General features: G+C 41.9%; 10 protein-coding genes across 24 annotated transcripts; 5 read left to right on the forward strand and 5 right to left on the reverse strand.

Moving 5' to 3' along the window:
- Window positions 1-15,860: 15,860 nt before the first annotated feature.
- nab1b (NGFI-A binding protein 1b (EGR1 binding protein 1)) lies at window positions 15,861-33,336 on the forward strand. 2 transcript variants are annotated; one of them, XM_061235566.1, is made up of 8 exons: window positions 15,861-16,135; window positions 21,985-22,763; window positions 23,238-23,371; window positions 24,057-24,108; window positions 26,743-26,862; window positions 29,472-29,643; window positions 30,641-30,775; window positions 31,249-33,336. In XM_061235566.1, the coding sequence occupies exons 2-8, from the start codon at window positions 21,987-21,989 to the stop codon at window positions 31,344-31,346; spliced, it is 1,488 nt and encodes a 495-aa protein (XP_061091550.1). In that variant the 5' UTR covers window positions 15,861-16,135; window positions 21,985-21,986; the 3' UTR covers window positions 31,347-33,336. The 2 variants fall into 2 exon arrangements, with proteins under 2 accessions (XP_061091550.1, XP_061091552.1); XM_061235568.1 differs by having other exon boundaries at window positions 30,644-30,775.
- Window positions 33,337-37,274: 3,938 nt separating this feature from the next.
- On the reverse strand, window positions 37,275-134,799 carry LOC133123804 (signal transducer and activator of transcription 4-like). Of its 5 annotated transcripts, XR_009708249.1 has the most exons (24): window positions 134,656-134,799; window positions 133,525-133,650; window positions 132,891-133,026; window positions 132,626-132,724; window positions 132,449-132,541; window positions 132,283-132,361; window positions 131,958-132,043; window positions 131,552-131,703; window positions 131,104-131,262; window positions 129,787-129,879; window positions 129,300-129,359; window positions 128,130-128,147; window positions 127,665-127,755; window positions 127,395-127,457; window positions 125,910-125,993; window positions 125,328-125,426; window positions 124,642-124,777; window positions 124,289-124,341; window positions 123,916-124,010; window positions 122,257-122,393; window positions 121,625-121,828; window positions 121,107-121,149; window positions 119,752-121,004; window positions 37,275-37,324 (listed from the first exon to the last, which is right to left on the reverse strand). XR_009708249.1 is itself a non-coding variant. In XM_061234373.1 (23 exons), the coding sequence occupies exons 1-23, from the start codon at window positions 134,688-134,690 to the stop codon at window positions 120,884-120,886; spliced, it is 2,235 nt and encodes a 744-aa protein (XP_061090357.1). In that variant the 5' UTR covers window positions 134,691-134,799; the 3' UTR covers window positions 118,544-120,883. The 5 variants fall into 5 exon arrangements, 4 of the variants coding, with proteins under 4 accessions (XP_061090357.1, XP_061090356.1, XP_061090358.1 ...); XM_061234373.1 differs by lacking the exon at window positions 37,275-37,324 and having other exon boundaries at window positions 118,544-121,004; window positions 127,422-127,457; XM_061234372.1 differs by lacking the exon at window positions 37,275-37,324 and having other exon boundaries at window positions 118,544-121,004.
- On the forward strand, window positions 46,969-93,398 carry glsb (glutaminase b). 9 transcript variants are annotated; one of them, XR_009708233.1, is made up of 19 exons: window positions 46,969-47,403; window positions 59,822-59,918; window positions 60,628-60,749; window positions 63,296-63,425; window positions 63,558-63,637; window positions 64,536-64,699; window positions 66,565-66,623; window positions 71,093-71,125; window positions 71,232-71,290; window positions 71,634-71,700; window positions 72,986-73,036; window positions 73,499-73,675; window positions 75,048-75,179; window positions 77,231-77,323; window positions 81,548-81,609; window positions 85,736-85,812; window positions 89,199-89,262; window positions 89,512-93,114; window positions 93,145-93,398. XR_009708233.1 is itself a non-coding variant. In XM_061233719.1 (19 exons), the coding sequence occupies exons 4-19, from the start codon at window positions 60,679-60,681 to the stop codon at window positions 89,657-89,659; spliced, it is 1,467 nt and encodes a 488-aa protein (XP_061089703.1). In that variant the 5' UTR covers window positions 47,272-47,403; window positions 49,738-49,906; window positions 59,822-59,918; window positions 60,628-60,678; the 3' UTR covers window positions 89,660-93,398. The 9 variants fall into 9 exon arrangements, 8 of the variants coding, with proteins under 8 accessions (XP_061089696.1, XP_061089698.1, XP_061089701.1 ...); XM_061233719.1 differs by adding an exon at window positions 49,738-49,906 and having other exon boundaries at window positions 47,272-47,403; window positions 89,512-93,398; XM_061233720.1 differs by adding an exon at window positions 49,738-49,906 and having other exon boundaries at window positions 47,272-47,403; window positions 59,828-59,918; window positions 89,512-93,398.
- On the reverse strand, window positions 93,396-111,402 carry LOC133123333 (signal transducer and activator of transcription 1-alpha/beta-like). Its single transcript, XM_061233711.1, has 24 exons — window positions 110,992-111,402; window positions 107,525-107,652; window positions 106,966-107,110; window positions 105,902-105,997; window positions 105,538-105,627; window positions 105,286-105,364; window positions 102,568-102,659; window positions 101,342-101,493; window positions 100,821-100,979; window positions 100,302-100,394; window positions 99,897-99,956; window positions 99,749-99,778; window positions 99,559-99,649; window positions 99,391-99,432; window positions 99,197-99,280; window positions 98,997-99,095; window positions 98,233-98,368; window positions 96,660-96,715; window positions 96,342-96,433; window positions 95,982-96,121; window positions 95,488-95,676; window positions 94,874-94,949; window positions 94,173-94,281; window positions 93,396-93,968 (listed from the first exon to the last, which is right to left on the reverse strand). Exons 2-24 carry the CDS (start codon window positions 107,650-107,652, stop codon window positions 93,945-93,947), a joined length of 2,262 nt encoding a protein of 753 aa, XP_061089695.1. The 5' UTR covers window positions 110,992-111,402; the 3' UTR covers window positions 93,396-93,944.
- A 1,453-nt stretch (window positions 134,800-136,252) lies between the features above and the next one.
- Window positions 136,253-151,710, forward strand: wdr75 (WD repeat domain 75). The gene is made up of 21 exons (XM_061234994.1): window positions 136,253-136,408; window positions 137,101-137,230; window positions 138,209-138,274; window positions 138,487-138,586; window positions 138,798-138,922; window positions 139,130-139,200; window positions 139,540-139,656; window positions 139,964-140,052; window positions 140,448-140,603; window positions 141,106-141,165; window positions 141,253-141,368; window positions 143,445-143,620; window positions 144,367-144,518; window positions 144,773-144,953; window positions 147,649-147,743; window positions 147,877-147,972; window positions 148,208-148,377; window positions 149,866-149,925; window positions 150,080-150,226; window positions 150,535-150,626; window positions 151,406-151,710. The coding sequence occupies exons 1-21, from the start codon at window positions 136,290-136,292 to the stop codon at window positions 151,626-151,628; spliced, it is 2,541 nt and encodes an 846-aa protein (XP_061090978.1). The 5' UTR covers window positions 136,253-136,289; the 3' UTR covers window positions 151,629-151,710.
- Window positions 151,711-153,703: 1,993 nt separating this feature from the next.
- On the reverse strand, window positions 153,704-162,395 carry slc40a1 (solute carrier family 40 member 1). The gene is made up of 8 exons (XM_061234840.1): window positions 162,120-162,395; window positions 161,896-161,963; window positions 161,115-161,274; window positions 160,811-160,926; window positions 159,597-159,723; window positions 158,243-158,488; window positions 157,396-158,049; window positions 153,704-156,819 (listed from the first exon to the last, which is right to left on the reverse strand). The coding sequence occupies exons 1-8, from the start codon at window positions 162,151-162,153 to the stop codon at window positions 156,506-156,508; spliced, it is 1,719 nt and encodes a 572-aa protein (XP_061090824.1). The 5' UTR covers window positions 162,154-162,395; the 3' UTR covers window positions 153,704-156,505.
- Window positions 162,396-172,743: 10,348 nt separating this feature from the next.
- LOC133124163 (ASNSD1 upstream open reading frame protein-like) lies at window positions 172,744-173,991 on the forward strand. Its single transcript, XM_061235115.1, has 4 exons — window positions 172,744-172,915; window positions 173,080-173,133; window positions 173,594-173,669; window positions 173,854-173,991. The coding sequence occupies exons 1-4, from the start codon at window positions 172,838-172,840 to the stop codon at window positions 173,892-173,894; spliced, it is 249 nt and encodes an 82-aa protein (XP_061091099.1). The 5' UTR covers window positions 172,744-172,837; the 3' UTR covers window positions 173,895-173,991.
- Window positions 173,915-176,564, forward strand: asnsd1 (asparagine synthetase domain containing 1). The gene is made up of 3 exons (XM_061235111.1): window positions 173,915-175,321; window positions 175,635-175,816; window positions 176,245-176,564. The coding sequence occupies exons 1-3, from the start codon at window positions 173,915-173,917 to the stop codon at window positions 176,489-176,491; spliced, it is 1,836 nt and encodes a 611-aa protein (XP_061091095.1). The 3' UTR covers window positions 176,492-176,564.
- Window positions 176,565-176,568: 4 nt separating this feature from the next.
- zgc:136439 (uncharacterized protein LOC678627 homolog) lies at window positions 176,569-180,448 on the reverse strand. Its single transcript, XM_061235114.1, has 8 exons — window positions 179,955-180,448; window positions 179,551-179,640; window positions 179,381-179,460; window positions 179,115-179,230; window positions 178,852-178,949; window positions 178,640-178,708; window positions 178,503-178,561; window positions 176,569-178,019 (listed from the first exon to the last, which is right to left on the reverse strand). Exons 1-8 carry the CDS (start codon window positions 180,144-180,146, stop codon window positions 177,899-177,901), a joined length of 825 nt encoding a protein of 274 aa, XP_061091098.1. The 5' UTR covers window positions 180,147-180,448; the 3' UTR covers window positions 176,569-177,898.
- Window positions 180,449-182,750: 2,302 nt separating this feature from the next.
- osgepl1 (O-sialoglycoprotein endopeptidase-like 1) lies at window positions 182,751-186,161 on the reverse strand. 2 transcript variants are annotated; one of them, XM_061235112.1, is made up of 7 exons: window positions 185,693-186,161; window positions 185,165-185,552; window positions 184,877-185,081; window positions 184,485-184,633; window positions 183,834-183,964; window positions 183,536-183,607; window positions 182,751-183,153 (listed from the first exon to the last, which is right to left on the reverse strand). In XM_061235112.1, the coding sequence occupies exons 1-7, from the start codon at window positions 185,860-185,862 to the stop codon at window positions 183,069-183,071; spliced, it is 1,200 nt and encodes a 399-aa protein (XP_061091096.1). In that variant the 5' UTR covers window positions 185,863-186,161; the 3' UTR covers window positions 182,751-183,068. The 2 variants fall into 2 exon arrangements, with proteins under 2 accessions (XP_061091096.1, XP_061091097.1); XM_061235113.1 differs by having other exon boundaries at window positions 185,165-185,547; window positions 185,693-185,826.
- Window positions 186,162-202,628: the final 16,467 nt, after the last annotated feature.

A 202,628-nucleotide genomic window follows, 5' to 3' on the forward strand; every position in this document is an offset into this window, starting at 1 on the left:
TTTTTAAACAGGAGAAGTAAAAGTGTGTGTGTGTATATGTATGTCTCATGATTTTATTTTTAAAAGGGTAATATAAATTTCACTCCAGTCATGATTCTCCAGTCATGATTCACGGAGGGATGGCGATTGTGGTAGAAAAGTGGTGATTCTATGCCTGATGTGGAATGATTGGGCAGGGATAATATAATAGGATTTAGGGAATAGCAGATTTGTCTTTTGGACCATTGATGAAAGCCCTTGAGGTCTGAGGCTGATTTTAGATGATGACAATTATGATTTTCCTCAAGACCTCCCTTCATTTCACAGGTTTTCAGTTGTTCAAATTGACAGTGGCACTAAACTTACTGATTGTGCCTTTGCCAATCTCTGACTGCGATCTGGTGTTAACCATGTGAAATGTCTGTTTACAAGTCTCAAGACTAAATTTGTCTGCAAAAATGTATATTTTGTAAACAGAGTGAAGCAGCTATTTTCTGAGCAGCTAATGAAGGCAGGCCCACCTAGATAAAACAGAAGCACACTGTAAGCAGCCCTCTTTATTAGAAACACACAGGGAACTCATTCATAAAGACACCATTATGCTGAAATTAGTTTTCACAAATCTTGTCAGTGGCTGAAAGGAGACTCACTAAGAGCAAGTAAAAAGTTAATGATTTGTTTTGGGTGATGTTTCCATTCATTCATCATTAAATGTCTTTATTTAAATGTCTTTTCTCTCATTTGCTGAGTTAATTTATCAGGAGACATACTCTCAAAAGATGCAAACCCTGGCAGTGTATACAGTGCAATGCATTTTGAACACTGACAGAGTTTTAATTTAAGGCTATTCGCATCCATGCCTGGTGAATTGTGTCAGAATTACACCCCTTTTTATACATAGCCCCCCATTTCAGAGGAGCAAACGTAATTTGGCCGACTTTGCATCATCAGGTAATGCACAAGAAAGCTAAAGAAATGTCTAGAGCTCATTCTAAGTGTGGAATTTGCAGTCTGTTTTCTCTCAGAATGAGCACCAAAAGAGTGTCAGTGCCAGTAAAGCAGGCCATCACAAGGCGGAAAGCTATATTGGAGCTAGATGGTCATATTTCACATTGTAATCTCGCACCTATACGTTTGCCTTGTATACCAAAAAGTCTGCTTTGGCTCCCTGTAGATTTAGTGTTGTGGTTAGTGCAGTTGTCTCTCATGCAAAATACCAGAGTTCAAGGTTCACCTGGGTTTTTTTTCTATTTGTTTCGCTCACTTTAACCAAATTATATTTTTCAACTCAGTCCAGGGGGTTTGGGGAAAGGCAGTCTTAACTGAAATCGGTCCAATGGAGCAACTCTCAGTTTAGAGGGTAGGACAGAGTTCTCTTCAGTAGTGACATCAAAAAAAACGTCGTCTGCCCTCAGGGTAGTGTTGAGGGCAAAATAAAAGCATTGAGCTCATGAGGCTGAAAATCAGAATTAATCAATTGGAGACATTAGGTCGAAACATTGAGTGTCAAAATCAAGCTATAATGCACTGGTGAGCTCAGAAACTGCAAACGAGCTGGCAGACCACAGAAAACCACTGAAATGGACGACTGAAAAATACTTTCAATTGTGAAGAAAAACCCCTTTTAAACCGTTGAACACATCAAGAACACTTTCCAGGATCTAGGCACAGATGTGTCAAGGGCAACTATAAAGAGAAAATTCACCACAAGAGGGTTCACCACAAGATGCAAACCACTGGTAAGTCTCAAGAACAGAATGACCAGATTAGAATGTGCTCATAAAAAGTACATAAAGTCTTATAGACTGTTAAGAGGAGCAATAACTTGTACCAAAGTAATGGGTAGTAAGTAAAGAGAAATGTGTGGAGAGAGAAGAACTGCTCATGATCCAAAGCATACCTCCTAATCTTGGTGGTAGTGTTATGGCTTGGGCTTAGCTGCCACTGGAACTGGCTAACTTGTCTTTATTGACGATTTATAAACCAATCACCTTTTTTGAAGATGCTGTCCAACGAAATACGCAAAACTGTTGTTTTCCCATTTCAAGTAATTATTTTTGTCATGTGGTAATTGAATCTTGTGAAACATCTTGAATGTTTTCTACAGTAGCACAAGCACATTTTATTGTGCTAATGAGTTTGGGAAAATTAAGCTGTGTCATAATCTTATCAACATTATTTCCAGTCTATTTAGCTTTACCTCTTCTCATTGGCCTCCACTTCCTATTGCCGCACGCATTCGATTCAAGGCCCTAGTGTTGGCATTTCAGGCTGCTCAGGGGACTGCCCCACCTTACATACAATCCTTGATCACTCCCTACTCCCCTGCTAGCTCTGGTCGCCTTATGGTTCCCTCTCTATGTGCACCTGGCGGTCGAGCTGCACGTTCACGCCTGTTTTCCGTTCTGGTTCCTCAGTGGTGGAATGACTTGCCTACCACTGTCAGGACAGCAGAATCCCTCCCCCTATTTCGACACAGACTCAAAACACACCTTTTCAAACTGTACCTTAGTCCTACCTCCTGATTTCCCCCACCCCCCCCCTTTCTGATATCCCGATCCTCCTTGTCTAACCCAAAAAATTTTGCACTTATGATGACGACTATATGTTTAGAACAGCATTCCATGTGTATTTGCACTTGTAAGTCGCTTTGGATTAAAAGCGTCTGCCAAATGACAAAAATGTAAATGTAAAACCTCTTTGTACAAATAGAAAGTAAAATGTCACATTCCTATGGCCTGGTGCTGATATGTTAATACAGAATCTGTATTAATACACTGTGTCAGGTGCCACTTTTAACATTACAAGTTTTCAATCTTGCATGTAATTGCATGGTTCCTTGCATCATTTTTGCATAGTACTTACACATCTAAGTAAATGGCTGCATGGTCACTGTAATGTTAAGTGTTGCTGAATGATGGAGTAAATATGCATTATTATATTATATTACAGTTACATAGCAGATGTTCTTAAATAGAGTGACCCAAAAAGCAAAGAACATTAGTGTGAAGAAGGCAAAAGTGTGCTAATATCAGGAAAGCACAAAAGGCCCATTTATGATCAGTAAGTGTAAAGTTAGCTGACCAAACAGTTGTAAACAATATTAAATGGCACTACACTTTCCACAGCTGCAACTTTTCCGCTTCAGCTTGTTCAGTTTACACTGGCTGCATATTGTTTTTATAATGAATTAACAGTTTTACTGATTACTTGTGTGGCTTGAGGAGGTCTGGCCTCTACACATATTTCTGATTCCCCATAAACCGGAACACAACCTGTCAACCTCAGCCAGGGCCCTGCCAGAAAAGGCAGATTAAAAAGCAGAAGTTATTCGGCCTTTGCACTCAAGGCTGTGTAGAATAACCTTTCATGTCATGCTGTGTGCCTCCTGTCCTGCAGGTGTCGCTGGATCAGATACCACTTCCCTTGTAGACTTTTTACTCCTATATCTGTCTGGGAGACCTCCTGTTCTGGGAGTAAATAAAATAGAGACCAACAACATTCATTTTAAGTGTGATATTTGGTAAATATACACAACGCAGAGAAAGGGAACTAATGAAAGTTTCTTGACAGCTCCGACTTCCAAGGCTCTGGAACTGCCTGCCTCAAGAGCTTCAGCTAGCAGATTCTATATGTTCTTCTGATTTGCATCCTAAAAATATTTATTTAAGCAGCCCTTTAACTATATGTTTTTTGTGTTCTCGTATTATTATTCCCAATTTCTAATATCAGTTTTTTATATTACTCATAATTATAATAACTTATAATAACTTTTATTTTTAATGTTTTCTTGTGATGTTTTCCTGTTTTGTGAGGTACTTCGGAACTGTTGTGAAAAGTGCTCTAGATAAAATAAAGTTCATAATTATTATTATTATTATACTACCCCAAAAGGAAATGCAAAAATGAAATTACGGGGCGGTGTGGGTGTTATTGTCAAAAGAAAGTGGCCTCTGCAGTAGAAAAAGGACTTCCTGTGTTTGACTCTGTCAGTTGGCTCATACACGTCCCCCCCACCCTATAGGAGGGCTCAGCTGCTGTCACATTGATGTTGGGGCCTTTGTGGGTTTAGTGCAGAGAGCCCCCCAGTAGGAGGTGAGGTCATTTTTCAGAAGAGGAGGAAGCCACAGCAGTTTACAGCTCTGCATGTCATTCGACATACTGCACAGTCGCTGCAAACGCACCCTGCTAAAAGGACATCGGCGTTTGTACAGACATCGGGCATGAGTGTACCTGTGTTGTATTATCACCACTGGGAAGAAATGATTCAGCTTAGTTTGCAGTTGGACATATATGAGTGAAGCGATATTGTGAGAAGACAAGGCACAGTGTGTCACTCACACGTATTCACTCATACCCAAGGACCTTATTATGTGGTTGGTAAAAACGACTAATTGTGTTGGAAAAATCAGTCAGAGCTGAATCTTTGTGTGTGTGTGTGGGTGTGTGTGTCTATCTGTGTGGGCGGGGGTGTGAGTGGGGGTTAGGGGGTGGCGGGGGCAGTTTTTGGTTCAGTTGACTGTGGAAAATATTTTTCATTACTTGCTCATATGCATCCGAGTAGATTTCTAGCACTGATGTCTGGTGTAGAAAAGACCAAACTAACCCCCCCCCCCCCCTCCCAAGTAAAGCTCTCATCATAAATGCAGTAGGCATTAAAGATTGATGAGGATTAAACCTGAAGTCTCCCTGAGGCGTATTTAAGCTTGCTTTGCTGCTTGTAATGATTGCTGCAAACCCACTTGTTTGCCGCCTCATAAGTTGTCTTATTAGCCGCGTTAGTGGGAAGCGATGGGGGGAGGGGGGTGGGGGTAATTGGTCTCGGGCCCCAGTGTGGTCTGTGGAGCCACCCACACAGTCAGGACCCTGAAGAACACGAGAACCAGTTGTTCTTTGTTAACAGGGGCCCACGCGCGGTGTTTCCGAGGGAGGTGAGGGGGACGGCCGCTCCCTCAGAGCGTGAGCAGGGCCTTGGGGGTGCGTGAGTCTGCTTAGGCAGCGAGAACGTGCGCGTCCAAAAAAGTCCAACCAGGCAAACCCCTCATTACAGCAAAAACCCCAGAGTTCAGCTCCGTTTGCCTCTCACAGGGATGCCCCATAGGGAGAGCTCTCCTCAGCAGAATGTGAATTCATTGCCACTTCTTGACACCACTGTCATCTTGGCCAACTGTCGGTTCTTCCCCACCCAGTGTGACAATCAAGCCAGTTTTTCACCACTCTGTAAGCCTGCCAGACACTGTGATATCCTCTCAAGTAAGGTACTGCAGTTAACATGGAACAGCTCAGTCAACATCTGCCTATGCCTTCTTACCGTGAGTGGATGCTACATCTTTAGGCACATAGTATTCTGACTGATACTGGCTGGGTGCAGTACATTTTGAATAATCTGTTTTATCCTGCCATCACTGCTAACTGTGTTTTTGTATTGGTTTTTTGACAAACACTAAGTTCTAACTGTATTATTAAATTGATTTTAACTGAAGGTCTGTCTTTTATTCTGGCTTGAATGTGGGAAAAGCACCGAACAAGAACATTATTAACGATTAATGATTCATTATTATATGCCCCGCATTCTTTAGCCTGTGGTATTTGGGCATAGCTTCACCCAGTAAGTGTTTCATCTGGGGGAGCGGCACAAGTCCTCACCAGTGGGATGTTGCAGTGCAGAGACAAGCCCGCAGATGCAGTCGGACAACGGGAAGACAAAGGCAGAGAAGCTGCGGTTAAAAAAACCGAGCATGTAAAAATCTGTGCGGCGCAAGTCTCCCTGGGTGAGGCTGTTTGCCAGACGAATAAATATGGGTAATGTATGGGCAGGTCTCTCTGTGCCTGGGTTATTGATAACGCCTCTCTGCCACCCACTCTGTGGAATGTGCACTCACCTGTGTGGGTGTGGTAGAGGCTGGCTCTCAGCAGTGAGGTCATCTGTTGTGGAACATCCCATGTGCTTGGGTTTGTTGTTTTATCCCCCGTGCACATATATCTGGTCTTCATACTGTACGATCTGCACCCCGGCCACACACTGCTCTGTCAGGCCAGCCACCTACAGAAGACCCGCCAATCTGCGTCACTTGCGTGCTGCGTTCACTCTTAAACAGGATGTGTTAATATCCAACGCGCTACTTTTGCGTTTCTTTCAACGCAATTTTGTGTCAAAGTTACGACTTGACTACCGATATACAGCACAATTTGTGTGTTACAAATGCTTTTTAACACGGAAGAAGTTGAAAGTTACACAAAATCTACTTTTCTAAACACACTAGAGGTGTGTTTAAAAAAATGGCACATTGTGTGTTGTTTTTAATCTGCTTTGAGAGTGTTGATCTAACTTCGACCCTTGACCAAAACAAACTTGCAGATGTTGCAGCTTGCATACTGAATATCCCCCTGTTTCTGTGCGTGTCTCTTTTTCTTGAGAATATGCGAGTGTGGTCTCTTTTGTTTGCTGTAATCGCAGAAACATCGGACCTTGCTTTTAAAGATAAGCTTTATAGTTCTCTAGGCAACACTCTGGTTTCTAAGAAATCAAATGTTGTATGGTATAAGCAAATTAAATGGAGATTAAATCTCTTTAAATGCTAGTGTAAATACAGAAATCTCGTACAAAGCTGTGTGATTCTGAAAGACTATGTTGGGAGCGGAGCCTCACGTGACTCTGTTAATCCACTGTGTTACTGAACCCCTTGAGCTGACGAGTTCTGAAAAGTCCAAACTGCAAAATACACACTCTGGAAGACTTCAGTTAAATCATACTGCAAATGTAAACAACTGCTTTAAAATACAATTTAGCCAACTCTCTGTGCTGACGGATTCCTCGCTGGATCCTAACTCTTAACTCCTGTGAATGCGACTGAAGCTTATGATTAAATTGCTTTAATTATTTGCTTAAATGAAAATTACGAACGTGGTTGTGTCTCACACCAGACCCAGTAATACGTACGTAATTGCTTTGGATTCAAATACTTTTCTGTGCTTGATTGATCTTGCCTGGTCCAATTGAGCCAACCAAGAGGACCAGAAGGCAGAGATTGCACTTTCTGAGAGTATTTCATAGATTCCCATACAACCAAACAAGCTCAGTAAAGCAAGTACTTGAATCCAAAACGATTATGTAATTGACGCAGGTCTGTCTCAAACTTGGTCCATTTCTCATGTGTGTGTTGTGGAATTTTCAAGAACCTGCACTTGTGATTGCCTTCATTATCTCCACTGCTTTTATTTACAAAACAGCAGGTAACATATCCAGATGTAGTATCTGCTGCATTCATGTTTAACCGGCGTGTTAGGTGTAGAATGGCCTGTGCCACTTCTGAGTAAGATCAAGCTATGGCCAGCTTGAAATACCAGCTACCGGCTGTTTCAAAACCTAGCTTTTTTCAGCAGGGCAATATATCATATGTTCAGACAATGAAGGCACACAAATGTTATTTATTTATTTGTCTTCAAACCTTTACACTAACAATACCACTCAAATTATTTTGTGTAGAAGCTGAAATAAATTTTTGGAGTTAAATGTGCATCTTTATAATAATGCTTTATATTAGAAAATAAAAATGTGTGTGTATATCAGATAGCATCCAACAATTTAGAAAGCATTTTTTCATTGGCACAAGGCAGAGAGTTCCAGAATGTTTTTCCATTAGTCTGTCCTACTTTTCATGATAATGATGGTGCAAGTCATCTTTTATTAAAGGATGATTTTTTTTCTCATTTCTGTTTTCCCATACTGTTCTGGATTCACCCATAAATACATTTTCATTTGCTGTTTTAGGAATTGAAATAACACTATGTTAATTTGCAATTCATAATGTAAATTGGTTTAAAAAAAAACAAAAAAAACTTGATGAATGATTAATCATTTCAGTATTATTAATAATATTATTGATGCATTACTTAAAAATGTTTTGGATGAATGCAGAATTCTTTACTGTGCCAGGCACACAGGCACGCATACACGTGCATACACATGCACACATACACACACACAAACACGCAACACACACACACACTCATATTCACCCCGACATGTACTCACACACATAAAAATTATCATACGCACATCTAAGCGTACACACACATGCATACATATTTTCACATTTTCAGTTCTCATAGCGTATGTATTCCTACATATACACTCACACACTTGCATAGATACAGTGCATACATACATGTAGATTGTTTGCTCTATTGTTTAAATGTTGTTATTCCCATAAATTTACAGGAATTTTGTGTGTCCACCAGGCTTATATCATCATCACAGACTTGCTGGGTGTGACTCCGCTTCAATGTGTCATCTGGCTAATCCCTATTTTGTGCCTTTTGAGAGAAATGCCAAAATGTATAGCAAATTTAATGTATAAATTTAATGTTGAATTCCATTATAAGAATAAGATGTGAAGGGAGCGGGACTATGAGCTTTTATATGATTTCATTTTCATTCATCATCTTTTATGACCACCAAATGTATGATGGGAGACATTTTGCAAAAGGAACATTTTGGTGAGCAATGTCTGACACAGATATTGAAATATTTATTGTTTCTTCTTTTGTTCACACCCCAGGAGAGCTAGGGGTATCATGTCGGTGATGGAAAGAAAGCCTGTAATTGGCTATTAAGCTCACCACAGTGGCTCTCGATAGAAAATAAATACATTTTACTTCCTCATACAAAGCCTTCAAGAACCCAAACTGAAAAGGTTGTTCTTTAAAGTCCAGCTGGAGTCCCTCAGGCCCTGTGGAAATCCATCCTTCAGTCTCCTACGGACCGGGAAGAACCTCTGACCCCGAATCTGTGGTCATGGGAAAGTCCGTTTGGAGAACTTGGATTGAGGCTGTGAGATTGTCCCAAGTCAGCCCCTATCTCTGCATTCCAGACACCCACCACCCAATCTCACAGAAACACGCCTACACACAGATCTGCCTACACGCACGCGCGCACACACACACACTTGCTCTTGCAGACATATGCTGTTCATGTAGCCACACACAGGCAGATGTGAACCGCTCGCCCACACACTCTCTTTCACATGCGTGTATCGCACATGCATTACTGCCCACGCTTGCCAACTTACACAAAACACACACACACACACACACACACACACACATTTCTTTGTGAAATACACAACCTAGAAACGCATTATTTTTCTGACATATTCTTTTTTTTTTTACATGCAACCATTTTTTTCTCGAGCGTACAGACTCACACAGTCACACACACATTCTTCTGTGTCACACACACACACATACACACACACATGCGCGCGCAGCTCCTGGGGAGCAGAGCTCCAGCTCTGTGTGGGTGTTGTCACTGGGAGGGGTGAGTAACAGGGAGTCTCAGGCAGCTGCCGGAGCGGGGCGGGGCCCAGCGCGGCGTGGGCGTCCACATCGCAGGGCGGGGGGCTGGGGAGCTGAGGCGTGGGTTTGTGGTCGAAGCCGAGCGCAATGGGGAAAGTTGCAGCGCCAGCACACTTTAGCATGGACACATGACGCGGAGTGCAAACAGAAGTTGAAAAGAAGAAAGGTTACTACTGAGGCTCTAAGGATAAACCGATGAAATCCGATGTCTCGCGAGATGTGTCACGATTTTGTTTAGGTCAGCATAGCATAGCAAATAAAACTCAGTTTTTTTTTTAACTTGTATGCCTCATTTCATAAAAATTATCCTTTAGGAACATTCAGCAGAACCTGCAAAACAACCATAGTGCCAGAGTGGCTGAAAGCAAAGGGTCATAATTTTAGCAGGGGCCCTTAATACGTTCTGAAATACCTATTTCAAAAGAGACAACTTTGCAGGAGAAAAAATAATGGATGCTTAACGTTCCCAATGATGGGTGTGAATGTGTTTTTTGGAGGAGACGAGTCCACATTTCATGAGTAGAGTAGATGTTGGCGTATTACAAAAGTGAAAATTTAAATACCCTTCCCAGTGCCTGACCACAGAGGGTAATCAGGGGTCAGGGGTGGGTGGCAGGTGGGGGTGCAGTTTTCGGTGACCTTACACACAGGCAGGGTGCGCAGTGTCTGTGGGGTTGTGTGGTTTCCTTTCAATCAGCTGTCAATTAAGGCCTTAAGAGGTATATTACTTCTAGGTATATTAATTCTTAGTGAATCAATGAATCCAGAACATGTGCTCTATATGATGTCTAATGAGCTATCTTAGTGTGGCTGCATGCTATAGGGACTATCATGTCTTTGCATGTGCAATTTTTGGCAAAATAGGACGATTTTAGGCAATCATTTCATGATACCATGCTTTACTGTACCGAGGTAAGGAGGTGGGGTTTCCTTTCGCCAAGGTAGTTCAAAGTTGCTTGCATTCACAGAACAGAAAAACCATCAGGAGGAGATTTCATAACCTGCTGGAGAGATCAAACACACATAACTCACCTTCAACTCTCTAATTCTATAATTCATCATACCTTGAATGCCTTCTCTGATTTGATCTGGCATACATATCTATCTATCTTATGAGCTTGAAAGGCCATTGTGACAAGATACAGTAAAGATCCTTCACAGGTACAGAATCAGTAGCAGGACATGAACTTCATGGTGAAAACAGTTAAAATATTGGGATGAGGTGGAACATATTGAATGTATGGCAGAAAAATCTGCAGGAACTGTGTGAACAAGTCGACACATACAATAATCCCTAAGGAATATCTTCAGCACCTTGTTAAATCCATGCCATCAAGACCTCAGGCTGTTTTGGAGGCAAAAGCGGGTCCTACCTGCTATGTGTACCAAATAAAGTGTGTGAGTAACACTCAGGTTACAGTTATTTTAAGGCTACATTACTTTGCATCAATCTTTACTAGTATTTAGAGCCAATGACCAGGTATTAGGTTATATTCATGCTACTTGTCCAATTTGAATTAATAGGCCCACTTTATGCAGTGTTGGAATCAGTATCATATGACACTTTATTTATTCATTTATTGAATTATTCATATTATTCATATACAAACAAACCTTTAGAGTAAGCATGAGAAAAATGTGTATGCATATTTCCTTGTTCAGCTGCCAGGGAAGAGGATGTATCGGGTGCGTAATGCGATGTGTGCCTGAATTCCTTTCAGATCAGGCTTCGCACTCCTACAAAAAAGGCAGTCAGAGTATGCAAAAGCAGATTAAGTGATGCGTTCCGCATTTGGGGGAAGAGATCGCTGTTATTCACAGAAGGGCGGCGCACAACGGCTTCAGAACAAAGAGCATCCTAGCATCTGAAAGGGACCGGGTGCCGGCTAAGCACTGAGAACGAATCCTGCCTTTGCTCGCACGGTCTCCGTGTCATTGACGGCAAAGTGTGAGGGCTGTCGGGCTGCTCTGGTTACGGGGGATTTTATTGGAAAAGGCCTTAACAGGGGAATCCTTGAGAATCTATGCTGTCGGAAATAAGACAGCAAGGGTCTCCCCTCTTGAGAGTCGTGCTTCTGGCCAAATCTGGAGACCGGTGGGGGGGGGGTATTTCACAAAGCAGGAACTGCACTGAGTAAAACTCGGAACCTTCCCAAATCTGGGACATGGACTGAAGTAACAAGAGCTGTTCCGGGATTTGCAATTATCCAGGTAACTCAGTAATCCTGTTTTCTGATATACCCCCCTGCTCTATCCAGACTTATCCAGACATTACATTGCATGAGTCACACCCTTGTCCAGAGAGATGTACAATGTCTTCTCTTTACTGTTAGCCATTTATATACTGTGCCTGGATATATACTAAAGTAAATTATTCTTATGTGGTCCACACATATGACATAAGGATATCATGCATGGGAACTTGTCCATTGTAATTATGTCATGAGTACAGTTATTCCACAGCTTGTGCAGGTCACTGCCGGTGGCTCCTACCGTATCCACTTCTGCGTGAAGTATAAATGGACAGAAAGTGTGTCTTGTAGTCTAACGGATGCTTATGAGCTGTAATAATCGGCCTAGCAAGCACATTGGAGCAGTCACAAATGGAGATGATCAACAATCAAAGAAAAATGACACATCAGCCATGGGATGATGCACTGTAGCAGCTGTCTCCTATAAGAAGACAGCCTGGCAGTGAGGAGCAAATGCCAGAGAGGGATGACCAGGGAAATATAGATGGGGCAAGAGCAGGATTAAAACCTCTTGAGCTTCGACGAGAAGAAAGGAGTTTATTTGATCTGTGCATAGAGACCTGCTGGAACAAACAAGAGAATGAAGAGTGGGACGAAAGAGATGTGCAGTTGGGAAGAAAGGGGACGGAGGGCTCATACATCCTGGAGGTGTGTTCTCTGCTGTACCAGCAAGAAAATAGCAGGCTCAGTAAACTTAGGGTCATGGTGGCATGCTGAACTAGAAATGCAGTATATTCTGTACTTTGTGGTATACTCTCTTTCCTTGCCTACTCATGTGGAGCATCAGTATTCGCTTCCACAAGTCTGCAGGAGCCCCATGCTGTGGAGCAGCAGGTATTCTCACTGTACCCTCACTGATGACTTTAAAACATTTTTACTGTGATTTTACATTACATTACAGTCATTTGGCAGACACTCTTATCCAGAGTAACATACGATGAAGTGCAAATCATAACCAGGGACAACTATCCTACAGGGAAGTACGGTTCCAAGTGCTAGAGTGATCACATACACTCAGTGAGCAATTGATTACAGCAGCTTGTTCATGCTAACAGCCGAACATGTGGCAGCTACAAAATGCATGAAAGCTTGCAGACATGGTCAAGCGGTTCAGCTGTTGTTCAGACCAAATGTTAGAATGGAGAAGAAATGTGATCTAAGTGACCGTGGAATGATTGTTGGTGCTAGACAGTGTGGTTTGAATATCCCAGAAACTGCTGATCTCCTGGGATTTTCACACACAACAGTCTTTGCAGAGAATGGTGTGAAAAACAAAAAACATCCAGCGGGCAGTTCTCCAGGCAAAAATACATTGTTAATGAGAAAGGTCAGAGGAGAATGGCCAGACTGGTCAAAGCTGACAGGAAGGTGACAGAAATGCAATTAAGCACACATTACAACAGTGGTACACAGAAGTGCATCTCTGAACGCACAATGTGTCAACCCTCTCAGTGAATAGGCTACAGCAATAGAACTTAATAAGTCTAAAAAAAGTACTAATAATAAGTCTAAAGTGCTCACTGAGTGTATGTTAAACCATCCAACAGATGGTAACATTTAGCCACCTTGTACTGGTGCTCTTTAATAAAGCACCTAGGGTATTTTAATGCTGCTATAGTAACACAGCAGGGGGGACAAAATCAGGTGAAATAATTGTAGAAAAATATAGTGGGTATTTTTTGCTAAGACATTTTGATGGCTGCAGTTTGGCACCAAATCTGTGGTTCCATTAGCTGAGGCCTCGCTCTCAAAATCGTCCTCTCCTGCCATTTTAGTGGAAACAAACATACGACAGGGCCCCTCGCCTCAGACTAAATATTTAGTGTTTGATCTCATCCTCGCTAGAAAAGTATAAGATAATCAAATGAATAAGAGATTGCTGATAAGATTTGCCGTATGAATTGAACGCGGCCGTAGACAGAGGCATGCTTGCAAGCCCGTTAACCGCCTCGCTCTTTCTTTCTGTGTGCGGTTCTGTACGTGCAGTATACATCATTTGGTCAAAACAAATGAAAGGAGCTTAATAGTGGAGTAGTGCATCTGAAATGGCGCGTTCCAGATGGAAAAGCCGCCCCACCTCTCCCATCAGTGGACTGAAAGGCACCGTCAACTGCCCCCCTAAGATAAAATAACAAAGAACGCGTCACATCTTAGCTCTGCTGTTCACAGAAGCTGGCCTAATTCCTAAAAATAGCTCTTGATACTGTGGCAGATTGAGAGTTCTGGAGTGTAAAAAAACCTCTGTGAGTGGCAGCTTGTCTTCTACAGTGAACAATGTTCTCGAGCTCCTGCCAATTATTTGTTTATTTTAAAGTATGTCGTCTTGGGTTTGAACCCGTCACAACCCACACGTGCTGATGTGAAGAAATCTCACCTTATTGTACAGAATGCCTCTTGGCTGAAAGAATCTTTATTTAAATCCCATACAACTAGTCCTACACAAGTTGTTGCATGTGTACAATGGACAAATGCCAAACCATTGCCAGCTAATATGTGATACAGCAAGACCCTTGGTTTTCAACAACTGACCCATGGGGGTCCTTCAAGGTACTGCAGGTTGTCTCCAGCCAGGCTTGATATGCACTGACTATATATTTACTCATGACGGTATCCCCCGGATGCCTTTGGGTCTGGATGTGGGTCCCTGGACCAGAATGGGGTTAAAAAAAACCCAAAGCTAGACCCACGCTTCAACATATTCCAATTAACGATGCGGACAGCTACTGCGCAGCTGATTTTGGGAAGGGGGTGTGCTTAGCACGGGAGAGGCAGGCTAAAGTCTCTGCCCGTGTCTCTGATGTAGTATAAAACACAGGCTGTGTTTGGAGAGGCTCAGCGCCAGTTGAATCACGGTGCGTGGGAGTGTAAATATCCTGAAATGGGAGCTTTCAGAGCACGCATGTGGGACCAGGTCCTCTCCTTTATTTTCCATTCCCCACCCTCACATTTTACATTCGTCTGCAAGGCATTTCGCTCTCAGTAGAAGGCACGGTTACCAAGTCTCTGGTCCCAACAGTATTCTTCCCAAAGGGTTTTTCTTTTTTAAAAAGGTTCTCAGCATCAGCTGTCAGAATGTCAAGTAAGTATGCCATTCCATCTCGTCCTGAAATTCATCCAGAATCACACCGCCACTGGAAGCTGACATGTCTGGTTTAAATTTGCATGTAGGATCTTCCAGCAAAAAAAGCCATGCACAATATACATTAAATCCTATATATTTAATGATTCTATAGATCACTGTATTGTACACAGAGAGTGTGTGTGTGTGTGTGTGTGTGTGTGTGTGTGTGTGCACGCATGTACTCACATGCGCCAAAAACGGTTGTTTGTCTAATCTAACATGAAAGACATGGACCGAAATGACTCCTTTTCAGAAATCTAATTTTAAATGCTTTTAGGCCACACAATGTTAGAAACGTATGGAGATACAACCTTTGGTTATGCAGTGTTCCTGGTGTCGGCTACTTGGCTCTAAATCAGAATATAGCCTGCCATAAGATTCTTAAAAATAATATTTATGATATCAAAAATACAAAGATTCTCTCAGTGGATAAACACTATGTACAGTATAAGCACCAGTATAGTTTGTTTTCCGAATGCAAATATATCTGCCAGGTCAGCTTTTTTATAAATATTTTTGTTTGCATGGGGCAAATGAATCTGGTTGGAATTTCAATTACGAATGACAGTCGGGTTAACACTTGAAGATTTTAAAGTTTACAATGGAAAAAGGAGCAGAGTTAACGTCTCTGGTTTGGGCGTAGGATGGGAGTGCAATGCGCAACATTTATAACATTAACTAAAATGGAAAATAATGAGAATAAGAAAAAAACTGTGAAAGCACATTTAAGTAATATCGGAAGTAAATGTATAATTATATATGTATAACAATATGTCTTATTATAAAGAAAGGTGGACGATGACATTGAAAGGCTATTAATCTGCTGAGACTGTAGTGCCGAGAATAGCACAGGTGCGGGCGGAGATCAGGGTAGCAGTGCCTTGCATTTTAATAATAGCCCAATTATTTCGTGAAGTGCTTTTTTTGGTACAGTCGACAGTCCTTATTTAAGCGCGTGTCCATGCTGGCGTGCTTGAGTCCGATTCCCCGCTGGACCTCTGGTGTGATACGATGTTTGGTATTCCGTACTGCAGCCTCCCACGCCCCGCAGCCGCCCACGCCAGGATCTGCGTCACGCAGTGGCGTGGGAGTGAGAGAGAGCAATGTAGCAAGAGCGGAATATCCCAATTCAAGCAGTAGGGGGAGGAGGGGGAAACCAACGGTTCCCTAGCTCTTCTTACTAAACCTAAACACTCGGACTTGCTTGTACATTCTGAGGGCACACCAGCAGCGGCGTCAGGAACAGAGTGTGTGTGCACCTCTCCGACTGAGCGACACGACCTGCGCGCGGAGAACGTACTTTCCCCTCCCCGCAGGACGTCCTGACAAGCGTCCCAAAATTTACTGTGGCTGTCAGCAATAACTTGTGACTGGGCAAGTGCATCGCAATAATTCAGAGGACAGAGAAGGAGAAGGTCAGCGAAAGGTACGTACTGTATCTTGACGTGCAACAAAGACTCTGACTGTGGAGGTTGCACTACTTTCCGTTGAGTTAGTTAGCTTCTCGCGTGTCGGCTATTTGCTCCCTGCACTGCCTGCGCTTTGTGTTATTGTAGTCCATGTGGCTGTGACTTTTCAGCATGGAGAGTGGAGCCTTGCCCATTCTGACAGGAAGGACGGGACGGATTTCGCCCGTGTGGGTGAATCCCTGTGAAATCCAAAAGGAAAGGCGCCGGTGGGCGGGTGTGGAGGGGCAGATGTGTAGAGATGCCCTTCAATAATGCATCCTTTACTCTTCGGTTTACCAGTTTCTCTCCCTTCTAAAATTGCACATGTAAAGACGGTATTTTATGTACGTGCAATATATGATCCGATTTCCTTCGCGGACGATTAATTTTAGCTACAGGTAGATGGCCAAATGTTTTTAGTTAGCCAGCTAGCCTCAAAAACTTTGTAACTGGACAAAAATCTGAACAAAAACATGCTTTCAGCGGAATAATTTCAGATAGTATAGGAACAATTGACTGAACATATTGGGCTTTATTCTAATAGGCTCAACAGAAGGCTTCCGCTTTCACGCGTGTTTTGTGCACACTGGCCGATTAATTTTGTGGAATATATTTGTACACGGTTACGGAATAATGAATGTAGTTTTAGACATGTGATTTGTAAGGGGCTTCAACGGGTCAGAGCATTTTATGTTTTGTGGGTACGGGTTTTGGATTATTTTTATTCTGCAAACTCCTCCTTTCCAGACAATCGAGATGCATGCATGGTATCTGTATTATTTGTTTTCTTTGCAATGGATTTCAAAGCCTTTGTTACTACTGTGATAAAAGCTTCATACATTATTTCAACGGTGCTTGTCCTCCCTTTGTGCCTAAAGCAATTTCTTTCCATGTTGCCAGTTCATATCTTAGCCCAAAATATATATTTTTAAATTGCCAACCAATGCAAGTTCTCATGTTTATTCCACCATATCATATTTTATTCCCCATCATGACATTGACTACCACTCTTTGTCCTAGGGACCTCCCCATGAATGAGACTATTGGCCTACATTTGGGGAAATTATCACACTCTTAACAGCCCATGTGGTGGGTCATTTTCCTGACCTGTGTTGGGAGTGTGTGTGTGTAGTGGTACTAGGCAGAACTGGTCTCATCTGTTGTTTGGGAGCAGACATTTTAAAACTGTTACGAGTAGGAAAGGCAGACACTGGTCAGGAGGCTTATGCACAGGAAGTGAAGGGTCAGGAGTGGGACTGTCCAAAAATGCACAGGCAGAAGAGAGCGTGGGAGACATTGCCATATAAAGATAATTAATATAAGCCACATTCATCCTATTATGGGATTTACTTGCTGATGTATGAAATGACTTCTGCTTAGATGCAAGAATCCTCTGGGACAACAAATAATTTCCATCGCTTTATTTCATCTCTTTAGTTGCATGTACAACATGTCACTAATTAGGTGCTCTGTAGGAACTTCACTTTTGCTAACTGCTTGAGCCTGCAGCCAAGTTCTCCACTGATATCACACTCGTGCAATGAAGAGGGCTAGAACGAGCGAAATTGAAAATTTCAAAGCGATGCCGTTTAGCTCTGTGTGGACTCAGCAGGCTTCCATAGTGCAGGTGCTTGACTTCCGTCACCTTTCCGAGGGCCACTTTAAGTCTCTCTGCCTGTGGGACGTATAGGGCGAGTTGAACAGTACAGCCCATCGTGGAGTGGTTTTCACTCCGGTTTGGCCCTTCACTCCTCATTAGCCTGTCTGTGAAGTTTTGCAGTGATTTGCGTCTCGAACCTGCGGCGACGGACTCAGACAGTGTCCTGCTGGGTGAAGGAGCTTACGCAAGTCACGCTGGACTTGCTTTGTGTTTGTTACAGTTTGGCCACAAAAGAAAACTTAACTCAAAATAGCAAACTCAGGGGAGATCTTGTGGCACTGTCCATAGGGCGGCTGAGACTTAAAGCGTTGCTATGGCAACTCTCTGTACTGCCACCCCATTGCTGTCTGTAACCTCTGCTCTTTTCCCCCCCGTCTGAATTTGCTGAAGTGGGAAAATACATAAGCTCATATCAGCCTTGTATGCAGATGAGATAAATATCAGGAGGTAACCTAAAGTTGCAAGACTGGGTTTTCTGATTTACAATAAAAAGAAAAGAAAATCAGCCCGCACAACCATCAGATCTTGTGCACTTACGGTGCTTGCTGCCATTGCTTTTCATACCGAAACCTGCCCACAGGGAAATAGAGGTGTCCTGCCAGCAAGCATCTTTGTATCTTGGTCAATGTGGCAGCATTCAGTCAGTCCTGTGAAGTGTGGGTCACAGAATTGACTTAACCACAATAAAGAGGGACATTCATCACTATCTGCTGGGACGTTTATAGCCTTGTAAAGACTTTCCCATATCTCACTGTGTCCGTTCGGCATAGTTACGATAAGCTGTGTTCTTCCTTGCTGGTACTATTTCAGTGAAGATAAAGATCGATGCACGGGAACCTTCTAGCCTGTCAGAAAGGCAGTTCATTTTATGGTCATTCATCTTCTTGTCATCGCCTTCCAAGATCTTACAGCTTCCACCGAAGCTGGCGGGAAGTGGCGTTCGGGCTCTCTGTCTCAGGCTGAAGCCAGTCCAGAATGAAGTCTGGACCTGGTCCAGAATAAGTCCAAACTGGTTGCTGTAGCTTTCACACTGGCTTATCAGAACAGAGGGAGGGAATGTTAGCATCATGGTTGGAAGACAAAGTGATTAAAGCTATTGTTAGCGAGCGTGTGACAGTGCCTTTCGGATCCCTCTCCAATCTGGCACTAGGTTTCGTGCCTGTTGCCTTCGAACGCATCGTTTAGGTGCAAAAACGAGGTGTTAGAAATTTCGTATTGGGTAAAAAAAACTACCCGTTTGCCATCCCTAGAGACAAGTGATGTAGCCTCGTCTTGGTCTTGAACAGCAGCTTCCAATATGCAAATGTTATGAAAAGAATTATGTTACCGCTAGCTGATATTCTGTATCCTTACTCTCTAATTGAAGCAGTTGGCTCTGTGATGACAAATGAGCGTTTCTGTTTAAAGATGTAAATGCTCCCAAAATGAAGGAAACACAGCTCAGATCACGCGTTTACACAGCTTCTCTGTGTGTCTGGGGCACAGTTAGATCAACCACACACAACCGTTTAGGACCGCCACAGAACGTCTGTACTGTTTTGTGTCAATTAATGAATTATCCTGAACAGTCCCAGTATATTTGCATACACAAATAAATCGGTTACACATTATGCCCCAGCACAATTGCTTGTCTTTTTTATAATTGACTTTGTGCATAACCAGTAAATGTGGTCATTAAGTAGAGTTTTTATTTGATATTTATTTGAGAAATGCAATAAATGACAAATTCACTCTCGGGCTATGAAGGAGGGGGCTGCCAGCTCAGAGCTCCTTTGCTGGAGAAGGAGGCTCGCAACCTGCCCTTTCAAATTAGTCCCAGCTTTCACACTCAGACGGAGGTGCATCTCATGGCTGTGGGTGTCTGTGTCTTTGTTCGTTTAATAGTCTGAAAATGCCATGTTCTTTTTCAGCGTAACATTTATAGATTCCATTCCAAGCAGGTGTGTTGTTTCGTGACACGTTCGTACCAGTACGAGATCCCTCGCGTGCTAATTGGACTCAGTGTGCATGAAAAGGCGTGTCCCTCACTTTTCACAGCGCTAATGTAAAACGTACTGCCAAACCCAGAGCCGTGTGGTGGTTTTGCTCTCTGATTTAAAAATACATCAAATTGTCGTCTGGTTAAAAAAAAAAGAAGAAGATTATTTTGGAGTGCGTCCAGTTTTATTTTTTTTCTCAGTCATTGATTTGCTTTGAGGACAGCCACCCAAAGGAGAAGATCCACATAAAATGTCTGTATTCTGAGAAAACCGTTGGAAGCTGTCCTGGATGGAATGGTTTGTGAAGCCAGGGTGTGTTTGGTACTCTTATACATCGGGTCGCAGCAATTTGTTGTTTTTGCAGGTGTGAAGGTCATTTATGAAGGTCGAATACGCCGAATTTGCCTTTCACCTTTTCGCAACATTGTGCCAACAGAGGGTGTAGATTCCTGTTTCAGAGAGATTTTGACTCTGCTGGGCTACAGTGTGTGAATACTGCCTCCAGCACCTGTCTGTCTGGATAAGCCTTGACTCAGAGACACACGTGCATATGCAGACACTCTCTTGCTCACTCTCTCTCTCTCTCTCTCTCTCTCTCTCTCTCACTGTCTCCCCCCCCTCTCTTGCTTTCTCTTCTCCTGCTCTCCTCTCTCCCCCGCCCACGAGTGTACGTACAGACACACTCACACACACACTCACACACATACACACACACACACACGCACAGCTCCAGGTTGGGTGCTAACATGCTGATGATTACACTGTGTGAGCGGAGGAGAAGCTCGCTGACGTAGTTCCCCTCCTGCGTGTGGAAGCCGGCCTAGCCACAACCCCCACCCGCACCCCCACCACACCCCACCATGTACTGACAGCTGCCCTTCTCAGACAGATCACAGGTCATGCTAGCTTAGTCACCAGGGATGCATTCTCCATCTCCAGTGAACCAGAAGGGACTTATTCCCCCTAATGAGCTAACCTCAGGTCAGCTAACAGCAACAGCAGTGTTCTGTGATGGCTTATTTTGTTGTGTTTATAGCAGCAGTCCTCACTCCTGGTCCTGGAGAGCCGGTTTTTGTTTTTGCCCTAATAGCATCAACCAATTCAGACCCAAGAAACCAGGTGTGATGAGGTAGCTGTGTAATTAACTGCTTTAATTGATCAATTAAGTGCCGAGTATCAACAAAAGCCAGCACACCTTGCTGCTCTACAGGACCATGAGTGAGGACCACTGGTTCATAAACTTGGACACACCGCATAGGTACTGTACTGTAGCAGGCAGTAAGACAAGGTTGTACACGCATAGGCAGTGAGGGTTGTCACATTGTTTCTTGTTAATGCAGAAAAACTACGGCTAAATTAGCACATGCATGCGGGCAATGGTAGGAAGGCCACGTCACAGGAGCTTGGCCAGGGCATCGACGAGAGGCCCTGCATTGTGATGGGTGGGCTGGCCAACGGGGGGCACATGTTGTTTTCAGCACACAGCCAGGAGGAATGGCTGATGTGGACCAGAGAGCATCGGGGAAATCGGACGCCTACTCTTCCTGGAGAAGGAACACACACACACCCTCCCTCCTCCTTGTTCCAGACTCACTCTCTGCTGGGGCTGGTGTTGGGATCCCAGCTGGGGGAACAATCAGTGCACTCTTCCGCAGAAAGAGAGGAGAGAGAGTGAGAGAGAAACGGAGAGAGAGAGGCCTCCTGCGCTCTAAGCAGAGGTGGTGTGGTATTTGGCACCACCGGCAACCCCAGGACAGGCCACACATTCACCCTTTTCTCTCCGTCCATTTTCTCCCTCTCACTTCTCTCTCCCTATTCTTCTCTCCTTCCTCCTCGTTCTCCTACTCTCTTTGCCCTTCTCTCCCTCTACCTGCCCCCACTTCTCTTCCCCTCTCCCACTCTTCCTTCGCTCCCCTGACGGTGGTCTCTCCAGAAGGCCACACATTACATTAATCTCATCTAGAGCGACGTACAGTTGATTAGACTAAGCAAGAGACAATCCTCCCCTGGACCAAAACAGGGTTGAGGGCCTTGCTCAAGGGACCAATGGCTGTGCGGATGTTATTGTGGCTACACTGGGGATCGAACCACCAACCTTTTAGGTGCCTGTCATGTACCTTAACCACTACAGACCACTACCCTAAACGCTACACACACACACCCTCATGCTTTCCACTTCTCTCCCCAGGCATGGCGGCAGTTTTACCCAGAACCCTCGGGGAGCTGCAGCTCTACCGCATCCTGCAGCGGGCCAACCTGCTGTGCTACTACGACGCCTTCATCCAGCAGGGCGGCGACGACGTGCAGCAGCTGTGCGAGGCAGGCGAGGACGAGTTCCTGGAGATCATGGCGCTGGTGGGCATGGCCAGCAAGCCGCTGCACGTGCGTCGGCTCCAGAAAGCGCTGCGAGACTGGGTGACCAACCCCACCCTCTTCAACCAGCCGCTCACCTCCCTGCCCGTCTGCAGCATCCCCGTCTACAAGCTGCCCGAGGGCTCCCCCCGCGAACCGACCGTCAAGGTGCCCAAGTGCGTGGCGGCTGCCTGCGTGGACCCCGCCAAAACCGAGACGGGCAGCGCCCCAGCCCACCCGGGCGGGTCGCCCCTGCAGAGCGGCCCCGAGCCTCGCTTCTGGGGGGCCCCGGGGCCTGACAGTGAGCAGAGCCTGTCGCCGGCTGAGCTGGGGTCACCCGCGTCCCCCCGCGAGGGATTGGAGGCCCTGGATGCGGCGGCGGTGCAGTCGGTGGCGGAGTGCGTGGACAGGATGGCCAGGGCGCTGCCTCGGGCGGACTCGGCCGAAGCCAGGGAGCAGCTGCGGGGAAACAAGAAGCTGGCCAGGATGATTGGGCACATCTTCGACATGAGCGACGACGACCCCCGCCGGGAGGAGGAGGTGCGCAAGTACAGCGCCATCTACGGCCGATTCGACTCCAAGAGGAAGGACGGCAAGCACCTGACGCTGCACGAGGTGAGGGCGGCTAGCCTGCTGTGTGCGCGTGACGACGGCGGCCATTTTAATTGCACTTAAACCCTTTAGCCCAATATGAAGTGGCTCCACCCAAATCCCAAGTAAGGTTTTAATAGGGGCTCAAAACAATAGCATAGCAGTCATTTTGAGAAGGTATAACATCGAGAGTGCCAGATGGCACTCGTGGGACTGAAAGGGTTAATGTTCTGTTCGACTGTTAGGTACAGCACATCATCATTTTTTCCATTGCTCTCTTCTTGGTGAGGAGGTTAAAGGGTTATAGTCAAATACTGCGTGCTGAAAAGTCCCTTTTGCCAAAGTTAAGCTTTTGCCGCATATTGCTGCAATACCGATGGGGGGTCTACCGTAATAACAGGCGACCCGTTTAACGTAGGAGTGCAGGTAATTGGCTGCGGTGCTGACACGTGTAAGTGGCTCATTAAACATGTTTCCCCCGGGCTCTTCTCCCCACAGCTCACGGTGAACGAGGCTGCAGCACAGCTGTGCATGAGGGACATGGCTCTCTTGACCCGAAGAGATGAACTCTTTGGTCTGGCTCGACAGATCTCCCGCGAGGTCACCTACAAATACACATACAGGACCAGCAGGTAAGGGACACGGTGATCTTCACATCCTGCTCTGTGAGCTTCATCACTACCCTGGTGTAAAATCCAGCTGTGACCAGCTGGAAATTACAAGCTAGCAGCTGTTTCGCAACATAGCTTGAGCTGGTCAAACCATGTTGAGTATGGAGCTGGTCTGAACCGGTCAACCAGCTACCAGATGTTTCAAAACCTAGCTTGAACTGTTTTCCTCTGGTCCCAGTCCATGGGGGGATTAATATTTGTTGCTTAAGGCTAGACATATGATTCATGCTGATCAGGAGAAAGAGATCTGCTCTTGTTAAAGTTTACCTACACACAGCACCACCAGCATCCTGCTGTTATTTTCTTTTGTTTGTAGCGGCAGGTTAAATGCGCTGCTTTTCCTCCCTCTCCCTTTTCATCTCGCTCTGTTTCTTCTTCTTCCTTCCTATTTCAAATTTCACCGTTTGTGTTTGCTTTATTGGCTTCAAAAACTTTGACTCTTTTTGCCAAAGCACAGACGATGCGTGTGCGTGCTACGCACTTTCTCTCTTGAAATGAATGAAGAATGATTTTTCCCTTGAGCGAGCCTTCATGGCCTTCTTGAGTCATGCTGCTATGCAAGCATTGTGTTTCAGGAGCATCTAGGGTGATTGAATGGCTGTGAAACGAATGGATCCAGCAGTTCTGTTTCTCTCTCTTTCTCCAGATCTCGATGCGGAGACAGGGATGAGCCATCTCCGAAGAGGATAAAAACAGAGGTAGGGACATCTCTTCAGTATATCTATGTGCAGAGATGAGATGATGGCTCAGCTGTCACAGGTCAATGCGGTTGCCCTTGGAGACTCATATACTCATAATAATTTGTGAGAGTAAGATAATTAAGTGTTTTATTGATGAGTATAGATCTTGGAAAACGATTAATGTTCTTTGCCGCTGTGTTTAAACACCTGTGTCCTGCGAATATTTGCTGAACAAAACGGTGAAATAATTTAGCTTTCGGAAGATTACGTACTTTTAGCCAGCAGAGTTTTCCTTTGTGTCTTGTATGCTTTTCTCAAAAAAAGCACTTTGCAAACTGCTCGACAAGCAAAGTCTGAACTCAAAGGATGCTGCGTTAATACTGATGTACACACACGCTTCGACACGCATGCACATATACACACGCACTTGCATATATTCACATATTCCGAGACGGGAAACAGCTAAATTCGGAAGAAGAGGATTGGAGTTTGACAGGGGATGGGCCTTTAGACCTTCTTTGTTTGAATAGCTGCTTCTGATTGGTGTGCGGTAGAGGTGGGGGCGTATCCATTGGGAATCCTTTAATGGTGCAAAGGAAGCTGCAGTGTTGTCTATGACAGAGCAATACTCTGGTCAAAGCGATAAGAAACACATTCTCACCGTCTTTGTTCAAAAATCAACAAACAAGCTTTACAAAATAGTACTTTTGAGTGTGTGAGCTGGAATATCATTATCAAGTCATATTAATGGAACCTCTTTCCCACAAAACTCTAATTGTTTATATTTTAGGATCTAAAAAGGCCTTTTGTTTTGTTCCCCAAGTTGCTTGTGGCAACTTTCCATTAGTAGCCTTGTAGCCGATTTGATAGTTCTCCAAGTGTGATCGCTATTACTTGGAAGCTCTCTACATCATGTTGTTCCAGTCTCAGACAGGCAGCTCCAGATATCCTGCGGTTGTTAATCAGTATCCCCTCTCTACCAGTCTCAGGGACATAGGAGAGTTCAAAGGTGGATGGTTTACTCACATGTTCTGCTCAAATAATTTCATTAAATTTGCATATTGTATTTATGGACATTTTGTCTGTGTCTTTGTGATAGTGATTATTTAAGTAGGCTATTGATTGGCAGCCACAGTTTTAATTACAGCTTTAAAAAAGTTATTGGTTCCCTGGCGGCACTTTAAGTGTGTTAAGGATTACTCTTTTGTGCAATTGTTTTATTTGTCTTTTGCATACATATAGCATCCAAGCAGAAAAACTATTTAAAGAAAATTTAGATTTCTCATGCCATCCAAAGTGGAACCCCTTTTTATGGTGCTTTAAATGCATATACTTGAACTCATAGGACAAATATTCATTGAATCTCTGATAGGGTGGCTGTCCAGTGCTCCCTTAATGGTTGTGTACTGCAGACTTCCTGTGTGAAAACACTTGATATGTTTGTAGTCTCTGAGGCCTTTCAGTTAATGAAGGACTGTCTTTAAATAACCACCCCCTCCCCCTCCCACCCACCACCGCCACCCCCCATCTCCCTGTAACCCCACCCTCTGCACGCACATGCCATTATCAGTCCGCCCACTCTCAGAGAAAGAAAAGCCCAAATGCAATCAGTTGCGCACCTACCCATAGTCCTGAGGTACATATGACATCATTAAGTGGGCGCACTTGGAATCACCCACGCCCATGCAATTTTGCAGTCGACACAAGTGGGATGAGCAAATGCGCACACACAAGCACACACGCAGATACTGTTTCATTCTCGCTCAGTCTCAAACTCAAGCTCACCCACACACAGGGACACACACACCCACATTCACATATCACACATGCATACGCACATCTGCATTTGAATATATTTTGTCATATCTCATACATACACACACACTTTCACAAACACACACACACACACAGACAGTGACTCACACACACACAAACACACACACACACACTCACTCGACACCGCCTGCAGGTTTCCGAGTTGGAGGAACAGCATGGTGAAGTCATCACACCCTGCTCTCACTCTCATTGGCTGGGTTTAGCAAACACTCACCAATGGATGACCAGTTTAACCAACTCCTAGAAAACAAACATCATATGGGTGAAATGATTCTGGCCCTGTAATTGTACACCTGTCAACAAAATTCCAGTGATAAAAAAAGGTTAAAGTCAGGGGTTTTGCTGAAAGGAAAAATATGACAGTTTCTCATAGCAGAGAGAGAGAGGCACCACCTTGTTACTTATTATCTTTGATGAATATCAATCTTGGTGTCGAACTGTAAAAACTGCTTCATCGGTCGAGTTAAGAATGAGGACAGTGCCGTGCAGTTCGTTTAATCTCGGCCTCCTGTCCTCTCACTACCGCGTCTGAAAGGGTAAACGGGAGTGATGACTCAGAGAGCCTTGAGAGGGCGCAGTTGAGGGTGTGAATGTCAAACTGACACCGAAGGGATTTAACAAACAATCAAACCGATGACGTCAGCTCTCGACTGTGCGGTATCGCCGCCTTGACAACGAGAGAAATATACCGGACATTTTTCTGGGTGCTGCCATGTCTGTTATTGTTGTTGTTGTAGTTGTTGTTATCATGGTCCATAAAGCTCTTTGATTGTAACAGTGAGCTTATTAATTTCATTCGCCCGTGTCGTCCTGTAGGAGGGGCTTTTTGACCTCCAGGAGGCGCTGCAGGCCAATCACATGCGGCAGGAGACGTTGCGGGAGCAACTAGCCCACGCCAAGTTGAAAGGGGAGGAGACTCTGAGCCGAAACCTCCAGGTATTTATGACGGGGAATGCAGGGGAGACCTTTTAGATAGTCCTTCCGTCCGACAGTCTTCTCGAGCGTGAGTTACTTGCGGACTAGCTAGTACATAAATCAAGTGCGGAAGTTAACGCTCATGTGATCAAGTGTGCCGCAAATTTTATTTTATTTATCAATACAGCTAATCCAACATATACGTTTTTGTGCTATAACATAGCTAGTTAGCTAACTGGCACTAACCTGCACCTGATGCTTTTCTTGTTACAGTCAGAAGAGTCTTGACGTTATATTATATCACAAGTTAACAGATTTTATGTTCTCAAATTCTAAGTAGTTGACTTGTTGGTGCGCTTGTATGTTAAGCCTATAAGAACATGGGTGCGCAAGTACAGGAGTGTGCCACTCTTGGAAGATCCTACGATAACCAAGCAGCAGAGCTTGGCCAAGCTTTCCCACAGTGCACTGCTGTATGCAGGACTGAGCTTCATGGGAACTGCAGTTTCGGTGGCATTCAGTGGGACAACAGTTGCTGCTTTCTGTTCTGTGTTGTCACACAGAAAAAAACTCAGGATAGTACAGTATCATAGGCAGTAACACTGGAACAAATCCAGTGGCCATTTCCTTTGTGAGATGGCTTCGGTTGTTGTTTGTAGAATCCACAGTAAGTATATTGGATAATAAGAAAGAGAGAGGTGCATATTCAGTATATTTAATGTTGATGACAGTAGTTTGTTTGTTTATTTTTTATGCAGTTGAGGAAGGGGAGGATCATTAGGTCCCTGTAACATTAGTGGCAGGATGTCACTCTACAGTTGAAAGTTTGTTTCTGGTGTGTTGCTTTTAGCATCCTTCAAATAAATTGAATTAATTGACTTTCTAGTCAAGAATATCCTGAATTCACTTCATTGGAATGAACCCTAGTCATGATTGATGTCATCTTAGAATACAATTCAGAATTACTATTTGATTTCTTTACTCTGCTGGGATCATTTTTGGGTACTGTTACATTTCATCTAACAAGTATCTAGCTCATTCACCCACGCTAATGTCAGTAAAAGATGCACACATTAATTAAGTGGCAAGCGGTTCAAATTACAGGTATTATCCCTAGAAGGCCCACTAGCCACCTGTTATACCTGCTAATTAATACATTACAGTGTGTATGAATTTTCTCACTTTGCTGTGCTCCGAACGGCAAGACACACACTGAAAATAGTGTTCAATCTTCCGAAACACGCTGAAGTCTGGTCTGAATTACTTCTACAATTTGCAAGTATTTATCCTAATCTTTATTATGTATCCGTATTATTATACAATGTGTATTATTATGTGTTTTTGCATTCAGAGGTTCTTGTTGAGTTATTTTGACATAATCAGACAAGAAGTAATTATATCCCAAGGTAGTTTGTTCATAGCCTACTAGATGTGTCTAGCTGCTAACCATTATTGTTTGGCAAATCATTAGGAAGCAATAAAATCGCAGAGGTATTGAGAGCTCGAAACACATCATTGGTGTGGAAACATTCAAACAATAGTGTATGGATTATCTTTCAGACAAGATTTAAATGTGCTGTATAATTTGTTGTAAAGTGTGTGACTGGCCACTTGACTCACACAGATAAATGTCACTTTGATAAATGTCAATCATTAATGTTAATGTGCAAGATTTTGGAAGCGATGCATGCGATAATGAGATTGGTGTGTGAGATTTGACGTTTTGGGGTCCCGGAGAGCTGCAAGGTCCACTCATTTTTTATTTTCACTCAAAAACCAGCAACTGATTCTGTCCCAAGTAACCAAGGCGAGGTGGAACTGTAAAATCAGCCACTTTAACTGGCCGATTACGTGCTGAGAAACAGCAGAAACCAGCAGGCTTTGTGGAAGTGCCCTGGGTGTGAACCAAAGCTCCATCACACCTCATTCACGCCTCGTTTCTGAGCGATGCCCAGCCCAATTCTGCACAGCTGTCAGTGACAGACAACTGCGTGCTCCATTTTACCGACCCAGTATTGAGACCGTTCTCTGACCCACCTCTTCCATTCTGACCCTATTTCTCGACTGTCCTTGGCTCCACGCACAAAAGAAACAATAGCCAGAAACCTGAAGACACATTAGCTAAGTTGTGTTGTCTCAGAATGCCAGTTAACCTTGGTTTAAAATCCAGCTATGACCAGCTTGAAATACCAGCTACCAGCTGTTTCAAAACATAGCTTGAGCTGGTCATACCATGTTGAGTATAGAGCTGGTCTAACAGGCCAACCAGCTACCAGCTGTTTCAAAACACAGCTTGAGCCGGTCAAACCATGTTCAGTATAGAGCTGATCGAGGGGGTGAGGCTCTTCATTATTCTGAACTAGAATAGTGAACTGAACAGTATGCTTGTGTCATCAACATTAACAATGTTTAAAACATTGCCTAGTTCGTTAAAAAGTACTATCCTCTCTGACCTTCTTATTATTAAATAAAAATTTGTGGTAAATGGTTGGCATTTATATAGCACCTTTATCCAAAGCGCTGTACAATTGATACTTCTAATTAACCCTGCCACTGCCAGGCGACTGCTCTTACCTCCTGAGCTAAGGTCAGCCCGCTGAATTGACTCTTTGACCGTTGCCCCGCGGCAGGTCCAGCTGGAGAGGCTACTCTCCCGACAGATGGAGATACTGCACGATGCCGCGGCGCAGGAAAGGCTACAGCTCCTGGACTGGAGGATCCCCGCGGCCGCTTTCAAACACCGCGCCGTCGACCAGCACCGGACCAACGGCGTCTCCGCGGACAAGACTGCCGACCAGCAAGGTACGGTCTGACCGCTCAAAAGGGAGGACACCCTACCTCTCAGCCAGGGGTGAACAACTCCGGTCCTCGAGGGCCGGTCCACGTACTGGTTGTTGGTCCAACCAATTGGCTTGTTTTTTATTTGCTGACAGATCTATAAATTACCCTGGTTCAAGCCTGTACTTGAGCACAGTAAAATCATTAGGATACACTTCCAGTCTGCAGCTGTAGCCTGTACTCATGCACATGTCAGTTGAGACATGATAGAGTCAATTAAATAATTAAGACCAGAAGCTGGCACGAAATCCTGAAACGGATCAGCCCTTGTTGTGCACCCCTGCTCTAAGCAAATAGAAGCTCTGAACGTTGATAGGGAAAATTACGCATTGGTTTTGATAGCTAAAATTAGCAGCTGTGAACAGCCAGCTGGGAGCTGTTTGGGCATCTCCAAAGTGTGGCAGACATTCAATATGTGAGAGCAGGTGTGGCAGAGTGAGAGCCGCAGGTGTGTAACAGAGAGGAAGCAGCAGTGTGACTGGTACAAATGTGTGATCAGGCCTGGATCAAATATATAATTGTTTTGGATGACAGAGCCCTCTCCTCTGATGAAATAAAATACATTTTTCATCTGTTTCCTGCATTTATCGTCACTGTTTTTCCTGTTATATTAATTTGAACATATTATATTATTTTATTTGACAAAACTAAAAATACATAAGCTCTTCGGTGTTGCATGATTAATATATGAATGCAATCGACAGTTTTTTTGTTTGTTTGTTTTTTCAAAAATTTAGCTTTTATCCAAAGCTACTTACAGTACAGTTGATTAGTGTGAGCAGGGGCCAATTTGATTTTTTGTGACTACACTGGGGCTTGAACCACCTTCTAGGTCCCAGTCAAGCACCTTAGCCACCAGGCTATAGGCTATTCAGAGACATGTGATGGTGATGTGAATGCATGTCAAGAAATGACCAATGTTAACATGCGGTATCCTCCCCCTACACCCCGCCCCCTCCAGCAGAAAGTCCACTGAACCTACGGGTGCCCGGACAAAGGAACGCAATGCTTGATGGGGACACGCCCTTGGGGAAGCAACTGGCCAATGAGCTAAAGAGGCGCCACTCTACTGGCGAAGCAGCCATGCCTACCACAGGTTAGCCCCTCCCACTGCCTGCAGTTGGTCTATGACTGGTTGGCTGAGTTAGTGAAGCTTATTTCTGTATCGTATTGTCTGACCAGCTCTACAGTGGAAAAGGGGAAGATGTGTGCAATTTGTACCTTTTTTGCTCAGAACTTGTACCCAACTCATTTGTTCCCAAAGAGAACTTTACTGTACTTTCAGGGTACATTTGGGAAATTTGATCCTTGAAGAACAAAAACGTACCTCCACTGTCACTTTATTTCTGAGTGTGCTTGTTAATTAAAACATGTAAGCTCTAGAGTCATTCGCTTTAGCTTTGGCTAAACACATCCATGTTACTCCATGTAAATTGCATATTTTATTGTAAGCACAGCTGCATATCATGGGGCTTGGTGCATGGTGTTGACCTACATACTGTGAGCAAGTCTCCAGCCCGACTTCCCGAGCGACCGGGCCTCACGGTCCATTTCTGTTTCTCATCACAGAAACGCGGAAAACCGAAAACAGGAACGGGACCGACCACTCGGCGCTCAACCTCTCAGAGCGAAAATCCATCAAAGCCGAGCCGGAGGACTCCAGATAACAGCCCAGCCTTCATCCTCCTCCTCCTCCTTTCTTACAAACACATTTTGTTCATTAGTGAATACTAAGCAAGCACAGCTACAGTAGAGCCTTAATAACCAATGTTGCCTCAGAAAAAAATGGTGTTCTTTTTCTCGTTTTTTTGGCCAAAACACTTGGAAACATTCGCCAACGCCGGAGGAAATGTGTGCTCTCTCTTTCTCTCTCTCCCTCTGTTCTTGTCTGTGTGACGGGGAAGAGCCCAGCAGTCCTTTTGTACATATGTTATTTTTCGGAAAAGTGCTGTGTAAGTTCTTTTTTAAGCGTCATGTGTATAAAGAGAAGAATGCGGTAAAAAAAAAAAATGTTTCCGCACAAAACGAGGGAGTCGCTGCGCGCGTTTTATGCGTAAACGGTCCCATTTGACACGCTGCGTTCTGGAATTTAGCTATCAGGAACAGCGCACTTCAGGCTGCAGTGCTAGAGGCAGCCAGGAGATGCGAGTGAGGAGACATGCTGGCTATCTTCTGAACTGCAGACCAAGCACGACCTGTCTTTAGACAGCAGCTCGTTTCATAGCAGGTCCTTCCAAGTGTTGGAACAAGGACATTCCTTGTTCTTTTAAACAAGGAAAAGCTATTTTAAAATCTGATGTTAAAATTCAAAGTATATTGAGGGATACATAATCCTGTAAATAATAACAATAATAATAATAACAATAATAATATCTTGATCTGAAAAGGCAGTTTTGTTACTTGATCACTCCACCCTGTATGTTAATGCGTTGATTTCGATATTATTTATTTGTTAGAAGAGCAATATGGAATAGCAGTCGTTCAGAAACTCTGTGAGAGTGTCTAGTTGTCCCACCGCCTGGGTGGTGTGTTGTGAAATATGTCTGTGTTGCATATCTGTAGTCCTAGTTCATACTGATGTTTAAGGTAACCTGTAGCCGACGTGCACCAGTTGATGATTCCAAATGCAGTTTTACATGTTAGAATCGGTCTAGGATTTCCAGTGTTTCTCATGCTTCCAAGTCACTAAGAACTGCCAAAATAGTTATAGTTGAAGTGACAATCATTCAGTAGCACCACCCATTTTACATATTGTTGTAGGTTTGTACTTTCCACTCCTAAGCGGTGGAAAGTACATACTCAGTTCATATTCAGATTCCACTAAGACATTCCTTCACTTACCAGTTTAAACTCACCTATTCACTGTAATATAAAACCAGATCTCACAATACTCAGTAACACTGATTGACTCGGTCATTCTAAAATATGTGCAATATCCTTTCGGGACTACGTGTAAAAAAAAGTTCTAGGTGTAATTAATTTTATATTTTGGAATAAGAAAAGCCTCTGTTTTAGTATGCAAATCTTTGTTAACAAAAATAAGGGTTTATTTAGAACCAAAAGTTGATCTAAACCCCCACAAGCAAATTGCACCTTTATTGTTGTTAATATTGTACTTCATACCGTGATAAGAAGTCAGTTGAGCTTCTTTCGCTGGACCACATCTTCAGACATGTAAATTCCAAACTGCCCCCGCTGATTTTGAAGAATGATGTTGGGCTTTTAAAGAAGATTTTAATTTGCTTGAATGGGGAAATGTTAAATTGTGAGTTTTTAGTCTAACAAAACCATTTTAGTAACAGGCAATTTGTTGTCAAAAGAGGCCTTGTCCCACATCTACAGTAATACCACAAATATGCAGGCTTCAATTATGTTTCTTAAAAGGTGTTATCTGGATGTGAAACCTTGTCCTATGTTGTAACTATTCCACCTGTTGGTTCATCATATTCGTGCTGTGGCTTATTTCAAAGTTGTGCATTTCTGTTAATACTCAAGCATTCCCATGCCTGTTCATTCCAATGCATCGTCAGTAGAATTTCTGTCTGTGTTATGAGTGAAATAAAAATAATCTGTTAGGTTATGCACCTGTTGTTTTGTAAACACTAATTTATTTAATTTGTTATACAGCGCATAAACATTAAACTTTATTTTTTGAGATCTGATGGTGGAGTACTTTTTATGTATGCTTTTTTCTACATTACTGCAAATATCTAATTAGCCAATCATGTGGCAGTAACTCAATGCATATAAGTGTGCATACATGGTCAAGAGGTTCAGGTGTTGTTCAGACCAAACATCAGAATGGGGAAGAAATGTGATCTAAGTAACTTTCACCGTGGAATGATTGTTGGTTCCAGGTGGGGTGATTTGAGTGTCTCAGAAACTGCTGATCTCCTGGGATTTCCATGCACAACAGACTCTACAGGTCACATAGACTGGTGTGAAAAACAAAGAAAAAAAAAGCATCAAATGAATGGCAGTTCTGTGGGCAAAAATGCCTTGTTAATTAGAGAGGTCAGAGGAGAATGGCCAGACTGGTTCAAGGGCTACCTCAGCAGCAGAGAATGGCCAGACAGGTTCAAGGGCTACCTCTTCTTGCTTTGAGCACCTGCCCTTCAAAGGGTAACTGCACAGCCCAGCTGCAAATTCTTGAATATATAATGGAAAAAAACGTAATACAAATATCTGTGTTTAGTGAACTAATAGTTTTAACAAGCATCTTTACCATTAGTGGCACACAAGATAAGCATCTATAATCTCGTCAAAAAAAAACTCGACAAGAATTTAAGCTTGACCGACCAACACAACTTCTGAGAAGTCTGCTGGAAAGATTAAGAAAGTTTCCGTTCGTTCTGTGGGTTGAAGAAAATCTGTACAGCACACCTCACTCATGTATTTAATCTATGGAAAGTAACCAGACAAGATCATATAGTTTCTAATAGTGGCCAGCGTGTTGTCAGGTTGTTATTGCACTAGGAAATATGTTTATTCAATATTAAACAGTTGATCGATATTATTCAGGCCCTTTGAAATGTTAATTTGTTGAGACGACCGTGTGATTTCCCCCTGTGCAGTCATATGTAGGCCTCCGTTGACGAAAAAGCACATGCAGCACATTTGCATAGCTGGAAATTCTGCATGAAGGATGGAACACAAGCCTCAGATTACAGCCGTGGATAACGCCAAGTGTGTCAACTGCGAAAGTAGCCTTCTAAACAGTAAGGAGTGCACACGGAATATGGTTTAAAGCAGGGATAGGGCATCCCCTCCATCCCGGCTGTCAGGAACGTGGACCATCTACCAGTGTCGAATGTCAAATTGTATTTATTAGTCCACTATAGTGGCTGAAATGGGATCATTGAGTAAGCGAAGCGCAGATGCGTCCGAAGCTACTGTTGCAAACCAGTCCCTAGCCATAAATTGCCACTCTTCATTCCACCCGGCTTTTGAATATGAATGTTGCTATGCTATTTGGATAGTCAGGAGTGCGCTGATCTAAATCCTGATGGAAAGTTGCAATTTGCAATTGGTAGCCTACATTCTCAGCATGCTTTTCGAAAAACGGAGGTAACAGTTACTAATATGAAGTTGCGCGAACATGAATAGGCAGATAATCATTTATGTGAATTGATGCTCATTGTAAGCAAACAGGAAGCTTGTATAATTTTTTTTTTTTTTTTTTTTTTTTTGATGTTTGCTTCAATTTCAGATTTATTTTGTGTTGCACCTTCCCTCCAATATTTGTTCCAATCGCCTAGATTTGTTATTTTGTACAATTCTCCAGGAGATAGAACTAGCCTAATTGATGGAAACAGCTGAGTTCACGGGTGGCAGAATCACATGGCAAGACTTGTACTGGACTTTCCACTTCTGATTTTGTGAACGGTTTTCATGGTGTTTTCAGTTAATGAACTTGCTATAAAACAGTGGAGGTAGAGCTAAGTCCGGCACTGTGCCTAATAGCCCATATACACTCAGTGAGCAATTTATTAGGTAGACTTGTCTACCAGCTTCTTAAATATTTAACCGGCCACTCATGTGGCAGAACTAAATGCATAAAAGCATGCAGACATGGTCAAGAGGTTCAGCTGTTTTTCAGGCCAAATGTCAGAATGGGGAAGGCATGTGATCTAAGTGACTGTGACCGTGGAATGAATGTTGGTGCCAGGTTTCAGTGTCTCAAAAAACTGCCGATATCCTGTGATTTTCATACACAACAGAATGGTGGAAAAAAACAAAAAACATCCAGTGAGCAGCATTTCTGCAGGCGAAAACGGCTTGTCGGAACAGAATGGCCAGACTGGTCGAAGCTGACAGGAAGGTAACAGTAACGCAAATAACCTCTGAGAGGATTGGCTACAGCAGCAGAAGACCAATACGTCTAAAAAATAAGTCTATAAATACCTAATAAAGTGCTCACTGAGTGTAGGCCAAATTCTATGCCATGCGTATCACACAGCCTACATTTCATTGTCGAGTCTTTCGTGATCTAGGAGCTGTCACAGCACTTCAGGAGGAAAAGATTACAAGGCCAGAAAATAGGTCTCTGTAGGTAAACTTGTGGTCTTCACAGTTCATTATCATGTGCATCATATTTACACATTTTGAAACTATGTAATGACTCACTCTTACGTAGATGTGTCTGTTTTCTGCGCTCTCACAAACGCACTTAGGCCGGCTTTGTCTCTAAAACCGTGCCGATAAGCACCCCACTGAACGCCCACGGCGGAAGGAGCACTAGTCCTACATTACTGCCTCCTCCGGGATGTCGCACATAGGTCGCCGTGGCGAGAGACCAACTGTGGGCCGCTTCAGATGCGGTGGGAGGGAACGCGCCGCTGAGCAGAGTGGGACTGGCGGACGAGTCGTCATCTTCGGTTAACATTGCGTGAAACTGATGGCGCTCGGGAGCCTGTGTAGGCGTCAGTAAATTGTCTTCTCTCCATTTTCAGAGGGATAAAGCTTTTTTTCTAATCCACAATTCGTAAACCTCTGCTGAGCAGTGTCAACGCATGCTTGTTTAAAAGCTGTCAGAGCCTGTTTAATTACCGTCTTTGGGGCCCCCGCTAACATTTCTCCCACGTTTAAGTTTCCCAGATTTTTATTTTAATTTTGTTCTAAGTGAGAAAACAGCCGTAAAAGGAAAGTGTCATCACAGCATCGCGTTTAATGTGTTTTACTTTGTTTTAAAAAGTATTTTGTTTACCAATGAATGTTCGATTTGCGGAGGTAGCCTAGGTCTACGTTGTTTGGAAATGGTTATTTCATGTAGCATATGCGCTGTCCTTTATATGTGGTGAAGTAACTAATATACAACCCAGCTATTGAGCTGCGAAGTTACACCAAGCAATGTGCAAAATAATAAAAACAACTGTAGAGAGAGAGAGCGTGTGTGTTGGGGGGAGCGCGGTATTTCTATTGGTTCCCTCACCATGCAGAAAAGGATTAAACACGTAGGCCCTACTCGTATTCTGACGGTCAGTTCTCTTAAATTTATCAAACAGGCGAGTGTTTGTCTTCCTGAAATTGTGTAACGATGTACTAGAAGTTTCAGCGATGTATTTTTGGGTTCTCTTGAATAATTTCGCATGGTGTGGCTAAAAATGTGAATGTAAAAACGAATATAAGGTAAGGTGTGCATTTCGTTCTACATAAAAGCAGATAATTTACCCTTTGCGTTAAACGTAATACGGAATTTGACCACAAGACGGCAGCACAAGACAAAATGTATTGTTGGAGTTAGCCTAAGCTTTATAGATCCCAGATAAACCTCTTCCGCATCCATCCATCCATCCATTATCTGAACCCGCTTATCCTGATCAGGGTCGCAGGGGGGCTGGAGCCTATCCCAGCATACATTGGGCGAAAGGCAGGAATACACCCTGGACAGGTCGCCAGTCCATCGCAGGGCACACACACCATTCACTCACACACTCATACCTACGGGCAATTTAGACTCTCCAATCAGCCTAACGTGCATGTCTTTGGACTGTGGGAGGAAACCGGAGTACCCAGAGGAAACCCACGCAGACACAGGGAGAACATGCAAACTCCGCACAGAGAGGCCCCGGCTGACGGGGATTCGAACCCAGGACCTCCTTGCTGTGAGGCGGCAGTGCTACCCACTGCACCATCCGTGCCGCCCCTCTTCCGCATCTTTCGTATTTAATTTTAATGTAGTAATTGCCACTTTTATATCTCTTAAATGTAACATATGATGTTCCCTTTTGTTGTATTATGGTTCACTTAACATAGCTTGGTGTCTAATTTATGTACTATATTCACAGTGTCCCCCGTGTTTATTTTGTTTTTAACGTCTTAGTTCATGAACTTGTCTTACTGACCACGTTCTGTGTCAGTATATTATTTATTTATCTATTCATGCTTTCGAAAAAATAACGAAGATGAGATCCTAATGCATTGTGTGTCACTGGTTTGCCTTCTGACAATTATTTCTGGCCATCCGTTACAGGCTATTTAAATAACATTTAAAATAAAAATACATGTTTGTAATATAACAAAGTGCAAAATAAAACTGAAACTATGTTTTTCTAAATGTTTATCCCTGACCAAATATCCAGCTGATACAGATCAAATGTTTAATTCGGCTGATGTGTAAGCGTGTTAACTTTTAAGGCACATCTCCTGATTGTTTGCCCAGAGCTTCTGGCCCACACCATTTTACTGCAAAGACCAGCTGCATTCAACAATGCGGAGAGGGAGTGCTCAACTGCCACAGCCGTGTCAATTCCTATACATCTCTCACAATGCGCACTGCAGTTATTTGACCTAATTCACGTGACCATATGCCTCATATCTTTATGGGATTGATTTAGTTCCACATCATTGTATTTCCACTGTGGAGGCAGGGGTTGTAGTTCTTTGACTGACCCCTTTCAAAAAACAGACCCTTTTTTTCAAAGTCTCTCTCGCTCTCTCCCTCTCCCTCTCTTGCTGAGTCATAGAGTGCCCCACATAGAGCAAAAAGACCTATGCTGAGTTCTTTGCCTGACCCCTTTCCTGAAACTAAGCCTCTTTCTCTCTCCCTCCCTTCCTCTCCCTCTCCCTCTCGCTGAGTCACAGAGTGCCCCATATAGAGCAAAAAGACCCATGTTGAGCTGGAACCTTCTGGAGTAGCAGATGACTCATCAGTAAAATGCTCCTGATTTCTGGGGTGGGTCTGGGAGGATATTCTGAAAAGATAAACACACACTCTCATACAGCACTGTGGACACCCACCACCTCTGCTGTTGAGGGGAGCGTTACAGGGAGCACACTGTTTATTTTGGGGCCTTGTGTGAATGTCACTCTGATTTTTCATCACACTCGACCATTCATCCATTGCTGGGAGTGCTCTACCAGCTCAGCCCACTTCCTTTGCGCCTTTGGCTCTTCCTGTAGGAAGCACGCTCTGTGAGAGAGAGTGGGAAGGAGCCAATGTGCTGAGCTGTTAGGCATTGCCCCTCTTAGCATGGCTTCTTCTATTAAGGAGACATCTGCAATAAGGAGATTGAGTCCAACCCACCCCCAGTAATACAGTCAGACAGTTAGATGCATCACTACTTTATATGGCATTGATTACCTATAAATGAAAAAAGTTGATCAATTAATCAGTTCCCTGACACCAGTAAAATTGACTAATGGTTTGAAGAAGAGAGTGTGGTGATACCAGCAGGCGTATGATAACAATTATTAAAGAAATAGCAAGCCAATGATCCCAAACATGCACCAGCACTGGCCATTTTGACAAACAAGACTCCAAAGGAAAAAGCATAGAATCAAGACTAGATAGTGAAAGCTTTGTATACCTTTACTAAGGAAGCGATTTTATAATTATAATTATAGTGCTTTTTGACCTCATATTCATTCTATCATTTTAAATCAATTTCTAAGCGCTGGAGTACAGAGCCGAAAGAACAGAAATTGTCCCACCATTCAAATGCTTATGGACTGCACTGTATGTGCTTACTAGTAGTAGTAGTAGTAGTAGTAGTAGCGGTGTGGAGATATTAAAAGATTGTAGGCAGGGTAACGGCTCAAAGATGTTACATATTACCTCCTGCCAGACAGATTGCTTCTTAATATCTCCCAGCAGGCTGTGAGGTTTGTCCCCTGAATGGATCATTAATTTGAGCCAGAAGTTCCCTTTCTCACACGTGATATTTTCCCAGATCGGTGGCCTGCCTCTCCAACGGGCTGACTGCCCCATTTTACCTCCTCAGAATTGATCAACAGTGCCTACATTGCTATGACAACACATAGCCCTGGAGATAGCAGAAGTCACAAAATTTCTGTCGGCCAATCAGGATGTCTGAAGACAAGTGTGCTGTTGTCCACTAAGAAGAATGCCAGTGTCACCCACCAGGACAGCATTCTCCCTCATTTGCTGTAATAGTAAACTAAACTGCCAACAATCAAAACTGGAAAGTTTCCTCACAGCAAGCAGGCCTAAAAATATCTCAGGTCTCGCCTGCATCAACTGAGAAACATAAACAGCAATAGAAGCACAAATTAGTTCATTATTTCTATCACCTACACCTGCTTTTAGGCTATATTTATTTTCTTACCCACCTTAAGAATGTTTTATTATTAACCTTCATTTAACAATGAAGCTCAACTGAGAACTTGGTTCACTTTTGCAGTACCTGAGAATTCAAAGTATGTGTGGTGTGTGTATATTACGTAGTAATACAAAGTATTAAATGTAGTAAATGAGATATAGGGGTTGATTAGGAGGACTGATGTATTAATCCATTTTTTATGGGAATATGGCCAGGACACTGCTGTGCAGTGAACAATATGTGTACCTGTGTAGACAATAAACAAAATCCTGCACAAAACAATTCACTCAGCAAGTAGAATCTGCCAACGACACCCATTTCTGTGAACCTTGTAGTTCTGTTTTCAATACTGACTCTCCTGTGTTCAATTCTGACATCTATAATAAAAACATAGCTCGTAGGTTGAATTTTATTTACCAGTAATATGGTTCAGTCATGGCCACCTGTTTGAGGTAAAGTCCAGGCATAACATTTTGGCAAATGGTAAATGGTAGGCATTTATATAGCGCCTTTATCTAAAGCGCTGTACAATTGATGCTTCTCATTCACCCATTCATACACACACTCACACACCAACGGCAATTGGCTGCCATGCAAGGGGCCGACCAGCTCGTCAGGAGCATTTGGGGGTTAGGTGTCTTGCTCAGGGACACTTCGACACAGCCCGGGCGGGGGATCAAACCAGCAACCCTCCGACTACCAGACAACTGCTCTTACTGCCTGAGCCATGTCGCCCCCATAAGGTTGAGGTTAAGGGCTATTAGCAACAAGCTAATAGCTACCTCCCATTCTCAAGATCTGAATCATAGTGTGAAACTACCAGCATTCAGAGATGGAATACCAGGAGAATATATTATAGTAATCCAAAAAATGTCCAACCAATTTGTGCTGTCCGCTCATTTCAACTGATCAAAGAGGTATGGATGTGCGTACATTCTTAATTAATTAACAATACATCCATCCATCCATTATCTGAACCCGCTTATCCTGATCAGGGTCGCAGGGGGGCTGGAGCCTATCCCAGCATACATTGGGCGAAAGGCAGGAATACACCCTGGACAGGTCGCCAGTCTATCACAGGGCACACACACCATTCACTCACACACTCATACCTACGGGCAATTTAGACTCTCCAATCAGCCTAACGTGCATGTCTTTGGACTGTGGGAGGAAACCGGAGTACCCGGAGGAAACCCACGCAGACACGGGGAGAACATGCAAACTCCGCACAGAGAGGCCCTGGCCGACGGGGATTCGAACCCAGGACCTCCTTGCTGTGAGGCGGCAGTGCTACCCACTGCACCATCCGTGCCGCCTATTAACAATCCAGAATGTATTAATTTTCCATTGCAAGTGGAAAATATTGTTTACATTACATCCATTCACACAAGTGGATATTTACATAGCAATACCCAACTCTCATGGGACTCAAACCTACTGCTGAAATTCCAGTACCATAAACCAGAATGCTGCACAAGTAAAAGGGATGTCAATCTTTGGGTAAACCTCATTCTTAAACTTGCTTTTATGAAAAAACTTTGCCCCAACACCTGCCTCAGCCATGTACTGTAATTGCAGCAATGCTCGATTTTCCTACCATGAAAACAACCAGTGTTTCTGCCTCCACTACATGTCCTGGCAAATTGTTCCACACAGTTACCACTCTGTGTGAAGAAATATGTCCTAATAACTGTGTGGGATTTATCCATTGCTGATTTCCATTTATGCTCTCTCTTTCTGCTAACCAAACTCACCCAGAAAAATCACCTGTAGCTCACTTTGTTAATCCCTTTAATGAATTTAAAAGCCTCATTCAAATCCCCCCTAAATCCTTAAGTCTATTCTAACTTTTATAATTTTTTACATGGATTCAGTCTGGTTGCCCTTTGAACCTTTTCCAGCGCCTCTATAGCTTTGTTATAGTGCGGTCCACAGAACTGCACACAGTGTGGTCTAACAAGGGCATTGTATAAAGTGAGTATAGCTTTCTTAGATTTACACACAATACTCTTGCTCAGGTATCCGAGCATCCTGGCCTATTTTACAGCAACCACACATTGACTAGAACCTGAAAGGCCATTTGTCTTTCAAATAGCTTTTTGGCTAACGTTAGTTATTTTTTAACCTTAGTCTGCATATTACAATATATTTATATACAGTCCTGTGCAAAAGCTTTAGGCAGGTGAGAAAAAAATGCTGTAAAGTAAGAATTTGGTATGACCACCCTTTGCCTTCAAACCAGCATCAATTCTTCTAGATACACTTGCACAAAGATTTTGTAGGCATATAGTCAGGTGTGTAATTAACAAATTATACCAAACAGGAGCTAATGATCATCAATTTAATATGTAGGTTGAAACACAATCATTAACTGAAAAAGAAACAGCTGTGTAGGAGGGTTAAAACTGGGTGAGGAACAGCCAAACACTGCTTCCAAGGTGAGGTTGCTGAAGAAGTTTAATGTCAGAAGTCATACACCATGGCAAGACAGCACAGCAACAAGACACAAGGTAGTTATACTGCATCAGCAAGGTCTCTACCAGGCAGAAATTTTAAGGCAGACAGGTGTTCCCAGATGTGCTGTCCAAGCTCTGTTGAAGAAGCACAAAGAAACAGGCAACGTTGAGGACCGTAGATGCAGAGGTCGGCAGCAGATGAAAGACACATTATGCTTACTTTCCTTCGCATTCGGAAGATGTCCAGCAGTGCCATCAGCTCAGAATTGGCAGAAACCAGTGGGTCCCAGGTACACCCATCTACTGTGCGGAGAAGTCTGGTCAGAAGTGGTCTTCATGAAAGAATTGCAGCCAAAAGGCCATACCTCCGATGTGGAAACAAGGCCAAGCAACTCAACTATGCACAAAAACACAGGAACTGGGGTGCAGAAATATTTAAATATTTGGTTGTAGCAGAAGGCAGTTTGTTTCCTGAAGGGCTGGAGAGCAGGCAACAGTGAAGCATGGTGGAGGTTCCTTGCAAGTTTGGGGCTGCATTTCTGCAAATGGAGTTGGGGATTTGGTCAGAATTAATGGTCTCCTTAATGCTGAGAAGTACAGGCAGATACTTATCCATCATGCAATACCATCAGGGAGGCATCTGATTGGCCCCAAATTTATTCTGCAGCAGGACAACGACCCCAAACATACAGCCAATGTCACTAAGAACTATCTTCAGCATAGTCCTGGTAGTGATGGTATGGCCCCCACAGAGCCCTGATCTCAACATCATCCAGTCTGTCTGGGATCACATGAAGAGACAGAAGCTTTTTTTTTAAAGATATTTTTTAGGCCTTTTTCAGCTTTATTGGACAGTATATAGAGACAGGAAGAATGGGGGCGAGAGAGAGGGAAAGACATGCGACAAATTGTCAGACGGTCGGATTCGAACCGTTGACGTCACGGCTCATAATGAGCATGCGGTCAGTGCTCTGCAGGCTGCGCCACCAAGACACCCCAAGAGACAGAAGCTTTTGAGGCTGTCAAAATCCACAGTAGAACTGTGGTTAGTTCTCCAAGATGTTTGGAACAACCTACCAGCCAAATTCCTTCAAAAACTGTGTGCAAGTATACCTAGAGGAATTGATGCTGTTTTGAAGGCAAAGGGTGGTCACACGAAATATTGATTTGATTTTGATTTTTCTTCCTTTCATTCACTTCTTCCTTTCATGCATTTTGTTAATTGATGAAAATAAACTATTAACATTTCTATTTTTGAAAGCATTCTTATTTTACAGCATTTTTTCACACCTGCCTGAAACTTTTGCACAGTACTGTATCTTATACAGTTTATTCTCCATCCATCCATCCATTTTCACCCGCTTATCCGGAGTTGGATCGCGGTGGCAGTAGGCTAAACTGGGTATTCCAGGCGTCCCTCTCCCCAGCAACGCATTCCAGCTCCTCCTGGGGGATCCCGAGGCGTTCCCAGGCCAGGAGAGATATATAATCTCTCCAGCGGGTTCTGGGTCTACCTCGGGGTCTCCGCCGAGTTGGACGAGCCCGGAAAACCTCCGAAGGGAGGCGCCCAGGAGGCATCTAGAGTCTTCAGGCTCTGCCTCTTCCACAGAGGACGTGTTGTTCGGGTTCAGGAGTTCCTCAAAGTGCTCTTTCCACTGCCCGACAACATCCCCAGTCCGGGTCAGCAGTTCTCCTCCCCAGCTGAAAACAGCCTGAGACAAGCCCTGCTTTCCCTTTCAGAGTCGTCGGATGGTTTACCAGAACTTCCTCGACGCCAACCAAAAGTCCTTCTCCATAGCCTCCCCGAACCTGTCTGCTGCTTCAGGGGACCCCCGGGCCAGCCAAACCCGAAAGGCTCCTTCTTCAGTTTGACGGCCTCTTGGGTTGCAGCCCCAACAGGCACCGATGACCTTCTACAGCTCCTGCTTGCTGCATCTGCAATGGAGGCTTTGAACATGGCCCACTCGCACTCCATGTCCCCAGCCTCCCCCGAGATGTGTGAGAAGTTCCTCCAGAGGTGGGAGTTGGAGACCTCGCGGACGGGGGCCTCCGCCAGATTTTCCCAGTTCACCCTCACTACACGTTTGGATTTACCGGGTCTGTCTAGCAGCCTCCCCGGCCATTTGATCAAACTCACCACCAGGTGGTGATCAGTTGACAGCTCTGCTCCTTTCTTCACTCGAGTGTCCAAGACATACGGCCGCAGGTCTGATGATACGACCACAAAGTTGATCATCAATCTTTGGCCTAAGGTGCTCTGGTACCAAGTACACTTATGAGCTACCCTATGCTCGAACATGGTGTTCGTTATGGACAATCCATGACCAGCACAGAAGTCCAATAACAAGACACCGCTCGGGTTAAGATCAGGCAGGCCATTCCTCCCAATCACCCCCTTCCAGGTTTCTCCGTTGTTGCCCACGTGAGCGTTGAAGTCTCCGGGCGGCACCCTTTCCAGGAAGCTGCCCAGTGACTCCAAGAAGGCCGGATACTCCTTCATGTGCATAAGCAGAAACGACAGTCAGAGTTTTCCCCCCAGCGACATGTAGTCGCAAAGAGGCGACCCTCTCATTCCCCGGGTGGCACTCCAACACAGTGGCACTCAGCTGGTGGCTTGTGAGTATCCCCACACCTGCCCGGCGCCTCTCATCCTGAGCAACTCCAGAAAAGAACAGAGTCCAGCCCCTCTCCAGGAGTTTGGTTCCGGAACCAGTGCTGTGCATGGAGGTGAGCCCAACTATATCTAGTTGGTACCACTCCGCCTCCCGCACCAGCTCCGGTTCCTTCCCCACCAGAGAGGTGACGTTCCACGTCCCCAGAACCAGTCTGCGATGCCGAGGATCAGTGGGCCCGGATCCCTGCCTTTGCCCACTGACCGTTGGGCAAAGCACCGGACTCCGATGCCGACCCCTGCAGGTGGTGAGCCCACAGGGCGGTGACCCCACATTACCAATTCCGGCTGTGCCTGGCCGGGCCCCATAGGATAAGGCCCGGCCATCAGACGCTCGCCGACGTGCTCCCCTCCTGGGTCTGGCTCCAGAAGGGGGCACTGGTTTCCCTTTTCCGGGCGAGGTTGCTTGGTACTTGTGAGGCAGTGTCATGGAGTCTTTGAATCGCTCTTAGTCTGGCCCCTCCCCCGGGACCAATTTGCCTTGGGAGACCCTACTGGTCTAATGCCAATGCTCATGCCCCCGAAAACATAGCTCCCAGGATCACCGGGACACACAAACCCCTCCACCACTTTAATGTGGCGATTCCTTGGAGAGCTTATTCTTTTTTTGCAAACTCTTATGTATAGCTTTATTCATCCACTGTGGAGACTGATTTTTCAACATACTTTTCCGCACCTTTGGAATTAATTTACACTGCGTATCTAATATAACCCTTTTGAACCTGCCTTACTTTTCATTCACAGTCCTGCAATAAAGGAACTTGCTCCCAGTCTACATTACGTAAATTTGATAGCATCTTTTAAAGTTGGCTTAGAGGAACCCCTCTTATTTTGCCAAAATACATCAAAACCTATTGTGGAATGATCACTTGTCCCAAGAGGTTCCACTACCTCAATACAAATTCTGTCAGAATCATTACATATTTACCAGATTTAGAATCGATTGCTCTCTTATAGGCCGACTGACATACTGTGTCAAAAAAGGTCATTCATAACATCTAAAAAGTCCTCTGGCTGGCGGTCGGTAATACACTTCCATGTTAAGACCCTCTTCTTGTTCCCAATAAGCTTAATCCAACTATCCTCATTAAGCATGAATGGGTCCATTTCTGGAATTTCTTGCACATTAAAATGTTCTCATATATAAACAGCCACACCCGACCTCTCTTACTGGATCTGTCCTTACTAATATGTTTATTCATCCACATCTTCATCCCCAAGCCATCCCTCAGCCTCAAGTTCCAAAAATGTATTCAAGCATTTAAACAAAGATATTTAAAACTGCTGCTTCTACACATCCTCTGTCACCAGTTAATATTTGAACCTTTGTAAGTTTGAAAATGAACCCCTGTGTGAAAAAGGGTTCTCCTAAGCATCCTAGGATTGCTTGAAGAACCTGTTATTTAGATGTGTTGATTTCTGGGATGTATTCTAAATATTGAATTCATTGTTATGTAATCATATTGTTTTATATATTCTAAATAATTAATTATTTGAATATGATCTAGTAATGTTGTTGCTATAATAATAATAATAATTTAATAATAATTTAATAATAATTTAATAATAATAATAATAATAAGAATAATAATAATAATAATAATAATTATTATTATTATTATTATTATTATTATGAAATATAACAGATTCCTCCTGGCAGGTCCTTTCTGGAGGTCGGTGTGGCAAATTGAGCTGCCCCTTTACGTTTTAAAGTGCTGGGACAAGAAAATTACGTCGTAGATGACGTGAAAAGTCTCACATCAGCTTGTCTTTGAACCATTTTTAATCGAACTTCCTTTAAGCATATTTAAGCATTTTGGTTTTTACTGTTCTAATTGTTTTTAATTATTTTGCAATTATTTTGAATTCTAATTGCTTGGCGCTAGACTCTGAGAAAAACTGAATCCACGTGGTAGCTTGTGATGCACGATGTCCTTGTCCTTCGTGATTCGAATGCCATTGATGTGAAAAAAGTCATGAATGAATAGCACAACATTCAGCCAATCGGAAAGCTGATATGCAAGCCACCAAACAGTCTTTATACCAATAGGATTTGTCGGGGGTGTGAACCAAATGATTTTGTCCACTGAGTACTAGCGACTTTACGGTACAGAATTATTACAGCGCTCTGTGCCTTGTGGACGAACAGATACCGGGGACTGGTATACACGCGATTTAGATTTAATAATCCAGATTTACCTAGAGAAAAAAATTCCTTTAACTAGCTTGACGGGATTGAAATGTTACAGTTTAGGTTCCCAACAGTGCTAAAGGAGTTGTTTCAATCCAACCTTAAGCGTCCTTTATCAGGTATTGCTAGAATTAAAACGTCATCTCCAACCTCCTACTGTTTTAGGACCGCTTGTCACGATGTCAGAGCGTTATCAAAACTGAAGACGTTCCATGCCGGAGGATATCGACCTTTACTGTACCCCTCCACAGGGGTCAAATACTATTGCACCAAGACCGAGGACGGCGTGACGGCGACCGAACAGACGAAGAAAGATGAAACCAGCAAAGAGGCAGCAACGGAGAAGTAAGTCAAGTAACGTTAGTCTAATTTGAAAGCAGACTAAATGTGGTCGCTAACGTTGTATGATTTCATTGAGGTGCAGGTGTGTAATCTTGATTTATGTATTATTTTTTATTCAAAACTTCGTCTAAATTAGCTGCGGTGGCAAACAAACGTTACAAAATCCAGCAAGGAAGTGATGTCAGGAAATACACAGCAACAGAAGTCTGACGTAATTCTATTTTATCGGTGGCTAATTTCCAGTCTTACCTAACTATGCACATGTATGACTCAACTGCACATAATAAAGTTCTGAATTAATTCAATAATATATAAAAAATTTCAAATATCCAACGGAGGACATTTAGCATTGGACAGACTAAGCCTCAATACGCACGAACACTTTCACTATTCTGTGTTCTTGAGGTTATATAAATACAGTGCTTTATCCTAAGTATTAAAACGCAATTTGCAAGCACTGCGTGTTGGCAGAACACCCAGAGGCTGAGTCATCAGCATAACCCTGCTGTACAGAAGAATTTATACCGGCAGACTTTGACTAATCTCTGGGGATGTTTGGCCGTATTATCTTTTCACACACGTTCCAGCACATTGTGACTCACCATTTGCGCGTGCAAACGGATTTACATGCCGTCATGTTCAATGCAGCGCGGCGCTCCATGATTATGTGTCGAGTGCGAGCTAGCGTTTACGGCTCGCAGAACAAACCCATCTGATTGTGTTTGTCTGTATCGTTGCCTACCTGCCACCTGCACCGCGTGATGATATTCCAATCCCTGTACACTGTCACCTAATGGATGCAGAAGCACACATGCAAGCTCAATGCTGTTTTTTGAAGACTTTGGACCTATTTTTTAGGCTACGTAATTGCAATGCTGAACTCATGAAGATTACGTTTTAATTGCAGTTTTCAGTGTCCCATTTCAAGAAAGAGACGAGAATATGCCATTTTCATATATCAGGTCTTGAGAGACTTACCGAATACAGTTTATTACATATAAAGCCCTAATAAGACCACTAAACTGTATGTTAAACGTAGGCTACTGTCGCATGTAGGAGTCCTATGTATATAATTGTACTGGCCTGCTGCTTGTAGGCCTATCGCAAGTCGTTTGATTTTATTTACCTCTGGGCCGTATTATTAAACATGGGACAGTGTTTCTTAAACAGAACAGTACCAGGCTTTGTTTTGTAACTGGGACATGCTAGGCCTGTGATTGAGCGTTTCCCTCTCCCGCTCTCTGGCTCCGTTGTGTAAACAGTAGGTCATTATATCGCATATCTGACTTCTGCTCCCTGGCTGCTATCTGCATTTTTTAGGCTGAAGTGTCAATCAGAGGGGTGGAGGGTTCACGGGAGCGTCTCACGGGAGATAGTCAGGCTGCATCCACATTTGGTTTAAAAAAAAATTATTGGTCGTACATCGTACAAAGGGTCAAACTATCATACAATACGATAATTACCGTAGCTACATCTGGCAACGCTGACTGGTAGTACCCCAGTAATGAAGCGCCTTCCACTGAAGTGTGGCTCCATTTAATCTCTGACTGCTTTACTGGCATCACCATTTGACTGGTCTAGTTTGGACCGATCGATTTTCGAATAAACCAAGCAGCGATTGCCGGTTGTAATTTGTATTTTAAATTAGACGTGTTTCAGGTTTGGGTGGGCCCTGTGGCACTATCTGGGGAGATCACGTGTTCTCACGGTTACCGCTGTGCCGGCGTCTCCATAACAACGAGCGGAGACGGTGGCACATGCAGGTCTTTGCTTCCAGCTGAGAGAGGTGTCATGTTTCCCCTCCCCCACGCAGACACGACACCGGTGCTATTTTCAAACCTGCTCTGGACAAATTTACCATGCAGATGAGCCAGGCTACCCACTGGGTGTGCCTCGGGGACTGGACTATATGTGCTGTACGCACCAGTGGTCGACATAAGTGAGAGAGAGAGAGCTTTAATGGCAGGAGGCTGTGCCAAAGCTGACTTCCTGTTCCCCTACGGACACGTGCGTCAGACGTGTGCAGCAGCTTGCGTCGTGGTTCTTTTTCTTATGAACGTTTTTATACAAGCCCTCTGTGCATGCTTAGCTTACGTGCTCAGGAGTACCTGCACAAGTGTGTGTATGTGTGTGTGTGTGTGTGTGTGCGTGTGTGTGTGTGTGTTTGTGTGTCCCTGCAGCCTTTACATATTTATGCAAGAAGACCAGTCTCTTCCTTGAAAAATGTAGTTATGAAATATGTAAATATAGTTGCAGCTTGCTGTGCCGGGTGGAAGTGAGCTCACCGTGCTGCATTAATAAAGCTCGTCCTCACTGTTTTTTATTGTTCTGATACAGTGCATCTTTCACAAAAACAAATTATTATGGATTGGTTCTGGGCATGATCTATATGATAAAGAGGAATCCTGCGAGTTCCTGTGGGATTCGCTGGAGCGGGCTGCTATGGGCGTATCCCAAAGAGGAGATCACCTGACTCGATGCAGACTGCTGGCAATGATTCCTGAAGGTCAGTGGAGCCTCTCTCTGATCTGCGGTTTATCACCGAGCCTCTGTGGAGTTCCTAAGCCCTTCCCCCCTACCTGCACACACCCGTGGCACGAGTGTCTTCCTTGTGGTACGTCTGTGACCCCCTCTGAAAGGGCCCCCTGTCATTGACAAGCTCTCCTTGAACTCTGCAAACCCCTCACTGCACCACCCCCACCCCGGCATGTGCTGCTGCATCATTTATGAGCCAAGCGCAGTCTGTAAATGCCGTCACCCATCTTTCCAGAGTCCGACCGCCTTTATTCCCGAGCTGTAGACGAGATGGCCGCTCTCACTTTTCTCACATCTCGGTCTCACCTGGCACGTACCTGAAGAATTCATAGTTTCTTTTCCTTTCCCCCTTTCAAAGGTTTATGAGGTTTGTCTGGTAAATCTCATAGCGGTGGTTGCCAGGGGATACTAAGACTTCCTGTCAGCGATGGCAGCGCTGTGGAGGAGATGCCGGGCCGGAACGGCGAGCGATATAAAATGTCAGGACGTCTTGTCGAGGCGCGCTGTTTTTGTGACGGTGAATTCTCTCCCTCAGGTTTAGTGTGTAATGCCTGCAGGGTTCAGATGCACTGAAGCTGCCCGCATTAGTATGCAGCGTCTCCCCTGCACATCGTGGATAAAGATACTACCATTCATAGCCCTTATCCTACAATACATCAGTGTAGTTATTATTGCTTTAGCGAAGCAAATATCCGATCAGGATCTTGGTGCTTGTAGTGAACCCGGGAAACAGTGTTGACATGAGTCAATCTATTTTTTCAAACAGGGACTGTTTGCCCTCTTGTTTGAGAAATTCATTTAAGATAGGCAATGGCAGATCGAAATCTGCTAGTGCAATACAGAAGTGTCGAAGCCAGCAGCAACTGAATTTGCAGCCGATTTATTTTATTGAACAGTTGATTTTCTTGCCAAACACCTGAACCAACTGCCATTTCTTGCAGGGGTCTTCCACTTATGCATTGTGCTTATAAGGACCCTGATTTACTCAGGAAATGGAAATTCCTGGCTCTGCGGCTGCAGGTTTGAAGTAAAGAATGTGGGCTGTGTAAGTTTCTCTGGATGAGAGCTTCAGCTAACTGTCAAAAATGTAATGCCATATCAGTAATTTCTCTAATCAGGTTGTCCCTCTGTAGCACACTTTTGCCAAGGGCAATATGTTTAAAATAGGAGCCTTTGACTGCAGCACCACCCGTCCCTGTTATTAAGATGCCATTAATGTTCTTCTGGCCAGAATCGGAGGGATTGTAAACTGCAGGATCAGATATGAATGATGCGTTCTTTCATCTTTAATTTATGACATAAGACACCAGTTGGTAATTACACAAGCAAAACTAGTTTTCTGGCTACAGCACCTTTCTCTTTCTGTAACACAGAATGTTTTGTGTGGCATTATAAAAATGATGTTCTTTGGAGGCAGTTTCTGCCCTTACAGAGCTGATATCACCATGGCAACCAGTACACTCACAACCACTGTGAGAAGACTCTGTCTGACCTGGGCGAGAGAGAGAGAAAGAGAGACAGAGACAGAAGGGGATAAGGAGTTAAAGGGAGAGAGGAAAAAGTGTAGAGGGTAAGAGATGCCTTCTTGTCTGCTGGGCTAATTATAATGATTGTTGTTTTCTGTCATTGCTGCACACATCAGTTAGTTTTGATCTGGGAAAAGTACTGGCTGGAAAAGAAGTAGTTGAGGTCATCCGTGTCCTGAGGGGGCAGAAAATGGAATGTGTTCCACAGAGGTTTATTTCCGGGACAGAGAAACTACCCTCATCAGGGCAGGCATTTTCTCAGTGTATTTTTAGAAACAAAACCAAAAAATGCGAATGTCATCTGTTGCTCAAAACGGTTTTCAATGCGGCTTATTGTGAAATCAGGCCATCTTTAAGATTTCGCGGTCATAGGAATTCTGCATGGCTGTCACCTATATCTACATCCTCTCACACAGACCTTATGGTCTAGTGGGTTTGTCACACAAGTACACACACGCACGTGCGCACATACACTGCTGCGCTGGATTAGTTTGAACAAGCCGCCAGTGTAAACACAGACCGGGGCTGCTAATTGTCGGAAGCGACGGAGCGTGAAGAATGACCTCGGCGCAAGTTCTCCGGCCTTGCATTAGAGACAGAGAGGACGAGGGGGAAAGCTGCTGCTGTTTGAAAGAAAGCAGGATGACAGCTGGGGCACTGACATTGATGGGATTTTGTACTTTTCCTAATTGTTTTACTCATGCGTGTGTTTACCCCCCCTCCACACAACTCATGTTTTACGGGGATTGGTTTTCGGGGATTGGAAGGGAAGTCGGGCAAAAGTAGGGCGGCTTGTAGCATAGTGGTTAAGGTACATTACTGGGACACGCAAGGTCGGTGGTTCGATCCCTGGTGTGGCCACAATAAGATCCGCGCAGCTGTGGCCACAATAAGGTCCCTTGAGCAAGGCCCTTAACCCTGTATTGCTCCAGGGGAGTACTGTCTCCTGCTTAGTCTAATCAACTGTACACCACTCTGGATGAGAGTGTCTGCCAAATGCCATTAATGTAATGTAATGTAAGTCCTTTATATGAGAGAAAGAGAGGGAAAGCGAGCGAGAGAGGCTAAAGTTCAGGGTCTACACACTGAAAAATGTCACCCACGACTCAACACAAATACCTCCAGAGCAAATTTACGAAGCAAATAATGCGTGTTGAGTTTCAGCAGGCTCGGATCACCGCTGGGAGGGAAGCGTGGCTGAGAGGCTTCCTCACAGCATGTGGCGTGTGGAGTGTGGCGTGTGGCGTGTGGCGATCGGCCAGCGCTGCTCCTCAGATGCTTTCGTGAGACCTGCTTGTTTCCGCCCACTTCAAAATGGCGGATTTCTGAGCCGATGATAAACGCTCTGCCAGCGGCACACAATGGACCTACTGTCAGGCTGTGGAAGGAGAGGCACAAATTGCTATTGTTAGCAGGATGATAGTGCACGGACGTACGTAACCTAAAGATGTGTAAGAGACTGTTAACGAATGAATTAAATGAACCTTGAATCGGATCTGTTTGGTTCTGTTAACATAACGTAATGACAAGAACAGCCATTTTTTCTACCTCTCTCTGTATTTAATGCTTAGTTTACCTAAGAACTAGATGGTATCAAGCACTATATCAAGCCTGGTCTTGAAAACCACCAGAGTGTCTGCCCATAAGCTGCATATAAAGTGTCTTCCTCCGCCAAACGTGTGTGTGAGCTTGTGAACTGCGGTATGATAGGAACCTTACGATAATTACAGAGATAAGCACCTGTGTTATGAACCACTTTCACCTGTTTTGATGTTATTGGTCCAGGTATAGGTCATGTTTCCTCTTGGAAAAACTGGGTAAACAAGAATGTCTCTGGGTTTGAGTACCTTTGCCTGAAGGTGTTTATGGATGAAACCCTGTGGACTGACGTTTCTGCTGTCTTAATTCGGCAATGTCAACAGACACTACACTTGTGCCTGGACAACACCATCTAACATATGTGACTGAGCAAATACTCTCTCTTTTTACCCTCGGTCCATTTGCTGAGGCAGTGGGCTGTGCATAACTTAAATTTCACTGCTGCCACCTTAACATCTGTTAGTGAGGTCCTCAGAGAGAGAGAGAGCTACTGGGATAGTCAGCCCAGTCGTGGGTGCATTACATTTTTGTACATTTTTGACCTTTCTTCTGTAGTCAGTGCACCAGCCGTTACATGGTGCCAGCTTACACGTTTGGGCTTCCAAATTACATTCCTCTTTCAATTTGAACAAACGCCCAGTCCAAGTTCCAGGAAAGTTCCTGTTGGGGTTAGGCGCGATCTTGCTTGAGAGAAGGGCAGCGTTTGTTGGTTTTTCATTCCGACTGGGAGTGTGGTAGAGGTGGGATTTGGGATGAAAGCATTGAGCGAGCCAGGAATCATCCAGGGTGAATGGATGCAGGGTGAGATGAGGTGATACGTGAGCAGTGCGGCTCATTTCACTGTCCCTGGGACAGGAAGCATGTTCTCCTGCTACATTTTCCCCCCATGATCTGGCTCAGTAGCAGTACTTCAATCAGCTGTTTGCATAGAATTTATCACGGTGCTCACTGGTTGATAGAATTGTCACCATTGGGGTAATGTGAATGTTTGTCTTTGAGTGGATTTCTAAATGGGTGCTTGTATATTTGCTGTACTAATGACGGTAAGTTTTAATGTCTGATAGCCTAGGCAACATGGTTACCATACTCATTTTTTAAAGTTGTGTTTAAAGTTGGCAAAAATTTTCTCCCAAAGAATGAATGTGTTTGGCTTGGAAATTGTCCTTGATGTACCCTAACAAAAGTTTCTACATCAAAACTACACCTCTTTTAAAACCTTAGATCGGGGCAGTGAAGGACGTTTTGTATTTTGAAAGAGCGAAAAAGAGTGAGGGAGGGTAAGGGTAATGAAGGAGGTTACAGGAATTAAATGATGGTTTCACTCTCCGCTTCTCTCCACCACTCCCTCTTTCAAACCTGAGGTGTAAGCAAATCTTTTCTCGGCTCCTGTCCTCCAGGATCTGAGCTTCAACAGGAGTTTGGTAATGAGGCAAAATGGCCACCAGCTGTATGTCAGTATCGATAGGTGTGTGGTTTTGGTTCCGCAGCTGCGTCATGTGACGGGAACAAATACAATAGGTGTACATGAGAAACTTGATTCTAGCAACCTGCCGAAAGCTATGAGTATATAATATGCAGAGACAGCAATGTCTAACCGATGGGAAGCACATAATTGTAATTGTTTTGCTCAACAGACATGCTCAGTTGTGCCCTTGGTTACACGCCTAATCACGCGTACAGTGGCGGAAGCACAGAACACTGACGTGAGAAGGCTGTGTCAGAGCCCATCCCCATTTTCCACGGGTGATAAACGGCAAATCGTTTTTCATTCTGCTGATATTGATGGTATCCATAAACGCACAGCTTTTGGCTTTTGTTTCCTGACCCTGTGTGAAATGAAATATGACAAACAGTACCAGTGAAAAGTTTGGACGCACCATGCCCTTTTCTGCCTTTTTTAATGAATGTTTTATTTCCACTGTTTGTAATCAAACAATATCAATGCGGCGATTCACGGCTTTTATTAAACCACGTTTCTATACATATCACCATGTAGTAGTTACAGCACTTTTTGTTCGTAGCCCCCCATTTCAATGTTTGAGACAAAAGATGTCAAATAAAATAGTCATGTTTTGTATTTTGATGCATATCCATGATATTTCTGACCTATCAACATCACCAGAGTCTGGATATCTTGTATTCAGGTTGTCCTGCAAGCGATCCTATAAAACTTTGCATTTGAATGGATATCTATGGGAATTGGGGGGTGGGACTAGATTCAGCTATAAATTATGCTGATACAATATGGAATACATTTGTTGGCTAAATGGCTTTCAAGGATCCAAGGTATCAAACCAGCCTCAAACCACCATGCTCTTGCTAGATAAACAGTAGATACTTCAAGGGTTGTTTCTCCTGAATAATTCCTCCATTGAATTCAATGGGAAAATTCGTAGGGAGAAATGTCCCTTGTTGTATCTACGGCATATCTGGCAGCAGCACGATGGTTTGAGGCTCATCTGATACCTTGGACCCTTGAAAGCCATGTAGCCAACACATTTACAGCTGAACCTAGTATCACCCTCCAGTTCCCATAGAGATCGATACAAATGCAAAGAGATTTTTGTATAACCTGTACAACAACCTGAAAACATGATATCCAGACTCTGGTTATGTTGATAGGTCACAGACCTCAGGAAGTCATGGCATGCAAAAAATATGCAACCAAATACAAAACATTACTATTTTATTTGACATTGTCTTAATTTGTCTCAAACATTTAAATGCAGAGCTATGCATAGAAAGTACTTTAATTCCTACATGGTAAATGGTTGGCATTTATATAGCGCCTTTATCCAAAGCGCTGTATAACTGATGCTTCTCATTCACCCATTCATACACACACTCATACACCGATGCCGATTGGCTGCCATGCAAGGCACCAACCAGCCTGCCAGGAGCATTTTGGGGTTAGGTGTCTTGCTCAGGGACACTTTGACACCGATCGAACCGGCAACCCTCCGACTGCCAGACGACTGCTCTTACTGCCTGAGCCATATCTCCCCTATGGTGAAACCAATATATACAAAAATACCCTTTAATAAAAACTGTTGAAAACATGATGAAGAAATTTATGAACTGTTGATTACAAACAGAGAAAATAAAACATTAATAGGAAAAAGCAGAAAAAAAGGAGTGCGTCCAAACCTTTGACTGGTACTGTAGGCCTAAATTTATAATGAAGAATTAATATGTTTGTCTAAGTGGCAATAAATAATATGCTAAATTGTTCGCTAAAATATGTAATTTTTCAATTTAGTATAATGCACAGAATTAACAACAAATATGAGTGGAAGTATTTTTCTATTGCTGTGAAATATGAATGGAACCCAATGGGGAAACTTGAGTATAATGCATAGATATGAGCAGGGGGGCAACATGATATCCGGTGCTGAGTTTGTGAACTGAAAGCTATCCCCTTGACTGAATGTGAAATTCAGTGGAGAGCGAAGAGCCTTTATATAATGTATCCAGTTCCAGAAAAAAAACCTATTCATTAACCCAGAAGCAATTAATAACGGTGTAACACAACTCTGTTAATTGACCTTGCTAAGTGTGCCTAATGAATTTTTATGTGATGATGATGATATTGATTACTATATTTGTTGTTGTGTTGGGGTTGGTGGTGTTGTTTTTAGATTAAATCGAAGGAATAGTAAATAGAATGGAACAGTCCTTAAATACTAAACTGAAATAAGTGTTCAGTCTTCAGTCTGTGTGAAAAGTTAGTGATTTGGTATATCTTGATGAAAAACCTGATTACAATTGTTGTTGATATTACTCATACACATTGCATGTTTTCTTTCTCTTTTTCATTGATGTGGTTGCTTTTCGTTTGTGTGTAAGTATATTTATTTTTCAGTACTGTAGCTGTAGTGTTAACACTGAAACTCTGAGGCTTGCGGCTGATAATTCTTCATGAAATGTCTTCCCTCCTTGCAAGTGACCGCGCTTGACACCCCCTCTAACATCTAGAGAATCCCCCTCTAGACTAGCCTCCCTCCTCAAAAGCAATCATCCAGAAATGACACAGGAGATGGAAAAACTGCACTGAGAAATATTTTTAGAAATAACCAATATATTGAGGTGGCAATTTGAAAACCAAAACCAAAAAGAAAGTTTTTTTTTGTTCAGACACTTTAACGCATCTTGTTTCCTTTCCAGTTAAGTTTTTCATTTCCATTTTAATGAAGGGCATGGGACCTGTGTTCGCAGAACAACGATTGCTTCTTCAAGCTATTTTAGAATCAGGCTGTTCTGTCTACCATTCTGAACTGTGGTGGGACATTATGAGAGAACCTGAGGAAAAGCCAGATGTCTGTATGTCCGTCTGTCTGTCTATCAGCTCAGTGTCTGTCAGTCAGTACTCCTTTAATTCATCCTGTATTGCCGGTTTTGCATGAGGCTCATATGATTTTAAATTTGAGAGGAGCCATATGCAGTATGAAATTATCTTCCTCTTGGTCTTTTCTGGTTTTTCCTGACTCGTTTATTCATTTCAGCACTGGCTGAATTTTGATATGAAAGAAAATGGTTTAAATATATTTATAAAACTGAAGAGAAAGTGCAGGTACATTGAATCTGGAGCTTTTATTTATTTTTTATAATAGTATATATTTGTATATATACAGTAGGGTGGACCAATTTGGGCACAATTTGGGTCAAAATGCTTTTTATAATTGGCCTAATATCCAAGTGAACAGAAGCTAACCTGACCTCTAAATGGTACAAAGTTAAACATGACACATTTCTTCAAATCTTAAAGCAATTTAACACCTGTCTTGATGGGCCTCTGAACCAGCAGAATGAGATTTAACCAGTAAAAAAATGAATACATTTGAACAAGTAGGCCCATTAAATGTAATACTTCGTTGGATATCAAACAAGATTGTGACATCCAAACTGTACTTCATTTATGACTCTTACCTAGGGACAAAAGAATCTTGCTTTAAAATGTACAGAAAAGTGTTTGCTTTCGATCACTTACAGATTCATTGTACCTGACTTTTAACCCTTGGGTTGTCTTAAGGGTCAAAAATGACCCTCCACTATGTTTAACAGCAGAGAAAACCCCCTACATGATCTTTTTTCAAATTTGATGACAAAGTTTGTGATGAGTGACAGGTTGTTTTTTCATGCAAAATAGATTTGAGGTTTAAAATTAAATTAAGCTGCTTTATTTTAGGGCGGCACGGATGGTGCAGTGGGTAGCACTGCCGCCTCACAGCAAGGAGGTCCTGGGTTCGAATCCCCGTCGGCCGGGGCCTCTCTGTGCGGAGTTTGCATGTTCTCCCCGTGTCTGCGTGGGTTTCCTCCAGGTACTCCGGTTTCCTCCCACAGTCCAAAGACATGCACGTTAGGCTGATTGGAGAGTCTAAATTGCCCATAGGTATGAGTGTGTGAGTGAATGGTGTGTGTGCCCTGTGATGGACTGGCGACCCGTCCAGGGTGTATTCCTGCCTTTCGCCCAATGTATGCTGGGATAGGCTCCAGCCCCCCTGCGACCCTGTTCCGGATAAGCGGGTTCAGATAATGGATGGATGGATGCTTTATTTTAGGGGTTTCGTGAAGGCGGGTCATTTCTGACCCTTAGGACGAGGGGAGTAGACAGAATGTTTTGACTACCCTAGGGTTAAACCAGCGGTGCCCAAATATTTGTCAATGTCAATCCAAAGACCTAACCCAGGGACTACAATGAATTATCAGTTTGCCTGAAAAATCCAGTTTGCCAGCCTTCCTAGCAAACTGGAACATGCACATAAATGTTATTAGTTTGCATTGACCCTGTCAAATAACCAAATAAACTAGTATGAGCTGTGTAGCCTTTTTGTGTGTGAGACAATAGCACTCGGGTCTTGGAAGTGCAGCAGTCGCTTGGTAATTGCCCTGTCACTTTTCTCCCTAAATTAACTTTGTCCACCTTTATTGTGCTATTTTTGCACTCTGAATCCTTGTGTCATTTCTGAATTGCTGACATTGTAACCTGGAAAATATTTTCATTGTGCAGAAGAAGGTGCATTACTGTGGCGCCGATGCAGCACTTTCCCACAATTCAATGCGGCAGCACGCTGAAACTTCCCTCCCTTTCCTGAGCTCTGCTAAAATACATGCTAATATATTGGAATATTGAGAGGGATCTTATTTTGGATTCCACATAGAGGTTTTCTCCTAACACTCTAACTCACCTCTGAGGGTGAAATGCATTTGAACCAGTCAGTGAGCATAGAGTCAGTCATCAGGGAGCCAGTCATCAGGGAAGCCCAAACTTTTTGCTAAATGAATGTACTTTACATCACTAGAGGATGTTCTGCTTCCAATGCTTATCCAATTCAACATTTAACTGTCAAAATTATTTGGATCCTTTTGCAAGATTTCTGGAACACGTCTGCAAAGGTGAAAGATATGAAACTTTTTCTGGAGGCTTGTGTATTGTTTTACAGTCCGCCATCATTATAATTTGAGATGTCCTTCCCAGTTTAAATGGTTAAATGGCTGTTGATCAAAAAACTACTTGTAGGACATTATCGATTTATCTGAGCGACTGTGATTACTCCACCCGCTGACTGGCACATTCCTTGCGATGGCGAATGCATTTCCCAAAGCTGCAATAGAGTATTGCAGTAGTGATAACCTCCTGACCTCCTATAGCTGCTCCTGTTGTAACTCAATAACTCCACCGCCTTGTTCTAATTATGGGTTTACTTTCACAGTCTTGCGATTGATGGGTCGCTCCTGTAACTACGTATCGTTTGTCCCCACAGGAGAAGGAAAGCAGGCATTCTGCCCAGTCTGGAGGACTTGCTGTTCTACACCATCGCAGAGGGCCAGGAAAAAATTCCTGCTCACAAGTTCATCACAGTAAGTGACGTGTTCCTGCAGGCACGCCTGCTACCCAGCAGGGTTTTTGGCCAGGCCCTTCGTCATTATTTACCCCCCCGCTGCCTGGTCCTTCATTTCGGAGGGTGGATGGGCGTTTGTGTGGCAGTGAGCAGACCTGTCCTGTCACATTCCACACTCAGACCCTTGATTTGGCCATGTCATATGCCTTTCTGGTAGCACTGGTAGCACATGATGCATGATGGGAGCTTGTTTAAAGGTACAATAGGTAAGATGTTTGTATTAAAACATTGTTACAAGACCATTGTAATTCAATTCCAGTCATTGAAAAAGGCTCACTGACCTGTTGACTCACCCTCTGTCTGTGTTTATAGTCACAGTGTACAATCATTCAAGCTCATTGGTTGAAAATTGGTTCTAATTGCCACAGCCAATGGCATTTCAACGTCAGTGCATTCACAGAGAAGGGGGAGGGATAAACAGTGTTGTGATTTGACGGTGTTTGTTGCTTGAATTCCTCTTTTGAACATTAGGAGTCCGAAATGGCCTATTGTACTTTTAAACTCCTCAAGCTGCAGAACTGGACTTCACTTCCCATCAACCCTGGTTTAACCACTGGCCTCACCCTCTAACGAGATTTGTGTTTCCTATGTGAGTGCTGCCTGGGGTTTATATTTTTGGGTAAACTGATCTACATAATTACCCATAATTCCCCTATTGTTGTACACAGGCACTGAAGGCCACTGGACTGCGTACAGGTGACCCCAGGTTGAGGGAGTGTATGGAGATGCTAAAGATCACCCTGAAGACCACCACAGATGGAGTCATGTTGGACCGACATCTCTTCAAAAAGTAGGTGGAGGCCCTCTTCCCTGAGTCGGTCTCTAAAATGGCTGCCTGCTCCTGCAGCTCAACCTATGCATGAATCCTTGGCATTGTGTCACACAGTCTGTTTCACTGGCAGCATTCTCATCATCAGACCTGCAGAATATAGAGGTGAAGGGGGTGGGAAAAGGGCTCACCACAGGTATTGGTGGCAACAGCACAGTACTCTTCATGGTGCCATCTCTTTCTCTCTCCTTCTCACACTCTGTTTGTCTCTTGCTCTCTATATTTGTTTGTCCCTCTCTTTATCTCCATCTTACTCTTAGTGTCTATCTGTTCTTCTCTTTAATGTCACTCTCTCATAAGAAATTAAGAAAGCATGCATGCATACATTATATATGAACACAATGAACACACACACACAACGTACATTTAAGCACAGGGCATGTAGTGTAGTACAAGGCACACTCTACTACTTGTGCCTTGTTTATTGAAGGAAGTGTTGGCGATGGGAGCACTTAGACACACATGAGCAATCCCATATATTTCACCCCAGAGAACCGTGGCTGTGAATCATTCCTCTACATTAACCACCCTGTCCCTGCATCCTCCATTAAGCCTTACCTTGTGCCCGGCCTCCTACAGCTTGATTCATGTTGTTTCCTGCCTTGACAAAACACAGGATGTAACCTCCTTTTTTTTCCGTGGGGAGGCGGGCCCCCGGCATTCAGGTACAACCTGATTGGAGGCTGTGTACGTCAATGGCCGCTGTCTGGTCGGGGCACTGATAGATTATCGAATGGCTCGGCGTCGACCTTGAGTTGCGAAGCGACCCCGGCTAAGAGTGTATTTCCTGGCGGTTTCCTGGGAAGCAGGCCATCTGGTCCCCTGCGTCTCGTATGCATCTCACAGCAACACGTCGACGCACTGCACTGCATACGTTAATGACCGAGTCCAAAAACGTGTGGCCGTGCCTGTTTTTAATGCCCCACACGTATATTTTTTGTGTTTTTCTTTCGATCTTATATGTGCTGAATCAGTTCAAGCCTGGTGGATTGATTCTTCAGTGACATAGAGGAAGGTTGATGCCACAAACATAATTGGAGGATCATAGTGAATTACATTTTTACATTGAAGTAAATTATATAAATCCTATCTCATTATTCTGTTGGTAGGGAAAATTATTTTTTTGGCTACCCTCTGCAAGTTAATGGAGAGTTATCAAGCTTAATGTTAATAGTATGTCAGGCCTTCATTCTATCTACTGAGATATGTCATAATTATGTTGTGTAAATAAATAAAAAAGATTCAGTGTTCTAATGCATGGATGGGCCCCAAGGTCTAGTAGTGAGTCTGGAACCATGCGATTGCTGACTGTGGCCAGCAGACATACAGGGTGATGCGCAGTTGGCACTAACGTCGCTCGGGGATAGGAGCGTCTCAGCCCGGCTAGGACGATGGCATCTGAGCGCGCGCTAGCTATCCCTGCTGTTCGGTCGGGCAGTCGCAGTCCGCCTGTTGAGCTGCAAGCCAAGTGTTGAGTCTGTGCGAGCCCGATTGGTCGAGTGCACTGGTCTGATAAGAAGTGTTGTGGACAGTATGTGCTTTAGCAGAGAGTACTTGCCAGTCTGTGCTCTACTGTATTGACAGTATTTTTCCCCCTATTTCACTTGATAGTCAAACACTGTATTATTAACCACTGCAAGAATGAAGAAAAACAGAATTTTGAAGTAAAAGTCTGATGGAAGTTACATTTTGGCTTTCTGTGCACTTTGTGAGCTTTCTGCGAACGGGGATAACTGTCTCGCTGAAACCCCCTGAGTGAACAGAGGGGCCCCTGTTCAGCCGATATTAATAACTGTACCTCAACCCCTCTGGACTCCAGAGATAGGGAGAGACCTCCCACACAGCTGTCCTATTCTTCCTCTTCCTCCTCCTGATAAAGGGAAACAAGCCAAACAAACTGACTTGCAGACTCGGTGCCATTTTGCATAGTCTAGTTCCCTGCCCGTCACATTGCTGTGACATCACGGTGGGGGTCAGTGTCCAAATGGGAGGTTGATCTTCAAGGTGAACGGTGCTAGCTCCAGCTTCCTTTTGTGATATGACGGGTCAGGAAAACACACCTAAAGGCTCCGACTCATCTCTTCCATTTGCATTTGTAGCATTTAGCAGACAATCTTATCTAGAGTGCCTTAGACAGTTGTCTTTATTCTTTTACATACATTCCAATTTATACAACCCGGTATTTACAACCTGATATTTACAACCCGATATTTACTTCAGATTTGGATTCACAAGCCCAGTTGTCTAACCATGTTGCTACACTGTTACCCATTTGTTAGATTAATATTTAATGTGGCAAGCATAATACTATGCTATTATTTGTATTGGAAATGTTTAATCTTTGAATAAGTTAATATTTAATATTTACTTTTCTATGCATCTATGAAGTCTGTGGTATTTCCTGCCCTATGTCACCTTGTACAGGGCTAGTGGTTTCTTGTACACCTGAGAATGTTCCGGAAGTGTGCACTCGTGTTCCTCACCGGCAACATTCCCTCTCACGCCAGGTGTGTCCAGAGCAACATCGTGCTGCTGACCCAGGCTTTCCGCAAGAAGTTTGTTGTCCCCGACTTCCTTTCCTTTGCCTCGCACATCGACGACCTGTACCACAGCGCCAAGAAGCTGTCCGGAGGGCAGGTGGGTGACGAGCAGCCAGGGGCCCTTGTCCCACTCATCCACGATGGATGTTTATGCAGCAAAATGAGAAGCGTTGTTAATGCAGTGTTTTTCCAGTCTTGCTAATGTAGTGTTGTTTTCTATTATTGGCAGGTTGCTGATTACATCCCCCAGCTTGCCAAATTCAGCCCTGACTTGTGGGCAGTCTCTCTGTGTACAGTGGATGGACAGAGGTAACCGGAGGTTTAACTGAATCCAGTTTAAAGACCTTTAGGATAGACAAGAGATGCACTGATCAGTTTAACGCTGGAATGGGCTGGTAGTAGTCAATTTTAGGATAATAATTAAAGGTTATATAAAGGTTGTATATAAGCTTTAATAGTTTCATTTTACATTTGTAAATGTCTTTAAGAGTAGGAACATTTTATTGCAAAAACAGCGGTTTGCACAGTAGACCCCTATAATTTTAATGCATTTAATGTATTCAGTTAATCCCATGACACCAGCTGGAACATACAGTACTGTGCAAAAGTCTTAGGCACCTGTACAGATTGTGAACATCTTAGGCATCTGAACATTCTGTACAGATAAGATTCTTTCAAAAATAATTCAATGAAAGGTCCTAAATAAACGTACCATACATTTTACATTACATTTTAGTAATTTGGTAGAATAGTTAAAAACTGAATCAAATCAATATTTGAGATAGCCAACGCTGTCCTGCAGTTCTATGAGACAATCAGCTGGGTGGTTGTTCCAAGCATGTTGGAGAACTTGCCACAATTCTTCTGCAGACTTTGGTTGGCTCCTTGCTTCTGATCTCAGACAGCCTTGATCAAGATTTTATTTAAAAAGTAGTCAATTGCTGACAGTAATATGTTCCTTTTTTTAAGTTAAATACAAAAATGTCTCTGTAAAATTTAATCTTTTGGAAAATGAATATTTGGAAATCTCAAATGTGTTCTTTTATACTAACACACACACAAAAATAAACATATATATAATAAAGTCTAGGGTGCCTAAGACTTCTGCACAGTACTGTATGTTAGTTCATTTCTGCCTGTCCAAAGATGGCCGCCTGCGTTGTATGTACTGTATTCATGAAAAGCGTCTCTCCCCTCCCCTACACAGACACACGGTTGGCGACACCAAAGTCCCGTTCTGCCTGCAGTCATGCGTGAAGCCACTGAAGTACGCCATCGCCGTGCACGACCACGGGACAGAGTACGTGCACCGCTTCATCGGAAAAGAACCCAGCGGCCTGCGCTTCAACAAGCTGTTCCTGAACGACGACGGTGAGGGTTCATCTCCTACGGCCGCCACTCCTCTCCTCTGCATTAGCATTCATATCCACTCCGCTTTTTTCAACTGAAACAAAACCATTTTAACTGCTTTCTGGAAATATACACTATATATATATATGCTTGTTGCTTCTTTTAATTATTTCCTTCTGTGGTCGTGTGTGTCCTTGTATGGTCCTGTGTGAGGGAATCAAATTGAAATGATATCAATGTTCCTTTTATCCAGATACATGAATAATATTGTATAACATGTAAATGGCACAGTTTGCTTTAGATGTTTCAATTAGGCATGCCTTTATTGTGTATTTTTGCAAATCCGAGTCACTTAATTTGTACTTTTGAATGGATATTGAATGGATTTCCGATGCGGTGTCCCTGTGAGAAATGCTGTTATGCGTTCTATCTTGTGCAAAGTGTTTTCATGCTCTGCTGCTAGGCGTTCAAAGGTCAGTGTTTGCAACGAAGAAAAGGAATGGACATAAAGATTCATTAAAACTTAGAGGCTAAAAATTCAAACAGTGAAATGTTATCCACTCTGTCAGAGTATCACACATTTATATGCAGCATTCTTCAGAGCTGACAGGGTTGTGTGAGTTAACGTAATCACGGATCTTGCATGTCAGTGGCTAGTTAGTGTTGGTAGTAGATTGCGGGTTTGTTTTGTACTGGTGGTAATCTGCTCAGTACCCTGTAGTGAGGTTATCTCATGGCTTCTGAGAACAGTTGGAAGGGAAAGTGCATTTTAGCTGTTGTTGTTTCCCTTTTTTGTTTGGTGTTATGTCAAGGTGAACTGTGGCTTCCAGGCCCCTTCCTGGTGTCAAAGTACAACCGCACCACGCAAGCAGACCGGGGTCAAATACGTAATTGTTTTGGTTTCAAATATGCTTGTGTGCTTGATTGATCTTTCCTGGTGCAATTGACCCAACCAAGAGGACCAGAAGGTTGGTTTTTGCAATTTTTGAGAGTATTTCATAGGTTTCAATACACCAGACAAGCTCAATAAAGCATAGAAGTATTTGTATTATAAGTATTTGAATCCAAAACGATTACGTACAAGAGAAGCGCCACATATTCTCATTAAGAACAGTCCCATCCTTTCGACATCACACTTCGCCTGGGTAATGCAGCTCCAGGTTATAAAATTTGACCATTGCAAACTGCGGTGTGATAAGCAGCGGTTGACAACATCAGCGGAAAGCATATGCTTGCCTGTGCTTTCCCAGATTTCATTTTTCAATATGAGGAACTTAGATATTGTAAAATAAATGTACACTCAGTGAGCACTTTATTAGGTATTTATTACACTTATTCTTTAGACTTCTGCTGCTGTAGCCTCCAATTAGAGGTTTGATGAGTTATGTGTTCAGAGATGCTCTTCTGCATACCGCTGCGTGGTTACTTGTGCTTGTCAGTTTCAACCAGTCTGGCCCTTCTCCTCCGACCTCTCTCAGTGACAAGGTGTTTCAGCCCACAGAACTGCTGCTCTCTTGTTTTTTACACCATTCTCTGCAAACTCTAGAGACTGTTGTGTGTGAAAATCCAAGGAAATCATCAGTTTCTGAGATACAGAAACCACCTTGTCTGGCACCAACAATCATTCCACGGTCAAAGTCACTTAAGATCACGTTTCTTCCCTCTTCTGACATTTGTTCTGACCAACTGCTGAACCTCTTGACCATGGCTGCATGCTTTTAGCCATTTAGTTGCTGCTGCATGGTTGGCTGATTAAATATTTCCATTGACAAGCTGGTGTACAGGTCTACCTAATAAAGTGATCACTGAATGTATATATGGCTTTGTGTCAAACGCGCTTGGGCTTGAAGAAGCATATTTCTCACACTTTGTATTTGTGTTTGCAGATAAACCCCACAATCCCATGGTGAATGCTGGTGCCATTGTGTGCACCTCTCTCATTAAGGTAATGGCTTTTTTAAATTACATTGATTGCACTTTCGGTCAATGACGATATCCGTAGAGGATGTGCAGAAGCTAAAGATAAGAGGCCACACAAGGTTGCGCATGTAATGCCTGAACCCAACCTTGTTTTTTAATCACTCTTGGTGATAGTTGAAAATTTTTTTTTTTTTTTTTAAAGAAAGGTGTAACTGGGGCGGAAACTCTCTTTGGCAAAAATGTTGCCAATTTTTATCTGGCAGTTAAGATGAAAGCAAATAAACACCCCGACAGCTGTTCGTTTTTAACAAAAGCAGCAAACTGCTTCTTCATGTCTGGTGATGAAACACAGCCATGGAACAGGCCAGCCATTGCCAACACTGTGGAAGGTGTTTATTGCAACGCTTTAGGCTACATTATAATTGAGGCCTGGTTTATCCTCCGATAAAGATAAGCAAGACCACAGCATCAAGTGGGATTAATTCTGCCCTGTGAGAGGCTGGATGTTATTGCATATGCATGCCCTCCGAGTTAGCCTACTGTCAGGAATATTTATATTTGCATTATAAGACCTAGTAGGGGGGAAAAGACGTGTGCAACATACAGTATGTGTTGGGAGTAGTCTCCGCATCCCCTCGACCCGTCAGGGGAAGGTTGTGAACGATAGAAACAACCGATGTTGTCTTGTGTTGCACTGTTGTACGTTGTTGATGTGTAACATTTTAGGTGAAAGATTGTTTTTGGGATTTACCTCCAAATGCATATTGTAGGTGCCTCAGTGAAGACTAGACCCTCAAAGGACGCTTGCGCTGCGTACGCCAGTCAGATAAGACTGCTGTCTTACTGCTGTTACCTCACTGTGTAATTCCAAGCTTTCACACCACACCCTCTCATGGCTTTCTTATGTCCTACTAAACTTGCAGCTAGAGCTGTCGACGTCCATGTCCATCTGTAATGATTGTAAAAGAAAAGCTCATCTTACTCTTGATATTACAAAAAATTTGAATGCTAAATACTTCAGTCCTATTGTGGCGGTAATGGAATAACTTTCATTTAGAAACTAAAACTCAAAACTAAAAAAATAATAACAAGATCATGGCAATCACATGACCACAACATAAGGACTTGCCTGCTTCCTGGAGCGTGTGCAATTTACTGTCCCGCCCTCCTCCCGCCAGTCGAAATTTGGATTGGATGAAAGAGCATCCAATCCGAGTGCTACCAATTATACCAGTATGAGAAAGTGTTAAGTTCTGAAAAGAACACATTTCATGGATCTTTTGTAAACCATGACACATTTGTTAAAAAAAGAGAGAAGGAACAGCTATGAGAGCATTTACTTATTTATGTATTTAGCAAGAGAGCAGCTACAGTAGGTGCAGAAGACTGGTACTGGTGTGAAGGATGCAGGTCCTACTGTTGTGGCCGAGTGATGTACTGTTTATGAATCACATACAGTACAATTTAAAAACGCTCTAACACCCCGTCCCCCCAATGCTCATTATTTCCTCCCTACCTCTATGACCACTGAGGTAAAGGACACCTATGTTTCTATGTTTGGAAGGTTCAGGTTCATTTCAAATGAAGGACAGTGACATGTGTAGGGTTGGGACCAGTGCTTTGATTTTGTGAAAGCCACTGTTGAGTCAGTTATAACAATATTGATTCATCTTTAACAGTGGCACATAATATAAATGAGACAGTCACAAAAAAGCACATTCATGTTGTCCGGAGGTATTTTCAATATCATTTACACAGAAATACCATCATTAGGCACCTACTCAATTATGAGACCATTTCATATGCGGTTGAATGAAACAAACATGTTCATTGTAGTTTTGTGCCCATGCATAGTGACATACAATATCAGATAATCCCAGTTTGCAGCATTAAGCTTCTTTCATGGTGATTCATCACTTGGCAAGGTCCCAGCCCTGCTACATACTGAACAGGGAATGATCGCATGTCTGCAACATACCTTGAGTCAGTTTAGTCATTATAGTCAGTGCACCTATGTGCCCCTTCCCCTCTTTGTCCTAGAAACATGCCCAGGATACATAAAGGGTCACCTGGGCCTGTTCTTTTATAATAATCCGAGATTTAAATAGGGATTAATTTCAATCTTTATAAAAAAAATATATTTTTTAATCCTATTTGGATTAAAAAGTTAAAAAGGGCTTAGTTGGACATGCCGAGTCCATGTCCAGTCTGTTCACCTTCACACGACTGATATAAAGACTTGGTGCAGTTTATCCATGCTACACCATTTCTCCTGGGTTTCAGCTTATCATAGAACAAGCCAGGAGCCTTGTAATGATTGGTAGCTCATATACAGCAGTCGTCTCCAACCCTGGTCCTGGAGAGCTACAGGGTCTGCTTGTTTTTGTTGCTACTCTGCATTTAATTAATCAATTAGAGCAGTTCTGGACACAGTTAACTCACCTCACCTGTTTATACCTGGGTCGCAACAGGGTGCTGATTTTAATGTGAAAACAGAAACCACCAGACCCAGTAGCTTTCCCGGACCAGGGTTTGAGACCACTGATATACAGTAATGTGTTGTCATATCACTGGGATATCGTACTACATCTCTCCCAGTAGCAGTTCTGTAACACACACAGTCACAACACTTGATGCTGTTTTCAAATTAATTCTGACAGAAAGGTGCTGTCTTATTATCCTGTCTGGGAACTAAAGGGATTATCTTCCCTGATGTCCATGCAAAGTCATCAATAAAAAGCTATAGTGATGGCAAACAGTAACAGTAAACTATGTAATACTGTTTACATAGCTAAATTTTAAATATATTTTTTATTTACTTTGATTTGTTTTCTTTGCTGATGTTATGATTGACAGGGTAATTTAATAGTATCTTTCTACAGTGATGCCTTAATTTGCTTTTTACCTACCGACCGTGTTTTATTGTCCATAATCAAATTTGTTGTTAGAGAAGTGTACCCCCCTGTAGCTTAGCGTAGCATAGTTTTGTCTGTGCAGTGTTCACTAAAGGTGAAACAACGGGAAAGCAAAGCATGTTTTCTTTCCTCTCTAATAATTTCCCTGAAGGGTCTGGAATTGTATGCTGTCTTTTTTTGACAGACTATTTTGTGCTTTATATGTTGTTGCATATTTTACAGCATTAGGATCTTTGGGATATTTTGACAACTACAACAGTTCAGTGACGTTGGTAATTTTTTCTTTCCATTATTTTCCCCCCTATTGAACAAAATCTGGAATAGAAAAATATTTTGCAGACTGATTTTTCCTACACTGTTGATATTACAGTTTCTATATGCCTAATTGCCTATGATTTGGTTATGATAAATGATGACAAAAAATAATGAACTGTGGATCCTAAGCCTGGATTCAAAAAAGACGTTTATCTATGAAATATATTTTTGTTTTAGGATAATTTAATTATTTTTGTCTATAAAACATAATCCCTGAAACTGCATCCCTAAAGCTTTACAGGGGAGGCAGAATACATCGCCATGCATTTGTCAATTTTCCCATGCCTGTTTTTGATTGTTTTGAACTCTTAACATGCATGCCAAAATTAAATGAAAAAATGACCCATTGTCACCATATTTTTGTTCTATTTGTACCACTATACACCTCATCCATTATCGTTGTATACTTCACATGGAATGGTTTTAGTGTGAAACGACTGGCTTAAAAGGTATAATCCAACCCAAAGTGAAGTGCACAAGGGAATGGCAATAATAGAAAATTGGATGTAGTTCTTCATTTAATTCGGGTTATGCTAACTGAGAAACAATCATAAACAGGTTGACGACGGTTATCTGGTGAGTTCGCTGCCACTCTAGCCACTGTTGGTATTGGTCTTAATCCACACACAGTGGTTTACTGAATTAATAGTCACACACCGACACACACAAAATCATAGTCATGAAGATTCCTTTTTCTGTTCTTTTCTAAAAAAAGTTCTAATTAAAAAAATTTATTGAAAAAACATAATTAAAACTTAAACATAATTGTTCACCAACTATATTGCCACTTTCTATAATGTAATGGCTTATGACAGAGGGAAATCGTTTTTGATCACGTTTTGCACAATACAATTATTTTCACCTATTTAGAGGAGGCATGGAAATTGAATTGCTTTATAATTTTAGCTCTTTCATTTTGCTCCAACAGTGAAGTAACAATTCCAATTGTTTTCCCAATATTTTGTTTTACTTTTCTGTGAGTAGTTGCGTACAAGCAGACCATTCTTCATGCATTCTGATATCTCGCTTACTGTCTGAACTCACTGTATTTCACCGCCTGTAATTGAATTTGCATCAGAACTTATGAGAAGCTTTATGTGTATGGTAATAATATTGGTAAATTGATGCTGTTTGCGTGTTTAATAATTGTTAGTGAATATTGAGCAGACGCCTACACATAATATTTCTAGCACATTATATTATTCCTGTGTTTTATTTAATTGAACAATCTGACATTCATACTTGGTCCTTTTTTATCTTACAGCAAGGGGCAAGCAATGCTGAGAAGTTTGATTATGTAAGTACACATATATAGTCCTTTAATTACTTTTTCTTCATAAAACAGCTGTTGCTCTGCTGTGAGTGAAGCCACTTCTTTTCAGTACCAGTTTTTTGTCTTGTAGGTCATGAACTTCCTGAATAAGATGGCTGGGAATGAGTATGTAGGCTTCAGCAATGCCACGTAAGTGCAGGGGTGTAAGACACACTGAACTTCGGATTGCCTTGACATAACTGTGCATGATTCCATGAGCTTTGGCAGAGTCACTTGAATAAGTGCCAAAAGGCTTAGGTAATAACAACCTTACATAGGATCACAACCGATATTAGCCATTGAGACATAACTTACTTCAACGAAATAGATGCATGAACCTACAACATTAAGCTCATAGTGAAATGATGAAATTGTGGTGTCATTAAACATTACATATTGACATTAATCCTAACATTAACCCTCAGAGACCAGAATGAGAAAGGCAACCTGCTCTGAAATGTTTCACTGAGGGTGTTTTTTCCTTCTGACCCAGATTCCAGTCTGAGCGTGAGTCTGGAGATCGGAATTTCGCTATAGGCTACTATCTGAAGGAGAAGAAGGTACAATAGCCTTGGCATTCTCTCTCTTGCTTTGTCTTATTTTCTCTCACTCAATCTCTCTTTCTCTCAATATCTGCCTCTTCCTCTCAAATGAACTATTTTTGACATATGTTCACATGACACACAAATAATGTCTCACCTGAATCTTGAAGGTGCTATGATATTGTGAATGATATTTCTGATGGTTTTACCACAATCGCTCAGTTACAGCATAATGAAGGTGTGAGATGCATTGTTGTGACATCGGTCAAGGCGATGGTCTTTTTGTGGGTTTCTTTTGTGTTCTTATTGTTTTTCTTTGCTTATCTACACACTGTTTTTTATTTGTGCAGCATACTGACAGCTATTCAAGATTTTGAAAGTCAAAACATCCTCATCAACTTGTTTACACACCAATATAATCCCCTCCCTTCCAACAAATTCAAACACAGAGGACGTTTACATATGAACTGATCTGCTGTTGGATGGATAGAGGGATGGACAAATTAATAAATTACTGAATGAAATCTGTTTATATTAGAATGGACAGCCCTGCACATAATTGTTGCTGTAGACCCCTGCCCCCTAAGTGTGTAGCATTCAGACGCAGATCTTACTGCCAGGATTGTAGCTGCATAGAGTACATACTCTAGCTGCCATCAGCGCTCTATTTATATCTGATAATGTCTCAGAGACCTCGTCCCTCTGTGTTTCTCTGGCTGTCTCTGCCCTACTACAATCACAATAATTTCTGTAACACTGCAGTCTGTAGGCTTCTCTCTAAGGCAATCTTACCAGCTTCTGTCAGGATTCATATCTGTATCCAACAAGAAAAACAAGACTGTGCACTGTTACTTACTAGTACAGCATTATCTTGGCACCTTCAACAAAATCCTACAAAAGAATATGTACAATATGTATTGATCCATGCAAATAAACATCATTTATTGATAGTGCCTTTTTTTAAATGCCTGTCTGCTAGCGATTTTTGGCCCGCATTAAATCAATGTTATTTGGCTAACAAAGCTAATGGCAAACAGAGAGTGAGCAACGAAACTTGAGTGCTTTGAGCCTAACTTGTGCCCAATTTATAACATCACTTCTGGTGAGAAACTCTGCGGACCCAGGTCTAAAAAATACTATCTGAACTATCCCTTTTAACATTATGCCTTTTTCCAGGAGTAGGTTTGGGCAGGAATGTGTGCTGGGTTTAAACTGTACTGCACAAGCAGGATCTCATTTATATCACTGACCCAGTGAGATGCTTGTTAATCTGAACTCCCCCTCCCCCCCCCTCTTTCTGCAGTGTTTTCCTGAAGGGACGGACATGACCTCCATTTTGGATTTCTATTTCCAGGTGAGTCGGTGTGTGCGATTGCGTGCGTGGGTGTGGACACGTGTGCATGTGTGTCGGGACTTCTGTGCTGAATGTAAATGTCACAGGTTTTCTGGCTTGTGTTGTGACATTTGTGGCATTGCAGTGCGGATGTGTGACCCCCCCCCCCCCCCCCCACCCCCACGTGACAGGTGACACTCGCAGGGAATGTGTGGAAGCAGATAGGGTTCCTATCACATGGTGTAAGGACTGCTCTCTGCTCTGACTGATTGAGGGTCTCCATGTTTACATTCAAGTTTTAAAAAGAACATTCATGGTTACCTTCATCCACAATAAAATATTATATATATTTTTATTTTGGAGTAAATGTGTGGTGTGTCTGTGATAATCAGTTGTACATTTAAGTTAAAAAAGTGGATATAAATATGAAGTGTGGGTCTTGTGAAATTTGTGTGAAATGTTTCCTCTGCATATCCCCGATAGCTGTGCTCCATCGAAGTCACATGTGAGAGTGCCAGCGTCATGGCAGCCACCCTGGCCAATGGGGGATTCTGCCCAATCACAGGGGAACGTGTTCTGAGCCCAGAGTCAGTGCGGAACACCCTGAGTCTCATGCACTCATGTGGCATGTACGACTTCTCTGGACAGTTTGCTTTCCATGTGAGTCCCTACCGGCCATGCACCGTGCACAAACACATACCCACGCGTACAGGCGCGCACACACAAACACACACCCATAAATGCGCTCAGACACACCCTCACGCACACATGTACAGTACACACCCGTGCATACATGGAGACGCGCGCACCTGACCGTACATGCACACGTGCACACGCTCACTCATGTACACACGGATGCACAATCCTGTGTGATTATCAGTGTGAATCTTGGGTGATCATACATGTGAATCATGTGTCATTATGTACATTAAACTTGTGTTATTATACGTGCAAATCCTGTTTGATCATACACGTGAATCCTGCGTGATCATACACTTGAATCCTGTGTTATCATGGAGTGTGAATCCTCTGTGATTATACATGTGAATCCTCTGTGATTATCCATGTGAATCCTCTGTGATTATACATGTGAATCCTCTGTGATTATACATGTGAATCCTCTGTGATTATCCATGTGAATGCTCTGTGATTATCCATGTGAATCCTCTGTGATTATCCATGTGAATCCTCTGTGATTTTACATGTGAATCCTCTGTGATTATCCATGTGAATGCTCTGTGATTATCCATGTGAATCCTCTGTGATTATCCATGTGAATCCTCTGTGATTATCCATGTGAATCCCATTTGATCAAACATGTGAATCCTGTGTGATCAAACATGTGAATCCTGTGCGATCAAACACGTGAATCCTGTGTGATCATGCATGTGAATCCTATGTGATCAAACATGCGAATCCTGTGTGATCATGCATGTGAATCCCGTGTAACACCATGTGCACCCCCTCCCAACCTCCTTATGAAAGCTCTGTGAAGCTGTCTGCGCTGGCCTTGGAGTGATGTCACCCGTCAGCTTTTCCAACATCTGTTAGTTTCATAAGGCATAATTAAAATGGCCGTCATGCTCCCGACTCCCTCGCTCCTCCATGGAAACCATTTCTCACCTGTGGATACTCACTGGCAGCTTCTGATTTTCTGCCGGCTCCTGGGACTCCCAGGCATTAAGCTGTGGTGTCCTGTCTGTTCCTTACTGCCAGTGCACCTGGTTTCTCTTCTAGAGGAAAATGATATAAATTGCCAGATATTCATAGATAACTATAAATATGAATAAATATGAATATAGAAAAACAGGACAAGCATCACAACTTTCAGTTCAGTTCCACAAATGTGGAAAAACCTGCCAGTAACAACACTGTTGTGTACTGCAGCGCAGGTGCCACATTAGTATTGCTCTCTCTCTTTCTCTCTAACCCTCTCCCTGTCTCTTACTAGGTCAATAGTAATGACCTAGCATCTTCATCTGTGTTTGGAGGACATGTGGAATTATGGGTAATCTTTTCTTCTCTCCCACAGGTGGGCCTGCCGGCGAAGTCGGGTGTGGCCGGGGGCATCCTGCTGGTGGTGCCCAACGTGATGGGCATCATGTGCTGGTCGCCTCCCCTGGACAAGCTGGGAAACAGTGTGCGAGGCATCCAGTTCTGCACGGTATGTCCAGTGGCCTTCTGGGGTTCCAGAAGTGAGGGATGTGCTCATATTTTACAGTGTGTGGTTGCTGTCGTCAGCCAGTCAGGTTGGCCGTTTAGCTGTCCTGTTATAGTGGAAGCATCTTTGCGCCTGGTTTTTGTCCTTCTTCTCACTCCACCCAGGGCAGTTTCTGGCTCCACCCACTGCATGTTCTGGCTTCACCCACATCAGATTCTAACTCCACCCACTGCAGCTTCTAACTCCACCGAGAGCAGGTTCTAACTCCTCCCACAGCAGGTTCTAACTCCACCTACAGCAGATTCTGGCTCCACCCACAGCATGTTCTGTGCTTCCATGCTAAGCTGTACTCACCAGCCCGGGTTTCCCTCCTCGCATAGCAATAATAATGTTGCGTGTAGGCGTGCTCAAGCAGCGTGTTTACGCAGTGCTGCTCTGTGCTTCTGCTTAGAGTGGGAGAAGTGTGCGGCTATCCTTCACATTAATTCCTCCCTCCTGACATCTGCCTGAATGCAGATACAGTGGGGGGGCTCAGGTCGGGGGGTCCACGTATTTTCAGCTCCTAGAAGGTTATTGTCAACCCCCCCCCTTGTATCTTAAGCAGGTTGATAATGTTGACATGAATGCCAACATCCAACAAGCTTCTTAAAAAAGGAATGGTTTCATATTATTGCAAGTCATTTCAAGTGCGCAGCAAGGATAACATTCACAAGCCCAGACTCCTAACCTTTCCTGCTAAGCTGATACCCCATACACTTTATTCCATGATTTGAAGTGAGTCCTGCTTTGAGACGTGTGCTTATTTTAAGCACCGTGACATCACCGCATTGTAGGAGAAAGATGAATAATTTGCAGACACTCTGAGCTTATTTACATGGGTGTGCAAAAAACTCCCACACCACCCCCGCGCCCCCCCCCCCCCCCCCTTTCAGATATCTCTCGGTGTACGTCAGACCCAGCACAGCCTTTCAAGGGAGGCTGTCTTTGACTCACTCCGTCAAACAGAAATACATCCCCACACCCGAATTTTCACGCCTCCCAGAGCAGAATGGCGCGGTGTCCGGCGGAAGACTCCAGAAGGGCCGCGCGTGCCGAGACTGAGCGCGTTCGCTTTAATGATGCCCCGGTGGTACGCTCTGGCTGAGTCCACTGTGAACCCTGATTTGCTCATCCATCCACGCTTTGCTTTTCCTGCCCTCACAGGATCCTTTGAATGTGGAATCTGAAGCTGCTCTGCATTTTGCTCGGAGACATATCCACAGATTCTCTGAAAAGACAATCAAGCTGAACTCTTTAGCCGCCATCATCTTACATGGGCGCGTGTCAGTGCTGCATACGAATAACAAGACTATACTATACCATGACTGTACACTCAGGGAGCACTTTATTAGGTATATATTAGAGTTATTGGCCTTCTGCTGCTGTAGCCTGTCCACTTTGTGGTTTGACGCATTGTGTGTTCAGAGATGCTCTTATGCATACCACTGTTGTAATTTGGTTTTTGCTTTACTGTCACCTTCATATCAGCTTTGACCAGTTTGGCCCTTCTCCTCTGACCTCTCTCATTAACAAGGCGTTTTTGCCTGCAGAACTGCTGCTCACTGGATGTTTTTTTCTTTTTTGCACCATTCTCTGCAAACTCTAGTGACTGTTGTGCCTGAAAATCACAGGAGATCAGCAGTTTATGAGATACTGAAACCACTCTGTATGGGACCAACAATCATTCCAGTAAAAGTCACTTTGATCACATTTCTTCCCCATTCTGACATCTGACAGCCTGACCATGTCTGCATGCTTTTATCCATTTAGGTGCTGTCACATGATTGGCTAAAGAAATATTTGCATTAACAAGCTGGTGTATAGGTCTACGTAATAAAGTGGTCACTGAGTGTACGTCAATGTTATTATAAATTATATATGCTATTTGTTTTCAGAAGTCACTTGCAAACTTAGCTTATTATCCATATTTGAGTACATGTCCCGTCATGTGTTTTATCCGGTGACCAGCTTGGCTCCGTAACCGTCGTCTCTGACTGCCACCTGTTGCGTTTCAGGATCTGGTCTCCCTCTGTAACTTTCACAACTACGACAACCTGAGGCACTTTGCCAAGAAGCTGGACCCTCGCAGAGAGGGCGGAGACCAGCGGGTGAGTACGCTCCCTCTAAGCCACGCCCCCATCCTAGCCACACCCACATCTACTCAACTTCATCGGCCGCTGCGTTACTCGTCAGATCTGTACTGGGCTCTTTGACGCGTGTCCGGAGACAGACGGCACAGACTGATACTGCCTGACCAGGGTGGACGATAGGCAGAGAGGCCTGGTCATTATGTTGGCCCTGTGGTAATGCCACAGGGCACACTAGCAGCTGTCCTATTACCTTATCCCCCATGTTATACTTCTAATGTGTAAAGCGCTATTGACACTTTGGAATGCTGCTGAGAGGAATTGCTGCCCCCTAATGGATGTTCATAATACTGCAGTTGTCTCTGAGCAGATATTTATATGTGCAGTGTTATTGCACGTAAGTGTCTTGTTTGGGCTGTGTTTTGTCTGGTTGAGTGCTGACTTAGATGTTGCCATGTTTGTTAGATGGTTCAAACAATGTTGCTAGTTGAGTCCGTCTATCTGTTTTTTTTTACCGCAAATCTTGGCTTGAGATTGAGTTATTTGAAAGATATTTGAAGCCAGTAACACATCACAAGGCAAACCAGGAGTCTGCACTGGTGACTTAGATTTTCTTGAGCAACTGTGCCAAAAATCTGCAATGTTTACATTGTTCTGTGCCCCTCCAGTAAAAGGTACATATTAAGAAAGGGAATGGCACACTGCAGTCGCAGAGAGATGTAGGGAAGATTTCTCAGTTGTGCACCTGGCTCCATGGTCCCTGGATCTCATACCTACTTAACTAATGTTAATATAAGGAAGAGTGTATTAAGGCCCTTCCACAGCAAGAACGATAACTATAACCATAACTATAATTATAATGATGTGAGCATCCACACTAATGAGCGATAACCTTTCTGTAAATAGCCTCTCGGCTATGTTTTATCGTTCATGCAGCTGGAAAAAAATTGCTCTGAAAGTGATTCCAACGATATCATTTGTCACTGTCGTTGTTATAGTCGCAATGTGGTCTCCGTTATCCACTTCAGAATCAGAACAGAATCAGAATCACTTTAATCACCAAGTAGTTTTCACATACAAGGAATCTGGTGTGGTTAGTGGGTGCATGCAGACAACATAAAGAATAATACTAAAAATAGAAACATAGATATAAAATGAAGTGGAATGTAAATATAAATAAAAAATAAAAATAAATATTTACAACACAAGATGATACTGAAGCAGGGTATGATTTTTAAAATGACATATTTATAGTTATCGTTATAGTTATTGTTCTTGGTGTGGATGGGCCTCGTTATTTTTGGTGAAAGAAATTTCTCCTTAAAATCAGATTGTAGCCTTAACGTGTTTTCGAGTGGGAGAGGTCACATGCACAGGCAGTCTAATGTGTTGTCCATGTTGCTTAAAACAGCAGCTCAGCTTTGGACCAATGGATTACGAGAGCCTTCAGAAGGAGCTAGCGCTCAAAGACACTCTGTGGAAAAAGGTCTCCCCGGCCGAGAATGACGTAGACAGCTCCACTACTGTAGTCTATAGGATGAAGGGTGCTGGAGACCAAAACTAGAGGATCCGCTCACTCCTTCAGTGACCACCCCCTCCCCCTCCGCCTCCCACTCCCCCGGGGTTATTATTTATGTCATTTAAGAGCATAACTTTATCTTTTTACCCGGTGTGGTGCATTGTAAATGTTACACTGTTTTATTCTCCCTTCGCTGAAGCCCTTAAAGGACCTCTTCATTCTTTCCTGGTGTGAGAATGCAGTCAATTTCCAAAAACATGGAAGCATAGCCAAAGTTTGGCAGTTTGTAGCTTTTTACAGATACTGCTTTTATCTAGGCACTTTAGCCAGTGAGGAAGAAGAACACCTGTAGTGCATTGATAAAGAACCCTGATATTACTAGTTTAATTCTATTTATGCATTCTGTGGAGCACAGACTATAAACTCATATCCGGAAACCAGCAAGTGCCTGTGTAGCAGCTTATTGTAGCAAGCAGGTTAATGGAAGATTGAGTGCACCTGTTATTCGCACCTTTTGAGCACACCTTGATGGCCATGGCCTCAGTTTGATATGGTCATTACCAGTTAGACGGGATTTGGTAAGAGAGATGGCCCATTCCCCAAAACTGAGCTCAGGGGTGCTGACCAATGATGAGGCAGTCGCTTCCATGGCAACATACAGCAGGCCTTAACTGCGTGCAGTTTTGTTTGTTAAACTTAACTTATCCTGTTAAAATGAATTCTCTGTTTGCGTCATGTTTTTAATGACATCAATTAATCTTTCGGTGGGTGCAAAAGAGTAAAAAAAAAAAAGATTTAAACAAAGAGTAGTTTTGACGTAAATTCTCGGTTCTCTGAACAAGTACATTTCCTCAGCCTCAGCCGAGGAGACTCTGTAGGGAACAAGATCTTCAGTATCATTTCCCTTCTGCTAAAAAAAGCTTTCCACTTACAGAGTTCAGTTATGCAGTTATACACTTAGGCCTGAGATGTTGCGTTGCGCTGCCGAATGTATTAGGGCCAAAATTGTATTTATTTTCTTTTTTTTGATGGTTTTGTGCATTTATGGCCATGCTTGAAATTGTATTATTTAGCTGCATTTTGCTTTGGCTGACCTGGAAGTGTTTATGTGGCATTGTTAATGGGATTAATATTGGAATGGAATATGCATGTACCGTATTTGTTTTTATTTGTAGATTCTGTAGGCTTGCAATTACAGGAAATTATTGTATGTGTGTTTTTACATATAGTTTGAAAATGACTCTTGGTCATAAATATATTTATTTTAAAGAGGTCATCTCTGCCATGTGATGAAATGCATTCACAAACCTGACTTAAACTGATTGCACTGGGGGGAAAACTGTCAATGAATTATCAATCAAATTCAATTCAAATTGATCCCATGCGCACAAGGCACTTGTGCAGTTTCTCATTTTTGTCTTCATGCAAATAAAACATGAGACTTTGCTGCTAAATGTCTCTCAGAGCTGAATCTGGAAGTGTGTCATGTGTTCACACTATCATGTTCCGGCTTTGAAAAACTTGCTGTTTCTATCAGTGAGAAGCAAGCTGCAAACTACTTGAACCTTGATGGGATTGGGCTTTCAGTATCCCGTAAAAATGTGACAAACCTGAATCGTATGTATAAGATCTGGTTTTTGAATGCAGTACCAGTGTTTCTGTCAAAATGACCGCATTTCTCACAGTATGCGTGATGTATTAATCCTCCCACTGTATTTGTCTTTTTATTTATGTTTTAATTTTTTATTATTTTCACCCATGCATTTTGTATAATTTAATAAATTTATTTTAAATCCCAACTCCTTGTTATTTTATGTCCAAATTTGTTTGTGTGTTTTGTCTTTGTGTCCCTTCAACCCGTAAAAATGATTACTCATACGGATAGACAGTTCGGAAAGGGGTTATCTAAGTCTCAGCCATTCTTGTTTTCACAAACTTTCTGTTGTGGAAGCTATCTGTCAACTCGGTAGCTTGCTTGTTAGCTTTGGTTTTGCACATGGCATCAAAGATAGCTAGTCCAAAAATAAGTGCGTACCAATAAATAAGTTGACAGACATACAAAGAAGATTTCAAAGCAGAATTGCCTTTGCAGTGGCTAGTTAACTGGATGGCTAGAGTAGCTGAATTTGCCATATTACCCATGGGTCTGCTTTGCCCATGAGTAGGAAGTGATTTCATGTAATTGACCAAAGCCAACTGCATGTAGGCCAGGGGTCTCCAGCCCTGGTCCTGCAGAGCTACCGGGTGCCACCATTATTCTGGTCAACTGCATTACATAATCAATTAGGGCAGTTGATTCTGTTAACTCACCTGGTTGGTGGATCTCAATTGGGTGCTGATACCAGCAGACCCTGCTTCTCTCCAGGAACAGGGTTGGAGATCACTGATGCCATTACAGTTGTAGATTCACCCCAAACCACACCCACCCATAAAGCCCAGGCCAGGTCCAGTCAACAGGAAGCAGGTGTGTTTATCCTGTATAAAAATACCAGACCCAGAAACTCTCAACATACATTTCCGGCCATAGATTTTTGGCGGATCCACATGTAGGCTGTTACCACTATGATGCAGAAATAACGAAAGCACTTCTGGGTATCTTCCTCTGCCAGTTGGCAAAGAAATGTGTTCATTTAGGGAATGGGGGGGGGGGGGGGAGTTTCCTGTGGGGGTGGGGTGGGGGGTGGGGGGGCAATGTTCACAACATTAGCCATTCTGTCTCCCTCCAGGTGAAGTCAGTCATCAACCTCCTGTTTGCTGCCTACACCGGAGATGTGTCTGCACTGAGGAGGTACAGCACTGAAACACTATATATTTACACAGACACTCAAGCAAACACACACACATACACACACACATATGCACGCAGGCTGTGAGATCCCAGGTCAAAAACAGGCAGCAAAAAGGTTTTAAGTGCAAAAACTGAGGTTAATTTATTTTCACAAAAACAGTGAAGGGCAAGGGGCGATGAGAAAGAACAAAAAAACACAGCCGTTTCAAAGCTTTTGGCTGGTGGGTTCCCGGTCTCTAAACTTCCCTTGGCTTAGGGGCGCAGCACTACTCCAGGCCAGTGGCAAACTAAATGAAAAATCACAAAAAGTTAGCACAGACACAGAATTCACCGTAACGCACCCCCCCCCAGCCCTGGAGAATTCCTGTGACCACAGGCATTCTGGTCTTCTGGACAGGGCATCTGCATTCCCATGTTGCTTCCCGGCTCTGTGCTCCACCTTAAACTTAAAGTTCTGTAAGTCAAGGAACCAGCAGGTTTTTCGGGAGTTCATGTCCTTGTTCAGTGACATCCATGTTAGCAGTGCGTGATCAGTTATCAGTGTGAACTCTCTCCCAATCAAGTAGTATTTTAGGTGGTCAACAGCCCATTTTATGGCTAAGCACTCCTTTTCAACTGTCGCATAGTTGCGCTCGTGCTTGAGCAACTTGTAGGTGACCGGGTGTTCCACTCCATCTGTTACCTGCGACAGCACGGCGCCCAAGCCAACCTCTGAAGCGTCGGTCTGCAGGACAAGGGGTAGGGAGAAATTCACTGTGGCCAGCACAGGTTCATGGCACAGGGCATCCCTCAGTCCCTGGAACGCTTCCTCTGTCTCCACCGTCCAGCACACTCTGTGTTTTCCCTCCTTCTTGGTGAGGTCAAATAGCGGTGCTGCTTGTGAGGCAAAGTAAGGCACAAACTGTCGGTAGTAAGCCACTAGACCCAAGAATGTCCTCACCTGTTTCCTCATTTCTGGGCAGGGCCACGTGGCAATTGCCTCCACTTTGGATGCTTGAGGTCGTACACAGCCCCTCCCCACTGTGTAGCCAAGGTAATTGGTCTCCTCCAGGCCAAGGCGACACTTGGACGCTTTGGCCGTCAACCCCGCGGTCCGTAACGCCCCCAGGACTGCTTCCAGACGTTCCAGGTGTGTCTTCCAATCCGGGCTTTGGACCACGATGTCATCCAGGTATGAGGCTGCATACTCCCTGTGTGGCCTGAGGTCCATTAGGCGCTGGAAGGTAGCGGGGGCTCCATGGACACCGAATGGTAGAACCCTGTAGTGGAAGAGGCCGTCCGGGGTTGAAAACGCCGTCTTTTCCTTGGCTCTATCCGTAAGGGGTACCTGCCAATACCCCCTAGTGAGGTCCAATGTGCTGATAAACCTCGCGGGACCCAGCCTCTCCAGGAGCTCATCTACCCTGGGCATTGGATAAGCTTCAAAGACTGATATGTCATTTAACCTTCGAAAGTCATTACAGAACTTTAACGAGCCATCAGGTTTCGGAACCATGACAATGGGGCTGCTCCATACACTTTGCGATTCTTCAATCACCCCTAGTTCGAGCATTGAGCGTACCTCTTCACGTATTGCTTCCCTCCTGGCTTCAGGGATCCGGTAGGGTCTCAGCCTCACCATCTTTCCTGGCTCGGTGATGATGTCATGTGAAATGACCGTAGTTTGTCCCAGTTGGTCAGAGAACACGTCCTTATTCCGACTTAGCAGCTCCTTCAGCTCCTGGACCTGGTGAGGGGAAAGCTGTTTGCCCATGGGCACTTCAGGAGTGCTCTGGGATGGAAGGTTAGCCGACAATGCCTGCACTGGAACCTGACTGGGTTCATACCACCTTTTTAGCAGGTTTATGTGGTAGATTTGGGTACTTTGCCATTGCCCCACCTGCCTCACCTTGTAGTTGACCGGTGAGATCCTTTCCACCACCTCATACGGCCCATGCCATTTCGCCAGGAATTTGCACTCTTGGGTGGGGACCAACACCAGTACCTTGTCTCCAGGTTGGAACTCTCTTACCTGGGCCCCTCTGTCGTAGAGCCTAGCTTGGGCCTCCTGGGCTTGGCACATGTGCTCCCTCACTGTGGGCCAGACCTGTGCCATCCGATGGTGCATTTTCTCAGCAAGCTCGATCACAGTGGTGTGTCGCATCGGCTGCTGTTCCCAAGCCTCCTTGGCCAGGTCCAGCAGGCCTTGTGGTCTCCGCCCATACAGCAACTGGAAGGGCGAGAAACCTGTAGATGCCTGTGGTACTTCCCGGACAGAGAAGAGGAGGTATGGTAACAGCTGATCCCAATCTTTAGCATCACTCTCTATATCATCATTTATATTATAATTGGCAGCCTCATCTGCTGCCAAATCTCTGCACGCCTGTTGGGCCTCCCCGCTTAAAAATGGTGTGAGGATGTGAGCCCACTCTGCCCTCGGCCAATCCTCTGGTTGCGATTTGCTCAAATAGTTCTAGGTACGATTCCACATCATCTTCCGCCGTGAGTTTGGTTAATACCTTCTCGGGCGTCCTCTTTGCGGTCCTGCTGCAGAGCTGCCCTTTGGAGTGTTTGCTGCATTTGTAGTACTGCGGTGAGCACCTCTCTCAGGGCTTCTTATATTTATTTTTTTTTTTTTTTTTTTTTTTTTTTTCAGTTCGAGCTGGGTCACTGTGCCTGCATTCTCCACCACATGTGAGATCTCATGTCAAAAACAGGCAGCAAAAAAGTTTTAAGTGCAAAAACTGAGGTTAATTTATTTTCACAAAAACAGTGAAGGGCAAGGGGCGATGAGAAAGAACAAAAAAACACAGCCGTTTCAAAGCTTTTGGCTGGTGGGTTCCCGGTCTCTAAACTTCCCTTGGCTTAGGGGCACAGCACTAATTCACTAAGACACAGAATTCACCATAACGCACACCCCCCTGCTCTGGAGCCCTTGGCTTCATCACTTAACGCAGCCCATCTGTGCTTGAGGGGGTGTGGCCAGGAGCAGTTCACCATCACCAGATGGGCCTTGTTGGGTCCTGATGAGCTTCAATTATTCAGTTATTGTCCTGTAAACTGGTACTCCATTTCCCTTCAAGGTCCTAAAGCCCTCCAGCATCTCAGTAGGGAAATACCTTCCCTCAATCACCTGACCCAGAGGTATTCTCCAACGGCAGGCCCTTGATGAGGGCCACACATACACGCACGCACACACACACACACATACACGCACGCACACACACACGTACACACACACACAGGAAAGCATACAAGCTCTATATTTGCACTCACATACATACAGACACACTGGGGAGAGCACTATATTTAGATGCGCGCACACAGGGGAAAGTGCACAAACAGTATATTTATGCACACACACACACATACACACACACACACACACAGGCCTGCGAACAAGTATTTTGTATGCCACCTACATGTGGCTCAGAGACAAAAACATTCCTGTTAATAACACCTTTATTTTTAAAGCTGAGGAAAGTCAAAGATAGACCGTCAAAGAAGAAACTCCCTATAGAATTGAGAAATATCTCTGCTAAATAAAGTATGAATTTAGTTCTATCATGGTTTGATGTAAAGAGCCTGTGAATTTGAGAGGGACATTAGGGTTATTGCTTTAGCACATTGTGAACTTTAACGGTTGAAGAAATTAACAGGAAAAACACAGGGCAACTGCATATCCTGCAGGGTTTCACTTGATGTGACCAAACCAGTTACTTTGTACATGTGTGTAAATGCGTATATTGCACGTGCAGATCAAGACATGCAGCAGTTTGCTGGTATCTTTGCAGAGCCATAGTTCTCGACTATTAGGAAAGCATATAGACCAGGATCATCAAACCACGGTCCACGAGGCCGAAAACTGCTGGTTTTCCACTCTCCATTTCACTGGAAGTCAGTCTGGCCAATCAGTAGCACTAATTGATCAGCAAATTACCTGGGAGAAATTACATTACATTACATTACATTACATGGCATTTAGCAGACGCTCTTACCCAGAGCGATGTACAATGAAGCGCAAATCAAACACAAGTATGAGTGCTATTAAAGTCAGGGTTGGTTTTTAGCATAACTATAGTGAGACCCTGTGCACGTTTGCATAATTATAACAGAAGAAATTGGTAATCTGTACTCTGGTATGCAGGTTTGCGCTCTCCTCCATCGATATGGAACAGAGGGACTATGACTCCAGGACTGCCCTCCATGTTGCAGCTGCAGAAGGTAATACACAGGATCTTCATTGTTGGTGAAGGGATGATGCTCCAGATCAGTGGCAAATGGCAAATGGACTGCATTTGTATAATGCTTATATATTTATTAATTCATTATCCTAACCCGCTTATCCTGAACAGGGTCGCAGGGGGGCTGGAACCTATCCCAGCATACATTGGCCGAAAGGCAGGAATACACCCTGACTAGGTCGCCCAGTGCTACCCACTGCACCATCCGTGCAGTGGGTAGCACTGCCGCCTCACAGCAAGGAGGTCCTGGGTTTGAATCCCCGTCGGCCGGGGCCTCTCTGTGCGGACTCTGCGTGGGTTTCCTCCGGGTACTCCGGTTTCCTCCCACAGTCCAAAGACATGCAGGTTAGCCTGATTGGAGAGTCTAAATTGCCCATAGGTATGAGTGTGTGAGTGAATGGTGTGTGTGCCCTGTGATGGACTGGCGACCTGTCCAGGGTGTATTCCTGCCTTTCGCCCAATGTATGCTGGGATAGGCTCCAGCCCCCCTGCGACCCTGTTCAGGATAAGCGGGTTAATATAATTGATGGATGGATGGATAATTAATGCTCTTTCACACACACTTACAACAGTGAAAGGCTGCTATGCAAGGTATTAACTAACCAATTGGGGGACACAACCAGGGCAGAGGATCGAACTGGCAACCCTCCGACTAGGAGACAACCGCTCTTACCTCCTGAGCAAATGGTAAATGGTAAATGGCAGGCATTTATATAGCGCCTTTATCCAAAGCGCGGTACAATTGATGCTTCTCCATTCACCCATTCATACACAAACTCACACACCGACGGTGATTGGCTGCCATGCAAGGCCCCGACCCGCTCATCAGGAGCGTTTGGGGGTTAGGTGTCTTGCTCAGGGACACTTCGACACAGCCCAGGCGGGGAATCAAACCGGCAACCCTCCAACTGCCAGACGACTGCTCTTACTGCCTGAGCCATGTCGCCCCCTAACCTAAATGGTTCAATATAGCACAATATGTACATTTATTCTTCATGGCATGCATAGCTATTTCTGACATAATGTGGCACCTAATTAAGAAAAAATAACAGCTTGATGATTCTGGGATCACAATTGTGGTTGGAATGAAAAGCCAGCATTTGCAGGGGGCCCCAGGACTGAGTTTGGGAACCACTGTTCTAGATCAAGGCTGTCAGAACCCTACCCTGCTAGTTTTCAGTGTGATTAATTTACCTCACTAAATTAACTTAGTCACCCAGTTCATTAACTGCCCTGGGTGACAAATGTGACAAATACAGATTTTTAAAGAAAGTAGCTTTCCACAAATCATTTAATGAATAGTGTTTGCAATGTAGACTGCATTCTCTGCATGTGTTTGACGCTATTATAATATTTTTTAAAAAGGTAAAATCGTACCCAGGGCAGGTAATGAGTTAGACATCGATTGGCTAAAGGCCAAGATTTTGTTCTCAAGGACTTAATTGGCCACTGATCAAAAGGAAACCACAAATGACCTGCAGAACTTGATTCTGAACTTCATTTTAGATATTGTACAGTAGATACATACAGCAACCTAGTATCATCAGTAGATTGTATGCCCAATTAATGAGATGTTTTTATACACACATACATTGCCTTCCATAATGTTTGGTAAAGAGACCCATCATTTATTTGCCTAAATAAAATCACATGTGGTCATAAATTATATTCATTCAGTTGTAAATTATGCTGATACAGTATGGATCATATTTGTTGGCTAAATGCGATCAAGGTCATCAAGGATCCGAGGAATCAAATTAGCTTCAAACCACCATGCTGCTGCCAAATATGCAGTATACAAAAATAATAATTTCTCCTGACAAATTTTCCTGTTGAAATCAATTGAAAAAAATATACAGCTGAATTGAGTCCCTCACTTGCAGGACAATCTGAAAATAAAATATCCAGACTCTGATGATGTTGATAGGTCACAGACACCAGGAAGTCATGGCATGCAAAGGATATGCAACAACATACTAAACATGACTACTTTCATTTACATAACATTGCTGTGTCGCAAAGATTATGGTGCCCTAAAATGGGGGGACTATGTATAAACATTACATTGCATTATTGGCATTTGGCAGATGCTCTTATCCAGAGTGACAGTTGATTATCCAGGAGACAGTCCCCCTTGGAGCAATGCAGGGTTAAGGGCCTTGCACAAGGGCCCAAAGGCTGTGTGGATCTTATTGTGGCTACAATGGATTAGAACCACCGACCTTGCAAATCTCTATTTTTGAAGGACAGAGGCAAAGAAATAAATGAGTTTTTGTCCCAAACATTATGGCGGGAACTAGAAATGGAGCCATAGAGAAAGCAGTTGGGGGGGTGGGGTACTTCTAACAATTGTTTAGTAGCAGCTTTTGATCTTCTAATTGATACTCCCTTGGGTTCCTCGAGGGAGACACAGTGAGACATTAAAGGTCCCATATTGTAGGAACTGACATTTTACTTATTACATGGATTATGCAGGAGTTGAAGTTGCTATAAAAACATTGTGAAAGTAGCAAAATGCACAGTCCCCAAATAAATCCACACAATCAGTGTGAAGAAAATTTAAACAAGCTATTTGGAGCTGTTTGAGAAGTGGCATCACAACGATACGGTCACGTGCTTCAGCACGACTCCCTTGTGGCTGGACCAAGTCCAAACACTCCGCACAGACGGTGTTCAGTTTGTTGGATCTAACCAGCCAATCAGAACACTGATATCAATTGGCCTTAAAGACACAGTCACTAAAACAGCCTGTTCATGGTGAAGCTTGTGAGAGGCTCTGATGAATGGACATGATTGATCAAGATTGTTTTTGGTACCACAGAAATGTCTGGCTATGGACCTATCTGGACCTAAAATACATAAAACATTGGAAAGGTGTACAATATGGGACCTTTAAGCTGCTCAATGGTGCTAGCTGCTTTTCTAATGCCCCTTTGAATCTTGCAACATTTGGAAGGGGGTGTGGAGGATGAGACTATGCCCGCACTGTGGCCTGTTTGCTTGTATCTATGTCTCCCCTTTGTGATGCATTTAGCATTTCCAGAGGTGTTCACATAAATGTGTACTACATTATTGCTGCTCATACTGTCCCAATGCACTAGGCTAACAGGATTTAGGTTAGCTGAACATATCTTAAACACTTCGTGAACATACGTTCCTGTACAGTAAGCAGGTCCCAAGGTAGAAATAAGGAGCGTGATTGCAGGCTGTGGACAGTGTCAATTAAACACATTTTGGACTGCATCCTCACAGATTTTAATGAGATTTACATATGTATTACGTTCACCCTAAAATGAAAGAGAATTATGTGTGATTATAATCTTGAAAAAACCTATATTTGAAACCTTTTCTCTTCTTTGCTTCTAGGACATGGTGAAGTGATTCGTTTCCTGCTGGAGGCCTGCAAGGTCAACCCAGTTCCCAGGGACAGGTAAACTGATTTATTGTGTGTGTGTGTGTGTGTGTGTGTGTGTGGGTGTGTTCGTTGTGTGCACAGGCAGGTGCCCTATGACTTAATGTTCTGTTTCAGGAACACATTGGTGAGACTTACAATACATGCTATATTGTTAATTGAATCGATAATTGCTCAATCAATGACTTCCTCAATTGAAATAGTGGCTGAGCGCTTTAGATTAAGTTTGAGGAACCCCCGCCTCACACTGGCCCTGCCCCTCTCCAGATGGGGCAATACTCCGATGGACGAGGCCGTGCACTTTGGACACCACGACGTGGTGACCATCCTGCAGGACTACCATAACAAGTACAGCCCTGCAGAGAGCCCCAGCGACACAGAGACTGCGGAGAAAAACCTGGACAGCCTGCTGTAGAACTCCTCATGGAGAACACCTTTTAGCAATCCGTAAGACTGCGTTACACAGTTCCTGTCTTGTTCGAGTGATGTTGACTTTGTACGATAGTGTTGGTTTTTTTTTGCAGACCAAAAAAAAAAAAAAAATCCAAAACTCCCACGTTTTACGGTTATGTTCAGTTTGTTGACCTTGTTTTCCCTGGTGTCATAAGCTTTGTTCTCTTGTGTGGTGTTGCAGTATCTTCTCTTTGTTGCACTCCGTAGAATATGGAAATTCTGCAACAAGTGCACGATTTATTTGTTTTATTATGAATGTGTATTGTGTTAAATTATTATAATATAAATCATACATACAATGGGGACCTAAAGTCTGAGGAAGCTACCAAGAACTATGGTTTTCATTATTTTTCAAGGAATAATGCAAGTATGATTCTCTAGTTGTAGTCTTGTTCAAGAATACATTATTGAGAACAAGGTGAGCTTGTTACAGTGATATTCTCACCACAGCTCTGAACCTTACTGAACATCTGTGTGAGCCTTAGAATGAAGCGCAAAATGAGAAGTAAAAAATTAATTAAATTGGGATAAATTGAAAGATGAGGTGTTGCGTAACCGGGTGGAATCAGTGCCAAGCAGTGTAAAGATGGTAATGAAGGTGAAAGGTGGACACAAAGTACTAACCATTTTTGACCTTCAGTAAATAACTGCACGTTTTTATGTATATTTAAAAATATATTCTTGAATAAGAAGTATAAACATGAACCATAATTGTATAATTTAATCAATAGGCTCTTGGTATTGTCCTCAGACTTTTGGTCCCCACTGTGTATATATATGTACAGTATGTGTGTGTGTAAATAGATATATCAATAGCTGCTTATAAAAATGCTTGAAGGGTGTGCTTTAAAAATAAAGTCTAATATTAATAGTTCTGATTGATCAACATATAACAATCAACCACAGTTGTATCAGAGCTCCCATACCTCAACCTAAACATAAATTGAACTATACTTTTGAAATCAGATATTTTCTTTAGCTGGCATCTTTAACCCTTTCATTCCCAAACCCAATATGAAGTAGCTCCACCCAATGGAGTGGTTTTGGCTTCGGTTGAGAAAATGTCGTAGGATTTTAGTAGGGGCTCAGAAAAACAGTATAGCATCGGTTTTTTACTCTTTGATTGGTTGAAAAGGTAAAGAGTGAAGGTGAAGAGTGCCATATGGCACTTTCGGGATTTTATGGCAGTTACGCTTAAGGGGCATATGGCATTATTGGGACTTCAGTTACTTGAAATTGAAATTACAGTAAATCCTCAAATTGTGTCCGGGATTCTATTTGAAGCCGGGCCTCGGATAATAGCCGGGGGCGTGGTCGATTCGGACAAATAAAGGCCGGCCCCCAAATACAAGCCGGGGTAATATTGCCTACCAGTCGGGCTATCAGTCCATGAGCACTAGAAGACATTGTTTCGATTTAACTCAATGAAATAAAAGAGCTCTTCTTAATATTTTATATTGTTGGTTGGTTTAATACTGTTGCCAGTGAAAAGTCGTTGTCCTACACCATGGGTCTCCAACACGTTGCTCTCAAGCTACCAGTCGCTTGCCGCCCCCTTCTGAGTAGCTTGCCAAAGGCTGAAGCAGTATACATTTAAACACAATTGTTGCCGCGAGGCATTCCAGCGTACGAATTTAATAAAAAGTAAATCAGGCTAAATTAAAAATTAACTCAATTTAGGCTACTTGGCTGCGCAATAAGGTTTCCATGTATTTACAGCACACTGCACATTCAATGAATGAATGAAAGCGGCTGTCTTGGCTCGCAATAAACAGACGGGTGGAAATCCCGACACTCTTTCAACTACATAAAACTTAACAGTGAACCATCAAATACCCCCCAGATTCCAGTGCCCATCTGTCGCAACATTTAGCAATAGAATCAAACAGTCCAAAAGTTAATTAAATCCCAAACCACAGCGAAAATCTTTTGATAGCCTACCGGTATGCTGCTCCAAATGAAACGCATGTCTCACAATAAAACGCACTTTAGGAAAAAAGATCCTTAACGTGCTGTTATCTACGCTAATTTGTTATTGTTCATGAAGGCGTGTCTGGCAAGTTGTTATTTTATGGATTCTGGACTTGCATGTGATTTATTGTGTGTATTTGCAATAAACTAAGTCTGTTAAGACTGACACTATGACTTATCAAACGGTGTTCCTGATTAGCCTACACTAATTGATTTCTGAACGGTTACAGGACGTGTTGAACAACCAGTGAACAAAAAGTGTAGCCTTTCACTTATTTCTAAGAATAAAATTCTACAACAGAAGCCTAATAAGAAATAAAGGCCTGCCTCGAATACAAGCCTGCCCCAAATAAAGGCCTGTGCTTTGTGCAGCCTAAGTAAATAAAAGACCCCGGACACAATTTGAGGATTTACGGTATGTGACATGTGATGCTAGTCTTTGTGTCTTGTTACTTGTTACTCTCACGTTAGTCTTTATTCTCCAGTTTTCTCCTCATCATCATTTCAAAGGACTGCACAATGTTACGTTGCTGCGATGTGTGGGAAGTTCATAAGAGCCGACTGGACAGCTGTTTACTCTAATTGCTGCAACACGGAAACACGCACTTACAAATTGCCGAAAGCTCGGTGGTAAATAAGCCAGTGTTCCCTCCTTCTGCTTTTCAATTATTCCGGCAAGAAGATTTAAAAAAATCTTTTTGATGATTTACCTGTTCCAGGAACACATTCATGAAGGCTTGGACCATACCCTCGGAAACCCATATCCCTTACAGAGCAGACCTATTTATTTCCCCAAAATTATAAACAAGCTGGGGTCCTTAAACACACGTAAAGGGTGATGTTTAGAGTAGAGACATCCATTGTTGAATGATGGCTGGAGCACTTTTTTACAGGGAAAAGCACATTGATTGTTACTGTACAGAAGATGTAAACTCACGCACATACTTTACTTGGTGTATGCCTGTGAATTCTGCGCCTTCTCTTAGTGAATGTTCTGTATACGTGTGCGTGTGTAAGTGTGTCTCTATCTATGAATGTATGAAACCTGAGAAACAGTGGGGTAACATCAAAATGAAATAAAATGGAAGAGCCATAGACACCAGTGACTGGCGCAAAGTTACATTTGCTTTTCAGCTGCAGCAGCCAGGAGACCTGTGCTGGGACTCAGTTCAGATCTGTACCCTGCACTGCAAGAAAATGGCTGTCTTAACAAGCATTTTAGACTTGTAATAAGACTTAAGATCTTTTTTTCTCAAGTAGAAAATATTAGCTTCTTTTAAGTACTGCCTGATAAAGTTCACTAGCAAATCTTGAAATTAGTCAAAACAAATATTTGACAGAAATATTCTTATTTAGCAAAAATAGGAAATAAGATTTTAAGTCTCAATATAAGGCTAAAATACTTGTAGAGATTGACTTCTTTTTTTTTGCTGTATGTGCATGGAGGTTCAGATCTGTACTCTGTACTGGGAGTAGGTTCAGATCTGTACTCTGTACTGGGAGTAGGTTCAGATCTGTACTCTGTGCTTGGAGTAGGTTCAGATCTGTACTCTGTGCTGCGAGATTTGTGCTCTGTGATGGAAGGTGCAGATCTCAGTGCTGAATGTATTCCTTTTATGTTTTTTTTCTTTTCTCAGTTATACTGAGATGGTTACAATTGTGCATTGGTGCAGGTAACGGAAATATTTATATTTGTGAACAATGTTAAATAAAGCAATGCTTTAAAGTCACATTGCAATATTGTTGTTTTATTATTATTATTATTATTATTATTTATTGGGCTTTGCAAAACAAAAAAGACACTACAAATAGCAGAGCTGCAAAAGCCTTACCATTAAAGATTAGTGAGCTCACCCTAAGTGATACAAAAAGCTTCAGAGTAATGTAACAAAGTCAATCTTACTGCATACATGAATTCAAAAAATTATAAGGTATACAATCATTTTATACTGTATGCAGGTTCATACCACCATTTCAGAAATGCATAAACTGAAAAATATTGTAAATGCAGACATTTAGGAAATAATATTTCACAGCAATTTATTAATATATTGCACTATTTGAAACAAAATATATTGTGATATATTCTGACTAGTTGCAATATACTACATACATCTTTACATTTATTTCTCCTTTCTATAATATTTTTGCATAAAACTAATCACAATCCAAGACAGTCCTATACACTGTGGATAGCCATCCTTGGTACGCCATTTGCCGACAGGTCGGGTATGTTGCTACGGCACTTGCCTTCGGATCAGTTGAATGGAGCCATGTTAGTTTGAATATGGATTGCACAACTGTGAAGAAAACATTGAGATGTGAGGGGCCTGAGGATGAAGAGCCAGTTAGTCTTGAGAGACTGGGGGAATGAAGACCAAGGTGTCTCCATTCCCTGTTACTCTGAGGGTGTCTGCCCAAGGGGCTAGTATTTAAGACACGAGTATGAGTATAGGTATTTACACTGCTGTTATTAGGCAGAAAAAGTGTGAGGCGCTACATACCACAGTGTCAATTTCCGCCGGGCTCATGATTCGTGAGACCTCTCCGTACACTTGCCCATACATCTCCGGGGATAAGGGCAGCATGGACTCCTGAAGTCTAGAGGGAGGACTGAAAACATATGGTAAACATTAAAACTAAGTGCAGGCATAATGGTAGTGTAGTATTATGGATTGAAAACTAGGCTTGCAGTTTAAAGGTTGTAAGATTAATTCTCTGCTGGGGTGCTGCTGGAGTATGTTCGAACAAGATGTTTTACCAAAATTCCTGTATAACTGAACTGTAAATAACAATGTAGTCGGTGTAAGGTACTCTGGATAAGGGTGTTGACTAAATGGGAAATGTAACGTTAATTTGTATGTAAAGCAGTAACTAAAACTCCAAAATCCCGAACCAGCAAATCTGGGAAACTGACATCATGTTTGGCCTGTGGTTCATAGAAAGGTGGATGGTTGTTTTGTCATTGTCATTATTTTTTCATTGAGCTTCCAGGGGTCTGGTTTGATTCTGTGCCAGTCTAACCCAAGTCCTTTAGTGTATACAGTACATTTCAGGACAAGTATGACCTGCATGTGTGTGTGTGCATGCATGTGTGTGAGAGACAGAGAGAGTGCACTGCAATAGACCAATGAGTTAAATAGGAGACACCTCTAAGAGGAAACGGAGCCTGAAATATGGTCAATAGTCTGCAAACATCACTCACACTTCAGACACGGAGATCAGCTCCGTCCTAATGTAGCCGTGTGCACTTTGGTCCTCTACCTCCATCGGCTCAGATGCTGAAGAAATGAACCAAAAGATGTGGATGCGTTACTGTTCTACATAATTCAGTTTTGCTATGGTGAACGATGGCTTTGCTTCTGTCCTTAATGCGTAATGATTATGAACTTTGTGTCTCTGTAACGTGTGCTGTCCCTGGTGTAAAATCAAGCTATTGAAATACCAGCTACCAGCTGTTTCAAAGCCTAGCTTGAGCTGTTTTTCTCAACAGGTGTGTTAGCTTTATATCTCTCTGTAACATGTGTTGATGAAGGTTAGCTTTGTGTCTCTTCTCTATGCTAAATGTTAATAGTTACAGCTAATGTCACACCTAATAAGGGTAAGCAAAACTAACACTTCCAGGAAATTAGAGTAGGTTTAGATAATAGTTACAGGTGATATCAGGTGAAATAAGGTAAAGCTAACGGTTACATAATATCACATCACATTGAAGTAGGCGGAGATAACAGGTAATATCACACCAGAAAAAAAAGTAGGGGGAACTAATGGTTATACAGATCACACCAGCTTCAAGAAGGCAGAACCCACGGGGCTTACTCTCTGTTGGCCGGCTGTAGTATTTCCCAAAGGCGCTATCTTTAGGGATGTTAGGGTAGAGGAACCGCAGCGGATTCTCTGGAATGTTCTCGGCAGCCATGACTTTGTAGTTGCGGATGATATCAGGAAAGGAGACTGCGGCCAGCTCTCTCTTAGTGTAGGGTTCCACCGCGTGGACCTGGGCCTCATCTGCAGGCGAACACACACCATTCCTGGGCTCACTTTACAACAATGGAAATAATTTCACTTCAACTCATGGATAGGGATTGGAATGAGAAAAATTCCAGGATGCAAAATATGAATTTGAATAGGAATGACAGAAAGTTGAATTTAGTTCAATGACATTAATAAAATATGACAACTAGACCCAAATTTGATGATGGCTGTTCAATAGGTTTGCCTGGAAGCCACTGTAACAAAAAAAAAACCTACTCCAGGAAAACAGCATGGCCATGGCCAATCTTTAGTCACCTGATCCCACCCCTGGATCTCACCGTTAGGGCAGCTCTCCACCCAGGTGAAGGTGATGGCCCCGTCTCTGCTGCTCTCGCTGAACCGCAGCAGGAAGGTCCCGGGACTCTTGTCCTTAAGGAGGAACCTCTCCCTCTCCTTACTCACAAATCCCATGATGCACCTGAAGTGCAGACAAAAGAGGGATGAAGAAAGGAGAAAAACAAAGAAGGGGAGAGGCCCAAGAAGTTACAATGTTATCTTGCCTCGTTTTGGAACAACAGGCCTAGTTCATTTGTCCCAGGGTTTTCCACAAAATGGAAAATTTTTAATATTGGCTATGTCCAACAGGAGGTGAGTGTGGTGCCTTGGCTATGCCTTATCTCCCCTATTGGTCATCTCACCCATCATTCCATAATGACAGAAGGTGCCTCTTGATGAGATCTAGAATTCCTTCAATCCAGAGCCAGAAGGCCAGGTTCTTCTCATTAGTATTCTGAGGATCCAAACAACACACTGTCATGTCACATGAAATATATAGCCCACAGTCCTTACAAAGTGTTGTTATTTAGAGAACGCCCCCTCCTATGCTGAACCGCAGTCAGAAAACAAACTGAAACCAGAGTATGCTTCCGTCTATTAAAATTCTTATATATTTTTTTCTCATATTTTAATATTTAACCGTTTATTTTAAAACAGGGTTCTCTGTGTCGGCTGGATACCTTGCAAAACTTGGTCCAGGGGATGAGACCTTCAGGGTTTCCAGCTGCCTCTCGACCTGTGGGTTGGAGCCAGACTGTTTAAAACCAGTGTAGACTCCCCCCAGCAAGGAAACTGATTGCCAAGTTAAGTTACAGACCCATTTCAAGAAAATTAGTCAGTTACTTTACGAGGAAGAAGTGGGGCAATATAACTCCATGTAACTCTCTAGTGTCTAATCAGTACATTCGTAATCACCTGAAGTTGCACAATGGTCCAAAATATTTGCGTAATCACCTGAAGTTTTACTTATAACACAATACAATGCATTGCACAATCAAGATTATTTAACTTACGAGAACACAAGATGCAATACGATGGATTTCTGTGGCCATCTATAACTGAGAGAATACTGGGATTATTTGAATATTTAAGTGTTAAATATGGAGTTGCAAAACTGGAGCTTTTTTTATGTTACAGTTGAGTCTGTCTGTTAGTTTATTTGTTTATTTCTTGTAATTTATTATTTTTCATTATCTTTTCTGGTTTTCTGTTTATCATCCAGTACTGTTCATTGCATTTTGTCATCCCCTGTTATGTTTGTGTCAGGATGTTTTTGAGCCATAGTCACTCCCTTGTCTGTGTGCTGCACTATTTGAGGGGTTTCGGAGATTTCCGGGTTTCAACGATTCCTTCCCAGTCTCGCATTCCTTACTTCCGGCTTTCTCGCTAGTTAAATGTTGTATCGCACTATACTTACTAATAACTACTAATATAGATATAGTACAGTACTAATTATATTAACACACTTACTGTCTAACTAATAAACTAACAGTCACTTATTTTGGGTATTTAGAACTATACACGTCCCTAATTTACTAACGTTATCTCCTGTTTCAAGTCTGCTCTGTAACTCCGCCTCTCTGTTCTATCACTGATTACTTGCTTAGTTTCAGCGAAGTGTTCTCACCTGTCTCACACTATCACAACATCTCCTAACTCTATGCAAATATCTACTCCCTAATCCGGAGCTGTCTGTATTACGTGTTGGTCTATGTGCATCCAATCCACATTTTCATTTCCTCCTTGTTATTGTATCATTACCCTATTATGTTCCACCTCACCTCACTCCCGTGCCCCGTCTAGTTTGTCACGTATTTAAACCTCAATCTCTGCCTTGTTCATTGTCAGAACGTTGATCAATTTTCAGTTGCCGATTCATTGTAAACCTGATTATTTGAGATTCTCTTCGACACCCTTTCCCCCAGATTTCGAGTTTGCCTTACCCTCTCTGTTTTGTTTGCCATTTCTGATTATTTGGTTTTTGACTTTTTCTTCTGCCTTCATCGACTCTTTATTCTTTTGCATCTCGATTCTGGCATTGTTGATTCTCTGATTACCTGGCTTGATTTGGACATACTCCTGGTCTGCGCCTGGGTCCTCTGCAGCTTTATTAATGTAATGTCTGCCCAAACTAATACTGCATGGAAGTTGTTTTGGTGACAGTAAACTGCACAGCATAAATTCCTTGTCGAGCTTGCGAGTTAACTATGTACTGGCTTTAAGATTACACCAACCATACTCTCCCAGACTCACCCAGGAGCTTATCTCCCAGCATGCTTAGCTGCTCAGAGTTCAGCCCGCGCTTGGTAACCGAGGAGAACTGCCAGCTCAGGACCTCTGCAAGCTGGCTCCAGCGAGCTGGTGGAGGGGTCAGGAAAAAGGACAGGTTCTGTCCCACAATGAGAAAGAGAGGGAGAGACATTTAATTAATAACGAGGAAAAAAAACCCACAAATCCCTAATATTAACACAAAAAAAGGTCTTTTTTTTTTATACTGACAAAACAAAAAAATGTAACCATTTATTAGAGACAATCACCAGCACATGAGAAAAATAGTTTCCATTCCAGCTCAAAACATTAAATCTGTGTGAGGGAGAGAGAGAATGTTTAGAGGTGTAGATCACAACAGCATTGTGATGAATAAGTGCTTAGCTTTACTGCCCAGGCTGTGTCGAAGTGTCCCTGAGCAAGACACCTAACCCCTAAATGCTCCTGACGAGCTGGTTGGTGCCTTGCATGGCAGCCAATCGCCGTTGGTGTGTGAGTGTGTGTATGAATGCGTGAATGAGAAGCATCAATTGTACGGCGCTTTGGATAAAGGCGCTATATAAATGCCAACCATTTATGTATGCATGTGTCTTTGTGTTAGTATGGATGTGCAATAGGTGTGTGTCCGTCAAAGTGTGTGTGCATGTGCGTTCGTGTGTGTGTGTGTGTGTGTGTGTGAGAATGAGTGTGTGTGCGAGAGAGAGAGGGAGAGAGAGAGAGAGAGAGAGAGGGAGGTCTACTGGTCATACCTTAGGCTCACAGCACAGCATATTGTACCACATGACCGAGGCCCATCCGCTGGGCAGCTGGCTGACGTTGGAGATGACCACCAGAGGGAGCGAGCTGATCTGTAAGGACACAGGTGAGTTTAAACCAGGTTGCTGGGTCACAGAGGCTGCACAAGGCCAGCTCATTATCACCATCTTTCATGCTGGAAAACCACTCTTACCTCCAGGTCCATGACAAGATCTGGTTGACAAAGCTGTGTCTCAAAGCAGATGGCGTGCAGTTCCTCGGTCACTATCAGTGGTCCCTGAAAACAAGTGCCAAAGATTTTACAGGAACTCCATTACTCAAAATCCCTGAGGTGATGGAACGCTGCCTGAAACTACACCCTACACCAAGAAACTGTTAACTGCCCACCTCGTTCGTTCTGTTTCCAGCAGCCTTCTGCTCTTTCAGTTGCTATGTTGGGGGAAGAGGGTACGGACATGTCAAATAAATGAGGAAACAAAACAGGAACTTTTCACACATGCAGTTGCCATATTGCAGTCTGATGTTTTTTCCATTTATTTTTTTATATCCTTGTACCAGATGACGAAACTCTGCAGCCAAGCATCCATTAGACTCCTCCATATTCATGACTTTGGTATTGGTGCCTAAGATGTTGAACTTACGGAACCTAAAATGGAGAACATTGCCTTTGTAACAAACATGCTGCATACACACGGACCATGTTTTTTTTTAATTAAACCGATTTTTTTTTTTTTATGTTACATACCCCTTCAATGTGCTTCTCTCAGTGACATCCCTAAGAAAAAGGCATGTCAGTGAATGCAGCTTCTTTATTAGAGACTGCATTATTACACAAACCAATGATGAATGCCGTCCCAATTCAAACAAACAAAATAACTCCTCAGATAACTTACTTGTCAAATAAGACTTTGACTTTGAGCTGATAATTAAACTCCTGAAGCTTCACCAGCAGCCTAGGAAGGAAAATATTACACTACATCAATGGCATTTGGCAGACGCTCTCATCCAGAGCAACATACAGTTGATTAGACTAAGCAGGAGACAATCCTCCCCTCGAGCAATGCACGGTCAAGGGCCTTGCTCAAGGGCCCAATGGTGGCTGATGGTGGCTACACCAAGGATCGAACCACCGAACTTGCGGGTCCCAGTCATGTACCGAAACAACTACCCGCAGGATGATCAAACGCTCATGAGAACATACTGTACAAACACAAAATTGACCATATAATAATACATTAGGGGGTAAAACATGGAGGATGGTACTTCCTGTAGGGATGGAGGTATGGAGGGGGACCAACCTGAGTCTGACTGTGAATTGCACCCCAGTTTTCAGCACAAGGGGTCTATGTGGGTGTGTAGGCATACATGGCTGCCTCTCCACCACCAAGGAGCTGAAACAAAACAATCAGCCAGCCATGATCAAACATGCTCAAGCCAATGCATTTATAGGCCTAAACTGTGTCATTTTGCATGTACTGAGTGTGTGTTAGCAGACTTCCTGGACACTAGAATGTAGTGCCTTTTCATTTGTTTTCTTACCCAGTGGCCCAAAACATTTGTATTGGAAAGATTCTTTTTTGTTTTAGTATACACATTTTAGAAAATATTTGTTTTAGTGTGAAAGAATGGACAGGGAGGAGAGAGGTTCTCCTTCATTCTGGTTTAGGCTACACACTACTACTGGATAAAGGATTAAGGCATTAAGTCATGACATTCTGTAACGGACGTTCAAGTGCCAGCACACGTCTGAACTGTGGAACTGCAAAATGAGGGAGGAACTGAGAGGATGGAAAGCTGTGGCGCTCCGCTTCTCTCACTTGATGATTAGGGTGCGGAACAGCAAAAGTGTGCGGTCCTCCAGGAAACTCTTCTTCTGTGTGATGGGGTCGTTCTCGTACGTGTACTTCTGTTCCAGTTCCAGCAGCTTCTTCAGATGCTGTCGAACCTGCTGCAGGCTCTCAGCCACGGAGGTGAACCTGTGGGACAGGACGGATTCTTCAGCTCTGTGGACATGACCCCCAATGTGCTAACAGCAGTTCAATTCAGCTCTATGAACACATCCTTCAATGGCACAATCCTAGTGATGGCTCTCAATCCACTGTGCAACAAAACAATATTTTTTGGATAGTTATTATACATAAAGACCCAAATAAAACAAATATGATATTAATTATCCTATTCATTCAATGGCACATTTTATCGTAAAAGCAAGAAAGTTCTTCCCCCGCTATACAAGGTATTAAGTCTTTTGGGGGCCATTTTTTGCACATGGTCTATAAAGTCCTTTATAAATCCTTGATTCAGGAAATGGTGACTGCATGAAATACAGGTAACTCACCAAGTCTGTAGCTGGTCCAGGCAGGCATTGGGTGGTCCACCAATGCAGGCGATCTGGTGGCGCCGTTTCCATTCAGGCAGCTCCTCTGAGATCAGTGTGTTCTCAACCTGTTCCACTAAGTTAAGCACATCCGCCATCTGCCTCACCACCTCCTGTACAGCAGGCCAATAAGGACATCACATCAAGGTCACATGGCACAGTGTTTCACACACAAAACAAGCAAATGGTGAACACGTTGTCCATCACCAATGATGCAGATGCAATTTCATTGGGTGGGTGGCAATTACGTCACGCCTGATGTTGGTAGTATAAATACAGTTAAGCTAAGCCTTTAATGGATAAGCAGTAGACTAAGTGGAAGTAGTTAGCTAAAACTGCATGCCATCGCAGTAAAAATTGAAACAGCGCCAGATATTGTTCAAGAACGGCAAAGTAACTAGCTACCCATTTCATCATATTGGGAGCTACAACCCAATTGCTAAAAAAAGTTGTTAAATAATGTTATTTATTTTGCAGATGGTTCTATCCAGAGTGACTTACAATATAAGCACAGTGTACAATATAATTAGCTCTGGATAGGCCCATCTGCTTAATGCATTAATATGTGTAGTCGTGTTAAGGTTTACTCCCCAGACTGTCATGTGGGGAGTAAAATTGCAGTGTAAGTTAACTACAGTAGCCAAGAATAGATTAAACATATGCACATATGAAAGAAACCATTACTACTACAACTATACTCATTCATTCATTATCCTAACCCGCTTATCCTGAACAGGGTCGCAGGGGGGTTGGAGCCTATCCCAGCATACATTGGGCGAAAGGCAGGAATACACCCTGGACAGGTCGCCAGTCCATCACAGGGCACACACACCATTCACTCACACCCACAGGCAATTTAGACTCTCCAATCAGCCTAACCTGCATGTCTTTGGACTGTGGGAGGAAACCGGAGTACCCGTAGGAAACCCACGTGAACACGGGGAGAACATGCAAACTCCACACAGAGAGGCCCCAGCCGACCGGGATTCGAACCCAGGACCTCCCTGCTGTGAGGCAGCAGTGCTACCCACTGCACCATCCGTGCTGCTCACTACTAGTACTACTACTACTACTACTACTACTACTACTACTACTACTACTACTACTACTACTACTACTACTACTACTACTACTACTCATCATCATCACCATCATAATGATCATAATAATTATAATAATCATAATACCTCTCTCTTCATGTTCATTTTAATGAACATCTCCCGAATTAGCATCTCCTCGCGTTTGATCTCCCTCTGGTTCGTCCCGTTTGGTTCATGCTCTGCCAAATAAAAACACCAGTGAGACAGCAGGCAGTATTTATCTTACATTGTACAACGGACAGGTCCGGTCCATTGTCTCTATTGCGTTCCAGCCGTGCCAATATCCATGTTATACGCACGGCTAAATGGAATGTTCACACATATTTTAAAATTAGTCCGCGTTTGTAAATGATCACTCATAACGACACAGAGTTATTTCAATACCTGCATGTTATCTGGCAATGTCCTGATAAATGACTACAACAAAAACAAATGTATTGTGTGTGCCAGTGTCATCTGGTGTAACGTAAACTAGCAAGCTAGCTAACGTTAATGCAGTGGGGAGTCTATGTAACAGGCCATTCAGTCCAGCAATGCTTGCCTTTTCCTACCAATAAGTGTGCCTGCTTCTTAGTTTGCCTAAAAGCTAAATAGTATCTAGCACTGTATCAAGCCTGGTCTTGAAAACATCAAAGATCCTTAAGTGGAGGACCTGTTTGTCACAAGATACACTTTTGGTAAATGCACATGGCACCATGCATAATGAAAAAGGTTCACAAATGGTTTGAGGAAACTAGCTATTTAAGTAGGGCAACATAATCCATTCAAACATCCTCTCGTCCTTTAATAAACAGAGTTTTGCACTCTTTGATTATTAAATCTTACTTTATTTAGTAAAACTGCTTAAGTTATTTTGCGTTTAATCTCCCTCCGGTTCATCCTGTTTGGTTCATGCTCTGCATCTGTGTGTAACGTAAACATAAACTAGCAAGCTAGCTAAGGTTAGTGCAGTGGGGATACACTACGGTGACCCGGGCATGTTCTTCCTGTACAACATCCGAAGAATCCGACCCTTCCTCACCACCTACTCCACTCAGCTCCTTGTACAAGTAATGGTCCTGTCCCGCCAGGACTATTGCAATTCTCTGCAGTCTGGCCTTCCAGCATCTGCCATCAGACCCCTACAACTGATCCAGAATGCTGCAGCCCATCTGGTATTCAATGTTCCCAGACATTCACATGTCACCCCCCTGCTCAGCAACCTCCACTGGCTGCCTGTTTGGTGCTCGTGTACCAGGCAGTTAAGGGATCAGCCCCTGTATATATTCAATCACTTATCAAGACCTATACACCAGCAAGACCCCTCCGCTCCGCCACTTCGTGCCATCTGGCGCCTCCCCCTCGCCACACCTGCACTTCTCGGTCACGACTGCTGTCTGTCCTGGCCCCATGGTGGTGGAATAACCTCCCTGTGGATGTCAGAACGGCAGAGTCTCTGACCTCTTTCAAACGCAGACTGAAGACTCATCTCTTCAGGCGGCACCTTTCCCTCCCTAACTCACCACCATGATTAGCCTTATATATGCCATAGATTATAATGGCATTTATATAGTTATAGATATTGTTGTGTTTTGTATTAGTTATTGTATTGTTGTACTCGAGGTATTCTAGCTGCTGACTGTGGTATGCTAGTTTGGAAGTTGATGTATTCTTCAAGGGTTCCGATTGTATCTGTATGGTCACACTAGGACTCGGAAACGTAGTGTCCTCTCAGGTCCTCTTCACACTTGTACTTGTGTTTGATCTGCACTTCGTTGTACGCCGCTCTGGATAAGAGCGTCTGCTAAATGCCTTGTAATGTAATGTAATCTAATGGATACATTATTCCTACTAACGTTAATCCCGTAGCTTTGATAGAGGAGTGGGGATACTATCGCGAGTTAAGGTTCACAATACCATTGCTTAGCAACCAATAAACTACAGTTCAGCGGAAGAATACATTTACCATAAAACATAGTTCCATTAAACATACATTAATTAAACGTTTTTGAAAGATTAATGTGGTAACCGTTATATAAAAGCGTTATGGAACGAGAACCTGTGGTATATCGTGGATATTGACACAGCTATCGGGGTGGTTACGCGCAATGCGAAGCTTCGATAAACCACAGGTTTTTGTTCCATAACACTTAAATAAAACACCCGGAACACTGGACAGTACTGAGCTCTGAATCAGGCCATATAAGCTTACCTAATGTTCATATTGAAATGGTTTTGCTTGCAGGGTTAGTGACATATTAAGGCCTCCCTTTATCACAACCAAGTACAATCCATTCCTAAAGGACTGTTTTTCAGTCATACATTGTCCACTTGAGTAAATGTAACATTTTTGCACTGTTTTTCAAAACAACACAAGCTCATTGCCGTAATGGGATCACTGTCATAACATAACAAAACATAACATAACATAATGGCGAGAACAGGCCATTCAGCCCAGCAATGCTCGCCTTTCCCTACCACTAAGTGTACCTGCTGCTTAGTTTGCCTAAAAGCTAAATAGTATCTAGCGCCGTATCAAGCCTGGTCTTGAAAACATCAAAGATCCTTAAGTCGAAGACCTGTTTGTCACAAGATACACTTTTGGTAAATGCACATGGCACCATGCATTATGAAAAAAGTTCACAAATGGTTTGAGGAAACTAGCTATTTAAGTAGGGCAACATAATCCATTCAAACATTCTCTGGTCCTTTAATAAACAGACTTTTGCCCTCTTTGTTTATTAAATCTTACTTAATTTAGTAAAACTGCTTAATTTATTAAAAGTTAATTTACATTTTACAGTGGAGGCACTTCTGTACCCTTACCTCGACTCTGCAGTGTTTTGTACTTAAAGTCATGCTCGTCCTGCAGATCTTCCAGGGATTTAATCTTCTGTTCAATCTCCTGGACATGGGAATAAGGCATTCAGTAACACATCGATGCCAGGGCATCTTGATATTGTTTAGGCAGCAGGCGTGCTGCCAGCCTAGATTTTCAGTTACCCCATTCTTCCTGGCCGACCTGTGCTTGTGGAATTTCATGGGTACTTTTAAGCATGTTTTAGGGCAACTCTTTACCTGAACTCTGCTCTTTATATCTCTCACTTTGTGGTCCATTTCCTTATGTTTCTCCACAACCACACTGGAATGTGAATTTCCAGCGTTATCCTGGCAATGAGAAGGGAAGGCTAAGAAAAATGCTTCAGAATTGTTCAACATGTCATAATACAGTCTGCATGAAAACAGTTTAAAGAATTGTTTAAATGGAAACCATCATGAAACAGTAGGAACAATGCGACACAAATCAAAACTAAGCACCTTAAATCCAGCAAATGCTGTATATAGCATATATACCACAATGTATAATGCCATGCAGCCAATCTGAGTGTGTAAAGACAAAAAAGTTACCACACCATCACATGAATTATACAAGTAAAGGCACCTCTGTTTTTTCAGCCACTGCCAGAATCTTCTGCTCCTCCCTAAGGAAGCTACAGATGATCATTGCCATGTGCACTGGATCCTCCTGGAAGTTATCCTGTACACACCCAGTATAGTCAGAGGTTCAGACATACTCTCGTACTGCACAATATGAACTACTATGAACTACTCTCTCTCTCCCTCTCTCTCTCTCTCTCTATTTCTGCAAGCTGTGGAAACTGCAAGTAGACTTTCTATCTTCCTGGTACTTCAGATTCCATTCCTTTAAATTACAAATCTTCTAGTTTCTTTTTCGAATGTTGGATAGTACCTAACCGCCACCAGAGGTGGCAGTGAAGTGTGGACTCAAAGCTTAAAGTGACATCCTTTTGAAAAAGTAAATGTAAAGGGTGGCCACCCTTTGCTTTGATTACAGCATTTAATCATTTACAAATTTATTTTTTTCTTCACTCATTAAACCGTTCTGTATGGTTTGAGATTATTTTGATGTTACAACAGATTTATTTATCTTGGTATCCAGAAAATCCCAGATTGGCTCAATTGGATTAAGGTCTTGAGCAGGCCAAGTCATAACTTTTACGTCACCAGATGATTCTTTTCATCAAGTGACCAACCAGCATCATGTAAGGCTACAATGCGGCTGCAAACATTCTCAGAGAGCTCCTTCCGTCATGGCAACATGTTTAACACTGTGACACTGCTCAAAGTTCGTGTTACCTTAAATACTGGAACAACTGACCATCAGAAGTAATTTTGCAGAATAATGTTACTTCAAACCAGTTTAAACAAATTGTTTAGCATCAACAATCATGGAATGAGCCTTCAAACATGCATTCATGCTATGCAAAAGTCAAAAAATAAAATGTAAAATCTTTCCAAAAAAATTATGTTTTCAGTGTTTCTGTTTATTACCCATACTTTTACCCCAATGTAATTGTGGGAATTTGTTCTCATTGCCTACAATAGTATTGTTTAACACATTTTCAACAAAAATTTTTATAGAAGTAATATATTATCAACCCTTTTAGATAAGCTACAGCATGGCTTAGGTACAGGCTGGCTTACCTGCAGGTTTCGTTTTATCTTGCGAATATTGTGCTGCATCAGGAAGTTGTTCTCCAGGGCAAAGCGGCTGTACTGGTCATCCAACTGGGCCAAGAGGTCATGGAATCTCACAGTTGCCAGGGAATCATTGGTGGCCGCCAGCTCCCTGCAGAGTGTTCAATCATCGGGAGAGAGGTGAGCCAAAATAATTGAGCCAAAAAATGTCAAAATTCCTAAAAAATACATTTGAATGTTTGTGTAATGTCTTGCACAAAAGACCAATATCCAGAAATTCAATCCAGTAAGTTTACTTTCACTTTCACAGGCTTGCCGTCTGCCACTAAAACATTACTTCAACTACGTAATGTAAGGTCTGGAACTCAACTGTTTCTTTTGAAAAGCAGCACACGGTATTGAAACACACAAGAATCATCAGGAAATAATGACATAATTATACGTAGTCTTAAATGGCAATGACAAGCCATAATGCTTTGTGGTAATGGTGTATGAAAATGCGATGCAATAATGCTATGTAAATGTTGTGATGTTGAATCTCCTACGGTCATTTCTCAGTGCTCACCAGTCATGGCTCTCAATCCAATGACTTAGATACTGACGGATCTCCATGGGAAAGTTGTCATCGTAGAGCTGACCCACCTGCTCCAGGTATTTAGATTCGAGCTGCTGCAGTCGGAACCACTGGGACATCTATTTGCACAGGGTTAAGGTAAACACATCATGTGTCAACATTTGGTTGACCATCAGTGCTTCAGCTGGTTTATTGTGCAAATAATAAGTGCAAGAAGCTTAGTATGGGACAAAAAAAGACGTTTTTGTTTTTGCTGAAGTAATATGATCTAATATCCTTTCCAGACACACATTATTTTCGGACATAACATATAGGGTATAATAGAGTATAAAAGGGTATGACATATAGGGCCAGTTCCGCACACAATGTAGATTAAGCTTAGCCCAAGACTAAATCTTTTATGAGTTTTGTATGGGGAATCTCCATTTAAAAGTTGAATATAGTCTGTATCTGTGAAACCGGCCCATATGCTATAATAGGGTGTACAAATGACAGACTTTGACATTTTGATATATTACTTATGAGAGGAAAAATGCATGACTGCTGATTTTACAGAAAAGGCATTAACGCTTTCCAGATTAATTGCCTGCATAACTAGGTAACAGTAGAAATGCTTTTGTAATTCATAAGGATTAGGCAGCCTAACGATAAAAGGCTTTCCTGATTCACACATAATATTTATAAAGAGACGGCACGGATGAGAAACTCTCTTGTTATACTTTAGTAGTTTTATACTCTGGTAAATATGTCTGCCAAATTACCTAAATGTAATAATGACATACACAGCACAGGCAAAATTAAAACAGTACAACTTATAAAAATTGATAAATAAATAAAGTCCCATCCAAAAGTATTGGAATAGCAAAGCCAATTTCTTTGTTTTCGCAATACACTGGGGTTGTGATAAAAAGATGAACATGGGACAAGAGTTCAGAATTTCAGCTTTTTCCCCCTGGTATTTACACCTAGATGTGTTAAACTACTTAGAACATAGCACCTTGGTATCAGACCACCCAATTTTTAGGTGAGCAAAGGTTTTTGGAACAGAGTGTATTTAAGTACAAGAAAGTAAACAACACTTAATTTTGGGAGCATATCCCTTGCTTGCAATAGCTACATCAAGCCTGCGTCCCATTGACATCACCATACTGTTGCATTCTTCTTTTGTGATCGTTTCCCAGGCTTTTACTGCAGCCTCTTTCAGTTGTTGTTTGTTTCAGGGGTTTTTTTCCTTCAATCTCCTCTTCAGCAGGTGAAATGCATGCTCAATTGGGTTAAGATCCAGTGATTGTTTTGGCCAGTGTGAAACATTCCTCTTTTTCACCCTAATTAAGTCCTTTGTTATATTGGCAGTGTGTTTTGAGTCATTGTCTTGCTGCATGATGAAGTTCTTCCCAATTAGTTTGGATGCATTTCTCCATAAATTGGCAGCCAGAATGATTTGTAGAATTCTGAATTCATCCTGCTGATACCATCATGAGTTGCATCATCAATAAAGAAGCAGAAGCATCCATGCAAGCCCAAGCCATAGCACTTCCTCCACTGTACTTCACAGATGAGCCTGTATGTTTTGGATAATGAGCAGATCCCTTCTTTCTCCATACTCTGGCCTTTCCATCACTTTGGTAGAGGTTAAACTTGGCCTCATCAGTCCATAAAACTTTTGTTCCAGAACTTGTAGCTCATCTCTGTACATCTTTGCAAATTGTAATCTCGCTTTCCAATTCTTACACTCTTATCCAGAGCGAGGTACAACGAAGTGCAGATCAAACACAGGGACAAGTGTGGTGAGGATCCTAGAGGACAGTATGGTTCCAAGTCCTAGCGTGACCATATAGATACAATTGGAACCCTTGAAGATATATATATCTGCTGCACTAAGTTTCCTTGGCGGACCACTGTGTCTACGGTCCTCAACGTTGCCCGTTTCTTTGTGCTTCTTCAACAGAGCTTGGACAGCACATCTGGAAACGCCTGTCTGCCTTGAAATTTCTGCCTGGGAGAGACCTTGCTGAAGAAGTATAACTAACTTGTGTCTTGTTACTGTGCTCAGTCTTGCCATGGTGTATGACTAATGACATTAAACTGTCCTCAGCAACCTCACCTTGGAAGCAGTTTGGCTGTTCCTCACCCAGTTTTAACCCTCTTACACAGCTGTTTCTGTTTCAGTTAATGATTGTGTTTCATCCTACATATTAAATTGACCACTGACACACCTGACAATATGCCTACCAAATCCCTGAGTTTGTGCAAGTTACATTACATTACATTATTGGAATTTGGCAGACGCTCTTATCCAGAGCCACGTACAGTTGATTAGACTAAGCAGGAGACAATCCTCCCCTGGAGCAATGCAGGGTTAAGGGCCTTGCTCAAGGGCCCAACGGCTGTGCGGAACTTATTGTGGCTACACCGGGATTAGAACCACCGACCTTGTGTGTCCCAGTCATTTACCTTAACCACTATGCTACAGAGCGCCCACAAGTGTACCTAGAATTGACACTGGTTTGAAGGCAAAGGGTGGTCACACCAAATATTGATTTGATTTAGATTTTTCTTCTGTTCACTTTGTTAATTGATGAAAATAACTATTAACAGTTCTAATCTATGGATTATATATATGTTGCTCAGTACGCCAGCCGGTTCTTTTTCAGGACATTCCAAGCTATCCCTAATACTTGTGCAATGGCTCTGTTCTCCCAAAGACAGCTCTCTGGTCTTCATGTTGGTTTATCTTTTCTAACACAAATGCAGTCTTCACATCCCTAACCCAAGGCTAAAACCAAGAGAACTATTTATTTCAGAACTATTTATTGTTTAACCAATCAATCTAACAGGACAGGATCTGGGCAACAAGAAACACCTGTCACAAGTTCCAATACTTCTGCTCACCTACAAATTGTGTGGTCTGATACAGAAGGTGATATGTTCTAAGCTGTTTAAGAAATGTAGATTCGGAATCTGAAGCTGAAATTCGGATCTGTCATCTCATGTATATATTGGACCTTTCTGTTCCAATACTTTTGGAGGGGACTGCATATTAGCCGAAAATTGCTGACCTACAAAGACATCTGCGACATAATTTAGTATTTAAATATATTTATATATAATTACATTTACATGGATCATAAAATTCCCTGCTCCAGTGATATCTGTAAGTTCAACATAGCCTACTTTTTAAACCCAAAATCCAAATCAAGCGACATTTGATTTTATTAGAAAAATGTGTTGCTTATACTGTACACGCTTACTTCAGGTATTTCGTCACTTTCAACAAAGACACATGGTTACACTAGAGCCTCGGGAAACTGATTTTGTATTAATTTCAACGTCATGTCCGTATGAATGTAAACTGCATTTGAGCATTTGTGATGTTAATTGCTTTTCTAAATGCGTAAATGCACGATGTAACAAACTAACTACGATAGTACAAACTGAAGAAGTGGTGATGTACCTACCTTTAAAATAGTCGATTTCGATGGACAGGTAAAACCGTTGGTGTCATTAAGTTATAGGAAATCCCGGGATATGACTTGCCACCTCCACGAACTGATACCGAAAGTTACTCGGTAGAGTATATCAAAAGAGCCAGTATATAATACTGAGTCTGACGTACGTTTTGTCCAATCAGATGTCAGGATTTTTTTCGAGAGCCCAGATTGTTCCCTTCAAGTTTTAGCAAACATGCCAAAATAAAACTAAAAATATAATAATAAATTATTCTTTTTATGATGATTATATTAATAATAATAATGAGAAGAAGAAGAAGAAGAAGAAGAAGAAGAAGAAGAAGAAGAAGAAGAATATATGGAGAGAATAAAAAAATAGAGAATACAAAAATAACTTATTAGCGCACAATACAACTGAGACACTTAAGTGTTATGGAGAAATGGTGTAAGCAACATAAACCACCTTATAATATGAACGCTTTGTTCACTAGTTGCATGAATCCAGAGGGGGGTGGAGGAACCGATGGAAGAGCTTACCACGTGTTTTCCGAGAAAGCACGCTATAATTTGAAAACACAAACCGAAAAAAACGAAACTTACCTCGGCGCTCCGAGTTTCACTTTCGTTCTTCCAGTTATCTTTATTGGACTGTATGGCTTCGGCTTCTAAAACCTTACACTGGCTGTAAACGTGTGTCATTTTCAACAAATAAATAAATAGCCTTATACTGGCGGTAAATGTGTGACATTTTAAGTTGAAGAAAAAAAAACAAAAAAACAAACATTTATTTGTCTGCAATTCTCAGAAAATGTACTAGTGCAGATGTTTCTGCAATAACTCACACATATGAGATTGTAGCTTACATATGCTGCATATCTGCCTATGTTTGACTAAATAGAAAACCGTTCTCCTAGAAGAAATAAGCATTGTATCTTAATATTTTGTTGTTTATTAGAATGCAACAAAACAGATTGCAAATTTGTATTACAGGTTTATGAGTATTTTTTCAGTAGGAAGACAGAATTTACAATATCCTATGGCTGAATTGAATGAACCCATGCATTTAGCCATAGAAGAATTCACAACTAGAGCAAATTATTAATAATTTCAGCAAATACAAAATGTTTGGCATCATGAGGTTTTGAATTGAATTGATAAGCCTCTCACATGCACAGTAAAATCAAAATGGCTTTCTTTCTAGTTGTTTATCTGAAGGTGTAGGATCTACTGACACAAGTTGTCGGATTTCCCATTAACCAATCCATAGATGCAAAAAAGATGCTCTTTTAAAAACTGCATATTTGCTATAGCCCCACGTTTGTTTTTTTTTTTTTGTTTTTTTAAAGATATCTAAGATATTAACGATATCTTTGACCCTGGTGGAGACAGAGATGGAAGATGTGAAATTTCAACCTGATTGGTCAAATGGTTGAAGCATTATAAGCATTTAAATAATTTGCTTAATTTAAACTCAGTTGCTCCTGATGTGCTGGTTGGCGCCTTGCATGGCAGCCAATCACTATTGGTGTGTGTGTATGTGTGTGTGTGTGTGTGTGTGTGTGTGTGTGTGTGAATGGGTGAATGAGAAGCCTCAATTGTACAGCGCTTTGGATAAAGTCGCTATATAAATGCACCACCATTTATAGCACCACCTACTGGCCAAAAGGCTCGAACCCCTCAAAACAGAACAGAAATAATAGGGCTCCAGCACTAAATGCTTGAACCCCTAAGAAAAATAGAACCAGAACAAAAACAATATGGTTCCTGCAACTTCGCTGCTTGGACCCCTAATAAACCTAAGGGCACTGAGGGAAATGGACTGGGTAGAGCTACTTCGGTACACAGTTTCATAAATCATTTGGTTATACATTTAGGAAAAGCACATTTTTTGGCAATGCTATTTACTTCTTAATTTGGCCATGTTAATACAGAGATACTCTGAAAAAGGAGGAGTGGTAAGGGTTTATGGGCCCATGTTTTGTGGCAGCTTAGGAACAGCAGTGATATCTAGCATTCAGCGGCTGCAGGCTTGCTTTAAGTGTTTATGCTTCATCATAATCGGGTGACAGCTGCAGAATGCCTGCTGAGTAGTTTAAATAATCACATCATGGTATTATCACAACATGTAAACAGAAAGTCTGTTTACATAGTGCAGTGCACCCAATAATGAGAGAGAAAGAGTCATGGCCCACACTCACAAGAACAATATATCTCCACAAAATTTAAACACATGCTTTAACAAAATCAAAGTTCAATGTTGACATTTAGTTTTCCAGGACAAATATTATTGAATATATAATATAGACAAAGAACATAAATGACGAGTCAACATAGCAAAACTGTGAATTTAGTACAAGTATTTTTTTCTGGTACAATAGATAATTCACAATAGGTAATTCCATTTTTTGTATTTTACTCATTGTTTGAAAGACAACTTAAATGCATTGGCTTCTTATCTTGAATGCCAAGGAAATTATAAGAACAACACTGTCAGTCCTATTTATTGTGTGAACAGGAAATGTTTCTTTCACACCTGTAACTACTGCAAGTGCCAAATGCCCCCTCCCCCAGATTCATTAACATTACGTTACATTACATTACGTGGCATTTAGCAGACGCTCTTATCCAGAGCGACGTACAACAAAGTGCAAATCAATCACAAGAACAAGTGCAAAAGTAGACCTGAGAGGACAGTACAGTTCCGAGTCCTAGTGTAAACATACAGAAATTCAGAACCCTTGAAGAGTACAATCAACATTCAAACTAGCATACCACTGTTGGCAGCTAGAATACAACAACAGCCAATAAAAACCAGGCCAGGTCTGAAGCCGGACTGGTGGGGGTCCAGCAGGTTATTCTGAGAGAGGAAGGAAGAGAGTTGGTTGGAGGCGGCTCGTTCAATGGATTTGGATAGAAAAGGAAGGAGAGATACCGGACGGTAGTTTTGAATGCAGGAGGGGTCAAGAGTGGGTTTCTTTAGGAGCGGGGTGATGTAGGCCCTCTTGAATGATGAGGGAAAGCAGCCAGAGGACAGAGAGGAGTTAACAAGGGAGGTGACAAACGGGAGGATGTCAGGCGTGATTGCCTGAAAGAGGTTTGAGGGGATGGGGTCCAGGGCACAAGTAGTACGGCGGTGGGAGAGCAGGAGGTGAGACACATCGGCATCTGTAAGGGGACAGAAAGAGGAGAAACGGGGCAGACACAGAAATGGAGGCAGGCATAGAAATGGTGGTGGTCGCGAAGGTGCTGCGGATATCTGCAACCTTCTCGTCAAAAAATACCGCAAAGTCATCAGCAGTGAGCGAGGACTGAGATGGTGGGGGAGGTGTGCTGAGGAGAGAGGAGAAAATGGAGAACAGTTGACGAGGGTTAGAAGTGGAGTTCTGGATTTTTGTTTGGTAGTAATTTCTTTTGGCAGTGGTGATAGCGGAGGAGAATTCCGCCAGGAGAGACTGGTAGGAAGACAGGTCCGACGGGTCTTTTGATTTCCTCCACTTCCTCTCAGCTGCACGTAGGCTTGGCCTGGAGGAACGTAGAAGGTCAGAAACCCATGGGCTGGGAGGGGAGGATCGAGCAGGCCGGGAGACAAGAGGACAGAGAGAGTCAAGGGCTGAGGAGAGAGAGGAAAGCAGCACGGAAGATGCAGAATCAGTGGGTAGTTTGGAGAAGGATTCAAGAGGAGGGAGGGAAGCGGTGACTCTGGGGGCAAGGGAGGAGGGCGATAGAGAGCAGAGGTTACATCGGACAGAAACAGTGGGGGTGAGAGAAGGGGAGGGAGGTAGAGCAGCTAGTGGGATGGAGAAGGAAATGAAGTGGTGATCGGACTTGTGTAAAGGGGTAACAGTGGGGTTAGAAGAGGAGCAGTTCCTCAGAAAGATGGTTTCCAGCCTTGTGAGTTGGGGGAGAGTGCTGCAGAGAGAAGTCAAAGGAGTGAAGTAGTGGTAAGAAGGCAGCAGACTGGGAGGCTTCCAGGTGGATGTTGAAATCTCCCAGGAGGATAAGTGGGGTGCCATCCTCAGGGAATGAGCTGAGTAGAGTGTCAAGCTCATCAAGGAAACTTCCCAGGGCACCTGGTGGACGATAAACAACGACAATATAAAGTTTAACAGGGTGAGTAATTGAGACAGCGTGGCATTCAAATGTGGATAGGGATAGGTCAGTGAGGGAAAACGCAGAGAATTTCCACGAAGGGGAGATCAGCAAGCCAGTGCCACCTCCACTGCCAGAGGGCCGGGGGGGGTGTGAGAAGGAGAAGGAGGATGAGAGGGCAGCGGGGGTGGCAGCGTTCTCTGGTGTAATCCAGGTCTCGGTGAGGGCAAGGAATTGTAGGGACAGGAGGGAGGCATAACCCGTAATGAAGTCAGCCTTCCGTGTGGCAGACTGACAGTTCCATAGCCCCCCTGCAACTGTGAAGTTGTCACAGGGGGTCAGTGAGGGGTAGCAGAGGTTGGTGGGGTTCCGTCGTCGTGGAGGGCCACGTCGCTGGAAGCGCATTCTGAAGGGGAGAGAGCAGACCGTAATGGGGTGCTGACACAACATACCATTCCAAAATGGGACGGAGCGGTGTCGCTCTGAGCACGCCTATATAAACTGCTAATTACTAATGCAAACTAGCGATCTAAAAATTATCCTAATTATCCTTATCCTTAAGGCTTTAAAAACCCATGACTAAAATAATTATATCGCTAAATGATACAAGAAATTGTCTTTTAGTTTTTTTCCCTCTGTCATTCCAGACAAAATGTGACCTGGTAGAGATGAAGGTATGGATGTTATGTTCCTGTGTTCTGTCTGTTTATCATTGGTTATTATCATTATTCTTGTAATTTATTATTTTTCATATTCTTGTCTGGTGTTCTGTTTATATTCATTAGTCTTTGCACTCCTCTTCCCCTGTGATGTCTGAGTCTGAATGTTTACTAGCCCAGTCACTCCCCTGTCTGTGTGCCCCACTATTCGGGTGTTTACGATAGTTCCGGGGTTCAACCTTCCTTCCAATCTTGCATTCCTTACTTCCTGCTTTCTCTCCATTTCATGTTTGTACATAGCACTAATATACTAATCTCAACTAACTTAGAAATTGTACAGTACTAATTATACTAACACACTAATATGTTTGTCAAACTAACAAACTAACATTCACTAGTTTTGGGTATTTGTCATTTAAATCACTTAACTAACTTACTAACGCATCTCCAGTTTCAATTCTGTTCTGTAACTCCGCCTCCCTATTCAATCACTGATTACTTGCTTAGTTTCAGCAAAGTATTCGCACCTGTCTCTCCGTATCCCTGCATCTCCTGATTCTCTGCAAATTGTCTACTCCCTAGTCCGGAGCCGTTTGTATTACAAATGTGTCTTTGTGAATCCAGTCCGCGTTTTAATTTCCCCCTCGTTATTGTCCTATTACCCTTTCATGTGTCTCACCTGATGTTTATTTGTTAGACCACCCTCACTCCCATGCCCCGCCTAGTTTGTCTCATTCCCCTGTGTATTTATACCTGTCCTTTTCAGTTGCACGCTGCTAGTTCGTCTTGTCCAGTTTTCTCATCCTGAGCCCTTTATTCCTTCCCCCAGTTCTAGCCTCCTTGTGCCCTTGCCCTTGCCCTTGCCCTTGCCCCTGCCCCTGCCCCTGCCCTTGCCCCTGAGTCCTTGCCCTTGTTTATTGGATTTCCGGTTTACCCTGCCTGCTTCCCTGGACTCTTCTTTGTTTGTTTAGGATATTTGTACCTCTGCCTTTTTGCACTGACCCCGTGGTTTTGACCTTGGCTTGTTTTTTGACTCCACTCTGTCTGCCCCTGCTTTTGCATTACACCTACCATTTTTTCTGCACCACTGCCTGCTTTTGGTTCCTCTGTTCCTCCCGGCATAACAATGGAGGTCACTGCACTGAGATGGATGCTGAAGGAGCCATGTTGCTTGTCACTCTGAAAATGACAAACTCATCTGCCATTCCAAAAAGCATTTCAATTAACCATAAAACCTCAGGGAGTTTTTAAAAAGAACTATGTAAAGTAAAGTTCCAGAAATTAAAGTCTGGCGATTAAAAAAATGAAATAAAATCAACAACTCATGTAGCATATGTCAGGCCGACCCGTTCTCGGTAGACTAGCTCAGCAGTCTTTGCGTGTATGAGTCTGGTGGATTAGTGATTGCTTTGATTTTGTTTGACTCTGACTTTATTATTTTTCAGAGAGATCCTGGCTGGGAGGAGACCTGATATCCGTTAAGGGTTGGCTACATGCCTGCTTTGAGCCCGGTAAACCTTTGAATACATGTAAGGTTTATTTAGATTTGGTCAGGCAGACAGGACCGGAATTACTTGTCAGTCTACAGTGTCTGTCCCATTCCCCATTCTGCATTCCATCTCCTATCCTTTACCCTGTCACAGCCAGACCCTAGACCAGGTCGTAACACACCTCTATGTTGCCGCTCTACCTACATGCAACCAGGGGAGAGACGAGGCTTCTGTGAAACGGTGGAAGCTGCAACATGTGTCTCATCAGAAAAGCACGCTTAGTTTGTCAAGGCTCTCTCTTTCAGTACTGGGCTTTCAGTGCAGCACACGCTGTAAACTCCACCATTACTGCCTTGCTTTAATGCATGTGCATTAACTTTGTGTTAATGTGCATCATTTTTGTTCAGTGAGAAATGATGTCCAGTTTGCTTTTCACAAATTATGAAATTATGGCTGTTTGTTTAGATTTTTTTCCTGCTTTACCAAACTGTGAAGTCAAAATGGAGCCACACTGAATCAAGATTTCCGTGTACCATTACACCCCTACTGGCTACCCATGAAGCCCAATCTGGATTTATATTCCATACTATTTCTTCTTCTTTTTTTTCTCAAGTAAAGGGGCAGTTCACTCACACTTCCACTTACCCAGAGTACTATCTATTCATGTAGATAGTTACACAGAGAAATGAAGAATTGTCTGGGTGGATAGACTCTGAGTAAGTGGAAACTTACAGCATAACCTTTCTGGGGTGAACTGCCCCTTAACCATTGTATTATGGTAAGAGTTTTTTTTTCTGAGGTACAGGAAGTGAAAGTTTAGCACCTGTCTCGGAAAGTACCACCAGAATCATCCACAAAGAAGTCTCCGATAAAAAAAGAAATCTGAGATAAAAATATAAAAAGGGTAGTATATTTTCTGAAATTGTATATTTACATAAACCCATACAACACATGCAAAGTTGGTACATGACTTCTGAAAACATAGCATTATGTTTATTGCATGTTACTATTTAATCCCACCAAAATAGAAAATGAAAAAAATACATGCAGTCTCAAGATGTCAAATACTCAATGGTGTGTGTGTGTGTGTGTGTGTGTGTGTGTGTGTGTGAATGGGTGAATGAGAAGCCTCAATTGTACAACGCTTTGGATAAAGTCGCTATATAAATGCACCACCATTTATAGAACCACCTACTAGAGTGTTAAGTTATACACCACAGAGACCTTTTTCACTTTCACTTTTAGTAATTATTTTCTTTTTGAGTTTACATTATTCTATAGTGTCACAACAGCGGGCAGAGGAACCAATAGCAGACTCAGTGGTGTTGAAAAAATGGCTGGTTTAATGAGCAGGTGGATAAGGGGCAGACAGAGCGTAATCCAAACAGGCATGAGTTCAAAACCAGGTAGGCAGTCTAGAAGCAGGGCAGAGGTACAGAGTCCACAAAACAAGAGAAGAGTCCAGAGAGGCAGGCAGGGGTCATAAACAAGAAATCCAGAAAACAAAAACGACAAAAAAACAGGGACAGAATGCCACAAGGGCAAAGGCTTGGGAACAAGGTAACTAGAACAAGGGTAAAGGAATATAAGGGCTTGGGACTCAAAAACAGGATAAGACGAACTAGCAAAGTGCAACAGAAATTGACAGGTATGAATATACAGGGGAATGAGACAACCGAGGTGGGGCATGGGAGTGAGGGCGGTCTAACAAATAAACATCAGGTGAGAAACATAATAACACAATAATGAGGGGGAAACAAAAACGCGGACTGGATTCACAAAGACACACATGTAATACAAACGGCTCCAGACCAGGGAGTAGACAATTGCACAGAATTAAGGAAGGTGGTGATAGGGGAGAGAAGGTGCGAACATTTGGCTGAAACTAAGCAAGTAATCAGTGATAGAATAGGGAGGTGGAGTTACAGAACAGAATTGAAACTGGAGACGCGTTATTAAGTTAGTTAAGTGATTTAAATTACAAATACCCAAAACTAGTGAATGTTAGTTTGTTAGTTTGACAAACATATTAGTGTGTTAGTATAATTAGTACTGTACAACTACTATGTTAGTTGGGATTAGTATATTACAGGGGTGACATGGCTCAGGCAGTAAGAGCAGTCGTCTGGCAGTCGGAGGGTTGCCGGTTCGATTCCATGCCCGGGCTGTGTCAAAGTGTCCCTGAGCGAGACACCTAACCCCCATTTGCTCCTGACGAGCTGGTCGGTACCTTGCATGGCAGCCAATCGCCATTGGTGTGTGAGTGTGTGAGTGTGTGAGTGTGTGTATGAATGGGTGAATGAGAAGCATCAATTGTACTCCATTTACCATTTATATTAGTGCTATGTACAAACATGAAATGGAGAGAAAGCAGGAAGTAAGGATTGCAAGATTGGAAGGAAGGTTGAACCCCGGAACTACCGTAAACACCCGAATAGTGGGGCATGCAGACAGGGGAGTGACTGGGCTAGTAAACTTTCAGACTCAGACATCAGAGGGGAAGTGCAAAGACTAATGAATATAAACAGAACACCAGACATGAATATGAAAAATAATAAATTAGAAGAATAATGATGATAAAAAATGATAAACTAACACAGGACAGAACACAGGAACATAATAGCCAGTCCATCGCAGGGCCTGAAACAACCCGAACAGTGAATCACAAAGACAGGGAAGTGACTCGGGCTCAGAACAACATAAAGATACAGACATCACAGGGGAAGACAAGTGCAAAGACTAATGAATGTAAACAGAAAACCAGACATGAATATGAAAAATAATACATTTACAAAAACACAGAATAAACTGACAGAAATCAGGATCATAACATATAGTCTTTTTTTTGTCCCTTTTATTATATATTCAGAGAAAATTAAACTTAAGACAACTTTGATCATTGGCCTTAACTATTTCTGATTCTTAACCCTTATTGTTGTATAGTCTTTTTTTAGTGGTTTTCATGCCCAGGAAGCAAGAAATGACTTAAGGTGCAAAACTGTATTATCCTAAATAACCAACCCGTCCTTTTCTTGCCTCTCCGCATCAAACCCATAAGAACATAAATACTCTGTTAAACAATTCTGCGGAGAATCCTGATATATTTGAGTAATTTCCTTCCTTCTAAGACAGCAAAATTGTATAGGCCTATGTGTTAGGAATAGCTTCATCTTTTGACTAAAATAGGCTTCAACAAAAATTTTAACTTGACTTACTTGACCTAGGCTAATTACTTACACAATTAGCTTCATCTTCTCTGGTGAATCTAGACAATCCTCCTCTATTTGCGGTTCAATTTGTGTGGTGTCAGGAGATTAAGTTATTCCTAATACACAGGTCCATCAAATTTCGCTGTCTTAGATAGAAGGAAATGACCAAAGTACTCAGGCCCTTGTGATTCAATGCCGACATGCAAGCAGAAGTTGGTTATTTAGGTAAAATTGAGGTATTTAGGTACTTACATTTTTGGTAAAATTACTGAAAATTACCTGGAAAATGTAAGGTCCCAATTTACAAATACTTAAACCACTGTGTGCATATATACAGTAAATCCATTTGTTCAGATTTGTTCAGATGAAATTCTCATGTAATTTGTATCAATTAAAACTCTATCAACTAAAAACTCAAAAGACCCCACAATAAGGCTTTAGGTTTCCATACAGGTTATAGGTTGCACATCTCATTGTCATTCAGCAGGTCATCTAGGATGTTCTCGAGGTTTGGTGACCATGGTGACCCAGCAGGCATGACCGGATGTGGGGAATCTGTGAGCTTGGTGGTAGGACTAGGAGATCACAGAGAAAACCCTTTCAGGACACAAACCTTGTCATAGAAAAAAAAAGCCAACTGAAATAAGAAAACCAAAGCATAAGAAAGGTCTACTTACAGAATGCTGATGGGCAGCAAATCAGAATGGACATAAGGAAATGCTGTGTGAGGGGAAAAAATCTTGTTTAGATTTACAACTGAGTGTCCCACCATAGATTTGAAGCTTTTGAATTCAGTTTGTGACATTAAGGGCTGCCGCCTTTACCATTATAGGGGGGTATGTGCATGCAGGGTCTTGCACTAAGTTCAGGCTTTGGCCTAGATGTGTGAAAACCCAACACTTCAAACTGCACCAGGCTAAATGTAGGTTTTGTATTTACTTGTGTGTAATTTCCAGACAGTAAACTCCTAGTGCTCATCCTGATAGGGGTTTTAGGGCCTTTACTATTACTAAGTCAGCCCTTTAACTGCAGCACGACAATGCTTGACAATATGCGACAAGTTTGCACAGCGACAGTTTAATTTGAATTTGTGTACATTATTCAGAGAGTGGCTGTGAATGAGAGCCTGTGAAACCGATACAGTAAATGTGCAAGTCAGATAACTAGTGAGGCCTGTGTTGGGTTTGGTCCTCACTCAGAGCAGATGCATTTCCTTCAACCAGCGGTGTAATGCAGTGTTTCCCAAAGGCCTCCTCCACGGGGGTGCGTGGGTACAGAAACTTCAGCGGCTCGATTAGGACACCGTCGATGATCAGCTTGTACTCGCAAACAATGTTGGCAAAAGGCATAGGCAGACGGCTTTTTGTGTAAGGGACAACTGAACTGAGCTTTACCCTTCCTGAAAAACATGCATCATCAAATGCTTAGAAATACAATATGCACATTATCAGAAAAAAGTGGAATGAAGTGTGTGTGTGTGTGTGTGTGCGTGTGTGTGGGCGGGGGGGTCTTTTAGTCCTTTTAGCTTGAGGTTCTAGCACATGAATATCACAACTACAGTATACAATGCTGTCATATTTTGCAGATATCTCCCTCTCCACCTTAACTGATGTGTGGTGAGCATTCTGGGGTAAAATGGCTGCCGTTACATCACCCGGGTGGGTACTACACATTGATGGTGGTTGAGGCGAGTTTCCCCCTCATCACTCTAAAGCGCTTTGAGTATGAGAGAAGCACTATATGAATGCAACAAATTATTATGATTAATTATCACTTGCTAAAACTTTGCAGCAGGGACGGGCAGTTCTGTGACATTGGGCCACTCACCTTCACTGCAGTTGTCCACCCAGGTGAAGGTGATTCCTCCCAGGTGACTCTCGCTGAAACGCAGCAGAAAGGTCCCCACCTCCCTCCCCTCCAGCAGACTCTTCTCGCTCTCCTTCGTCACAAATCCCATGATGAACCTGCATTACCAGGACTGCACTCAACTCAGGTCTGTACAAATCACCATATCTCCAACCATATCCCAATGGCAAATCAAAGGTCTATGGGTGAATAGGGGATAGGATGATCTAGCATCAAACACATACCAGCACCTCTCTTTTCAAGGCAATGGGCAGTAAAAAAAGTGAAAATTAAAAATGTTTTATTAGTTTGTATGTGAGACTGATCAGTACCATGGAATGGTGGTGGTTTAGCTTGTGCATACAATTTCTCCCTACAGGAAGCACCTAGTATGCAAAGCTGAAATGACAGAATGACAGAAGATGGCCATGACATAATAGTTTAGATGTCAAGTAAAGGTGGGGACATCTCAAAATGAATCTCTTAGTTGTAAGTACAGTAAATCCTCAAATTGTGTCCGGGATTCTATTTGCCGGGCCTCGGATAATATCGGCGTGGCTGATTCGGACAAATAAAGGCCGGCCCCCAAATACAAGCTGGGGTAATATTGCCTACCAGTAGGGCTATCAGTCCATGAGCACTAGAAGACATTGTTTCGATTTAACTCAATTAAATAATATTTTATATTTTATATTGCTGGTTGGTTTAATACTTTGCCATTGAAAAGTCATTGTCCTACACCATGGGCCTCCAACACGTTGCTCTCAAGCTACTAGTCGCTTGCCGCCCCCTTCTAAGTAGCTTGCCAAAGGCTGAAGCAGTATACATTTAAACACAATTGTTGCCGTGAGGCATTCCAGCCTACGAATTTAATAAAAACTCAATCAGGCAAAATAAAAAATTAACTCAATTTAGGCTACTTGGCTACGCAATAAGGTTTCCTTGTATTTACAGCACAGCGCACGTTCAATGAATGAATGAAAGCGGCTTCCTTGGCTCGCAATAAACAGACGGGTGGAAATCCCGACTCTCTTTCAACTACATAAAACTTAACAGTGAACCATCAAATACCCTCCAGATTTCAGTGCCCATCAGTCCCAACATTTAGCAATAGAATCAAACAGTCCAAAAGTAAATTAAATCCCAAACCAAAGGGAAAATCTTTTGATAGCCTACTGGTATGCTGCTTCAAACGAAACGCATGTCTCACAATAAAACGCTGTTATCAACGCTAATTTGTTATTGTTCATGAAGGCGTGTCTGGCAAGTTGTTATTTTATGGATTCTGGACTTGCATGTGATTTATTGTGTTTGAGAATATTTGCAATGAACTAAGTCTGTTTAGACTGACACTATGACCAAACGGTGTTTCCTGATTAGCCTACACTAATTGATTTCTGAACGGTTACAGGAAGTGTTGAACAGTGTTGGCCCACTTTAAGTGTAGCCTTTTACTTTATTTCTAAGAATAAAATTCTACAACAGAAGCCTAATAAGAAATAAAGGCCTGCCTCGAATACAAGCCTGCCCCAAATAAAGGCCTGTGCTTTGTGCAGCCTAAGTAAATAAAAGACCCCGGACACAATTTGAGGATTTACGGTAGTTGTAGTTTCAGTGGAACTTTCTCCCTCGGACTCTCACCCATCCATCCAGAGGGGCTGCAGGTGTTTCTTGATGAGGTCCAAGATGGAGTCCAGCCATGTCCAGAAACTGAAAGTCCTCTTAGGAAGGTGCTCCTGAAAAATGTGAGAGGACATATTCGCTTATATAGCAGTATACAAATGCCTCTAACACTGAAGGGTTAATACATGAATTTATTGTGTCCTTAAGGGTTGTTTTCAATTCTTCAGTCACCTGAGGCCTCCATCGCCACAGAAAGTCTCACAGCTTCGTATTATATTGAGGTTTGTGGGCTTACTGTTTCATACAAATTTCATACAAATAAACCTATCAAGTCCAACAAGAAGATATGTCAATGCATTGCTGTTGTAAAATGGCCATTTCATTCCCTTACCTTACAGAACATAGCCAAAGAAACTTGGCAGTCATTGTAGGAGGTCTGTGGACCTGTAGTGAATTATACATACAATGGCAGAAAGCACTGTGTCAGCAAGATCTGAAAACACACTTTGATAGCACTGTTTCATGAGACTGGCCGCAGACAGCACAGTCTTAGTGAGGGAATTTATATCACTAGCATGTTAGCAAAAGTGATGTCTGTTTGCAGAGCAGAGCACTTTATGCAGAGCAGCTGACAAATTTGCAAGACTTCCTGGAGTTCAGCATTTTTGAACAAATTAAGATAAGTGTTTTCCAAGAATAGTTGGTTGAAACTGCTGTATGAGTGTGTGGCGCCTGCTGACTCACCCAGGAGTTTATTTCCCAGCATGCTCAGCTGTTCCCTGTTGAGACCAAGCCCAACAGAGGAGGAGAACTGCCAGTGGAGAACCTCAGACAGCTGGGACCAGCTGCTACTTGACGGGCTACTGAAGAATGACAGATTCTGGGTGCAAAATGAAAGAGTGGGGTGGGGTGGGGTTGGGGGGGTTTATTAAGTTATTAAGTTTGAGGGTACATATTTTTCACATGGGTGATATGGGTGTTTGATAACTTTTTTCATTAAATACATTATATATTCATTTTTGTGTTTACACAGTTTCCCTTTGTCTCATTTTACATTTTGGCTAACCATTCAGTGTGGCAAAGCCACAATAAATGTGGAAATCAGGAAGGGGGCAACTGGCACTGCAGGCACTGTAGTTTGAATGTGCTGTCTGCTTTCAAGGAGTGAAGATAGGTCAGACAGTATTGCAGTTAATCACTGTATATCTGTTACCAGTTGTCAACTTCCGATCCTATCCATACTTGCACAAATAAGCTAATTTACATGGGAACAAGAATTAACTTAACTCGTTGATACTTGTTTTGAGAAGGACTCGTCAAAACTAGTTGTCACTCTTGTTCACAATCAAGCTATGTGTAAAATGTCACAAAAATAAGCACTAAAATGAGGAACTGTATTTAGCTCTAATGTGAATGAGCCCTCAGATTACCTTGGGTTCATCGGTCAGCATGTTATACCACATGACTGAGGCCCATCCGCTGGCCATCTGGATGCCATTGGAGATGACCACCAGGGGAAGTGAGCTTGTCTACAGAGGGGAGGCACACCAGAGAGCCTGCATGAATCAATAGTATAGTATTTTTCATCTGAGGAACTCAGTGCTTCGTAGTGAAGGTGGAGAGGGAGGAAATTATAGAGGCAATTAAACTGGTGGTGAATGAGTGGCCATTCAAACAAAGCCAGTTTGGGAAGCTCATCAGGACACCACAGAACTCTCTACATGCAGTAATGATTGTTGTGAGATTTCTAATGGCCACAGTGAGTCAGGACCTCAGTTTAACCATTCGAAAAGCGTATATTTGCAGAGATATTTGACATAGAATTCACATGTAATAATTTAGAGGGCACCCAGGACTGTTCCCTGTTTAACAACGTTTTAGGGGTACACTGGCACTTCTGTCTGTTGAAGTGCACATTTACTTTTCTTACGGTATACATCCTCTCCATTTCCCAGAGGTTTACCTTAGAAGCCCCTTATATTAGCCAGAAATGAACATAGCAAAGGACTGACCTCCAAGTCCATAGTTAGGCCTTGCATGCAGAACTGAGCCTGGTAGCTGATAGCATGGAGCTCCTCTGTCACTGTAAGAAAACCCTGAGAAAAGCAGCAAACATTACTTCCAGTTAGTGGAGATAGGAATGTTCAGATCTGCTCTTCCACACACCACTGCTGTAACATGGGGTTATTTGAGCTACTGTCGCCTTCCTATCTGCTCAAAGCAGTCTGCCCATTCTCCTCTGACCTCTCTCATTATCAAAGAGTTTTTGCGAACAGAACAGCCACGCTGGATGTTTATTGTTTCTTAGACCATTCTCTGTCAACTTAAGAGCTGTGTGTGAAAATCCAATGAGATCAGCAGTTTCTGAGATACTCAAACCACCCTGTCTGACACCAACAACCATTCCACGGTCCAAGTCACTTAGATCACATTTCTTCCCCATTCTGATGTGTTAAAAATAACTAAACCTCTTGACCACAGCTGCATGCTTTTTTGCTTTGAGCTGCTGCCACATGATTGGTCGATTAGATATTTGCATTAACAAGCTGGTATACAGGTCTACATGATATGTTTGTGGACCATCTAAGTATCAGGTGTGATTTTCATCTGTAGTTTGGCCAAAATCTCTTTTCACATGGGAGTTCTATAGTCAGATCTGTATTAGAAAGGCATCTTGAATTTACAGATGAATGGTAGTAGCTCTGATAACTATCATACCATAGCACCTGCAGTTAAACCGTGCCTTCACTAGTGATTCTAGTTCAGTCTGAGCAGCACTTTAGTCAGGTAATGTTTAAGCACATGATCTATCACTGTCAGTGTAATACTGCCCTCTATTGTCATTCATGGGGAAGTTCAATCTAAATGTAGATTTCCAGGGTTTTAGTGAATGAGTGACATGCACTCAGTGAGCACTTTATTTTTGTTGAACTTGCATTTGAACAAAAAACATAAATATAAATGTTTTCATATTGAACCAATGTCATGTTTGCTGACATTTCTTATTTCCCATGGTTTTCTCCCGAACAATTTTCAGTGACTCATCAAATATGTCCAATACATAAAAAAACAAAGACATACCCATAATTTATATATTGTTGACAGTATAAATCCCCCAAATTACCTAAAAATTCCCAAATGTACCTCAAAATTCCCAGAAAATTGGGACTTTAATTGGGAAAATTCCAACACACTTTTGTCCCACCCTGTTTGGAACCAACAACCATTCCACGGTCAAGGTCACTTAGATCACATTTCCCCAAATGTCCTTTCCCATTCTGTAATTTGGTCTGAACAATAGCTGAACCTCTTCACTATATCTACATGCTTTTATGCATTCAGTTGCTGCCACATGACTAGCTGATTAAATACTTGCATTAGCAAGTTGGTGTACAATAAATGTTAGCATGTTACATGATGAATGAGATGCACTCCAATGCACTGAATGCTAAAGACAGAACTGTAGACAAAATGCCTGCAAGACAGTACTATGTTACCTCAGAAGGATTGTGTGTTTGTCTCACCTCATGCCCCTTCATTCCATTTACAGATTTCAGCTCCTACAGGGAGTAAACCGTGATTGTGTCATTTCATTCAAGGTGCTTAAGTATGAAAGACATGCAGAGTATCTTGGCTCACTTTTGCTGTGGAATTATGAGTTTGGGTCACGATTTAGGCAGGCCTAGGTAACATTACTAGCAGAAGTTTGAGCTAAGACATGAGTCTTTATGCTATTACATGTCAAACAGGAAAAAGGCTGAAGTTACCAGGCATTTGAACTCTGCAGAGAGACAGCCATTTGATGGCTCCACATCCATCACTTTTTCATCCTTGCCCAACATGGTAAAATGTCGACTCCTGCACATACCACATTAACAAAACAATTTCACTGAGGTGAAATGGGAACAATCCCCCCCCAGGTTATTATATATTGTGAACCATTTTCTGAAATGGTTCAAGAACAGAAATAGTCTGCTTTCCCAAGTCGACATCTGCAGCAAAGGACTGACTTAAAATAAGGCAGGTAATTCAACATTGGGAAGAAAAAGCTGAATGATGGACAGAACATGAATAAACCAAGAAACAAAATGGAGTACCTTGTACATACAGTGCTCTAGTCTGAACACTGCATACATTCATACAAATGCACAGAAATGACTGATGACTTATGACAGTATTAAACAACAAGACAGATACTAACAAAAGTATTAGATGAGGGAAAATACACTCACCCTTGGGGAGGACAGTCCCTGTGGAAATGGGATGAGAGAAACATAAACCCTGGCACGTATGTGGGAAACCACAGACACTGTAACTTATTTAACAAATAATGTGTAACCAAATGCAAGGACAGCTTTTACTTCTTGCCTAGGTGGCTCATGAAAGGAAGGACATTATTGCTATAAAGGGAAATTAGGAGTCAGGAGCTCTTCAAAAGCCAATAGAGTAGCATGGGAACATATAAAAAATGTCCTTTCCATGTCCAAAGTTCTGTCCACTCTATTATATTTATAATACGTTATTCCCTCAGGATTGGTGCGACACCTTTTTAAAAGCTCAGGAGCTGTGGTGCTTTGCAAATTACTCTTAGACCAAAAGCTTAGGAGTCGTTAAGTGAGGACAGACGCTCCCAGAGTTAGAAAATTAAAATGGCAAGTTAGTACCTACTTTTAGCCTTAAGATGTTTCGTGAAAATAAAATAAAATTCCTCCCTTTTGTCCCAATCAACTGAATTTCCTCACTGACACAGGTATTCAGCCAGAACTAATTCATTAAATCAGCTGGCTGAATTCATGGGTGGAAGAAACACATAGCAGGACTCACCAGAGATGAATTGAACTTGGCTGTTGAACAAATTAAATCAAGGAGCAAAACATTGAATAACTGAGGATATGGGGAAGGGGGGATGCCAGAAACAGCTGACAATTCATAGGGGGAATCGGAAACCAGTGTAGCCAGTTAAGGTCACTGCGGTCAAGGGTTGTCGGAAAATTCATGTACTCCAAATCACAGTTTAATAACTTCAATAATAATGATTGTGCCTCTTTTTATTATTATTTATTTGTTTATTATTTATTACTTTTTATTTAGTGGTGCTACTGTGGTTTCACTCGGTTTAAATTGTCTACTTTTAAATTGTTAATACTGCTATCTTTACTTTAGTGTAACGGCACTTGTTTTAAGCTTTTGGGGCTGGAACATTTTTGCGCACTTATATTGTAATCTTAAATAAATAAATAATAAAACACCCTGAGCACAAATTAAAATATTTTATGTTTGAGCAAAGATTTGTGGTCCACATGAATTTACCATTTAGAGAAAAAAGATAACCTAATCTGGCAAAATAGTGGATGATATGGTGCAATTTTAGCCCGCACTCTTTTCTTATTCAATGAACTTACTTGTCAAATGATATCTTAACTTTCAGCTGATAGTCCACCTCTGGTAGTCTAACCAACAATCTGAAAAATAAAATGTGTGAGGGTTAGGGGAAGAATGCATAAAATGTATAAAATGACTTGTGAGTTTTCCAAATCAAAGCAATAAAATGTGTAACATTTAACATGCAGGTCAAAATGCTGGAAACTGTTTTAACAAGTACACATGTCATGTAATTTGGCTGATGCTTTTTATCCAAAGCCACTAACAGTTGATTAGACTAAGCAGGAGATAATCCTCCCCTGGAGCAATGCAGAGTTAAGGGCTAAACGCCCAATGGCTGTGCGGATCTTAATGTGGCTACACTGGGATCGAACCACCAACCTTGCGGGTCCCAGTCATGTACCTTAACTACTACGCTACATTCTGCCCATATACTCATACACTGCAGCCAGGCAGTCATCCTCTGCAGCAAAAAGAAGCACAAGATGTGTGGTGGATCTCCCTCACCTGACCTTGCTGGAGAAGTGGGTCATAGTCTTTATGATTAGAGGTCTTTGAGACAGGTTGGACATGCAGGGCTGCAGCTCCACCACAAATGAGCTGTGGAGTGATGTTACAGTGACACAACAAGACACCATATTAGATGTGTGCTTGAAAATAACAGCCCTGCCATTGAAAGGGCACCATACTTTCATGAGATATCACTCATCAATGATTAGTAGATGGCTTGGAATATCCTGAAGTAACCCACATTTAATTTTTTTAGTTGAACCCCACTTTTGACAATGTAGGAAATATTGCACGTCACCTTCAATTAGTCTCTGTCTTGATATACAAAGAGATGCTCTGCATAAAATACATCATGTACTTGTTTGAGGTGACAGAGTGTGTACCTGTTTATGAGACCAGGTATAGTGATATCCATAAGTATTTGGTCTTGAAACAATAAAGGTGAGGTTAGAAAGCAGAATGTCACCTTTATTTTGAGGGTATGTACATCCATATTAGGTGATCCAATTAGGGGAGCAAAGGTAATCAGACAGTTGGCTTCTCAGCTGTAGATAGGTGTATTCAATCACTTCCTTAGTACAGGTATAAGAAAGCTTTCAGTATTGAGTCTTAATTCTAGGATTCTGAATGCCTTTGGAGTCTGTTATTGGCATTTGTCAACATGAGGACCACAGTTGTTGTCTGACCACACTTCAGAATTCATTCTGCTGCTGCCCAAACTATAACACCCCCACCACCATGTTTTACAGAGGAGGTCGGTGCTTTGGTTCTTGGCCAGTTCCTTTTAGCCTCCACAGTTTGCTCTTGCCATCACTCTGCTACAAGTCAATCTTGGTCTCATCTGTCTACAATAACTTTTTCCAGAACTCTGCAGGCTCTTTTAGGTACTACCTAGCAAACTGTGACCCAGCTGTCCTATTTTTACAGCTAACTAGTGGTTTTCATCTTGCAGTATAGCCTCTGTAGATCTGAAGTCTTCTATAGAGTAGTCACTGACACATCCACACCTGCCTCCTAAAGAATGTTTCAGATCTGTCTATCAGGTGTTTAGGGTTTTTCATTCATTATGGTGAGATCTGTAATTCCAACACAGATCACCCTATATGGATGCAAATACCCTGAAATTAAAGGTGACAATCTGCACATTAACAGATCCAATGTGCTGGAGTACAAAACAAGAATTGTATCATTACCCGAATACTCACTACCCTCACTGTATATGTTTATGTAACTGTTTATGAGATCATAGGTAAATGTTGTGTGTGTACCTATGGGTGTGTGAGTGCAGCTGCCTCTACATTACCACTACAATACCTTTTAATGAGGTGGGAAATGAGGTGTATGACCTGCTCCTCTAGCTGAGCCTTCTGCTGTGTGACAGGGTCGTTCACGTAGGTGACTTTGCTGCCCAGCTCAGACAGTTTGTCCAGTTGCCGTTTGATCTGGAACAGGCTCTGAGCTGTTATTGTGAACCTGCAGGGCGAAGATGGAACACAAATCAAGCTGCCTTCAGTGCATCTACCATACTGAATGATTGATCCCTGTGGTTGAAGCCTGGCGCCTCTGTGAGTCACATAGGTAAAGGTTACAGCCTATAGGATAAATGAGTGCATGTGTGTATATACAGCAGGGACAGGTCTGAAAGTTAGTTGCGCAGAGGAGAAAAAAAGAGAAACATACTCACACACTCTGCATGTGTGTGTACGTGTGTGTGTGTGTGGGGGGGGGGGGGTGTATGTATTTAGAAGGGTTGGTTCTGTACCAGTTCTGGAGCTGGTCAAGTTCAGTCGATGATGGTCCCCCGATGCAAGCAAGCTGCTGACGCCGTTTCCAATCCTTCAGCTCAAGGGCAAGCACAGACTTCATCAGCACATCGATATCTATGATAACCGCCATCATTTCGGCAAGGACTTCCTGTAAACAGACCCCACCCATCCCGTCTCAATGGGCTAGCATCACAACAGCTGATCACCCATGGTCAGACATGCTGAATCACATGCAGTCTGAAAACCTCTCAACTGAAACGCACAATCTTGTCACAAACATGCTGACCATCTCTCTCCACGGACGCATACACGCACACACACACGCCTTGGAGCGATCTTGTATCTTTTCACTCAAATGGAAAAGAATGGGAACTCAAAAGAATGGTCTGGAACAAGACCCACCTTCCGTTTAGAGTCAAGTTCATTGAATATCATTTGCAACTCAACAGTTTCCTGTTTCTGACACTCTGGGTCACCATTGGCTAGATCTGAGCAGAATAGAAAGGCAGTGTGTTTTACAAGTGAGAGCATAAGACAGAAAAACAGAAAATTATTTTCAAGCCAATTGCGATTCTTTTTCACAAAGGCAAACCAAAACCCAGAGAAATTAGCTTTTCCATTTGTCTTGGTTAATATCGTTGTGATATCATAACTTCATGGAAGTTTCTGGTAGATTGTTGCTTTTTATCCAGTGAGGGTAGTGGAGTGTGCCTTGCAATTTGCCTACCTCCAGAGAAGACCTTTCTGTAGCGGGAATCAAAGTCGTCCTGCATGTCCACCATACCCTTTATTTCCTGATCCAATCTCTGCCGGCAAAGGAGAAAAGCTATTCTGACTGTGCCATCCTCTTAATGAAGGACACATACCTGGTCAGCAGAAGAGGTGTGTCCTACCTGCAATCTGAAACTGGTGATGGCCACCTGACTGTCTATGTGCTTGTGTCTCTCAGGTACCGGAGAACTCTGCTTACACATTTCCTGGGATCCCTGGTGGGGCAGGGAAGAAGACTGAGATAACAGGACAGCAGAAGGCTTCAGAAACAGCAGAGCACACCTCCTAGTGTACTGTACCTGCTCCATCTCACCGGCCATTGCAATTATCCGTTTTTCCTCGCTCAGAATGGTGGCTATGTCCCTGGCCATGGACAAGGGGCTGCCTTTGTATGTCTCCTGAGAGAGAGAGCGAGAGAGTGAGAGAGCGAGAGAGCACGAGATTTGTTGTCTTGCTCATATGCTAGTCCATATACTAGTTTTCAATTTGTCATTGATTGCCAAGACACACTGCAGTGTATATGGACAAAGGAGTGATTGGCTGATGGAGAGGGCAGCTGCACACCTGAAGCTGTTCCTTGATTCTTCTCAGCATGTGCCTGTGAAGGAGGCTGTGGTGATGAGAGTACTGCTTTTCAAGCTCAGTCAGGAGGCTGGAGTTCAGGACCACAGCCACAGGCTCATGAGTCGAGGCCGTCTCCCTGACAACACAAACCAACAAGACAGGGCAGTGATTTCAATATTTCGGAAACCTCCGGCAACCAGTGTTTGTCATTGGTCTCCCAACAACAAAAAATATGATTGCTGAGCTCACCAGTGCTTCCTTATAATGTAATAAACAGTTGATTTTGACACAGCCAATGTTTTGGCTATGCCCAATTTATTTTTCTCACTATGGCCTGTTTCATTGGCACTGACATTTATTTGGTGCTCATGTTGAGAGACACCAGCAACAGACTCCAAATGCAAGTTCCACACCTACTGTAGAATCAATTCTAGCTTTCTAGTGCATGAACTAATGATGCAAAGACAAATAGCTTGCCAAGAAACAGCTGAGCAGCCAATTGTCCAATTACTTTTGGTTCCCTAAATGGAGGGGGAGGCGGATGGTTAATGTAGTGGTGGTGGAAGTAGTGCTGCAGAGTCTTCAATAGTGAGAGAAATTAATATATTAGGATCCGATGCTTGTGAACACCAACCAGTCCTGGCTCTCGATCCAAGTGGCTAGCACGTGCCGCAACTCCATTGGAAGGTTTTTGTACAGGTTGGCCACCTGCTCCTGAAACCCCACATCAAGCTTCTGGACCTCTTCCCATTGATTCATTCTGTGCAATTGAAAGTGAAAGTGACTATTAATAATAAAAAAGCAACAACTAAAGAAATAATTCTGTACATGTAATGGTAGCACAGAATATACACACACTGCACATTAAATAGATGAAGCTGAGGAACATCCGTTCTATTAAAATTTGGTATGTTATATTTCAGTTTTGTGTAAAGGCTTAAAGTAACTGTAAAAGGGTAAAAGGGATGTATCCTCTACATATCCACCAAATAATATTGATAATACACATTTCAAATCAGACATAAAATCTGCATTAAAAAATACATATCATGTAGCTCAAGCTACAAATCCCTCTAAAGAACTCTATATATAAATATAATATAACTATGGGAGAAGATATGCAATGAAACTATTTATTGATCAGGTCCTCCTTTTTTTCAGGACAAGGCTGATTTATTATTTTGACTATTTTGTCTGACTCATTCTCTAAATAAATAGATATAAAGGTTTTTCAGGGATTTCCATTCACAGTCACTGCAAATATTTGTATTCAAATGTGAAGGTCTACAAAGAAAGGGCATGCAGAGATATTTACAGGATATAGCAAAAGATAAAATAAACGACCGACAAATAGCATAATGTATAGAATACATGCTGTTCATGTTTACTACTACAGACTACCATTACAACAACAAAAACAACAACAACAACAACTACTACTACTACTACTACTAATAATAATAATAATAATAATAATAATAACAATAATAATAATAATAATAATAATAACAACAAAAATAAGAACAAGGAAGTTAGTGCTACCTACATAGGCCTACTTAGCCAATTAAAAGTCATAATTACAGTTTACAATTAATAATCACAATTTTAATCTTTAAACGTTAAAATGGTTTTCAATTTCATAAATGTAGGCTACACACCTGTATTCCGCGCGGCGATATTAATTTAGCCAAATCTGCAACCGTACAGCTAGCGAGAAAATTCTCCGTCGCGCAGGTTCCTTTTATGTGATGATCTTACAGCTTACCCAGGTTTTCTTGTCATAGAGAATGCCTCTGTCATTACTTTTCAACGACTGGGTAGCGGTTCAGGAGTTACATGAACAATGCGTGTAAAGTGCAACATGCGAAATAACCTTCAGAACAACTAAAACGCAGTCAGTGCTGATTTGCAATTTAACACCTGAGGTAAGCTAGGGTGTGACCTGGAACGCTTTTCCGGACCAATCATCTTTTCGTTGGAAGTTTCCAGAAAACGTCTCCAGTATTCCTGTTAAACCAGCAATGTTAACCAATCAGAATGGGTAAAGGTTGTGTTCATTGTCATGCATACTGTATCGAGGCAGGTAAGCAGCGAAACACAGGAAGTATTTCGTGGGAGTGACTTATATGGATAAGGCTTATGCTTATGACATTTGTACAGATGCATAGTTCAGACAATTTATCAGAGGCCCCAGGAATAGATGAAATATGCTATGGTATGTTGAAATTGGTCGATCATGTTTATGGGGGATTAAATAAATTGTTGTGTCTGTATAGTACAATTTGGGAAGAAGGCAAGTTACCTCGAGTTTGGAAGGAAGCAATAATAATACCCATCAGGAAACCAGGAAAAGGTGCAGTCATTCGCTCAAGCTATCAACCAATAGCAATAACATCCCATGTATGCAAAATTATTGAAGGAATGATTAATGAGGGGCTGTCTTATTTTCGAGAAAACCAAGGTTTATTGTTAGAATATCAGAATGGTTTTCAGAAGGGAAGAGGAACAAACCAGTCGTTGAATAAAGACACTTATTCTGCCTACATCTGGGTTGCTTTGATCAATAAACAAAAGTGTTCACCCTTCATCCTCGTGGGATTTCAGCTAAAATAATAAATTAAAATGATGAATGTATAGAAAATATCCAGGCTTGTGTAGCTTCTCAAATGGTTTTACGTCTCATGTAGCCTTTCAGCTTTTTGCCTTTCATGTGTCTGGGCTCTCTCTACTCTCCTGCATCTTCCTGGTCTCTGCCACCTATTGTTGAAAGAAGTAGACTTAGCTCCTGGAATGATTCGTAATACCTGCCATATTTGACAGAATGTATGAGGTGCGTCTTCTTTGCCACCAAACATGATTCTATGGGATCAGATAGATACGACCATTAAATTGAGCAAACAGAAGCAAAATGTTTAGTTTGGAGGAAAGTGGTAATCATGTGGCAGGTTTATTGTGAAAAAGAAGTTAAGGGCAGATGTCTTTACCAGATTGAGAAGAATGTTGAAGTAGGAAATTTGGTGGGAAAGAAGAGGTCATTATCGCAATACTTAGACTAGGACATCATTTAATAAATAAAATTTGAAAAACATGAAAAAAGTTTATGTTACTATTGTCAGGAGGAGGAGTCTGTTCAGCATGTTACGATGAACTGCAGAAGATACCAGAGGGAGAGGGAGGTAATGGTGTCAGAACTGAAAGTGAGAATTCATTTTAATCAGGTATTGAAATTATAATATGACGTGTAATACCATTGTTATAGATTATTTTTTGGAAAAACTGGATTAAATAAGAGAATATAGAATAGCTGTGGATATCGACGGTAGGTGGCGGTGGTACACCAGTAGTTGGTATTACTCGGTAAAAAGAAACAAAGAAGAAGAACAATAACACGTGTGGACGATGGGTCAGAGTGCAGAGATCAGAGTGGAGAAAATGGTTGAACAGGCGGAGATCCGCGTGGTTCGCTGTGGTGGAAGCAAAATAAACGACAGGGAAGCTATAATCACCTTTGATTCAAAGTAAGTTTGAATAAGATAAGCGCATGAACGTTGCACGCAACATGTAAACCTAGAATGTTTCTGTCCGCCGCTTTCAAACCAGTTGTTAACTAACATCTTTACCATAGTGCGCTTGCCAGTTAGCTAACGTTAGCCGGCTACTTTTGTGTATACAATTGATGGGTAACAACTAGTTCTCCAAATATAGCTTATTTTGCATTTGGCGTGGTTTCTGGGTTAACGGTTGCTCCATGACAAAGTTGTGCTAGAGGCGTGATCGTGGTTGCTACATTTCACTCAGTATTGCAAGGTAACTGCTGTCAACTGAAAACTGGGGCTTATGTTACTAAGTACTCAGTAAGTTGAACGTTATATGTTCCTCACATTGCTATTCTGTTTGCAGCTTGACTAAATTTGGCATGATTGATAGCATGGGAATGGTGATTTTCCGTTTCTTTTGGAAGTGGCCTCTGTCACCCCAAGACGGTCATTCGCCAGAATTATATTAACAGTAGGCATATGGTTTTTTGTAACAGTTCGATTGTGCATTAGGTTTTTGAAATCCTCAGGTATCATTGTGTTTTTTTTGTTGTTAAATAAGAGCATTGTCGTCTTGAATATCTGTTAATGTATTGAGCTTATTCAGTGTATTGACGACGGTGGTCTTTGATACAAAGGGAATAGGATGACATTGATTTCTCACATTGTTCCAGGTTCTTGCTGTGTGCGTCGGGGGACTCAGTGAAAGTGTACAGCACAAGCACAGAAGAATGTGTACATGTCCTAGAGGGTCACACAGACCTGGTCACAGGGCTGGCCTTCAACCCAACCAATCACCTACAGGTCTCTTTCTCAAACACCACATGAAATGCGCCGTGCATGGTTATATTTTCCAGATCATTGCAGACCGATTACTTAAATCGGTTGACCTGTAAACATAAATTATGTTTGAGTACATTTTAAGAAAAATTGTACTTTTATGTTATTGACAGTTGATGAATACATGGGTGCTGGCGGCATAGTGGTGTTGTTTAAGTCTACTTACTCGTTGATGTTTTTGATAATGCTGGGCAACAAAATGAATCCATGCTTGTTTGTGTGCTAAACTCATATTCAGAACAACTTTCAAGACTTCCATAGCAGGAAGTCCACATGAGTGCATAAAAACCAGGTTAGAAGTTCATAAGAGTTAATGGCTGTACAGACTACTCATGCCTGATGCAGAGTTTGTGTTTGCTCTCACTTGTATTTTAAGGCAATATTTACTTTTCTTGTTCAAGTTTCTTGTGCAATGGGCTCAGCTGTAAAATTAATTCATTTTCTTGAACCCCCTTTATTTGACAAACTTGTGACTTGCACTTAATTGACATCCTGGGACAATCTGTTGCTCTTGTCATTATTACATTTATAGGTCAGGTATACTTGGATGTATACCTTAGGTGTACCTAAATATAAGACATATTCCTTATCCAGAGCTACTTAAACATGTGAAATTACTTTGCATTCACTCAATGTGGGTGGGTATTTATTAAAGCAATTTCTATTTGTGGTGCCGTTGATGGCACAAAAGAGCCTGTGTTCAGTAAATAAAAGTAAAAACTTAACCATATTACTGGTCACTGGTAACATCTGTGAATTTCATTTTTAATGAGGCAGAGAAAGTAAATTAAAAAGCCACCCTGATACTCCTCCACATGACATCAGTGTGTCCTACCTCCAAATGTCACTTTTGTTTTTTTGGCTTGGAATAGGCACCCGTATTCAATCCAATGGATTTACTAAGTACAATTGCATAATTGGCTTGCTCTCTCTCCCTTGCAGGTCTACTCCTGTTCACTAGATGGCACTGTTCGACTGTGGGACTACACAGATGGCATCCTCATTAAGGTATAGAATTGTAATGTTTACAAACAGCTGTTGGGCCCTTGAGCAAGGTGCTTAACCCTGCATTGCTCCAGGGGAGGACTGTCTCCTGTTTAGTCTAGTCAACTGTAGCGTCTGCCAAATGCCAATAATGTAACATAATGTAATGCACCCTTTAATCTCTGCTGAGGTCAGGGCAGCCTTTGATTTTTATTCTTTGATCTGTTTTCTTGCAGACATTGGTTCTTGGATACAAGATCTTCGCTCTGTATGTGGCAAAGAAGCACGAAGGGGTTGTGTTTGTCATTATCCCCATGGTGACTGATACGGACTCGGGTGAGCTAATGCGCAGCACATTTTAAAAACTAACAGCGGTTTGTAAGCAGCATACTTGTGGTTTACTGGCTCTAGGTAACAATTGCGAAATTGTACATTCCTTTTTATTTATTTTTTTGGTGAAAAGCTGCCTCTTCTGTCTTAGTGTCATATGGAGCCTGTAAGAAAGCCTGTAGTCTTCACTCCAACGTGCTGTCTCTTTCCCTCCCAGAGATGTTCCAGCTGGTCGCTGCACATTTACCCAAATCCACGGGACAGGAAGTGGAGGTCAGGGAGCTCTCATCTGTTCTGACTGATGTCAGCCCCTCCCCCGGCGCCACCTCCATTGGCAGAGGGGTAGGAGTACCATTCCGCCTAGAACCTAAAAGTTGGACTGAGTAAACAAGTCAAAACAAAGTAAAAAATGAAATAAATAGTTTACTACCTGGAAGACATTTGTTTTGTCTCTCCCCTGAACCATATTGCACCCATATCAGTAATGTCCACTGCTCCTTCTGTTGTTTTGATTTTTCTCTGAGGTGTTTCTGTTCTTTGCTGTTGCAGGGTGAATATGTCGCCACTGCAAAGGGTCTCCAGCTGTCTGTGTTCTTTTTCAAGAAGCAGAGAACGTACAGGTGTGTTTGAGGTGGCTACTATAGCACGACAAATGGCACTGTTGTGAGAGTGTAATTTTCTTATGCTGTAATAAAATGCATGCCTGCTTTAAGCGTGTGTTTCGCGTGGGTGTTTTACCGTGTATGTCGGCTTTAAGCCACTTTGAGTATGTATGGCTTGGTTTTTACCATGTGGCCACATCCACTCCTTTTCTAACATCCTTTTTTGCTGAATTGCACCAAACTGTTATTTGCTTGGACATTAATTCTTCATTCATTCTTTTTTATTTTTCATGAATAATTAATTTAGTGAATTTATTTATTTTTTGCTGGAAAACAATTGTGATTTTGATGCTTTAGGTTCTTCCTCAAGGCCAGTGATAAGAAAGGGGCGAAGAATGCCTTCACGTGCGTCAGCTGCCACCCTAAAGAGGACTGCATTGCTACGGGCCACCTGGACGGCAAAATCCGCCTGTGGTGAGCACCTCGCTGTGACCACCATAGCAGCAAACCCCACTTCCTCATGGTCTGCCATGGCCTTGTGAGCCTGTACTCACAGAATGAATTACCTGTGTAATTTTGAGTTGCAAGTTACAGAATTTGTAGATTTATTGGTTAAATATGTATGTTTAATGTCACGTATACAAAAACTTGAAAATCTTACCTGTAGATTTACTGTGCCGCATTAATTGTAGATGACCCTTGTAATTTTTGTAATCACTTCATTCGTGACTGATCAGGTCACTGAACCAGAATTGCTTTTGATTTTTGATTTTTCTCTCAGGAGAAACTTTAATCAGAAGAAGGAGTACACGTACTCCACACAGCATTGGCACCACAACGCCGTTTCAGCACTGTCCTTCACTCCTGAAGGTGAGATCCCGACCTTTGAGAGAAAATGTTCATAACCTTTGGTCTTTACAGTGGATAAGTTGGCTTATTTTATTTATTATGGTCAATAAACATTGGCTGCTGTTGTGCAAGTAGGACTTCATAATTCAGGGTGCAGCCATTCTGAATGCAGTCTACTGTTATCCTGTTATAAGAGGTTACCCCCCAAAGATAACTCAAGGTAATGAAGAGCTGACTCCTAAATTCTGCACCGCGATTAAAATAATACACTAAAAAACTAAACTTTGAAAGCTGTTAGTTGAACATTTACAGCAAGTCGTTGTTTATTTTTCTGCTTGAACTGTGTTTTGAGGTCATGCCCTGTTGAACTGTGAAAGCGGTGAAATTGTTTGACACTGCGATGCCTTTCTGCACAGGTACTAACCTCCTGAGCGGAGGAATCGAGGCTGTTCTGGTCCTGTGGCACTATGGAGCCGAGAGCAGGGATCTGCTGCCACGTTTGGGCTCGGCCATCGAGCACATATCTGTCTCGCCAGACGGGACGCTCTTCTGTACCTCTCACAGAGACAACAGTAAGGGCGGGGCACTGTCTTTTTTTTTTTTGCGCAATAAGAACCATCTCTGCCAGGTGGTGGTAGGTTTTGTTCCTTCTTTTCATCTTTAATCATACTCGATACGGTAACACATCTCCAAACGTCAGTGAAATGCTGCCGGCGGAGATAAAACATCACTTGTATCTATTCACTGTTGGTTAACCTGCCTATTGTTTGGGTTAAGCTTTCACTCTTTATCCTTTAGTCATGTTTTTATCTGCCACATGGAAACAGCATGGCCCTGTTGCTGTCCTATCAACATTTAAAAGATATGAGTTCTTTTTTCCCCCAGAAGCATTTTGGATGCCGGAAATAGTTGTTACTCCGCTTACAAAAAACCCCCCGATATACCGGTATACGGTATCGTCCAGTTCTAGTTATTGTACACATTGTATATAATATTGTGTCGAGTCATATACTTTCTGTTGGTTTCTCTGTCAGAGCTTCATGCTTTGTCCTTTCGTTTTTTTCGTTCGTTCAGAGATTACTGTCATCAACAGCAACTTGAAAGTATCGGCTGTCATACAGGGGTTGGTCAAAGGTACGTAGCGTGCACATGCAGTCCCTCACTCCCATTCTGTCACTTCAGACTAAGCCGGTTGACATGAAGGTCTTTTTTCTCCTACAGGAGAAGACGTCCGGACTGATTTAGTAATTGACCCTCGCACTAAATCCTTAGTGCTTAATGGGAAACCTGGGCACCTGCAGTTCTACTCCCTCCATCACGACAAACAGCTGTACAACGTGAGTTGAGTTACAGTGCCTACGGAAAGTATTCACTCCGCTTCACTTTTTCCACATTTTGTTATGTTATGTTAAATTCATTTTCTTCTCAGCAATCTAAAATATACAAAATACCCAATAATAACAAAGTGAAAGGTTTTTATTTTATTTGTATTTTTTTTGCTAATTTATAAAAAATAGAAACTGAAATGCCAAACATAAGTATTCACTCCGTTGACTCAGTACTTTGTGATTACATCCTTGAGATGTTTCTACTTGATTGGAGTCCACCTGTTGTAAATCAAATTGATTGGACATGATTTGGAAAGGCACACACCTGTCTATATAAGATCCCACAGCTGAGAGTGCATGTCAGAGCAAAAACCAAGCCATGAAGTCGAAGGTATTGTCTGTAGATCTCCGAGACAGGATTGTGTCGTGGCACAGGGGAAGGGTACAGCAAAATTTGTTCAGCATTGATGGTCCCGAGGAGCACAGTGGCCTCTACCGTTCGAAAATGGAAGAAGTTTGGAATCACCAGGACTCTTCCTAGAGCCGGCCGCCGGCCAAACTGAGCAATCGGGGCAGAAGGGCCTCGGTCAGGGAGGTGACCAAGAACCCAATGTTCACTGACAGAGCTCCAGCGTTCCTCTGTGGAGATGGGAGAACCTTCCAGAAGGTCAACAATCTCTGCAGCACTCCACCAATCAGGCCTTTATGGTAGAGTACTCAGACGGAAGCCACTCCTCAGTAAAAGGCACATGACAGCCTGCTTGGAATTTGTCAAAAGGCACCTAAGGACTCTGAGATGAGAAACAAGATTCTCTGGTCTGATGAAAGCAAGATTGAACTCTTTGGCCAGAGTGCCAAGCGTCACATCTGGGGAGAACCAGGCGCACCACTCATCACCTGGCCAATACCATCCCTATGGTGAAGCATGGTGGTGGCAGCGTCATGCTGTGGGGATGTTTTTCTGTGGCAGGAACTAGGAGACTAGTCTGGATCGAGGGAAAGATGAATGGAGCAGAGTGCAGAGAGATCCTTGATCAAGACCTGCTCCAGAGCGCTCAGGACCTCAGATTTGGGTGAAGGTTCACTTTCCAACAGGACTACGACCCGAAACAGACAGCCAAGATAACGGAGGAGTGGCTTCGGGACAAGTCTGTGAATGTCCCCGAGTAGCTCAGCCAGAGCCCAGACTTGAACCCACTCGAACATCTCTGGAAAGACCTGAAAATAGCTGTCCAGTGATACTCGCCATCTAACCTGACAGAGCTTGAGAGGATCTGCAGAGAAGAATGGGTGAAATACCCAAAATACTGGTGTGCCAAGCTTGTGGCATCATACCCAAGAAGACTTGAGGCTGTAATCGCTGCCAAAGGTGGCTCAAAAAAGTAGTGAGTAAACTGAGTCGATGCTTATGTACATGTCGTTTTTTGCAGTTAAAAAAAAACAAAAAAAAAAAGTTTTCACTTTGTCATAATACGGTATTTTGTGTAGATTGCTGAGAAAAAAGAAAAAAAAAGAATGAATCTAATCCATTTTGGAATAAGGCTGTAAAAATGAAATGTGGAAAAAGTGGAGTGAATACTTTCTCTAGGCACTGTATGCTCTCAATTGCTGCATAACTGAGAGAACATAGTAACAGTGCGCCATGGTAATTATGGAATCTGGAAGAAAGTTGCCACATGCTGGCAGCTGCATGCGGAGCCGTTTGTGCTTGAAGCGGCGTAGTCGCATTCAAAGCTTCGCTGTTTTTGATTATATGTTGAGGGTTTCTCAGTACGTTTTACTGTTCCGAACTGTATTTTGCCATATGGTGCAATGGTCTTTGACTTAGTTCGAATTAATCAATTCTTCTTTTGTTCAAAATCAAACCGTAATGTCTGGGGATCACACCAGCAAACTCCTTTTGAGTCTCATTACCTGCAGGTCATATGACCGCCTACTGAGTTCCAGCAGAGCTATATTTTCCAGCTGAAGCATTTAATTTGTTTCATTTGCACTCCTTGTACAGTAGTGAAATATGAGTGCTGTTTCCTGAGCCTGTGGATATGTGGTTATGTGCTGAGTGTTGATCCTTCCCTCTGGCTGCAGCTGGACATTGTACAGCAGGAGTACATCCACCAGTCGGGCCTGGAGCAGTTCCATGTGGTCAAGGCTGCCTTCCACTCCCGCGGGACCTGGCTGGCCACTGTGGAGGAGCGGAGGGAGGGGACCTCCGAGCTGGAATCCAGCCTGAAGCTGTGGGCCTACGATGAACAGACCCAGAGGTGCCCTTCACGCATTGGCCAAAAATGATGTTGATGATGAATATTCCCTCTATAAAGCACATAAGTCAGAATGTGTTTGGGTCTATATTACACTTTTAAATGTTGAATTGCAGGTCAGAACAGGCTGTGTTATTGCACATTATGTCCAAAATGTGAGATTTATTTTTTGTTTAACAGCCGTAGTTGAAAGGTAGACAGCAAGAATACAGCACTTTTTTCTTTCATATTCAATTATAGAATATGAAAGCTCAAATGTCTATAATTATTTCTAGCATTCGAACATTGAACCATCGTTTGTCAGCCCTACTTCACACACAGAACCCGATTTCCCCCCCGAAGACCCTGAGATCTCACCAGCTACCCCCCGTCCCCAGCTTACTCATACGCTCTTCGATTCAAACATTTCTCACAGAAGCTGATAACATGGAACCCGAGATAATACAACATAAATGGCATGTACTGCAGATATAGTGTGTACAGTTTGGAGTATTTACAAATTATGCATCTAATTCATCCAATTAATCATCTCTATTTGAATGATTTTGAGCTGTGAGTATTTTTGGCTTTGATTCAGTATTGGGGAAAATCATTCCCATGCTATGGTCTTGTGATTGCTTGCTGGGAACGCTTGACTTCTCTTTTTCTCCCCACATGAAAAACAAGTCTCTCATAGTAAAAAAGTAAAGGGGAAACATACAGGCATTCTTTATTGAAATTGTAACTGTTCGGTCTTTATTCCCGGCCAGCTTTGTGTTGAACACCAGCGTCTCGTCCCCCCACGAGGACCGAATTATGGCCATGTGCTTCAGCCCGGACGCAGAGACCACCCTGTTGGTGACAGCGGGCAAGGACGGCCACTTCAAAGCCTGGCAGCTGGCCGAAGACTGGGAGACGCACCGTGAGTTTGCCTCCATCACATGTCGAGCTTCACGCATCATGTGAAAGCCGTCACATTGGTAGAAATGTCATGTTTCTGTTACGCATGCGTACCAAAAGCAGGGAAGGGAAGTGGAGATAAATTTGCTGAACGCAAGTGCTTTTCTCCCACACGTATGTCCTCCCCTAACCTTTCTGCACTTTGCCTGTCTTTTCACTGGTATCTTCTGCACGTTAATTCCCGCCCCTCCTCTCCTTCTCTAAACCTTTCATCAGGTGATGGGATCTCCTGGTCATGTGACTTTGTGGGCAGCTACCACCACCTGAGACCCACAAACTGCTGCTTCTCTGCCGATGGGTCCCTGCTGGCGGTCAGCTTCCAGGAGATCGCCACGGTTTGGAGCCCTGACTCCTGGGAACTCCTCCTGACCCTATGCCAGCCTCCTGGGGACATTAGGTGATTCTCCCCTCAGGCCATGCCCATATAAATCATCTCCTACTCTGAGACTGCGCCCAACATATACCATCTCCTACCCTGAGACCGCACCCAATATACACCATTTCCTACCCTAAGACTACACCCAATATACACCATTTCCTGCCCTGAGACTACACCCAATATACACCATTTCCTGCCCTGAGACTACACCCAATATACACCATTTCCTACCCTGAGACTTCACCCAATTCACACCATCTCCTACCCTGAGACCACACACAGTATGCACAGTCTCCACAGGCCATGGTAATAAACACCATATCCTCCCCCTGACCATGCCCACATAGTGGCAAGAAAAAGTATGTGAACCCTTTGGAATTACTTGGTTTTCTGCATTAATTGGTCATAAAATGTGATCTGATCTACATCTAAGTCCCGAGTATAGACAAACTCAATGTGCTTAACCTAATACCACACAAACAATTATAATATTTCATGTCTTTATTGGACGCATCCATTGAACATTCACAGTGCTGGTGGAAAAAGTAAGTGAACCCTTGGATTTAATAACTGGTCAAACCTCCTTTGGCAGCAATAACCTCCGACAAGCGTTTCCTGTAGCTGCAGATCAGACCTGCACAACGTTCAGGAGGAATTTTGGACCATTCTTCCTTACAGAACTGCTTCAGCTCAGCCATATTCTTGGTGATGTCTGGTGTGAACAGCTCTCTTGAGGTCATTCCACAGCATCTCTATTGGATTCAGGTCTGGACTCTGACTGGGCCACTCCAAAAGGCGGGTTTTCTTTTTTTGAAGCTATTCTGTAGTAGATTTACTTTGATGCCACCCTGACATTATTCTGTAGGATACCTTGATAAACTTGAGAATTCATTTTCCTCTTGATGATGGCAAGCGGTCCAGGCCCCGAAGCAGCAAAGCAGCCCCAAATCATGATGCTCCCTCCACCGTACTTCACCATTGGGATGATGTTTTCATGTTGGTATGCAGTGCCCTTTTTACGCCATACGTAGCGCTGTGTGTTCTTCCCGAACAATTCAACCTTGGTTTCATCAGTCCGCAAAACATTTTCCCAGTAGCCTTGTGGAGTGTCAACGTACTCTTTGGCAAACTTCAGGCGTGCAGTGATGTTTTTTTTGGAAAGCAGCGGCTTCCTCCGTGGTGTCCTGCCATGGACACCATGCCTGTTCAATGACTTGCATATGGTAGACTCATGAACAGAGATGTTAACCAGTTCCAATGATTCCCTCAAGCCTTTAGCTGTTACTCTAGGCTTCTTTTTTACCTCACTGAGCATTCTGCGTTGTGCCTTTGGAGTCAACTTGGCGGGGCGCCCACTTCTAGGGAGAGTAGTCACAGTACTAAATCGTCTCCATTTGTCGACAATTTGTCTAACTGTGGACTGGTGAATACCTAAAGTCTTGGAGATTACTTTGTAACCCTTTCCAGTTTTATGCAAGTCAACAATTTTTGATCGTAGGTCTTCGGAGATCTCTTTTTTGCGAGGCATGGTTCACATCAGCAGATGCTTCTTGTGAATAGCCAACTCAAAAAGTTTGAGTGTTTTTTATAAGTCAAAGTAGCTCTATACCTCGCTCCAATCTCGTTTCATTGATTGGACTCCAGATTTGCTAACTCCTCACTCTAATTAGCTTTTGTTGAAGTCATTCGCATAAGGGTTCACTTACTTTTTCCACCAGCACTGTTAATTTTTAATGGATGTGTCCAATAAAGACATGAAATATTATAATTGTTTGTGTGGTATTAGGTTAAGCACATTGAGTTTGTCTATACTTGGGTCTTAGATGTAGATCAGATCACATTTTATGACCAATTACTGCAGAAAGCCAAGTAATTCCAAAGGGTTCACATACTTTTTCTTGCCACTGTATAAAATCTCATCCTCCAGGCCACATCTGTAGACTTCACTCCAGATACCTCCCTGTAGCCCCAGAGTGTCTCATTTGCCTCCGTCAGGCAAGGAGTGTTTGTGTTGTGCTTCAGGAATTGGAGTGCCAGTGAGTCTCCGCTTTTTACTCCCAGTTGTTGACACAGCTGTTGTAACCGTGAGCAGGCAGAGGTAGAGTTTTGTCTTGTGTTCCAACTGTAACATGGGAGCGATATTCTTACTGCATACATTGGAAAGGGGCATCTAAGGAGTAGTCTAGAAACTGACTTGGTTACTCCTTGTCCAGTGCTTGCAGTTTTGATGCTCTCCTGAAATGAACCCTTCACTAAAGCAGGGGCAGCATGAAGTACCCATTTTACATAGTATTAAATGGTATTAGTGCTCACAGCAAATAAGGGTCTGAGAGGATTGCCTACGCAAGTTTCCATTCGCTCCTTGTGAAGACACAAACAGCGGAGGGCTTTTGATGGGACAGCCTTATTGCAAAAACGGCAGAGGGGTTTTAATGAGACACTCTTATTACACCGATAGTTCTTGCTGAGTGGCCAGGAGCACTGGAAGTCTATCAAGTTAAATGGAGTGAGGCTCAGAGACTTGCGTCTGGTTAATAGTGAGGTAGTCAACATAGAGAGCTTTCTCTATGTAACTGAAGTGAACTTAATTGGAGTTTGCTGATAATCCTGTGAGGTATGTGGTCGGTGGGGGAGTGGGGCAGTGCTTAATTTATGTGGGGAGGGGGGTTTTGACTTAGTAAGGGGCTGAACGAGACTTCCTTTGATCCTTCAGGGACCTTTGTTTCGGGAGGTTGAGCTGTTCCAAGTTCCTGCTTGGTACCACCTCCAAAAACCTCCTCTGCTGCTGGGACATCCTCACATGCTCACGTAAGAGACTGACACAGCTGGCCGTAACACTTATTGTGTGTGCATACGTGCGCGCGCACCGAGCGAGCAAGCAAGTAAGCAAGTGAGCAAAAGAAATGTCTCACACCCCCGCTTCTTCCCTCTGTCTACACAGTAAAGTGGAGCACCAGCATGGATGTGACTCTGCTCCAGGCTGACCCGCTGTCTGAGAACATGGCTGCCTTCTGCCACACATCAGGAACTACAGACTGTGAGTGTTAGCCACGTCTTTCTGAAAGGAACTGCTCAACGTGGGGGGCTGGGGTCTCCACACAGGATGCCTTGATACTGCCAACACTTATCTTTGCTAATGCTAAAAATTATGCTTCTTTTATTGCCCATGTTCTTTGTTGTCCATTGAGACCAGCTCTCACAGAAATTGGCTTTGTGCAAAGTGGGGCAGGTGCTTGATCAGTTAATGATGCTTACCTTTTTTTCCCCTCCAGTGTTCGTGTTTAAGCCCAGTGAGCCCCGCCCACTTTACTCCCAGAAGGCAGTGTGTCCCGGTAAAGTGCACCGTGCTGTCTTTGCTCCGCGGGAGAGGGCGCTAGAGAGCTGTGAGGAGCACGCCCAGTGGCTCAACCGATCCCAGTTGTATTTCATGACAGAGCAAATGGTAATCATGCGATTTAAAGTTGGTTTTTTTCCCCCTCTTTTCTCCCGTGTGCAATCCCAGTCGTATTTATCATGTCTGCCTCCTCTGCCATGGATTTGCTGATAAGCTTGTGCCAAATGTCAGCGACAGTCAGCTCTGGAATGGTCCCGATAATAATGCCGATTAGGGGGTTGGATGATATGAGAATGTAATGCCACGATTATCTTCCCCAAAATGATCTTGATTTATGGTATTATCTTGGTATAGTTATAATATGCTGAAAATCATAGATTTTACTGATATGTGATGAAATAAGTCCCGGTATAATAACTGATAAGTGTCAGTCCATTCTGGAGCCAAGCCAACATTAAACATATTTTTAGGAAACATACTGGCGTACAGCTATAGCAGTATTTTCAGAAACACACCATTGGTTCAAGAAAGTCATTTTAAAAAAAGGTAATACAAGCAGTTAGTAAATCGTTTCATGTTGATACGCTGAGAACTATCATTTCCGTATTGGTAGTCCTCAGCTGTTGTTAGAATTGTAACAGCTGATCCCATTTACAGAATTTATCATTCTGAGTGTATTAACTTGTGAGCAGGCTGCCACCCCATTCAAGCACTTGACTGAACAAACATAATAAACCGTGGTTATGGAAGAGACTGTGCCAGATGCTCTTTGGTCATGGATGATAAAATTGACTATGTGACATGTGCAGGAGGTGTGCACTGCTCATGAGTGAGAAATGCATCTCTAGGAACTGAAAAAATGCTCGCAACACCCGAGAAATGTGTTTATACTGAGCTTACGCTGAAAACTTTGGTATACATTATTGACATGCTAGGCTAAACAGATAAACTATGATATGTTCCCCCATATCAATGAAACTAGCCTACAAATTAACTTTACCTTGCATTCATCGTATGGCATTGGGTTATTATCATGGAGATCAATGGAGATCATGATCATCAATTTCGATGTATTGCTCCCTTTTGCTGGAAATGTTTCATGACATGTTTGGCAGAAAGAGTAATCTTTTTATTTTATTTTTTATTTCCTCTGCTTTTATTTTTTCCCCCATATCCAAAATATTTCCATTTGTCAGACTTTATCATTTTTGTTGGGGGAAATAACTCCATAGTGCCAGCCTCACAACCTTCTGCCAATGTGTTAACAAAGCTAGCTAGTCAGTTGGACATTCCCTCTCCAGTCTAGAGTTAAGTGGTCTCCACCATGCTATGCTGCATTAGCTGAGAGTGGGGTAGATATGTGACGTAGATGTGCTAGACGCTCCCCCTTCTGGCTTTCCCAAATAAAACGGCTAATGAAAATGTGAAGACTGTCGGCCTATTTTTGAACCCTGGGACCAAAACTGGTTGCCGTATGCCTAAGGCCATATGATGGAGCTCTGCAAATGATGCACAGAAAACCTCTGGAATTGCCACTCCTCTAATCTCTGTAATGACCACAGTATCAATTATAATTCCTTTTTTTATCTGTTTAAGGATTTAATGACATTCAGCACAAAGTCCGAGGAGGATAAGATAATGGCTTCAAGTCAACAGGTATGAGTTCTCTGAAAGTGTGTCCTGTTTCCAAAATACTGTGGATCATTTCACTGTCAGGATGGTTGCCGTAAGCCTGATGATGGGGAATAGATGTTTTGTTTAATAACTCCCCTGAACACCTTATTTTACCTGATCTAATTTCATGTTTCAGCTTGTGATCGATGACAGTGTTGCCATGACGCCGTTCTACTTGTTGCTGGGGAAACACCGACAACAGCAACAGGAGAAGCAGAACCCATTGACCGCTCCGATGACAACACGAGTCCAGCTTCCACAAGGGTCAGGTGCTATCAGAGAGGTCAGTGATCTAGCATCGGCTACTGTCACTGGGAAGCACTCCTGACTTAAACACTTCAGGATTATTATAGTGTGCTTATCTACCCTAAGCTTTGGTTCAAGACAGCTGCAGGACTCATGAGCCTGTATTCAACCAATGTCTGCCCTTTAATTTGATTGAAGTTGTATTCTTATTTTTTTGCAACTGCTGAACTCTCCAAACTGAGCCAAAGTTATAGAACGAATGTTGATTTGCTGTTACCTGTGGTTTTCATGCTAAGTGTTTAATTTGTATTTGGGTGTTTTTGTGATATTTTTCTCCCATTTTAGTTGTTGAACACCCCAGCCCACGTCCTGCCTTCTGCCTCAGTTCTGTGCTCCATGTTTGTAAACTCTCTCCTCATCTCTAACACTGGAGTAAGGTAAGACTGCTGAGTCACGGTCTACAGTCAGAGCCCATGAAAGTGTAGCTGGAAATGTAGACTCCTGGACAAGGGCCAGTTGGCATCTGCTTTATCTCTTGAGAACACTTGATGTTATTTTTCCCCAGTCTTACTTCAGACTTGGCTACAGCTTGACAAAGATAGCATGTTTAAACAAAGATTCCACACCCTGGGAAACAGAATTTCTCTGTCACAAGGCATCTGTTTTTTATTTATTTCAGGTGTATTCAGTCGCTTCCTTAGTGCAGGTATAAGTATCTAGTGAGTCTCCGCTTTTGACTAGTATCTAGTCTTCATTCTAGGCGATTGCTGTCTGTTTTTGCCATTTGTCAACATGAAGACCACGAGCTGGTCGAGTCCTTGCCTCATGTGATTTGTCCCATATTACTACACTAGAAAATACTAGCAGTTTGAAATAGTTATGCAAGTTCTGCCCATGTTTTACACATCATCACGTACCAGGTGTGTGTATGTACTGAGGGATTGTGCAGGATGGATTGGTACACCATGCTTTTTTTAATGCATATATTAGGGCTGTGCTCGAATGGAAGCAATATATCGTAACTTGCCTCTTGTCTTGACTAATATCAATAACACTAACAGGGCTATATTTTCCTCTATACTGCACAGGGTCAGGATTACTTAATGCCACGATGTAATGGCAATGTTTCAGCAAGCAACTGGTTGCAATCCTTGGTCCGCATATTGCAGTGATGTAAAGTTTACCTCAGTCCTCTAAAGATTGTTTCTCCCATTAGAGAAGGAAGTGAAGCCAAAGAAGAGGAAATGGAGAGCGAGCTGGAGGAAGAAGCCGACTCCGAAGAGGAAATGGACTCCCGTGACTCTCAGCCAGCCCGTGTGAATGAGACCTGCGTGGAAGAAGTGCCATCGTCCATCTCCCGAGCGCAAGAGAGGCAGCTCAGGACGGCGCGAAAAACGGACTACAGCTGGCTCAGTAGTTCCCCGCTATGCTCGCCGTGACTGCACAGACCTACACCATCCCGTCTTGATATTGTATTTGTATTTTGTTTGAATTAAATACATTTTTGTTCTACATTTTAAAGTACATTTTGGTCTCTGTTTGTGAGTGCGCATGTGCTGTGTCTGTAACTGATACTACCACCACAACCAAGTATTTTTTGTATGTACCTTTTGTGATTACATTAGAGTGCGTTTATGTACATTTGTGTGTCACACAACGTTTTCAAAAGGTTTACTTTCAATTTTTTTTTTACATGAGCATGATCAGAAAGTTCAACTGCTAAGTGACGTGTGTGTGTCAATCTCACCATCGTTGTGCAGTAGCTCGGGTTTAGTTTGTTTTAGTACATTACCGTAACTGGAAGTTCTTTTATCTTGATATTTGGAACCAATTTCCTCATTTTCAACTAATAAACGGATCCATATAACTTAAAATTCCTGCTTTCTGGAATAGACGGTGTTTGCCAATCATCGAGTGTACCAGGAAGTGCCTTGCATAGCTGTAGCCAGCCCTGGAAACCATATCCACGAATATCCATTAGAATGAAAACTGGTGCTCAGTAGAGGTAATTGACCATTAACAAATATGATTGACACCGCAGTCCGCCTTAGAAATTATTACTTTATCGCTTTAATAAATTTGATTTGAACAATTAGTGGGGGCATTAGCCTATCAGTGTTGATTTAATCAGATCTTCAAGTGACAATGTCATGGCATAATTGCTGCAATTGCAGCTTCTTCGTCTAGCCGCCCCTATAAATTTACAAGCCACCCCACCCCTAGTAAGATCATGAAGCAGCCACTGTCGCCAAAGGCTGTGGTGAGAGCTTTTGAGTCGAAGCTCTGACTCAGCATTTTCACAGGAGAAAGCCATGTTCGCTGGTCTCAAGTTTTTGTGGTTACTTTGAGTCGGCTTAGGCTGCATCAGCGTTTTTCACTTCTGTCTGCGGTCCAGATCGAGGCCGTGCAGTGGCATAGTTTTTGCTCTATCATGACAGCGGTGGCTGTATTGATGTTTAGATCACTGATTCAGAAGTAGGTCCGGTCTCAGCCAACTGCAACTGTGTGGAGGTTACTCAAGATTTAAACCTTGAATTGTATAACATGCTCGTCTAGCAGGTGATCATATTCAGAGAAAGTTGCAGTGGAAGGGAACCCACCAGTGAAGTGAGAGACCGTTTCCTCTCACATTTGCATTCTTTAAAATGAAGTGCAATTGCCTGTATTGCAGTTGCTTACTGCATTTTACTGCCATCATTAAGCAATGGCCCTGCATTTCCCCATGGCCCTTAAAATGTCATGTATTCAGTTACTTGAACTTGCCTTGATCTTTCCTGTTAACTCTTCCATGTGAAGCTTATTTCTGATCTGATTTGTATGCCATACTTTTCCTTCCATTTAAATGTTTTGTAGATTACAATTTGAATATTGTTACCTTGCTGCTGCATTTTTATTGCGCATTTGCGTCATAATTAAAATTAAGAGAAAGTAATAGAATTAATGGAAGGCTTTTAATAGCCTCTGTAATTCAGAAGTTATTTTAGGAGTCATTTTATTGGGCTTCTTCGCCTAAATGCTTTTGGCCATTTTTTTCTAAATGGCTGCAGAAGTTGCAATCGTGTTGGGATCAAGGTGGAATGGACATGCAGTTGGTCCATGTTGGTCATTGACAGCTGCAGTGCAGTATAATGATTAGGAAAAAGGGTTTATAGTAAAAATAAAAACCGAAAATGATTAGATTAAACAAGTTACATTCAGAACTATAATTGACAAATAGCCATGTGAATGCGCTTAGTAGTTGTGCATTGATGCTTGAAGCAGTTGCCAGGTATGCAGTGCTTTTGGCTGCAGTGGGAACACAATTTTATTGTCGGTGACCTGGCAACCCCCAACTCACAGGTCATAAAGCAAGTTTCCCAAAGGGTTGTACTATACCCTTAAAGAATGTCTTCCGATGTTCTGGTGAAACCCTCGGCCATTCTTCTGTCCACACTAACCTTACTGAATTAAAATCAGTAAGTATGTTATTATTTTTATTTTTTATTTTCCCAGAGGCAGACAAAAGGCGGCTGGATGGATCCCTTACCTTTATTTCAGAGAACACATGCAATACAAGGTCACTCTTTTTACATTCTCCACAATAGGGTGTAGGAGTGCTTGCTTGTACAATCACAATGCGATATTTACATAATTACAAAACTGTAACCAAAAAGAAATTTACATGATCAAAAACAATGCAAAGGATCAATATATATATATATATATATAAAAAGTTAAACAAGTACTCTTTAAAGCCATTCCCCTGAAAAACTAGTAAATGTTGAACTTAAACATTCCAGGTGGTTTTAACAACATACTGGATATTGCATTGGTGGTAGATTACATTTTATTATCCATGATCAGGGTTTTTTTTTTTTTGCTCCAAAGCATTGTACAGATATGTGCCATATCTTTTTTTCCCTCCAAATTAGGAAAAGGAAATTAAGGGCATCACCTCACAGATCTAAAGTAAACGCATTCTATGCAATAAATAGCTCTTTATTTAAAGAACTATATATATTAAATATTTTTTTGGAAAAGTAAAAAAAACCTCAAACATTTAAAATCACAAATGTAAATCTCACAATCATCAGTATCTACACAATTTGTGTCATTATTTGTATATGAAATAGCATTTGCTAGCTTTAGGATCATGAAAACAGCAATGTACTTCTTAATGAGAAATGTTCCTGAGACCTCCCCAGCTGGAAAACATTAGTTCTCATGTTATCCTGTTCTTGCTTATTCCTAATCTTGACCTTTACCATGGCAAGCCTTTCTGTTGAGGCTTGGAGGGAGAACTACTGCTGTCAGCATTTTCATAGAGAAGCCAACCAGTTTGGCATCCAGTATAAACCTGCCATACTGACCACCTGTTTCCTGAGGTTAGCAGGCAACTGCCCAACCTCAACATTGTTATGTTATGCCAGCCTTGCCTTAATATATGCCTAAACCATGATTTTCCAGATTTCCAGGTGCGCACATAAGATTTTCCAAGGACCTAGAGTGTCTGGATACTGAAATAAACCAAGCCCCTGATTCAGACAAAACACAATATTGTCTATCTATCACCTTTCATTTGAGTATCACATTTACTCAAATTGTGTATGTCTTTCTCCCCAATCTGGAATGCCCAATTGTATTAATCTGCACATGCTTTCTTCTGAAGCATGTGATGTCAGCCGCTATTTCTTATACAGCAGTTTGTCCGGCTGGCACAGATATGACGCTTCTTGTGCATCTTAACAGATACAGGTACTTTGCAGGTACCTACATTACCAGTGGGCTGCAGATTGGCACTGACACGGTCAGGATTTCATGCCATACTGAGGCCTATCCATGCACTATAACAGAGGCTTAACAGGATGATCTACCCAGCACCCCTGCCTGCATTCTGTATGTAAATTAGTTATGTCTTTAGTTATGAATACAAGGGTTGGAGGGCAAAGCAATATAAACCTAAATTTGTCACTCCAAGGACCTAAGGAGCAGGCTTGTTGCACTTATTGAAATAGGGTCTAGTAGCACCTATGGTTAAGCTGAAGGTGTGTAATTTGGAGGTTTCCCTCTGAAAACCTGGGGGAGGGGGGTAATGTCACTTAAGTGAATGACACAAAATTCGTAAAAGGCATGACTGAAAAATGTAAGGCAGCTTTTTCCCAAGTATGAAAAGCTTTTGTGAATCATGCTGTGCTTCCAAGGGGAGGTCATGATCTAAAAGGCTGGGAAGATCCTGAGAAAGAATACTATTTCAGAGTTGGCATTTGCAAGGAAATGAGAGCAGGAGAGGGAAGGACCTCAGCCTTGTGCAAAAACGTAAGCACTAAAAACTGGGCTGATAGTGTCTACTTCTCATCACGGACAATGGTTGATTAAAGTGCCTGTGTAATAATCAAATGAGAAAACAATTATTCTAAATTAAGTGAAAATAAGTTTTCATAGTACTATAGCATCTCTGCTTTGGGGTCTTAAGTATGTTTGCCATGGGACATATACACATTATAAAAATTACTATGTTATCTTCTACACTATATTTACACCATGCATGGAATGTTGATAGACCAAAAATATTTTCCCTCACCTCCTTCTGTTGCATTAGAAAATCCACTTTGGTAAATATATCTTATATGTGACTGCATAGCTTGTACATTTGGTTACAAATAACGCATTAGCACCATGAAGGATGACAGAATACTGACTACAAAGTTTACAATACAGGTTTATATGAAAATGTCTATCTGCATGCATTCATAAATAATTTGTTTGACCCTTTAAGCACTTCTTAGAGACATCGTCCAAGGTTTGAGTTAAGCAACCAAGAACACATATTCCTATGTTTATTTATATAAAAAAACAAATAAGCTAGATAATAAATGCTGAGTATTGCGTATTATAACTAATGGCTAACGCACTATGAACTACAGGTTGACGTAAACGCTTAAAAGCAATGTCTTACACTTGATCTTAAAGCTCTAAGGTAGAATCAAACAGAAGGTACTGTAAAAATCGAATTGTTCTTTCTACATTAAAAATGTGCCATCTGGAGGTTAGAGGAGTGAAGTAAAAACTATGTAATACTTGAAATCCCTCTTACCACACTACATTGATACTAATCATCACTTCCTGTGCTTCTGAAGATATCTTTTATAGAAACTGCATTCCTCCATTCTTTTAATGGCTAATGTAATATGTCCTGATTAAATAGCTTTGCTCTGGGTTAAATTAATGTAGCTGCTGCTCAGTAGGCATGTTCAATAGCTGGGATAATTCTTTCAGGGGTTTGGAGGGAGGGTTTGTGGGAACTGCAGGCTGCAGGGATACTGTCTCGTTAATGGAGTTACACAACTGAAGGAAGTGTGGGATTCTCACCTTCGGCCTTGTGCTCTGGAGAGCAGCACAGAAAGAGCCGACTTCTCAGGCTTTTAAAGGCAAACCTGAAGTACATCATATGACCCATGGCAACAAAAGAGACTGAAATAATGACCAGCAGACCAAAGGCCTCAGGGTTTGGCGCCAGAATGACCATGATGAAGTGCAGCAGGTCCAGGAGGTAGTTCATGGAGTTCTGGACGCCATTGATGACCCCTCTTTCAGACTCAATCACATTCTCTTGGATCAGTTGGGTAACAGTTAAATCGAAGGACCAAAGGCCTGAAGAAGACAGTAAAAAACATAGCAGTTATACAACATTGCCAAGCCAGAGCTGCAGATCTTCTGTTCAAAAATCCATCTTTTATGATTGTGGTACTCATAAAGAGACTAATTGTTTCCATGTCCTAGATGACAGGTATCACATTCCAGTCTTGGAGGGCTGCAATGTCTGCTGGTTTTTGGTGTACTTCATAACCAGTGATTCATCCAAGTTGTTGATTGACTAAAGAATCTACACAGCTTGTTCCAAAGACCTCAACTGGCTGTTGGCACAAAAACCTGCAGACACTGCAAGCCCTCCAGGATGCGAGATTGACAATTCACTAGATTAATTGTTTTATAATTATGGTACTGATAAAGAGAATGTTCTCATTTCCTCTCTCTCTCTCTCTCTCTCTCTCTCTCTCTCTCTCTGAATGACATACTGTTTCAAAGGTTACTTGCTTAAACTGGACATAATTTCTTGAAACCCTCTCCCTAACCTTTGAAGGCAAAGCCTCTCTCGATACTGGTCTCACTACATGCGGCAGAAAGCATCATTTGATTTACTCTGGGTCTGACTCTAAAAATACTTACCAATTCTTGCAGCAATGACACCAGCAAACAGGAGGCTGACGGAGAGGTAGGACTCCACCTGTGGCTCCATATCCAAATCGTACATTGTGGTGGACCCGTTGACCAGGCTCTGCAGATCGTTTGTGAGCGAGGCCAGCGGGGTGGGATTGGCTTCTGGCAGGGGGCCGGCATCCCCCATCAGGTGGCGGACTATGTCTTGAAAGGGCGAGACGGTCAGGTCGAAGGGGCTACCAGGCATGAAAACTGAGACGACGCAGAGCAGGAGGCAGGAGAGCTGTGCCACGCCCGAGATGAAGCCTGTGCGAATCAAGCCCAGCCTCTTCCTGACCCAGGTGAAAGCGACCGTGCCGCAGATTCCTGAGACGGCCGAGGCGCCCATGAGTAGGCTGAGGATGGAGCCGTTTAGGCCCTGGGTGTAGGCGAAGCCGGTGGTGATGCAGTCGAAACCCAGCACTGTCATGTAGAGGAAGGCCAGGGACATGCCTGCGAAGAAGATCGACTGGTTGTAGTAGGCCACCCAGCCATCCCTGAAGGTGCGGAAGGGTTCAGATATCTGATAGCAGCAGCTCAGTTTCTTCTGGGCTTCCACGTTTGCCAGCTCCGCTTCGTTCATCAGCTGGGAGCCCTCTGCTGGTTTCTGGCTGTTTTCGAGCCCTGAGGTGGATAAGAAAAGGGACATTATATAAAACATAATATAGTTCCTGACTGTCATAAGGAGGGGGGCAATCAGTTTCACCAGCACCAGTCAGGTAACTAGCTGAAGGTTTTGGCTGACTGAGAAACATGTTTTTCTCCACAGAAGACATTTCGGGGAACATATGCGAAGTTCTGAGGTGCAGTGCTTCACCTTGCTGGATGTTGAGCTGTTTCAGCTCCTGCTCTTCCTCCTTTTGGCCAGCTTTGATAGCTAATGCTGGGGTCTTCTGGTAAACCTTCCAGAGCAGGAAGTACTCCAGACACATGGAGCAAAGGTTCCAGCCAGAGATGAATCCGCAGCCCACAAAATGGGACCCAAACGACATGATCTGGCCAACCAGCATCGGGGCTAGGATATTGGTGAGCTGGTCAATGATCCTCACTGTGGCGTTCATGTCTGATGGAGAAAATTAAGAAGAAAGTGAATTAAAACTAAGGAGAGGACATGACGCAGAGTAATTATGACATACAAATCTACAACAGAAGTCTGTCAGTTAACTATGCTCATGGACATGCCACCATGTAGCCTCTACTATGTCCAATGATACAGTATATAGACTTGACTTGGTCAGTATCATATTTGGATATGAAATGTAAAGAAGTCTTTGAAACTGTTGCTGAAAGTGACATGTATAGCACAGAAAGGGGGTGTAATGATCTCTTTGCACAATGCATAAATTAAATTCCCCACTGCTTCTTCATCCATTACTGCAGAGTGGCTCTCTGGTGTCACCTCTCAATCTGGCTGTCAACCCAGCCAATAAACTCTTCCTTGGGTTAAATGACTAAAGACATCCGCCTTCACACGCCTCAGGCGAGGTATAGAGAAAATCTGGTGCAATATGGTTGCTATGCAACATCATTGTAGCAACGCACCCTCCCCTCCCCCTCACTCTCACTCTCATTGAAAAGTGCTTTGAACTTTAATTCCTTTAACTGAACATACATTTTTATAAACAGTAAGTAACTTGGATTCAGTCCCATTTCTATATACTCAGAGCCAAATCTGGCACAAATATCTAGGTTGTGACTGCTAATGAAAAGGCCTAATAACCACTGAGCTTGTTAAGCAATCTGAAGACCTAAGTAGATAAAACACTACTGTTTCTTGTTTCCTTCTTTGTAAATCTTCTGATAAGAAGTTTACACATTTCCTTTAGGATATCCAATGGAGCTGCAGGCCAGTCAGTGGGTTTAACGTGTATCCCAAAACCAATGCAGTACATATCCAGGGCTTTCATAAATCAATATGTTCTGTCATTGGACTTTAACAGTTGTAAACATTCTATCAAGATATGACATCAGTTGATGGCCAGTTCTGCTACCACTTTTCTGCAGTGTGACAGTGGTTTTATGGCCTTCACTGACAAGTTGCAATAGGGAGGTCATAAACCAAGAAAGGATTCTGGCCACAACTCTTTTCTGGGACAGAGGTGTAGCCAGCTGGCTCTAATTTCCACATGTAAACCTAAGACAAACCATTTCCATGGAGACCCTTCCCTTACCTGCCAGTTTGCTCCTGTCCTGCCCTGCCACTACGACTACCCAGTCTCTCTGGATGGTGATAGAGGTGGCAGTGCTGGCCAGATTGGCAATGTTGGCAATGGTGATGACCATTACGTAGCAGGAAGTCTGTAAAACAACAACAAGAAGAACGGGCTGTTCAGGATTCTCAGCTTTTCATCAAAGCCATTGTTAAGACCAGTAAGAGAATCCTTAGCGAGTGAACGAACATTTCCCAAGTAGGCAGAACTAGAGGATGTGTAATGTAAACGCAAATAATGGTTAAAATTATTTAGAAATTTTTCCATTTAGCAGGAAGTTTGTCCAGAGCAACTTACACAGTTTACAGACAATCCATTTTTCATGAAGCTATACTTGAACAAGGGTACAATACCAATGTCCAGCTGGGAATCAAACCCAACACCTTTGAGTTAAGCCTAGCTCCCTAACTATTATACCACACAATGGTTACTTAACCATTATGAATGTAAATTGTACAAATGTTTACTGGCCACCTGGGTTACTCTGTGACACCGCTGGCTCTCATGGGTAAATGAATGGTATTTAGCACACTACTCAAGCCACATTTCTCCTGTCACATGTGATAGATAGAAATCTGGCTGATGGTGCAGTTGTGAACCCTGGATCTTGTTCAGTCCAGAAAGCACAAATCAGTGAGCAGCACAAGATTATAGCCCACCCTACAAACCCTGGGCCTCTTAAAACAAAATACTCTTTTTTTCCACTATAATGCCCTGTTGGTTTGTCACCATACATGTCCTGCATTCATGCAAACCACAAAACTATGTCTTATGCACACTGGGAATTACACTTACACACAAAAAAAAAACTTATTGGCACATCCACCCTAATTTTTAATGTAATATAACCATTTTTTCACAAAGTCCCTCAAGTATTGGTTTAAATTTAAATTGATGAAACGGTATTTACGCAAGGTATTTCATCAACTTTCCTTCCCACTATGTTGCATAAGGACTATTAATTTTCCTTAATTCTGTTGAATTATAAATACAATACAGTTAGGTCCCACCATAAATTATGCAAGATTTGGACAGATGCAATACATTAAAAAACGATGTTATCCAAAATCTCCATACCCTCAACATCTCTTGGCTTCACATTGGCTTCCAAAACAAAAGTCCACAATTTCAATTAAAAATCTGAGATGGTAGTAACAGTGAGATGAGGTACTTACAAGTAACCAACCGTTGTAAAGTCCTTCGAGCGTCACCTTAAACTGGAACACCACCATGAGTAGAACCCCACACAGTATCACAGCGCTGTTCTGGACCACCAGGGAAGTCTGTGCGACTGTTTTGAAAAGATAAGCACAGCAGGAAATTAAGGATAAAAAGGCTACATGTTTTCGCAATATAGCTTAATAGCCTGAAGCAACTCGTGCCTTCAAAGATGAATTTATTACCAAATTAAATTATTAAGAGTCAATGGAAATGTATTATACATTCTCATAAGTGAGATGCTGATTAGGAGTTTCTCACCTTTCAGTCGGGGGTTTTTATCCACCCAGTCTCCGATAATGGCTCCAAGCAGCAACACTGACCCAGCCACAACAAGCCCGTATACGGCCGTCAGCAACAAACTATTGCCGTACAGCTCCACCAGAAACACGGCCACAGCAAAATTCCACATCCGGTCTCCCTGAAAATCAAGAACACCCAATGTCAAGTGCAATTTGGTACTATCACATCTAACAAACTCCAACTTTTTCAGTGCGCAGGTAAAGGCTGGTTTAATTTATTGCACGCAGCCTACTTAGTTCACTTAGAAAAAGTACATTAAAAAAAACTGAATGGAGATTTAATAGCAAGACATGATATGACACACATTTTTAATGATAACGTTCAAAAAGTAAATTCTTTACTTTTAATTGTTAGACCACATCTACAGCAATGTAGGGCGCTTGTCAATGAAAGCCGGCATTATTTTACAATACCACTTAACATAAGAACACAGGACGAAAGATTCACAGACATTGAAGATCAGTGTAATTTTTCGGGAAAGAAAATAGGCTATGTTCTGCTCCAAATGTAATCTGAATTTCTCGCCCAGCATTGCAGCCTTTGCAAATTCGATTGTAGTAAAGGTCGATTGAATACATCCATTTGATTTTCTGAGCCTGTGCATGCACACAGAGCCCACCTGTCATCGAAAGCAAGATAAATTGTAGTATGTGTCCAGGGTAAGTGCGTACTGTAAAAGCCTAATATTATTGCATTTTATGATTAATGTTTCTATTGACCATTGCTTAGTTTCACTTACCCATGTTGACAGCGCATGTCCAAGGTAAATAAGGAACTTCGCAGATGTAAAGAAATCGCGGGCAGATTCTGCAAGAATTCGCAAAATATAAATGATTATGTACTAAACACTTTCAAGTATCCTGTTACATTAATTCAATCATTGTAAGGTAAACTGAATGTATAGGCTACTCAATTCCTGAATTATCATGAACTGGCAAGCTAGCAATATGCCGAAAAACCTACCACAGCAATGTTTTTTGGATCCAGCGTTGTCCATATTTTATAATGTATTTCAGCCAAAATGTTTATATCCCTTTGTGAAAACGGTTTCCGTTATCGGTGCAAGCACTGAAAATGTATTATCTGCAAAGAATACTAAATTCCCCTTTCTCCTCTCCAAACTTAGCTATCACTGTAGCTGAAGTTGGAAAGTAATGTTAATCGAAAAGGTTTTTAGTCTAAATGCAAAATAATAACCAATCCTGCGTGCCCAAACGTTCACATTCGGCCCTCACTGCACCGCACTGTTTCTGTACTGTTTATCTCCGGCCAGTATTTAGAGTCTCTGCTGCGTCATTATCACGTGATACAACATCCTTGTACGGTGAATACAGGGTATTCATAACAGGGTCTTTATGCGCTTTTTTTGTTCCCCGCTGTCTGTAAATAGACTGAAAACCGCTGCTACGTTGTTCTACGCAGTCCATTGATCCATTCTTATTCCTGTTTTAGATGATGGTCTCTGAATTTATAGAATAAAACACCCTTGTATTACCATTATTACTGTTGCTGATGTTTCAGATGGCTCAATTTATTATATAATGGAAAAAATATTTTAATTTGTAGATTATATTTCATTTTGTAGATTATATTTATATATTAGTGTTAGGAAATATGAATGATCATGATGCTTAAGGAAATATTTTTACCTTTTATAATAAATAAATAGACATTGTTGCTGCTGTTGTTAATATGAGAATATGGAAATGCAAAGTTATATGTTATTTACAGAAACTGGAAAAGTAGAATTTAAAAATACTTTACTGTTGATGCTCAATTGCATTTTTTTCACAGTGAAATCTAATTCGTATTTTACAGTAATGAGCATATTTGGTTCTTTGCTGTGCGCAGTACAGTAATATTTTATATAAACTGTGCAAGTGTAAGAGTAGTAATAGTAATAGTCTAGTAGATAATTTGGCAAACTTTCTTTTCCTGAGTAGTTTATAATACATGCTATTAACACATGACCACAAATATATAAGTTGACTATATACGTTATATAACCTAATTCCAACAATGGGGATAGTTTTTCAATATTAGTGTATTAAAAATACTCTGCTCTCTCTTAGCTGGGTTGATTAATTAAAATTAAGGCCTGTCTGTATGGATAATTCATATTGACTACCGCAACACTCAAAAATAGACTAGATGGGTTGTTTGTTTTCAGCTTGTAATGGAACCCCATTCTAAAAATAGGATGTCTGTCTAGGCTTGCCTGGGGAAGCCATTTTTGTTTTTTCCCTTGTGGTTGGGAGACCAGAATGGCTTCACCTGAGAGTCATAGATAATAACAACAGCAATGATCCCACTGTCTGCTTTTTGTGTGGAGAATGGTCACGGTGCGACTCATTGTTATAACACAGAGGGCCGTGTGTGAGTGTGTGAAGCTGTTCATGTCTTGTGCATAAGCTGATCTAGACCAGAGACCATAGAATGGCATAAAAAAGCTTATGACCTCAAACTGCACACAGCCAAGCCTTAGATAAGAATGCATTGTGCTCTTAAAAATGTTTCGCTGTGTTGTGATGGTGGTTGTCTATATTGTACACATATCAATGTGTAACGTGTTTGTGATTCATAAAAAAAGGACGTTCATAATAAAAAAATCCGAACACAACATATTTATGTCGTGCTAATTATAGCATTCTTCTCCCCTTAATCATACACATATTGTGGACCTTTTGTGTCGTCACTTCATAAATCATTGGTGATAGCAGTCTGACGGGAAACTACATGGACAGGTGCTACAGTTGATGTATTTGCTCATCTTAAAGATAATATGGTAACATAGCTAATGGCCTCACAGTTCTGCAAACAGAACATGTTTATAGTCACAGTCTAGCTTGGGGGTCAATAGGGGTGAAGTCTACGACGCTGAGTGAGAAGCTCAGCAGTTTTGTGTATTCAAATAATGTGCTGTTTGCTCTTTTACTGGAAATATAGGTGAGAGTTTGACTATATAGAGAAACATAATACATACATGAGTGACATGGTCAGCAGCAAAAAGGTGTTTGGGAAAATGACTCTGGTAGCATGGAAACTATTCCTAGCATGTTCGTTGGAAAGTGACCCCCCCCCCCCCCAATCCTACTTCAATTTTTGTAATTCTATACCTAAAAAAGTATTCATAGGATGATGGCTTCGTCTCTAGATGAACATAACACACTTTGGAGAAATGAAAGGAATGAGGAAGCTACCTCGATACTATTTTGTCAATCATACAGGTAGTTCCAAGACAGACCGACATGCTTTCTGTTTTCTTAACATGTCTGGCCTTTTAGAATTTGTTATGTGTTACATGTTAAGTGTTAATGTGTTTTAAATGTTATATATTTAGCATTGATGTGTTGTTAAGTGTTATATGTTAAATAGAAAAAAAGAATAAAATGGCAAACAGGTAAATAAATTGGGATTTTTTAAAATAGTAAACGTGTACCATGGCAAATGCATGCAGGTGCCTTTTCAAAACTCTTGTTATTTTTAAATATTTATTTGATGGGATGAGGACTCTGCCAGACCACACCATTTCATTGATTCAATTAATTCAACTCAATTTTATTTGTATTGCGCTTTTCACAGAAGGCTATTACATAGACATTTACAGAGTAACACAGAAAGGAATAAAACATATCAGCCTTTAGCCCCCAAATAGCATCTGGTAAAACTCCTCTCGGAACCTGTCTATAGGTGCATGCCCATCCTCCGCTGGCCTATAAGATCGATGCATTAAGTCCATATGGAGGGATGTAGAGCCTGGAGTTCAGAGGGTAGGGGGATGAATTTGTAGCTCCAGGATGTGTCAAAGTGTGGGCTGGACCAAGGGAGGAGCAAGGCTGCTGCAGTCCATAACCTCAGAGCAGGGTCTGGGGTCCGGTTGGAAGTACTGGATCTCTAATAAATAATAATAATAATAATAATAATAATAATAATAATAATACATTTGATTTATATAGTGCTTTTTATAGATGCTAATTTCTAGTGGAGGCATGACACATACTACCTCATAATGCAAACATTGGAGGTGTCATTGTCACCAAAATGCCTTTAACGATGCTGTCATTTTCAGTGGTGTCAGAGTATAAGTCTGATCCTTGCCCACACTGTCCAATAGCACAAAAATAATGCCGCCTCTGTGAAGAAACATAATAACCCTGTCTGTGTACAGCACTCGGTCGGCAGACTTAAATCACACCTATGATTACAGGAATTTGTGGAATTGTTCTCTGGGCCATCCAGCATTTGTACCATTTAACATTGATTTAAGGGTAGTAGCATAACACACATTTAACATGATGGCCTTGTTTTTCATCTGACCACTGTTAAGTCCCATGTAGTCAGATGGTTGTCTGTGGGGAAAATGGAAGTCAGGTCTGCCCTATCACAGACATGCTAAAAACCATTCAGGGGCTGACCCAGGAATTCTATAGCCATACTAAAGGTCATGGTCAAGCAGGGAGGTCATACTTTTTACAAGCAAGACCTCTTAAATTTTAAGTACTGTAGGTCCTTAAGTTACCCTTTAGACTTTCACTCCACTCTGGTAGCACTTAAATTGACAGCCATCATATTTTCATATTTTCGTTTTTTTCCAAACTCATGAAGCTAATATGACATGAATAAATAACCCAAATCATAGCATAACAAAAATAGCAGGATCAAATGGCTTGGTCTAAAAGAGGTCTGATAGCTCTTACATTCGTTGTACATACAATCTGTTTCTCATGTCATGACAGTTATTTATGTAAACCAGCTCAACAGCAACGTATATAAACAGTTTAGCAATAATTGTCTTCTTTAAAAGCTATTTCACAGAGGATAAAGGGTCTGGTCTTAACTGAGGCTAGTGTTGTTGTTTTTTCTCAAGGAGCATTCTTGCCTAACGTTTTGGTCTCTGGAGTAAATAATTTTGTGGAAATCAGGGCATCTAATGTTTCATCGCAAGACTGAGGCAGTGCCGTAATTGTGCAGCCCAGAATGATAAAAGGATGAATCTGAAAGTCCTTGGCTGTATGTGGTCTCTATACAGCAGATAAAATGTGGAGAGTAGAGTGTTCTTAATTAATGACCATAATGTTTGTTTAATTCCAAAATGTGTCATTTCAATTGCAGTAGCTGACCATGCTTTACTGTGTTTACAGGCAGAAAGGCAATGGAACACAAATTCTTTGAGGTTCAGGGCCAAAAGCACTAACAATGCTGCAAACATGGCAACACTGTGTCAGGTCTCATATTTTCAAATATAAAAAATATTGTGCATATATTGAGGTTATGCAACCACACAAATCTATCCCTTCTTCATCCTGTGTAGTCATGCATCAGCTTTTGAAAATATCATTATAGTACAATTTAATATCCAGAAATGTCATATAACTTACGGGTCCTGAAAGTAAAAAAAAAAGAAGTTTCATTGTTTGTTTGTGCCCTTGAGTGACCACACCATGACATAACATGTTTTAAGTTCCTTAGAAAACCATATTGTCCGTAATGTCACAGTCATCCTTTTTGAATTCTCAATCTGTGGAAAACAGCAACAATGCTGTTGTAATCCCTGCCCGTTGGAGCAGTAAAAACAGCTAGACTCCCCTCCTCTTTGGATGGTTGTTATTGTCCAGCTTGTGGAATTAAAGTCATGTGATAATGTTGGTGTCAGATTCATGCTGTGTCATGACTGGAGTCACATGATCCACGAGCGAGGGATGTGTTCCACAAAGGTTCTGCCATACTTGCATGGGAAACAAACAATGCATGTGCACGCAGTTAAATTTGGACACTGAATACAATCATACAGAGGGGATTAGTTATTGTGACCAGCACTTAATACTGTCTCTCCACAATGTGGTTGAATGTAATTCCCCCAGTGAACTTGGGAGTAGAAATACTCACGACTACTGTCTGTTCTGGCCTGTTCTGAACTGTAGAATCTCTCCCCACCTTCAAGCGCAAACTGAAGACGCACCTCTTCAAGCAGCACCTCTCCCCATACCTCCCTACCTCCCTGTGAACCTTAAGTGTTGTCTTTCTGTGATTTACTTTTTTGTGTATCGGTATTTTTAGTTTGGCTAGGTAAGCAGTGTTTGGCTAGTTAAGTTTGGTCACTTTTGCTTTGTTGTTTGTTTATTTTTTTGTTTAAAATTTAAAATAAATAAATAAATAAACAAATAAATAAATAAATAAATGAAATAGGCCCTGGTCCTTATCGTTGTTGTACAGGTAGCAGTTGAAATCGTACTTGCCTCTAGGGTCTTTCAGCGCACTTATCCTTGGTTATGGGTATGCACTTTGTTGTACGTCGCTCTGGATAAGGGCGTCTGCCAAATGCCATTAATGTAATGTAATGTAAATGTATATCCATGAGCTGATACCATAAATCATTCCATATTGTAGCCTGAATTTAGTTAAAATGTAATCACATTACCTTTATATCATATTGATGATTATTTTTATTTTGTTTCAATAGTTATGATTTGAAACAGATATCAATATGTTCTACAGTATGATAAAATGTTTTGAAATGATGAAATCCACTCAAGTGGTTGATTTTAGTCCTGTAAATGTATATGTGCCTAAACGTCTTTGTATCATTCGACTTAAACAGAGAATAAAAACTTCTGCAGCCTTAAAATGATTAGATAAGAGGCATTGGGTGAACTGAACACTCATCTTATTATTAATTTGTAGAAATGCAATTCGTAAATATGAATTCATTTATACACTCAGTGAGCATTTATTGGTATTTATTAGTCTAATTTCCTTTTGACTTATTGGTCTTCTGCTGCTGTAGCCTATCCACTTTGTGTTGTGTGTTCAGAGATGCTCTTCTGTGTACCACTGTTGTAATGTGTGGTTATTTGCATTACTGTCACCTTCCTGTCAGCTTTGACCAGTCTGGCCATTCAATGCGTTTTTGCTCACAGAACTGTTTCTCACTGGATGTTTTTTGTTTATCGCACCATTCTCTGCAAACTCTAGAGACTGTTGTGCGTAGCAATCACAGGAGATAAGCCGTTTCTAAGATACCACCCTGTCTGGCACCAACAATCATTCCACGGTCAAAGTGGACCATGTCTGCAGGATTTTATGCATTTAGTTGCTGCCACATGATTGGCTGATAAAATATTAGCATTGACAAGCTGGTGTACAGGTCTACCTAATAAATTGCTCAGTCATTATGCACACCGTACATACTTATGTTATATAAATGGTATTTGACATATACACAATGCCCTTTCCACTTGTATGGGAACTAAAGGCCTAAGAAGGTTATTTAAGAAACACCTTTGATTTATATTCACTAAAAGTGTATTCTTATTCAGCTGCGATTTTTATCTATATTTCTATGAAAGCTAAATTGGCTTGTCAGAACAGAAATGTAACAAACCCAAAGAGGAAGCATGGCAGAGAAACTTTTAACAGGGTACTCAACACGCTCCACCCTATTCCAATAAAATACATTGTAGCCTCCTTGTAAATTACAGACAAGAAGCCTGCTGCCTGGATAGTTAATATAACTCTTTACATTGTAACGAAAATGCTAAAAATGCTAAAAATGAGATGACCAATTGATGACCACTTAGTGACAGGATAGGATTGCTAGGCTGTTTTTAAATCCCGTTGGAAATCCAATCAGTCCTACTAATTGGTATATTTGCATACCAATGAAATGAATACAGCCAAAAGAGGTTAATACAAGTATGAACATAAACCTTTGTCACTAAACAACCTAAGAAAAACATTGTTTTACCATTGCTAGATTATGGGCAGACAGGTGTTGTTGACTGACATTTGTGGTCACTTTGGCTTTGAACACAACCAAAGGCTTGGTTTTCCTTTCTTGTGTGGGCATGGATTACGGACATTATTGCAAATAAAATCATGCTAAAAATTCAAATAAATATTTTTAAACATAATTTCCAAGAAAATGGGTGTGTATGAAGGCATTCAGATGTGCCTTGCTTCCAAAATAATGTGAATGTGAAGGATCCAGAGGTATGTTTTTGACTGGATCAGATATTTAAATGTGACCACAGCATAATAGTTTTAATGTATAATGACGATGAACTTCTCATTGCATTACATATACCGTATATGTACATGTACAGCCTTTCTTATATATAACCCCTCCAAAAACAACAACATAATCCTACACAAAATCATCATATTTAGTACTTGGTTGGAACTCCTTTGCATTTGTTGAATACCTGAAGTCTGTGAGCCATGTATATCACCAGATGCTGGGTATATTCCCTAGTGATGCTTTATTAGCATTGCCACTTCTTTGCTCCTCATTTTGAGATGCAACAGCAACCAACAAAATGCAAATGCCGCACCTAAAGGTAACTCTAGACCTTGTGTTAGCTTTCTTGTTCATGACCCAATGATGCAAGACCACACACAGCTGGCCAAGCTGAGCAGCTAATTGTCTAATTATTTTGGTCCCCCAAAATGGGGAGGACTGTTACATGGTCACCTGATTTGGTTGCATGGAGTACAGAGCCAAAACAAGAACAATGTGTCACTGTCCAAATACTTACGGACTGAACTGTGTAGCAAGAAAAGTTTGGTGTACATGTCTTTGTTAAAGCAGGATAGTAACATAAACACATGGCATAAGAGGCAGCTTCTGTAGATATACAGAATATGCACATGTGCGTGTGCTTTTTTATTAAATTCCACATGAGAACTGTCTTTGTTGTTGTTTTTGTTGTATGTTTATGTATTATTATTGCAGTATGGTGGATGTTTTTTCACTGCTTTCATTTTTTACACATGTAGTAATAAGAAATTATACTTTGGTTGACGGCAGTCATTTTAAATGTGCTTTAAAAATAAATGTGACTTGACTTGACTTGACATTTTGCCATTTGACCATCATTCATTTGTTGGCATAAGGGCACAAACACCCCACAGGTGTTTCAAATCAATATGAAAACATGCAGGATTTATTTACCAGGAACAAAACAAAACCCATACACAGCACTGTTTGACGTGTTTGTGACAGTTAGCCGCAAGCGACCATGGATTGTGTCAATGACCGGTTGTCCAGCCTACTGCTCTAAGGATCAGAACGGCCGCTTAAAACACCGAAAAGAAGAGGGGAGTTAGCAAAAAACCACAAGGACTATCATTACAACAATAATGACATTGAGCCCTGCTGTTTTACAGAATACACCCACAAAGTCTGTTTGAATTGAAATGTGAACATAATATTCGCCTTTCATTGCGTCATCTTAACTGAAAAATGCAACAGCTGCCTCTGGTCACCAGCAGACTGAAATTGCAGGTCTAAACAAATCCCACCAGCTGTTCAGTCGCTCCTATGAGTTCAAGTCTCATAAGATCATTTCATTGCTACACATGTTTCTATAGTCTCCACTGGATGTCCTGTTTTATTAAGTTTCCGTATTCTAACATAAGCCATTACATTACAATGTTGAAACTTAACCGTGGTACATAGATGAGGAATATCAAGAGTTGCAACCATGAGTAAAAATGTGTCTCTTCAGCGGACATAATCCGCTGTAAGACCCTGTTAAACTCACTGGTGGTCAAGTCAGTAAGTGACTGGAATGCTCAAAAATGTTATTGAACAATCATAATAAGCGGATGAAACTGTCTGTATGTAGGGACAACAATGTAATTTTCAAAATATCACTGCTTGTAGAAACTTTGTACAAGTCAGATATTTGCTGGTGGCAAGCGTGGGAAGAGAAAGGAATGGTTACGCAAACAGCTGAAACTGCAGACTCAAAGTCCTTGAATGTTGTAATAATGTGGATTGTGCCAGTCCAGGCAGAATGACATAAGTAATCACACCTGTATAAATATATGATGACCTTTTGTGGCAGTAGCTTTCACCTGAATGTATCTTTAGAGGAAGCTGATACAGGCCAGTACTGAGCTCAGTTTTATTTCTCCTTTAACCAAACCTTTTAAATGTATGCTCTAATTTATGGATAACATAAATGCATGATCTTCAGTTTATGCAAAATGTATTTTTTAAAGAATATAACACTTCTACAAAACTTTATAATGAATCCAATCGGGACACAATACACTGTTGTAGAATTATAGTGAAAAGTACTCTTTCTGAGTTGATATTGCACTGAACGTTTTGCTTTTATATCTATATAGACAGCATGAATGCCTATAGACAGACTTCTATACTTAATAAATAAACCATAAACAGGTGCAGTTACATTCCAAACTCCATTCAAAATCAATCAAGCGGTGTGTGTGTGTGTGTGGTTGTATGTGCGCATGTGTGTGTGTGTGTGTTTGTGTGTGTGGAATGCTTGTTAGAATGACTGACTGTCCTGAAATCAAGTTCTGTGTCGCAGATCAGCAAAATGAACATGAAAATATGGAAACACATTACATTACCCCTCTTAATTTGGGAAAATGTGCAATTATGGCTTTAGTACAAAGCATACATCAATTTCACTGCCTATTATTCAAAAATGTTTCATCTGGCAAACAATTGTTAGTCTATGTGAATGCCAAAAAAGAAAGAATACTACTGGAATAGACTATCTGTTCTGTAAAATGTCACTTCAGTTCATATGGCGCCATCTGGTGATTTAAAGCAAAACACTCACTCAACCCTGGTCAGTTTTTGTTTTTCTTGTCTTACTCAGTACTTACAATTGATGAGCAGTTGCTTACACAGTTGACTCACCTCTTCTGGTTTCTGTGGTCTGAAATCGTTTGTGATTTTAGGTGACTATAAATATGATCAATTATGTAAATTACATCATTTATTTTGTTTTACAGGTTAAATGTATTTAGCCATGTCAACGTAATTATGAGAAATGCTGTAATTAAGCAATAATAGTCACCAATTCTTTCAGTTGTAAATAAAACCAATTTCAGAATTGGTCACACAGGACTTAATATCCTACATATAGTTGCAAACACTGTAATAAAATTGAAGCAGTCTGCATACACTCAGTGAGCATTTTTTTAGGTAGACCTGTACACCAGTTCATAATACAAATTTTAATAATCAGCCAATCATGTGGCAGTAACTAAATGCATAAAAGCATGCAGACATGGTCAAGAGGTTCAGCTCTTACTCAGCCCAAATGTCAGAATGGGGAAGAAATGTGATCTGCAATGATTGTTGGTGCCACACAGTGTGGTTTGAATATTTCAGAAACTGCTGATCTCCTGCGATTTTCATGCACAACAGTCTCTAGGGTTTGCAGATAATGGTGTGAAAAACTAAAAACATCCAGTGAGCAACAATTCTGTTAATGAAAGAGGTCAGAAGAGAAGAGCCAGGCTGATCGAGGATGACAGGAAGGTGACAGTAGAGTATTTCAGTGTAGAGGATACAAGAAAGAGTGAGAGAAGTTATTTGACATTGACATTGAGGGATACCAACCACACTAATATGTCACTAGAGGGTCTTTTAGGAAGAACATCAAGCAAGTATTTTGTTACATCATGAACTTTATTTTTACTAAACTAAATTTTACTTTTTCTTCTGTCAAATCTACTGCTCCGCACTCCAGCCCAGTTGGTGGCGGCAATGTAGCAATAACCTTGTGAAAACCTCCATTAAACCACAGAAGAAAATATTTGCGTGTACGTTCTTCTCCGACCGTCATATGCATTTACGCTTTCCAAAGATGCGGTTTGATTTGAGTTGATGGTAGGTTTTTATTATTACTTAAGAGATGGCGTCTAAATGTCATCAAGCGATGGAAGATAATACACAAAGAGAAACTGCACTGAAAGAGGAATTAAATAAAAAGGTAAGCAGCTAGTTGGGCGAAACGTTTGTGAACTGAACACGCTTGCATTTGATAGCTAATGCTACGTTCAACCAAACTCCACACAATTAATGACTATACTTAACATATGATATTATACCATATTGAAGCGGCGTGCTTACTAATGTATGGCGTTTTTTATTCAGGTAAAAGAACAAAAGATTGTGGTCGACGAACTGTCAAATCTGAAGAAAAACAGGGTACGATCATTTCTGTCTTAGTTAACCATGAGATAACTGTAATTAATTCGAGAGTAATCAGGATTAACAACTGATCGTTTCTACTCTTGTATTTGTAATTATTATCTTGCAATTGGTTTAATCCGCCTTCTGAATGGTTGATGCTGTACAACGATTTAACGGTAGCAGTAATTTTGCCTGCTTAGGCTAATAAATAATTGGGTAAGTTGGGTCGTACGGGTCGCAGGCCCTGTATTCAGTCAGCTTTTGTCATCTTCGAACTGAAGCGCAATGCCTTTTCTTGACAAACACTGATTTAGTGATTTCTGAACTCGCTGTAGATTTTATATTATTAAATGTATTTGAATTGGTAATAATACAAATTTGATCAAATGAGCAGAAGCACTGTTGTATAGCATTTTCAGAGGATAAATGATCTATCTAACGTTAGTTATGTTTAAAAGTCATATTTCTTCTGCAGAGAGTTTACGTACAGCAGTCCAATAGCAACATTTTCTTTTTGGCTGAGAAAGGAGAGACCCTCAATGCTTGCAAAAGTAAGTATACAAATTAAGCAATTATAAAAATATGTTTATTTTAAGACCACTATGTCATTAACAAACAAACGTTTTTAAACGAAATTCTGGGTAAAGGACCTGTTGTGTCCCTGTTTTAGCCATCTCGGTTTATTAATCTACAATGTGACTGTTAAAATGCAACTTGTTATTCTTTTTTCATCAGAGTCACTGGACAGAATGAAAAAGGATTACCAAGACATGTAGAACGAAAACAGTTTAACAGGATGTGTGGAATTTGCTGTGTGGTGAGCACGTCCTCCGTGTGTTCAGCTTTGGAGACGCGTGCATATGAAAACTTGAGAAAGAGAGGGCCCTGCTACAGTCAAGAAATCAGAAAAACTATGACTACAAATAAAGACCTAAGCTACCATTGTCTATTTTCTGCTCATGTCCTACACATGAGAGGTCCCATGACTCCTCAGCCAGTTGAAGATGACAGTGGGAACGTGTTCCTTTGGAACGGGGAGGTGTTCGGGGGTCTCCCTGTGGGCCAGGAGGAAAATGACACCCATGTTCTTGCCCAGCACCTCTCCCACAGCCAGCTACCCGACGAGGTCCTATCGGTCCTGTCCAGGGTTCGAGGACCCTGGGCTTTCATTTATTACCAGGCAGCACAGAATTGCCTGTGGTTTGGCAGAGACTTCTTTGGTCGCCGGAGTCTGCTCTGGCAGTGCAGTCCTGAGCAGAGGTTGATGGTTTTATCTTCTGTAGCGACCGCTGTTCCCTGCACTGGTGACCCACAGTGGCAGGAGGTCCCAGCAGTTGGGGTTTACCGGATGAATTTAAGAGCCTTGGCTGAACTTGGTTCGCTGACTTTAGAGGTGTACCCTTGGATTCATACAGGTGATGTTCCTCCACCTGCCAGCCACAAGTGGGAGGGTTTGTCCAGTTGGGCTTCTGTAACAATGAATGACTCTGGACTCTTTCTTTGTGCTCCAGTTTGTCCTTTGAACCGAGAGGTCACTGAGATTTGTCCTCTTCCACTGGATGCTTTTAGTCCTCAGCCCTCTGCTGAAGACTTGGATACATTATTACAGTGTGGGGAAAAGAGGAAAACCGTTAACCAGCTCATTGAGGTTTTGAGCGAGGCGGTGCGGAGGCGTGTGCAGTGTCTTCCTGGTGAAACGGCAGCACCACCACCATCCGACGAGGAGGTGGATATCGCCATACTTTTTTCTGGTGGGATCGACTCGGTGATTCTTGCTGCGTTAGCTGACCGCCACGTCCCGGTTGGGAAGACTATCGATCTTCTGAACGTGGCCTTCAAACTACAGGAACCAAAGAAACAGAAAGAGACATCTAAAAAACCAAAGGGCAACAAGTTAAAACCTGTTGACACTGACACTGGTCCTTCAGAATCTGATGCCTTTGGCGTACCTGACAGAATTACTGGCAGGGCCAGTCTGAAGGAGCTGCAGGCACTCAACCCAGACCGAAGGTGGAACTTTGTTGAAATCAACGTCACACGTGAAGAGCTCCAGGAAATGAGATTGAAAAGCATTAGCCATCTTGTGTATCCCCTAGAGACTGTGCTTGACGACAGCATTGGCTGTGCTGTGTGGTTTGCTGCTAGGGGAGTCGGCACAGCGGCAGAAGGCACAGAACAGAAAGCGTACGCCTCGGCTGCAAAGGTCAGACATATCACCTTACCCTTTCAGTGTAAACTTTTTATATGTAACATTGTTGCAGAAAAATATTGTTTCCAATATTGTGAAACCATATTTGTCCATTTTATTGCAAACAAACATTTGGTCAAACATATCTCAATATGTTCCACAAATCTTGCACCTTGAATCTTTTTTTTTTTTTCTGCCAATCTATTAATAGGCTTCGCTGTTGAGTCGCGGACAGGTGTTACAGTGCACCCTGGGCTGTGCTTGTGTGGGATGAATGTATATGGAGGTCACTGGGTGAGGAGGCCTCTCTGCTGCTGTGCCCTAACAGGTGGTTCTGACGGGAATCGGGGCAGACGAGCAGCTGGCCGGGTACTCCAGACACCGCGTCCGCTATAACACTGCTGGCCTGGACGGCCTGGTCCAAGAGCTGGTCATGGAACTGGGGCGAATCTCCTCCCGAAACCTGGGCAGGGATGACCGGATCATTGGAGATCATGGGAAAGAGGCCAGGTAAGTCTTTTTTTGGGGGGGGGGGGGCCTACTGAATGCTAGAATGGAATTCCTGGCCCTGTTGGTGCTAGATCTTCCCAGAAGTCATCTATGGAAGAAGGGAATACATTTTTATGGTTGTCGCAACCTTATTGCCTGTAACTCATCGTAGGGAACCTGCTGCCTTCACCAGTTCTTCCAGCTACCATTTGTTCTCTGGCACAGCTCAGTTGGCGGACTGCTTAGAGAAAACGCACCCCTGGCCGATTGCAAGTTCTGGGGAGGATATGCAAGTGTTAATCTATGTTCTTCCAAATTAGTGGGGGACATTTAGGCAATAGAATGGGCATGCAGTTCTGATTAGGCAGCCATGATTGGGCCATTATCAGGAGATTCAGCACCAGTTCAGCACACTGAGGATAATGAATGTTGGTTTTATTTTGATTCAGGTTCCCTTTCTTGGATGAGGATGTGGTGAGTTTCCTGAATGGCCTGCCAGTGTGGGAGAAGGCAGATCTTTCTCTGCCTCGTGGTCTGGGGGAGAAGCTTCTGCTGAGGCTGGCAGCTCGAGAGCTGGGCCTGGGGCCCTCAACCACATTTCCCAAGAGAGCCATGCAGTTTGGCTCCCGTATCGCCAAGCTGGAGAATGGCCGTGAAAGGGCCTCTGACAAATGCAACAGACTCCACACCGCTTAAATTGACATGAATTTTAATCAGCCCTTTTCTCTGTACAGTGTCAAATCTTTAATAAATGCTACTGAATGCACAATTCTAGTCATCTCTGTCCGCAGAGCTTATTGCAGAAAAAGGCCTTGTAATTTTGCCATATAAAAATCAACTGAGCACTCATATTTATGATACAACATGATGCTGGCTTCATCTAAAAGTAGAAGTAATATTTGAAGCTAATATTGATTCTATTGCATTCGAACCATGTACCAAAATATCATTTCAAGATGCATTGTCACCAAATTAAGGGTGACAGTCTGCACTTTAACCTCATATTCAGTTTAATTTCAAATCCAAAGTGGTGAAGTACAGAACCAAAAGAACAGATATTGTACTACTGTCCAAATACTTACGGACAGTAGTACAACTCCGTATATCCACACAAAACATAATGTAGATATTACATCCATGTAGATATCTCCCCGATTAAACCCTTCACCATCAAATTTCAAATTGCATTGTTGAACCTCGCATTCAGCATTTGAATGGATTCCGGGATAAATTGCTTGATTCCTTCTGTACTGTGGGACTTGTTTCCGTTTACCTGATGGCATAAACTGAAACTAATGTAACATGGTGTAACCGGTAAGAATACCAGCTGCATTTCACAACTTTGCCATCAACATTGCCGTACTATAAAACAATGTGAAAAGAAAAACAGCTAAATACAAACTTTCTTTATGACAGGACATTGCATTCACATGTTGTTAATGAAGTACACAGCCGGACTGCAATAGCAATTAATTTTTAGTTAAAATTCCAAAGGGCACTAGACCAAAGATTATATATTGAAACAGGATAAAGCAATCCACAGTTATATAAAAAAGATAAAAGGTCTGCAAGATATAAATAGCTATGATATGTTGGCCAACAACCATGCATTCATATACAGTACATACAGAATATATAAAAACACAGTTGTATATCAATAGAAGCATTAGGAAAATGCTAGCTAGGCTTCTTCAAAACCTTTTAATTTAAAAGCAGAAATAATATTAAGATTCTACGGAATTAGGACAATTAACCTAAATATTATATTACATTATTGGCAATCCTCCCCTGGAGCAATGCAGGGTTAAGGGGCCTTGCTCAAGGGCCCAACGGCTGTGCGGATCTTATTGTGGCTACACCAGGATTAGAACCACCGACCTTGTGGGTCCCAGTCATTTACCTTAACCACTACGCCCCAAATATAATTTACATATTACATTATTTTATTTTGTAGCAACATTGCTGGTTGAAAAAGCAAACAAGTTTTATCTCTATTTTTCATAATGCAGTTTTTTTGGGGAGTAATGCATGTTAATTTTGGTCTCATCTGGAGAATTGAAACTACATTCTTCTATTGAACACTCCCTAACCACTATACATATTCTACTGCAAGTAAGTTTTCACACCTGAAAGATTCTCTTTGAAAAATGTGTCACATTCAATATATGAAGGCAGGTTTCCCACGTCAAATCGGCCAGATACTTCTTGAACATACACAGGTTTTCTGGTGGGGGAGAAAGGATAAGATTGGAGATTAAATAAAAGCCTCTATTCAAAGGTACGGCTTGCAAAGCCCCCCCCCCAACCAATCTCTGCCACCTAACACTCCCATCTTTCATACTAATTCCTAGACGTATCACTGGTTGAGGATGTAAATACTCTTAAATTAAATCTGCACTTAAACCTCATATTCTTGGTTTTGTGCTAGAGTATACAGCCAAAACAACAGAAAATGTGTCACTTTCCAAATACTTATGGAGTGCACTTTGTGTAATCTCTTTAGTCAGACTCTTGGTTATAATTGGCATCTTGCACTAGTGATTCAGTGATGTTGCATCTGCACTCAGTGGTCTGGGAATGTTTTTGGCCAGGTCTGGCAGGAATGCTCATATTAATTGATAGAAAGCACATTGGTTTCCCCTCTGTCTTCCATCACTCTGAATAAGAGCATCAAGGTTAATGTAATACAGTTTTGCAGAAGTAGTACCTTGGTATCAGCCAAGACAAAAAGTTTCCAGGTGCGTCTTTCTCTTCAATGGGCCTCGCCTGTCAAGTGTGAGCATCGCAGATTATGCTTAGTCATGACATAGGTGTAAAAGCCAACCAATTGCAAGACATTTTTACCTTCTTTTCATGGAGGAACTCGTCCAGAAGTGGAATGCTTTTCTTTGAGAACATATAGAAGCAGGGACACTGCAGACCAGAAAAAGTGGCAAGGGTCATGATAATGTATCATATGGGTAAATGTGAATGTCCTCTGCAATATTGCAGCTGGTTTGTTGAGTGCATTAGAATGCAACAGAGCAAAATCATGATATGCTCAGGGGGTAACTTACAGCTCGCCTTGAGTTTGTTTCAGAGGGGTGAGGCTTCTCTTTCATGCAGAAAACCCGTAGGTCGTCATTCACTTCTAGAATACCGTACTTCAAAGTCTCTGTGAAGGAGGTGGACAAAGTGTCAGTATTAATGTTTCATAGCCAATGCCACTGTGCAACAACCCTTAGTATGGACCAGACATGGAAAAGGACCTCATTATGGTTACTAAGATGCAATTGGTGGAGGTAGTATAACGTAGAGCCTATATTTTGTTGTTACTTACCCTCATCTTTGCACTGATAGGATAGCACCAAATTACCATCATCACATTTTTCCATTTGAACAAAAAACTCCTTTGTGAATCTGGAGAGACTGAAATCCTCCTTGAATAAGGTGTCCCTGTGGGAATTAAAATCTTTTAAAGAATATTTTCCAATAACCGCTTCATTATTGTGCACCACAAAGCCATTTAAACTTACAGCATACAAGAAATTGTATATACTGTATGATTGTAACACGCAGAGATGCGTCCCCATATTGAATGCTTACCCTCCAATAACTATAACGTGGTCCTCTATTTGAAAATGTTTGACTGCGAGCTGAAGACATGCCACAGCACCAAGGCGTTCCTAGAGTGAAAAAATGCAGTTGTGATAAAACATAACAGAGATGTATCGTTCTAAACTGGGGTTTTAACACAGATTTCAGAAAATACCAACCTCATTGTTCTGTGTCCCATCACTAAGGACACTGACATTTGGAAACGGTCGTGCCCACTCCTCAAATATTTTACGGTAAAGTTCGTTGGTCTGTTGAAGGGAAGGTAATTTATAATGCTTTCATAGTTTCAAAGTCAAACCACAAAAGAACAATGTCAAACCTCGAAGAAAAGTTTTTTTTTTTTTTTTTTTAAACACCTCTGATGGAGACATATTGCAATTTGGTTTTGTGTATGGGTTAAAGGTTGAAGTGTTGGTGTGGAATCACTTCCCCCCTTGTGTTGCATAATTGCGAATGCGCTATTGAATTAGCCTACATTTTATAATTGTTATGGGGAGGAAAACGGGTTGAGCTGACGGACTATTTTCATATTCTGCTCATGACTGAGGGGCTTTATACTTACGACAACAAAGATGGCATCCACATACCCGCTGGTGTTAAATGCATTAACCCAGTGAGATATTAAAGCACAGTTTCCCACAGGAAGCATCGGTTTGGGGATTCCAATGAGGTGTTGGAATTTTCCGGTTTTATCATTTTCTACATCTCTCAGCAATCGTGTCCCGTATCCCGCGGCCAAAATAACAGCTTTCATAGTCGTATTATATAGAAGAGCATGCAAGTTAGCTGAACAACTTACACGTCAGCTTACGATATATTAAACGGAGTTAATGTTATATGTGAAAGTATGATTATTAGCTCTAAAATGTCAATACGGTTAGCCAACGAGCTATCAAGGTGTATTGCAACCGAACTGTAGAAAAAATTGCAACGCGCTTTCTTAATTCTAGCTCGGTAAACATTAAATTTGCGTTATACGCCTTCCATGCCCACACATAAAGCTACTTGCCCTGTTTTCTGACTGTTTTCTGCTTCCGACTTCCGAATCTTGAGTGTGGATAACGTCATCGAATACACGTTGCAACCGGTTCCAATAATTCTCCTCCAGTCAACTGAAGTAAAAGTAGACCAATAGCACCTCCCCACGTTAGATAAAGGTATGGCAGTCTAGTTCCAAATGCTACTTAAATGACAAAACTATTTTAAATCAGAATGCCCCTCTGAAATATTGATTCAGATGGATTGATTCTATTCTACCGCCTACATTTGAATAGCCCATGTGTTTGCAAAGCTGATCCTTACATTTATGACAGATGACTATTTTTTGGCAGATGACTGATTTCAAAAGCCAATCTCTTGATTAGCCACCATTAGACTTTCTTTTATATTTATCATTTAAGTTATTCATTTTCCCGCCTTGATGCCTCAATCGCCTCCAAGTCCAGGTGGCTTTTGTGCTCATCTGTGCTTCTGCACAGTATTTCAGTTCGCTATCGATATAGCCAGACTGGGTCAACGTGGGCCACCGGTGGTGTAAGCCCCCCCAGGGTACCCCTTCCCAAAGATGATGAAGGGAGAGATATCCTCTCCTGCGCCATTGAAGCACGCCGGGTGTGAGACGTGGTCCCTGGTGCCAAGTTCCTGCACTTAGGCTTGTTTTGCCCCTCTGGATGTTATTATTTTCTGCCTGCTCCTGTCCATCTGGAATTCAGGGAATTCAGACTCATCGCAATTATAGAATTGTCTGGGCTTCACCCTCAACCCACTATCCTTCATGACCTTCTGCAGCAACTGAAAATATCATGCCACCTTTCCCTCGCGTGCACACACTGCCCTCCCTCTGTCGATGTTAACAAGCTTACTCATCGCAAGATACCACCTCTGCCACTGGTGAAAATTCAGCCACCATGTCTGGCCCAGTTTGTTGCTGGGTTCCCTCGGATGCCTCTTCCGTTGTAGGGCAGACACATCAGCCAGCAGCCAGGCCTTTCTCAAGGGGAACCCATGCTGCGAGCAGTAGGGGCACAGTATTGCGCTAGAGCCACCTTATCTTCTGGTGCAAGCAACTGTTTTGGCCCACTACGGCAGCCATGGGTGACCCGACCACTGACTCTGTCAGCCAGGGTGACCCGGGGGACACCAAACCTTCTGGCTGCCTCTCACACCTTCATGCCCGCCTGGCACTCCTCCATGGCTCTCTCCATGTCCTCCTGTCGAATACAGTCCAAATATATTATTATTCCACTATTATTGTTGTTTTTGTTGTGGTTGTTATTGTTAATATATTTACATTAAGATTTTTTACATTTATTTATTTTAAATAACATAACTTATCTAGCTAATGTTACTTGACAGTTATGGTTGGGTACAATTGGAAGTCCATATCTTCGATTGACATTATGCATGTGTTTAATCTAATAAAGAGATGTTATTAAAATGTATTCATATGTAACACATGATATACATGATAATATATTTATGTAAAAACTTTTAAGAAGTACCTCGGGGTATTTTCGAAAATGCTAAGAGCAGGGGGTCCTTGTCAGCCGAAGTGTTGTCTGACAGCTGTGAGGAATCTCGTGAAAGCTTTGGCAAACCCGCAAAAATGACACGCGTTTAAGAAACCACACATCATAGATTTTGTCATTTCAGGACTGCAACTATGTCAAAAATCTTAATTGAACAAATATACACTGTAAGCACTAGGTATTAGGTTTTTTTTTTTTTTACACTTCTACTGCTGTAGCCTATTCACTTAGAATTATGATGCGTTGTGTGTTCAGAGATGCTCTTCTGCATACCACTGTTGTAATGTGTGGTTATTTGTGTTACTGTCACCTTCCTGTCAGCTTTGTCCGGTTTGGCCATTCTCCTCTGACGTCTCTCATTAACAAGGCGTTTCTGTCTGCAGAACTGCTGCTCACTGGATTAAAAAAAATATTTTTTGCACCATTCTGCAAACTCTAGAGACTAGTGTACGTGAAAATCCCAGGAGATCAGCTGTTTCTGAGATATTTAAACCACCAACCACCACCAACACCAACCATCATTCCATAGTCAGTCACTTAGTACACATTTTTCCCCATTCTGATGGTTGATGTGAACATTAACTGAAGCTCCTGACCTGTATCTACATGTTTGTATGCATTGCACTGATGCCACACAATTGGCTGATTAGATAATCGCATGAGGTGTATATAGTAAAAATGGTACACCGAATGGCCACAACATTAAAACCTGCTTAAACCAGTTCTTTCATGATTGAACATGTTTAAAATTGTACAAACTTGTCACATAAACAATTGTAGATAAACAATTCTTGATAAATAAAGCTCTTCATAAATAAGGTAAACATGCATGTATTTAATCGATTTTTATTTAAATGGTAAATGGTTGGCATTTATAAAGCAGAATTTATCCAAAGTGCTGTACAATTGATGCTTCTCATTCACCCATTCACAGACACACTCACACACCAACGGTGATTGGCTGCCATGCACACCAACCAGCTCATCAGGAGCAATTGGGGGTTACGTGTCTTGCTCAGGGACACTTTGACACACCCAGGGTGGGATTGAACCGGCAACCCTCCAACTGCCAGACAACTGCTCAGCTAATCGCCCCACATATTTATATGTGAAAGATCAAAACTACACAGAAAACACAACACTCATTATCATTGGCTGATCTTCAGTTTTAATGGTGGCACTTGAATCGCTGCCTCTTTCACCTGCCCAGTTATGTCCGTGCCCAAAGGTGCCCTAGAACAAAGAATACAGGGCTTATGACCTCATATTTCAGTGTCGAAAGTCAGGTTCTCATACTGTTTAAAATGGCCACTATATACACAACATTACAAGCAATATTTTCCAGTCTGATGTAAAGTAAATCCTCCAAAATCTCATTGTTGGCAGTCAGGCAGTGGTTTCCAAGCCTGTTCCTGGAGATCTACCATACCATTTTAATTTGACCCCTAATTTTGCACTCCTGATTCTACTGATTAGCAGCTCAATTAAGATCTCTTGCTTTGCGTTACTGCTGAATGAGGTGAGCACTGTTAGGGTTGGTGTGAAAACCTACATGACAGTAGATCTCAAGGAACAGGGTGGGGAACGCCTGGTCCTGGGGGGGCTTGAGACTTACTTAGGTTCGTATCTGATATGAGCAACATGTGTCACTATCCCCTTTCCTTCTCTTAGCTTTTCAACCCCATTCCTGCAGACAGAAGAGATAGGAAACATGCTGAAGGTGGGATTTGTATGGTGTCAAAAAAGTCCTCAGGTGATTCTTCAAGTAAGGACTCAGCCAGTTGATTTCATGAATTAGTTCTACCTCCTGGCTGTAGAATTGGGCTATTTAGCAAATCCGGGTGATTAAAACAAAATACAGGGAAGGAGTTTTATTTTCCATCTCTGGTTTATGCAGACTTTAGAACACTTACCATGCAATCATGACTCCATTGTCAGTGCACAACTTTGCTGGTGGACAGAGCAAATCGAATTCGGTCGCTTCTGTGACGATTTGCAAAGTCTTTCGAATATAATTATTGCAGGCCACTCCTCCAGACACTACCTGGAAAGGAAATTGTTCCAGAAACATTACAACTGGGAGGGCAGGGATCATCAACTCTGGCCCTCAAATCCAAATATTCTTTTTCCCCCGGTTAATTATTGCCACGAATAGGGCCAGACTACCTTTACATCTGACTCCTAGGTAAAGGGAGTGTGGAGAACCAGCAGTTCCCACCCCTTGAGGACCGTGAGTTGCTGATTCCTGTTGTAAGGTGTCCTATTTGCATTGCATCTCATGTCCAACTGCTTTTCGTTACGTTCATTTTGTATTAGAATTACAACTTTTTCCAGTCAACCAACGTCATGCTTCCAGTCTGAAAATAGGTAGAGGCCTTGCCCATAGATACTTAAATCATAGTTCCCATATGTAATGACCGAGAACAATGGAATCATTCATTTTTTGATTCCTAAAAATGCAGCTACAAACACACTTGCACACTACATGAAAAAGACAGTTGTGCCATACACCTTGCATAATGACACGTAAACAAACAAACAAACAAAAAGAAGATATGTCTCACCAGAGAGGGTCTGCTTTGAGGCAGCAGGCCTCTTGCCTTGCAGAAGAGGATGGCTCGATGGGTGCGGCGGGCAATGTGAGAGGCCACAGTATGCTGAGCTGCTGCAGCTATGTCATTCACACATGACAGGATCTCCCCCTTCTGAATACCTGTCCGTCAAAATCCAGTTACCATGGATTGAGTCCCTCAGAGATAAGAACTCTCTCTTTAATAAGAGTTATTACTTAGGGTATTTTCTTTAGCGCCCTGAGGAATGTCACACACATTCATAAAAGTTGCACTAGCAGGATGGTTGTTGTGGTGGTGAAACCATCACCCTCCCCCCCCAAAAAAAAAAGTTACAAAGAAATATGCTAGGGGTTCCAATAACACAATCTGAATAATCATTTTACCTTCTTCCTCCTCTTTTTTGCTTATCATCCGTGATACCTGGTTTCGGAGACCAGCGAAAGAGAAATTGCAATCATAATGCTGCCCCATGGGAGACTTGAAGTGGAACTTTAACCTGTTACCCTCTCGGGCCAACAGCTCGATAGCTTGGCCCCCGCTCAAAGTGGAGCACTTTGGGTGTTTCACCAGAGACAATCTTCTTGCTACCTGCAAATACAAACAGCGCCGAATAGGGACATTCATTTACAAAAAAATTCATTAAAACAAGTGGTAACAAAACTGCACCTAACCTTATCTAATGTGTCTCCTGGTGCTTCATCCAATGCCTTTCCCAAAAGGAGAAAGTCATCGATGTCTCTGGCCACAGCTAAGAGGCAGTGTCCTCCTGAGATCAAGAGAACCAGGAAGGGAAACGGCACCGGTTGATTCATCCTGACCGTTAGAGCATGTGCCTCCATATGGTGAATAGGGATAAAAGACATCTTGTGTCGCTGAATAAAGTTCAGACTGTATTCCAGCCCAATTCCCAGGCTCAGGGCAAGACCAGGCTTCACTGTGGTCGCCACGGCAGACAGGTCTCTGGGTGCAATTCCGCTCTTGTCGAGGGCTTCTTGGACCACACGAGCTATGTTCTCTTTGTGCAGTCTCTGGGCCACCACAGGAATAATCCCCCCTGTTCTGAAAAATATCTCAGTAAGAAAACGTTTCCCGAATGTTTTCAATGTGATATTTATTGCGAAGAATGTCAGTTGTACACAAAAGTCATTATTATTTTGCATGATAAATGCTGATAGAGCTATACAAACAAATATACCTACTTTAAGTGCACATCTTTCTGGGAATGTAAAGATTCCCCAAGTATCAGGCCAGTTTCGTCCAAAACAGCGGCTCCTGTGTCATCACAGCTAGTTTCTATGCCCAGTACCAGTCTCGTGCTTAACGGTCGAGAAAACGCTCTTTGGCATAATATAACGTTACGTCTCAACATACTTTGACATGAGCCACACACCACGTTAAATTTAAAATGTGAATCGCTTCATGACGAATAGCGTGATTTTTGGAACTACCTGCTCGCATATGTGCACACTTGATTCGACTTGCTAGCTATTATTCAGGACTAGGTTGTGCAAATAAAATCGTTCACATTTCGGCTACATCACTCCCCCAGTAATTGTACGATGAGCGATTACAATACACGCTGTAAATTTAATTATTATTGTTATTAGAACCACGGCGCATGCTTTCAAGCAACAGAGTTTGATTTGACCCCCGCCACTGTTCCTCTTGTTTCACCTTTGGCTGAATTAAAACCAACGTTACGGTGCATACCGCCACCTACTGTACCGGAATGTGTGGTAATACGTCACTTCACTAAAATTTTCAAATTAAATTCTATTCTTAAATTCACATTCTTAAATTAAATTCAAGTCAAAAACGAAAAAACCGTAAATCTGTTATTCGTTTCAAAACCAAAAACGGAGCTGTTTTTTCGTTTTTGTTGAAATTCCTTTTTTTTTTTAGCATTTTCCTTTTTGAATTTAAGAATTGAGAACAGTGGATAGACAGCCGGGGTGAAGCGGAAGCGAAGTGTAAATAAGTCTATGCAACGTGTTGTGAGGGAATATATATATTTAAGATATATTTTAGTTTCGTATCATTTATAAACAATCGGCGAGGTGGAAGCTCAGCCAGAAACTACCTCAAGTGACCAGCAGAGGTCACCCACTATACCCACTGCAAGACCGGCGGGTGCGAGGCGTGGTGAAATTGATAAATAAATAAATGACTATGTTTAGGGCTAGGCCTATTAAGCAGGCCTACACCAACGATTATTCAACAATTTTGTAACATTCAAAGAAATTACCTGTTATTATTGAAATAATTAAATGAGTTGTTTTAACGTGATGTCATTCTGAAATTATTTTGCCGAATCAACAATGCAATTCCTCCGTCTTTTAATGCTACACTGTTCTGCTGCTGATGTTCTTCAAGAAACTACTTACACAGACAATAATAACACATGTAAATAAATGCCACATTTAATAATCGTCATTGTCAAAAACATTTAGTTCATACAAAATTTAACTTGCACTGTGATTACAACTTGAATTAATTAGGCTATTACACGTTACAACTCGCATTTTTAGAACTGTCTACGTTTACCCCTGTTTGCGGTGCAAAAAAAGTTATTGTTATCAGAAAGTTTTATTTATTATTCCGCCGGTGTTTTGTCTGCCTATTCCTCCCACAGAATGGTGTGCTTGTTCACAGCTTTTCGATATTCCCATTCATTTGCGAGATATTTAAGGTTTTCCAGGGTAAAAATAGGAAGGAATTGAGGAATTATCAGTTTCTACAGTTCTATTAATGTGCTCACTGAGTGTAACTAGCCTCTGAGTTTTTGTAGGGCGCCTTCATAGTAGGTATAACGGGTGACCTGTGCTGGTGAATTGACGTAGCCAGAACTTCAAAGTTTCTGGCTGAGCTTCCACATTGCCAAATGTTTATGAATTATACGAAACTAAAATATATTACTACTACCCTAGGCTACATATCACCAACTAGTTCACGTTCTCAATCTGAAGCTACAGGTCAACAATAGCCTGTGTGCTCACATTCTCCCTGACAACACCTTGCATATACTTTTTTTACATCTTAATTGCGCTTCACCCCCACTGTCTGTCCACCGTTCTTCATTCTTAAATTCAAAAAGGTGAAAAATGATAAATGACAATATTGGATCGTTTTTTTTTCTCGTTTTTGGTTTTGAACCAAATAACAGATTTACCGTTTTTCGTTTTTGAATTGCAAATTAATTACGGATTATCCGATGATACCTAGATCTGTTTTGATTGCCTTTGGAGTCTGTTATTGGTGTTGGTCAACATGAGGACCAGAGTTGTGCCAATGACAGTCAAGTAAGCCATTGTAACGCTGAGAAATAAGAAAAAACTGTCAGAGGCCAAACAATAGATTTACCAAAATAAACTATGTAGTTCACTGTATGTAATTCTCTTTCATTTCTATGTACTAACAAGCCCAGATATTTTAATTCACACTTGGTGCCCAATTCTGTATCGTCTTGTATAGGCACATTAGCCTACAGTACATATTCCTTCATCATGTGCTTCTTAGCCTTGAAAGTTTATCTACATAAATACGCTATGTGAGTTCAGTTTGTCCGTCTCATTCTGTACGGTACAACTGGTCTTGTTTCTTAGTGAGAAACATTAGTCAGTTAAATGATAACAGCTGCCCGTAACGCCATGCAAATGTGTCAGCAATGTTCTCTTTCTCGCCTGCAAAAAAAGACATTTAAAATGATTGGCATTCCATTACTATTACAACATTAAAACCACCTCCTTAAACCAGTTTTTTCATTATTACAAATGCTTTAAACTGTATAAAAATGTCCATAAACACTTACTATTTCATTATACGATATGCCTGCTTATATAAGCAGATAATAAATTAATTGCATTCAAAAGTTAAATCTTTAAATGAAAATGGAGTCTTGTAAGCTCATTGGGTTAAAAAATAAATAAAGAGCACCGCCATATTTCAAATTGCATGGGATCTATCCCTACAGAAGTTTCAACCACATGCAGTACCAGGTAATTCCAATGGAGGGAAGAAGGGTGAAACTGCTGTAGGATTAGATTCCATGAGATGAGTTTACAAGTAGCAAACATGCTCTGTTCTTATAGTATGCACAGAAGTGCAGGTTATTATCAATCTGAACATTGTGTACACAGTTTTTTTTTCTTGCCCCATGTTGCTGAGAACTCAAATGATGCACTAAAATGGTCTCTATATAAACACATTCACTGCAGAGAAACTATCAAGTGCCTACTCCTGCATTGAGGGACCAGTGTGAATGCCTAAAGAACCAACAGGTCAGTACATTTTTGGGTGGCCTAATGACTCCGTTTTTTGGTCTCATCTCTTTATCTTGTATCTTTTAGCTCTTTTATTTGTTTACTGTTTTATTTGTCAACTGCTTTATTCTGGAAATGTTTTATAGGAGCTGTTTTTTTCCCCTTCTTTCATACAAAGTAATGTTATGCACAGGAAAGGTATAGACCTAGATTGGACAGAAATGTATCTTTTATTTAAATCAAAATGCTGGTAGTGGGGTCATAAAGTCTGCAACCACGACATGTTGCAACATCTTTTACCTCCTGCAGGGCCCCAGGCATTATTCTCTTGACCTCCTGAATTATGCTCTCCCTCTCACATCTCTCTCTCAGATCTCAGTCACTGAAATGATGCTTAAAGCATTAGATGTTTCATGGCAAAGCCAGTTTAGATAATATTCATGTTTGGAATCTTTTAGCTTGGCTCAGTGCGACTGGTGCAATGGTCTAATTTCCACAACACTATACCTAAGACATCATAACCATCCAGGAACCTAGGGAAAACTGTGCAAAATCTGTCCCAATGAAAGCCATTTGCCTCGACCACCTGACCAAATCCCACCACCTGGGGAGGTATGGCTTTAAATTTCAAATGGCTAATTGTGGACCCGTTTTAATGACTGAGGTCAAAGGCCTGGTTTCTGCATTTAATGAGAAGAAGCAAAGAGTCTGGAAGATCTGTTTCCGCGTGTGTAGAAACTCTTGCCAGGAATGATAACATTTTTACTTTTTGCGCTCTGTCTAAAATTGTATTAGAATAGATTTGTGACCTTGTAATTTGATTGCAATTAAAGTGTAGGAGCCCCCCAAAAAGCGGAAGTATGTGAGAGGTGAAGGAAACACGTGTAGTCTTACCAGATGGTACTGGAACAGGGTTAATTAAATGTTTTCTTGTTTATCTGACTTATCTGAACGTTTCACTGTTCCTCTGTTCTAACAGTTCAACAAAAGGAACTGCAAATGTCTGCCAGTAGTGTGGCTCTATACGATCGCTATCTATCTATGTAGACACAGACGTGCCTGTATAGCCTACAGTGATGCGCTTATGTATCTTGTGATGGCACTAGTGTATAGGCGAGTACAGGTATCCTATGTTGTCTATGTCTGTTAGGGCTCTAAACTGCTCAGTGTGCTGTGGTGCGAGTCAAGAAGATGCAGGTTCAAATTAATACAATTTATTAAACAATGTGCAGTGTAGAAATATAATTACAACAGTGTAATATGAATGGCTATACCTGAATGGTTCACAGGAGGTCATATTAGCGAGTCTCCTCGAACCATTCCACATTTCCCTCTATATACCCAGGGTTTACTGGAAAAACAACAAATCATCAAATAAAGAGTCACAGTAACAACAATGGCCCTGCTGATGTTATCTCTGTATGTTTAACAAACCTGGTTAACCTTTGCAGCACAGCTGGATGCTGACTCACAGGTAACTTGCATTACCTAGGGTTTATTTCTGAATGGTGTTTAAAGATCTTTATTCAGCAATCAGTGTACTACACAGTGTACTTCCTAAATAAAGTCCAGAAAATACTTTCAGATGGAAATGATCCCAAATCATCACTTTATTGTCTGTAAACTTTTTAATTTGCTATTATACAGTACTTTTAAGAACAATGTATTAATTTGCATTGGGTTCATTGATATTATTTTAATCCATATTTAATCAAAACATTTTTTTCAGAAGCAAAATGTCAATCAGGACCACCCACATGATGAAAAAGTATATAATCGACATGATTGTAGCTAAGTTCATGGGTTTTTCTTACTACCCAGGTAATTTTGACTGCCCATTTGTTGCTTTGTTCCTGTTCTGTATGTTGATGTTGCAATAATTCATTCCATTTTATCATTTTATTTAAGACAAATGATGAATGTTGATCCAGACCATTATAATGTTAATGTTATGATGTTGATGTCATGATGTTATTTGTTATGTTTCGGCTTCTTGCCCTTTTTTGCCCTTCATTTACATTGATTTGACATCTTTGGTCCTCCTGCATGGCATGTGAATCAGGCTTCTTGGCTAATTCCCTTACAAGCCACTTATCTCACCCTAAGAAGAAATTCATGGGTTACTTTGCCTGGCAGTGTATGGAGGTAAACAACACTTTCCTGATTGAGAATGCTGTCAAACTGTGCAAAATACGACCTGGCCACAATATTCTAGAGGTAAACAAATACTTCATCATCTTGCACACATATTTATATAATATTACATTAAACAACACATAACACCACCCTACCTCAATCAATGCCACATATGTGCATGTAACCAAGGCAGGATACAACATCGTCATTACATTCAAACTTCCATTGTCATTCTTCACCTGGTTGTTATGATGTAAATGGCTGTATCGTGCTCATGGCTGACTCATGTTGTTATTGGTGGGTTGTGTGTTCATGATTGGTCATTTTGTGATGACTACTGATTGGCTGTTATTCTCACAGGTAGGGTTTGGGAGTGGTATTGGGTTGCATGAAGCTACAAAGTTTGTGACTGGCCCGAAAGGCAAGCTGTTTGGTCTGGACCAATCTGAGTACATGCACAAAGTGGCACAGGTGCGGCTGGCCTCTCACCTGGGTGCAGGTAAATTGCACCTGCTGCATGGGCGGGTGGAGAGCATTCCCCTGCCTGACCAATGCATCCATGGAGTCTACCACTCCAGCTGCCACATATACTGGCCTGACAAGACTGCTGCCTCCACTGAGCTACTCAGGGTCATGAAGCCAGGTAAACAGAAGTAGGGCACAGTTACACTATAGCCGTTACTTTTTTTCATTACATTACATTACATTACATCATCAGTACATGACAATTATTTTGGCAGACATCAGTGTGGTATCACCAATAATACACATATACCCATTATAATCACTAATGTGTAATGTTAACCTAACAAACAACAATTTGTCTTGTTACAAGAATGTATGAGTACACAGATAAGCTTATCCAAAAGAAATGTTATCTAAAGGAGGTCTGGATGATGTTTCCAGATGTTACTATACATGATGACTCCACTGTTTTGTAATATGAGTTCTTTGTAACTAATGATGGTACTGTAGCTTATTGTTACTTAACAATCTAGCTCACTTAATAATAGCAGCTAGCATTTGTTTTGCATTGCTCTTATTATAGCATGGCATTCTGCTGTACAGTCATGCACATTACAGTTGTTTACCACCCTAACAGAATTCCATATGGCTGGTCACCTAAACCCTTTCGTTATTTAGACATGGATAGCACATACAGCATAATTAAAAGTTCTAACGAAATTATTTTTGATAGAACTAAGTTTTAGGATAAACAACAATACCAATATAAAATTGTAAATGTATAAACTCCGTGAGCACTTTATTAGGTATTTATTGGACTTATTTTTCCATTTCGACCAGTCTGGCCCTTTTTGGATAAACTCTTTGGATAAACTGTGAGAAGCTTTCATGGAGGCTGGTACCAGTCTTGACCATGGCTAAGAATATTCTGTGTCACGTGATGCCTGCTTTAGCTTTGCCTGTCACAAATTTGGTGTTATCATTTCCAAACAAGGCGGCACGGATGGTGCAGTGGGTAGCACTGCTGCCTCACAGCAAGGAGGTCCTGGGTTCGAATCCCCGTCGGCCGGGGCCTCTCTGTGCGGAGTTTGCATATTCTCCCCGTGTCTGCATGGGTTTCCTCCGGGTACTCCGGTTTCCTCCCACAGTCCAAAGCAGGTTAGGCTGATTGGAGAGTCTAAATTGCTCATAGGTATGAGTGTATGAGTGTATGAGTGTGTGAGTGAATGGTGTGTGTGCCCTGCGATGGACTGGCGACCTGTCCAGGGTGTATTCCTGCCTTTCGCCCAATGTATGCTGGGACCCTGCGACCCTGTTCAGGATAAGCAGGTTAAGGTAATGGATGGATGGGGTGTCTTGGTGGTGCAGCCTGCAGAGCACTGACCACATGCTCATTGTGAGCCGCGACGTCAACGGTCCGAATCCGACTGTCTGACAATTTGTCGCATGTCTTTCCCTCTCTCTCGCCCCCATTCTTCCTGTCTCTATATACTGTCCGATAAAGCTGAAAAAAGGCCTAAAAAATATCTAAAAAAAAAAAAAAAAAAGGTAATGGATGGATGGATGGATGGATTTCCAAATGAGAATACATATTCACGAAACATAGATAAACTAATTGGAAGAGAGTGAATGAATAACATGGTGGTTTCCTTAAACATGCCTCTAGTATTCCTCACATTAGAGCGATGTCTGCATGTCTCTAAATGAGCTAGCTGTCCGTGGGCACTGTCAGGGGGATGGGGATGGGGATGAGGCAGATATTTTGATTTGGCTGTTTGATTGCACCATTCAAAAAGATCCCAAACTCGCATCCTAGATTCACATAGAATCTAGAAATGACTGCATTGAGCTGTATTTTTACTGTTCAACCTCCCCTATCGCCATCATATGTTATATGTGCTGATCCAATCATTTACTTAACATCATCTTGGCGCTAAACACAGCATTCAGCAAGTAGCCTGTGTGATTTAATTGCACTCGGGAGGCAAACAGAAAATGTTGTTGTACTGTCTCCATTCTAACTCACTTTTGTCTTCTTTTACCTGTATTGATGTTTACCCTAGCTAGCTATCAATTGCATTCTAGGAGTTGTACATTTGTACAAGTTGTACAAATCAAAATTAAACTACGCCTTTGTTTACATACCCTATTCATGAAAAGGAAAGCTTTTGCTTTTGCCCACCCAAATACTCTAAATGGCCACCCAAAGATAACATTCTAGTAACACCTCTGTAATGCTTTCCCATTCTGACATTTGGTCTGAACAACAGCTGAACCTCTTGACCACATCAAGCTTTGCTTTGCATGCTTTTATGCATTTAGTTGCTGCCATACGATTGGCTGATTAAATATGTGCATTAACAAGCTGCGGTATAGGCCTACCTAATAAATCGCTCACTGAGTGTATTTTGACAATGTGCAGGTGCACGTATGGTGGCCACGGTGGATTTGGAGGTCCTCAGACTTGGCGTCAGGAAGGGCTTCTTCCAGGGCATCCCCATAGAACCGGAGCCTTACATGGAAGCCCTGACTGCTGTGGGCTTTGTGGACGTCCGCAAGGTGGACAAGCACGACGGGACCCGACCCTTCCTGGCCATCTTTGCTACAGCTCCCCCTGCCTTAGCACCATAGCGGGAATGTCACGGGGTACTGGGAAGTGGCAAAATGCTTTTCATAAAATTAGAATCTGGTAATGTGAAATAATTTAAAATCATCAACAAAAAAAAAGGCTAAAGGAAATATTAAGTTGAAATATAATGGATCATATACCTGTATGGTAATATATACCTAATATGCACTCATATCAAAAGCCATATTAATGTGATAATCAATATAGACAATGTGATTGGTAGCCACAAATGTGAAATAAATATATGTACTCATGATTGGTAAAATGCACTTAGATCCAGATAAATGTGATAAATAGACATGCATAGACAATATATACCCATATAGATGTGACAAAGTATAGTGTTGTGTGAAGTCTTACTGTTGTATTAATTAAGCCTACACTCACTGTATCTTATTCACTGACTGTATGCACTTAAACAGGACCACTAGTAGCTGCAGGGCCTGTAAGGAGTAGAAGGGCAGTTTGGACCCTTTCCAGACTCTCCAGGCAGTTGTAGAGTGAACAAACATATTTTTTTATTTTTTACACTTATGACACCAACCAATCAGAATTGACCTATCCTTATTACATAGTTTGAAATCATTGTGGCGTGGTGAAAAGAGACACCTGTTGGGGGGAAATAAGGCTGTTTGTGTCTGAATGGATTTTGGGTCACTCTGCAGAGACACCATGGCTTTATGATCTACACTTGAAGAATAAAGTCTGATATTCTGGAAGATTCTGCCTCATCATCCTTATTGAAAAGCTTAAAGAATTCTGCACAAAGTCTGAAAGAACCTTGAAAAGATTGATTGGAAAACCACAACAGTTGATCTCCAGTACTATATTGTGAATATGATTCAGTCTAATCACAATATTATCTGCCCTTTGTCATTTGAATGTCACACTTATTCAAATGTGTTAGGCTTTCCTCCCCCTTTTCTCTACAATTTGAAATACCCAGTTTTATTTAACAGTACTAGTTGGTGCAACCTCTCGCCTCTGCCATGTTCTTTGTGTACGTGTCTCTTTATATAATTGATCAGATCTTAACTGACTGTAACAAGCATGACTTTGCTGTGAAATACATTTGCAGACTGAATTTTTGGTAAAGCTCCAGCAAGGAAGTGGTTTCCGTGATCAAAGAGAACTCCCTCCCTAACCAAACAAGCATGCTTTTGCTTCAAAATAGCACAGGAGGAAAACTGTGGTGGAAGTTCTCGGAAGATGCAACGACAATTTCATTGAAGCTCTCATCCTTTGCTTCAGTCCTGAAAGCTTGTCAAAGATACCAACTGAATAACATACTCTTCAGTGGCTGAACCATTCACTTAGAGATGAATAGAATAAAGAATTAAGAAAAAAGGAAGTCGCTCTATATTGCTCACTTGAATGAATGTACCTCCAACAGATTACACAGCAAACAACCTTTCCAGGAGTTTCATTTGAATATGCTGTCTATGCATGAGATTCCAAATAAGACATTTGTTTGTGTTCTTTAATTTCACTGTCACATCCCTGTTCTCTTCAGGGCTTTCCCTTCCTGCTGATAGCAGCTTCCTGCCTATCACTTCCAATACATAACTGCTTTTAGAAAGGGCTTAACAGGCTGGAGAAAACATATAACAAGTAAAATTAGCGAGTTTCACAACTGAGTAGCTGTCATAGGTTAGGGGTAGGGGATAGGGGTAATTCTTACTCAGCTGAATGAATAGGTGAAACTCCTCTGCACTGAGAATGGAAACAGTTTGGAGGTTGCTGCCTTTATTGTCGCCCTTTGATTTGAGTGGGTCTGGCGTCACTTCTTGGAATGGACCTACCTCGGAAACTAGTGGCCAGGTTGTTTCTCCCACTGTATGAGAAGCATTGTCAGCAAACAGCAGGGGGAATGTGTGGGTAGCAGAACCCTTCATAACTAGGCTCCACTCCTACTCAGTCACACACCGACTCCACACATGCACGCCACGCACACACCCACTACACTTTGTATCACACTCAAAATTTTCAATGTGCTATATTGACTTAGAAAAACATATTAAAATAATATTAACAATCATGTGCAAATCTGTGCTGAAAATGTATGAAAATAGGCTTTTTCTTTTAAAATTTTCAGTATAGCCTACTTTAATATTACTGGTGTTGAAATTAAGTATTTAAATATAATTATTTGAGTCAGCCCTGAAACGAAACCCTGTGTGTGATTGCTGCCACAAAACTCATCAGCTCACTGACTACAGACCTTAAGGGGCTTTCCACAGCTCTAAAAAGGTTCTCACAGGTTTTCTTTGGCATTGAAGGGGAATTAACTCTTATTAACTCTGAAATCTTATGCACAGTGTCAGTGATTGGTGATGCTCATTTTGTAATCTGGGCTTGCTTGTGACAATGGATACTCTCTCAGAGTACTTTTGATCTACGCAGGTCATGCTGTCTCATGAGTGCTGCAACAATGTTCAGGTTCCGCTACTTTTATTTCTTGGAAGACTGAAAATCAGGGGAGATTTTATTCAAAAAGTCAGACACAATCTGACACTTAACCATCTTCTACGATGAATATACACTCAGTGAGCACTTTATTAGGTATGTATTTGACAATTTTTTTTGATTTCTACTGCTGTTACCTATCCACTTAGAGTTATGATGCGATGCCCTTCTGCATACCACTGTTGTGATGTGTGGTTATTTGTGTTACTGTCACCTTCCTGTCAGCTTTGAACAGTCTGGCCCTTTTCCTCTGACATCTCCCATTAACAAGGCAGATTTTTTGTTTGCTTGTTTGCTCCATTCTTTGCAAACTCTAGTGACTATTGCACGTGAATCCCAGGAGATCAGCAGTTTCTGAGTTTCTCACATTTTTCCCCATTCTGATGGTTGATGTGAAGATTAACGGAAGCTCCTGAAGCTCCTCCTATGTACATCTATATGCTATGCACTGCTGCCACACAATTGGCTGATTAGATAATCGGATGAAGAAGTGTAATAAAGTAATAATGTTCCTAATAAAGTGCTCAGTGAGTGTACATGTGCAGCAATAAAATGAGCACGCTTTAACATGAAACAGAGAATTCAGATTTTAGTGACATGTCCTACCATTTACTTGACAGTTAATGTTGACATGAGATTTTGTGTGTAATGGATAAGTGGCTTAACTTTGATGATCCTGAGCATGGTCTCCCAGAGCATTCAGTTTGGCCTGGTTTATGTGCATCTGCATATGCAACAAAGCCAAATAGTCCACATTTGACTTACATATGTGTCTGTCAACACTGTCAATGAACCAACTCTACTATTGGCTGCTTGGCACCCACAGAGCAGATGCACTGACAGGTTTTAAATTGTGAACAAAACGGCTTGATCAAAATTATAGCCTACAGTTAGCACTCACACAGACCAATGGAAGCCACATTTTAATATCTCCTCAACTGGCAACCGCATCATTTCATAAAATAGAGATGCTATCATGATAAGCTCAACCTTCATATTGGTGAGTGAAATTCAGAGTTGCCCGTCTGTGACTGCCACGAAGGGATGGTGGGCAAAACAAAATTCCTGCTAATAGCCAGCTTTAGCCCCTGAATTTGATTGGCTGTAGCACTGCACCTGTACTCGGACTTCACATCGATTGGTTTAACTGGAAGCATACTTACTTGCAGGCGGCATGGATGGTGCAGTGGGTAGCACTGCCGCCTCACAGCAAGGAGGACCTAGGTTCAAATACCCATCGGCCGGGGCCTCTCTGTGCGGAGTTTGCATGTTCTCCCCGTGTCTGTGTGGGTTTCCTCTGGGTACTCCGGTTTCCTCCCACAGTCCAAAGACATGCAGGTTAGGCTGATTGGAGAGTCTAAATTGCCCATAGGTATGAGTATGTGAGTGAATGGACTGGCGACCTGTCCAGGGTGTATTCCTGCCTTTCGCCCAATGTATGCTGGGATAGGTTCCAGCCCCCTTGCAACCCTGTTCAGGATAAGAGGGTTAGGATAATGAATGAATGAATTAATACTTGCGATTGGTTTACTGGAAGCATACTTTCTTGTGATATGTGTGTCCTCCATCTGGCAGGGGCGTCTGTACTCTGCAGTGTTTCCACAACAGAGCTAATGTCACACTCATGAGCAGTATACACATGGTTTCTGTGGCATCCCTGTCCAGTAGTGGTATTTCCCTTACAGTAAGTGCATGGGGGTGGTTCCCACCACAGTAGTGGTTTGTTCACAACAACAGCATAATCTATATACCACCTCATGTGCAGGCTAAACGTCTCAACACACTTTGCAACTCAACTCTGCCAGGGGCCTGAACGTTTTGAACATACTAGACACTCTACAGCTCAGCATTCCTAGGGACTCCTTGCCTTATTATTGTTCCTCTAAAGCTGAGCACAGATAAAGACTCTGTTCATGTAGACGTAGCTCATTGTGCAATAGAAACCATGCTGTGGCCTCCAGCTAACCAGGACTATTAGGGTTAGGGTAACCATATTTTCAAAAGATTTATGGTAGTCCCTAAAGCTTACAATGGCCATAAAAACATAAAAATAAATAAATAAAAACTGGGTGAAAACAAACAGTCATGAAATGTCATTTTAGTGAGTCCCTATGTGACTTCCTCATATAAGCCCTGCCAGCTCATTGTCAGACATCACATAGCTCTGAAAATAATTTCTGGGGTTATTAATACCCACAAAAGAAAGGAACTGTAGCATTTGTTTGGGAGGACCATGTTTGCTTCCAGTCTGAGTGGTCCTAGTGCTGGGGAGGGCCAAGATGTTGGCCAGCTCTGATACAGCTGCCTCAAGGAAAATAATTTGGCTGTTGGAGATGCATCTGGCAATTGCCATCTTCTGACCAAAACAACTTATATTAACATATAACATATCCAGTATATTAAGCTGGGTGATGATTAGACAAGGAATTAGACCAAATTAGCTACAATAGCTGATTGTAAAGAAGATTCACTTTTTTAACTTTCCCTCTGCCCTTCAAACACATTGAAATTGTTAAGAGAATAGTGACCAAGGAACACGTTGTTGAGTCATTTCCCAACTCCCTTTTGGTTGTCAACATCTGCAGCACAACTAGTTCCAATTGGCCTATTGGCAAGCAAAAAAAACAGTTTCATACTCCACAACCTCACCCTGAATTTTGTTGCACAGATGGTCCTCTTTGTTCTGCAGAATAGGAGAATATATGCTGTAGTCATCAATAAAGTAGACTGTGCTGTTGTGCATTGTTGCACATCAGCATGTTATCTCTCATTAAACTGAATATCTGATATGCAGTGGATACTGTCAACCACATCCTTTGAAAGAGCATCTGTGTCAAAACCAAACCTAATAACCAAGCACAGTGATGCCTTAGGTTCCTCTCTTTTTCCATTTTTGATTATTGCGCTTTTATGTTTTAAATAAGTTGACATTCAGACAATGTCACTTGGTATGCACTGTTGAATCAAAAGGCCTTGCATCTTTGTGTGTATGTGTGTGTGTGTGTGTGTGTGTGTGTGTGTGCTAGAGAGAGAGAGAGAGAGAGAGAGAGAGATGTATGTGTGATCTATGCTTTAGCCATTGTGCAAGCATACAATGTTGGCATTTATGGTTCATGTGATGCTCATAATGTTAATAAATATAATGACAATTCAGGATGGAAGTAGTGGTCTAATGCATGAATGTTATCACAATGAAGTGAAGGTCCAGCAGACAATGTTGGGGTGTAACCGCTCGCTGGAGAGATTAAGCTACATGCTTTTCTTCAAAACTGCTGACTGCCTTCTCAATGCATAGGTCAATGTGTTCATTGGCACTCCATCAGCAATAAAACAATTTCACCACAACACTTCACCATAAATCACTAGTATGATCAGTGCACTTAAAGTATTATATATTATATAAACTTTAATTACACTGCGATGATAACGATTAATTCTGGTATACATTAGCATACAATTTATTCATATTAAATGATCACTTCTCAGCTCTGCAGCTTACAGATCTCTTGCAAAAGGGGCACAGAGAATCACTACTGAACTGCTTTACCATTAGCACAGGAAACCAAAATATAACTGCTAATACACATACATTTAATCATGAATTCACAGTAATTATCAAAATGTTCTCTGGAAATAACATAATAATAACAATAACAATTCCATATACTGCAACTCCTAAACAAGTTTCAGTATCTGCACATATGCAATCTTACAGATATTCCACCTTAATCATAAAGTGATTTATTATTATTATTTATTATTATTGTGTATTATGTTTGCATACATTTTTCCTCAAATTCATGCCAACCCAGTAGTATTAAAACCAAAGCCATAGCAACCTAAAATGGCCTCTCAATTAAGAGGCATCTGAGGGACTGGCTCCATTTTAGGGATCACCAGGTGAATGTGGTAGGGGTAGGGGTAGTAATGATTTGGTAGTTCGAACAGAAACTGGACAGAACTCAAGACACTCTACAATTAGCACTCATCAAAAATTAGCATCACCCACAGTGATACAGACATTGGGTGGCAGATACACTTTTTACAATTTTACTACATTATTTACATTACTTTTACTACAGTAATCACAATAAATCTTTGAGGAAATATTTAAATGGCCAAATGTCTGTGTTGCTTCACGATTATGACTGTGCTGTGACTCCTGGTATATAAGCCTTTGAGAGTAGAAATGGCCAAGAAAAATGAACTAAACTGATTTGGTCAACTGAAAACGCAGCCTTATACATAGGGCCTTTATCACAATGCAAGATTACTGAATTAGCTGGATAACAGCACTGAGTAAAACCTGGGACAACTCTTTTTAATTCAGTCCAGATTTGGGAGGGTTAGCTGTTCAGCTAATCCAGTAATCCTGCTTTTGACTATGTTGAAAATGAATAATACTTTTCTTTACTGAAAACACTGTTCTTAAATAAACTTGTGATATCTGCTAAAAATACTAATACTAATAACAAAAAAACAACAACAATAATAACAACATTTTTATTTCATTTTGAGTCAAACTTAAAGATCAATGTTGATTTAATTCATGTCAGAATTTAAATGTTGCCTTTTCAAATCATACATGTTTGAATGTAATATTTCAATAATTGCCTGGAAGGCCCCCAATTGAGGGTTGTTGCAGAAACCAAAACTCAGAGACAGGTCTTGTGCACAATACCATTAACAATATACATTTTAATTAATCAGGTTTAATGATGTCCATGTGACCATATGTTGGAGGCACTCAGCTTCTCACCATTCAGAATACTCAGGTTCTGACTTTTAATCATCAATCAAACAAAATGGCACCCCAAAGCCAGAGTTGCATACCCCTGCTAAAGATCATACTGTATGATACAGCAGATACATTATTTCCACCCCTGATAAATCTCCACAAAAATGCTGTTAACAAAAAATGTATATAGTTATTGACATAAGCTTTATTTTCCAACAGGCATAAAGTAGTGCACTTTATTAATGATTCAATGGAATCAACCAAAGTCTTACATTCTTCATATAAAAAATGTATTTATCCAAAAAACAGGTTCCACAATTATTGGCACCCCTGGTTCAATACTTTGTGCATACACCCCTGGTAAATATGACAGCCACAAGTCTTTTCCTATAATTTGTGATAAGGTCAGAGAACACATTTGGAGGATTTTTCACCATTCCTCCTTACAGAACTTTCCAGAATCATTGATATCCTTGGGATTCCCCCCCCTTGAGTTCAGACCACAGGTTTTTCATGGGATTGAAGTCTGGAGACTGAGATGGCCATTGCGGAACATGGTTGTTTTTACTTAACCATTTCTGTGCGGATTTTGATTTACATATGCTTGGAGTCATTGTCCTACTGGACAATCTACCTATGGCCAAGACTCAGTTTCCTAGAAGGGGCAACCATATTTTCATCTGACCATAACACACTCTTCCAGATTTGACCAACTCATGTTTAGTTTTGTTTATTGTGCTCAATAAGAGCTGTCCAAAGAATTTGTTGGTATGGAGGTGCATTGAATGCACAACACAAGACACTGCAGTTCTTAAACTGTGATTCTTGTATTACCTATGGCCTCTCTCACTATCTTAATTACTGTCTCTGGGGATAATATTTACTTGCATCCTCTTCTTTGGCTTTTCCCATGCTGATGGTTGACAACAGGATTTTGCATGCTTGTTACCTCATTTTCATATGCTAGTGAAACAGGAAGTGATGGAATGATACAATATAGTTTAGACTACGATTAACTATTAAATTAAAATTGTATTGCCAATTTCACTTTGTTTGATTTTATCAACAGTAATTGTTAGGGGTTATTTTTTTTATTAAGGATGGCAATAATTCTGCAGCCCACTGTATCTGTTTTAGAAACTTGCATAAACCTTGACCTAGATTTGTCCTTAACTTTACCTAAGAAATACTCCAAAGGTAAGAATGATTATTTTTTTCTTTACAAACACCATTGGCAAGTTTATTCTGGTGATTTCTGAGTCCATGAAATTGTCTTTGTAAAACAAAAACACATTTTTTTGTCATTGCTTCTTGGTGTTGTGTTACATCCATGACTTCAGAACCCAGCTAGTGAGTGAGCATCTGCAGTTTTTTATAATTGCTAATGAATTGGAAATATTCTAGTTTCATAAACTGTCAAGGTTGTATCTGGTTTTCAGATG

This window comes from Conger conger, chromosome 3, assembly GCF_963514075.1.
Source record: "Conger conger chromosome 3, fConCon1.1, whole genome shotgun sequence".
Classification (NCBI taxonomy): Eukaryota; Metazoa; Chordata; class Actinopteri; order Anguilliformes; family Congridae; genus Conger; species Conger conger.

What these genes read in the sequence shown, in the direction of transcription:
- nab1b (XM_061235566.1), top strand. Translation starts at nt 21,987, where the DNA reads ATGGCGGCAGTTTTACCCAGAACCCTCGGGGAGCTGCAGCTCTACCGC. An exon ending in AGCACCTGACGCTGCACGAG is followed by an intron (nt 22,764 to 23,237) that starts GTGAGGGCGGCT and finishes TTCTCCCCACAG; the next exon opens with CTCACGGTGAACGAGGCTGC. An exon ending in TACACATACAGGACCAGCAG is followed by an intron (nt 23,372 to 24,056) that starts GTAAGGGACACG and finishes CTCTTTCTCCAG; the next exon opens with ATCTCGATGCGGAGACAGGG.
- glsb (XM_061233712.1), top strand. Translation starts at nt 47,108, where the DNA reads ATGTTACAGTTTAGGTTCCCAACAGTGCTAAAGGAGTTGTTTCAATCC. An exon ending in GACCGACATCTCTTCAAAAA is followed by an intron (nt 60,750 to 63,295) that starts GTAGGTGGAGGC and finishes CTCTCACGCCAG; the next exon opens with GTGTGTCCAGAGCAACATCG. An exon ending in GAGGCATCCAGTTCTGCACG is followed by an intron (nt 75,180 to 77,230) that starts GTATGTCCAGTG and finishes GTTGCGTTTCAG; the next exon opens with GATCTGGTCTCCCTCTGTAA.
- LOC133123333 (XM_061233711.1), bottom strand. Translation starts at nt 107,652, where the DNA reads ATGTCCCAGTGGTTCCGACTGCAGCAGCTCGAATCTAAATACCTGGAG. An exon ending in GAGAGAAGCACATTGAAGGG is followed by an intron (nt 99,650 to 99,748) that starts GTATGTAACATA and finishes TCTCCATTTTAG; the next exon opens with GTTCCGTAAGTTCAACATCT. An exon ending in ATCTTGTCATGGACCTGGAG is followed by an intron (nt 99,096 to 99,196) that starts GTAAGAGTGGTT and finishes GTGTCCTTACAG; the next exon opens with ATCAGCTCGCTCCCTCTGGT.
- LOC133123804 (XM_061234372.1), bottom strand. Translation starts at nt 134,690, where the DNA reads ATGACAGAGGCATTCTCTATGACAAGAAAACCTGG. An exon ending in TCACCAGTTTCAGATTGCAG is followed by an intron (nt 132,362 to 132,448) that starts GTAGGACACACC and finishes CTTTGCCGGCAG; the next exon opens with AGATTGGATCAGGAAATAAA. An exon ending in AGGAAATGCATCTGCTCTGA is followed by an intron (nt 121,150 to 121,624) that starts GTGAGGACCAAA and finishes CCCCTCACACAG; the next exon opens with CATTTCCTTATGTCCATTCT.
- wdr75 (XM_061234994.1), top strand. Translation starts at nt 136,290, where the DNA reads ATGGGTCAGAGTGCAGAGATCAGAGTGGAGAAAATGGTTGAACAGGCG. An exon ending in ACGACAAACAGCTGTACAAC is followed by an intron (nt 141,369 to 143,444) that starts GTGAGTTGAGTT and finishes CTCTGGCTGCAG; the next exon opens with CTGGACATTGTACAGCAGGA. An exon ending in TACGATGAACAGACCCAGAG is followed by an intron (nt 143,621 to 144,366) that starts GTGCCCTTCACG and finishes ATTCCCGGCCAG; the next exon opens with CTTTGTGTTGAACACCAGCG.
- slc40a1 (XM_061234840.1), bottom strand. Translation starts at nt 162,153, where the DNA reads ATGGACAACGCTGGATCCAAAAAACATTGCTGTG. An exon ending in GACATGCGCTGTCAACATGG is followed by an intron (nt 161,275 to 161,895) that starts GTAAGTGAAACT and finishes CTTGATTTTCAG; the next exon opens with GGAGACCGGATGTGGAATTT. An exon ending in TTTACAACGGTTGGTTACTT is followed by an intron (nt 159,724 to 160,810) that starts GTAAGTACCTCA and finishes GTTGTTTTACAG; the next exon opens with ACTTCCTGCTACGTAATGGT.
- LOC133124163 (XM_061235115.1), top strand. Translation starts at nt 172,838, where the DNA reads ATGGCGTCTAAATGTCATCAAGCGATGGAAGATAATACACAAAGAGAA. An exon ending in AAGAGGAATTAAATAAAAAG is followed by an intron (nt 172,916 to 173,079) that starts GTAAGCAGCTAG and finishes TTTTTTATTCAG; the next exon opens with GTAAAAGAACAAAAGATTGT. An exon ending in GACCCTCAATGCTTGCAAAA is followed by an intron (nt 173,670 to 173,853) that starts GTAAGTATACAA and finishes TTTTTTCATCAG; the next exon opens with AGTCACTGGACAGAATGAAA.
- asnsd1 (XM_061235111.1), top strand. Translation starts at nt 173,915, where the DNA reads ATGTGTGGAATTTGCTGTGTGGTGAGCACGTCCTCCGTGTGTTCAGCT. An exon ending in CGTACGCCTCGGCTGCAAAG is followed by an intron (nt 175,322 to 175,634) that starts GTCAGACATATC and finishes GTGCCCTAACAG; the next exon opens with GTGGTTCTGACGGGAATCGG. An exon ending in GATCATGGGAAAGAGGCCAG is followed by an intron (nt 175,817 to 176,244) that starts GTAAGTCTTTTT and finishes ATTTTGATTCAG; the next exon opens with GTTCCCTTTCTTGGATGAGG.
- zgc:136439 (XM_061235114.1), bottom strand. Translation starts at nt 180,146, where the DNA reads ATGAAAGCTGTTATTTTGGCCGCGGGATACGGGACACGATTGCTGAGA. An exon ending in CTATCAGTGCAAAGATGAGG is followed by an intron (nt 178,950 to 179,114) that starts GTAAGTAACAAC and finishes CCTCCTTCACAG; the next exon opens with AGACTTTGAAGTACGGTATT. An exon ending in AAACAAACTCAAGGCGAGCT is followed by an intron (nt 178,709 to 178,851) that starts GTAAGTTACCCC and finishes TCTGGTCTGCAG; the next exon opens with TGTCCCTGCTTCTATATGTT.
- osgepl1 (XM_061235112.1), bottom strand. Translation starts at nt 185,862, where the DNA reads ATGTTGAGACGTAACGTTATATTATGCCAAAGAGCGTTTTCTCGACCG. An exon ending in CAGAAAGATGTGCACTTAAA is followed by an intron (nt 185,553 to 185,692) that starts GTAGGTATATTT and finishes GATATTTTTCAG; the next exon opens with AACAGGGGGGATTATTCCTG. An exon ending in CATATCAGATACGAACCTAA is followed by an intron (nt 183,154 to 183,535) that starts GTAAGTCTCAAG and finishes TCTTTGTTCTAG; the next exon opens with GGCACCTTTGGGCACGGACA.